Source organism: Hemicordylus capensis, chromosome 3 (genome assembly GCF_027244095.1).
Source record: "Hemicordylus capensis ecotype Gifberg chromosome 3, rHemCap1.1.pri, whole genome shotgun sequence".
Lineage (NCBI taxonomy): Eukaryota > Metazoa > Chordata > Lepidosauria > Squamata > Cordylidae > Hemicordylus > Hemicordylus capensis.
The window spans coordinates 58,823,359-59,064,347 of record NC_069659.1 but is presented as its reverse complement, the minus strand read 5'-3'; the positions used below and the strand labels follow the sequence as shown (position 1 = coordinate 59,064,347).

Sequence of the window (240,989 nt, the reverse complement as noted above, 5' to 3'; positions counted from 1 at the left end):
TCTATGGGGTTTCCTCACCTGGGCTGATATCCACTGCAATTGCTATTGTTTCTGGCTCTGCTTCCCTAGAACATTACGAGAACTGAAAGGAAATGTGTTACTAGGGACCTGCTAACACCCTCCGAATCAAAGCGCTGAGAGTGACCTGGAGACAAATAAGTGAGAGTGACCTGGAAACAAATCAGAGGCGTCAAAGAGAGACAGGGCAGTAATAATGGGTGTTCTCTGTTGCTGGGACCGAGGACACCTCTGGGTTATCCTTCCCATAAGCTCCAAGACAGGACAGTTGATTGGATAGAAATAGAAAGCTACGCCTACTTGAACCTGAGGGGGATAACCCCGCCCAGTTCTTTTCTGTCCTTGAAAGCTCCAGGCAGTGATTTTTTTCCCCCTTCTCTCATATCTTTGCTAATTCTGATTGTTTCCTTACTGATTGCTCCTTTCTCAACTATGCACACATAGACTGGGTAAATTCACATTCAGGTAATCATTTCTAGATGTGCTAAATGACTGTGCCTTAGAACATTTAGTAGCGGAACCAACCAGAGAGATAGTGACTTTGGATATAATTCTGTGTGGTGCCCAGGACCTGGTGTGAGATGTCAGGGTTGCAGAACCATTGGGTAGCAGTGACCATAGTGTGATCCAATTCAGCATATATGCAAGTGGAGAATTGTCAAGGAAGTCCAACACAGATGAACTGGACTTCAGAAGAGGAAACTTCTCAAAAAGGAGGGGACTGGTAAGAAAGAAGTTGAAAGGGAAAGTCAGGAGGGTCAAATCACTCCAGAAAACATGGAACTTATTTAAAACCACAGTACTAGAACTAGAAACACAGTTGGAATGTATACCAAGAAGGAGGAAAGGTACCACCAAGTTCAGTAGAGTCAGGGAAGCTATAAAAGGGAAGAAGCCTTCCTTCAGAAAATGGAAGCCCTGCCTAAATGAAGAGAACAGGAAGGAACATAAACTCTGGCAAAAGAAATGCAAGGACCCCAGGAGGCGGGTCTCACGATCACAGAGACCCACCTGGGGAGGGTAAGCGGGGAGAGTGGGTCTTTCTCCTCTCCTCTCTGTCTCAGGAAACACACGTATGCTTAATTTGTGGTAGGAGAGACTGCTTACAGAAATCCAGTCACATATACTTAAAACCGTGTTAGACAAATCCACAGTTGGCAGGGGACAACTGTAGTTCTTGTGATAATGATACTTCATTTTCCACATCTTGTTTGGAAGCTTCTACAGTCAAGGATTTCTCAAAGAATCTTCTATATTTCCACTTGATTCAAAATGTAGGTCACTGGGTCACTGTTGTGAACTTCTTGTGGATTTTATAATATTTGTATCTACTGTTATTAGCTATTATAAAATTTTACATAAAGGTGATATGTAAACTCACTATACGCAGATCCACCACCCACAGTTTCGCATAGCCGTAGTTTGGTGACTGATACCCAAATTTACCCAACCTTGGCACAAATGTTAAAAAAACTGGCAGAGGGGGTTAATTTTACATATCTGTGGGTTGGAGGCAGCTGGAAATGACCACAGAGGTAATTTCTAGCCACCATTTTGTGATAAGGAGCCATTTTGTGCCTCAATTATTTGACACCCCCCCCCCCAATACTTTTAAAAGGACTATTTCTGACTTCTGCTGGGCATTGCTGGATCTTTGGAGGCCTGAGAAGCATGGTAGGGCACTTTATTTTGCCCTTTTAAAAAACACCCCCTCCCCATATTTTTTGGCCTCTGGCAACTTAACCCTCGCAATCCCATTGCCCCAATGACTAGTGTTCATGGTTTCTGTATCTGCAGTAATTGTGGAGAACAGAATCCCCATGAATACAGAGGATCTCCTGTATTCAGTTATGCCTTAAACAACGGTACATTAAATGTGGTATGTGTACATAGTTTAGATCTCTTTGTTTTGTATTCACTTCAAGTAGAGATCTCAGTACACACTGTGCTATCTCGACACTTTTACCCTGCAATTCCAAAATAACAGCAAGGCAATGTTGATACAAGAAAGCAGTGACCTGGTGTGGCATATTAAGTATGCCCAGTCTTAATCATCTGTTTGCTTACAGAGGAAATTAGCAAGAATGGCAGCAAAGATACTTGGCGAACTGGGGAGAAGAGAATCAGGTCCCCAGTATCCCTGAGTACTCCACCTTCTTACATAAGAACAGCCCTGCTGGATCAAGCATGCGGCCCATCTAGTCCAGCATCCTGTTTCACACAGTGGCCCTCCCAATGCCTCTGGGGAGCCCACAGCCAAGAGGTATGTGCATGCCCTCTCTCCTGCTGTTGCTCCCCTACAACTGGTATTGTTGCTCCCCTGCAACTGGAGATGGCCCAGCCATCAGACTAGTAGCCATTGATCTGTCCTCCATGAATGTGCCTAAACCCCTTTTAAAGCCATCCAAGCTGGTGGCCATCACCACATCCCATGGCAAGAAATTCCATAGATTAATTATGCGCTGTGTGAAAAAGTACTTCCGCTTGTCGGTTCTAAATTTCCCAACCTTCAGTTTCATGGGGTGACCTCTGGTTCTAGTGTTGTGAGAGAGGAAGAAAAATATTTCTCTGTCTACCCTCTCCACTACACTGCATGCATAATTTTATACACTTCGATCATGTCTCCCCTTATTCACTTCTTTTCCAGGGTAAAGAGCCCCAGATGCTGTAGCCTAGCCTCCTAAGGAAGGTGCTCCAGGCCCCTGATAATTTTGGTTGCCCTCTTCTGCACCTTTTCCAGTTCCACAATGTCCTTCTTAAGATACGGTGACCAAAGCTGTACGCAGTACTCCAGATGTGGCCACACCATAATGTATTGGGATATTGTATAGGAGCAGAAGAAAGAGTGAGAGAAACAGGTGAGAGAGAGTAGAGAGTTTACTGCCAGCCTGCAGAGCTCCATTTCCCAGTCCTGGTTTCTTTCCCCTCCACACCCCTAGCATGTGTCAAGGCAGAAACATTCCTCCCCACTTGCTGTGACTACTAGCTGGCTGTTTGGTTCCTTCCTTCCTCCTGCCACCACAGTTTCTCTCCTCCACACCCACACTCTGGAGCTGGGGCAGAGGCATTTCTCCATCCCCTCACTGGTGCTACACTCCTTCTGCCGTGACTGCGTGGTTCTTCAGCACACAGAACTGGTGGAGAGTAAGGTGGAGTGGGTGGAGGGCTAAGGGGAGGAGGAGGAGAGTGAGGGGCTGCAATTAACCTAACCCCCTGATTCCCATAAACTTCTTAGTCTTGCCAATTGCAATTTTGCCAACCACAGGGGTTTGCTTCTACGGAACCCTCAGGGTTAGCCAGGGACGACTGTATTGCATTTGATGCCAAGCAGTTTTCAAAGGCTCCTTCTGGAGGAAGTCAACCCCCTGATTTCTAACATCAAAGGACTTGAGATAAACCTTGTCTTGAATTCAGGTAAATACAGTATGCTCTGTTGGAGAACTCAGTTTGTATTTGAAAAAGTCTACAAAATGCCTCTGCTTCTAGTTTCCAAAAAGCTATCTGTATCAGTCTGTATATACATTTGGGATATTTTTCATTATTGTTTCAGCACAGCACTTCTCTATTTATGGCATCAGGTTTATTTTTTCTAAAGCAAATACTCCGAACTAGTGTGCAGCCATCCACCCACTCCTGAAAATGTCACATTTTCAAAGACTCCAAACTAGAATTGCTCCTGTTGTCCACTTCATTCACCCTACTCACTTCCACGCTTCTTGAGGATGTTCAGCTGTTTTTAATCTCTTTTATAGGCTTACAGTCTGTTAAAACCACATGACACGCACTAGAGAGTGCCGTTTTCAAAAGTGTTTTAAGGTCAGAGTCTCAGAAAGGCACCTTCCCTCTTCTTACAATTCATACTTCCCAGAGGGAAACAACTGTAGGAGGGAGTCTGTTCCAGGCTTAATTTGGGGGAGGCAATTTCACTCAGGTTCCCCTTTGAAAGTTAAGCCTTCTTAAAGAAATGTCATGAACATTTGCATCTATTTCCTGTTGTACAGAGATCATATTTACAAAGCTACATCTATTCTGTGCACTGTGTAAACTAGGCCAGCCATAGACACTTATTAGCAGGCAATCTGGGGTGCCAGAGTTCCAGGGGTGACCCACCCCCCTCAGCAATGTAAAGTCTTGGAAAGAGAAGCTGCCCACACCTTTGTATTTATCCACTTCTTAATGCAGGGTTAGGCAACCTTGACACTCCAGATGTTGTTGGATCATCCTCATTCCCAAGTCCCATCCCTGGCATCTCCAGGTAGAGCTGGGAAAGACTCCGCCCTGAAACCTTGGTTAAGCTGCTGCCGCCACCAGTCAATACAGATGGTACTGAGCTAGATGGACCAATGGCCTGACTGGATATAAGGCGACAACTTCCTACGTTTCTATTGCCACTAGGGATGATGGGAGTTGTAGTTCAACAACAGCTGGAGAGCCAAGGATGCCTACACTTAGAGCTAAAATGGGGATTTTTCTCCATTAGTAATGGTGCCCAAAGTATCTGCTGTGGAGCACAATATTGTGATAGTTATTTAAATTAAAAATGAAAATAAGAATATAGTATCCTGGTTAACTCATTTAACATTAATGTGTTCTTACTGTGCCACACAAAATACAGTAAGTCACAATAGGAGGGCAGCACGTTTCCAATTTACCTGGGACAGCATAAGACCGTGGGTGTGTAAGGTATGAAAACCCAAAAAAGGCCCAGCATTCTGTTTCCAACACTGGCCAGCCAAATACTTTCAGGAAGCCCACAACCAGGGCACAAAGACAACAGCAACCTGGTATTCAGAGAAACAAGGAAGTCCCATTGAATTGTAATGGCTCCTTGTCACCAATAGACCCTCCATGATTGTGTCTAATCTCTGATTGATTGATTGGTTGATTGATTGATTGATTGAGTGCCATCAAGTTGGTGTCAACTCTTAGCAACCACATAGGTAGATTCTCTCCAGGATGATCTGTCTTCAACTTGGCCTTTAAGGTCTCTCTGTGGTGCCCATTCATTGCTGTCGTAATCGAGTCCATATACCTTGCTGCTGGTCGTCGTCTTCTTCTCTTTACTTCAACTTCCCCCAGCATTATGGACCTCTCACGGGTTTTCGCATAATGTTTCAGAAGTATGATAGTTTGAGCCTGGTCATTTGTTCCTCGAGTGAAAATTCTGGATTGATTTGTTCTAGGATCCATTTGTTTGTTTTCCTGGCTGTCCATGGTATCCTCAAAAGTCTTCTCCAGCACCAAAGTTCAAAAGCATCGATACTTTTTCTATCTTGCTTCAAAGTCCAGCTTTCGCATCCATAGAGTGTCATGGGGAAAACCATTGTCCAAACAATTCTAATCTTTGTAGGTGTAGACACGTCGCAGCATCTTAATATCCTTTCCAAGGCCTTCATTGCAACCCTACCAAGTGCTAGTCGGCAGCATATTTCTTGGCTGCAAGATCCTTTACTGTTGATGGTCAATCCTAAAAGGCAGAAACTATCCACCACTTCAATGTCTTTATTATCAATGAAGCTATAAAAATCAATAGCCATTAGCACATCTTCTGCCAGAAAATTCAATAAGGTGCATGCATTATGTGAAGAAATTCTTTTGTCTGACCTGGCTTTTTGTCCACCCTGGATAAAAAGTTAGGGACGTAGTGTGGGTTGGCTGTGATCACCCCCTGCACACACACACACCCCACCTTGATCTTACAAACACATGACTGCCAATTGGGAGCAGATACAGCTCTCCTACTCAGGCTGGAGGCTCCTCCTACCTTGTTTTTTATCATGAGAACAAGCCCACTGAAAAGATGTTTACATTTCATCTTTTTTCTAAAAAGCAGTTGTAGGGGAGAAAATCCAGACTGAGACTGTAGCAGGGAAGAGGAGAACTTGTTTTCCTTGGCTGTAGTCCCCTTCCACAATGAGGGTCTCGCAGCTACCATGGAACTCATAAGGGAAGCTCCCATTAGAACTAATATTTGAGCACAAAAGACTTATTAATGCCCTTGTTGCCAAGGTAATGGAAGCAAGCCATTATGCACTTGCACTTAAATGCAATCAAATTGCAAGGTCCCATCGTTCAACCAGATGTTCAAGCAAAAGAGGTTAGTTGCATAGTGCATCAGCTCCTCTCAAACCAAGTGAGGCTATCCTCATGGATAATTAAGGAAACAAACCAAAGCAATACCCACAGACAAGATAGCTGAGATAGTCTATATGTCAATACAATAATTCATAAGAGGCATCGTACTGTTCCATGTTGGCTAAGGAAAGACTGCCACCCACTGAGAAAACCTTCTTGCTGGGTACTGAAGGTAATCTTGCTAGGAAGCTATATATACATAGCCTATCTCTGCAGTGATCTGTAAAGAGGTTTATGGTAGCTCTTTCTTAATATGGCAAGTTAGTGTTTGAATGATAGTTGTGAGCAAAGCCCTTGCAACTGTGAAGCCTGAGCATTTGGATGAAAATATACTTTTAAAAAAGCGGGGGGGGGGGATACTTGGAATGTTGGTCATCATGGGTGCCAATGGCTCAACAGATGATATAGATGCTATGGAAATCCACCACTGGTATACAAAGTTTATGAGGGAATGCCCATCTGGACAGCTTTGCCTACATGAATTTAAATCAGTTTTGGGTCTACAGGGACTCACTCCGGAAGCTAATAAATACGTTGAACAAGTCTTTCAAACCTTTGATATGAATAAGGTAAGGAAAAATATCCCACATTAACATTTTTCACATTGCTAATGTACTTTGGATATACAATTACTTTTAAATTATTCTTAATGTAATTCTAAATCGTATACCAGCGTTGTACTGTATCATTGATTGTGATGTTGGAAACGAATGGGCAACATATTGGTTTATAATCCAAATGGTTCTTTCAAAATGAAATGTCATAATAATGTGACATAATGAAATGTCATAATCAAAAAAAATTTTTAAATGGCTGTCATGCATACATGTTAGGAACCAAATTCTTTCTAGTCAAATCACATAAACTGTTCAGTAATTCCTAGGAAATTATCCCATATGTTAGAAAATATAAGTTTCTGCTGTGAAATACAAAATTTTTGTTGGAGTTGGGGGAAGAGGACTTTTTTTTTAACCATGGTAATGAATTACACTTCTGTTATTAGTCAGTGTAAAAACTTTTGTTATCCTTAATTTCTACAGTACTCACTATACAGAGTTGTGTAGACATCTAAGATAAAACCTATAAACAGCAGCTCCGTAAGGTAGGCAAGTATGATTCCCATTTTAAAGACAGGGAGACTGAAATGAAGTCTTACCCTGCGCCCAAGACCATGCAATCCGTTTTTGTTGGCCTGGAAAGAATCTGAAGCCACAACTTCCTAGCCCACATTTGTGGGTGAATGGATCTCTAGACTTAAATGAAAACCACTCTTTTGGTAAAAACAGACCACCTTCAAGGGGACTGTTTCACCCACCGTGTACTTTTTAATGAGAGAGACACATGCCTTTGTTTGACCACACGTTTATCACATGTATGTTACTGACATGATCCAGTTTCCCTTTGCAATCCTGCCTTCATGTGCTGTTCCATGCATGATGGTTTCTACCAACAGCCCCATCCTTCCCATTGACAGCCCTCCCAGAAGTAAAGCTTCCTACTGAGGGGTATCCTTAGAGAGCCCTAGCAGGGTGCAGGGCCCAGGGCAAATCAACCAGTGAGAGGCCCCCTTCCAGTTAATTCTAATGGGGTTTAAAAGAGCGGGCCCCGGGGCGGTCACCCTGCTTGCCATGCCCAAAGAACAGCCCTGTTCCTACTTTGAAAGGGCAGCCGACAGGGATGGTATTAGGACATTCTCCGTGCATACGCAGTGCAGGTGGTTGTGATGGGATCCCAATTACCCAGGAAATCTATATGCAGATGCTGACAGTAGATTGTTTAATCGTTGTGCAATGTTGCCAACAGAAGTTTTGCTTGATTTATTGAATTGCTGACTCTTTTTGTTTATGCAAAATTTGATGAGATATTTTATTTCTAGCCCTTTCAAACAGGGGTTCCCAACCTGTGGTACTCCAGATGTTGCTGAACTACAACCCCCATCACCCCCAGCTATAATTTATTGTGGCTGGGGATGATTGGATTTGTAGTTCAGCAACATATGGAATCCCACAGGTTGAGAACCCCTGCTTTAAAATATCATTTCACAATGATAATTACAATATTCATTTAGAAGTAGGACTAGCCCACCTATCTCTCCCCGACAAAAAACTACAATACAATATTAAACAATAAAATGCACTACAATACAGCCAACTGTAGAAAAGCAGCAAGACCATAAAAATTAGCTGCACAAAAATCAAGGCATACTTAGCATTTGTAAAGTACTTCTTGAGTGTTCAAAGCATTCTAGATGTTATTGATTTGATGTGATCCTTACAACAGCCCTGTAAGGTAAGTAAATATTATCTGTATATTTAATTCTCCTGGGTGTGCCTTTCGAACGTGCGTCCCGGCAGCCCAGCTGATTGGCTGGGCTGCGGGGCACCTTATTGGGTAAGGCGCACACAGGAGAACCAGCCGGCCAGGCTGTGGGTGGCCATGGTGGCCGCCGCCGCCGGGTGAGCAGGCGTGTGGGCGTGCGGGCCGAGGAGAAGCTGCTGCCACCGCTGTGCAGGCGTGCGGGCCGAGGAGAAGCCGCCGCTGCCGGGCGGGCGGGCGGGCCAGCCGAAGAGAAGTGGCCACCGCCGCTGGGCGGGCCAAGGAGAAGCCGCCGCCGCCGGGGGTGTGGGCGGGCCAAGGAGAAGCGGCCGCTGCCACGTGGGCATGCGTGCAGGCCGAGGAGAAGCCGATGCCGTGCGGGCGGGCCAAGGAGAAGCCGCCGCCGGGTGGGCGGGCCAGCTGAAGAGAAGCGGCCACTGCCGCCGGGCGGGCAGGCTGAGGAGAAGCCGCCGCCAGGTGAGCCAAGGAGAAGCAGGTGGTGGTGGACCCGGCCGGAGCCGAGGAGAAGCGGGCGGCGGTGGGCCCGGCCAGAGCCGAGGAGAAGCGGGCGGCGGTGGGCCCGGCCGGAGCCATGGGCCTCGGCCGGCAGCCTGGGCAAGAAGGTGGGGGAGAGGAGGCCGGCCGCAGAGGCCAGCAAGGAGTAGCAACGGCGGGGGAGGGAGAGGTAGCCGGCCCCAAAGAGCGCACAGATGCTCTGTGCGGGGTCGGCTTGTTAGACCCATATTTCAACTGGAGACCTGAGGCTGAAAGGGCCTATGGCCACCTGGTGAGTTTGTGCCAGAGACAAGAACTAAGGCAGGGAAATCGCAATTTGCAGTTCAGCTAGCTAATAAAAGCCGTGTGGAGCAGCAGCATTTTAAAGGTTCCCTGAAAAACAGAGAGCCTGGGAATCTGGCAGATCTCTTCAGGGGAGGAAGGCCACAATTACAATGCTACAACCAAGAAGGCCCTGTCTCAGGTGACCACCAAATGAATCCAAGTTAGCAGTGGGAGAGAAAGCAAGGTCTATGGCACAAATTTTAGGACTCTGGTAGGTTGATAAGGGTGAAGGCAAACGTTAAGGTAACCCAGTCCATTTATGCCTTTGAAGTTTATGACAAGAACTTTAATTTTGGCATGGAAATGAAATGTTAACCAATGTAATTGGTATAAAATCAGTGTGATATGTGTTGTCCGGTAGTCCCCACTAACATTGTTGCAGCTACATTTTGAACCAATTGTGACTTTGGGGTTGTCTTTAAAAAGGCAGTTCAAGGCAGAGTGCACTATATTCGAGCTTTGATGTAAATGAAAGCTCTATTCAGGCATTTTGTTCTATAAATGTACAGATGTCTGTACTCAGGTATATGTTTTTGTGTGAATGGCCATACCTACATTCATTTTAAAAGTGAACCTGGGTACAAGCCCCTCAAATGCATGGTACGGATAGGAAGTGTACTGCTGTACCTGTGTTCAGCTAATGTATGAATAAATGTACCTGTGAACACTATAAAGGTGAAATGTGTTGTCGAGGTGGTGTCGACTCCTGGCAATCACAGAGCCTTGTGGTTGTCTTTGGTAGATTACAGGAGGGGTTTTACCATTGCCATCTCCCGCATAATATGAGATGATGCCAACACTATACACTCAGCCTATTCAGACATTATGTTCTCAACACTTGTACAATGCGTATACAGTGTACTCAGGTACAGATATTCACACATTATGCTGAACACAGATACAGCAGCACACTTCCTATCTGTATCCCGCATTTCAGGGGGTCTGCACCCAGGTTCACTTTTAAAATTATTGATTTTAAATTATTGATTTTAAACACAGGTACAGTCATACACACAAAAACATGTACAAGTGCATAGACATCTGTACACTGGTATAACCTAGCGTCTGAATAGGGCTTGATTGTACGAATGTTGAACATAACATGTGAATAGGGCTAAAGTGTGTGTTTAGCTGAGGCTAGATTCATTTTCTGTTTTGAATTGAATTATGAATGGATTGCCTTGAATTTTGATAGTAATGCTGTTTTGCCATGTGTTATTTTTATGATGTATGTGCAACTTGATGAGTGATACTGCCATGAACTACTCTGAGTGCAAACTCATGTGTGAGAAATTAGTATATAAATATGAAAGCAAATCATTATTAAAAAGATACGTAGCCTTTCTCACTAAAGTTACCTGTTAAGTTTCTAAAGATGTGAAGCAGTCCTGCTAGACCTTCAAACTGATCGGTCCTTAAAAGCAGGAAAGAGAAGCAGAAGAGCAAAGGAAAGACCAGCCAAAACAAGACACATAGGGCCAGCCCCACCCATGTGTTATGCAGGACATAGGCATCCACATCCTGCCCTCCTCCCAGCATGTCTCTCTAGGAATCTCATAATTGCCTGAATTTAATTAAACATTACTTTAATGTAGCATTTAAATTTCAAGTGAGAGTCGTTTAGAGCAGGGTTTCTTAACCTTGGGCCCCCCAGATGTTGATGGACTACAACTCCCATAATCCTCATCCACAAAGGCCATGTCTGGGAGTTGTAGTCCAACAACATCTGGGGGCTCAAGGTTAAGAAGGCCTGGTTTAGAGAAATGGTCCAATGCAATTATTTATTTATGTATTTGCCATATTTTTATTCCGTCCAAAACTTACGTCTCTGGGCGGTTTACAACAAAAACAGAAAAGTTAAAACATTAAAACAGATAAATGACAACAAAGAAATTAAAACATTGTTTAAAATATATGACAGCAAAAAGTTAAAACATTACAACAATTTAAAACCTTGACACAATATTTTGAAATCAAGTTAAAACGGTATTTAATTAAAAGCCTGGGTGAACAAATTTCTTTAAAGATTTTTAAAAAATTGTCAGAGATGAGGAAGCTCTTATTTCAGCAGGGAGCACGTTCCAAAGCATTGGGGCAGCAACGGAGAAGGCCCATCCCCGAGTAGTCACCAGACAAGCCAGTGGCAACTGCAGACGGACCTCTCCTGATGATCTCAATTAGGAGGCTGTGGGACAGTGCAGCAGGAGCAGGACAGGGCATGCGCACAGGGCTGGTTCTGATCTGTCTTCCAAATTGGCTCATGGAGAAGCCTTACCTTTGAGAAAGGTAGAAGTGCACTGGGCAATCTTCCTATAATGAATTGCTACTTTCAGGCACTGATATGTGTTGGGAGCAGAAGTTTGGTTCGCCTCAATTATCGCAGAGCAAGCGTGTGTGAGAAGAGCAAGCTCATTAAAGAGTATCTTGAGAGAGATATTTAAGGTTCAAACGCAAATAAGGTTTATTGGGAAAGCTACATACTTGGATAGAAAATCCTGTCTCCCTGAGCTTTCTATCTTCCTAATTCAGAGCAGAGAGAGAGAAGCCGCATAGCAAATGGAGAATGTGGCAGAGCAGGGAGCAAGAAGGAGGCAGTAATAGACCCCTGAGAGTATCTGTTTACCAAACAAAGAAAGCCAATCGGAGAAGGCAGAGGGAGAGAAAACAAGAGGGGGAATCAAGAGGAAGACCCTTCCTCACTATCTCTATTCTTAATGCCCCTATTGGTCACTAGGACAGAAGGTGCAAACAGGCATTGCAACTGGAGCTGTGTCTCCAATGGGGGTGTGTACAAATGGTTCATTGTGGAACCGTTTTGCTTCAGATCGGGCCAGTCCATAGGTTTGATCGCAAATTGAACCAGGCCCAGTTCAGGCGAACCAGTTATGCAATGGTAAAGGGTGGCTGGGTGAGAGCAGCAAGAGAGGTAAAAAGCTTCTGACCCAACTGGCACGGCTGCCAGTGCCGCCGCTCAACCCGCTCGCTTACGCTCATTCTCCTGGCACGGCCCAAGTCATCTCCCCCTCCTTTACCAAGCCTCCGGCTCGGTGGTAGCTTGGTAAAGGGGGAGGGCATGCTTGGGACCACTCTAGGAGGGCGAGCGGCAGCAAACAGCAGCACCGGCCGCCAGCACGGCCCAGTAAGGGGCTTAATTAATATTGCCTCTCTCACCACCCCTGCCCAGCCATCCCTTACCTTTAGCAGAGTCCCCCCACGCCTGTACTTCTAAAAGGGGAACCCACATCAGCTTCTCCTTTACAAGTACATTGCCCACCCGAACTGCCAAACTAGTTTGATCAAATGGACTGGATTGGCCGGTTGTTTCAACCAAACTAGTTCAGAGCAATGTGGTTCAGTTTGAATTGATTCAGATTCAGACCAAACCTCATTTTGGGCTTTGTGCACACCCCTAGTCTCCAACAATATGAAGACTACCTCTCCTGTTGCTCATTTTGTCCTTGAAAAAATCTGGAACAGTAGTGGTAAGCAGGATGCCTGGTCTTACAATGCAATGGTTGGGAAGGGTGGGGAGAAAGTAACAGACAGTTGACGCAGTGCTTAATTCTATGAAGGGAAGCATGAGAAAGCAAGAGTAAAGTTGTGCTCTGTGTGCCTCTTATACACAAATATGAGCATTGAATGGGAAGGCAGTTTTAAGGATAGTGTCTGCCTGAATAGCTCTAGCAAGCAGCCAGCCCTTATAGACTTTTAACAAAGTTTGCATTTACAAAAAATGCAAATTGATACATATAGGCAATATGCAATACAAATATGAAAATTATTTTTAAAAAATATCCACACAATAGGGATGTGCGAAACGTTTCGGATACAAAATGTTTTGTACTCAAAACAGCCTGTTTCAGGTGTTTTGTAGACAAGACAAAACACCCATTTTCCAGATCCAAAAGTTTTGTATACAAAACAAAACGCCCCTGTTTCGGCTACAAAACGTTTTGTTGTTTCGGACCTCCATTTTGCGGTGATCTCTGAGTCAGTCTCCATTTTGTGTTTGACATCTCTTTGAATTTCCCACCCTTCCAGCCTTCTGATTAGTGACCTAAATCACGGGCTGATCTGCTGACAATTCCCTCCTAGTTTCCCATTGGCTCTTTTGCTTCTTCCCACTTTACTGACCCCACATTGGCCAGGGGAATGGTTGCTAACCCATGGGGTGCTGGTTTCTGCTGTTTCTGTGGTGTTCTGAGTGTAGATTATCTGGTAGCATATGAGAGTGGATTCTTGTTTTTCACTGAAAATCTCATATGCTACCAGAGAATCTACAACAAACACCTCAGAAACAACAAAACCCAGTACCCCACAGGCTTGTGGGTATGGGGGTGGTTGGCACCCTATGTGCACTACACAACCCCCCCCCCCAAGTGGAATTATGGGGCTGCTGAAACCTCCATTATTCCCTATGGGAGAAATCTTAAAGACACGTAAACTTCAACAAACCACAAAAGATCAGCCCTTTGCCCAATTCCTTTGAAATAATTCTGGAAGTTTCCTTGTCCCCATTGGGCACTACCACCCACCACACTCTGCTCTGGGTCATCCCTTTCCCCTTGATTTGAAGCGATACATTTGCTGGAATCCCCATTATTCCCTATGGGAAAATTCTTAAAGATGTGTAAACTTAAAAAAAAATCACCAAAAAAAATCAGCCCTTTGCCTAATTCCTTTGAAATTTGCATGGTAGCTTCCACCCATTGGACACTACCACCACCACCCACTCTTTTTGCCCTGGGACCCTTTTTAAAAATCCAAATAGATTTGGATTCGGAAAATTTGGCTACAAAACAAAACAGGGCGGATTCGGACTCAGAAAATTTGGGTACAAAACAAAATGGGGATGTTTCAATTCGGATACAAATCGAAACAAGAAAATTCCAAAATGCACACCCCTACCACACAATACACATTACAAAAGATGAACTCAAAGCCACTAAAAACAATTACCAAGGCAGACCTATAGCTTGGATCCATGTTAGCAGATTTTCCTCTGGTGAGAGATATTAAGTGATATTGTATGCTGGGCCTAGCTTATGACATAGACACAGAGCACGGACCAGACACAGTTTTCTGCTACAAAATCACTTGAATGAATGAATGAATGGCTCCCTGTCACCAAAGGGCTCACAATCCTAAAAAGAAGCAAAAGATAGACACCAGCAACAGCCACTGGAGGGATGCTGTGCTGGAGATGGATAGGGTTGCTCTCTCCTTGCTAAATAAAGAGAATTGCCACTTTTAAAAGCCTTGGATCACTTAGCAGGGGAATTACGGTTAATGATGATCAGCTTAATAATGAGCAACTCTGCCCCAGCAGCCTGCTAGATCTCCAACACAGCAGGGGGGTTAACCCTTAAGCTACCACAAGTGGGCAACGGCTTTTAGATGTGACTAAAACTTTGCTGTCTTAGGAACTCTTTAGAGGCAGCCTGAGCTTCAAAGAACACGTATTCTTCAGTGCACATTCTTCACAGGCAGAGAAGTCTCTGCTGTCGGAGAGTGATTGAAGCTGGGGGTCTTCTGCATACAAAGCATGTGCTTTTGCCACTGGACTAGGGCTCTTCTCTCTTCAGCTGTGTTACCAAATTTGATTAGAAGTGAACCAAAATATCTTAAATCTCTAGGGAAATTAAGATGTAGTGCCCTTACGCATGGAAACAGGCGACATCTTGGCTTTTTACCCAGGCTTTCATGAGTGTTGATTTTGTTGCTGCTGCTCTATATTTTATGGTCTTTTTGTGCATATTTTAATAATCTTAATTAGATTTGTATTTTTATATTCCAGTTTAATATTTTTATTATGTAACTTTTATAGTCTTCTATTGTTTTAAATGTTTTATAAACTGCCTTGTGATTGTTTTAATGAAAGGCGGTATAAAAATTTAATGTTTTTCTTTTCTTTTATTTTGATTCAATTTATTTATTTACTGTCCTTCCACAGGCATTATCAGGGTGGTTCACAACATTCAATAAAGTAACTAATATAATATAATATAATATAATATAATATAATATTATTATATTATATTATATTATATTATATTATATTATATTATATTATAATTGTTGTTTTATACAATTATTAATATAATTACAATAACATAAAAACAATAAAAATTCATACTAAAATGTCAGTATGAATGCAGCAGTAAAAGATGCTGAAATCTCATCAGATATTACGCTGAGAAAATAAGCAGGAGTTCTCCTGGCACCAAAAAAATATTAGTGTGGTTGTCAGGCCAGCCACCAGGGCCACCGAGAGTTGGTTCAGGCCCTTAAAAAAGAAATTTCAGCCCCCCGCCATAAGGCCCCACCGCCATGAGGCCCCTCTGCTGCTGCCACCAGGAGAACAAACTGCCAATCTTTAAAATAATCCTAGCCACCATGTGTGCGGCCAGGGGTGGAGGTGGGGGTTGAACCAAACACCCCCTTCGGAGGTGGCAGGCGGAGCGGGAGTGGCCACTGAGCCTGACCATCCAGACCAGTGGCCCTTGAGACTGTGAGGTGCTCCAGAGCACCTGCGCAGTTGGAATAGAGCATTGCATCAACGCTCTATTAAACATATGCAGCATAGTTTGGCCCCAGGCCCCCTTCTGGACTGCCAGGCCCCAGTAATTTGTACCAACTTCCCCCCCTCCTCTCGTCGGCCCTGCCAGCCACACAAGGGAAAAAGTTTGATAAGAGGATGGTGTGATCTGGGAAGAATCTTGCTTCTTTTAGCACTCACCTCACTATCTGGCTAGGGAGGGGCCTCTGATGGTAATCATTCTTGGGCAGAATGATGCCGGGTGTGTGTCCAGTGGCTCTGGGGCAGCCAGGGGCGTAGCTATAATTGAGCGAAAGGGTTCAAAGAACACAGGCCCCCAGCTCCTGAGGGCCCTCCAGCTCCATCTGTCCCTATTTTCTTCATTATCTCCCTCACTCTGGGGGGCCGCCTCACACAGGCCCCCTCTCCCTAGCTACGCCCCTGGGGGCAGCTATTACTGTTGTGGTGGGAATAGAAGAATTGGTGTTGGCAGAGCAGCTGGCCGTTACAGGGGAAGCGAAACCAGTAATTTAGTAACTGTTTCCACTTCCAGCTGCCCTGTCAGCTCTCTGGCCTCAGGGATCAGTTCCGACTTCCCACAGAACCTAGCCTTGCTCCTTTGCAATCCCAGGTCAGTTCAGAATAAGACCAAAATTATCCATGACTTGATCATGGATGAGGGAACCGACCTGGCTTGTATAACTGAGACCTGGATGGGGGAAGCTAGTGGCCCAGTTTGGGCCCAGCTTCTTCCACCAGGTTACTGTGTTGTGGAGCAAGCTAGGGGATGGGGGGGTAGAGTGGCTGTGGTCCATAAGGATACCATTCCTCTTACCAGGGCCCCTGTGCGACAGTTGACTTACATTGCGTGTGTCTTTCTGAGGTTCGCAACTAGGAATAGATTGGGGATTCTGTTGGTGTACCCTCCACCCCGCTGCCCAACTGACTCCCTAACTGAGCTGACGGAGCTGGTCTCAGAGTTGGTATTGGAGTCACCCAGACTTTTGGTTCTGGGTGACTTCAATATCCATTGTGAGGCTGACTTGTCTGGTGTAGCTCAGGAGTTCATAGTGTCCATGACAATTTTGGGCCTATCCCAACTAGTTTCAGGACCAACTCATGTTGCTGGCCAAACACTTGATTTGGTCTTTTGTTCGGATCAGGGGTGTGTTCCGTAGATGCGGGATCCTGTGGTTTCCCCATCGTCATGGACAGACCACTACCTGGTTAAGGTTAGTTTCACAGCCACAATCCAGCCCTACAGGGGTGGAGGATCTATTAAGATGATCTGCCCAAGATGGCTGTTGTATCCAGTACGATTCCAAAAAACCTTGGAGGATTTTGATGTTGATCCTGCCAGTGATTCTGTCGATGCTCAGGGAACTCACCAGGGCAGTAGACACGATCGCTCCTAAGCGTTCCCTCCGATCTGCTTTAAAAGTGGCCCCTTGGTATACAGAGGAGTTATGGGGTCTAGTCTGAAGCAGCAAGGTAGGCAACTGGAGCGCACGTGGAGGAGAATTCAGCATGAATGTGACAGGACACAGCATAGAACCCACTTGAAGGTTTATGCAAAGGCAGTGCGTGTGGCAAAAAAACCAATTCTGGTCTGTGCACATTGTTTCTGTGGCTTCGCGTTTGGCAGAGCTGTCCCGGGTTGTGAGGAGTTTGATTCAGGCTCCTTCCAATTCAAACCAATTCTCAGGGGCTTTGTTCTGCTGTGATGCTTTTAATGGGTTCTTTGCAGATAAAATCTCCTGTATTTGGGCCAACTTGTACTCCACTGCAGAGTCTATTAAGGTGGTGTCCAGCAATCCCTCTTGGAGTATTAGACTGGATCAGTTTCAATCTGTGATGCCTGATGACGTGGACAAGCTGCTTGGGGCGGTGCAGCCTACCACTTGTTCTCTCAATCCTTGCTTGACTTGGCTGCTTTTATCTAGCAGGGAAATTGTTGGGGATGGCTTAGTTAATATCATTAACTCATCACTGAGGGAGGGTAGGATGTCTCCTTGTTTGAAGGAGGCAATTATTAGACCACTTCTTAAGAAGCTTTCCCTAGATCCTTCAGTGATGGGTAGTTGGGCAAGGTGATTGAAAGAGTGATGACTAACCAGATCCAGGCAGTTTTGGAGGAAACCAATTATCTAGACACATTTCAAACTGGCTTTAGAGCGGACTGTGGGGTTGAGTCTGCCTTTGTCGGCCTGATGGATGACCTTTATTGGGGAATCAACAGAGGAAGTGTAACTCTGTTGGTTCCTTTGGATCTCTTGGCAGCATTCAATACCATCGACCATGGTATCCTTCTGGATCGCCTGGGAGAATTGGGCAGAGGTGTAACTAGGGAAAACGGCGCCTAGGGCAAGCACTGAAATTGCGTCCCCCCACCGCCCCCCCAAACAGCCACCCTAGTGAGACCCCCCGCTCCCCCCCCAGGATACTGTTGTATCTCATTTATGTAAGTTGAAAGCTCAGAGATGTTATCATTCTTTTTGGTTTTTTTAATTTAATAAAATGCAATAAACTATAAAATAAAATAAAATAAAATGACATATAAATGCCAAATTAGTATATTGATGCTGCAGAAAGACATGGGTATAGCAAAGGACCAACATCAAGTTGGGATGATAGACAGAAAGAAGCCAGGTGGGGCAGAAAAAAGGGCAACAGCTGCTGCCTTGACATGTGCTCCTTGGCAAGGAGAATTTCCTAGGATGGTTTACATTGTTCCTTTGCAACCTCTCAGCCTTGTTTCCTTGCAAGTTTGTCATGAAATTTCTTTTCAACCATCATCCTAAAGCCTCATGACCTTCTTAAAATGTTGTAGCTTTGTTTGAGCTTGCACTGAATTTGCTGTGAGATGTATTAGGGTATTTCCTTTCAAAATTATTACAGGGAATGATGAGTTTTGCTATGCTTGAGTGATTCTTTTTTCCTTTCCCCTCCTTTGTGAATTTGAAGATTTGAGACATGCCTGTTTCTCCTACCTATTCACTATTTTATTTTATTTTTTATCGCTGGCTTCTGCATTTTGCTTCTAATGTTCTGAGATATGGACTTATACTAAACTCCTGCTTACATTGCAATCATGGTGGTTTGGAGTCCCAGGTTGCAGGGAGGGAGAGGCGAGAGATTCTCCTCCTTGTCCAAAGACAGTCCCACCTTCCATGCCACCTCCAGCCAGGCAGCACAAATTCAAACTTCAGCCAGGCAGCACTAATGTGGCTCGGCAAGAGCTTATTTTTGAGGAAACAAGAGGATCTCCCTCATTTCCTCCAAGGCAAGCCCTGACTGAGTCATACCCTTAACTGCTTGGCTGGAGGTCACTATACTGAGCACAGCAATCCAAATGCAGTTCAGTCAAGCCTTACTTTGAGAGAAAAGGAGGGCTTTCTCTATACACCCAGCCAGAGATGAGCCTTGACCAGGTGCCGGTTCCTCTTTCCTCCCTCCGAATTTTGCAAGAGCCTCGCCCTTGTCCTCGCCCGGGTCAGCAGGGTGGAGACTTTGTGGCTGGCTGGAGAAAGCGGCCGGCGGGGGGGGGGGAGAGCACCACCACCACCCGCAGCCCTGCCAGGCTCAGCCCCAGAGGCACCTGGAGGAGTGCTATGTGGACTATGTGTGATGCTCCGGTTGCTAAGGGAGAGGGAAAGGGTGTTGGGCTGTTGGTGGCAGGCAGGTGCATGAAAAAAAGAGCAGCTCCAGCAGCGCCTTCCTCCTCCACTCCTCCTCAAGCACGCCTGCTCTTCATGGGCCGCTCAGCTGCCCGGCTGCGCTGGCCGCAGCTTCATCAAGGAACCCACCCGCCCATCCGCTTTCCCGCTGGTGCCCCGGAGCGGGGCTAGCAAGGCTGGGCAGAGTCGAGGACGAGAATAAAAGAGATCTCATCACACACACACACAGGTATTGTTTGTGTGTCCTCCTTGCTTGTCCACTACTTCCTCCACTCCGCACTACGCAGTCCCGAGACACACCGCGCGCAACGCAAGACAAAATCAGTGCCAGACACGCATGCGCGGTGTGTTCTCCTCCCAACGCATGCGCGACTGGCGGCGGGGCGCGCTGGGGAGTGAGCGTCAGACTGAGACTCGGACTATGTGTGACAAAGACGCCGCGGCACCTGCCGGAGATGACGATGAGCAATGGGGGCGGCGCCGGGACCAGGGGAGGGGGGGAGGGGGACTGCTCCTGACCTTGCGGACTGCTGCACAAAAAAAAAAATCACACACACAAAAATAATTTTTAAAAAATTTCGGCAAAGGCAGGGGATCGGCGGGGGCACTTTTTGGCACCCCCTGCCAAGTGGCGCCCAGGGCACGTGCCCCCCCTGCCCTCCTATCATTACGCCCCTGGAATTGGGGATAGGGGGCACTGCTTTTCAGTGGTTCCACTCCTATCTCTCAGGCAGATTCCAGACGGTGGAGCTTGGTAAAAGTTACTTTTTAAAAATGAGAGCTATTATATGGAGTCCCTCAGGGCTCTGTCTGTCACAAATGCTTTTTAATATTTTCATGAAACCGCTGGGTGAGGTCATCGGGAGATTTGGTTCAGGGTGTTATCAGTATGCTGATGACACCCAAATCTATTTCTCCTTATCATCATCTTCATCATAAGGAAATGGCATTCACTCCCTAAATGCCTGCCTATGGGCAGTAATGGGCTGGATGAGGGATAACAAGTTGAAGTTGAATCCAAGCAAGACGGAGGTGCTCATTGTGGTGGATCAGAATTTAAGGGATGAGTTAGATTTCCCTGTGCTGGATGGGGTTACACTCCCCCAGAAGGAACAGGTTCGAAGCTTGGGAGTGCTCTTGGATCCAGACCTCACCCTGGTATCTTAGGTGGAGGCTATGGCCAGGAGCGCTTTCTATCAGCTTTGGCTGATTCAACAGCTGCATCCATTCCTTGAAGAGAACGATTTCAAAACAGTGGTGCATCAGCTGGTAACCTCCAGGCTCGACTACTGCAATGCGCTCTACATGGGGCTGCCTTTGTACGTAGTTCAGAAACTTCAGTTAGTCCAAAATGCGGTAGCCAGATTGGTCTCTGGGGTAACCCGGAGAGACCATATTATGCCTGTCTTTAAACAGCTGCACTGGCTGCCGATATGTCTCCGGGCAAAATACAAACTGCTGGTTATTACCTTTAAAGCTCTGAGCTTGGGTCTGGGTTACCTTAGAGAGTGCCTTTTTCGGTATGATCCCCATTGCTTACTGAGGTCATCTGAAGAGGTCTGTCTCCAGTTGCCACCGGTACATCTGGTGGCGACTCAGAACAGGGCCTTTTCTGCAGCTGCTCCTGGTCTATGGAATGCACTCCCGGCAGATATCCGCAGTTTAGGCTCGCTGTCAGCCTTTAAGAGAGCCCTAAAAACCTATTTATTTGGCCTGGCCTTCCAAGGCTTATAAAGTGTTGTTGTTTTTAAAAGTATGTTAATTGGTTTTAAATAGTTTTAATCATTTTTGTATTGTTTTTATATTGTTTTTAGCATTGTGTTTGATTATGTGGGTTTTATTTCTTTTTTAAAAGTTGCTGTACACCGCCCAGAGCCTCTGGATGGGGAGGTTTATAAATGTAACAAATAAATAATAAAATAAATAAATAAAATAAGCCCCTTTTAAAGCCATCCAAGCTGGTGGCCTTCACCACATCCCATGGCAAGGAATTCCATAGATTAATTATGAGCTGTGTGAAAAAGTACTTCATCTTGTCAGTCCTGAATTTCCTAACCTTCAGTTTCATGGGCTAAATTTCCTGGGCTAAATTTCCTAACCTTCAGTTTCATGACCCCTGGTTCTAGTGTTGTGAGAGGGAGAAAATTTTCTCTGTCCACCCTTTCTACTCCATGCATAATTTTATACACCTCGATTGTATCTCCCCTTAGTCATCTCTTTTCCAAAGTAAAGAGCCCCAGATGCTGTAGCCTAGACTCATAAGGAAGGTGCTCTAGGCCCCTGATCATCTTGGTTACCATCTTCTGCACCTTTTCCAGTTTTACAATATCTTTCTTAAGATATGGTAACCAAAACTGTATGCAGTACTCAAGATTTGGCCGCACCATAGATTTGTGCAATGGCATTATAATATTAGCACTTTTATTTCTTTCCTAATTATCCCTAGCATGGAATTGGTCTTTTTCACAGCTGCCGTGCACTGAGTCGACACTTTCAATGAGCTTTCCACCATGACCCCAAGATCTTTCTACTGGTCAGTCTACTGATCAGTCATCAGTGTATCTGCGAAGTTGGGTTTTTTTGCCCAAATATGCATCACTTTACATTGAACTGCATTTGCCATTTCGTTGCCCACCCCCACCCCCCAGTTTCATTTATGAACAAGTTAAAGAGCACTGGTCCCAGTACCGATCCCTCAGGGACCCCACTTCCTACTTGCCTCCATTGTGAAAACTGTCCATTTATACCTACCCTCTGTTTTCTGTCCTTCAGCCACTTCCTGATCCACACATAAACCTATCCCCTTGTCCCATGACTGCTAAGTTTACTCAAGAGCCTTTGGTGGGGAACTCTGTCAAAAGCTTTTTGGAAGTCCAAGTATACTATGTCAACTGGATCAACTTTATCCACAAGCCTGTTGACACTCTCCAAGAACTCCAACAGGTTAATGAAGCTTGACTTGCCCTTGCAGAAGCCATGCTGGTTCTCCTTCAGCAAGGCCTTTTCTTCTATATGTTTAACAATTTTGTCCTTAAGTATCCTTAAGTATACTTTCCATCAATTTATCCAGCACCGAAGTTAAGCTGACAAGTTTATTAACTGGATACCCCCGGATCTCTTTTTGAAAACCGGAGATTCACTGGATAATTTCCAGTCCTCTGGTACAGAGCCTGATTGTAGGGACAAATTACACATTTTTGCTAGGAGATCATCAATTTCACATTTGTTCCTTCAGAACTCTTGGTTGGCTGCTACCTGGCCCTAGCCATTTGTTAATTTTTATTTTTTTTCAAGACAGTGACGTCCCTTGTCACGTCAAATTGTCAGTCATTAATTATATGCTACATACTGCTTAATTTGTAATGCATTATATAGGAATAACTTGACTGGAGTGGCTTTTGCAAAACAGAATATCTCACAAAAACCATGAAAGGAATCATGGAACAACCGTATTCCACCCCCCACCCCAGTATGGAATGTGCTGGGGAACGAAAAGAGCAATAATTAAATTGCTAAGAAAAGGTCAGTATAAATGACATACTTGAATATTTTATGTGCTTATAGCCAAAGGCTATTAAAGTTAAGGGTACACTTAAATAAAATAATGAATACTTAACACATTAGTTGTAAATCATTAAATGAAATTGTGGCAATATGCAAATGAAGTTTAACAAACTGCAATAGGGTGGTTTTTCCCTCCGTTTACGTGTAGGGTGGAGATTCCAGTCCATGTTAGTGACTGCAGGGGCCAAGATCAGGAACCACAAGACTGACATTATTCTGGGTTAATCCAGAATAAAAGTATTTGATCTTATGTAAGCACCTATTGTTGCTGTAAGGACAAAGGAAGCTTCTTGGTAGATTGTGTTCATTAGATTATAATTAAGTTGAGTTTGTAATAATTTTGCAAATAAATTACAACTTGCTAAGGTATCCACTTAGTGCAATGTAACCGCTAAAGCACTACTGCTCGGGAGCTGGAATGATAACAACACTGCAGGCCACACCTATGACGTGTCATTCCTGCTTTCTGAGGTATTTGTTCATTATCCCTCCTCCCCATATCAAAGTAGCAGTGGATAGAAAAGCAGGTATTTCCTATAATTCAATATTCTGTAGTGGCATGTTTCTTTATGTACATTTATTTTAATATGTTGCTTCTTATCGGACATTTCTGAAGCAGCTCACAAAGAGTACAAATAGATTCATGAAAGACTATCAATAGTGTGTACACTATAGTGCAGTAGCAATGGTGTAGTGCCTTCATGTCAACCTATGAAGGTGCCTTTCAACTGAAGTCACTTCCTACCTTCAGCCATCCTTCAAAGGAAGGTATGGGAAGAAGCAAGCCGATCGCCGCCGCTCTAGGCGGCGTGGCTCGTTTGCCCCAGCCCCCTATGGAGGAGCACGTGACACAGGGAGCCGGCTCCCATTGGTCAGGCGTTCCTCCGGGGGGCGGGGTCAGCGCAGGCCTATGGCCTGCACACAGACACCGCTCAGTCCGACTCTCAGTGGGTGGAGCGTCAATCCCAGCTGAATTCCTCAAGTAAACTGCAATTTGAAATGTTAATAAAATGGCCAATTTCACCAAAAGTAACTGTGTCCGTGTCTCCTTGGGTCTGGGCGCAAATGGCCATGTAGAAAAGAGATGATTACTGGCACACAAAATGAAGAGAAGACAGACAATTCCTAGCAGATTCAGGGTGTGCTTCTATTCACCTCTTCCAGTGATATTCGTATGTTTTTGGACACTAACCTTCTCCAACAACTTTCAGTTTGAGCAAAATAAGGAATGAAAATGAATATGGGCCATGAAGTGAAATGGGATGGAGAGCTCAAAGCACACCTGTCAGCCCCCAAAGGCATATTGTGCACTTTTCATCTCTCCCAGTGACGATAAGTTCCAGGGACCACATTACCATTAAGGCAATTAAAATTATTTTGTTAATTCTCAGGCTCTGATCAGGAATAGCTTTAAGGTGGACATGTAGCAAGTTCTTATGTCACTGAATCTATGAGGGGAATAAAAACAATCAATGGAAAATTCTATACAGATTTTTAGGTATGTGACAAGAATTGTCATCACATGGTGGAGGAAGCATTAGGAGAATTTTATGTAACCAGAAATTAATCTTATGGATGCGGGAAAGAAATGATATCAACAGCAGCTTGTAAAATTACTTCATTAAAAACAACTAGAAAGTAGAGTGGTGTGGAACCGGCTTGACCTCGAGAGAGTTTGACATCGAACTTGGCTGGCTCAAGGGCTCGACATAGAACTGGCCTCAAGCCGGTTGAGGCAAACCCCATCTGGCCAGTTCAGATGTTCTATCTTTTTTTTTTTTAAACTGACTCACTGCCTCCAGGAGGCACTGCCACAGCCACAGCCACAGGAGGAGGGGGGCCTGGCAGTTTTCCCTTCCCTCACCAGCCTCCACTGGTCTTGAAACGAACCAGTTTGGCAGTTTTCAGTCCATTCTGGGCCTCTATATTGTCATGGCCATTTTGGAAGCCACCGCGCATGCACAATGGACGCTTGTGTGACCTGGGTCATGCAGGTGTCCATTGCGCATGTTCTGCAGCCTCCAAAATGGCCCACACAGAGGCCCAGAATGGGCCAAAAACCGCCTGAACCGGGCCGTTTCAAGACCAGAGGCTGGCCGGTGGGGGAGAGGATGACCCACCTGACACCCCCTCCCATGGCTGTGGCAGTGAGTCATTTAAATTGTTAAAAAAAAAAATAGAACCCCCAAACTGGCTAGAATTCAAGCTAAGCCAGGGGTGGGGGGTGTCTGGCAGTGTGCAAAACCGCACATGCCCGGTTCTGTTCGAGTCCTTATTTCTTCTTGTGTAGATTGAAGGGCTGCAGAAGAAATATAGTAAGAGGCAATTTACTTCGCTGCACTTGTTGATTTCCTTACAAAGACTCAAGCAAATCAATTACCAGGACAATCAGCTTTTCATCTTGGGTAACATATCAATTAGATAAGACAACACATTTCTTTCTGTTTCAGCTATGCTACTTTCAACCACAGTACTTGTCCAGAAATACTAGAATTATTTTAGCCCAGAAGTGCTCACTATTGATGAAATCCATCCATGTTAAACATTAGTGCTGAAGGTAATCCCACTTGGCTTCTATTTTTACCTAACCTACATCTATAATGACCTCTAAGAGGTTTATAGTAGTTATATAGTCCATAGGTTTTGTTTGTATCCCAGTTGGATGTGAGCCATTGTTGGTGAAGGTAGATGCTTATGTGAAAAGAAACCTGAGTGAGGGGACAGGTAAACTGGTTGACAAGATGGGTGCCAATCTATCAGTTGAGGATCTTGCTGCCATGGAAAACCACCAGTGGTATGCAAAATTCATGAAAGAGTGCCCATCTGGACAACTCAGCATGTATGAATGCAAAAAACTCCTTGGTCTTCAAGATGCAACTCTACTGGCAAATTCATATGTTGAGAAAGTATTCAATATCTTTGATACAAACAAGGTAAGGGTTCTTTCTTGAGTGTGTTGTTTTGGTTCAACTGTAAATTTCTTATTTCTCAGTTATTTGTATACTTAATACCTCAGCACTTTAACATAGATTTAGTTTTACAATGCCTTTTGGAATAATTACATCTGCATGAAATAAGTGTAGACTTTCATTTAACTGTTAAATTTACCACAAAACATCTATTTTATAGCACAGAAAGAGTTTTCCTGATATTTCAACACTGACTTTGAAAATGCTGTGCCAAATGTTAACATTTTGTATTGATAGAATGAACTTTCTTAACAACACTATGGAAGAAAAAGAAACAGAGAACTTTCTGAAAAACATCAGTGATCCATTAAAGGACCAATTTAAAAAATATATATCTGTTTACAGCCTTTTAAAATCCCTGTTTCCTCACAATTACTGACGAAGCTTATAAAGCTTAGAAGCTAAAGTTGTCTTCATAGCACAAAATCAGACACATCAATTAACAGAAAGTGGAGTTGAACAAGATTTGTTGGAATAGCCATGTATCTTGTTAACAAGTTACAAGCTAGTGACTTACAATAATTATTTTTAAAGAGTCTAAATGTATGAGGTGGCAGCCAGATATTTGGTGGATGGCATCTAGACTTCTGGTGGAGCAATGCACCATCAGTGCACTTCCTGCCTATGGAAGGAGGGTTGCGCTCACCCAAGGACCCCTTCCTGGCAGAGGGAGCCCTTCACATGTGCAACTCTTCCTGTTCCTTTGCTTGGGCAAGGAGCTACTATCAATAGCATGTCGCTCTTCCAAAGGTCTGGATGCTATTGATGGATTTCAGGCAATTGTAATCGTTGTTTTTCAAGCTATATGTGCTATGCACATATAGAAGAAGAAAACCCTGTGGACTATGATCCACACTTCCTTTTCTTTCTATTCATTTGTGGGTTTTATATAATTACCGTACAGCATTCAGTGACTTGCACTCTGTAGTTCTGCTTCAGTAAATGTGAATCCTCCTTCAAAAGAGGAAAAAGCTCCAGAATCTTTTCTACAGGGATACAAAAGAAGATAGAAAAGAAGAAGAGGGAAGCAACTCACTTCTACCAGCAAAGGATGTGCATATAGTTCTTCTGAACCACCTTTACTGGCAGCACCAATCATGTTTGTTCAGTGGGGCAGGGAAAATATGCTTGAGTGCAGCAGCAGCACACATACTACCCTTTGCTAGTTGGAACGTCTGTGGATCAGGACATGTGGTGGCACCCTGGCATTCTTTGTTCATATCATACTTTAAGCCAGGGGTTCCCATCTATGGTACTTGAGATGCTGCTGAACTACAACTCCCATCATACCCAGCTATAACTTATTGTGGCTAGGGATGATGGGAGTTGTAGTTCAGCAACATCTGGCGTTCCACAGGTTAGGAACTTCTGCTTTAAGCAATTAAATAGTTTTCAAGGAGGACTCTGATGTGACATGGAGCTCTTGATGATGTCTTTCCTTCGTTTCCCCAATAATACGGGCTAATTTCTCCATCTCTGCAATGTGCAAGATTTTCAATGAAAGCTTTGTCTTTTCTGGTACCATGCATATTTTCCCATTTCTGGCATTTATAATGTTTGCAGCCGCAGCAGCCATTAACAAATTGATAGTTTAAAAAACTAAACTATTTTGTATTAAAACCTTCAATCAAGCTCAGAAACGTTACATTTATATCTAGCAGCATGTGAGCTGTTTTTCACAAATTATTTCAATCAACCATGAATATAAAAGAATAGGGTTGACCATAGCATACTTCCAACAGCCAAAGGTGTTTATCCTGTGTATAAGGTAAAGGTAAAGTGTGCCTTCAAGTCGATTTCAGCTCCTGGCACCAACAGAGCCCTGTGGTTTTCTTTTGGTAGAATACAGGAGGGGTTTACCATTGCCTCCTCCCACGTAGTATGAGATGATGCCTTTCAGCATTTTCCTATTTCACTGCTGCCCAATATAGTACCAGTGGGGATCTAAACCAGCAACCTTCTGCTTTTGTTAGTCAAGCAGTTCCCCGCTGTGCCACTTAAGGTGACTTTTATCCTATGTACCTTATTTGATTTATCTAGTGTAATTACCATCTATAGATAATCTTAACTTGAGCTTCCTTCCAAAGTATATCCCGCTGAGCTATGCCACTGTTGTTTAAAATAGCTTAAATTGCTGAGGTTCAGAGTAACAAGTAATACAAAGAGCAAATAAATAATAAGTCATACAAAGAATATATGGTTTCTCTTTGTTTGGTTTCTCTTCGATCAATATTTCCATTTCAGAGATATTTAGCAATGACTTGTTTTATTTTATGTTGGAATTCTAAATGATATGATTTCCTAAAAACAAACCTATCCTTAACTATACTATTTACTTAAGGGGTAAATAGTCCACTACATGTTTAAACACTTTGATATGGTATATACTACTGGCAAATTGAAGTTTTGGTTTTATGAAAGAAATTGATACCCTTCCAAATGCTGAGAGAACAAAAAGAAAAGTATTATTAATTATTAGGTTGATTATTAACAGAGGCGTATCTAGAGAAAATAGCGCCTAGGGCAAGCACTGAAATTGCGCCCCCTGTCCAAACCCCCTGTCCAAACCCCCTGTCCAAACCCCCTGTCCAAACACCATGACACCCATCTTTCGGATAACTTTACCATAATATCAGCTGAAAAATACAAGTCAAGCTCGTTAATCTTTTAATCTTTCAAAAAATATTTAGCAATGGATGTAGCCAGACCAAAAAATGCTGGAAAACTACAAATTTCAGTATGCTGGGGCTCATGAAATATCCAAATACTATGTGGAGGTGTACTTGGAAAACTAAACAGAAGTGCCTGTCTAATTCTCTACTATGCATTGTAGCATCACTATTACATGAGTTTTAAAAATAAATGGAGAATTTGACTTTTCCCAGATACTCTGAAAAGAATTAAAGGATATGCAGAGTAAACTGTGTCACTGCTTGCAATATATTCTAGACTTTCAGAAAGACAGTTAAAATGGGAGAAAGAGAGCAAGAAACTCCCAGTGGGGCTTAATACTAAGGATTTCACACTGATTCAAAGACAAACTCACTATTAATAGCCATATTATTAAGACATCACATTTAACTCATTTAGCAAAATAAGAGCAAATGAATATAATCCTAGCTCATAAGCTTCAGCTCAATATTCACAAGCCCTGATTCTCTGTACATAGTGCCAATCTGAATATGTGTACAGTGACTTATATTATATTTTTAAAAAATAATTTTTTAACCTGTAGCCCCTTTGGGGGGCTTCCTAAAGGCCGTGAGGGGGTCATCAAAGGTTCCCACTCCCCCCTCTGGCCTCTAGGGCCTCACAGAGACCATTTGAGCATGTGCGGTGGCCATTTTAAAATATAACTTTTTTAAAAAAATGGCCACTGAAAACAAGATGGCCACCACACATGCTCAAATGGCCTCTGTGAGTCCTGGCATGGCCTAGGGCCTCACAGAGATGGCCATTTTGGTTTTGGTGGCCATTTTTAATTATTATTTTTTAATTTTCAAAAATGGCGCCCCCCCTTCAAGTGGCGCCCAGGGCACGTGCCCTTCCTGCCCTACCCTAGATACGCTTCTGATTATTAAATACCTGTTTGAAGTAGAAGCAGCCAAGCACTATGGTTTTTGTGATTTTAAAAAAATGCCGGGGACTCTTGAACCAATAAACACCTATAGAGAACAGAACAGACTTGCAAGGCTGGGATTTTTATCTGTTTACATTCCTGTGAAAAGTGGCCCTATTAGACTAGGACCATAGCACTGATAGGTGGGCTTAAATGACATTTTCCTCCCTGCCCCTTTCCCAATGAAAATTGACCCCTCACAAGCTGCTATTTTCCCCATTTGGGAAAACTTATGTGTAACATATGTTTTCTCTAATGGGGCAAGCAGTAGCTTCAGGAGGCATTTTCACTGGAAAACGACATAGAGGGAAAGAAGCTTCCCTTCCCTAGTACAATGCTTTTCTATTAATCCTATGGCTACTGTTAACAAAACTTTAAAGGGACAGGCAATCCCATCCCAAATCTCCATTAGCCCGGTTATGACTTCTTTAGGACTTTTTTTTTTAAGCCCACTGTAATCATGTGGGTCTGGAAGTGCCACACTGGTTCAAATGTGGGTCTGGAAGTCCCACACGGGTGCATCACTCCCGCCCACTGCATTGCTCATGGTTACAGCAGCTTTTGTCTGAGGATTCACCCCAGCCTCCCAATCACAGAAATGCACCATGGTCACAGAATTCACCTCTTCAGATGAATGAAGCAGCATGTGGCAAGGAGGGGTGAGTGATGTACCAGGGTGACTTCTGGACCCACTTTCAGCACTGTACATTATTACAGTGGTGTGTGTGTGTGTGTGTGTGTGTGTGTGTGTGTGTGTGTGTGTGAGAGAGAGAGAGAGAGAGAGAGAGAGAGAGAGAGAGAGAGAGAGAGCGCATCCAAAGAGGGCTATATTTAGTAAAGAGCCTGACAAGGGTTGTTCCTGGGGCCCCTACTCCTTGAGAAGCTGGTTGGAGAGTTGATGATAGGGATGCCTTCTTTTTTCTTCAGTTCACAGGGAGGCTTCTCCTTCTCTTGGATAGACAATTCCTTGCAGTGCTGGTCCCTGCTCTTGTAACTTGTAGGTTTGATGAATGCAAAGGTGCTCTATGAGGGGTTGCCACTGTAGATTCTTTGGAAGCCATCTGATTTGGAAGCATGGTGGAACAACACCCCTCCCCCTGCCCCTTCCCACATTGTACCACGCAGGTTGGGAGCTGGTTAAACAATTTGCTGCACAGACAGCTCTGAAACAGTTCTCCCCACACCCCAGACTCTGTTGCCAGATTTGGCTTTTTTAAAGCCAAATTTTGGGTTACGGCTCATTTGACTCACGAGTATACCCCTTAGGTTCTGGCCACACGGGAGCACCACAATACCACCACATAGTGCTACAGAGCTCAGGTTCAAGGCTGATGCAGTGTGAGGAGGAGGTTTTTAACAACTCTTCCTGCCCTGTTTGGCTTCAGGGGAGAGAGAAGTCCTCCTGGCCCACAACTTGCAATAATAATAGTGTTCAGGAGCTCAAGCCCTGGAAACCTCTCTCTTGTTCTATTTGTGATTAATTGTTTGGGGAAAACAGTCTGCACATATTCAGAAGCACTCTTGCCTTTTCTTATTTGCTTCACATATTCCAAGGCTGAGCACAGAGAACAACTTCTGGGGCTATGCCCTAGGGAGTTCTTGTTAAATTGAACCCAGTTTAAATATCTTGAGGTGCCACAGGAACACTGTGGTCTTTTATTCAGCTTCCATCTTCTTTTCCTGGATAAATATTTTTTACCTATGAGAATTTCTCAGGACAACCAGATGAAAATGTGATCTGATGATGTTGTATCTCCAGAATATGAGACCTCTCATTTTGAGGAGAAGCAGTGCTCCTCAAAATGCCTGTGTTGTTGCTATTTAATTAGATATTGTTTTAATTGTGTTTTTAATAGTTTTAACATTTTAAATTTTAATTGTTGTAATGTTTTAAACTTTTTTTCTGTTTTTTTATTGTTTTGTTGTAAACTGCCAAGAGACTTGCATTTGGGCAGTATACAAATGTGTTAAATAATAAAATAAAATAAAATAAAGTCAGGCTTGATGGTAGAATCTCCCCTGTCCTTGCAAAAAGAAAGAAAAAATTCAGGGAATCTAAATAATTCCTGCAAACACTTCCCCAAACCTAGAGGCTCACCTCTCCCATGCACACACTGCTTACTGGCAGGCTATGAAGGGTTTGATTGGTGTTCAGCAAGTTCATCACTTGCTGAGAATTGATCTGCTGGACATGCTTAGCCAACCTTCACCCCAGAATTCACTCTCATGCCTCTATTTATGGGTTCAGGAGTAGTAGTCAGCTGAACTTTCACTGCATGTGTGAAATACATCCGGCTGAAGCCTAAAGAATGTATAAACTATGAATGGGCACTGCCTGCCAATAGCTCTGCTTCACCTTTTCCATTGTCACTTCTCTCCCCCCCCCCCCCAACCAGCACATTCTCATTACTCTCTTGACCTTTTTCTTCTTAGTTACCGCATACATTGTAGCTATTTAGCTGCAAGCGCTTAGAGATCAGATTTTTGCCAGAAATAGTTCCTGTGATGCAATCACTTTGAAAGCACTTTGGGGGAGGGGAAGCTGCAATCCCTTCACTAACATTGAAATTAACAGGCTCAAAAACCTCCATTAATGAACCTCTCTTTTTTCCCCCTCTGAAAGTGATCCTGTTTGTTTTTCTGTGTGTTTAACACGTTATAAAACTCTTCTCATGTATAACTGGGGGCTGACAGTAATCTCACTTAAGTTTCTATTCTTACTTACCCTACTTCTGCCCCCTCATGTAAGAGGTTTAGAGTAGCTGCTAGGCACAAGGTTTGCAGGTGTATTCTAGTTGGGTAGAGGCCATTGAAGATGAGAAATAAGGTGCAGGAATAAGCACTGAAGTTGGGGATACCTGCTGTGTGGCACAATGGGAGCCAATGAATCAGCATCTGCAGATGATCTCCTCAACCAAGAGGCCCACCACTGGTACACAAAATTTATGAAGGAGTGTCCATCAGGGCAACTGAGCCTTCATGAATTCAAGGCGCTTCTGGGTCTGCATGGTTTGAATCCGCAGGCAAATCATTATGTTGATCAAGTGTTCAATACTTTTGACTTGAACAAGGTAAGCCCTATTTTATTAATTACTTTTGCACTTGGCCGCAGTGGCTCACATTTAATTAGAGTCTGAAAGCAGTGCTATACTCGGAATGACTCACACAGTCATTCTGTGCAGACAGAAATTTAATATGCTGGCTGCATCCATCAACATGCTTATTGTAATTGCTTATTTGCAGTGAGTCATTTGACTTTTTAAAAGTGTATTTTTAGTGCCCTTTTGGATTAACTAGGCTAGTTGTTCATGTGCATTATAATGAAAGGTACTTTTTATAAAGAAAGAAGTATTAAGAAATCTGTCTGAAAACTATATTAACCTCTCTCTTTTTTTGTCAATTAACCATCATCTTAATTTCTGATACTTGCTAGCATAGTTTTAGAGGAGTTCAAAAAATTCAGAATACATTATCACAGTTTCAACTCATAGTGGTGGTGGGAGAATGTTTTACTTAGAAACTGGGAACTGAGGAAGAACTATGTAACCTACTAAAAACTACACTGAGTACATAGAATCTGCTCCATTAAAACCAACAGGAGCTTTACTACTGTCTTAAATACAAGTAGGGTGGTCTTGTGTCATAGCCACAGTACTGAAATGGTTGCTTAAAACACTTTTTTACTATTTTGATTTGTTCCCACTGTCTGTCAGGTCAGTACTATCATCTAGAAGATAATCACATTTCTCACATGGCATTAAACCACATGAAACTGTAGAGTTCCTGAAATAATACAGCACTTTAAATGTTTCCTAACCGATTATTTTTGCTTGTGTGTGTATTGTATATTTTATTTCCAATCAATAATACAATGGTTTACGCTGTATTTTCCCCCCTGAGAATCATACATATTTGTATTTGATATCACCCCCACACATACACATATCTATGCTTTACCAGTTATAGTATGCCCTTATACGCTTAGAATAATACATGTTCTTTAACACCATTAATTCCCAGATCCTGAATGTTTTAAAATGGAAGCTATTGGAGGTGATGAAACAAATCAAAGGACTGTCTAATGTAATAGGTTTCTTAAAAATATGAAGCCCTGTGGTGCTCACGGTTTCTTAATGGTACGCTTGTACCTTTTTAAATGGTTTAGAAGATTTCCAGAGTGATTCATCACTGCAGCTGCTTCAGTTTGGGATAATCCACTTATTAACATGCACCAGTATGTTGCTGATGTTCAAAGTGGCATTTCAGAGCAGTCATGATTTCAAGACCCAATTATTTGTCTCTCCAACTAAACTCAGAATAGAAATCCAGCAGAAATTATAGCTCCAAATCAAGTATACAGGTGAAGAAATTACAAGTTCAAGTAACCTGGGTTCCAACATAGTTAACACTTCATATACTTCATATAACTTAAATTGGACTGTAGGGATTATGGAGTCATTTCCTGACTTTAGAAATTTTCCTCCTGGTGCCATATGGCTAGAACTTCGCACAGAGAAAGCTAATGGCTAAGAACATGATTTGAAAGCCAAGAAGTCCCTAGCTCAGCCTCACTCACTACGTGACCCTAGGCAAGCTCCTATCACATAACCCTCTATCTGTAATATGGGGATACTACTGGCTTACTTTACAGGATTGTTTTAAGGACTATTGAGATAGTAGGCAGCTTTCTCAGGAGGAGGAGAGCTGGTCTTGTTGTGGGAAGCATGACTTGTTGCCTTAGCTAAGCAGGGTCCATCCTGTTTGCATATGAATGGGAGACTAGAAGTGTGAGCACTGTAAGACATTCCCCTTAAAGGATGGAGCTGCTCTGGGAAGAGCATCTATGTTCCAAGTTCCCTCCCCAGCATCTCCAAGATAGGGCTGAGAAAGATTCCTGCCTGCAGCCTTGGAGAAGCCGGTCAGTCTGTGTAGACAATACTGAGCTAGATGGACCTATGGTCTGACTCAGTATATGGCAGCTTCCTATGTTCACACTCCCTGTGTGAGCTGATACTTCTACCACTTTCCATGTCATCTGAGCCCACCATGTTGGATTACCAAAGGCCACCCAAATTCACTGCCCAGCTTCAAATGTCCGTTATTGCCATCATGGGCAATGTGACATTTCTGGGTTTGGATGACATGGAGCATGGAAATACTGGATCACACCAGGAACGTGCAGTCATACAGAACTGCAGTTCCCACTTAATTATGTGCTTCCATTATGTGTGAAGCCACCCAATGTATGGGAAGATCAGGAGAGAGAGTGTGGGGTAGGGAGGGTCAAGACTGACAGCTTGCACCAGCATTTGATTCACAGGGTATGCTCATCTATCTGTTCAGTTGTGAACCTGCAAAGAAGCTGGTGTGAATGCTCTGTCAGGGTTTCTGTTTATTCTTGGCTTCTCATGTCATTGTATTGAAAATTCCTTGGATAGCACACCCATAAAAAGTTGGCTCTATCTTCCATCTCCTTTGCTTGCTTGGGATTTAATGAGCCCTTTCTAAAACATTACTTCCCCTGCAGACATCTTCTCCGTCTCCCAGGGCATGTGGATTACGCATCCACATGGATTCCAGCTCTCCCTGGCAGTGGCGGAGGGGTGGGGCCGGGATGTGTGCCCCCCCCGAAAACCCATAATGCACCGTGCAAGTGTATGGTGCATTATGGGGACCCACCCAACACTGACCAGGAGCTCCGCAGTCTCCCAACCCCTGCTGCAAATACCTGGGCTGGCAAACAATCAACAAAATGGGGCTAAGAGACCATGCATTCCCTTAATCTCATTTTGGAGGTGGGCTCCAGAGATGGGTTTGCCATTGTGCTACTGCTGGGAGCTGCATGGCTCCCGATGGTTCACACGCACAGCAAAGGCAGTCAAGCCCAATCTTTGCTTCATGTGTGAACAGCCTCCTTGTCTAGTTTTTACGGGGTCTGCTCAGTGTGGGAGAAATGTTAGCCTAATCAAATGAGCAGATACTGAGGCACTTCACATGACTGGTGTGAAGCGCCAGACAGGGCTTGTACAGGGAGAGTGGGCTTAGCCCACTCTCCCCACACACAAGCAGTTGGTTTTTGCTGGGCAGCCAGATCGGCCGCCCAGATGAGCGGTCAGGCACTCCTGCGCCCAGCCTCAGCTCCGTCGGGAGCTCTGGGGGTTAAGGGAAGGGGAGTGCCACTGCATGGCACCCCAGTCCCCCAGACCCCAGGAAAGCACTGTGTGAGTGTTCGGTGCCTTCCTGGGGTCCCCCCTCCCCTCTCTCCCCCACCCCAGTGTGTGCAAGCATGGCTGACACACAATTAAAAAAAACAAGGTTAAGCTTGCTCCGTTAACCTCATTTAGGGTGAGGGGTGCTTAGGTGGGCTAGCCGCCTTGGAACCACCGGGCTTGCCCTTGAGCCCAGTGGTTCCAATGAGTACCAGAAAGCGGGCTAGGCTCTCTTAGCCCACTTTCTGGTGATCATCAGAATAGCTTCAATGTATACTCTTGTACAGCATTCATAAGCATTTATTAACTGTAAGTCTTGCCCCTCAAGCTGATATGCATTGTAACCCTACCTGCTCCACTGCCCACTCACCAGTTTAGTCTGAAGAACCAAATTCTCCACCCTAAAACCCCAGCATTCCTTTTCACAGAGAGAACTCTCTCCAAGTACAATGTTTGGCCCTTCAGATAAATGCTGTAAGCAGAGAGGGTAGGTTTCAGCACCTGTCAGCATGGGCAGAACTTACCTGGATACAGCATCCACCATGATTAGCTGTGTGTGTGTGGTTAGGGCTTTAGTCGTTCTTTCAGGCTTGTATTTGCTCATTCTGGAATTAGCCTAACAATGTCCTTGAAAATTATAAAAATAAAGCACTGTTTTCCTCAACAAAGTTCATCGCAGCTAGGACACTTTTTAGGTAACTAATCTGCATGTTGTGTTTATTTTCATATATGTTTGATTTTATGTCCTTTCCTCACCTGTGCTTAAATAAACCTCTTTCTTTTGTTTAAGGACATTGTGAGGCTGTACTCATGCGCAGCCTAACCTGGGCTAGGACGCACAGTCGGTTTAGGCCATGCATAAGAACTGCCAGGATCTGCCAGGATCCTCTTACAGCTGGTGCTGAGACACTGCGGGGATGCCTGCCAGTGCCAGGAGGATCCCAACAACGTGCTGTGCACTCACACAGTGCATTGTGGGATTTCTGGGGACCAGGATGATGCGTTCCCACCCCCCACACTTCCATGCTGCCAGAGACAGCAGTGGAATATCTGAGCACACGATCCTTGCATCCAGAGGCAGCAGGAGGATCGTCTAAGGCAGTGTTTCTCAACCACTGGTCTGCGGACCAGTGCTGGTCCGCAAGGCATTGGGTACCAGTCCATGAGGCATCACTAATAAAAATCACACACACACACCCCAAAAAAGGGCCGCCAGGAGCTCTCCAGAGCTAATTTACAGGCAGCCCTCACTGCTGGATAATGTTCATTTCACTTCCTTGAAATGAACATTATCCAGCAGCAAAGGAAATGAGCTCCAGAGCACTGCCCGAAATTGGCTTTTGGGGGGTGGAAATGGGGGCGATGGGGGTGACCCCCTTACTAATGACTGGTCTGGGAAACTGTGCATGAATAATGTACCAGTCCATGACTCCAAAAACGTTAAAGGTGAGCTTCCACAGCCTTTCCCACCATTGCCCTCAAGCCCTCATGTAAGTGTGAGAAATGGCCCTTTATGTAGCTTCTTGAATTAAGTAGCTTTAAACCCCAATTTCTCTAGCTATTTAGAGTTCAGTTATCAAGCTTGTAGAGTTTCTTAGGAATTGAAGTTGGAAAGCCCCATATTAAACACTGACACAGGATGGATAGACTTTTTTCTGGCATAGTGCCTCTTTGAGCACATGGGGAAAGGCCAATATAAATAATAAATATTATTACTTTAGCACACCCATTCTTAGCCTACTTTAAAATGTGTAAAGAATAGAGCCAATGGCAGCTCCAGAAAAAAAACACAAGAGAGGTGCACAGAAGGGGCAAAATACATTTATGGGTGGGTGAGCTGTGTCACACATGTTAGATTTCTGAAATAGAACTAGGGGGCAGGTGGTGGGGAGCAAGTTACTTGTCTGAGTGAGTGCTCGCCTCCACCCACTCACCCAGAGCCATCCTGGGGTAAAGCATGAAACTGAACATAAAATATGTAAATAGCCCAACTATGTAAGCCAGCTTTTATTGGTATGTCTCAAACATAGAGGCAGAGATTGCATTGCAGGATTCTTTGCTTTTAATTTTTTTTCCTCCCCTCCCGCTCACAAAATGGATGTAAAGTTCTATCTGGGATTTGAACTTGAAATGAAGAATGTTGTCCTCAACATGCCCCCTCTCTTATTCAGTGTTTTTAACGGCAATATTGCATTTTGCTATATTTTGCATTTTCCTTTTTGCTTAAAAAATCTAGTAAGGATCAAGCTGATATTTGAACTTGATATGTAGAATTATGTTCTGAATAGGTGTGCCACATTCCATTTTGAAATTTAAGTATTCAAAATAATTGTCACATGACACTTTTTTTTTAAAGCCAAATGGTCAAATTAAATGAAAAGCCTCACTTTGGTCAATTGTTCTTTTCAGCTCTAGGTATTCCTATATTTATATACCTAGGTCTATGCTCTAGGTGGCAATCAAAAGATTTTAGTATAAAAACTGGTTAGCTTAATCTAGGATTGGTCATGGTATTAAAAACAGGTTAACTCATCAGGTCCAGCTTGGTTTTGTATTCTGAGAAAATGGAGATTTAAAAATGTAGATCATTCTTTAACAAAAAGTAATAGGATTTTGGGCTTGTAATACTGTTTGGATAATATGTAATTTCCAAAGATATTTTGCTAGAACTTTAGAAAATTCTTGTAAAATCATCCAAGTATGAATTTTTGTCACCCAATCTGAAAATACGGAACAATTTCTAATTAAATGAAAATGCACTAAGAAAATTAGGGGAAATGACAAAAATGACCGACATAGAAAAAGAAATTAATAACAAACATGAATGATGTACTTTTTGCCTATTGTAAAAGTTATTGTGAAAAACAGTAAAGAATAAGTTGAATTAGATTTTAAGAGGAACAAATGTAGAGGGGAAATCAAAATGTTCCACAAGCACAGTGATTAAAGTGAATGCTTAATAGAAAAGTTGTAATGGAAGAAAAGTATTGATGTGATAATGAAAATAATGGGATTAAGTTCTAAAGGAATACTACTTTTGTAATATTAATTAAGAATATGATTACAGAACCACATTCAATGTAGGAGCAAAGTTTCTCTTGGTAGAAAAGAAGAGCCCCAAGTTACTTTTATCTTCTTATTTTGATTCAGTGTACACACAGATAACTGTTCAATGAGCTGACTATTACATTATAACTATTTAAAGCTTTATTATATTCTAGCTGGGCTGGGCACAGAGCATCTGTGCCTCTAGTTCTCCCCTCAGCCACCCTCCGCTGCAGTTTTCTTCCCCTACCTGCCCACCACCAGCACTGCCCCCCCCGCCATCTTTCCCACCTTGACCGCAAGCCTCTTCACCGGTGCAGCTGCTTTCCTCTCCCCCTGCCAGCAGCTCACTTGCGAACTCTCACAAGGGCTGCCACACATGGGATTAGCAATGGGTACGCCTTAGATAAATATATAGATAGATTTGCCTACATAGGTGTGCTTATGGGAAGTCATCGTGGGTGTGTATTTGCACCCTTATTCTCTTCCAACTACACAACAAAACATGTATTATGCTTTTGAGTATCTGGTCTTTTAATGTTGCACAACTGCATGCTTCCCTTCAACCTGCACAAAACTAGTTCCCCACTATGTGTTAAAGTGGCATTGGCCAACTTGTACTAGAAAACTGGCTGACATGCAAATTAGCTGCTAGGCTTGATCACATAGTTACTCTACAGCTCTATATTACAGGGCAAAGGTAATTTCTAGGGATGTGCATGGAACCAGGAGGGAGGGGGTTACTTTAAGAGACAGGGAGGGTGCCTCCTACTGCCCATCCCTGCCTTGTCACTATTCCTCTGCCAGCACTCTCCCAAAAAGCATGGGTGTGGGTTGCAGCATTCCTCCTTGAAGCCCGATTCAGTATCACCATGCAAATGGCTAACGTGCGTGCACAGCATGTGCTCCAGAAAAGGAGTGCTGAACCAGTTCCATGCACATCCCTAGTAATTTAAAAAAGCAGTAGAATGTAACAGGCATTTAATGAAATCTCTAAGCAACCAAATAAATTGGGTGTAATCCAAACTGTTCAGCAGTGGAATGGTTAAGGCTTATGTATTATATTGTATTTTATCATTTTCAGTGCGCTGTGATACACTATTACTGACACCCTGTACACACTAACAGTCAAACATGCAAGATATATAAAATCCAACCAGTCTCATTCCAGCTAGGTTCCCTAATAGTATGGACTCCAAGAAGACAGGTGGCTAGCCAGATGCCTTATTTAGAGTGGGATCCAATCCCTTTCCAATCTACCATATTTACCCAAATTGAATCTATACCCAAATTGAAGACATCTCTGAATTTAAGACGGCAAAGGATATTTAGATGCCATGACATGTCTATACCTACAAAGATTAAAATAGTTCAGACAGTAGTTTTTCCCGTGACATTCTATGGATATATTTATTTATTTATCTATCTATCAAAAATTTTGATTTGAAAAAGCAAGATAGAAAAAGTATTTATGCTTCTGAACATTGGTGCTGGAGAAGACATTTGAGGATACCATGGACAGCCAGGAAAACAAACAAATGGATCATAGAACAAATCAATCCAGAATTTTTACTAGAGGCACAAATGACCAAACTATGCTCTGGACACATTATGTGAAAACCCAGCTCTCCTGAGAAGTATTTCCATAATGCTAGGAAAAGTTGAAGAAAAGAGAAGAAGGGGACAACCAGCAGCAAGGTGGATAGACTCGATTACGACAGCAACGAAGATCCCACTGAGAGACCTTAAAGGCCAAGTTGAAGATAGATCATTCTGGAGAGAATCTGTCTATGTAGTCGCTAAGAGTTGACATCAACTTGACTTCACTCACTCACTCAATCACTCACTCAATATTGTATTTACCTGAAAGGAAGAGGACTCTGAATTTAAGATGACCCCTTGATTTCTAAGACTGAAGGACTTAGAAACAACCTAGTCTTGGATTCAGAAAAATATAGTAGGTACGGGGGCAGCATGTAGAGGAAATGATTCTGTTCTGTTGTGGATTTACTCTACTATGGTCACCCTCTGGATAGATAATCAACAGGAAAACAACTTTCCTGTCTTATTAATTTCAATAAGACCTCTATTGAGTAACTTAGTCAGGATGTCAGCCATTATTTTCATGCACAAATAATATTATTGATCAGATTAGTATACAATCAACTGGATAACCAGAAGTTTCAGTAAACAGGGGATATAGTATGAAGAATGAAGGGGATATAGTATGAAGAACAGGGAATGGCAGATCAATACATAGTGAATTATCTTAATGGGTTTGGGGCTTTTAAAGAAATTGAATTTATTGTAAACCTAATTTTTCTTGTCTTGCATCTCACAGCATGGAAGCTTTATGCTGCAGTGGGATTCTCCACCTTGTGTTCAGTTAGTACGATAGTAGGTTAATCACTGTGGCAGCGTTAACGTTTGATGTTGACTTGATCCTATTGATCTTTATCAAGCAAAAGTTAAATCTTCAAAACAGAATTCTTAACATTTCATATCAATAAAATGGCATGTGTTTTGGGGATTATGTACAAGCACAGGAGAATCAACACACTATATCCTGTCATAAAACAGATGAAGAAGGTAGAAAGAGATGTATTGAAGGTCAAGATATATAAATATGTGAAAATAATAATAATAATAATTAATAATCCCACTGCACTACCCCCAGTGAGGCACTGCTTTGACCCCCAGTGAGGCACTACCTTGGCATGGTTGTGGGGCTTGCGTGCTCTGAGGAAAGTGAGAGCTATGCCAGAGGTCCAACCATACTGGACAGGTCTCACCAGAGGAGCCAGACAAAGAGTGCCTCTCCCATCAACAATATGGTGAGACGTAACTTTAATAAATCTATACTGGATCGGTCGTCACCCGGGTCAACAAGGACCGCGCCAGGTGCTGGAGTCCCTGGATATCTGGTGGCAAGTGAGCAACAGGACTCAGGATCTTCAGCTGAGCAACCAGGGCTGAAGACTGCAAGGTTACTGGAAGAAACGTCGCTTAACCGAAAAAAATATACGAAAAACGCCAACAAGGAAATAATGATTGCTATTACAAGTCTAGTCCAACTAGAAGAGGTTATTTAAAAAGAATGTACCAAATTTGGGAAGAGAAGCATCCAGATACAGAAATAACAGAACAAAGGCTAGCAGACCAGAGAAGATTCATAATAAGAAATAAAGTATTCACAGGAGTTGAGCTGGAAGAACTGCAAAGGGCAACACAGGCTGAAGATATGGAAGAAGAATTACCACCAACTGAAGAAGTTGCTCAGGCACAGGGGGAGGAGGTGTTGGAAATGGAGGATGCCACTGTTGCTGAACTCTTTCAAAATCAAAACCTGGCAACCTCTCCTTTGCCTTTACCACAAAAACCCAAATGCCATTTAACAGAAAAGTAACAAGAACTAAAGCAAAAAATAACTGAGTACAGGAACCAAACACTACCAGGGTTCGACTTCCAGCGCTAAAAACAGCTGCCAAAAAACAACTTACTCAGGCATTAAAAGATGTCAATGCTGCACTTGCAGAAATAACAACCAAGAATTTGCAAGAAACAAACCAACTAATGTACAGTGCAGCAACAATAACAACACAAGCGCTTGGACATAAGATCAGTGGACCTGTAAAAAAAGAAAGTAGTACATCACCTAAATGGAAGATTAGATTAGAAAATAATATCTCCAGGCTTAGATCAGATGCTAGTAAATTGCAAGATATGAAAGACAAGAAGCTGAAGAATGAAAACACCAAACGGTATCTGATCCAAAAATACCACCTAGATTCAAGGAAAAATAGAGAAGTCCTGGAAATAATAAAGCAGCAAATAACAGCAGTGTCAAAGAAGATTAGCAGATACGAAGCCAGAATTACACAACACAGGCAGAATCTCCAATTCCAGTCGAATCAGAGACGTTTCTACCAAAGCATAGAAGAAGAAACTACAAGAAACCTAGAAACACCAAATAAAGAAGAAACAGTGCAATTCTGGGGGAAATTATGAGACAATCCAATAGACTATAATAAAAAAGCAGGCTGGGTGAAAGAGGTCAAAAAATATAACCAACAAATGCAAGATCTAATAATAACACCAGAATTAATAAGTGAAAGAGCAAAGAAAATTAAAAATTGGACTGCACCAGGCGAAGATGAACTGCATGGCTTTTGGCTTAAACACCTAACAAGTCTTCATAAACAACTATCAAAACAGTTCAATCACATTCTGCAAGGAGGTGATATTGAACAATGGCTAACAACTGGGAAAACTCATCTCATAATGAAAGACCCAGCTAAAGGTGCGGTTCCAAGTAATTATTGACCGATAACCTGCCTGCCAACCATGTTCAAATTATTAACTGGAATAATAGCAGATGAAGTAATATAACACTTATTAACTAACAAACAGCTTCCAGTTGAACAGAAAGGAAATTGCCCGAACACCAGAGGCACAAAAGACTAGCTGCTGATTGACACAATGATTTTAGAAAACTGCAAGAGAAGAAAAACCAATCTAAGTGTTGCATTGATTGACTACAAGAAAGCCTTCGACTCATTGCCTCACACATGGATACTAAAATGTTTAGAAACAACTGGTGTCAGCAAAAACATTCAGACATTTATTTAAAAAGCAATGAGCATGTGGAGTACACAGTTAACAATCAATGGTGAGACACTTGGACAGGTTAGCATTAGAAGAGGTATTTTCCAAGGGGACTCACTATCCCCTCTGTTCGTAATCACCATGACTCCACTTTCACAAATACTAAATAAAATAGTCCTTGGATACCAAACATCTAAATCATCAAGTAAAATCAACCATCTGCTGTACATGGACGATCTGAAGTTGTATGGAAAGTCCCAGTCAGAAATCGAATCACTGCTAAACACTGTCCATATATTCAGTAGCGATATAGCAATGGAGTTTGGACTAGACAAGTGTGCTGCATTAATAATAAACAGAGGAAAAATAAGAAAAACAGAAGGAATACAACTGCCCAATGGAAGCAACATCAAGAACCTGGAAGAGAGAGAACATTACAAATACTTGGGCATTCTCCAGGCTGATAACATTGCACACACTGAAGTTAAAAGAAAAATTGGAAGTGAATACATCAGGAGAGTTAGAAAAATCCTCAAGTCCAAACTCAATGGCGGGAACACCATACAAGCCATAAACACCTGGGCTATACCTATTATCAGATACATTTCAGGGATAATAGACTGGACCCAGGCAGAGGTAGAGACGCTAGATCGTAAGACCAGGAAAATCATGACCATCAATCATGCTCTGAAAACCCGCAGTGATGTCGATAGGCTATACCTCCCTCGCAGCTCAGGTGGGAGAGGGATCCTGCAAGTCCATCAAACAGTAGAGGAGGAGAAAAGAGGCCTTGAAGAATATATAAGGGACAGTGAAGAAGATGCACTTCAAATGGTCAATAACGTGAAACTATTCAACACCAATGAAACAAAGCAGGCCTACAAGAAAGAACAAGTCAAGAACTGAGCAGAAAAATGGAAAAAGAAGCCACTGCATGGTCGATATCTGCACAATATAAGTGGAAAATCAGACAGCACCAAGACCTGGCAATGGCTTAAGAAAGGCAACTTGAAGAAAGAAACAGCCCTCTGTTAATACTGTTTAATACTGGCTGCACAAGAACAGGCACTAAGAACAAATGCAATAAGAGCAAAAGTAGAAAAGTCAACAACAAAAAGCAAGTGCCGCCTTTGTAAAGAAACAGATGAAACCGTGGACCACCTAATCAGCTGTTGCAAGAAGATCGCACAGACTGACTACAAACAAAGGCATGACAAGGTAGCAGGGATGATACACTGGAACATCTGCAAAAAATACAAGCTACCTGTAGCCAAAAATTGTTGGGACCATAAAATTGACAAAGTTGTAGAAAATGAAGATGCAAAAATATTATGGGATTTCCAACTACAAACAGACAAACATCTACCACATAATACACCAGATATAACTGTAGTCGAGAAGAAAGAAAAACAAGTTATAATAATCGACATAGCAATACCAGGGGATAGCAGAATAGAAGAAAAAGAAATAGAAAAAATCACCAAATACAAAGATCTACAAATTGAAATTGAAAGGCTGTGGCAGAAAAAGACCAAAATAATTTAATAAGTGGTAATTGGTGCCCTAGGTGCAATTCCAAAAGACCTTGAAGAGCACCTCAGCACCATAGGGGCCACAGAAATCACCGTCAGCCAATTACAAAAAGCAACTTTACTGGGAACAGCCTATATTTTGTGACGAAATCTATAATAACTAACAGTATTGATGATAAAATTCAGCCATCCCAGGTCCTTGGGAAGGATTCGATGTCTGGATAGAACAAACCAGTCAATAACACCTGTCTGACTGTGTAAACAAATAATAATAATAATAATGTGCTCTAACTAAAGTAAATGAATACCAACTAGGCACCATTGAAATCAAAGGGACTTGAGTCTAACTTGTTTCATTGATTTGAGTGGTCCTTAGTCACTTTCTTTGGATGCAACCTAATAATAATAATGACAAGTACAATAATAGACTAGCAGCTCTTGGGGAAACGAGTGTAGAGAGAAAGGGCAAAGGAGATATACTCCCCCAGAGCTTCACAAGACTGAAGACCCTCAGCATATTGATTAATATTGGGCTGGCTGGGGAGAAGACTGTGCTTTGTTCCAGACCCCAGTTTACCTCTTTACAGTCTTGGAAGTGAGTGATAACTGTGCTAACTGAACTGTTTAAAGTGCTCTGTTTAAAGTGCTGACTCTCTTTTATTTAGCACTGCCCATATACAACCCAACATAGCATCCCTTCTGTGGCTGCTGCTGGTACTTTGTGTTTCTTTTTTGAGTGTGAGCTCTTTTAGAACAGAGAACTAGGGATGTGCAAAGCAATTTGAATTTAAATCATTTTGACTCAAATCTGGGTGATTCAAGTTATTTGAATTTGAATCGAATAACCCCTCAAAAGGGCGATTAGATTTGAATTTGAATTGAATTTTTGAAATTTGATTCCAAATTTGATTCAAGGGCTGTTTGACATCCTTTAAAACTCATTTAGGCACCCTGGTTGGTTTTAAAAGGCACCAAAACAGGCTTGAAACGATTCAAATTCAAAACAAACTTTTAAAATTCTATTTGTGCACATCCCTACAGTGAACCATGTTATTTCTTTTTCTATGTAAACCACTTCAAGATTTTTTTTAAGGTAGTATATAAATATCCATAATAGTAGTAGTATGCAACAAATTTCAAGCATTCAGGAGGCTTCAATTGATTATATATTTATTTATACAATAAGTTGCACTGGCAGCTGCATACAAGCAGAATAAGCACTCATGTTAAACAAGTCAAGAATTATAAATTCAACAGTAACCAATTATAAATAAATCAGCAGAAGCAGGACACATTAAATGTGTGTCTAAATAAAAACATTTTCACAGCCTGTCTAAAGATGAAAAGAGAAGGAGCCTTTCCTTATATCTTACAACAACCTTGCAGCTATTTCCCACCCACCCAGTTCCAATTTTCCCACCTACTTCCCAGTTTACCACTGATAATAATAATAATAATTATTATTATTTTAGACATCAATAGTTAATGTGCACAGTTATCTGCTGAAGTTTAATCACCTCCCGGAAAGAACCCATTTCAGAAAATAAAATGTCATCTCACTGAATAGAAGAAAAACAAACTGAAATATGTGATAAAGGGCAATTTTGGAAGTGTTCAGCTGTGCTCAGATAAACCAGAAAAGCATATTAATAGACCACTTTTGAGGTAGCAATGTTTTCCCTATTTATTTCAATTAACTTTCTGTTGCTTCGTTGTAATTATTTGAAACCACTCTGGGGCAATTTCCGCTTAAATTACCTGCCAATTGCAATTAGCGGCACTTAGTCTGCACTATTAACTGTCATGCATGGTTCATAAGCTGTACTTTGTCTACCAAATAACAAAAAACAATATCACATTATTTCCTATGCTTAATTCCCCCCCCCCCCACACACACACTTGGCTAACTTCACAGTATCAATGGTTTTAGGCAATAATGAAAGGCACATTGCAAATAATTTTTACTGAGCAAGGAGAATTGCAAAAATACAGCTCAAATGCTGAACTAATTTGCACAATGTTTTGCTCTATTATTAATAATGTTACTTCTTAAGGTTTGCTATAAGCCTGCCCCGCTTTTTGGAACAGTGAGAAAGTTCAGTGGTTCCATGCTACTCAGATTCAGGAAAAGAGATCACTGGAAATCAATCAGGAAAAGAGATCACTGGAGGCTCCTGGGGTCTTTTAAATATTTGATCTATTGACAACTATACATGTTGGATGCTAGTTGAAGGTGAAACAGCAGGGTACTTCTACAAGTCAGGAACAGGTAACATCTGTTCCCAGAGAATGGACCTGTACCCTAAGGTGCTTCCACTCTCTGTCCAGCTTCTCCATTTCCACTCTCAAAAATGCAGTCTCTTTCTTCTTCTATCACAACCAGAAGCTACATGTTCATTTCAGTGACCAAACACACACACATATCCTGAGCTGGCAAAAAATGCGTCATCTTACACTCTCACATCAGCACCTACCATTAGGTGGAAGATACATGCCATTTCACAAGGGTCTTCTAACTCCTTTCTCCAAACTTCTAGCTCACCTTAATACACACTAACCCACATCATGGTAGAGCAATAGAGACAGAAGACTAATTGCCAAGAAACCATTATTCTTGGTTTTGGAAGGAAACCGTTATTCTTGGTTTTGGAAGGATAAGTATTTAGATTTTTAAAAGTGACCACAAGAAAATAGGAAATAATATACCAAGGGGAGAATGTGAAGCCTGGACTCTTTTTCTTTTCTTTTTTGCAACATGATATTTGTACTAACCAGCAGTGAATCATCTCTCCTGTGTTTGCAACTGGTGTGATGGCAAAGGGACTCAGTGGTTACAGCTGCCACCCAACTCTATCTACATCTTTGGAGCAGTGATGGTTAGTAAGGGCAGGAGGAGCTGCAGCCAGGGAAACCTTCAGAGCAGGAATCTTCTTCCAGCCCCTCTTCTCTTGCCTCTAACTTCCTGAAGCGATTCCCACGATTGGTAGAAAGCGGGGTAAGGGAGCCTAGCCCACTTTCTAGAGATTGTGGGAACCACCAGGCTCGCGGGCGAGCCCGGTGGTTACCAGGCGGCTAGCCCACCTAATTCACCCTCCCCTTAAATGAGGTGAATGGAGCAAGCACTCATTAACCTCATTTTATTGCTCGTGTGTCGCAGCAGCACGTGGCAACACATGAGTAGACCCCTGACTGGGAGGCTGCAAACAGCCTCAGAGGCTCGGGGGTCCCCGCAGCATGCCCTGCGCACTCACCCCCCCCCCAGCCCCAGCATCCCCCATTGGCTCCATGATGGAGCCGGTAGTCGTATGGGTGGCTGATCCGGCCACCCAGGGCTCCAGGCATGATTGTCTGTGAGGAGAGTGGGCTAAGCCCGCACTCCCTACAGACTTCATAAAGGCGCTTCACAGTAAGCGTATTAAGCGCCTCCTTGTTTTGGTCTTACCAGCTGGAACAGCTCCTACTCAAGCGGCTCCAGCCAAGCAGCCAATCTGATTCTTAGGAGCTCCTTCTGGCACTGACCCAAGGAACAACTACAATAATGGGATAAAATGCTTCAGGGAGTATATTTTGTAATATGTTTTCCCTTGCCATAAGGGAAATAAGAGGAAGTTGCAGGCAGGGGAGGAGGGGCTGGAGGAAGCTCCCTGCTGCTGGTGGGTCTGATCTTTTACTAGCTTGTTTGTTTGGTGGGAGAGGGGATACAATCCCTGCTTTCTCCCTTCTGTCCCTCTTTCTGCCTCTTGTACCTGACTTTTGCCCTTCCCTTCTGCTTTCCACCTTTCACCCTACTTTCTGCCCTGGGTTTTTTGCTTTCTGCCTTTGCCCGCCGCCAAAAAAAACCCCATTTCTGTTTTCTACTTTTGCCCCTACTTTTATGCTCCCCCCCATTTTCTTCCATTCTGGCAAGCTTGGGTAAATACCCAAGCCTGCTGTTGTGGAGGAAAGTGTGTGTGTGGGGGGGGGGGTAGGCTTCTTCCTTGGTGACAGGTTTATCCTACCCCCCACCCCACCCCATCCCCTCCAATGCCTATCAGCCGCTACTGGTTTAGAGACCAAATTTAGGAGGTGCTCTTTTGGACTAACAAACAGAGATTTATCACCAGTAAAAGCTGAACAATTCCAACTGCTGCCCAGAAAGAGTGCCCAGCATTCCACTCCATGTTGCACCCAGAAGGTGAGGGGGAGCAGCAGCATTATCAGTGCCAGCAGGTGGCACCAGGAACGAAGAGGAGGCAGGCCAGGATATGCAACACTAGGAACTAGAGTTGAAGTGAGGCTGGGGGAGTGCCTGCAGATAGGTGAGTGATGCCTGCAGCAGACATAGGTTGCCCACACTTGCTGCTCTATGGCGTGCTTGCTGCCTGAGGCCAGTACCTCAACTTGCCTCCTGGGGGGGCAGCCCCTGTATGCAAGACAAACTTTCCTGACAGGGTACAATTGTAGTTTTCTCTATTTGAGATTTTCATTGGCAGTGCTTGCTTACTAATCAGCTGGTGCAGAAATTACTTTGGCCTAGTTCACAAAATCGTTTGGCTCTAAGTTGAATGTGGGTTACCAACATTAGTGTGATTGTGTGAACCCACACAAAGGTGGGAATCTCAGATTCATCTCCGGCCATAAACCATCTTGGTGTGGACTCACACTCAGGTCGGTAACTCACGTTAAACTCACGTTAAACATAGATTCAAACAATTGTGTGATAAGTCTTCTGTGAAAGAGTGTGTGGAAGAAGTTTGAAAGGTGTGTGTGTGTGTGCGTGCGTGTGCGCGCGCACACACACACACACAAGATTAAAATAATTGGAAATATCATATGGTTATTGTTATAAAAAGAGATTCAGAAACCTTCTGTTGCTGAAAGTAGAAGGAAATCTGTCACCTGGAGAAAGAGGAAAAGGAAGTACTGGAGGCAACTACTGACAGCAGCTTTTCACTGATCATGTGTAGTGAATCTATTCCTAATGGGAGATGGGGCTGTAGTCAGTGATGGAACACATGAAGCTAGGTTCATAAACAGCTACCTTATGTCAAACCATTGAGCCAGCTAGCTCAGTACCATATTGTTTACACTGACTGGCAGCAGCTCTTCAGTGTTTCAGGCAGGTACCTGCCAGCCCTACCTGGAGATGCCAGGGATTGAACCTAGAACCTTCCAAATTTAAATCAAATGCTCTTCTACTGAGCTATAGAGTGAGCACTGCAAGATATTCCCCTTAGGAGATCTGGGCGCTCTGGAGAGAGCATCTGCATGATTGCATGCAGAAGGTTCCAAGTTCCTTCCCCGGCATCTCCAGTTAGGACTGAAAGAGACTCCTGCCTGTGACCTTAGAGAAACTGCTGCCAGTCTGCATAGAAAATACTGAGCTAGATGGACCAATGGTCTGACTCAGTATAAGGCAGCTTCCTATACTACAGTCTTTCTTCCAGCTCAGTGCTTGGCACCCCCAGGTATGGCTGTGAAAGCCCTCTGCCTGAAATCCCAGAGAAGCCTGTCAGTCATTGTCAACATTTCTGGCCTAGAAAATGGACCAGTTATCTGGCTTCGTAAAAGGAAGCTTCCTATCTTCATATATGGAAATGAAAAGAAAAAGGAAATGAAAGCAAAAGCACCAAAGCAAAATTGCCAAAATGACTGTGGTTGAAGGCAGTTTATTTTTCTGGGCTTGTGTTTCCTTTTGTACTGTGAGCAGAAGTATGTTTTCTAGCTCCTTGTTTGAAGAGGAAGACGTTGGATGTTTTATAGACAGCATCCTTCATGGTTTTTCAATAAAGCATGTGGAATGGCATAATCTGGGGGGAAACAATAACACTATTGTTTGTAAAGGGTTAGGAAGTTTTGCTCTGGCAGTAGTGGTCCTTTTCAAGAAATTTCCACTTGTACCTGCTCAGATGAGCTAGACCACTGCCCCCCTCAAACAAGTGGGGGAGCAGCAGGGGCATACATATATAACCTTCATATGGCATGCCATCTTGCTGCTTCCTAATTGAGCTTGGACAGTTCACCTGAACTACCTCCACATGCGTGATTAGGTGGCAACAATGAGGGGGTATGTCAGAGGGAGGGGGAGATGTGGGTGCCCCTGCTCCTCCCCTCCACACTGGAGAGGGCAAGCAGAAGAACTGTCCAGACTGGCTGATTCTGATCCATCCATCATGAAAAGTGGGGATTTATCTTTTGAATGTTCCAGCAGAACTGTATTCTCCCAGCCCAAGGCTCTGTCACAAATGCATTCTTTATTGGTTCAGAAAGGGATCTTTAACAATTTAATACATTCCAGTCATCAGAGCGAAGTGTCTCATCTTCACAAATCAGAGACAATCCAATCTGAATCAAGAGAATTTAACACTTACTGGCCTAAACTCACTACCTCCTTCATGGCACAATCGATAGGCAACCTTGCCAGCAACTTGAATACTGATCTCAGTTATCTGTCCTGCTCTTTCTCCCAATCATCAGGCAGGCTGTCTGTCATATATATATATATATATATATATATATATATATATATATATATATATATATATATATTCCCCCAGTGTAAAATGAATATTTATTCATTGAAACCCCTATTCATTACTGGACCTTTTAAAAAGGAAAATCCATTTTAAAAGAGTTGCAAAACGGCTCCAGAAATGGGGGTTTGTGATGTTACAAGTTCTAGCTAATCAGTGTTACGCACAATGAGCTTCTCCTCTAAATTGGCAAAACCAGTTTATCACTAGTTTTATTCTGGACAGGAAGTGTATGTCTATACATAGTGAGTATATATCCACAGCAGCTTAACTGCTCATATAATGTCCGGCCAACACACAAACTATCCATAGACCAGGTAGGTAGAGAAAAAGGTCCAGGGGAAAATGTCTCGGCCATCTAACCTCTTGGGGGACAAGGCATGGCTATGGCATTATAATATATAAAGGTTAGAGGGCCAGAGATTGACAGCTGAAGGCCCTAGATGTGCTTGCAAGCTCTGTTTTCTCTTGCTATAACTACTCAGTGCAAGATTTAGGCACAAGCTAAGTATGCTACAGCTTAGGGCCTCACATTATGAGGGGCTTCTGAATACCAAAAAATCCCCACACACACCCTAAATCTCAAGTTTTACATAATTGGTTGAAAAATCCACAAGTTTTCTGTGCAGATACAACTGGAAGTTATATCGAAATTTTATTAGACCAGGGCCAACACCCACCATCAGGGTTACAGACAGCATTCAACTCTTCAGACTAACAATGCTGTAACCATGAACAGTACTGCAAATGAGGGCAGTGAGTGACGTGCCTAGGCAGGACTTCTGTCCCATTTTCTAATGCTCTGGGAGCTTTTAAGCTCTGAGACATAGCTTAGGGCCTCTGTGTATCATAAGCTGGCCCTGCAGCCACTTCTTATTTTCATGATGTTAGGTAGAGAACTGAGCTCAGTAACCCTCACAATGGCTCCTTAACAGCCTGGATTCATAAGTTCAATGCCTAGTTGATTTCTTTGTATGCCTACAATCCAAATGGAGGACCTGAATTTATGAAGAAGGAAGAGATGTTTCATGTAACATCTTATTCAGATCTTCAGATCAGATTGACGCAAGCATTCAGTTGAATCAGTATGGATTTTCGCTTGTGCCTTCCTGATGTTCAAAGTGCAAAGCAGCAAACATGCCTTTTCCGTGAACATCTTGTAACCCTTCAGCTGCTCAAGCAGATCAGCTCCCTAAAGAGAAAACTAAATCAGCTGAACACAATGAAATCATAAATGCAACAAGGTTTTGTTCCTGGCTGTTAAAAAAATAAATATATATATTTTTAAAAGATATGGGGCACCACTCCCCCCAAGAGTTAAAGCAAAGTTTGAAAACAACTTCTCTTATCACTGGGCACATTCTCCATAGACAATTCCAAGGATAAAGATCACAGCCAGTCACTCAGACCTAAGAACAATTAGCATATCCCATCGATTGAAACGTTTTTAGAAAAGATTTTGAAGCTTGAGACAAGGGTGGTTTATCCTACCTGAATTACATTACAGCAGATTAGATGGTGGTGTTATTAAATTATTACTTTTCCAATTTTTAATTTAAACATTTTCCAATTTTGATAGAGGCAAAGAAGCTTAAGGAACAGCAAGGGGCTCGCAATAATATAGCACAAACAACAAAAAAATCTGTCTTTTGTGTTTTGTTTTGTTTTTGGAAACAGCTTATAAGTACATTTCCCAACCCTTTTTTAATTTGGTGTGAAAGAACAAAATTAGGTATGTATTTTCAAAAACGAAAATTCACAGAGGAGTGCTGCCGCTGGGTGAGCGGCCTGGCGGGCATTCCTGGTGGCGGCAAGCCTCAGGCTGAGAGGTAAACGTCAGTCTGAGAAGTGCCTTAAATGAAAAATGTAACAAGCAACTAGGACTATTAGTACACAGAGAGCAGCGTTCAATCTTTCCCCCCTGTCAGTTTAAACTTGGCAATCTGCTAAAGCACTATGCTTTTATCGCCACAGACACATTTTTAAAAGTAGCTTTTTAAAAAATGTAACTTTGAAAATAACAATATATTTAAAATGGAAGTACACAATACATAGGATGTGTTGTCGTTATTTTCAAACCTCCCCCCCCCCCCGCCAAACCATTGCACCTCCTCTCCATATCTCAAGGATCTTTCAGGTCCCATCCACATGTAATGCGAAACCTCAGTTAAATGGGGCAGATGTTAGCATTTGTGTGTGTCCAGATGCGTGAAACTGCAGTTTTGTCTCCAGTTTCTCTTGCCAAACCCCAGTTTGAACCTTCGGTTTGTAGTGAGTTCTGTCACCTCAACCTGAGGTTTTGTGGCGGCAGCGTAACGTCCAAATGTGCCTGTCAAATGGTAAAGTGACATGGGTGCATGCCATCTTTGCACTGTGTGCCTTGTTCCCTCTTCCTGGCAACCAGGAGAGAAACGGGATAGGAAGGAAAGTTGGGCACTATGTGCTTTGCTCTCTGAAAATGAAGCAATACAGATGCATGTTCACAAGCAAATGCATTTGTGGTGGCAACATAAACAGGGCAATGGCATTAGATCACTGGGGCGGTAACAGATGGCAGGGTGGAGATACCTGGGATCAGGTTTAAAAGGCAGCCCCACCCAGGAATTCTTGAACGGCTCAGGTCTGTTTTTTGTACAATGATGTTAGGCCCCTTTCCCTTGGGCTGACATGTGTGGTCCCTAGGATTACTCATGAGAAGAGCCATGCAGCAATGCTTCCAATGAAAGGAGAGATTCTATATGTGTGATGATGATGGATGCATTTCCTGAGCAGACAGCTCTTTCACGAGAGTGGAATGCCATGGGGATACTCTTTCCAAACTCATGAGAAGAACCATAAGATGGGGGGACAGGGGGATCTGGCAGAATAGCTAATAATGTGCAGTGCTAGCCCTTCTCCCATGGACATGGACTGCTCTCTCACGAGAGTGTTAGGCCATTGAAACATGCACGCAGGCTGAATGGCAGATGCCATCCAGTTGCTCCATGCAAGCAAGCCATGCGAATGGATTCCCTAGCAACAGCTCTCCCTGTCTTGGGGATCGCCTCGAAGAAGCAGTCAAAGCAGGCACCCTGCCAGGCCATCCACCCATTTGAACATGCCCATTTTAATTTTTGCCCTGGGGTCACAGATAACTGGGGCTCCCCTCTCCTATGATTCCCCATGGTGGCAGGTCGGTCTGAACCTGGGAAATTTGAATGAGAGTTAAGATAAGAACATAAGAAAAGCCCTGCTGGGTCAGGCCCAAGGTCCATCTAGTCCAGGATCCCAGATCCCTTTGGGAAGCCCACGGGCGAGAGCTGAGATCATGCCTACTGCTACTCCCCTGAGATCTCTCCTACTGCTACTCCCCTGCAACTGGTATTTAGAAGCATCTTGCCTCTGAGGCTAGAGGTGGCCTATAGCCCTCAGCTCAGACTAGTAGCCTTTGATAGACCTCTCCAGCATGAATTTATCCAAACCCCTCTTAAAGCCATCCAGGCTGTTAGCTGTCCCTACATCTTGTGGCAGAGAATTCCATAGGCTGATTATATGTTGTGTGAAAAAGTACTTCCTTTTGTTGGTCCTACATTTCTTGGCAATCAGTTTAATGAGATGACCCTGTTCTGGTGTTATGCAAGAGGGAGAAAAAAATCTTTCTTTCAACTTTCTCCACACTGTGCATGATTTTATAAACCACTATCATGTCTCCCCTCCATCATCTTTTTTTTCTAAACAAAAAGCCCCATGCCTTGTGAGGAAGATGCTCTAGTCTAGGTGCCTGATCATTTTGGTTGCTCTCTTCTGCACCTTTTCCAGTTCTACAATGTCTTTCTTAAGAAATGGTGACCAGAACTGCACACAGTACTCCAAATGTGGCCACACCATAGTTTTGTATAAGGGCATTATAATATTAGCAGCTTTATTAGCACCCCTTCCTTATGATTCCAATCACAGAAATTTGACTTTTTTACAGCTGCCGCACATTGTGTTGACACTTGCAATGAACTGTCCACCATGACTTCATGATCCCTCTCCTGGTCAATCACTGTCAGCTGAATGTATATTTGAAGTTGAGTTTTTAATGCATCACTTTACATTTGTTAACATTGATCTACATTTGCCATCTTGTTGCCCACCTCCTCAAGTTTGGAGAGATTCTTTTGGAGCTCCTCACAATTTGTTGTAGATTTCAGTACCCTAAATACTTTGTTGTCATCTGCAAATTTGGCCACCTCTTATGAACAAGTTACAGAGCACTGGTCTCAGTACTGATCCCTGGGGGACCGAATTCCAACTTCCTTCCATTTAGAGAACTATCCATTTATTCCTACCCTCCATTTCCTGTCCTTCAACCAGTTACCAATCCACACATGAACATATCCCCTTGTTCCATGACTGTCAAATTTTCTCAAGAATCTTTGAGGAGGAACTTTGTCAGAAGCTTTTTCCAAGTCTAAGTATACTATGTTAACTGGATCAGCTTTATCCACGTGTTGGGCACCACAACATATTAGACTCAGAGGTACCAACCCAGAAGTATATGGAATTCAGGCCTGTGTCTGATTTCATTTTATATTAAGAGTTCAATTAAATGCCTGGACTCAGGGTGAATTGACACCCAGATCTGCCTGGGTAATGCCTGGTAAATGATTTGTAAAGGCAGGGGTAACCTAGCATTGGTTATCAGTGTTTGTGGAACTCACAAGAGACACAATGGGTCAGGCTTAATTACCAGTCTCACACTGCTGAAATTATCCCTTTTCATCACTGACAGGATGCTTCTGTCTCAGTCAAATGTATTGATTAACTCATCTCACACATGCACCCCTTTTTATGTTACTTTAAATATTCTCTTGTTGTAATTACACACTAGATAGAGGTACACAAGAAGTAATTTAATTGCTGTCTCACACAAATAGAACTAACTCTTTCACTAACTCCTGACTTTTAACATTCTTGGGACAAGGCAGGACAAGATGTAGATTTGTTTTGGGGAATGACAATAGAACAATACTCTGTTAACAGGAGAGACCCTGTTTACCCTGGACTGACCAAATATCCTGAGCTAATTTTGGTAATTAAAAGACAATATTTAGAGGATAGCAGGAATAGATGCCTTTTGTGATCCAGAAGACTCAAATGAACATCAAAGGATAGAGCCACTATAAGAAGGAGTCTCTGGACATGGCAGATTAGCAATCTTGTGCCTACAAGCAAGATCTGCTCACGAGCAATCCAAGGGTTTGCTGCCCAAGCCGCGGGGCTAGAAGCAGGAACTCTGTCCATGAACAGGAACTCTCTGTGACTTCTGCTGTGCAGTGAGAAGTCAAGACTTCCCCAGCCATGGTGCTCTGACTCTCAGCCTTGCTCTGAGCAAATTGCATGCTTGATCATCGCTCTAAAAGCTCCTGTCCCCAGCCACAGCCTCGCTCCTTCAGCTGAAAGGTCCACCGTTCTCAAGCCTCTGATCTGGGTAATATGCCACCCCACAAGCCTTGGATCCCTCCATCCTTTCCCCTCCTTCTCCTTCCCCGCACCTTCCCTCTACTAATTCCTGATCTCCCCAAACCATGCCAAGCCCTCAGCCTTCCTTAACCCCCCTTTTCCGTCTATATCTGAATTATATTAGGCTCTAGGAAGATTTAATACACACACATATGTTAGTTAGGCACGTTACACTACACCTTGAATCGGAAACATGTTTTTAATGTGGATTATTATATCCTGATGAGCAACTTTTTATAATAAAGCCTATTGAACTTTCTGAGTGTGTCTCTCTCTATCACTGTTTGCGCACCCAGACCTTACATGGTCACCATCTCCAAGAACCAATTCAGTTTGTGTATGACGTGACTTTGCCTCTTTCCCTCTGAGCATTTACAGAGTGCGAAACCAGGTATAGTTCACAACACACGCACCTGATGACACTCTCAAAGAACTCCAAAAGGTTAGTGCTCAATATTCACCTATGCAGAAACTATGCTGGTTCTCCTTCAGCAGGGCCTATTCTTCTATATGTTTAAATTTTTTATCCTTGAGAATGCTTTCCATCAATTCGCCTGTAACAGATGTTAAGCTAACTGGCCTGTAATTTCCCAGATCACCCCTGGATCCCTTTTTGAAAATCGGTGTTACATTGGCTACTTTCCAGTTCTCTGGTACAGAGCCTGATTGTAGGGATACATTGTGTATTTTTCAAGGAGGTCGGTAATCTCACCTTTGAGTTCTTTAAGAAACTCTTAGGTGGGTGTCTTCTGGCCCTGGTGATTTGTTAATTTGTAATTTTTCTAGACAGTTTAGACCGTCATATCCTGTCACCTCTATCTGACTCAGTTCTTTAGGCTCTCTCCCCAAGAAGCTCAGTTCAGGCAAAGGTATGTGCTCAGTATCTTCTGCCGTGAAGACAGTAGCAAAGGACTCATTTAGCTTCTCTGCAATCTCCATATCCTCCTTAATAATCCCTTTCACTCCCTCATCATCTAACTGTCCAACCACCTTCCTGGCAGATTTCCTGCTTCTGATGTATTTTAATAAGTTTTTTGTTCCCCCCTTGAAGCTTTTGTCTAAATGTTCCTCAAATTCTCTTTTTGCCTCCCTTATTGTCTCCTTCCAATTCTTTTGCCATTATCTTGTGTACCTTTCTGTTCTCTTCATTTGGGCGGGCATTCCAGTTTCTGAAGGAAGTCTTCTTCCCCTTTTATAACTTTCTTGACATTACTTGTTAGCTATGCTGGCTTCCTACCGGACTTAGTGGTACCTTTCCTCCTTTTTTGTATACATTCTAACTGGGCTTCTAGTATTGTGGTTTTAAATAAATTTGATGCATTCTGTAGTGAAGTGACTCTCCTGGTTTTCCTTTTCAGTTTCCTTTTCACCAAACTCCTCATTTTTGAGAAGTTTCCTCTTCTAAAATTCAAAGTGCCTGTGTTAGACTTCCTTTGTTATTCTCTCCTCACATGTGATTCTCTCCTCACATAGCCCACCTCCAGCTTCAGAGGCAGGATGACCTGGATACCAGTTGCAGGGCAGTAACAGCAGGGGAGAGGACATGCCCTCATCTTCTGCCTGTGGGCTTCCCAGCCAGTGTTATCTCTAATTTTTTTTCATCTGTGTGTGGAATTAGATTTGTTCTGGGTGGCAGTATCAAGGCAGTGTGTGCACATATGCATTCAGGCTGGGGCCTTCCTGACTCAACCTGAGTGGGATCTAAAATTAACTGAGTGAACATCAAAAAATGTGTGAGTGCTCACACATGCGCACACCTTAGAGGGAACACTGTTCCCAGTGGCATCTGGTGGGCCACTGTGTGAAACAGGATGCTGGACTAGATGCGTCTTGGGCCTGATCCAGCAGGGCTGTTCTTATGTATGTTGAATGTGATCACACTATGGTCACTGTTCCCTTAACGTTCCATGACACTTCCATCTCATACCAGGTCCTGTACACCACTCAGGATTAAGTCCTGTCTAGCCTTCTCTCTGGTTGGTTCCATGACCAACTGTTCTAGGGCACAGTCATTCAGTGTATCTAGAAATTTGGCCTATCTTTCATTACCTGACTGTGAATTTACCCAGTCTATGTGTGGGTAATTGAAGTCACCCATTAGTACAGCTCTGTCTCCGATGCCTCCCTGATTTCCTTCTGCAATTCCCAGTCACTGTCAATGTTTTGATCAGAAGGGTGATAGTATGTCCCTAGTAGCATATTTCCTTTCAGGCCTCATATTGTCACCCACACAGTTTCTGTGGAGCACTCTGGCCTTCCTAGGTTTTCTAGCTTGTGAGATTCTATCCCTTCTTTAATATACAGTGGTACTCCACCTCCAAGTCATCCCTCCCTGTCTTTTCTATAGAATTTATATCCAGGAATAACTGGTCCCACTGGTTCTCACTGTTCTACCATGTTTCTGTTTTGCCCACTATATCTATATTTTCATCAGGGCCGTCCTTAGAGAGCCCTGGTGGGATTGCCCGGGACAAATCAGTTAGTGTGGGGCCTCCTTCCAGTTAATTCTAATGGGAGTTAAAAGAGCGGAGCCCGGAGTGGTCGCCCTCCTTGCCATGCCCTAAGGACAGCCCTGGTTTTCATTAGCAACCGAGCACTCCAGCGTGTCCATCTTGACTTGGAGGCTTCTGGCATTGACATATGAGCACCTATATGCTGAATCTTTCTTTTGGCCATTTGATGTCTTTGACTGGCTAGCACATCCTTCTGTCTGCTTTTTATCCGGTTCTACTCTGTCCCCTTCTGTTTTATCTGAATAATTTACACCTTCTCACCTTAAGTGATGGCATTTGCCAAACCAGATACTGCCCAGCTCCTGTCGGCCATCCTCATTTCAAAAGCTGATCTGCAACCTTTTTATTTTAAGTGCCAGCAGTCTGGTTCCATCTTGATACAATTGGAGCCTATTCCTCGACTTCTCCCAAAATATATCCCAGTGCCTAACAAATCTTAACCCCTCCTCCAGCACCACTGTCTCATCCACACATGAGACCATGTCTCGCTGGCCTTACATTTCTGAGAATGCTACCTTAGGTGTCCTTGACTTCAATCTGTTACTTTGCAGCCCAAATTGGGGTCCCAGGACCTCCTGACTGCAATTCCCAACATGGTTGGTGGCAACATGTTGTGGCTGGTCACCACAACAGATTACTTCTCCTCAGCACTGCCTGACAGCCTATCTAGACACTGTGTGATGTCCGCAACCTTCGCATCCGCAACCTTCACAAGATCTGTCCCTGGTCCCAGTGTTTCCCCAGTCTGCCCACCCGGCAGCGCCAGGACACATGGAGAGTCAAATTCTTATTTGAGAGAATCAAAAGCTTCCACAGAGAGGAGGAAATCACTGCTCAAAAGTTCTGTCATTAACCAGAGAGACCGTGGGGCCCCACACAAGGAGGGTCCCCTTTTTTTGGTTGGCTCAACTCACGAACACTCAGTTCAAAAGAAGACCAAAATTTTTGAGCCTAAGGTCCTCCCCAGTAGACTGGACCTCTCACGAGAGGGCTAATCCCCAGGCAGTAAGTCGACATGGGAACAGGAATGTGGTTTGGTCTCCATGGACTGCTTTGCTGAGGTGAGCTATCACAAGAGCATCTTTGGTCACAGCGGGCCAGACCCCAGGATCCTTTGCCCTTCCTCATATGCATATTGCCTCCTAGGAAGTCATCATGTCCCCTTCCTGGAGAAACAGAAAAATAGCTCCTCTCAGCATCCTCCTGCTGCCAGAAATGGTGCTTGTGTGAGACTGTTTTGTTGCTGGGCTCTTACGAGGGCGGCAGTGCAATCACTGTCAGATGAAGGGCTTGCATGGTATTTAAAGGGACTGAAATGCCCTTTCCCTGCTGAGGGCAGCCAGTCCATTCTGAAAAGCCAGGCCATTCCAAAAAGTGCTTGGCATGCCCCTTTGAAGATTGTGGCCAATGGCTTACGCCCTGCAGACTTTCTTCACAGTCTGGTGATGTGAGCACTATGTAGCTTGCTGGGATGCAAACTCAGTGGACCAGGAAGAGGCAGGGGCTCCCTTGCCCTGAAAACAGAGGTTGCCGGGCTGCAGTTGGACAACTTCTGCAATGCTATTCATGGTTTGAAAAATTAACCATTTCATGTCACATGTGAATGCTGCCTCACTTTCCTCTGCTTCTGTTTGTATTCACTCTCTTGCATCTCATCTTCCTCTCTTTAGTTAGACTTGTATCATAAGTCTGAAATAGGTCTATGATCAGTGTTCCCAGTAACAGGGATTCTCGGACACTGTTGACTACAACTCCCATAATTCCCAGCCAAAGTCCTTTGCAGCTGGAGATGCTAGGAGTTTAGTCAACAACATCTGTGAAACCTTAATGCAAGAAACACTGTTTATGAGTTGTGGTTTTTATAGCAAGAAAACTCCGCAAATATTCATTCTGTGTACAGATTAATGCAAGTGGGTCAGGGTCATAGTTGTTGGGGCCTCCTCATCCATCCCCATGTGTTTGAGGAACTATCTACACAAGTGCTGTGGATGCATAGCCCAAGGTCCATTTGCTTTTTATGGGCAGTCTTCCTTCCAGTTTTGCAGGCTGCAGATTGCATGATCAGAACTTACACATGTTCGATGTACTCCTCTCTTTATATATTTGGATGTTGGAGTTATGGCTCCATGAATTTCCATTTCGCCCATAGTGTTGGTCTGAAAATGCCTAAGATCCAAATATGATATGGCGGGGGGGGAAAGATACACTGGAGCACTCTATTTAAATTCCCACACATTAGGGAAATGACCTGACTTCTCCAAGACAGGACTGAGAGAGATTCCTGCCTGCAACCTTGGAGAAGCCGCTGCCAGTCTGTGAAGACAATACTGAGCTAGATAGACCAATGGTCTGACTCAGTGTATAGCAGTTTCCTATGTTCCTACTCATGCATGCTGCAGTTTATTTTCTTTTTTCACCACAATGAAAGGGGTGGAATGACTAGAGGATGCGGGGGGGGGGGACGTATCTTTTCCTTTGGGGAGGGAAGCTAACAAAATACATACAGTACTGAAGTTGCCAATCTTTCAATACAGTTTGTCTCCTCTCTTTATGCCAGTGTCCTAACTAAAGCTCTGCTAAAAGGGATACTTCTGTCCAGTTTTTCTCTTTAAACAGATGGTTTCATATTGACATTTGACCTTCCCTGTTTGCAGTTCTCAATCCATCATTAGTCTCTGCTAATACTTCAATAAACAAACTAACCAGTGTTTCCGCAGAATCTTTTAAACTACCATCATACTTCTAACTGCTATACCACCTTTTGCATTCTGTCCCTGCAATCCAATGAAGGTTGAACTCTGTTACCATCAGTGGGATCAAGGAGAAGCCCACTCCATATAGCCTGTAGAAATAGTGGCTTTCATACTGAGCAAGAGGACATGGGCAGCTTGAGCGCTGCCTACATCACCTCCGCATGTGCAAACAGCTCTGAGGAGTCTTCTAGAGCACAGCAGCCATTGGCGTAGCACCTATTGGATAAACAGGGACAAATGTCCCTGGGCCCAGGGAGTCAGAGGGCCCAAGCAGACCGGACCACCCCTGCCCTTGCCCCACCACACCCCTGCCCCACAGCTGCTTCTTATCTTTGCCCCCTTGCAGCAGCGGCAGGCACTGTGGCTGGGCCGAACTTTTCCTCTCCTTTCCGGCCAGCTAACATGCCTCGCTCTCCCTTCCCGGCCAGCTGAACTGTGCACCTGCGCAGTTCTGACTATGGAAGTCACATGCCCCAGCCACCATGCCTGCCACCATCACAACAAAGGCGGCGATGGAGGCGAGATGTTTGTTGCCACACTCCTTGCATCTGATGTCAGATACAGGGAGAGTGGCTTGGGGCACGTGTGTGTGATGGGGGGGCCCTTCAAAGATTTTGTCCCTGGGCCCCCGGGGATCTCGCTATGCCCCTGGCAGCAGTACTTATATCCTGGCAGCAGTGCTTGGTGGTAAGGGCTCTGTGAACGAAGCTGCATGATACACTGCCCATTGGATATAATAGGCAGCATGTCCTGCAGTGCCGGGCCCTTACCACTGAGCACTACTGCCTGGAGTCACAGCCTCCTTGCAGCTCTTTACATAGTGCAGCAGACACAAGGGCAGTGCTCAAAATGCCCATGTCCCCTTGCACAGAATGCAAGCCAGACCTCCAAGCAGATTTGTAGCCCAGCTCTGATGAGATTTCTCGATTTGCCTGTCGTATTTTCATTTATCCTTTTCCAGAGCCAAGCCAGCTCTTTTCTCATTTCCCAGCAGGATAAGAGTAGATAAGCAGGGAATGGGAGGGATTCTCATCAAGGTACAGGTATTACCTTCACATGGTAAGTTCATAGCTTGGAATTTAGACCCTTCAGTTAAATTGAATAGACTTAAATTTTGTAATGGTTTTTTTGGCCTGAACTGATCTTTTTGTATATATAAATGTAATAGCCAAATGTATGCCTTCTTCACATTTTAAGGCTATTTGAATACACGGCACCTTAGATTAATAAAACAAAGTACTGTGTTACATTTCCCCTGGATTTATAATTCCCCCCACCCCCCGCCAACATGGTTCCATAAATTGGCAACAAAGATAGATGGTACAAGTCTCAATAAACCTAGAAGTTACCACCCTATGGAATTTTTACATTTACCCATATACCTGCTTCTCTGGATAAGTTTAGTTCATAAACTTCAGGAGGATTACCTTTTCTAAGCTGTTGGAATCCAGCACTTGGCCAGACCCAGTTTTAACCTCTTCCTACACAGTGGGGAAATGCTTGACTAACAAGCAGAAGGTTGCCTGTTCAAATCTCCACTGCGACTATTATATCGGGCAGCAGCGATATAGGAAGATGCTGAAAGGCATCATCTTATACTGCACGGGGGGGAGGCAATGGTAAACCGCTCTTGTATTCTACCAAAGAAAACCACAGGGCTCTGTGGGCACCAGGAGTCAAAATCGACTTGATGCCACACTTTACCTTACTATCTTATTGAAGTTTCAGAATAAATGTTTTAAATGGCAGAGGTGGTGGCTTAATGGTCTAAGCCCTGAGTTTGAAATACTGTACCTCGCTCTTCTAGACTGGCAGATTTATAATCCTTGTGCAGTTGTGATTTAGCTTTCTTCCTTTCTTACAGATACAGGAAATTATTTGCTATGATATAGGAATCACTTCATAAAGCATAGTCCTGCCCAGGCAAGAAGCAAGGCAAACCATATCTCAGTCTATTTTCTTGTATAAAATAATGGTATCTTAAATTTCAATTTTGCCTTAAAATTGCAATGGTCAAAACCAGTACATTTTTACTTTTGTCGGCAAGCGCAGTTTGAACAAATGGAACACACAATTCAGCCAGGCTGTGTGACACTTTCCCTCAGGAACAGAATCAGCAGCTTGGCTGTGGCAGCCCCGTGGGTAGTGGTGATTGAGTTTTGTCTGGAAAGACCAAGTTAATTGCCAAGCCACATATATTTGGAATTGTGCAACATGTAATTCTTCTGTTCGTGTTTCTGGTTACATAGTCTGTGAATGTCTCTTTTCCTCTAATCTCAGCATTTAATGGGGATGCATTTTAAGGCTGTTTTCAGGGGCGTAGCTTCCAGTGTCCACATGTGTCCTGTGAACACTGGCCCCCAGGAACTTGCCTCTGCTGTGGCAAACCGGCTGTCTGCTTGGCCTGCGCAAGCCCTCCCTCCCACAACCGCTACCACCTCCATTCTCCACTTCCTCCTTCTCTTGCCATCCCCACTATTACCCAACCAACTGTTGTGGTGCCAAGTGGGGCAATGTTTCCTTTCTCACTCTAGTGAGAGGAGAAACGACCCATCCCCTCACTTGCCATTCCAAGAGACTGCTGGGAATTGGCTGCCACCCAGCAGTCTCTTAGAGCAGCAAGTGAGGGAGTGGAATGTCTCCTCTATTGGTGGTGGCACAAGACAGGAAACATTGCATCCTACTGCTTGCTGTCACAACAGCCGGTCGGGTAATGGCATGGCAGAGGCAGCAGCGATAGGGAAAGGAGGTGGAGGAGGAAGGAGGTGGCGAGGTAGGGGTGGCATGGAGGGGCTAGCACCAGCCCCCACATACAAGCAGCAGGGGGGTGATGGATGGCACAGAACATAGGCCGTCACAGGGCTTGCTATGCCCCTGTATTTAAATTACTGACTTAATTACAATGTGAGACACAAATTAGGGTTGCCAACTCTTACTGAAGCTATTCCTGAAGACTTCCCACCCCCCCAATATATATGTTTAATAATATCATGCAATTCAGTCCCCAGGATTGTTTTCAGTAGTAGACACTGATGTTGATTCTTGGAGACCCGGCCAGTCCTGAAGGGTTGACAACTCAATGACTGACATAAGGGAAATTACTCAAAGTAGTCCCATTGAAATTAAATGGACAAGATAGACAATGCCAAACTTGTCATTTTAATTTCATTGGGACTGCTCAGAAGCAATTGCTCATAAGGTGCAAGAGAATTGCTGTTCCAGACAAATAAACAAACAAAAGTCCTCTGCATATTGCAGGATAAGGCCATGGGCTTTCACAGTCACAGTATGATCTGTATGCAAAGATTACTAAAGTAGCTTGACACCCAAAGAAAAACGCTGGTATTTTAACTCTTTCTTTTCAGCATGACATTATGACTATCTCAAAATTAAAGAAAAGCTGGTTGCTTGTGGATCCCCTTAAAGAATTCTCAGGATTATCAACACGGTTCTAATTATAAAAAGCTAATGGTCTTGTTAAGCTTTCAGTGCTTATTACCTAACCATTGCATAATGTCCAAATGCCCTCCACGTCCCATGGGCAGAGTCCTCTCTGATTACTATGTACAAGGACAGTGAGTTTTGCAGGTCTATGAAATTGAGCTGTGGCAACAATATTTTGTAGCCACTATACAGGGTTTCCCCCCTGATAGCTGCAGAATGTGAACTAGGATATAGCAGTTGCAATATTTAGGGCACAATTCCTCTGAGAGCTTCTCTCCCACAGGATATAGCTCTGTATGTGTGTGTGTGTGTGTGTGTGAGAGAGAGAGAGAGAGAGAGAGAGAGAGAGAGAGAGAGATATTTTCATCTGGACCACAACATGATGAAATTATTTAAATACCCCATTTACCATGATTTCAACCTTGACTGGGATCCCGCACGTGTGCGTGCGTGCGCACACACACACACCCCTGCTATGTAAGTTTATTAAGCACCACCATTATATCAGTTGCTTACAAGCACTGAAGTTGCTTATAAGCGCTTTACCAGACCTGTTGAAAGAGCAATGCCAGAAGATTATTCTCACTCAGAAAGGAAAGTGTTAAAAATTAGCTATACAAGTAGCAAAGCTCTTGGAGAGAGGGGAAAGGTTGTCTAGCAACTGGGGATATGTTAATCAGTTCTTGCATTCCAAGAGTAGACTTCCTCTCTCTCCCCTAACATGATTAGTTTTACTAAGTTCTCTTTTTAAAATTTCATGTACCGTAAGTTTAGAGTAAAGTTTAATTACAGTCATCACTTGTGATTCATCTGAATTTCATTAAAAGCCTGCTTTGCCAACAAACAATATTTGAAATTAAACCTATGTATGTTCTTTACAAGCATGCATGCATTCAATTTCTATACCACCCTTCCAAAATGGCTCAGGGTGGTTTACATTAAAACAAAACAATTAAAATAATTTAACAGTTAAAAACAGAGATTATAAAACCCCATAAAACAATAACAATTAGAACATTCAAAACAGTTTAAAAACCAGGTTAAAACATTTAAGCCATTTACAACAATTTAAAACCCTGGAAGGCCAGGCCAAACAAATAGGTTTTGAGGGCTCCCCTGAAGGCCAATAAAGAATTCAAATTGCGGATTTCTGCTGGGAGTGCATTCCACAGCCCAGGAGCGGCTACAGAGAAGTCCAGCCTCTTGAGTCACCACTAGACACACCGGTGGTAGCTGGAGACAGACCTCCTCAGATGACCTTAATGTGCAGTGAGGATTATGCAGAAGAAGGTACTCTCTAATATAACCTGGACCTAAGCTGTTCAGGACTTTAAAGGTAATAACCAGCACTTTGTATTTTGCCCGGAAACATATCAGCAGCTAGTGCAGCTGTTTTAAAATAGGCATAATATGGTCTCTACGGGTTGCCCCAGAGACCAATCCTGTGGCCACATTTTGAACTATCTGAAGTTTCTGGACTACGTACAAAGGCAGCCCCATGTAGAGCGCATTGCAGTAGTCAAGCCGGGAAGTTACCAGCTGATGCACCACTGTTTTGAGGTTGTCCTCTTCAAGGAATGGACGCAGCTGTCGAATCAGCTGAAGCTGATAGAAAACACTCCTGGCCATAGCCTCCACCTGAGACACCAGGGTGAGGCCTGGGTCCAGGAGTACTCTCAAACTGCGTACCTGCTCTTTCTGGGGGAGAGTAACCCCATCCAGCACAGGAAGATCTAACTCATCCCTCAGATTCTGAACCCCTACAATGAGCACCTCCATCTTGCTTGGATTTATAGATGTTGTTCTCATGTATAGATGTTCTCCTTGACCAGCCTTACTTGGGTAGGACAGTGCTAGCCAGTATAGGGCTGGTCAGAAGAACTGCCGGGATTGGGACTGATCGCAGCGTTCCTCCGCTGGGTAGCCTGAGTTTTGTTCTCAGGCTAAAAGTGAAGTATGTGCGTGCCCTCCTACCTCACCACCCGGTTGTAGAGCTGGGCAGAAGGAGCAGCCTGACAGTGGGGGAATCTACCAATGTACCACACTCGGTGTGCATTGTGGGATCCTGGCGGACACAGGCGGAATACCCCATCCTCCACGCCTCTCTGGGCATGCTCATGTGCCAGTTGTGTGTGAGTGGCAAGGACCATGTGCGGGGAAGGCAGGCAAGTTCCTGCCTTCCCCAAGCCCTCCCCAGCCTCAGCAGCTAAGGTTGTATGGAAGACCTTACTATGTAATTACGTTATTTTGCATATTCAATTTTATATGCGTAATATATGCTGGTAAAATTACTTTCAAGTTGCTTTGATGAATCTGTATTCTTTTGCTGCAGAGTTTGGGATGTTTGCTAGGAATTCCCAAGTGATGGTGTGTTTTGTATGTTTGAACACCCCATTGCCTGATGTTGATAGCAACAGATGTCCCAGAAGCAGTCACAGAGCCATGAAAGGGTTAGTAACTTTAAGGAGTTGTAAGTGCAAGCTCTGTCGAAACAATTACTACCACTACTATTTATTTATTTATTTGTTTGTTTATTTATTTATTTCGCATATTTACATACTACTTTTCAACAAAAGTTTCACAAAGAGGTGTAGATATTAGAAAGAATGAACAATTAGTTCTAAACAGAATAAATAGGATAGCACAATGATATCTCAAGAAACACACAACTGCTGCTGAAAGGATAGCCCTCAGCGATCCCGCCGCCTGGCCCACCGTCACCCTCTCTAAAATCTAATTCAATTTATCCCATGCATTGGTTGCTGCTGTAGAAGTAGGAAAATATGCAGCATAACAACACTGCTAGCCAGAGTAAGTTGAACTAATGGTATGGAGTGTGCAAGAAACTTGACATGGGGCTATTTCTGGGGGATGCTCTGTGTTTTTTGTAATGGATACTTCCACTGCAGCAGCAAGGAATAACCTTTCTGGTAATCACTGCCTTATTTTTTTTTTTTTAAGGATAGATAAGAACTCTGAAGGAGATCTCGACTTTTATCAGTTTAAAAATAATTGAGTCTCAAAATAGTGCAGTTATGGGAGAGTGTAGGGAATTGCACTGCTCATCACCATTCAGATCACAATACTTAACATGTGTCCATGACACTTGTGCAGTACAACCATGTTCTGTGTGACAAAGGCCATAGCAATAGTTGTGCTATCTGGGGGGAGAATTCCATTTCCTGCATACTCTGCAGGAAATGTATCACTGCAACAGAAGTCCTAGATATGCCCACAACAGTACTGCCATTTCTTTATTTTTGCAATGGCACTCTTGCAGAGGGGATTTTACTCTAAACACCCCCTCCCTCCCCACCATGGTCCCAATCCAGACTGAGCTCCCTAGTGAGTGCAGTTTTAAAATAAAATTAAGCCCCTCACCAAGCAACACATTTAACATTGCATCTAAGCCCTATTCACATGTTATGTCCAAAACTAATACAATAAATGTACAGTTTACAGAGATACAGATTTGTAAACAGATGTGATTATTCACACATTATATTGAACACATCCTGCATTTGAGGGGTCTGTACTCAGGTTCATTTTTAAAATTAAGCAGACACAGTCATTCACACAAATACATTGGTGAGTGTACAGACATTTGGATTTAGGTGCAACATAATGTCTGAATAAGGCTTAAGTAGAAAAGCCTTAAGAACAAAGATTTCAGAGAGTGTATGTGGAGACACACTCTTTTCCTGTTTTCCATTTCAAAGATAATCTTAACATGACTTCCCTTAGGTGTTACGCCTGTTCAATATCGCTTTGACATGGGCTTGTTTATTTTTCAGTCTGACTAAATAAGCATGTATTCTTTTTGCAGAAGATGACCCACTTATTAATATTATTGGCAGAATAAGTGAAAGTCCATACATGTTAAAAATGCATCTTTTTCTTTCTTAGGATGGCTTTATTGACTTCTTGGAATTTATAGCTGCAATAAATCTGGTTATACGAGGGAAAATTGACCAGAAATTGAAATGGTATTTTAAGCTATATGATGCTGATGGAAATGGTACGATTGACAAAAAAGAACTCGTAAGCATATTCACGGTAAGAAAGTTGTATATAGTAGGGCCTCTGTGTGTGTGTGTGTGTGTGTGTGTGTGTGTGTGTGTGTGTGTGTAAAATGTGAAACAGTCTATGGGAACATAATTATTTAAACTTATTAAACATAATATAAATTGTTAAACATTAACATTAATATTGTTAACCGCCCAGAGATGAAAGTTTGGGGTGGTGTGCAAATTTGATTAGATAGATAGATAATAAATAAATAAATAGTCGATGTTTTGGCTGTAGTTTAGTGACATTCTCTCAATGGATGACAACCCATATAACCCTGAATATATGCAAAGAAAGAAGCACACATGCAGCTGTTGCATTTCAGAGTATAGCAGTGCAGGCACTTGCATGGAGGGATGAAATGGGCAATTTTAGCTTATTTCCCCTTTCCTCTGAAGTGCTTTGTGACCCCACAAAATATGTACCTGAATGCTGTGTGACTCTTAGGAACATATTTTTCGGTGGCACAGAGTGGTTCAAAGGGAAGGGGAGATCAGCAAAATCCACCCTACCCTGCATATGAGCATCTGCTCTTCTTTACTCTGGAATGCAGCTGAAAGCATGCTTTCTTTGCTATATGCAAGCAGCTGCAGCCAGGCGGTTGGCCATTGCGCCTGTTCTTTCAAGTGTGAAAGGGTAACACACACCAGCACTCAAATCCTTCTGCTGATGGGCTGGAAGAGTGAGGGGATTATGGAGCTCAAGGAGACTGCCCTGAGTTCAGGGCAAGATCACACACACACACACACACACACACACACACACACACACACACCACCGCCGCCAGGAGGCTCCACACCCTGGTGAAACTCTTGGTTCAAACAGGGAGCCAGTCAGGGCAGAAGCATCCCGGCCAGCTATTTTGAACACTGGGGTCTGTGCCCATCACCTGTATTCCAGGACGCTTTAAGGACCAAGCTACATGTGACCACAGATTATTTATGATTGATTTTTTAAAAGTAAAATGGTGGTTTAGGGGCTGTGAATTTGAATGCACTGGCAGCACTGGGGAGGGGCAGGGTAGGAAGGGGTGCTTAACTATTTCTCTGTGGTCTCATTTTTTGCACTCTTCCAGCTGTTTTCCCAGCCTTTCTACAACAGGTCTTCATATTCTCCCACTGCAGATAGGGATGGAAATGTGAGAGCCAATTTCGATTTCAAAAACAACCTGTGGGCAACAGAATAAGTGCCCCTCTTCCAGTAAATTGTGGCTCAAGGCCTCTGGGCATCTGCAAAAGGGTGCCAAACGCCACCCTTTGTGTGACCCTCCTTTCCTTCTCACACCCTTTCTTAAAAGCAGGGGCAGAAGGGCATCTTGCCACCTAACTGGTGCCCCAGTAATCTGCTACCCGAGGCAACCACCTCATTTACTTTTTTATGGAAGGGCCATCCCTGTGCCCAGTTCAGCTCTGGAGTCCAATTCACAGCCTCTCCCATCCAAGTCTGCATTTCACTACCAACATTGTCCAACATTATGCCCACCAGCCAACATTGCTGTGCACATGATGACAGGCATCCCCAGCAATGTTGTGCAAGCAGGCATTTGCTCAATCACTTAAAACTGCACACCCACAGTTGCGCAGCACTGGAAACTTGTCCATCATGTAGGTCATTTTTGTGTGGCATCACATGTAGTTTGGCCCTGAGTTTAAAATCCCTATCATCATCATCATCATTACATTTATATCCCGCTCTTCCTCCAAGGAGCCCAGAGCAGTGTACTACATACTTGAGTTTCTCTTTCACAACAACCCTGTGAAGTAGGTTAGGCTGAGAGAGAAGTGACTGGCCCAGAGTCACCCAGCTAGTTTCATGGCTGAATGGGGATTTGAACTCGGGTCTCCCCAGTCCTAGTCCAGCACTCTAACCACTACACCACGCTGGCTCTTGATGCATTTATTCTAACGCATCTTGCACAGTGACAGTCAAAACACTTAATCGTCCTACACTTTAGTTGATCAATTACTCTTACGACCAAACTGGACCTGGAAGCTTTGAGTCCCTTCTCTTTCTCTTCCTGGTAAAACAATGTGTGGCATAGGTGTGCTGTGCCATGTCCCTGCCCATATGTCACATCATTGACTGGCAGGGGTGGGGAGCTGGGAAGATACACAAAACAATTATGTCACATTGTACAAGTATGGTTTGTGTTAGACATTGCAAGAAACACTGATGGCCACTGCACTCAGTGTTAATTTATAATGGCCTGGTCCACACGGCTGTTTTAATCTAGGCTTAATGTGGATTATCAACATTAGCTTGATTATGTGAACCCATGCCAAGGTGGTTTATGACCTGAGATTAATCTGAGATTCCTGCCTTGGCACAATCATGCTAATGTTGGTAAATCACATTAAACCTAGTTTTGAATGACTGTGTGAACAAGACCTTTGTCTAATTTGGCTCTTTGAAATAGCTTGTTCAACTATTAAGGAAAGGCACAACTCACACTCATGACTGTACCATTCCAGATGCAGCCTTATTCCTATTGTGCTTCTTTTCCACCTGCATAGAGTTTTGACTTGGGGAAAGTGTTTAGTCTTAAAATCCCCTTCCTTCATTTGTTCATCTATAATGAATAGTTAAAACCTACACTGGCTAGACTGTATGTTCACTTTCAGAGTAGTTTTGTTCCACTTCTGCCCTGCATAAACAACCTTTATACATGCACACAAGTAGACTCAAAAGTGTGTTAGTGTGTAAAAAATAAGACCATTTCATGATACTCATTTCATTAGGATGATTGAATCAACCATATTTTATTTGTGATAAGGACATTTTCTTAAGTTTTCTTACCATGTACATACAGCTGTATAAAATAATCTTTTCTTTAAATGACACAGAACACAGCGAAGATCCTGAAAGACCAAACTCTCTAGGGCTGGGTAAAAAATGTAGCTGTGTTAAGGAATAGATCACATGGACTGATCAGGCCTTTTGTGATGTGCAAATTAGACTTATAATCCTTTAGGCCCTGTTGTATTAATTTAATTTCCAATCCTCATTACTGGAGATTTGCTGGAAATCATACTTACTTCCCTCCCACCACATACCATAAATGTTGAGCGCACAGAAGCTATTATTTGTATTCACAAGCTGGAGAACAGCAACTCTTTGAAATGTTTGCATTTGTCTTTCTTCAGGCTATTCAGGCCATCAATGGCAACCAAGAAATGTCTCCTGAAGCGTTCACCAACATGGTATTCCAGAAGATAGATATCAACGGTGATGGTAAGATTAGCTAGATCTACAAAAAGTGCTGTATTTCCTCTTGAAATAAACATAGAGAGGTTTTTATTTGAATTCTGCAGAAGGATTGGTGATACGTCCACAAAGTCTGCTTAGGATCTTGGCAAGAAAGTATTTCTTCCAGACAGTCCAATGAGAATATTCTCTGAGAAAGATAATTTATTGAAACATCTTGGAATAAATCTTCCATTCAGCAGCTGCCTTAAAAACAACTACGTATGTAATTGCCTCAAAGAAGTTACGTTTAGTTTGTGCTGCCATTATGGATGTTTCCTAAATCAGAAGTTTGGACAGCACTCAAATATACTGCCTTGGTAAAACTCTTCAAACTGTACAGTCAATCTTGATACCTGGTGGCCTCTTCCCTTTGGGTGTGGACTGTCAGGAAGAGGAAGGGGACAGTGTAGCTTATAAACTTGTATCTCACCCTTCCTCCAATGGTAGGAGTCAGAGGTGCACTTAGGTAATGTTGGAGCCTGGACCTAAAGGCCTTTGGAGCCCACCCCCCTGTTGGAGGCCCCCCTTGTGCAAGTTAAGCATCACACCCCTACACACACAGTATTTTTAAGATGTGGGCTTTTCAGGGCACAAACAGCAACTGAACTCACAAGAATGTAAGAATATAAAATAGGCCTATTTATGCAAATATGCATTAGCAGAAACATTTCAACACGCAACTTAATGGGATATCCTCATCCCACTTATTTCTTCCCCCACTCCCCACTCTGACTCTAAAGCACCCGGCAACAGGTCACAATCACATTTGGCAGCCTGGCACAGTGCAGGCCAGTGGCAACCAAACCACCCAGGACAGACTAAAGAGGATTTGGGGGCCCCCAGGGGGTATGGAGGCCCTGGACGTCGGCCCCATAGTCCAGGGGTAAGAGCTTCACTGGCTGGAGTACACTTGGCCTATCCTATTTTTATTCTCATAACAACCCTGTGAGGTAGTTTAGACTGAAAGGTAAAGAGACAGTTCAAACAATACTATGGCAGGGACATTAAACATGTAGAGGAAGAACATGGGCACACATGATGTCTCCCTACCCCACCTGGTGTGCTGGTACGGCAGCTTTTAATTGCACAGAGGAAAGTTTGTCTGAACTGCCTCTTGGTGCTTGTTTCTAATACTACTTCCATGTAACCTCACATGATTAAGTGGTAGTGGGATGACATTTTGGGTGGAGGGGAGATGTGCATGACCAAAGTCTGCACCCATGCATTTCAAAAGGCTGTCAGAGTATTGTCTGGACCCCCAATGTTTCATCCAAAGGCCACATAGTGAACTTCATAGCTAGGGCTCAAACCAGATGACACACAAAGTCATGGGTAAATTTTCCATTGCTGTAAATGAGTGAGGAAATGGCAAGAGAGGGGTGGCTTAATCGTTCCCATCCAGCTACTTTTCTGTTCAATCTCCCCCACTTCCCCCGCCCATCACAACTGATTTTCTATTGGGAAAAGAGGTGTGTTTAAAAGGCACAGGATATAGATGGTGGCCGACATCCATTACATCACAGCATAACATTTCACACATGCAGCCGTGGAAGGGCAATTTTAATCTATTCCTTACTTCCATCCACAACTGCCCAGACCTCCCGAAAATATTCCCTGAAGGTCCCATAACCCTCTAGGCCATATTTAGGTGTTTTAGTTCTTTAGTTTTATGGTTCTTTAGTTAGGTTTTTTTAGTTTTTATAGTTCTCAGTTTTTAGCTTTTAAAATAACTTTTAATTTGGAATGTTTTTCAAAAATATATAATATTAAATGTGGTTTTAGCCTGGTTTTAACTTGTTTAACTTAAAATTGGTTAATTTTATTAGTCTTATTTTACCTTTACATTGTATCTTTTTATTAATGTTGTGAGCCGCCCTGAGCAGTAGTGTGCTGGAGGGGTAGGGGATAGATGGCTAGATGGATAGATAGATAGATAGATAGATAGATAGATAGATAGATAGATAGATAGATAGATAGATAGATTTTGGGGAGGCACAGAGGGCTTCAGAGAGAAAGAGGGTGATAATTGTCCCTCCCTTGTTGCACATGTGAAACATGTGACATTAGTCTGGATATTAGTCAGTTGTCTTTTTGAAACAATTAATACAGCCTGTTTAATGAACAGATTCCAATCTCCAGTATTTAAATTCTCTGGAATTTAAAATCAATCATCTACCAATTATATTGTATTTTTCAGAGAGCAAGGTTAGTGAAAATGAACACTATGTTAGCTTATCTTTAAACTGGAAATATTATGGCCATTTCTTTGTTAATCAGTTGCCAAGTACCCACATGACTTATTCCACTTTAAATCCTCATTCCTAATTAACCCTTCCTCATATAATGTAACAAATGATTAATCCAGACTCACAAAATCCTAGCAGTTTTGCCTCTTGCTCAGCATTGTACTTTAGGAGAGAGCTTTTCCAAATGTGTTTTCAGAGCTAGATCATCTTCATCATTATTAAAATTAATCTTCATCTGCCAATTTTTGGCAAAAAAAAAAATGTTCTCAAACTAGATCACATAGTCAAAGGAATAAGAAAATAGTGACCTGTCTCAAAGGAGCTCATAAACTATTTGTAATAACAATAGTATTGTTAAAGTAATACCCTTGCTAATTGCACAAAGAAGCATCTTTCAAAGTGGTGGTTCTCATATATTCAGCAGGGGAGAGCAACTGGCCCTATTCAGCCCCAGCATAGCATCCCTCCAGGGTCTGATACTGGTTTCTGCCTTGTGTGTCTTTTTAGACTATGAGTAATTTGGGGACAGGGAACTGTCTTCTCTCTTTTTACTTAAAGAACCTTTTGTTGAGAACTTTTTTTGAGAACATTTTTGCTGAAAAGTGGTATGAAAATAATAGTAACAGTAAGATTGATCCTATATAAAAGATGTGGGCCTCACTAAGTGACTGATTCACAGGGATATTAACATTGATAGAATACTTCCACAGTAGATAGAAATGCTGTATATACAACAAATTCTCACTGAACAGTCAAAAAGTGTGATATAAAGTATATTTCATTCCTGCCAATAGTCAAGCTGAGAGTATGCCAGTAATAGATGGGGCCCTGAGCATGTGCAAAGAATATTTTCCACATGGCCATAGTCTTCCTTTATACATCTGAGATACCATGGCTTACTTTAGAGTTGGAGAATGTGGCTTCCAGACGGGAGTGAACCGCCCATATAATTTCTTATGTATTTCTGCTGTTGTCCCCACACCCCAGTCCCAAGGAGCATTCAGACACAATTAGCTTGGGTAAAGGGAGCCAGATTTTATTGATATAGTACAATTAGCGAACTGTGAGCAGCAACTCCACCCCTTAAACAGTGTGGGCCTAACCAGGCCAGATTTGGACATTGCGGTCCTCACCAAGGCTCCCTACATGGCGACACACTCTGGCTCAGGATATAAGCGGGGCTGAGCCCACTTCATCACCATCCTTGCCAACCCGTCCGGGTCAGGGCAACTCCCAGGGTTTCCAGCACCCCAAGCCGCGCAGCCTTTGAAGCGTGGGAACCCCTGAAGCATTTTCTCTAGCAAATCAAGTTCTCTTAGCCGCCAAGCCTCATGGGATCGATTGCCAACTCTAACTGCCCAAGGGTGCTCACCATTCTCATTTCATGTGTATCTCCACCCAGCCTGCACTGTTCCTGCCGCACCCTGCTATGGAATGCACAGAACGGAGTAGGCGAAAAAGACCCCTCAGCCTAAGCCAATCTGCCGATGGGGCCAAAAACTTCCTACTCGGCACCCAAAAGGACGACCAGCCAAGGCCTGTTCTGTGCTGGCCAGAGCCTGAAAGAGGAAGGAGGCCAGGTGCCGCTGCACGAAGAACGCGCAGCCCCACCCCCCTCGTAGCCACAACTAATTGGGGCTCTCCTTGAGCCTGTGCTGGGGGTGGGAAAAAGAGCTCATCCCCAGCACAAGGCTATGGCCGTGCACGTTCTATGCACACGGTATGGAAAAATCTGTGGCACTTCACTGTTACCTAATCTATGTTAAGCCTGTGATTGCTCCACCATAGCCAAGACCTTCATCTACGTAAAGACTAATTACCATTATTGGATTCTCTCTTACTTTAGGGTTGCAACAGTCAGTACAGATGACACCATGCAACTAGCTCTATAAATGCTATGATTTCTAATGGTAGCACTTTTTAAATGTTCGTGTTCAGACAGATACACCTGAGGCACTTCTACCAGAGCTATTATTGTTTGCCCACAGTCCCCCAAAGTCTGTGATCTGCTATATAAAGTTGGTCAGGATAAACAGTGCCCCCTTTCTAGAAGCCAGAACGTTGGCTCAGATGGCAGAGAAAAAGATTAATTGGAAAGCAATTGAAGCAAAATATGAATGTGTGATTTATTTCCATTTCTCTCTTTTAAAGCTATCTCAGGTTTCTTCTACACCAGAAACACACTGCCTAATCCTAAGTATATTACATGAAAGTGAATCTCATTTAAGTTAGCACACCCCATTTCCCTATAATATGCTTATAATGAAACATTAAACCGGAGTGAAATTAGAGTGCTTCCAGATGGAGGACCTTTCCAACTTACTTTCCATGGGGTTTCCACATTGATTCACAGTGGAACAGTAACAGAGCTTCCACATCCAACAGTTCTTTTCTGAACTTATGCTGCTTTTTCCATTTGCGCGCGCACACACACACACACACACACGGCAGAATGTTGCCAGTTGGTTGTCCTTCTCACTATCCCCACCTCCCCAAAGTGCTTATCATGGGTGTGGGTATAAAAATGGATGTTGATCTGAATCTGGCTTTTAACAAATAATAACACTTCTGTTGTGGCACGATACCAGTGAAACATTCTTCCCACCCCTTTTAAGTGCTGCTTTGTTGCTGCTTGTTAATAACATTGTTGCTGCTCATTAATTAATCACTTCCAGAACATTTCTTCCCATGCCTGATCCTTGCTCTGTAATGCGTTGGCTGCAATCCTATGCTCTTGGGAATAACCTCCACTAAACACAAGAGTATTGACTTCCAAGTAGATGCACAGATTGTGCTGTTGAGACCACCTTTCCCTTCCTTTTATTTAGAGTTTAATATCACAATTTTATAAGAGCACTCGTATCAAAATAAAATAAAATGTGTCATTGGTGAGGCTGTGGAGGAGAGGAGAGTGAGCTCTGGTTAGGGCTCCTGCTCTGGGCTCCTTGGAGAAAGAGTGGGATATAAATATAAAAAATGAATTACATATATAAATATATACAAAATGGCCTTGTCTTAGCAAGTATCTCAATCATTCTGGAAAGCATCTAATCATTCTTTAAGTCTTAATCCTCAGGGACAATCAAGCTGAAAGACTTCAGCCACGCATATGTAGTGCTTGCAGCACTACATATGCTTCAGCAGTGCAGCAGCAGACAGGAAGCCACTCTGAGTGTTTTTGGAACAACTTAAGTGGGCTCTCTGAGCAGTGGTGGATTAACAGAGAGGCAGAGTAGGCATTTGCCTACGGCAGCACAATTTGAGGAGTAAATTTTAAGGTAAAAAGGTGGCAAAAGCCTTTTTGCCTATGGCCATCTGAGGATGGCTTGTGTGGGTTAGTGAGTCCCCTTTCAGGCCAGATCTATGAATGGCCTGAGCCTCACAGAATCTGTGTAATCTGAAAGGAGCTGTCATTTCAGTGCTCTAAAAGCTGCTTATATGGAAGCCTGGCTTGGAGCAGGGCTGGACAGAATGTAAACTGAAATCTACTGGCAGATCTCTCAGTATTTTGAAGAAGATGAGCAAGGGGCTCTGATTTCCAGTCATTTAATAATAGCAAGAGAGGAGAGCTGGTCTTGTGGTAGCAAGTGTGACTTGTCCACTTAGCTAAGCAAGGTCTGCTCTGGTTGCATTTGAATGGGAGACCACATGTGAGCACTGTAAAATATTCCCCTCAGGGAATGGGAAGAGCATCAGAAGGTTCCAAGTTCCCTCCCTGGCTTCTTCAAGATAGCGCTGAGAGAGATTCCTGCCTGCAGCCTTGGAGAAGCCACCGCCAGTCAGTGTAGATGATACTCTGCTAGATAGACCAATGGTTTGACTCAGTATATGGCAGTTTCCTATGTTCCTAAATAAAATAGTTTAAAAAATTATCTCCCATGGCTGATCCTTGTGCTAGTTCCTTATTTCTTAGCCTTACTGTTACTTACTTTACTTACTGTAAAATCTAACTATTAATTGGTTTCCTTTGACCAAGACTTTGTACAGCCCTGCTGGCTGATATTAAGTGTTCATATCAGAATCCCTTATCTATAGCAACTCAGATGTAGATTTGTACTTATATAGGACAGATGATAGAGTTTTAGAAGGGAACCTGGAGGTCTTCTGCTCAGTTTATGGCTCATAAGATGCAAGTAATTGGCTCTGCCTTGCACCTGGATCCACTCTGACCACTACTGTGCACTTGGCTCTGGTTGATGGATCTCAGGTTTATATTTTAAAAATCATGGTAATGCTTGGAAATCTGAAGTTTGATCACCCCTGCACAGCACGAAAAGAAATTGATGGTAAGCTCATTTGTGCATATCAACTGTTTGAACTCCTCTGGTTTGCTGGAGATATATATATGCATATGTATGTGTGTATATATATATATATCCAGCAAACCATATATATATATATATATATATATATATATATATATATATATCCAGCAAACCAGAGGAGTTCAAACAGATGATATGCACAAATGAGCTTACCATCAATTTCTTTTCGATAAATATATATATATTTATTTACGACCCATGGTCAGCTTACAAATCAACTAGAAATAGTAGAATAAAAGGAATCCTACAAAAGGTTAACAGTTGCTAGAAAATAATAAAACATCAATCACATACAGTACCAATCAAAAACTTAATTAGCAATTGCTAACAATAAAATATAAACATAAACTAACTTCATTTTATAAGTGTAGGCATGCCTTCACACTCCCATATTGCCTTTCCCATGTCTTCTAGATGTGCTCTAAATGTTCCAGCTATATGATGAGAGTTACTACACTGTCTCACATTGAGGATTTTGGAGGCTGAAAAATATGATATCCCAGGACAGTGTCTCCTGTTTATAGTTACTTCTACTTCTACCACTTCCTAACGCTTATCTTTTCATTCTAGGTGAACTGACTTTAGAAGAGTTCATTAGTGGAGTGGAAAGTGATGAGACTCTCCTGGAAATGATTTCAAAGAGCTTTGACCTTTCCAATGTACTGAAAGTTATACAGAGTGGAAGAAGACACAGTGTCTGAGACTTTTGGCTGGTAAATTGGCCTTGTGATAAGAAGAACAATACAAGGGACCTGTTAAATATCATGTTACATTTCTCATTTACTATTTAAACATAAGAAGCTCCAGGAAGGATTGTCACTTCTGAATTGTCTCTCAAGTCCTCCCCCAGTGGATGTGGCAGTCAGTGTGAGAACGGAAAACTTTTCGACATGCATCGGAAAAGCTCCTTAATGCAGTACAAATCAACACAGATCTATGAACAGCTTTTGGCAGGGTCGGGGGTGGGGAGACTTGAAAACTGAAAAGTGGACATCTTCATAAGATACTGAGCTGATAAATTGCTCCTTTTGAATGCTAGTTGTTTAACCTGCAGTTGACAATGAGGTGATAAACCACTAGATAGGATTGGCTTCCTTCTAGATCAATTAAGGATGAAGCATGGTTTGCATTAACTTAACATTTGCACTAATCAGTGCTTAAAATAGGAATGGATTATCTGGGAAACACCTCAATCGGCTTATGGCTCCAAAGATAAATATCCACTTGGAAAAGCTGTTTACCACTTTGGTATTTTTATTACATCTGTAAGTTAAAGTGACTTAAGGCTTTGATGTTTCAACTGTTTTGCTTTGGGGTTGCTTTTTTCAAAACCAACAATTTTATACTATGGTTAAAAAGTGATTAACCTTTTTAGTGCAGCATTATATTTGTGATGGGATAATACCATTTGGGAGAAATAATTAAAACTTCAGAGGAGGAATTTCAAAGCATTGGCTTTAGCCATCTGAGATTAATTCAATGACTTTAAAGGGTAATTTTGCTTCTTTGATTTAAAAGAAACCTAGTTCACACAATCTACACCCCCCACAGGTTATAAAAGAATAATAGGAATGAACTCCAATCAACCATGATTAGAATAAATTCTAATCAGTTGATCATACTTTTGTAAGGAGGCATACATATGGGCTTGCCTAAACAGCAACATCCCATATGCCTATTTGAGCATAACCTTTTGCACTTGGACACCTTGCCTGTTGGTCTCACCAACCTTAAAATAAGGTTGGTGAGAATGCACTTTGCCACTGAACTATGCTCTCAGTTTGGAAGAATACCTGCTGAATACTTTGTTCCTTCATCTTCCTTCTGCTGAGCTCCTTCTATTGCAACACCATCTTTGCTCATTAGTTTCTGCTGACTAACTGCTTTCAGATACTACTAGGTAAAATTGCAGTTCTAGCCTGAGCAACAATTTAATTTTGTGCTCATTCTGGCCCAGTTCAATCATAATGCCGAACTGCTGGTCCAATGGATCTGCAGTTCTGTGGCCCTCCCGCGCCTGCTTTTGTATGACAGTGAGAACTTCCTCTCTGCCGACAGCGATATTGCAGAGAGTTGGAGAGCTGGATTTCTTTCTTCTTAGTGTCTTCTGAAAAATAAAGGATCAGCATTTTTACCCACCTTCACGTTTGCTGATAATATGAGGGAAAATAAGCACAGACATAAACTTTGGGAGTAAAATGCAATCTTGATAAGGGTGATATGACATAATAAAAATTTTAATTCTGCTATTGCAAGAAAAATAGAGTATCAGGGAAGCAAAGAGGTCTCAGGTTGAATACTGGTAATACAGGACCCAAGATTTCATCTATTCTGAAAGTCTTGCAGAAACCCAGAGGCCAGTTTCTCAGTATCCCTAGTTGAAAGAGCACTTCCAATTCTTATTCCAAATCTGTGAACTGTATTGAAAGAAAGTAGCTAAAGAATGATAAAGTTTGTGCAAACCTGATCATTTTTCTTTCATCTATCTTTCCCTATAGATAATAGGACATAATAAATGAAAAACAAAAGATCAGCGATCTAGCAATTAAAATTTGGGGTTCCCCCCACACAAATTCACTTGAACATTCACTTTATGTGTTTAGTTGCAGATGAAGTATGCCACATGGTCTGTAATAATTTTACCAGTAGTCTGATGTTCTAGTGTTTGCAACAAGTGTAACTTGACATTATAAGCAGTCTTGACATTATAGCTTTGGCATTTAGATCTCATACATCATTTTTTCAAAATGAAAGAATGGGTGAGGATTTTTACATGTAGCTACTTATTCAACATAGTCACATTAATACATCACTTTCTATCTCAATAATTTTTCAGCTGAAAAAGAGACCCATTGTAGAAAGGAAGGAGGCACAGAAAAAGATAAAAAATAGAAGTTGTAGAGCTATAATGCCTACTCCATATAAATGAGTAGAGACCATACAGCAATAGGGCCTGCTGGGTTACACAAGAACAGTCCTGGTGGATCAGGCCCAAGGCCTATCTGGTCCAGCATCCTGTTTCACACAGTGGCCCATCAGATGCCTCTGGGGAGCCCACAAGCAAAAGGTGAGAGCATGCCCTCTCTCCTATTGTTACTCCCCTGCAACTGGTATTAAGAGGCATCTTGTCTCTGAGGCTGGAGGTGGCCTATAGCCACCAGACTAGTAGCCATTGATAGACCTGTCCTCCATGAATTTGTCTAAATTCCTTTAAACCCATCCAAGCTGGTGGCCATCATCACATCCCATGGCAGAGAATTACATAGATTAATTATGTGCTGTGTGAAAAAGTACTTGCTTTTGTCAGTCCTAAATTTCACGACCTTCCGTTTCATGGGATAGCCCCTGGTTCTAGAGTTGTGAAAGAGGGAGAAAAAATTCTCACTATCCACTCTCTCCAATCCAGTCACAATTTTAAAAACTTTGATTATGTCTCCCCTTAGTTGCCCTCTTTTCCAAGGTAAAGAGCCACAGATGCTGTAGCCTAGCCTCATAAGGAAGGTGCTCCAGGCCCCTGATCATCTTGCTTACCCTCTTCTGCACCTTTTCCATTTCTACAATATCCTTCTTAAGATAGGGTGACCAGAAATGTACACAGTATTCCAAATGTGGCCACACCATCAATTTGTATGAGGGCATTATAATACTAGCATTCTTATTTTCAATCCCCTTCCTAATGATCTCCAGCATGGAATCTGCCTTTTTCACCGCTACCACACACTGAGTCGACACTTTCAAGACCCCAAGATCTCTCTCCTGGTCAGTCACTGACAGCTCAGATCCCATCAGTGTATATGTGAAGTTAGTGTCTTTTGCCCCAATATGCATCAGTTTACACTTGCTTACATTGAAAACACATTTGCCATTTTGCTGCCCACTCACCCAGTTTGGAGAGATCTTTTTGGAGCTGCTCACAATCTGTTGTGGATTTACTACCCTAAATAGTTTAGTGTTATCTGCAAATTTGGACACTTCGCTGCTCACTCCAACTTCTAGATCATTTTTGAACAAGTTAAAGAGCACTCATCACAGTACAAATCCCTGGTGGATCCTACTTCGTTCTTACTTCCCTCCATTGTGAAAACTGTCCATTTATTCCTACCCTCTGTTTCCTGTCCTTCAACCAGTTAGCAGTCCACACATGAACCTGTCTCTTATCCTATGACTGTTAAGTTTACTCAAGAGTCTTTGGTGGGGAATGACTGCTAAGTTTTGATTTGAAAGATGCTGTGCAAAGCATATCTAAGTAATCTGAATAAAAAGAAATAATTTATTTTTGACCTTTTAAGAATCACATAAAGGAATAGGCACCGAAAACAATCAAAAGTGGGGCAGAGAGGGGGAAAGCAATGGCCCCATGATCAAGGGGGGGGGGTGTTACAAGGGCAACTGTAGGTGACAGGTGGAATGGGCAGTTCATGAGATTTTCTGTATTCATTTCTATAGCATGGTAAGTTGAAACAGGGACATCTTCCCCTGTTTGAACAGTATATGTTTCAGTGTGGTAACACCACATCTATAGAGATTCTCATCAACTGTATTCAGCCAGCCTCTCATCCCTGGCCAGCTCCGTATATGCCTCCTCACAGGCTATGCATCGCCCACCCCCAATTATGGGGCCAACACCCCTCTTTATTCCCTGTAATTGCCCACCCTTTACAGCTGCTGCCAATGTCACTCCCCCTTCTCCCTCCTCCTGTTCAGACCCCCTCCCCTTCGGCTCTTTCAGGGCTCTGCCCCTCCTCCACTGGAGCTGAGTCCTGGCCCCGCTGGCAGTCTTTCCTCTGCTTCTCCCCAGCTGCCACCCATCCCTGTCTCCTCGGGCCCCCTCACCACTCCATCCTTGAGGGTAACGACAGCCGGCCTCATCAGACAATGGCTGACTAAAAGTGTCAATCAAAATGTTGAGACTTTGCTGAACAGTCCTTTCAAACACATGAAGCTGCCTTATACTGGATCAGATCACTGGCCCATCTAGATCAATATTCTCTAAGCCCTACACTGACTGACTGACAATGGCTCTCCAGGGTTTCAGACGGAGTGTCCTCTCCAGCCCTACCTGGAGATTCCAGAGATTGCACCTAGGTCCTTTTGCATGCAGGTGCTGTACCATTGAGTTATGACTCCTTTTAAAAGCTGCACATCCAAGTGCAAAGGTCCAGAAGATTAATTCTTATAAAGGTTGGGGAACCCTGCTGACTCTGAGAAGCCTTCACTCAGTGGTGACTGTATCTGTATCTTCATAGTGTCATCAAAATTCAAACTTATTTTAGTTTTAATGTTTTCATATTTTTGGATGTCTTTATGTTATGTTTGAATTAACTGAAAAGCAACTAGTACAGACTGGAACGGTGGTATTGCCACCTGTTGAACGCTCATTGAACCTTGTGTTTAATAGTCCAGTAATTTCATTGTTGTTATAAGCTTAACTGAGAAAAAATAAATAAATGTATTATTCTCTATATGACATTTCAATAATTGAGGCTATCAGTTAAAGACCTGCATATTATCTGCACAGTCATATGTAACTGTAAATTACAAATAATAGAGGGGGGGGAAGGGGAAGGAATAATAATCTCAAAACTGGACAAAAAGAATACATTGACTTAATGCAAGGTGGGTCCTTTGTATCAGCACCTAGGACCTCTCCAATGAATGGGTACTCATTTTCTCTTCTACTGATATCTACTGACAACCTGAACAAATAATTATTCCTCATTTGTTCAGCTTCTGCTTCTTAAGAAAGCCATAGGAAGAACCCAAATTCATGTTTTCAGATAAGAAGTGATCACATCAATTAGAGAAGAACACATTTGGGATCAATCTCTTTCAACTGATTTTCATGTATATGAGGTTCTACAAAGCTTGTGGAAGATTCAGCATCCTTCAAGCCACCACCAAAAGAAGAACAAAGCTAGAAGGCTTAACAGAAAATGGTGCTTTTATGTATGCCCATCTTGCTCAACATTTTCTTTTTCAAAGTTTTCAAAGAAATGTTATCGTTTTATGTGGTATTTTGAGCTCATGTAACAACTATGATTAATCCTAAATATTAGTATTTTATTTTTATTTATTGAATGCCTAAGCAACTAGATCTCATGCTTCGATACAGTACCAGGACAGTCCTACATGTTGTCTTACTAATTTAACCTGAACCACAAGGAATGTGGCAGGGGAAACACCTTCATGTTTTGCAGTTGTAGATTCTGCTCTAGTCAATCTGGGAATAGGAATATTATAAAGTTGGGTATTGATTGGTTCATCAGTATCTTTTTTTAACTCTCCAACTCTGGTTCGGATATGAATTTTAAAAACTGTTTTTGTGACCACTTCAGCCACTCTGACTTTTACGTTGCATCAAAAACTATAAGGAGAGCAAACATGTTTCTCTCTCCTTGTAGCTTTTGGTGCAAGATCTTTTTGCAAGAAGTTTGTCCTATCCTAGTTAAGTTTGTGTAACTTCATTTTATCATTATCCACAGACTTGGGCTTTTTCACCTTACTTTGCAAACATCCCTTTTTTCCTATCCCACCTCCCACTTTTAACACACAACACCAAGCCTGTTGAAGAATTTTGATGAACATAGGAAGTTGCTTTATACTGAGTCAGACCACTGATCCATCAAGCTTAATATTGTCTACACTGACTGGTAGCAGCTCTCCAAGGTTTCAGGTAAGAGTCTTTCCCAGCCCTACCTGGAGATGCCAGAGATTGAACTTGGGACCTTCTGCATGCAAAGCAGCTGCTCTATCACAGAGCTATGACTCTGTGCTTTGAAGAGCAAACTTGAAAGCTTGCTTACTGCTTTGGGTAGGTTCTGGTATAATGCTAAATAGTGATTAAAATTAAACCTTGGCTTAGTGTTACTAGCATGGGCTTCAGTCTCATATTCTCCACCCTCCCTTTTGGGCACAGCAGCAGGACGTAAATAACTTCTGTTCATGATTTGGGGGAAAATGTGATTTGTCATTGCATCTGGTCAAAGGCAAGTATTGGTTTATTTTAACCACATTTTGTTAACAAACCATAATATCAAACCAGAATTTTGACCTTTTGTTTAATAAAATATTTGTACTGCAACTTTCTGTCCATGTATGCACAGGGATATTATTATAACAAGAAATGTTATAATTACAATACACAAGACAATCAAAAGAACTCAACGCCAATAAAACACAACCAAGAAGATTAATACAGGCAGCAGAATCAATAAAAAGTTCAGCAACAATAATTTACTAGTAAAAAATCAACAGTCAGCAAAGCTTAAATTCTCTAAAGAAGATAACTACCTTTCCCAGGTATTAAAAGGCCAATATCAATGGGGCAAGATGGATCTCCTAAGAAAGTGCGTTCCACAATTTTGATGCCACTGTCAAAAAGACCTGTCTGGAATAGTTAGCCATCATGAATCAGTCAATGGGGGCACATGGAGCAGCGCCTCCAAGGAAAATCATAACATACTAGTGGGCCTGGGCACAGAGCATCTGTGCCTCTAGTTGGGCTCTGCCCGAGCCCACCGCCGCCGCCCGCGGCTCCGGCCGGGCCCGCTGCTGCCTCGCCCGGCTTCCCCCGCTGCCTCCTCCAGCTGGGCCTGCCGCCTCCTCCAGCTTCCCCCGGGCCCACTTCCCCTGGGCTCCGGCTTCTCCCGGGCCCGCCACCTCCTCCCGACCGGGCCTGCCGCCTCCTCCCGGCTTCCCCCGCCGCCTCCTCCCGGCCGGGCCTGCCTCCTCCTCCCGGCTTCCCCCGCCACCTCCTCCCGGCCGGGATCGCCACCGCCTCGCCCGGCTTCCCCCGCTGCCTCCTCGCCTTGCCCGGCCAGGCCCGGCGCCTCGGCCTGTCCCCGTCGCTGCCAGGCTGGGCCCACCAGCGGCCATGGCCGCCGCTGCTGTTCTCCTGGGTGTGCCGCCAGGACCAATCAGGCGCCCCCGCAGCCCAGCCAATCAGCTGGGCTGCCGGGACGCATTTTTCCTGGGCACACCCAGGAGAATTATATATATAGATTGGAGTTCATATGGGAGAGGATAGCCCCAGATCCAAACCATTTTAGGCTTTAAAGCAGCACTTTGAATTGGGCCTGAAAACAAACTGGAAGCCAGTGAAGATGCTGCAAGGCCAGAATATGCTCCTTGTGGCTAATGTCTTAGCGGCTGTATTGCAAACCAGCTTTACCTTGTGAACACTCTTAAAAGCCAGCCCTGGGTCAGCTTTCATCAGCTTTTCAGCTCAGTCTCTCCCTGACTCCATTCTACTCTCTGCCTGCCTGCAGTTTCTTTACCACATACACATCCTTGGCTGGAATGGATGGGGAGTGCGGGCAGGGGGCGGGAACAGTCATCTTTGATGGTTTCCTCTATTTAGATAGGTCTCTGCATAACTCCAGCTTTTAACCATTCAAGGACATCTTTGGCCATTGTTGATACACGTACACAAGGCATCTTTGGCCATCATCCGTAATCTGCCTAATAGATAGAGGGCCAGCCTTCCACATAACAATACAAACCTTCAACCAGTTTGCTTGCCATTTTGCAGATAAAGTCGCTCACATCTGTGCTGATTTGGACTCCAGGATCTTGGCCGTTCCAGGAGATGTGCCCTGGCAACCATCTGGTCCAATTGTGATGGATTCTTTTCAGTTAGTGCAGCCTGAGGAAGTGGACACGATCCTAGGCAGTTTGCACGCAACAACATGCGCTCTGGACCCTTGGCCTTCATAGCTAGCAAAATCTGCCAGGGAATGGACAGGTAGGTGGCTGGAGCCAATTATTAATGCTTGATTAAGGGAGGGTAAGATGCCATCAAGCCTCAAGCAGGCAGTGGTAAGACCATTATTTAAAAGCCCTCCCTTGATTCCAACAACCTGATAACTATCAGCTTGTTTCAAAATTTCCCTTTTTAAGCAAGGTGATAGAGCATGTGGTGTCCATGCAGCTGGAAAGGATCTTGGATGATATGGACTATCACTAGACCCATTTCAATCTGGCTTTTGCACTGGGTTTGGGACTGAAACTGCCTTGGTTGACCTGGTGGATGACCTATGCTGGGAACTAGATAGTGGAAGTGTGTCCCTGTTGGTTCTGCTGGACCTCTCAGTGGAATTCAATACCATTGACCACCTCTCAGGTATAAGGATCAGGGGTGGTGCATTGGAATGGTTCCAATCCTTCCTTGGGGGGAGGTTCCAGAAGGTGGTGCTGGGGGACCTCTGCTCGACTGCTTGGCTTCTGGCCTATGTGGTCCCACAAGGCTCAGTATTGTCCCCCATGCTGTTTGACATCCTCCGTGTAGATGTTTAACATTTTTACATATATTTCTCTTAGGCATACCCGTCGCTAATCCCATGTGTGGCAGCGTTCACAAGAGTTTGCAAGCAGCTGCCGGATAGCTATGAGGACAGGCGGGAGGGAAGAAAATGGCAGTGGCAGCCAGCCAGGAAACAAAATGGTGGTGAACGGCAGCCAGCGGGCAGGGAAAGAGGGTGGGCAGAAAGTGGCAGCAGCAGCGGTCAGGTGGGGGAAGCAGCAGCCGGCAGGCAGGTGAAGCACCAGGGGGGAAACAGCGGCAGAGGCTGGCTGCCATAAAAAGCAGTGGAGGTGAAAGAAAACGGTGACAGCAGTGGGTGGGGGTGGGGGGCAGCAGCAGCAGCAAACTAGAGGAGCAGGTGCTCTGCGCCCAGTTCAGCTAGTATACATGAAACCACTGGGAGAAGTCATCAAAAGGTTTGGACTGAAGGGTCATGAATAGAGCCAGCGTGGTGTAGTGATTAGAGTACTGGACTAGGACCAGGGAGATCCGGGTTCAAACCCCCATTCAGCCATGATACTTGCTGGGTGACTCTGGGCCAGTCACTTCTCTCAGCCTAACCTACTTCACAGGGCTGTTGTGAAGAGAAACCTACATATGTAGTACAGGGATCCTCAACATTGGACCCCCAGATGTTCTTGGACTTCAACTCCCAGCATCCTCAGCAGCAGTGGCCTTTGGCTGGGATTCTGGGAGTTGAAGTCCAAGAACATCTGGGGGCCCAACGTTGAGGATCCCTGATGTAGTACACTACTCTGGGCTCCATGGAGGAAGAGCAGGATATAAAATGTAAAAAAAAATTTAAAAAATCAATATGCAGATGACACTCAGCTCTCCCTTTCTGACATCAGATCCTAGGGAAGCAGCGGATGTACTGAACTTGAGGCAGTGGGCTGGGCTGGGCTAGGCGGAACTGGGCTGGAGGCAGTGATAGGCTGGATGTGGGCTAGCAAAATGAGATTTAATCCAGACAAGATGGAGGTGCTAGGCCTAGGGTCAGTAGAAAATCCATATGGGATAAGCTGATTCAATCAGCTTCAGATGTGGTTGTACTCCCCTTAAAAAAGCAAGTGTGCAGTTTGGGTGTGTTGCTGGACCTGGCTCTGCTTTTGGATGCTCAGGTTGTGGCGGCGGCCAGGGGTGCCTTTGCACAGTTTTGGCTAGTGCACCAGCTGCATTCCTTTCTTGAGAAGACAGATCTGGCCATGGTTACCCATGCCTTAGTCATGTCGTGGCTGGATTACTGTAACACGCTCTATGTGAGGCTGCCCTTGAAGAACATTCTGTTGGTGTGGAATGCAACGTCAGGGTTCTCTCTGGAACTGCTTGCTCGGAGGATATTACAGCTATTTTGAAAGAGCTGCACTGACTGCCAATTTGTTTCTGGATCCAATTCAAGATCCTGGTTATTACCTTTAAAGCCCTAAACGGTTTGGGCTCTGGATACCTGAAAGACTGCCTGCTCCCAAGGGTTTCTGCTCACCCAACAAGGTTGTCAGAGGGGCCTTTGCTCCTTGTGCCGACATTGAGATAGGCTAAGTTGTTATGCACGTGAGACAGGGCCTTCTCCGTTGTTTCCCCCAAGTTCTGAACTATTCTCCAAGTGAGTGTCGATCCCTTGACAACTGTAGCTGTTTTAAAAACAAAATTTAAATACCTTTTTATTTTTTCAGGCCCTTAGGGTCTGCCAGGTCTCTAAGCAATCCTGTTTTTATTTGTCTTTGTTATGGTGGTTGGTTTTTTGAGGTGTTTTATGGGTTTTACTGATTTCAAGGTTTTAAATGTGATTTTTATGGAGTTTTATTGTATTTTAACTTTTGCAAACCACCTTGGAATTCGTTATGAAAGGCAGTATAAGAACTGGAAAATAAATAAATATAAATAAATTTTAAAAATACATGTTGGAGCCTCTTAAGTAATAGGCAATTTTGGCACTTTTAAGCTTGCAAAATTAAGGTGCTATCTGTTTGTTTCCTGAACCATTCCTTTCTTTTTTCCCCTATTAATTATTATTATTATTTTAAAGAAGGGGGTGGTAAGACAACCCTATTCTCCTTTCAGCAAAGTTCCTTCAAACTGTGTTTGAAAGGTTGCTTTGTCAGCTTGCCCTTCACCTGCATAAGCATTTCCAGCACAGCAAAATTGCCCTCCAGATTTTTATGAATACAAACACACTAAACATGAGAACAAACATACTAAACGTGCCAGGGGTATACAAAAATGACTAGTACATCAGTCAGCAACCTAAAGATGCAATCCTCTGTACACTTGCTTGGAAGTAAGCCTGGCTACTTATGTGCATGTTAAAGAAGTTCAGCAAACTCGGCAACACCAGGCTAGTACTTGTTCATTATTTTCTGATTTTAAAAGATAATCCCTTCTTCTTTTCATGCTAAGTAACGTCAAACATTGACAAATAAACCGTTCTCTACGACTCTAGAAATTCTGCAACTTTTGGACACCCGCTTGGAACAGTGACCAATGAGAAAAAGAGATCGATCCGGTACCGAATAAGAATTCTCATTTAGTTTACGTTGCTAGGCAGAATTGTATGGGTTCTCTTATTTTCTTCCATTACGCGCTCAGTGCGAGTCTAAAGCATTTCGTATCACCAAATGGATACGAAACTTCTGGGTTTCTTTAGATGCAATGGATTTCTCTGTTGTTTTCTATGGCAAGCTTGCACTTCTGCTCCACGGGAGAAATAAAATAGGCCTTAAAGGCATCCGGAACTTGGAAACCTTTATGAGTCTTCCAATTATCTATGTGCCTGTTTGGGCCATAGAATTTAAGGGCTAGAAAGTACGGAAACCAACCAGTCAAATAGAAAAGCATCGTCAGCCTTCGCTGTCCCTGATTGGGCAGTTTGCATAAAGCGATGTAAGCAGCCACCTATCGGAGTATGGAAGCTCTCCGCCTCCTGGGCTGGAACGGCGCTGAATTTGAAGTGGGTGGCCGAAAATCCAGTTCTGCTCCCACCCCACCCCACCAGGACCCGCGAAGCTCAATGTCTCTCCAAGGGGGGTTCGGCGCAGAACGACCCAACAGGATAAGCGAGATGGAGGGGATGACGCTGTGAGGGTCGAGGAGGGGAACGGGCATTACCCAAGATGGACCCCCGGGAAGCCGGTGGGGGCCGCGAGAGCAGCAGTTCCATGGACCGGCACCTGAGGAGCAGCCGCCGCCGGTTCACCTCTGTCATGAGCAGCATTATCGAGAAGGTGAGCCCCCAGACTGAGGGTCTGATGCGGGAGGCTTCGGAGGCGCCCTTGGGTCGCGTGGAAGGGGCCAGAAGCCTCTGCGAGGAGCCGGGGGGAACGGGGCGCCTCCGTCCCCTCTCGCTGGAAAACACGCACAGCCACGTTGGCTGAAGTCAAGCGTCCCTTGAAACGTTATTTTGTGAAATGCGGCTCAAATGTAGCTTGGCCGCCTGTTCCCATCTAGGAGAGTTCCGGCCCCTTTAATGGAGGCTTGACGGACGGATTCCTCCGCCTTGGGTGTGCAGTTGGGCGCTGGGCCTGCTGAGTGCTGCCTGTCATACAGCTGTTAAGGGAGTAACTCTAGGGGTGGTGGGGAATGTTTGGATTTTCCAGGCAGTTATGCTATAGGGCTACAGAAAGTGTGTGTGTGTGTGTGTGGACACTTTAAGTGCTGTCAAGTCGGTTTGGACTCTTCACGAACACATAGATTTATTTTTAAATTTTAATTATTTTGACATTTATATCCCACTCTTCCTCCGAGGAGCTCAGAGCAGTGTACATGATTATTTTTATCCTCACAACAACCCTGTGAGGTAGGTTAGGCTGAGAGATCCATGACTCGCCCAGTGAGTTTCATGGTTAAATGGGGATTTGAACTTGGGTCTTCCTGGTCCAAGTTCAACACTCTAACCATTACACTATGCTGGCTTACACTAGATTCTCTCCAGGATGATATACCTTCAGATTGGCCTTTAAGGGCTCTCAGTGGTGCATTCATTGCTGTCATAATCATAAGAACAGCCCTGCTGGATCAGGCACAAGGCCCATCCAGTCTAGCATCTTGTTTCACACAGTGGCCCACCAGATGCCTCTGGGGAACCCACAGGCAAGAGGTATGTGCATGCTCTCTCTCCTGCTGTTGCTCCCCTGCCACTGGTATTGAGAGGCATCGTGCCTCTGAGGCTGGAGATGGCCCACAGCCATCAGATTAGTAGCCATTGATAGACCATGAATCTGTCTAGACCTCTTTAAAGCCATCCAAGCTGGTGGCCATTACCGCATCCCATGTCAATAATGTGCTGTGTGAAAAAGTACTTCCGCTTGTCTGTCCTAAATTTCCCAGCCTTCAGTTTCATGGGGTGACCCCTTGTTCTAGTGTTGTGTGAGAAGGAAAAAAAAATCTCTTTGTCTACCCCCTCCACTCCATGCATAATTTTATACACTTCGATCATGTCTCCTCTTAGTCGCCTCTTTTCCAAGGTAAAGTGCCCTTATGTAGCCTAGCCTCATAAGGAAGGTGTTCCAGGCCCCTAATCATTTTGGTTGCCCTCTTCTGCACCTTTTCCAGTTCTACAATATCTTTCATAAGATACGGTGATCAAAGCTGTATGCAGTACTCCAGATGTGGCCTCACCGTAGATTTGTATAAGGGATTATAATATTAGCCTTTTTATTTTCAATCCCCTTCCTAATGACTCCTAGCATGGAATTAGCTAGCTTCACAGCTGCTGTGCACTGAGACTACACGTTCAATGAGCTGTCCTCCACGACCCCAAGATCTCTCTCCTGGTCAGTCACTGACAGCTCAGATCCCATCAGCGTATATGTGAAGTTGGTGGTTTCTGCCCCAATGTGCATCACTTTACTGCTTACACTGAACTGCATTTGCCATTTTGTCACCCAGTCCCCCAGTTTGGAGAGATCTTTTTGGAGCTGCTCACATGTGGATTTCACTACCCTAAATAGTTTAGTGTCTAGATCATTTATGAACAAGTTAAAGAGTATTAGTCCCAGTAACGATCCCTGGGGGACCCCACTTCCTACCTACCTCCATTGTGAAAACTGCCCATTTATTCCTACTCTCTGTTTCCTGTCCTTCAACCAGTTACCCATCCGCACATGAACCTGTCCCCTTATTCCATGACTGTTAAGTTTACTCAAGAGCCTTTGCTGGGGAACTTTATCAAAAGCTTTTTGGAAGTCCAAGTATAATGTCAACCAGATCACCTTTATCCACTTGCCTGTTGACACTCTCAAAGAACTCCAAAAGGTTAGTTTGGCAAGACTTTCCCTTGCAGAAGCCATGCTGGTTCTCCTTCAACAAGGCCTGTTCTTCTATATATTTAACAATTTTGTCCTTAAGTATGCTTTCCATCAATTTACCTGGCACCGAAGTTAAGCTGACCAGCCTGTAATTTCCCAGATCCTCCTTGGATCCCTTCCTGAAAATTGGAGTCACATTGGCTACTTTCCAGTCCTCTGGTACAGAGCCTGATCGTAGAGACAAGTTATATATTTTTGCTTCGCATTTGAGTTCCTTCAGAACTCTTGAGTGGATGTCATCTGGCCCTGGCAATTTTAGCTTTTGCAAGTTTAGCTTTCCATCCACCTTGCTGCTTGTCGTCCTCTTCTTCTCTTTCCTTCAACTTTTCCCAGCATGACATTTACATTCCTAAGCCTATTTATACATTTACATACATATATATGTAATTTACAGAAATGGTGTGTGTACTCATGTGCACATACGTACACACACATGCGCCCTATTGGTATACAAGAGTGGTGGGTGGAACATAGGAAACTGCCCTATACTGCGTCAGACCAGGCAATATTGACTGGCAGCAGTTTTTCAGCCCTACCAGGAGATACCAGAAATTGAACCTGGAACCTTCTGCATGAAAAGCAGATGCTCTACTGCTCAGCTACGGGACCATCCCCATGGTGGAAGGACAGCCCTAAATAAAATACAAGGTTAATCATATCTTTACACCTAGTCATCACTTTTTCAAATGATCCCATGAGAATGTAAATACAGTATTACATATGGGTAGGTTATCTGTGAAACTGTCAATAGCAAGTTCCCAAGACAGACCCAGGAATGATCAGAGGGTCAGTTCACACATTTGTTCTACTGAGGTGACTTTTCATCTTATTATTGGGTCAATCTGTATCGACAATCTAACGCACTCCTAGTCTCTAGCGCAGTTTCTATAAGGTTCTGAAGTGTTTGACTTGTATCTCATTCTTTCCTATGGCTTGGAGTGGCTTATATCATTTTCTATGAACTACCGGTTATGTATATTTGGTGCAGAAAAAATTAGTCCCCATATTTCCACATCATGTTTCCATCAACTTTTCTGTAGTGACTGAAGGGAAGAAATGTGTCTGGAAGTCCCAGTTGCCTGACACACACAGGGGAAAGGCATCTGTGAGAGTCTACCTATACACATCTCACCCGCAAATCTTACACAAGAAGGCATAGCTGACATGTTCCAGAAATGTGATGGGGATCGTGTGTGTTGTTGTTCCTGTGGGATGACTGAGTTTTGACAAGCCTCTGAGTTTCAAAGAGGATTTCTCAGCCTGGCTTTGCACCCTTAGAAGCTGCTCTTGGTCTAGGAAGCTTTAATTCTTCCTGCTTGCTGATGGGTCTGGATGTAGGCAGCACTGGACATGGCTGCTGGGAGCCCCAGTTTGAGACACACAGCCCCAGTATCTTACAGTGGCTGTCCAAGGAGCTTCCTGTTGCTCATCATGATTAGATAGAGACTGCTGTTTACTCTATATGGGAATTATGCACAAATGTCTGCAGGAAGCCAGTGCAAACAGCTGAACATTAATGTATGATAGTGCTCATGGCAGTCCAGCTTCATAAGGAAATTGTTGCAAGCTATGAAAGACATAGTTCCTATAAATGCAGCCCCTTCCCCAGCAAAGATTGGTCCTCTGAAATATCTCTGCATCACATTTTAAACTCTGATCTCTAAATCTGTGATTTTCTAAAGGAATTGGCATTTTGGATTCTAACTTGGACCAGATGTGTCCTGAAATTCCATTCTCCATAGTCAGTGTTTGCCTGCAGAGATAAAGACTGTACTTGAGATGAGATTGTTCCTATGATCAGAACAATGGGGCACCCCAGTGTCCACATCACAGGGAGAATCTCTCCACATGTACAGCGTTTGTCTCTGAGGGCAAACACTATAACTGGGGGGGGGGGGGCAGGGTTTCAGAGCATGTCAGCTTGGGTACTGGTTTTCTGGGTGAACCCTTGGGGGTACAGGGATTCTCAAAGTTGGGTCCCCAGATGTTATTGGACTTCAGCTCCCATAATCCCCAGCACCAGTGGCCTTTGGTTGGGGATTATGGGAGTTGAAGTCTAATAACATCTGGGGACCCAATGAGAAGAGCTGGTCTTGTGATAGCAAGCATGACTTATCCTCTTAGCTAAGCAGGGTCCACCCTGGTTACATATGAATGGGAGACTAGAAGTGTGAGCACTGTAAGATATTCCCTCAGGGGATGGAGGCCTTCTGGGAAGAGCAGAAGGTTTCAAGTCCCCTCCCTGGCAGCATCTCCAAGATAGGGCTGAGAGATTCCTGCCTGCAACCTTGGAGAAGCTGCTACCAGTCTGTGAAGACAATACTGAGCTAGATAGACAAATGGTCTGACTCAGTATATGGTAGCTTCTTATGTTGAGAATCCCTGCACTAGTACATTATTCCTAGACAAGCTTAACCCACGCAGAGCATTTGTGTGCTAGTACTTGATTGCTCCCCTCACCCCCACCACAGCCCCCCTTACCTCAGAGATCTCTCCACCCTCACCTGAGCTGCACTCCTGCTCCTCCTCCTCCATCCCGTTGCTTCCATCCCCCTGACCCCTCTTGGTTGCGGCTGCAACGTTACTGGCACCTATTGGCCAAGCTGCAGTTCCCTATCCCCAGAGATCTCCTCACCTGAGCCCTGCTCCTCTCCGCAGGAGTAGCAGTGGTTGGCCAGGCCCTTCCTTGCTGCCACCACCGCCATGGCTGCTCATCCCCTCAGGCCGCTGACAGGCTCGGGCCTGTCCCTCGCCCTTCCTTCTTTCTCTCTTCCCCCTCCCTTCTCTCTCTCTCTCCCTTCCTGGGTTAACACATCTTGTTCATCTTGTTTCCTCATCTAATTCACACAGTGGCAGCCTCCTTCTCGTGAAAGGGCTCTTTCCTCCCTCACGACCCCTTTCTTTGCAGACCCCTGCCCACTATCCTATATAGATAGATAGATTCCTCTCCTCAACAATCAAGAACATCTTTCGAGCAGTAACAGTTGCATTCCAACTGACCTTAACCATCACAGCCTCCTCCTCCCTATCTGCATATGGAATCCCCACTGCACAATCACCAGGGTGCTTCTGCTCTCACAGACTCCTCCCTATCTGCATATGGAATCTCTACTACCCAATCAGGTGCTTCTGCTCGTGAATTCTCGCGAGAGCTGCCACTCACGGGATTAGCCACACATATGCCTTAGAGAATTATAGATTATAGATATAGATTCTATAAGGCCGAACAGGGCTCATGGTTTGATATCTATCTGAAATACCGTTTGACTGGAATTATTGTCTTGGGTATAGTACTATTTTACAGCTTGCACCTGGAAAGCTTTTCTTTTCTTTAAATTTCAAGCAATGGACTTACTTATAAATTGGTCTCTCTCTTTTAACCTAGTACAACTTTCCCTTTGATGGTGATACGATTGTCTCTATCAAATCGCTGACTTACGATACACCGGATGGTAAGATTCCTCTTACTAACTTGTTTTTTACTTGAAATTCATTCAGTACAGAGGCTTTGAAAGGTGAAGGCATTGTATCTATAAATAGAATTTTCTCACTCTGATATCATATCCATTATGGACTGAATGCTAATCTTACAGTTTATTGAGTTAGTCCCATTGTAACACAACAATTTGTGTAATCTTACTTTTCCTTCTTTTCTAACATGCTGCATCTGTGAAGTGGCCAGGGTTCAGCAGTCAGTTATGCTGGAAATACTGTAGAGTTACTTGAACTATTCTCGGAATTTGCATTACGGAATTTGACATGAGAATATGTGTAGAGGAACCTGTTCTTTTGGGCAGAAGTTGAGGCAAACAATGGAAAGGAAGTAAAATACACAATAATTTGGGAAGAAATGATACAAGGCAGTCTTCCTGGAGATAATATCCTGATTCTTATATGTATACTATTATCTTGAAAATGGTATAGATGCTAATGCTATGCTGTTTCTTACGGAACTTCTGGTGAAATATTTACATACAAGGCAGCTTGATTTAAACGTATGGGATAACTGGTGACGCGCGGAATTCTATAGTGCAATGGAAATTTAAATAAAATAGATTGCCTTCAAATTATTTGGTCTGTTTTTTTGCTTGTACCCCTCACCTAAGAGATCTTCCATTCCTCATAGTGATAGATCAGATCCTCTCAAAACTATAAGGAATAGAACTTATATGCTTTTTACATTGAATGCAATAAATCTTGATTTTTGAGCTGCTTTTGTGGCTCTCTAATAAAACCCAGTTCCCAACATTCCATCATCTCTAGTTAATCTTATTAATCTTATTTATCTTACTTATTTATTTATTATTTCTCCATGTAAACCGCTTTGGAAACTTTTGTTGAAAAGCAGTATATAAATAGTTGTAGTTGTTAAGAAAGAACCTGAGTGAGGCTGTCCAGAATGGGCTAGCTTGGTTCTCAGTGGCCCATTATTTGGGGGGGGAAAGTAAGCAGGTTGCATTTGGAGAAAGCCTAGTTGATGCCTAGGTTCTTTAACCCCTGTCCCAATGATGTCTCCTTACTTTTTTCCATACACATGAATAGTTACCATTCATTTCAGGACAACATTGCACTGGGTCAAAACCTGTCAATCATTCCTGAAACTGGATGGCTTGGTCACCATCAACAAGACTCCATGGGTTGCAGACGTACTACCCCTCCTGAAGGAAAGTTTAGGAGGGGTAGTTCCTTGCTCTTTTCCCAAAAATCTGGAAGTGGTATAAGGAGAATGGGATGGAGGAAATTAGACAATATCAGAGTGGTACCTCTTTCCTCATTCCTATTCCAAGGGGAATATTCCTACTTCCTTCTCAGGTTTTCATTTACAACTGTGGTTCTTACTTTGTGTATACAGATGTTTGTTACAAAGATGTATCTTAGGCTGCAGTCTTGCACATTGCCTGTCTGACTCCATTAAAATCAACTGCAATGAAAATTCTATTTCTTAAGCATGTAGCCTTCTTGTAATGTTGGTTCTATCGCACCTAGGGCCAAAATCTTGGGGAGAAGAGTCAATTACTGAAATAACAAAGAACTCTGATCAGGTATTCAAAAATGTATAACTTGTAAGAGTGTGTTTTTATGTTCTGCATATGTCAGCCAAGGCTATTTTATAACTTATAGTGACAATTTAAAAAACAATTTTTGAACGTTGAATACTTGTATAACTTCTGTGGGAAAGGGAAGTTGAGACACACACACGGCACAAGCATTGGTGCAGCATTAGTTTGGAACTCTTGAGAAGCAGTGGTGCTTCTCCTGTTGCACTAGTGTTCTATTAGTCAGGATGTCAGCCAGTGTTTGAACTGGAGAGTTACAAATACTAATGAACGTGAACCCCAAAATATAGCAGTTTGGGAACTGAACCTAACGTGTAATGACTTAACCCTGCTTTTGAATAAATGTATATCAAAATGTTCTGCAAACTTGATAAGTGTTTGTAAGCCCTCCTCCTTCCCTTCCCTGAATATACAGGCAATAAGCTAAAGCTAATACACTGTTCAGTGTCCTATAGAGATGTGCAAACCAGTTCTACTTCGAGCTGGTCTGAATTTCTGGTTTTGTGCATATCCCAGTGTCCTGTAGGTTTCCTGATTAATATGCAGAAAGAATGCAATTGGTTCTTTGGGGAGTGGGGAGACAAATGAACTCAAGGCCTCTTTTGATCTGCTTTATAGAAGAAATAGTTAACTAAATAACTGTGATTTTCATTTTCCTTTAAAATTACAGGATACTGTGCAATGTCAGAAAAATGCAGGTAAGTCTTGGATCCTTTAGCAGTTTATATTTAAGTAATGGAAAGGTCTTACTTGAACTGCCCTTTTAATAGCTACAGAAAAGGCCAATTCTAAAGAATGAGATACTGTTCCCTTCTAAAGACATTCTGTTTTATTTTTTAAAAAGATGTGTAGAAGCTGAAAACTGTAATGGGAAAATCACTTGCTTTAAAATATAGTTCAGATAAGTAGGACTTAAGAGTAATATCCTTTGGTCCTAAAGCAGATGAATCTCTTATCTCCTGACATACTACTTTCAAGTACTACAATAACTGCCTACAATTTTTTATCAGCATACTCTTAAGTGGGTTCATTTTAATTACATATTACTCTGTAAAACACACTCTAATTACTGCTACAGTAGAAAATATAGTACAGGAGGAAACTAAAGTAAGCTCATTGGATAAGGCATTTCTAAAGCAGAGAGAAGCTCCCCTATGAAGCCCATGATCCTATTCCAGCCTCCCCAAATCTAACTCCCCATCTCTCCCAAATATCTGTTTCAGTTCCCCTTGACTCCAAAATGGAATCCCAATCTGTTCCTTTACCCACAAACCTCCTAAGAATTTTTGCAGATCCCCCCACTTATTTAATGAGTTTAATTTTAAATCTACATCTTCAAAGGCTCTAGCTCTTTTGTCTGGGAAAAGAAAAGATTTCTGAAAATATTTGTGCAGAAACTTAAGAATACCTGGTCAAGTAACATTGCAGAGAAAGTTCCACTGCTGTGCTTTGCATCTGGCTTTGAAATTATTTATATAGATGCATATGAACATATTTTGTTCATATGAACATATTTTGTTCATATGGGTCTTTCTTGCAATCTTTTTAGGAACGGTCATACAAACTTAATTCCTTGGCAGTCATAGGATTATCTTTCCATGAGTTGCGTGGACAACTCTTTAATGTTCATCCTAATTTATAAGGAGATGTTCCAGGTGATCCTGTACAAATGAAAGTCTCACATGGCGAAAATATGGCCGATCTGCATGTGTGAACTGGCCTCAATCTGCCAGGGCATGATTATTTCCAGCCTGATAAAGTAAATGGAAATTTGTTTTTGTTTACTTAATTAAGACATAAAAGGAGAGCAGATTTCTGATGCTGAAGATGAAGACTATGAGGATTATCAGGTATGAAGCTGTATAATTTAAGTGTCGGGTAAAATGAATCCTCTTTCCTCATCCTGGAAGTGAAGGAGCTGTGATGCCAGCAAGTCAGGAGTAAACACTTCATTTTTTCTCAGTCGTATAAGACCCTGTTTCTACACATGAACCATTTCGTCATACTAAAAAAGTATGTTTTCCAAACTAGGTATTTGATGATTCCTCTCTCTCTTTACCCACACTGACTCTACCACCATTAGGGATGTGCAAAAAATTTTGGGCACAGATCAATCTGTGCCCGAAACGAGCAATTTCGGGTGATTCGGGTCTGAACCGAATCACCCCTGATGTCTCCCGATATTTTTCAGGGCCGAGCTGAATCACCCCTGATTCGTGCCCGAAAAATTCGGGTGATTCAGGATGACGTCTCTTTGAATTTCCCGCCTTTTTGCCTCCATTGATTTGAATGCAAAAAGGTCTGATGTGACGTCAGCTCGAATTTCGGGTCCCAGGGGCAAAATAGTGGGGTGGGGTGGTAGTGCCTAATGGATGGATGCTACCACCCAAATTTCAGGGGAATTGGGCAAAGGGCTGATTTGGGGGCAATTTTTGAAGTTTTAGTGTCTTTGGGGCAGTTCGGGGGCATAGCGTGGGATCTGGGCAAAAAGAGTGGGGTGGGGTGGTAGCCCCCGAACTGCCCCAAAGACACTAAAACTTCAAAAATTCCCCCCAAATCAGCCCTTTGCCCAATTCCCCTGAAATTTGGGTGGTAGCCTCCAACCATTGGGCACTACCACCCCACCCCACTATTTTGCCCCTGGGACCCGTTTTTCTTACCCGAATCGATTCGGATTTAATCCGAACCGAATCAGGGGTGATTCGGGTAGCCCAGATTCGGGCACAGAACAGAATGGGGGTGATTGGGTTAGGGTCCCGAACCGAATCACCCAAAACCCGAATTGCACACCCCTAACCACCATTTGATAGGGCATTGAGCAATTTCTGGCATCGTTTTTTTTGCTTGCAGATTGCTTTTTAAACACACACATGTGATTTCTCTATTAAAGCAGTCACATGTGTACCTCTGCATTTTTTTAAAAAAGTATATTTGCATGATCAGTGGATTTCTTTTTTCTAGGGATGTGCACACACTGAACTGGTTCTACGGCACCGGAGGTGGGAGGGAGTAGTCAGTGGGACCTTTAAAGGGGAGTACAGCAGGTCCTTACCTGCCACCCCATGCAGTTTCCTTGTGACGGTGCTCCCCTCAACAACCCACGTCCCAGCATGGTGTTGCTGATGGTGGAGAATACAGAATTGAGGCCCTTCTTAAATACATATTTTTACTTGAAAAGAACCAATTGCTTGCAAAATGTTCTTGTCTTTTTGTGGTATAACTTTTACAACTTTTTGGTGGGTTCTCTAGTATAAGTACCAAGTAGGGATGTGCACGATATTTATCGGCGCCGGCGGGGGTAGGGCTTTAAGGGCGGGGGAGAGTGTACTCACCCCCCCGCTGCGTTTCCCCCGCCGGCGCTCTCCGAATTTGAAGCCCCTCGGGGCGGCAGCGTTCCTCCTTGCCGCCCCGTTTGCCCCCTCGGCCGGAAGTGGCCGGAAGTTCCGAGCCACGCGCGCTCAGAACTTCCGGCCACTTCCGGCCGAGGGGGCAAACGGGGCGGCAAGGAGGAACGCTGCCGCCCCGAGGGGCTTCAAATTCGGAGCGCGCCGGCGGGGGAAACGCGGCGGGGGGGTGAGTACACTCTCCCCCGCCCTTAAAGCCCTACCCCCGCCGGCGCCGAATTACCGAATCTGCCCCGACACCCGAAACGTTTCGGCGGCCTTTTCAATGGCCGCCGAAACGTTTCGGGCACAAGCCTAGTACCAAGTAATCAGATAAAATTCTGCCATCCTGAACAAATGTTGTTTTGCAAGCAAATGTTATAATGATACTTGGCATTCGTATAGCACAACCTGTGTTTCAGTACTTAAACTTGTAATTAAAGAATTTGACACTAATTTATACATTCTAATTGGTTGCATATATTTAACATTTTTTTCTAGAGAAGCTATTACATAATATGTGGATACTGTAAAAGGATCTGATTAATTAAAAGTAACAAGCATTAACAGATTCATGCAAAATTCAACCTAGATGGACTGAGTGCTGAGCTTGCAATAAAGCTACAATTGTGTAGCTTTATACAATGCAAGCAATTTAAACAGAAGGAATGAACATGAGTCAAGTCTGGGGCTATTTTCAATCTTTTCTAAAATATAAGAGCAAATTAAGATTTGACAAAATCAAACTAAGCTTTTTTCTAGAATGTTCAGAAGAAATGCTATGTGAATGCCAAGTATCATTATAAAGATTTTGCTTATCTTCTGTTTCAAGAAATACTTAGTCTTTTAAGAGACAATAGTGAGACTGGGCTCTTTGGGTCACATTCCTGGTCATTAACACCCACATTCATTCCAATTCTTGCAAGTCGAGCTGGGCATCTTCTTCTTCTTTTGGTAATCATGTTCACTGTGGAAGGAGAAGGGCTATAGCTCAGTATCTGAGCACATGCTTTCTGAATAGAAGGTCCCAGATTCAATCCCTGGCATCTCTAGGCAGGCTGGGAAAGACCCCTGCCCAAACTCTGGAGAGCTACTGCCAATCAGCATACTGAGCCAGATGGAACCATGGTCTGATTCAGTACGAAGCAGCTTCTTCTGTTTCTGCTGTGGTAAGGCAAGAATAACTTTCCCTGCATAAGTATTAGCAAAGGAGCCTTACTATTAAGTAACATAATTTTGTGCTTGCTTGCTTGAAACCTAAAAACTTCAAACTGTTCTGTTCTGCATGACCTCTATGAAATACATAGTTGTAGCTACAGCTTTCCCCTTTCAACCCTTAAATTAGTTCGAGTTCACACGTATCATACAAAGTTGAACCATTGATTGCCATAGGTGGACAGAAGTCTATAGACAGATACTAGCACAGTATTAAAAATGCCATTTTCAAAATCTGAAACCCTATTTCCCCCATTATGTCTAACTTCTACTCTGTTCTGTTTAGCTCTAATTTTTAAACTTTATTTTCGATGTCAGACTAGCTAATCCTAATTTTTTTGGTTTTTTTGAATTCTTCAAAGTCATCTGAGGAAGAACAGTTCACGAATTCACATGGAGAGAATCTACTTGATTTTGGTAAGACAAGCCTAGTCGAAGAAGCCATGTAGCTCCAAAAATGTAGGGCTGATCTAAGCAGTCCTGGCTATGAGTGACTTGCAAAAGCTGACTTTTTTTTTTACATGGTTTAGCACTAACATTACTATCTCTGTTTCCCCCATTTGTTCTTTCCAAAATCCACTAGAATTTTCTATCTCTGCAGATAACTTTCTGATGAATGTTTGTTTCATGCAGCATTTTCAATGGTTGTCTATTTCCCCCTGCCCACCCACACGCAGAATGAATTGTATTCATTTCAATATTAAAGTAATGGTTGGATGTGTACCACTAGTAGAAACAAATTTATATACATAAAAATGTTTAATTAGATAATAACCTTGGGCAGGCATTTGTCTATTCCTATTGATTCTATTTTAAAAAACACCTGCACACACACTTTCAACTGCTGAACAAGCGATACCATCTACTACAGTGTTCTTCACGGTAAGGCTTGGGGGCCAGTGGCAGCCCCCATAAACCCTAAATGTGGCCACCTGACTAACTGTTTGGCCCTTTGTGAAAGTTTAGCTGAAGCTGCATACTCTGCACAATCCCCCTACCTCCATGTGGAGATGACCATTCTCACCACACAATGCTGAGCTTTGTCCAATGCCAGGGGGCTTCTCTAAGGGAAATAAGACATTCTGAGCCCCTGCACCATCTTGGGAAGTGTAGCTCTTCCCAGAGCTTACTTAAGAGAGGGTTCCTTCTCTCTTAAAGGACCCTCCCAGCACTGAGAAAAGTGCAGCACTGTGCGGAGGTCAGCACATTGGGAAATGGATCTCACATTGAAGTTCTTTTGCCTGTGTGGCTTCAGTTTGAAAAATACAGGTGGCCCTTGTTATCCACAGTCTCAGCACCCATGGTTGTGCATATCTGTGGTTGAGCAATGTAAACCCGACCTTGTTATCCATTGTTCTAAAAATAGGCAAAATTTGCCTATCTGTGGCTCCTGGGTGGCTGAAAACGACTTCCAGTGTCATTTCTGGCTATCATTTTACAGAACAGAGCCATTTTGTGAATCTTTTTAAAAAAAAAAAGAACTGTGGTTTTTTGTGGAAAATCAAAGGAATTAGGGTGGGGGGGATAGCTGGAATCATGGAGAGAATGATGCAGTGCTTTATTTGACTTATTTCTGCCTCTTTAAACCTTTAAGCCCTTTTTAACCTTAAACACACAATTCCCATTGACTCAAGGCTCATTATCCAAGCTCTCATTATCTGCAGTTGTAGGCCAAAACAGAACCCCCATAGATAAGTGTAAGTGTAGTGAAGATCACTGATCTACTGTTACCACTTATTAATGGCATTTTCATCTGTAATTTCTGAAGGGGGTGAAAAGGTGCTGCTATAACTTGCTTATTCAGTGGGAAACAAAAAGAATCTTGCACTAGCTGTAGACATCTGAGAGTCATTCTTGGGCAGGGGAAGTGGATGCAAAGAAGAGACATAAGAGGTACACAAGAAGCTTACAATTAAAGCTGAAATCCTAATATAGCCATACATTAATAGCATATAAAGCAGTTTCTTTTAACTAGCAAGATGATTGTTGCAGAATTTTTCAGCTCAGCGGAATGTGATTGGCCTTTATTGGGTGACAACAGTTACGGAGAACAAACATGATTGCCGTGTAGCATCATTTTAAAACTTGAAATCTGGCAGCTCTTCTGTATGTTTTGTGTTCAGCGCCCCTCTCATGTCTCTGGTACTCTCCTTTCTACTTGTGAGATCAGAAAGAAGGACCAAAGTACTTTTTAATACAGTACCATCATTTCCCATCTGGTTAAACAGTTGCTTGTCACGAGTTAAGAGTAGGGGTGTGCATGTTCCGGAGTCCCCCCTGGTCCGGCGGGGGGGACTGTGACTTTAAGCGGGGGGTGGTTAGTACTTAACCCACCCACCCCGCCGCTCTTCCCCCTCCGGCGCTCGTCCGTTGAAAAATCTTCTTGGGGCGGCAGAGTTCCCCCTGCCGCCCCTGCCCCGGTCGTTGTTTGTATTAGGCTGAAAAGAGACGAGCGCTCGCAGGGCCGAGCTACCACCCCCCCCCCCCCGCTTAAAGTCACAGTGTCCCCCCCCCCCCCCGCCGGACCTCCGGACAAGTCCGGCGGTCCTTCCAATGGGGCCGGACCAAAACCAAGCACACCACTAGTTAAGAGTCCAATGTTCTGAAGCCACATGTGGTCCACAAACCACAAAAACATTTGGTATTATGTTACCAAAATGCACTTTATGCCAGCAATTTGAAGGAGATCACTCTGGTTTTGTTTTTTTAAAAAACATTACATAAAGTACTGCCAATAGGCTTCATAGAGAATTATTTCCTCAAAATATAGGATTGGGTCGTGTTGCTTTAACAATCTTATCTGAAATATGTCTATTGATGGTAGCTATGCCAACTAAAGGTATGTTAACTCTGAATTATAGGTCACAAAAACAAAACAGATTTGGCATCCATTAAAAGACGTTTGGAAAATACACATATCAAGGTAACACTTCAGCTTATATGGGAATTTTGATTACAATGCTTTGGAAACCTGGAAAATTTTGGAGAGTATTAAAAACTAAAAAGTAGAAGAGACCTGGACTAAGGAGGGAGAGAGAGAAGAAATAAGAGAAGAGAGAATTCAAGATTCTGAATAATATAGAACAGAAGCACCACTGACTTCAGAGAGCTCTGCCAAAAACATTCTGATCATTCAGCCAACACTAAGGCTGTTCACACAACCCACTTACCCTGGGCTGGAGAGGGCTGGCAGAGAGGCAGGCTCCTACCTGCCTCCCCACACATGATCCTGACACTCCTCGTCCCTCTACCTCTTGTATGCCCACATGAGTGGCACTGTGGTGAGCAGCTGAGCCAGGAGCCTGAGGAAGAAGTCCCCTGGCATCCCACAATGCACCGTGCCAGGACCATTGTGCATTGGAGGATTTCACCACTGCCAGGCATTCCTGGCTCTGTGACCAGGCAGTGTGGTAGGAGTCACTCTACCTCACTGTTAGCCCAGGTACAAAACTTGGGCTATCCCAGTGCAGAGTGCCAGAATCAGGATCAATCCCAGTACTCTACATGACCAACCCTACCCACATGGGGTGGTTGTGTAAACAACCTTACTGTGTACATAATTATAATCTTGTTATATTCACAGGGTCTCATGTAATTACTTAAAAGCTGCTATTCCCCACCCCCACCCCCATCAAATTTTGCACCAGGGTATGGAGTTCGCTCCATGTATTGTGTGTGGCTGTTTGGATGTGCAGAATATTTACAGCCTTGTTGATAAATCAGTGTGAGGTTTCGAAAAGCCATTCCTTATACCTGTAATTATACTTCTTGGTGCAGGTTTTATCCAGTATAAAAGAGAAGGGATGTAACCCAGAAGCACTGGTATCGATAGCAAATAGGATCCTGTTTTCCCCCAGTATAAGTACTTGATCAAAGATTCATGTGAAGAGTATAACTCTTACTAAGTTCCAAAATAGAACTCTTATATTAATTGACTTTCCTTACTAAGTTCAGTATGCCAAGCACAAAGGAGTTGTCTCACAGCTGATATTCCAAAAGCATTCACTAGTATTTAGAGGTCTAAATAATTGAAGTCTGTACAGTTTGTTCTTCTGTTCAAGGTAAGGTTATTGAAAGCCAACAGGTATGATTAGACTATATGCATGTTGTTAAAGAGATGTTTTACTAAGGCTTGTAACAATATATAAATATTCTTCAGTATCTTTGCAGATAAATGTGTTTACATTAAACAACCAAATGTTTTCACTGTTACTTTTTCTTAAAGGAGAATATTCCTCTTGTGCACTATTCTGGAACACCTGACAAGAATAAATTCAATGTTGAAATGGATGTGCTGTTGGAGGACTGTACCAGCTCCTTGCCAAAGTTGCTTACGGTAACACAACTGTTGAACGTATCGTGTTAATATACTTTCCACTTATAGCTACTTGTAGTAGTCTAGATTTTATGTACGTTTGATCAGTATATACAGGCCTGCATATTACCTCCCTGCCCCCCCTCCAAAAAGGAAGTATATTATCCACACATCCATTTCCAATGACTGCACAGATTCTCTATTGGCCTTATAAATAATATTTCATGCACTGGAGCTCTTGTGCCTATTCGAAATTACTAAATATCAAATTACCAATTGGAATAGCTAATCTATAGATGGCTCTCATAAGTGGCTCCAATGCCACTTATGTATGGCTCAGTCCCATTCATTCAAATGGGATTTAGAAGTGCATCTGTCTAACATTTCAAGCTTGACATAGTACTTGACATCATATCTGAATGGGAAAATAGGGACATGTTGGCAAGTATGTGACATTTGTGCAAGATCTGGCAAGCATCCAATTTGAAACTTATCTCAATATTTTAATTGCTTTGTCAGTGAAGTCCAATGTGTCTCTATAAATCTTTAAGCTCTGTTTACTAACTGCTTTGGTTTTTGGCTTAGGTTACAAGAACAGAAGCAAATAATGTTCACCAAAGGTCTCCTTCCCAAGAGTTGGTGGGTGACTCTATATCTGGTGAGCATCGCAACAAATCGTACATGTTTTACTGAAAAAAGGGAGTAAATAGTTCCACTGATAACACAAAAAGGCTGGCAAATAAGGTCAGTCTAAAAGTATAAATGTGCTCCCTGATCGAACCATTCTGGTTATCAGTCCTGGTCAAATGCAGGTTAACCACAGCAGTTTGATCAGGATTGCTTGGAAATTCTAGGTTCTCACAATCAGTTCAGCAAGCCTTAGTGATCCTGATTAATTCTTTAACTCAAATTGCCATGACTGTGTGAATTTTAAGCAATTTAAAAAGTCATAGCACTTTGAAAATGATACCTATAGTCGTGTGGTAAAAAGTCTGTACTTCTCAATAAACCGGACGGATTAGCAAGATAACAAATGTATAACACTATCTGGATGCTGCTTTATCTCGCAGAAAGTAGTATCTTCCAGTCCTCTCTGGTAAATCAGTTTGTATTGTATTCCTCTTAGCAATATGTAATTTCATTATCATTAAATTTGATAATGGAACAATAATGAAACTAATTTAATTATCATTAAGTTTGGTGCAATGGATAGGCAGAATCTGGCTGTATGAGATGTACATTCAGATACCCACTTGGGTGCAAAGTTCATTAAACAGTTTTGGCCAAGTCATGTTCTTTCAGACATGATTTTTTTAAGACTGTGTTTGAGAATAAATAAGAATATTCTTTAAACATCACTCTATGTAGGTTTTTTTCGTTACTTGATGATTAACACAAACTACCATTTGAAGAATAACATGCAAAAATTCATGTGCCACTGTGTGCATGGCATCCTTATATGAGTTTCTCCGTTGGTGGAGCCAGTTCGGATCTCTACCATTAAAATGAATGGGAAGACTTGTGTTGAATAAATTCTTGTTCCAGAAATAAGTCAACGTAGTCATCTATGCAGTACTGTATTCCATATTTTTTAAACCAACTGGAGTGATAGTGCTCTAGCCTTTCCATTTTGCATTGTATATTTTTGCAGCATCACTAAAAGTATTAGTAGTAATCTTAATACTGTACTCAAAGATACAATGTACTGCTATGTATACTTTATTTGGTCTGTTAGATCACCATGCTGTGGTCCTGAGGAAGCAAGCACATTCTACACATGGAGCTACTTCATCTATATTTACACAGTTGTGCAACTCTGCTTCTCCAGTGTTATCTGCTTCAACAACTGTAGAGGGAAATCAATCCCTTTGGAACAATAATGAAACTGGCTACAGTAGCTTTTTGGAAATGTACGAATCTGCCAATGAGCATTGTTCTTGGAATAATGTAACAATAGCAGACTTGTATCCAGGAATGGTGAAAGAACTCAGCAGGCTGATGTGTGAAGTGTCCTACAAAGCCTCTTCCTCATTACTCAAACGCTACAGATATGGGTATTGGCATCCTAAAAAAACAAAGCTTAATGGCGCTACAGAAAGAGTGAGGAAGTTCAGAGCATTAAAAGTGAAGCCTAGTTTGACCATTACAAAAGATGTTTGGAAGAGGAATAAACTGCCCATGGCAAATAATGGAAGCAATAGTACTTTTGATTATGGCAAGCCCCAAAGACAGTGTTCACTGAACAATGTCACCAGAGTAATGTCTTCCACATATAATACAAACAGAATGGAAACAAACTGTTCTGCCATTGCAGAATATCATTCATACACACAGAGACCACGACAACATGCTGTGGGGGCTACTATTTTTCCTTGTAATATTTCTACAGAAGAAACGTTTCTAGTCGAAGGTCCACCTTGCATCCCTTCATTTTCAGACTGTATTAAAAAAGGTCAGTCTTCCAAAGACTACTCTTCTGCAAATTACAAAGTAGATTCAGGACAAACACTTTGTCTAGCAGAAGAAGATTCAACGGAGAGAATGAGCACTATGACATTCAAGCCTACATCATGTTTAAGCTTGTCCTTGAATAGTAGCACAAGTATTTCTTTGCAAAATATCAAGTTTTCTCCAGTGAAAACCTTAAATAAGCTACCGGACAATCATGAAATTAAAAAGTTCAGTACAGCTGTTTCACTACAACGAAGTCATTCATTTCCATCACTTCCCATTAACAGGAGTCCCATCAAAGCTCAGAAGAAACATGAAGATGCATTTGAAAAAATGTACAAAGAATTGTGTTCCCCAAAACTGCAGAAACCAGCTAAATTTGCAAGTATATGCACAAGCCCAAGGAAGTCGCCAGAATCACACCTGTCTGTTTTTAATAGACTGCCTTCAAAGACCTATAAGAATCCTAACACATTTGATAGTATTTATCAGAAATTGTGTTCTGAAGGATTTCCAAAAATCCCTACATTTCTGAGAGCTGCAAACTTAAAACGATATGAAGGAATACAAATGTCTGAAACAGTAAATGCCCTAGTCAATTCTCCCATAAGAACTCTTCCTGCAGTTACCAGAATTAAAAGAGCAGCCAATTTCTACAATGAAGATCTTCAGTTTTCACCCATGAAAAGATTAAAAAATATATCCGAAAATTCTTCATATAGAATATGTCAGAAACCGCCTTACTGGAAAAACATTAATTTTCAGAAATCTGACATTACTTTCACATTGCATACTCCTAATACAAACAATTGGGCCTCAAAAAATCTGGTAAGTAAGCTGTTGGCTTTTAATAGTAATAATAATAATGCACTACATCTTTTTTTTGGTGACGGGGGAGGGGGGGTCCTTCCATAACAAAAATCTTGAATCTTGTGAATTTTCATAAATTATCAAGGCTTCAGTTCTGTATCCCCTTGCTTGAAAATAAGTTCACCTGGAGCCAGTAGGATTTGCTTCAAAATAAATATGCTGCCACTAGCCTGCTACCCTCTCCCTTCTGTCCTTTCTGTGTTGCCTATTGTTACCAAGGCTTAAGTCTTACAAAGGGCTAAAATGGCCACCAGAGCAAGCATGATCAGGGAAGGCCACCTGGAAAATGGAATGCCAAGCAATCTGCATCTTTGGAGAGGCATGAGGTCCCACAAGAAAATAAATGATGTTTTTGAGAAGGCTACAAGAACTGTCTGACATGCAGAATACTTATTAAGGCGATCAATGGCCAGAACCCCTTCTAAGCATGCAGATTGGAATCAATAGCACCCTGTTGTTCTAAGCCATCTCCTGCATGAGCACCGGGACCCATGCCTTTCCAAACCTACAAGAAAACTTTACTCCCCGCTAATAATTGGAATAGGACCACCCTGGACATAGAAAGTAGGAAGATTGGACTGAAACATGCTGGCTGGTTTGCTGATCAAGCTGCTTTTGAGGGACAACACACTCTGGGCCGGCTTCTGTAGGAGTTTAGCAGCACATGCTACTGTGCTAGAACTCTCCCAGCCATGGTCTGTTCCCTTCAGAGCTGAAATCACTTTTGAACCCTGCTAGAACACTGCAATGTGGGATCCAGAAACCCTTTTGGGGGGCACCTATGCTGCCCTGGCAGCCTCAGATTCCTGAGTCCCTGAGAGCCTCCTCAGTGGTGGGTGCTTATGAGTTGACTTCCTGAGAGGGCCAGGACTCCCATGTGGCTAAGCCCAGAGAGAACCCCATGGGGGGCTGAGATCTCCTGGAGCGAGCTTGCTGTGAGTCTAGTATTCTCTCACCTGACTGCCCAGTTCTCAATTTCTGTGAGCTCATGCAGAGCTACCGTTCTTGGTGCTGTACTTTCACCTCTCCACGTTTACACCTCTAAGGCATCACACATGAGATCAGCAGAAGAGGAAGGGTATACAGTCTGCCTTTTTACCTCCAACCGTGTTCTTCTATACTATATCCAGGTCTCCCCTCCCCCCCTTCCTTGCCTATGTAATTGCTCTCCCCCTCCGCTATGGTGGTGATTAGTCACTTTAATTGCCTATTTATCCCTATCTATTTGTCCACAGAATTGGTCTGTGTTTTGGCCTTCATTACCAAATACCTCCATTTGGCATTGTGCCTATAATAAAGTGTATTCCTGTTTTCAGAAGCCCTGCCTCCAAGTCTGTTGCTCCTCTAGGGGTACTCTAGCATTGATTTGCTTTTGTCCAGACCAAACAGTCCAGTATTATTGTTACTTCACCCTTGAAATTTGGTCAGCACTCATTCCCCCAACTCAAGCAAAAGCCTAGTGAAAGACTGGCAGGAGACACACATTTGAGATATAGGGTAACTGCTTAGGATCTGGCTGTAATTCTTACTAATTGGTAAGCCCTTGGTGCTTTTTCTAAAGCTTGTGAATTATGGCCTCTGAACTGCTGTATAGAATGGAACTAGTATTTGGCTACTAGTAGTTGAAAAGGAGCATCAGCCCAATATAGTTCTGTAGCTACATACTGAACTGAAATTAGTTGCCCGCTTAGCAAAATAAAGTAGTATTTAGTCTTGCCTAATGATTTTTTCTCTCAATCTGTTGCAAAAAGACCTGCATCATTATATTGCAAATGTAAAGCAAGGTAAACTGAGAAAAGTGAACAGAAGCTTGTTGGCGTAGATCTAAACAATCCCTGGGCATTGAGTATCTTGGTTATAAAACTATCACTTTAATTTTCAGGATACTGGATTTTTTGTTCCTTCAAATCACAGCTTTCTGGCTAGGTCAAGCACTTGCATGCAAGGTAAGTTTCAAACATGGTAAAATAAATTATGTGGAATAGCTATTGTTTAGAGAGGATAAGTCAAGCAATTTTCTTTGCATTTTTTATAATACTACCCATTCTACATGGCATTTTGCTAATACCTGATGAGAATATGGGTCTATGTTTGTTAGTTTCTTACATTGTATGTCTCCTTAAGATGCGGGGTTGCTTGCTTTAACCTGCACAGCGGGGGGAAGGCCAACATAATTGAAGAACAGCCCTGCTGGATCAGGTCCAAGGCCTATCTAGTCCAGCATCCTGTTTCACACAGTGGCCCACCAGATGCCTCTGGAAAGCCCACAAGCAAGAGCATGCGTTCTCTCTTGCTGTTGATTCAAGCTTCCCCTATATTAATATAGAGCCAGTGTGGTGTAGTGGTTAGAGTGCTGGACTAGGACCGGGGAGACCCAAGTTCAAATCCCCATTCAGCCATGGAACTAGCTGGGTGACTCTGGGCCAGTCACTTCCCTCTCAGCCTAACCTACTTCACAGAGTTGTTGTGAAAGAGAAACTCAAGTATGTAGTGCACCGCTCTGGGCTCCTTGGAGGAAGAGTGGGATATAAAATGTAAAAATAATAATAATAAAATAATAATAATATTTCCCAAGCAAGCATGTTTATTGGTTGCTATAACAGTTAAAACATAATTTTTGCAGCTGAACAGCGGTTGTATATGACCTTGGAGCATTATTCAAAACCTTTTGTCATGCATATTTCTAAGTAAATCATCTTATACCACAAATGGTACAATGACTAGACTTTAAAATGAATATAGGAGAACCTCATTACTCATGCGGGTTCTGCTCCTCGCCTGCTTACTGTAACGAGTCATTATTGCTATGGAGAAAGGTGGTTAGGTTCCGAATTGGAGGGAGACGGGAGGAACAGCAAAATTACTTGAAAAAATTTACTGTAGCGTACTCCATGGGGTCTGTATGTGGCCAGGAATGCCACCCCAAGCCATGAAAAATTACAGAAAATAGCTTTTAAAAGTCCATTTTTTGAAGGAAAGGAGCCACAAAATGGCTCCCTGGAGACAAAATGGCGGGCAGATGTGACCACCACAGTCACTTCTGGCCCTTTAGGAGCCGCAGATATGTAGGTTTTAACTCCTTCATATCTGCAGATACTGAAAACGGGTGTCAATGAGACAGCCCGTAGATATGTGGAACCGTGAATAATGAGGTTCTCCTGTATGTGTGTGCTTCTCAGCAGCCATAAAAGCTGCTCTAGCAAGCTTGCTTATTCTAAGACAGGTTTACAATATCAGGAGAGCAGGCTGGTAATTTCTCATCAAAACGGTTTCTCCATAGAAACAAGCACAGTTTAGACAGGCATATTTAAGTTCCATTGACTTCAAAGCGGGGGAAACCGTAAACCTGTCTCTCGCTCTCTGACATCATTGATACATACAATAGCTTTGTGTGGTTTGATTGTACCCTAAATGTCCATGCTGTTTGTTGACAAATATTCACAGTATGCTACAATAACACATGGTCTATAGTGTCATATTTATAGTGCTTGACCTTAAAAGTCTGATATATTTCCCCATAATACCTTTCCCCCAATATCTTTTCTCTTACATAGAAAAGCTGGCTTTAATCCTTTATTAGGTAAAAAGTTATGGACTCATTTTTGAAATATTGAGAGTGTGGGAGTCTGTCTCTTCACTTTAAAATACTAGTTGTTGTTGGTTTTTTTAAAGAGTTCCCTGTATCAAGTTTTAAACAATAAAAAATCTGATTTTTAATTGATTCACCCTGTTAAGATGCAAAATGTTGTATTTTCTTTTATATACTGTAGTTTTCCCGCTGTGAAGTATTTCATGCTTTTTTGTTACTTATTTATTATATTTATATACCACCTGATACATGTATCCCTATGTGGTGTACATAATTTTAAACACATCAATTGTAAAAACAGAGTAAATTTTACAGAGTAAATTAAACAATTTAAAATTAATTTTTAACTAAAAGCCTGAGAAAACAGGTGCATCTTGAGTGTCTTTTAAAAAAGGAATCAGAGATGGAAAAATTCTTATTTTGACAGTGAATGTATTCTAATGCTCTGGGGTAGCCACGGAGAAGATCTTGTCCCGCATTGCTACCAAATGAGCCAGTAACCAGAGCTCCCCAGATTATCTTACTAGGAGGCAGTGAGGTGCTCTCTTAAGTACCCTGAACCCAAGCATTAAGGGTAATAACCAGCACTTTGTATACTGCTTGGAAAATATTGGTAACCAGTGCCAGAGACCAGACTGGCTGACGCATTCTGCAACTGTAGTTTCTGGGCTACCTACAAAAGCAGCCCCATATAGAGCACATTACAGTAGTCAAGTCTGGTTGCCAGCATATGTACCACTGTCTTTAATGTCATTTATCCTTACAATTTATTTATCCTTTGCATACAATGCTCTTAGCAAGGGTTTAAGAACACAAGAAAAGCCCTGCTGGATCAGGCCCAAAGCCCATCTAGTCCAGCATCCTGTTTCACACAGTGGCCCACCAGATGCCACTGGAAGCCACAGGCAGAAGTTGAGGGCATGCCCTCTCTCCTGCTATTACTCCCCTGCAACTGGTACTCAGAGGCATCCTGCCTTTGAGGCTGGAGGTAGCGTATAGCCTCCGACTAGTTGCCATTGATAGACCTCTCCTCCATGAAGTTATCCAAACCCTTCTTAAAGCCATCCAGGTTGTTGGCTGTCACCACATCTTGTGGCAGAGAATTCCACAAGTGGATTATGCGCTGTGTGAAAAAGTACTTCCGTTTGTTGGTCCTAGATTTCCCGGGAATCAATTTCATGGGATGACCCCTGGTTCTAGTGTTATGTGAGAGGGAGAAGAATTTCTCTCTGTCCACTTTCTCCACACCATGCATGATTTTATAGACCTCTATCATGTCTCCCCGCAGTCATCTTTTTTCTAAACTAAAAAGCCCCAGGTGTCTTGCCTCATAAGAAAGGTGCTCTAGGCCCCTGATCATCTTGGTTGCCCTCTTCTGCACCTTTTCCAGTTCTACAATGTCCTTTTTTAGATGTGGTAACCAGAATTGTACACAGTACTCCAAGTGTGGTCGCACCATAGTTTTATATAAGGGCATTATAATATTAGCCGTTTTATTTTCAATCCCCTTTCTAATGATCCCTAGCATGGAATTGGCCTTTTTCACAGCTGCTGCACATTGAGTTGACACTTTAAATGAGCTGTCCACCATGACCCCAAGATCCCTCTCCTGGTCAGTCACTGACAGCTCAGATCCCATCAGCATGTACTTGAAGTTGGGGTTTTTCATCCCAATGTGCATCACCTTACACTTACCAACACTGAACCGCATTTGCCACTTTGTCCCCCTTCACCCAGTTTGGAGAGATCCTTTTGGAGCTCCTCACAATCAGTTTTGGATTTCACTACCTGAAAGAGTTTGGTATCATCTGCAAATTTGGCCACCTTGCTGCTTACCCCTACTTCTAGATCATTTATGAATAAATTAAAAAGAACCAGTCCCAGTACAGATCCCTGGGGGACCCCACTTCTTACTTCCCTCCATTGTGAAAACTTTACTATATTCAACCTTCTCACAGAATCCAGGCATGCAGGTGAAAACATTCCCAGATCTTTACAAAGCTGTGGCTCCCTCAGAAAGGCGCAAAACGGGTACGTGACATCTTAATATTTCTCAGTAGCCCTTTGATGTTGCATTCCTCTGCTGAAGATTGTGAGTATGTTTGGTGGGGGCAGGGGCGGAGATTCAATAAAGGGTTCCTAAGACAAGGTGCTAGAACTACAAAACTGTCATGCACCAAGGCTTGCTTTTACATTCGTATAAACCCACTAGGTAGGTAGCAGATCTTCTCTGTGTTCTGTTGTGCTGTGCTGAGGCCATTATTTGACTGACTCCTTGCTTTTATTTTATATTTTTATTTATGTATTCATTCATTCATTCATTCAATTTATATACCACCCTTCCAAAAATGGCTCCGGGTGGTTTACAACAAAATAAAAACAATTAAAACCAGTTAACAATTAAAATCAAAACTATAAAAACAGAATAAAACAATTAAACATTCAAACAGTTAAAAACCCTGGAAAACCAAGGCAAACAGGTTTTAAAGGCTCTCTTTAAATAATGACAATGATGAACTCAAATTACAGATTTCTGCAGGGAGTGCATTCCATAGCCCAGGAGCAGTAACAGAGAAGGCCCGCCTCTGAGTCACCACCAGATGTACCAGTGGTAACTGGAGATGGACCACTGTGAGCTAATGACTGTAGGGAATTTACCATGTCTTATTTAAGTCTTTCTAGAACTCCGAAATGGAAATATGGCAGACAGAGGGTTAAAGTTATCCCTTCCAAGTTTACTACAGATAACATATTTGTTGACTACAAAATAAGATGGAAAGGATTGAATAAAATTATTTGAAGCAACTGGGATAGGGAGAGGCTCAAGTCCATTTTTCTTGGTAGAAAAACATGCAACTCATTCAACAACTTGTTGATAAATCTTGCCGTGGTTTTTTAGCAGGGAGGAGGAAAGGGTGGTAGTAGTAGGTGGGTGGACAGTGGAGGGAAGCTGGCTGTCAGGGATTCTCAATGTCAAGTCCCCAGATGTTATTGGACTTCAATTTCCATAATCCCCAGCCCCAGTGGCCTTTGGTTGGGCATTATGGGAGGGGAAGTCCAATAACATCTGGGGACCCAACACTGAGAATCTCTGGTCTAGATTACGATTTCTTAACCTTGGGCCCCCAGATGTTAGACTACAACTCCCATCATCCTCCGCCACAAAAGCCATGTTTGTGGATGATGGGAGTTGTAGTCTAACAACATTTGGGGGCCCAAGGTTAAAAAAAACCCTGGTCTAGACAACTGCATTCCAAATAAATTAATATAATGAAAATATGTCATAGGGGCTATTCTCACGATCGGGGAAAATCGGGCTAGGAAAGCCTAGCCCAGTTTTTCCCCGATCGTGAGAACCACCAGGCTTGGCTGCGAGCCTGGTGGTTCTCAAGTGGGTAACCCGCTCAAGTATCCCTCCTCTTAGCCTGAGTTTGTGGAGCAAGCACTCCACAAACCCGGGCTATCTGGTCGTGAGTAGGCGTGGCTCTGCGCCGTGGCTACTTGCGAGTAGACCCCCGGAGGGGAGGCGAAAAGCCACCTTCCGGCTCCGGGTGTCTCCCCAGTGTGCCCTGCGCTCTCGTGCAGGGCATACTGGGGCTTTCAGGGGCCACGTGGGCCCCGAGCTCCCCAGCCCCTGCTGGCTCCGTCACAGAGCCGGCAATCATGTGGGTGGCCAATCTGGCCGCTCAGGGCTCCCTCCCCACGCACTGGAAGAAACCGGGTCTCACTGATCATGACTCGTGTCGTGAGACCCGGTCCATAGTATTCTACCTTACACAATGTCATGTCAATGGGCTAAACCAGATAAGGGTTCCGATTCTGTTGTCTGCTATTTCTCTGAATTAACCAGCTGATAGTTAGACTAACACTATGGGGGAAGGACAGCTTTCATAAATTTCCCTTTAGCTCTGAAGCCCACTCTGTGTCCTAAAATATGTCCCTGAGGGTTGTGTGGCCTTTAGGGACATTCTTGAGAGGCACAATAGACTTCAGAGGGAGGGGAGATTGCTGAAAATCTCACACACCCCGTGCCAGCACAGCATTAATCTGGATGTCAGTCACTGTATTCTCTTTTGTGTTAAGTTATCACAGGCATCTGAGTCTGATCCTTAATTCTTTTTGTGATGTAGAAGAAAAGGTGAAGAATGTGTTTGAAGCACCTTTTTAGTATGAAAATAACTGACTTTATATTCTCTACCTGAATCCAAGACTAAGATTTTTCCAAGTTCATTGATGTTAAAAATGCGGATGGGGTTGGCAGGGTGTTGTCTTAAATTCAGAGTGCTCTTTTTTCAGTTGTATTTAACCTTTATATTTTAAGGGGTTTATCTTAAATTCAAAGTCAGTAAACACGATAATATAATCTTTCCTTCTAATCATAGTTCTTGCTTTTTAAACCTTCTCAATGAGAAAACCTTCCAATTTTCTCATTGAGACATTCATAATCGATATTACTGGCTGACATCAAATCTGCAGATTTTTTTTAAACCTCAAATGTTTTTGCAGTTGCTATCATGATGGCTTCCTCTCTTACACAACAACCAAGCTACAATTCTTGTAGTGTTGGAGCACAAACATTTACTTGGAATAGATCAACATTCTCATTCTGCATAAATTATACTTTAATCTGAGAGAATGTTGCCAGAAACGACCAAGTATACTTCCCCCTGTAGTGATGCTGCTTTTTTATCTGGAGACCTGGTCTTAGTGGCAGTGCCCAGAAGGGCAAGGTTGAAATCTGGAAATAGAGGAGATGCTCCTACCTACAACAGAAAGTGAATTATGAGCACTACTATTGGTTTGAACATGGCTGCTTTATACATTATTTAGGTGATGGATCAAAATGGGTAATGCTGCTCTGGATACAATCAGCTCTGTCTATTACAGCTGAAACAGTGCAGTTAATGAATGTCAAGGAACCTAAAATCACAAAACGCATAGCATTCTTTTGCTCTGGCACCAGTTAGAATTTGTGCCAGGCTTTGAAAATTAGAATGTTACAATGTGGTGTTGTAATAGTTGTTAAACCTATTAGCTTTTATATGCTTGTGGTGTGACTTCTGTTGTGTGATGCATAATAGAATATCTCATTTTTTAAATGTTCTGGCTATTCACTAATTCATCAATGTACTACGGATGGCGGTGGGGTTGAGACTATTAGGGAAAAAATATCTTATTTCTAGGGCATCGATTCTGGGCTCCAAGTGGAAGAGCTCATTTGACTGTGCATATTTGAATGTTGGCACTGGAGTTACTGCTAATTCTCTAACATGTGTTGTGTATAAGATTATCTTCTTCTTTCCCAGGGTGTCCAGAAAACTCGGCTATAATGATGGGAGAGTCAGAAGTACAGGTGCTTATGCAGACGAACTTGTATGCAGAGATTACCAAGGATCATTTCAGGAGGGATGCAGTGATGAAATATCATGATTTTACAAGAACAAAATATTGTGATTATGCCCTGCCATTTGCAAAATGCATATGCTTCAAGGGAAGCTGAGTAGCAGCCACAGCTCTTGAACAGTTCTTCTGTTTTGCTTCCAGGGCTTAAGAAGCTATACTGCCTATTCTTCCTTCTTGAGAGCTCACCAGACTGGAGAAGTGTCTCCTATAGAGAACTACTTTCTTGAATTGGTGGGGGAAGGTAGAGAATATATGTTCAGCTATTTCTAATGTGTTCTGCTTGTCTAGTCAAAATCTGTGCATAAATGTAGTAATAAGCTGTTTAATGCATTTAATGTACAATTCAGTGAACAGAAAATTTCATTGCTAAAAATACTGGATTTAGATGAACCTATAATGTGGCTTGTAATATGCTGTATTTCGTTCTAATGTATTAAATGTATATTGCTTGACACTTATATCCTGCCTAATAAAACTTTTATATTGCTGTATTTGGGAATGGTTGTCATAAAAGTTGGCCTGCTCAGGGGCGATATCTGGATTTGTTAACGTATACTAAAGTTCCTTTAGCAATAAGGGAAACTTGACAGTTTGCCTCCAAGGTTATGTGTGTTCTCATTATCCAGCACAGACTATCATTTCTCAGCACTTTTCTTCCTATCTTCTTACTTGGAACAAATGGAAAATCTCATGAAAGCAGTTGGTGGGGAGGCACTTGATAAGTAACAACAAGGTTGTGCTGGAACTGATATATTTGGACAAGCGAGAGTTAGCAAAGAATAACACCAGAGAGTTCTGAGTCATGCCCGCACTACATTAAACGGAACAAAATAAGTTAGGTAAAATCTGAAAATACAAAATTACTCAAAAATAGTTTTCATAAACATAGGTTGGGCAGTGAAATAGTAGGTACAATTCAGTACGAAGGGCAAAGCAACCCCAAAATAGTAACACGTCATATCTCTTATAAGAGCAATAGCATCCCTTTGTAATACAATTGCTAAACCTAGTGCTATTATTACTAATCTTAGAAGGCAAGGAGTTATTGAAGGAAGCTTTCTGCTACTACATCTTTTAGTGGGGGGAAACATTAGTGTTTTTTTTAAAGTATTTAATAAAATATAGCCAGAAATATAAAGAATGGATAAAATACTGGTCACACTGAGCAGTTTCAGCTGTAACTAAATCTTTCTTCAGATTACTATAGCCCTGTTTTTGCTCTTTATCTACATATTCAACATGTGGAGCAGTGTGATCACAGCTGCCCTCATTCCCATCGCCTGTCCTTTCACTGGTCCTGTTCCACCAATCTCGATGCATTCAGCAAAATGAGAGAAGGAGCTCTATAGAGCAGAGAAAGGCAACCTTGGCTGTTCAGCTGTAAATGTGAGTTGGAGTTCAACAACAGCTGGAGAGCCAAGGTTGCCTACCCCGATATAGAATCTGCCCTTGTCTTGTGCTGAATGTTTTGTGCACTCATTGGGCACTATCACCCAACACAACTTGCTCTGGACCACCCTGGTGCCCCCCACGGGGAGCTATAAGGCTGCTGAAATCCCCATTATTCCCTATGGAAAAAAGCTTAAATACATGCCAATTTAAAAAAATTCTTTAAATATAACCCCTTTGCCCAATTTCTTTGAAATTTGTTTGGTAGCTTTCACCCATTGGACACTACCACCCAACCCACTTTGGCCACAAAATGGAGGTCCAAATGTGAAATTTTTGGGTCCGAATCTGAGGTGATTTGTTTTGTACTCAAATCTGGGCAATTGAGGAAAGGGGTGATTTGTTTTGTCTGCAAATCACCCAAACCAGCCAGATCTGGGTACAAATCATTTTGTACCCAAATTGTTTTGCAGATCCCTACTCTCTTGGGTCTGGAGAAACTGTGCTGATCCCATTTCAGCATGCTGCACTAGTAGAATTTGAAATGAACACAGTCCTGATATGGTTACTTCCCACACCCATGGTGTACTTCTGGCCATGCTGGCTTGGGAAATGGCAAAACCATATCATCTGTATCACCGGGTTTCCAAATATGGAGAGGGTCCTTAGCTCAGTGACAGAGCACACACTTTGTATACAAAAGGTCACAGGTTCACTCTTATATAGCAGGGTCATAAAGAAATCAGGTCTTGGTCAGTCAAAGAAGACTAATCATTTACCTTAGTATAAGGAAGCTTCATTTTGTGGCACATTTGTAGTTATGCATGTTAGCTGGCCGGGCCTTTTATTAGGTTGATCGGTGGCTAATAGTCTAGGAAGCCAGAGGATGTTTCTGAATGGGACATTAATGGCCCTGAAGCGCCATGATAGAAGAAGCTTTTAAGAGCTTTGCAAGCTGGTATCTTTTCCATCTGATGGAAGGGCCAGATGTGAGAATGGAAAGGGATTAATCTTTCCTTTCCCCCAGGTATGTGAGTATTCAGTGAAAAGAAAGAGTAGGTTCTGGTTAGGACAGACAGACAGGGGCCATTCAAATGACCTGCCATGCCTGGTCTTGTGGCACACCAGGATCGATCTCGATCCTGGAGTTGCCCTGCTGGGTAGCCCAAATTCTTAACCTGGACTAAAATTGATGTTGGAGAATGTGTACACACCTCCTACCCCACTACCTGTTTGTGTAGGTGAGTGTCCCCTCAAATAAGTTTATATGGCTTTAGTCTGGATGTTCTATTAGAAATGGGTTTCTCCCGTGCAAGACTGATACTAAAGCAGTGGATCTAGGATATGGAAATGCAGATTGATCGATCTCTAATCTCCAAAGAAGTTTTTCTGGGATTACAAATGTATAATACTAAACCTGCGAATTACTTGGATAAGGTTACGATTACTAAGTATCGCAGGATGTTTACACTGGCCAGATTTAATGTGCTACCTTCAGTTGAACTAGAAGGTAAATTTAAAGGGATACCAAAAGAGCAGAGATTATGCCGTTGCGGTTCTGGAGAACAGGAGTCTATTTTTCATATTCTACTCCGCTGCCTCTTTTATAGGGACTTACAATCTCGTTATATTTCCCCATTACTGGCTGATTTCCCAGGTCATACAGATGTATTCTACATCAATTATCTGCTCTCAGATCAGAAGGAGGAAGTAACAATTAAAGCTGCTAAATTCTGTGAGGCAGCTAAGAATGTTAGACAACAGATGGTAAACCAGATTATGTAAATTGGAAACTGCTGATCAGGATGAGACAATATTGGATCTTTGAATATAGTATTATTATTATATTATATGTGTATTATTATGTATGCTTTAAATTTTGGTCTATGACCGCAAATAAACATGATGGTGATGATGATGGTGTAGGTGAGTGGGCTGCCGCCAGCACAACCATAGAGCTGGGATGAAGGAGCATCCCAGCACTGGCATCCCCCCCAATGCACTGTGTGAGCAGTGCAATGTATTATGGGATGCCAGGCCTTGCTCTTGCCAGCTCCAGCTTGCCACACTGCTCATCGTGGTGGTAATCATGTGGGCAAACAGTGTGGCAAAGCAGAGATGGAGCCCTTCTCATGTGAGGGAAGGTAGGTTCTGCCTTCCCTCCCAACCCTCACTGATCCCGGTGTTTTTGGTCATGTGTACAATCTCACTGAGTTAGTCTGAAATTGAGAACCTGGACAATGAGTTGAAGCACCAAAGGATATAGGGTTTGCTCTCTGGGCATCTGATGTAACATGTTGCTGCCCTACTATTTCAACTCCATCTTATGCTTGACATGTTTGTAAATAAATTAAGTATTGCAAAGAATATACACCTCCAAAAGGAAGACAGAATCTAAGTAGCACTGAAGAGAAGAGCTGGTCTTGTGGTAGCAAGCATGACGTCCCCTTAGCTAAGCAGGGTCCACCCTGGTTGCATGTGAAAGTACAGTAAGATATTCTCCTCTGGGAAGAGCAGAAGGTTTCAAGTTCCCTCCCTCTCCAAGATAGGGCTGAGAGAGATTCCTGCCTGCAGCCTTGGAGAAGCCACTGCCAGTCTGTGAAGACAATACTGAGCTAGATAGACCAATGGTCTGACTCAGTATATGGCAGCTTCCTATGTTCCTATGTATCTGTCTGGAACTTACTGAGATTGGAAGTGGTGGAGAAAGGATGTGTAACAATATCATGTTCATTATGTCCCAACTATGCCACAAATTAAAACAATTTAAAAATATTGCCTGGTATTCTGATGCTCAGTAACATGTTTCTGCTCTTGCAGAATGCTTCCAGAATGTAAGCAGCATTTGAAGAGGGAGAGTTGTGTGTGGGTTCCCGCCAGCCCTACCTCCCACCAACAGTTTTGGTCGTGTGCACCTTTATAAAGCAATTGTGGAAAAGCTTGTAGTAATCATTCAAATGCCAAGAAGACTATCAGATTTTTCCTTGGAGGTTTATTTTTATCCCTCATTTACTAATTCCTTTACAGACAATTGAATTCAGACACACAAGACATTACACTCATTGAATAACAGGGATTGACTCGAAGATAACTTATCAGCAGAAAACGAAACATCTGTGGACATTAACTTTGCTATCTTAAACAAGTGCTAATGAAATGAACCAAAGCAGCTACATTGTTCACGAAGTAACCTTAAATATTGTGCAGCTTTACTACACATTCCAGTGTGACAAAGTCTAAATACATAATGAATGAGCAAGATTTGCATTGGAAGTTAGCAACAGTAGGAGTCATTCCAGTCTTGTAGCACTCTTCATACTTCCTATAGCAGATGACAGGATAGCTAAGGCCTGCACAGAGACTCACCCGCAACCAGAATGCTGCAAGAGTCCCCTGAAGAAGCCGCAAAATCTGCCCTGGTTCACACATTCATGGAGGGCCAGCGTTGGAAACTGGTGGAGGAACAGAGCGTGCTCCTCCCCTCCATTGCACAAGTAATCTGGTTTGTGAAAAAGGCTGCTCTACATAATCACATGGAGCATTTCCAGATGGGGCTTTTAGCTCACTTCTTCTCTGGAATGGAGGGTGTGTGCTCACATATCAGCCAGATTTACGCCCAAGTCCCTGTGAGCTATCAGACAGCACTCCAGACACAATTCGTGGTTTTCATTGTGCATTAGAACATACACTGATTTATGTCTGGGGTTAAAAAAACACCACTTTTTGTTTCGGGTTTTTTGGCCAAATTTGTACTCACAGTAAAGCCTCACAATAAACCCACGGTAAAGCCCGCTGTCTGGAAATGCCAATGGAAGCCTATTTGTGAGAACTTCCCCCACTCCTTTTGAGGGGGAAATTGTATGCCTTCCACAACTGTGGGTTCTCAGTTCACACAGGAGGCTTTCTGCCTGGTGGAGGCTTGAAACATTTGCCCATATTTTGCTCTTCTGTGCGACCTCCATAATAGAGACCTCCATAATAAATTAATTACCTTTTAAATAAAGAAATTACCCAGGATGCTCTAATGAGTTTTACATTTCCATTCTACTATTGGATAGGCAGCCTACTATCACATATAACATAATTTTGTGTGGCAGTTTGTAGAATGCAGTCAGAGTTTAGGGTGACTTTTATGTCCCTAGGGTATAAAATGTACTGCTCTTATTTTTTCTGGCTGGCCCTATTGTATGCTATATTTCTTTTTCTGTTATTTTGACCATAGCAAAGGATGGTGGTGGTGGAGGGGTAGGGGTGGGGCACATGCTCCCCAGTCCACCATACTATTTCTGCACCAGCCCTCAGTGAATGTATGAACTTTGTCTCCAGCAATGAAGTCTGGTCAGCATTTTCCCATATCACCTTTATTCCTGCCCTCACATTGATTGCATGGCACACATGAAGCCTATGATGGCTCCATCTTCGTAGCACTTCGGAAGAAACATTCAAAACATATAGAGCGGTATGCCACATGAGACTGTATTGAGATGTTTTGGTTGGAAATAAAATATTAACCTATGAAAGAGTGCCTAAGAAATACACAACATTGGCAATTACCTTTTGAGGCTAAATGGATCTGACCCTTTTCTCTCAGAACTGTATACATCTCCTCAGCAATGGTCCTAGAACCTCTGCTTTGTAAACCTTGGATTAATATGGGGTTACCACTTGCATGCAGTTTGAAGATATCTTTCTTCCCATTCAGCTCAAATTAGTTTGGTTTCTTAATTACCAGTCTTCAATCCCAGTTGTTGATTGTTTACCTTCATTTTCGTCTATCTATTTTACCTGCCACAATTACTTAGCTAGGCCATGTTCCTCTTAAAAGTTGACATCACTTGTTGCATGAATTAAACCAAATGGCCTCTGAGGATCATCGTGGGTATTGTCTTCAGATGCTTTATTTTCAGCATTCAGCTGTTCACTGTTGAGATAAATGCAGGAGTCGAAGGGCATGGAGCTGCTTCTGGGAAGTTGGTCTTCCACTTCCACTGTGGGGTATTTCTTTTTCCGAAGGTTCTTCTGCTTTCTTTTAACGCTGTGATCCAGTGAAGCATAGCACATTTGGCGCTCAACTGGTGGCTATTATTAGAAACAATAATAATTGGCTTTAATAGTCTTTTCTTTACCTATGATCCCTTTCACACCTCCAAGTAAAAGGTCAGCTGTATGAGTATACAAAAAAAGCACTGGTTAATGTGGCACACAAGCTGCTGCTGCTCTCCATCACTCTTCCTCCCTCCCACCCTGCCACATCCGATCCTCTGCCTGTTCAAGAGATGGAGGGCAGGGAAGGTTATAGTGCCAGGAATTGATTAAGCACACTTTCTGCCGCTCCAATTTCCCCACCCTCTGCTTTCTGAACAGGCAAAGGACAAGGAAGCAGTGAGAAGCAGAAGGAAGAGCTAGGTTGATTGCTGCCACAACTGCCAGATAAAGGAGGCTCACTTTGCCTCCAAGGTCTTGCAAGGGTCAGATCACAAGCTGATGCAGCCATCGCAACCATTGCAAGGGTGCCACATGAGGAGAGAGGCTGCTCAGGGGCATAGGGAGGGGAGAGCGGCCTGTGTTCAGAACATGGGCGGCCCTCCCATTCACAGCACACACTCGGGTCAGAGTTCCCACAGTGCCAGCCACCTGCAGCCACTGCTGCTGCCAGCTGCTGCCTCCTGCTGCTCACTGCGCCCATCCTCCTTCTATCCAGGCTCCACTGATGGAAGAAGGATGAACACAGCCAGGTGAGCACGGCTGAAGGAGGTGGCTGGCTGCAGCTGCTGGCTGAAGGTGGACAGCGGCAGAAGCCACCGGGAGGGGAGAGCTCTGTGGCTCCTCCTGGAGACTCAGAGCCCCCCCAGTGAAGGGCGCTCTTACAGTTCCACCCTTGGCTGCTAGCAACCTTTCCTCTTCATGCTGCACCCTTGCAGAGCCTTGCAAAGGTCAGATTAGGACCATCCCATCCAACCGTTACAAAGTCTTTGCAAAATCAACTCATGGGGGCCTGCTGGCAACCTTCCCTTTTTCTGCTCTTGCAGAGCCTTGCAACTGTCAGATTGGGAGCTTTGGGGATGGGGCTGACGCTCAGTGATGGAGCATCTGCTTTGAAGGCAGAAGGTCCCATGATCAATCCCTGTCATCTCCAACTAGGGCTGGGAGAAAGACTTCTGCTCGAAACCTTGGAGATGCCACTGTCAAGTCAGTGTAGACAATTGTGAGCTAGATGGACCAATGGTCTGACTCAGTATAAGGCAGCTTCCTATGCTCCTATGTTTCCATCTGACCTTTGCAAGGCTCTGCAAGGGCTCTGAGCAAAGAGGGAAGACTGCCAGCAGCCCCTCAACTTTAATAGTGCCCAAGCTGCCCCTGCTACATTGCAGCCTTCCTCAACCACTTCATCGATCTATCCACCCCTTCTCCTCCCTCTCTCCACCTCTGGCATGCTGCAAAATATGGCTCTGAGCTCTGGTCCTGACTCTGGCTCCAGCAGCAGGTCTCAGGTGATGCTAACCACATTCACCATCTCAGGAAAAGCTATGCATACGTGATTGCCCCCACATGATTTGGCAGGCTGCTCAGGCAGTATCATCCAAACAAGCCCCCTGTATAGAAAGCATAGCTCCATTGTATTGGTAATAATACCTGTATTTCATGGGTGGGTGTCTGGGGATGAGCACTCATTTGTTCATAGCAACTTTCATCTGGAAATTTGTAAAAAAACAAAAAATGAATAGTTGAGTAATGCAATGCATGGCTTAAAAGTCCTGCATTAAGCTGCTGGTTTTTTCCAACTAAATATACATCATTGAATATGTTATAAAATATGAATATAATCAAGCGAATTCCCTAAACTATAAAAATATGATAGAAAATTATTTGTATTGAATTGTACAAAAGAAAGCAAATTTAGCTTCCTCCGTCCAAAACCTAAATGTACGTACATGCAAAACATGTGTCCCTGTGTGTGCTTAGAACTGCAGCCTTCTGTCACTTCGCAAAAGAAAAGAAGATATAGTCAAATCTTTCCTCTCAGCCCCTCAAACAGTGGTTTGGTTTAATTTAGTTACATTATCCTAAATGCAGCAAATGGACAGTCTTAAATGCAACTTACTGAGAATCTCTTGATGGTGATTGAGATTGTCATAAACAGGACATTCTTCTGTATAAACCTCACCATTGCTGCAAAAGCAATTTAAAAATCTATAGTTATACTGTGTCTGAGAATGCCTGGACAAAATTACCTACAATATATTTAGAATGTTTTATTAGTTATATAAAGCAGGCAGAGGTGACTCTTTCATGAGGTGGGTGGAAGCAGTAACCTCAAGCAGTGGATTAATGGGACACACCAGTAAGAGAGCCAAGTTCTCCTATGCTGCTGCCATCCAAACATCTCTTCAGGGCCAATATCTGACCTTTAAAAACTTTGCGTGGAGCATGGGGAGAAGGCTACCCTCTTCTCTTCACAGCCCTTGCATAGCTTAAGAGAAGCATAAGAAGGGGATGCTGGCACATTCCCTCTTCCTCACTTTCAAGCTTGCAAGTTGTGATGACCCCCATGGGGGTCGTGGAGGAGGATTCCTCAGATGAAGACCCAGAGCAGGCGGGGGGCAGGTTGAAACTCTGGTTAGCAGAGCCAGAGCTGGCAGGCTTGCAAGCCTCTCTGTCTCCTTCTCTTCCTCCTCCTGATAAAGCCTCCGAGGCCTCTGAAGTTGAGGTGCCTGTCCCAGATCCCCGGCAGTGATGTGTGGGCAGAGTACAGGCTCAAAGGGAAGAATACCACAGGTCGGAGAGACTAGCCAGAAGGAACAGGTGTTCCAGCTCTGACCTGGCTGCATCTCCCTGACAAGGCACAGCTGCTGTGATGGGCGGGACTCTCTGCACACAACCTATTTAGAGCAGCCTGAAAGCCGGATCTGTGCTGGAAACAATCGTGGTGACCAGCCTTTACCCTGAGCCGCCTTGACCCTGGAATCTGAACCTGTTTTGTTTTGACTGACTATGATTCGTGCCCCCCACCCCAAATCCTGACATCTGTGGAATTCCCGGTGCTGACCTTTTGCAATGTTTGGACTACACTTCATCTCTGTTCCTGTCTGATTGCATCTGTCAGCTCTCCCTTCCCCTCTGGAAGGGATGATTTCGCAGCTGCTGGGCATCCGGCCAACACAGGTCATTACAAAAGAGTTGGTTTTTAATAGGGGATGGGATGGCCCACTAGGAGGCGTGGGACAAGGCGGCATTTGCCACCTTGCCTGAGGTACCGCTATAACATGGGCTGGCCCCTGAAAACAAGTGGTTTGTTTTTCTTCCTTGTTTGTATTTAATATAAGATAAGTAAGAATATGACTGACAGACTAGGTGGCAGCCAATAACCATTATCTAAAAATAACATTTAACACAACACAATACCAGTCCAATTACTTTTCCATCTTTTTCCATTGCCATAAGAAAGAAAATTGTTTAAAATTTCCCATACCTTGGACTATAATCCTGATAGTTTTCAAAATTTTTACCTGGAATACATTTTAAAATATGAACAATTCAGGAAAACTGAACAAGAGTAGGCATTTTATGGTTTTATAATTTCTTTTCTAAAAGTTGTCCCACCCACACTTTTCTGTCCTGCTATTTTCCATGAGTAAATGGGAACAGTGACCCACAGGACAGATCTATCAATGCCTACTAGTCTGGTGGCTATAACCTCAGGGGCAGGATGCCTCTCAATACCAGTTGCAGGGGAACAACAGCAAGAGAGAGGGCATTCCCTCAGCTCTTGCCTGCGAGCTTCCAAGAGGCATCTTATGGGTCACTGCGTGGAACAGGTTTCTGGACTAGCCCTGATCCAGCAGGGCTGGGCACTAGCTTTGCTCATCTAGAATATATTTTGACAGCAGTAGCACTCGCATTCTCCACTGCATAAGCAGAAGTGGCCAATCTCTCATCAAATGTTTCTTTCAGAAAAGTTGCTAACATTTTTTACTTTTTCTATCCAAAATTTAACTTCATTCTGAAATTTTGTCTACTCCCAACAAAAAATTATCCTTCCAGGGGCAGCCCTACTACTGATGGGTATCCCTATCCCTAATCTCAGATGGACCTTCCAAGAGGCAAAGTGAAGCAGTGGAATGTGAGCACCTTTAGGAGAATAGATCTTATCGACAAGGCATAATTCCTTTGCGATCAAATTACACGGGGGTCAGAGGGGCCAACCCCCACCCCCTGCATAAATTGTGTGAACTCCCTTAGCTATTGTTTTAGAAGGCTACAAAGGAGCCAGGACTGGGAGGAAATCAGGGAGTGCAGCTTGTGGATTGTGTTGAAGCCTCTCCCCCACCTTTCCCTCATACCTTAAGTACTGGGATAATCTGCCCCCTCCCCTGGAAGTTCTCCTGCACAAGCCATTCGAATAAAACCCCATTAGTTAATTTACATTTCCACCAGTTGATTGTGCCCTGTGCTAATTAATGGAAGGGAGCACCATTTTACTTTTCTTCCTCAGACACCAAAAAAGATTAATTAAACTGGAACAACTACCAGTCCCTACATCTGTTGGTATGATCAGTGTGATTACAATCACAGTCTACATCATATAATTAATGGAGCAACAAAAGAGTGAGGTGGAAAATCCATTTTAAAAAAAATCTTGTATCCTCATTTTAAATGAACAAAACACTTGTCAAATACAATTAAAGGTTTCAAACTTGTATACTTCCATGACTCAGTAAAAATCAATTCAAACTTCCTTGATCAGATTCTCCCAACCAGGGACCAGCTGGAGCACTACTACTTACTCTTATCTAACTCTATGCTGAATTATCGTTCTCTGCCATTTTTATGACGTACAACAAAGTGCCTTATTGCGTTCTACAAAGCCACTGTATTTCCTGCCTTCTACCTGCAAAACTCAGTAGTTTGTATTACAGCTGTCTGTGTCTTTCTTCAGATTATTTTAGTTAAAATAAATGCTTGAAGATTTCAAAAATTCCCTCCTGCTCCAATCAATGAACACCTATCCAGACTAAGTTAATCAATAGTACTACTCAAGAAATAGTCTAAAGGACTATTTAATTTCTACACTAAAATACTTTAGTCTGCATACATGATCTTGGCATTCAGGTAGGGGACCCTGGCTCTCCAGTTGTCGTTGAACTACAACTCCCATAATTCCCAACCACATTAAATTGTGACTGGGGATGATGTGAGATGTAATTCAACAGCAGCTGGAGGTCCAAGGTTGCCTACCCCGATCTAGGGAATCTACTCTGATTTGGCAGGTCTCAGACAAAGGTTTTTCCCAGCATGGTACATGAGATTATTTAACTATGATGAAGTGTGGGGATTTGTCTAGGCAAAGCAGGTACTCCATGCATGAGAAGTTAATCCTCGTCTTATGTTACTGATATATTGGATGTAAACAAATCTTTATATTTCGATTTTAACCTACCTGACCAATCCAGATAGCATTTAACTGAAATTATCTGTGCTTGCATCTAGTCTGTTTGTTAACAGCAAAATAAAACGCTGAAAATTATTTGTGGTTTTATCCTTAGGCAACACTGATACAATAATTAAATGCATCAAATCATTGAAGTAATTTCATTAGAAAAATAACACTTTACAAGACAAGTTGGGGATAATAAAGTGCCCCAAAACCTCATCAGCACTTTTTTCTAACATTTGCACCCTGCAAGCCCAGATTTGCATTCGCTTACCTTTTTGTTTCTTTTCTTTTAAGTAGTATAAAATATTTTTCACCAAGGAAATTATCATAACTGTCGTTACTAAAGCAAGAGGTATCCCCAGATAGAGACAATCTCTCATTTCTGTAACAGAGATGTTCACTCCTATTTTAAAAAATAAATAAATTATTAACTCTAAACAGTGCAATGCTTTATATTTATACTTTATATTTACACATACAGTATGCATAAGTCCCACTGAAATCAATCAGTCTGAAATGAATGCAACAGTGTGTTGGATTATGCTTACAGGCCTCAATCCAACCATGTGTTCTACATCAGCTAGTGGCTTTGGAGATATGCATTCCCATCTCCATCAAAAGATATGTTCATAAAATTCAACAAGGTCTGGATGAGCATCATGCTGCGAGTGTGCAACTTCACCTTGATGTCCATCCACATCAGCTAATCCTTGCTCGACTTCTCTAATATAATGGTTGCAGAAAATGCAAAGATTCAAGGTAGCATATGGCCTGAACCGCATACATGCTGCTGTACTCAATATTTATTTATTTATTTTTCTTTAACAAATTTATATGCCACTCAAAATTTATGTCTCTAGTCGGTTTACATATAATATATATGTCGGAATTCACCACCGGCTATTGAACTGTGCAACAAAAATAACATAAACAATTCCCATTTGCATAGATCTCATTATCATAATATAATATCATTATCATAATATAATATATAATATTTTCTGCTTCAAATAGGCATGAGTAAAGATGTAAAATTTTCAGAAAGCTTGACACTTTCTGTCCTCGGACCTTTTTTTGGCAGGGGGATGCAATAGCAGGGGATTGGGTTTTGAAAATTGGGTTTTGAAAATTGACATTATACAATATATTTGTATCAGATCTATATTTACTTACTGCTTCAAGAACATAACATGAATTATCTATCTATCGATCGATCGATCGATCGATCGATAGATATTATCTCATTATGTATAATTCAGTGAGTCCATAATAGTGTACAGCTTGGAACATTTATGAAATTTAGAAGTACTGTACAACTGTACAACTAATACAATAATTATAAATATACCCAGTAGTGTAACTGGATCTTCAAACTGCTGCAGCTGAAAGAAATTCAGCACATTAGTTTTTGTCAGTTGGAAAAATGGGGGGGGGATTAAACTGCTCATACATCAGTTTTACATCAACATTGTAAATAAAAGGAAGTTTTCAATACACACTTAGAAACAGTTGCCTCTCCTTACTGCCAATATTATACATAAAAATACAAAGCAATACAAAAACCCACAGCACCTCTTTACCAGGGACGACAGTGGAATAAGTGTACCACAAGCAACCAGTCCTTTTTCATATTTATATTTATATTTATAAAATTAAGCTGAAAATACATCATCATTTCTATTTATAAAATTAAACTGCAAATACATCATTAGAATAATCTTTATTCAGAAAAACATTTATCAATATTAATATCTATATTATACAGAGACTTCCAGTTGTCAACAAAGGGCTATCACTCAGTATAAAGCTAAGCTTTATTCTGTCTGCCATCATGCAAATGAATAAACTGCCAATTTAGATAATTATGCTATTTGCCACAGTTTACCAATCTATGCTTCAATATCAAATTTGTTAACAGCTGCCCAAATGGTTATTGCCACAAGTTGGAGGAATGCAAGATCTCCTACTGCAACAAGATATTTTTAAACTTTCTACTATCTGGGGGGAAAAACTAATGTTCACCTATAGCTCAACAGATCTCAGTACTGTATTACTAACTCTCAGTAAATCAGACGTTGAATTAAACTTTATAATAACAAAATATAACTCTTCACTTAAGCATCATCATCACCAAGTCATAGTAACAGTTAAAAATATATATAGTCACATGAAACATTAATATCATATAATTTAACCAATTCTTTCCTTGAGCGTGCTACCATTTCAATTTCTTTCTCCAAGTACTATCAGTTTCTGAAAGATCAATGGCTTCCAGTTAAAACTTTCATTTTGATTTCTATCCATTTCAGAGAACTGAAGGTTTTCACAGATTGAAAAAATCTTCTACCCTTTCACATGTTCACTTGTTTCTTAATTTGGTATTTTAACTTGGTTTAATTTGGTGTATATTTCCAAACAGTTTCGTTCACATGCTGCAGATGATGGCAGATTCTAAAGCAGGGGCAAAGATCTGTGAATTGTACAGGTCTACGGGCCGGCTCCAGGTTTGAGGCTGCCCTTGGCAAGGTGACCACTGGTGGGAATCTCGCTCCTTACCATGGTGGCAAGTGGGGTTTCTTTCATTCTCAGTAGCAGCAACCCCCCACGATGGCCCACATATCATCGTGATGACACATGATTTTATGTATTTAGCCATGACACATTGTATAGCATACAATATTGTATAGCTTACAATAGCTATGTGATATACATAATTTTCTCAGCTGCTGTGCTAAGGGGAGATGGGCCCACCCTGGCAGCAGCTACAGGTTGCTGGCTTGGCCCAATCCTCCACAGGGGGCCAGGGCAGGCAGCAGCAGCAACAACGGGTTCCTCTGGGATCCCTTGCCAAGGGGATTGGAGATCTGGTCTTGTGGTAGCAAGCATGACTTGTCCCCTTAGCTAAGCAGGGTCCACCCTGGTTGCATATGAATGGGAGGCTAGAAGTGTAAGCACTATAAGATATTCCCCTCAGGGGATGGAGCCACTCTGGGAAGAGCAGAAGGTTTCAAGTTCCCTCCCTGGCTACTCCAAGATAAGGCTGAGAGAGATTCCTACCTGCAACCTTGGAGAAGCCACTGCCAGTCTGTGAAGACAATACTGAGCTAGATAGACCAATGGTCTGACTCAGGATATGACAGCTTCCTATGTTCCTATGTCCCTAAAGGTGCCTTGTGCTGATGCCAGCCTTGCATGTCTGTGGTCACAGCCTAATATCGTAGATGGCCTTACACAGAAAGACGTTTTGCAGGAGTAAAGGTTCGCCAAAACATTTTGAAATTTTGCATTAAAAAGCTTTTCAGTCATTCTAAAACAGAAACAACATTGCATAACAGGGACCCCCCTTTCCCATTTTCCTTCCAAATTGCCCATATTTTCTCCAGAAAATTGGCGGGGAAAGTTGCAAGGAGGGAAGGTCTTTGAGGTCTTAGCACCTCTAAAGAAGAACTATATATGACACCAAAGCCTTGTCCTCTTACCACTGGAAATCCGGCCTTCAGCCACCCACTCCCAGCCCAGTTCTGAGGTTTCAACAGTCGTAGCCACATGCTTTCAGTACCTATTTTTATACCATTAAGGGCTAGAAGCTTAAGGAAGAAAGAAAGAAAGAAAGAAAGAAAGAAAGAAAGAAAGAAAGAAAGAAAGAAAGAAAGAAAGAAAGAAAGAAAGAAAGAAGCATTATACTCCTGATAGTACCAAAATACATGCCTATACAGGGCAATTGCAAGATCACAGAATACATAGAGTCCTTGTCTTTTACTTCAGTTGGCGAAAGAACACATCTTCACTAAACACAAAATTAAACTGCCTTAAGGGCCAATCAATCTTTATTTCAGACAAGGACCAGCAAAACACAAAACAATAATACAATAGTAAAACAGGCGATACAAGCCATCAAAACAAGAACCCACCATCTCTATTAACTTCTAAATAGTATTACTATGTTAATATTCTAATAGCTAAGTGCCAAAGCATGTGTGGTACTGCGTCTTTTTCCCCATGCAGGGCAAAAAACAGCTGAGGGAGCGATCTGCAGCAGAAAAATATCACAAAGGGAAAAGATTAAAGAATCCATCCCTTTGCATTCTGCTTCCAGTTTAGTTTGTATCCTCTGCAGCTCCATTTTGTAAAACATACAAGAAATACAATCAGGGATAAAGTATATGCAACCGAGCATATATTGGAATGTCTACAGTCACTTTCAAACCCAACTGGTCACGGAGTTCTATGTTCTCAGCTGCAGCGTGCTGAATAGCTTGTGAAACGTTGGCGTATCATGCTTTGGCGAGGATTTTTCTAAAGAAGACGGGCAATTTTGTGTCTAGCCACCAATTACTACCTTGACGCAGATATTAAACTTCTAATTTCACTAGTCCAGTGATCTTCCCTGTTTTTCAAGCAGGGGCCACTTGGGCAAAACCCACTTTCCGTGTGAGAGCCATCCCCCATTGGGCTGACCTCTGCAAGTGTTGTGCTTTTCCCAGCATTGGGTGGGGTGGGCAGGCTTTAAGATAAATAGAGCCCCATCAAGCCCCAGCAACATCCTACAAGCTAGTCTTTCCCAGTAGTCTTTCCCAGCACTTTCCCCATAGAGCTCCACATTCCCAGTGCCTCATGTACCTTCCAAGATGGTACTAGGGCTCAAGAGGCCTCTGTTTCCCTTAAAGGAGCCCCACCAGCATGGAGAAAAATGTAGTACTGTGCTGTGGATAGGCTTGTCTCTGCACAGTGCCAGGGGAGCTGTGTGGAGTATTTGCTTCCATTTGAAGCTTTTCACAGGCCTAATAAGCAATTAGTCAGGAGCTGCATTTCGGGTCAATGAGAGAGACCAGTGGCTACTGGGCCTTGCAATGAAGAACATGCCACTATAGTGCATTAGAAAAATCTCCCCATTAAGTGCTGCAAAGCAAATACAGGGATTCTGTGACAGGTTCAGACTTCATGCAGAACCACAGTTTTTTGTAACTAAGGTTTCTTTATCAAACCTGGATTGGCACTAGAGATGAGCACCAGATCTTGGTTTGTTTGTTTGGGTCCTACCCCATCTCCTTTATTCCCCAAAATCTAGGAGTATGTGTCATCTCTATGCGAGAGCCCTCTGAGGGTAAAGCTTATTTATTTATTTATTGCATTTGTATACCGCTCCTCCCAATTTGGCCCAGGGCAGTTTAAATAAACTGTTATAAGAAGAACATAAGAACAGCCCTGCTGGATCAGGCCCATAGCCCACCTAGTCCAGCATCCTGTCTCACACAGTGGCCCACCAGATGCCAATGAGAGCCTACAGGCAGGAGTTGAGGGCAAATCACAATTATAGGTTCAGGTGTTACACAAGAACAAAGACAAAGAAACCAACTTCAAACTTTGGGTTCAGACCATGGTTTGACTGCCTGAAAGAAACCAGTTCGTTGACTGGTGTGGATTCAGACATACAAACAATTAGATGAACTAAGCCATGGTTCCTTGTGATGTCTGAATCCGCCCAAATTCTGGAGCTGGATGAAGTAACACCAGAGTCTCTGAACAATGCTTTAAAGGCATTATTTGTCCACTCACCCCTCTTTTCTCACAGCTATTCATTCTTAAAACATTAATTTTGTCAGCAAAGCCTGGTAGGGAAAACAGTTATATGTTCAGTGAGGTAGAAGCTGAAGTAAACAGTATGCTATAAACTCTCCTGAGAAATGGAAGCTGTCTGTACTCCTCCATGATAATGATCCTTCGTTATTCCAAAAATCACCCACCAAGCTTCCTCTTTACTGTTTCCCTTCACTCAGTTCACCAATCCAAAAATACCCCTTCACTCTCTCACTCAGGTGCTGGGAGCTTTCAGTCCAGCAGTACTCATAGCAATAGCCAGTTGCTGGAGGTGGGATGAGAAGGTGATACCAACAGCAACCTATCTAAAAACATAATTTAAAGATCATGTCTTTAGGAATTTATATATTATGGGGGCTGACATCCTGACTAACAGAGTGTGGGTGTGCCAGGAAGCCACATCTGTACTGCAGAGAGTTTCTCCACTACGGCAGCACCCACACAGGGGTGCAGACAGAGGGAAAGTTTGAGAATCAAACTCTCACATTTGCAGGGGCCAGAAGAAAGGCACTTGTGGGGCAATATGCTTTGAAGACTGAAGATATTGGTTATTAGGTTGGGTGGGGGATGTACAATAAAATAAGGGGAGAACCCTTCAAATGCTTAGGGGATGAACTGCACCCTTGCGCCAGTGTGTATAGCAGGAGGGGTGGATTTTGCTGATCTCCTCCGCAAATGCATGACCCCCAGGGACTTTTTTTTTTTTTTTTTTGATGGTGCGGGGCACTTCCGGAGACAAAGGAGACCGGCAAAATCCATCCCCTGCTGCACGCCCGATGCTGTGCAACTAGGATGCTGTTCACAACACAGATGCTCCTAGCCACACTGCATTAGAATGTCTGCCATTGTGCTTAACAATTTAGAAAATGAAAGAGAACACCAATGCTTTGAGAACTGATATGATATGGATAGGGTGTTGGACCTGAACTGGACTTGAACTGGGGTAATCAAAGTTCAGAAACATTAAGTTCACTTGCTAACCTTGGGCCAGGCACCATCTCTCAGGCTAGCCTACCTCACATAGTTGTTGTGAGGACAATGCGGGGAGGGAACCACATATGCTGCCCCAAATCCCTTGGGAAAAGGTGGAGATTAAAAATGCAAATGTTTGCACATTGAAGAACATGTGAATATGTGCACATCTTGTTTCCACAATCCTTTTTGTGCACTTTGGTCAGGATATCATTTAGCACAGAGTGGCCCTGGTATCACTTCTGCAGATGTCTGAATAGTCCTTCAAGGACTATTCAACACCCTACAGAGGCTGTTTGTGATGAGATGGGGTTTCATCTATGAAACATCATCATGAGACTATGCTTTCCTGAGATCTACCCTCAGTAGAGAGATTGATAGCATAGAGTAACCCCCATCTCATCACAACATAACTAACACATTATTTACTAGCATGATTGACAGAATGCTCTTCACCTGGTAGATCTAGTATACTGTAGTAGTTAAGAGCTTGAGTTGGAAGAATCTGCAAAATTCAAATCTCAGTTCAGCCATGAATTTAGAAGGCAGGCTTAGATAAACTACCATCTCTTAGCATTCCTGTCCTTGCCCCTTCTCCACAAATAATGTTGGATACTAGTCTTCCTTACAAGGTTATTGTAAAAATTATTGAGATTGCATGTGTGAAATGCGTTGAGCACTTTAAAAAAAAGTCATACACATGATGGAGCAGATTTAGAGGTGCCTTACACAAAGAGAAAGACACTTCTGCTCATGCAGGGGGGCCACAATTTCCATTTTCTTCTCCCTGCAGCCCGTCCTATGCCATATCCCACACTTGGATCCTCCAACTCTCAGGACTGGCTTTTCAGGGGCTGCAGCAAGGAAGAGGAGATGGAAGAGGATAGCCCCATTGTTCAAAATGGGTCCCACCCAATATTATCTCTTATTGCCATGTATTGCCTCATGTTGGCAAACAAACTGGAAGCATTTTTGGCAATAATATGCCTTCAGATGATCCCCTAGGATAAAATGCTTTATGATTTCTATATAATTATCTGTGAGAGTCCATCCAGAAATCCCATTGTTGAAACAATTTTAGTTTACAAAACTAAACAAAGAGGTATTTTAATGTGCTTGTTATAGATCCTGGGGAATGGGAATTGCTGAAATTAGTGAGGATGTCTTTGGAAAAAGCTGTTGTTCAAAATGAATAAGGCATTTACATCTCTGCAAAGGTCTGAATATAGTACAGTAATTCTCTAATGATGTTAGTGTCTACATTTTTTGTTTTAATTTCAATAGTATTTGTCCCAAACCATATTCCTTGTGGTGTTTTTTAAATTCATAATGTACTACTTAAGCTTCAGAAACACTGAAACCAACACCTATCCTATTCTTCTTCAGTTCAGTTTAGGAACTAATCTTATTAGGCATTGACATCAGTGACTAAATTCCCACTGATTTTATTGTCAGATATTTGTGCTTCCAACAGTCCATGCTGCTACAGTCATAATCACACATTCATTTCTTCCTTCCCATCAGCTCTGAAACAGGCTAGCTGTTGGGTTCCATTATGTGCTTTAAGACTAAGCTTGATGCCAATAGAGACTGATCCGTTGAGAATTCTGGCAGTAGTCTAATATATATCTCTTGAATGAGAATGGCAAGAGAAGCAGTGCCAGATTCAATATAGCTTAGGCTCCTGTGCCTTTTATAATGGCACATGAGAGAAAACTTTGATGGCTTTGCTTCTTTCACATTATGCTGGCAGATTGGACAACTGCCACAATTCTCCCTCATGCTCAATAGAAATTCCTGATTCACCTTAAATCTAGCTGTCCCCAGCACCAGCATTCCAAGATTTCTGAACCATGTCCAAGCACTACATCTGAAATTACACATTTCTACCTGTTTTGACAGTTCAAAGAAGATAACAAGAAAATGGCCAGCATCAAACATTTTAGTAGAGCTGGATTAGATGCAAAGAGGTGGCATATATCTTGCAAAGTTGCTGCGATTCTCTTGTAATTAAGTACCTTATCATTAAATGTACATCTGCAATCATTTTCTGGTCACTTTCCTGTATACATTTTCAAAATGCAGGCTAGAAAGTGTGATGTCATAACTGTCCGTGATTTATCCTAATTGATGAGGTCAGGATAACAACTTATTGTTCTTTCAGCAATTAATAGTATACAACTCTTCATTCAGTGCTGTCCCTCAATGAGCAGAAGCTTGTCTTTTATACACGCCCACTGACCCTATATATCCTGACCATGGGCAGGACCCAGAATGATAGTAATGACTAAGCATATTGAAGTAAATGGGACAAATTAATCCCAATGAGACCTGGTCATGACTAACTTAGACTGGATTCTGCTCCATAGCGGGCATGTTTATACCTTCCTCATTCCCACTGAAAGAAAGAAAGAAAGAAAGAAAGAAAGAAAGAAAGAAAGAAAGACAATACATCTCAGTATTTATGCAAAGGCACAATTATGCCAAAGCATCCAGGTGAGCACATATAAAACATTGATATGCATTTTAGGTATTTCTTCTGCAATGCTGCTTTTCAAACTATTTTAAATTGAGAATAAATGGAGGTCAGCAGATGGCACTGAACCTCTTTTACAAGGAGAGTAAGGAGGATAAAAGGGGGGTTCAGTTCCAGACAAACAGCAGCTCCATGCTGAACTGAGATAAAATGGAGGAAAAGCAGAAAAGGATAACTCACTCCTTGTCATGTTCAAGCTGTGGCAATTGATAACACAGTTGGGTTCATACTGGATCACACATTACTACCTTTGTAGAATGTTAAGGAATTACTACAGTTCATAGTTGGGGGAGCCAAACCTCCAAGTTCAAGGTAATTAAGAGAAGGCATACAAAGCAGTGTGAACAGCACAAGCTAAACAAATTGCCATGTAGTATATTTCTTTAAAAATGGCTGGTACAAACAAACCCTTAGGATTTAACGGGTCTTCTTAGGATAGAGTTAGGAGTTGTGAGGGCCAGCAATTCCCAGACTCTGAGGAACTGTAATCTTTTGAATGACGAGATCACACCATTAGCAGTTACAGTTCTTTCTCTGCTCTTCCCATGCAAGCCTCAGTCAAGGAAGCAGCAGCAGCTTAATGATGCAAACTTTAATTCTGCCTAGAAATATTCTCCCCAATCACCTAGTGATAAAAAAATCAGGTTCTGTAGCAATGACCCTTGCCAAAAGCAAATCCATTAAGTGACTGAATCATCTTAAACCAACATCAATAAAGAATTCACCTACATGGCCTTCAAGATAGGTTTGAATCTCTGGAAACGGGTTTGTACATGAGAATTAATTAGAACATGGTTATTTGAGCTTTTAGTATTCAGGCAGCATGTTCTGAAGGGGAAAAGGCAGCGGATAAAATGGAGAACCCATGGAAAAGGTACAGTTATTTCCCCTAATAAAGTCCCCCCCCCACTTAACTAAAGGTTTAATAAGTTGATAATAATGACTAATCATCAGGTATATTCATATAAGTGAGGGGAGTCTGACATGCTGCCGCAGCATTTGCAGTTAAGCTAAAGCACACCCAGAATTGCTAGTATAGAGGAAAAGTACATACCTTTTGATTTCTGGCTGTTTACAGAAAAGGCACTTTCACTCAAACAGGAAACAAAGTGGGGTTCAAAGTTTAGAACCTCACAGACTCTGAAGCCGTTTTTTTTCCTGACCCAACTTGTGCTGATCTGGCTAGTTAAACGGCAAGTTAAAATCTTTGTAGTTACAAACAGGAAACGTGATAGATGAGGCTTCTGTGACAACCACGGGATCAGTGTTGTGACTTTCTTCTTCATAGTTTTCTTCAAAAAGAAGAAAACATGAAATAGAAGCAAGTTATGTTTTTGGAGTATGACAGTGAAAGCCCCCCCCCACCCCTCTAACTCTTGTGTGGTGTTGTTCCTTGATGATTCAAAGATATAGGGCTATGAAGACTACAGGTGCATTGTATGATGAGGCTTAACCTTGTTTTGTCCCCATGACAGAAGGAACACAACGACACTCATCAAATAAGGACCATTATAAATGTTTTAATCAAAGTCCAGTCATGAGATATAGGATATACAGCCTCACAACTCTTTCTTCAGCCAGAAATAAAATATTGGCCGTTACCTTAGCATCTTATAAACTCTCCCTAGTTTCTGAGGTTGAGGCTGTGGCCAGGAGTGCTTTTTATCAGCTTTGGCTGATACGTCAGATACGTCCATTTCTGGAGACAAATGACCTTAAAACGGTGGTACATCTGGTAACCTCTAGGCTTGACTACTGTAATGCACTCTACGTAGGACTGCCTTTGTATGTAGTTCAGAAACTACCACTGGTCCAGAATGCGGCTGCCAGATTGGTCTCTTGGTTTACTCAAATGGACCATATAACACTGATTTTAAAAGAACTGCACTGGCTGCCGATATGTTTCCAAATGAAATACAAAGTGCTGGTTATTACCTATAAGGCTATCAACGGCTTAGGTCCAGGGTACTTAAGAGAGCGCCTTCTCTGTCATGTACCTTGTCACCTATTAAGATCATCTGGAGAGGTCCGGTTATGGTTGCCGCCAACTCGTTTGGAGGCAACTCAGGACTAGGCCTCAAGTTCCCTCCCTGGCTTCTCCAAGATAGGGCTGAGAGAGATTCCTGCCTGCAACCTTATTGTCTTCACTGCCAGTCTGTGAAGACAATACTGAGTTAGATAGACCAATCGTCTGACTCAGTATATGGCAGTTTCCTATGTTCCTATGGCCTTCTCTGTGGCTGCCCCAGGGCTTTGGAACACTCTCCTGAAATAAGAGCATCTCCTCCTCTATTTGCTTTTAGGAGGACCCTGAAGACATACCTGTTTCCTCAGGCTTTTAACTGAAAATTAAATTTTAAATTTTAACGTGTGTTTCTATCTACTGTGATTTTTATCTGTTTTTATGAACTTCATATGTTTTATATTATGTTTTAATTTGTACACCGCCTAGAGATTTCTATACTAGGCAGTATAGAAGTGAAACAAACAAACAAACAAACAAACAAACAAACAAACAAACAATTTCAAGACTGGCACCTTGGATCTGACCCAGAAGCAGACTGGTAACCAGTGACACTGTCGCAGGATGCATGTAAAACCCATGAAGCAACTTGCACCCACAAGCATCTTTGCAGCAGCATTCTGGACTAGTTGAAACTTCTGAACCATCTTCAAGGTATCATTGAAAGGATCCTTGGAAGGATGCTTACACCATACATTTGCAGGAGTGGCATGAAATAAAAGGCAGCTGGGTTTCTTTTTTCCACCACTCTAAAATAATAATGTTTGAAGATTGTATTCATCATAAAATCAAGGAAATTTGTCCAGTGGGTATGGAAATTGGCACAGAGGATCTGTTTGATAAGGGCTATCTTCTGGCCAAATTTCAGAAATATTCAATATATTATAACATTTTTTAAAAATTGCACCAAAGTGCAATGGTGTCCTGTTGCAGTTTACACAAAAGCTTCAATAAAGAACTATACATCAAGCAACATATTTAGAGCTTTACATGCTGAGCTCTTTAGTCTCACTGCTTTTGTCTCTTCTCCCCTTAGAGCAAGATAGCTGTAAGGTAAGAGCAAGGTAGCTCTGTGGGAGGGAGGGGTCACCTCAGCTGGAACATAGGAGTTGGGTGGTGGCAGCTCCAAAGCCTGTATCTCACTCTTCTCTCCTCCCCTCAGAGCAAGATGGCTCCTGGTTGCTCTGTGGTGGCAGCTGGGGAGGGAGGGACCATCTTAGCTGGAATAGTGCTCTTTAAAAAACACAGTTTAGCAGTGGTTGAAACCTAAATCAGCCAATGCCTCACAGAGCTCCCTGTTGAAATAAGAGCATCCCCTTCTTTGTTTGTTTTCAGGAAAATCCTTAAGATGTACCTGTGTTCTCAGGCTTTGAAATGAGATTTTTAAATGTAATATGTTTTTATCTGTCATCTTGTTCTATTAGTTTTGTGAATTTTTACTGTTTTATGCTGTTTTAATATTTGTTGTTTTTAATTTGTACACCGCCTAGAGATGCAGATATTTATTTATCTCTGTATCGTATTTTTGTACTGCCTGATATAGACATCTCTAGATCGTGTACAAAGTTAAAACATAACAAATGTAAAAACAATGCAAAACAGTTAAAATTCATAAAAACAGATAACACAATCTCAGTGAATAAAAACATTAAAAAACTATGAAAACTTAATTTTCAGTTAAAAGCATGGGAAAACAGGTACTTCTTGAGAATCTTTCTAAGAGCAAGCAGAGAAGAAAATGCTCTTATTTCAATAGGGAGTGTATTCCAGGGTCCCGGGGGCACCACCAAGAAGGTTCCTGGTCTATATTAGGCTGTATAGAAATATATGAGAGAGAGAGAGAGAGAGAGAGAGAGAGAGAGAGAGAGAGAGAGAGAGAGAGAGAGAGAGAGAGAATAAAACAAAAGCAAATTCCAATTAGCAACAAAAGCGATAAAGTGAAGGCACTATTTGAAAGCAGTGTAGCCTGCTAGATCAGAAAATATCATTCTCTGTATATTCTTGGTTCTTGCTTCAGTGAAAGAAGGAATGTGAGCAAGCTTCAAGGGTGACCTTAGTGAGCAGCAGAAGAACATACAAGAGTGAGTGTCCACATTTCTCACTAATCTTTACAACAGCCTGTAAGGCAGCTCTGTGGTTGGCATTCAGACAAACACTGCATGTGGGGTAGGATTTTCTCTGCTCTCCCCTTCTCTTTGAAGCCTCTGTGGTTCCCAAAAAGATGTCCTTGAGGGTCATGTGACCCTCAGGGGCATATTTTTGGGAGCCAAAGTTGTCTTCAGACAGAAGGGGAGATGGGTGAAAATAACCTCTCCCCTGTAGTGCCATCTCAGCATTAGTTTAAATGTCAGCCAGTGTTATTCTCCAGTTCATGGGTGTCTTGGACCAAGTACCTTTATCAATTCCCTTAGGGTACTGGGAGCCACATTGGTGGCTGTCATTGTCTTGTTTTACCTATAATGGAATGGTCCTGCTGTTGTGTCCCTGGAGGCAACAGCAGAGATGGGGCATTCATTGTGTAATAGGTAAAGCAAAACAGCAGCTACTGAAGAGCACTCCAAGCCACTACTAAGGTAAACTCCAACAAGGATATGAGAGACACTTAGCTTGTTTATTTATTTAGCATATTTTATACCACCAAAAGCTTACTTCTCATGGCAGTTTACATAAAAATAAAACCAATAAAAATAGTAACAGCTTGGAGTGCTTCTTGGCAGTTGTGCTAGCAGCCACCATCTTTTTCCCCCATCAAGGCCTCAAAAGGTGGCCATGGGCCCTCACTAGTACTTCAGTTGGCTGATCCCTGATACCAGCCCTACTACTAATACTACTATTCCCTTCAGACAGAATGGCAAACTATGGGTCTATTGGACCCACAGTTTGCCTCCATCCCCACGCCCACACTTCCAGACGATCACAGTCTTCAGTCTGGTAGCCAGCAAAGGGGGCAAGACTGGCTGTGCAGGCTTCCTCCGACCCTGGAAGAGCAACCCGTGCCAGCCAATAGGAAAGCAGTCTGTGGGAGGAGCTTCCTCCCTTCAACGTCATGGTGGAGGGAACAAACCCTTGGTTGGGTGAGTGTAACTCACTACAGACCGAGGGTTCATTCCGAGGTTTGGGGGAGAAATGGGAACTGTGTTTGGATCCAGGAACCACGGTTCTAATCATTCAGATATCGGGGGGGCCAACCTGAGGCGAGTTCGCTTCAAGTTGCCTGTGACGTCCAAAGGGGGCTTATAACAACAACAAAATTTACATATTTTTAACCTTAAAAATAACCTTAGTGGTGGCTTGGAGTGCTCTTCAGGAAATGTTGTTTTGCTTTGTCTATTACACAATGCCCCCATCTCTTTTGTTGCCTCCAGTGACACAACAGCAGGGCCGTTGCATTAAAAGCCAATGCCTTGCTTCTCAACAAAAGTTTTCAAAACAGTTTACATAGGGGATAGATGGAGATAGATGGATAGATAGATAGATAGATAGATAGATAGATAGATAGATAGATAGGATGGTTCTCTGTCTCAACAGGGCTAACAATCTAAAAAAGAAAGGTAGAAACCAGCAGCAGCAATTGGTAGGACTTTATGCTGAGGGTGAATTGGAGCAATTGCTCTCCTCCTGATAAATATAAGAGAATCACTAATTTAAAGGGGGCCACTTATTTCAATTAGCCTTGCTATGAACCTTGTATTGCAGATGGGGAGCTGAGGCTGAGGGAATGGAGAAGGATTAAAGGAGGTTTACTTCCACGCAAGCATTTTGATAGCCTAAAACGGTATCATCAATCCATTTTTCATACATGAACTCATCAAAACTGCAGATGGCAAGTGCCATCTTAGGAGGCCTTTCTCTTTCTGTCTCACACAAGAAAAAGTGCCTCTTCTAGGACAATGCCTTCTTTGACACACACGTACCTCACCTAAAAAAGGAGGTATACTTTTTATTTGAGAGCTATTGTTTATACTCACATACAAGTTTAATCAATTAATTGACTAAAATTTCTTTAATTGGCTGACAACACTAGACATTAAACATGGTTTGGGTTTTTAAATAGCACATAGTAATACTTAGAAATAAACACTGCACCTCAATGTCATCGTATCACCTGCTGCTGAAAGATTTTTTTCTCATTACAAACATCATCACAGACTTCCTGTGGAGAAACCACAATGTTTTTTCCAGAACTTTGAACAACGCTTTCAGCCAGAGCTTCAGTAATTATGCACATACACATTTTCCATTGAGAGAAATCCTGCCCACCTTTTGTCACATGACTTGGTTTGGACTACTGATGGCATGAACTCAGATAGGTTCATGCTCACTAAAATAGCCAGAGCATATGCCCTACTTTGGAAATCAGGAGCCTGGTCCACAGGTGCAAGAGAAACCCTGCTGGGTAAGCAAGGCTGTATGCCTTTTCAGACAGTAGGGCTGTTGACACAGATAAAAATCAAGAGGGAGTGGAGTGGGGGGTTAACCCTTTTCCAGTTGCCACAACCCTGATTCCAATTCCCAGAGCATGGTCAAAGGGCACATGAGACAGCCACCTTGCTGAAGCTAAGCAGGTCTTGGTGTGTTCAGTGCCTAGATGGGAGACTCATGTATGTCCCCAGAAGGTCCCAAGTTCAATCTCTGGCATTTCGAGGTAAAGTTGGGAATGACTTCTGCCTGAAACCTTGGTGAATTCACTGCAAGGCATTGCAGACAATACAGAGCTAGCTGGACCAGTGATCTGACCTGGTATAAGGCTGTACCTAAATTGCCCCTGGATCACATCCCATTGCCACATCAGTAGAAATATCCTTGAATTTGAGGTAGGGATTGATGCTGGAAAATCATAAGAGGTTGAACTGTGCCACAACTCCAGCCCATGCTGGAGCTCCCTGTGGCTGCTTTTGGAAAAAGAAACATGAAATTGAGACTCCAAACTCAGAGCTCCCACATCATGTCTAGTTTGACCTTGAGGCTGAAAGAGAGACAGCAAAGTATAGCTGATGGAGTGGCTTGTCCAAGTGAAACAAATGAGGCCTATCAAATGAGGCATCCATGAAATGAATGTGCTCTCTAAAATGCTTAACAACCTTGCAAGTTGATCTCAGTCCTTACTGGCGCTTTCCAGCTAGCTGCTCAACTGCAGCAAAATGCCTCTGTTCAGGCAGGTCACATATGAAATGTAAACAGCAGGGGGAGCAGTCTCGTGGAAACTAACAACACATAGCCCCCAGCAACTTTCTATTTGATCTAATGACCGTAAATAAAATTACAATTACAATTACAGCAACTTTCCTATTTCATTCATTCATTCATTCATTCATTTATTAGATTTATACCCTGCCCAAACCCACATCTCTGGGCGGCTAACAACAATTAAAACACATAAAAAGTTAAACCAGTTAAACATATAACACATATAAAAGTTAAAACAATACATTAATTTAAAAACCATAAAATTAACAAATAATATTTTTTAAATTAAAAACCTGAGAAGGCTTGGGTAAAAAAAAAAGTGTTTTCAAATGTTTTTTAAAAATTAGCCAGAGATGGGGAGGATCGTAACTCAGGAGGGAGCACATTCCACAATCTCAGTGCAGCAGCCAAGAAGGCCCTGGACTATGTACAAAGGCAGCCCCACGTAGAGCACATTACAGAAGTCAAGTCTGGAGGTTACCAACAAATGTACCACTGTTTTGATGTCATTGATCTCGAGAAACGGATGCAGCTGGTGTATCAGCCGGAGCTGATAGAAAGCACCCCTGGCCACGACCTCAACCTGAGAAACCAAGGAGAGGTGTGGATCCAGGAGTACTCCCAGACTGCGGACCTGTTCCTTTTGGGGAAGTGTGACCCCATCCAGAACATGTAGATAAAAATCGTCTCTGGAGTTTTGACCCCGCACAATAAGTACCTCCGTTTTATCTGGATTCAGCTTCAGTTTATTCTCCCTCATCCAGCCCATTACTGCTTCCAGGCAGGCATTTAGGGAGGATATGCCAGCTTCTGAAGAAGTTGACATGGAGAAGTAGATCGCGTACTGATAACACCCAGCTCCGAATCCCCTGATGATCTCTCCCAGCAGTTTCATGTAGATGTTAAAAAGCATTGGAGAGAGTATGGAGCCTTGAGGGACACCATACTTAAGCTCAGATGTTGAAGAGCAACAATCTCCAATCGACACCATCTGGAACCTGTCCGAGAGGTAGGAGCAGAACCACTGTAAAACAGTGCCTCCAACCCCCAACCCCCTCAGATGCTCCAGAAGGATATTATGGTTGATAGTATTGAAAGCCGCCGAGAGGTCCAAAAGGACCAACAGAGTCACACTTCCTCTGTCAATTGCCAATTGGAGATCACCCATCAGGCTGACCAAGGCAGTCTCCACCCCATAGCCTGCCTGAAAACCAGTTTGAAATGGGTCTAGATAATGAGTTTCCTCCAAGACCGTCTGGAGCTGAGAGGCCACCACCTTCTCAATTACCTTTGCCCAGCCACGGGAGGTTGGAAACAGGCCTATAATTGCTCAACTCTGAGGGATCTAATGCAGGCTTCTTTAGAAGAGGTCTAATGATTGCCTCCTTAAGACAAGGAGGCATCCTGCCCTCCCTCAGAGAAGCGTTTATGATATCCACCAGGCTGTTTACAACAACCTCCCTGTTAGATCGAACAAGCCATGTTGGACAAGGGTCAAGAGAACAAGTGGTAGACCTCACCGATCCAAGTAGCTTGTCCACATCCTCAGGAGTCACAAACTGAAATTGATCTAGTTGAATCGTATAAGAAGAATTATTGGACACCTCCAGTTCAGACATCAAATCAATTGTGGAATCTCCCCAAATCCGAAAGATTTTGTCTGCGAAAAATTCATTAAACACATCACAGCAGGTGACTGATGCTTCTTAATTCTGGTTCAAGGGAGGGGGGGCAGATACTAGCCCCCTCACAACCCTGAACAACTCCACTGGACATGAACTCGCAGAAGCAATGCGGGCAGAAAAGAATTGCTTCTTTGCCACACGTATTGTCTGAGCATAGATCTTTAAGTGTGCTCTATATCGTAATCTGTAGGATTCGAGTTGAGTCTTTCTCCACTTGCGCTCCAATCACCTACCTTGCCGCTTCAGCCCCCGTAGAGCTTCCGTATACCAAGGGGCCAATTTTGAAGCGGGTCAGAGGGGACGCTTAGGAGCTATCGTGTCTACTGCCCTGGTGAGCAGGTTGTTCCAATTCTCAACCAGGGCATCAACAGGATCACCGGCAAAACCAGCATTAAATCCTTCCAAGGCTTCTTGGGATCCTACTGGATCCAATAACCTCTTCGGACAGACCATTCTAATGGGCTCCTTGCCCCTGCAGAGGTGGAAAGTGGTTGTAATCCCAACCTTAACCAGATGGTGGTCCATCCATGACAATGGGGAAATCACAGGAGTCCCCACCCACGGAACACCACCCTGTTCAGAGTAAAAGACCAAATCAAGCATGTGACCTGCAGTGTGCGTCGGTCCAGAGACCACTTGGGATAGGCCCATAGTTGTCATCGCCGCTATGAACTCCTGAGCCGCCCCGGATAGATTGGTCCCGAAACGAACATTGAAGTCCCCCAGCACCAAAAGTCTGTGAGACTCCAACGCAAGTCCCGCGACCAAGTCCGTGAGCTCAGTAAGGGACTCAGTTGGGCAGCGGGGCGATTGGTACATCAACAAAAGTCCCAATCTATCCCTGGTCCCCAAACTTAAGTACACACATTCAATATGGTCCGATACCCTAACAGGCACCCTGGTAAGGGAAATGTCATCCTTATAGACCACAGCCACTCCACCTCCCCTCCCACCTCCCCTCACCTGCTCCTCTACAGAATATCCTGGAGGAAGAAGCTAGGACCAAACTGGACCACTAGCTTCCCCCAACCAAGTCTCAGTAATACATACCAGGTCAGCCCCTTCATCCATATTCAAATCTCGGATGAGCTCTGGCTTATTTTGGACCAACCTGGCATTGCAGAGGAGCAAGGTGAGGCTATGTGGGTTGTTGGCAATGCTCCCCGAGGTCAAAGAGCTGGCAAGATAGCCAGAAGGGAAGACAGCGATTAAATATGCCAGATATATGAGGTCCTAGCTCTATAACACAGCAATTAAATTCAAAACAAGGCATTCGAAATGTGAACGACACCCTGCTGTCTGCGTAGGCACTGCGGTGTCACAACACAGGAAGTGTGGAAGCACACTTCTGAGATACGACGTGACCCAGTTGCAGGGTCTAATCTGGAATGCGCCATGGTGGAGAATGCTACCTTTGCAAACTGACCTGTAGGACCAGCATTGGCAGCAGAGTTTTGCTAATATGATGAGGGGTGGGACACACACACGGACAGACACACATAGAAAATGCCAGGTGATCTCATAAGGCTACTGGGATGTAGGCTAAAAAAGATGCACTTCAAAAACAATACATTCACTGATGCAAAACTGATAGCTCAGTTAATATGGTACAGTGCCTCTGTAGAGATGGCACAGCAAGTGGTTGTGAATGCAATTGCACTTGCAGAACAAATAAAAAATTGCCCATGAGTCATGACTAATATTTTTCTTTCCTGGTGCTTGATACTTCATTCGATGATATTAGTAATTCCTTAATTCTTGAATTTATTTCCCTACATTTCTTACTCAAATCAATTCTTGTATTGAAGTTTGAGTGTGTATCTCTTCTCACCCCTGGCTTGAACAGACAATACTGAGCTAGATGGACCAATGTTCTGACTCAGTAGTATATGGAAGCTTCCTATGTTCCTATGTACTGGCTTCAGTAGCTACGTTCCGAACATGGAGGTGAAGCCTGAGATACCTTTTCTGGCAAAAACTGGGAGTATTAAGGCTGGAATGATATATTAAAGCCTGCTTAGGTACACCAACAAAAGTCCCGATCTATCCCTGGTTCCCAAACTTAAGTACACACATTCAATATGGTCTGATATCCTATCAGGCACCCTGGTAAGGGAAATGTCATCCTTATAGACCTTAGCCTGCTTTCCATGGATCATGGGAACTACCGGGCTTGCAGGCGAGTCTGGATTCCCCAAAGGGGTCACCCGCTTAACTACCCCTCCCCTTAGCCAGGTTAGCAGAGCGAGCGCTCCGCTAACCCAGGTTTTTTGGTCGTGTATTGCCGCGCCATGGCTCCACGCTGTGGCAACACATGAGGAGACCCCAGCCAGGAGGCTGCAAGCAGCCTCCCAGGCTCGGAGGGTCTCTCCAGCATGCCCTGAAAACTCACGCGGGGCATCCTGGAACTTCCGGGGCCCGCACGGCCCCTGATCGCCGCAGCCCCCGCCGGCTTCGTGACAGAGCCGCCAGTTGTGTGGGTGGCTGATCCAGCCACCCAGGGCTGCCTGAATGATCGTCTGTGGGGAGAGTGGGCTAAGCCTGCTCTCCCTGCAAACCCACTCTTGGAGAGTCTCACTGATTATGAGACTTGCCTCAAGGTGTTCTTTGGGGCAGACCCTCTCTTACTATCCCAGGGGTTTTCACCCCTGCAAGGCAAATCTACGTTAGGTGAGTGGTAAGAAATAGCAAAGAGAGGGAGAGAGAGACACAGAGAGAGAATTGATGACAGGATATTTGGAGGGCCTGAAATAAAGACTCTAGGCAGGAAGCTGAGACTATTTAACATGCAAAAGCTGGTTCTCTGGGAACTGATATAACCTGTTGCTGTGCTTGTAGAGTTGTTCCATTCAATGCTCACCTTGCATATCTGTAAACATCTTGTACACTGAATAAGCATTACGCTCCTGCAACTCACTGCTCAGAGAAGTGAGATCAGGGGTGTATAATAGTATTTTAAAAATTGTAAGCCACCTTGAATATTAAGGCAGAAAGCCAGTATACCAGTATTTATTTATGTAATAAATGTAAGGCTCCAAGGGGCAGGAGGTGTGCTCTTAGCCCTTTTTTAATGTCAGAATTGCAGGGTGAGAACAGCCAAGGTCAGCCTCAGGGTAAGCCAGGGGTGTAGGGATGTGCATGGAACTGGTTTGGAGGCCTTTCTGGGCCTCCGAACCAGTTTGAACTGTGGGCAGTTTTGCCGGTAAGAAGACAGGTGTGTGTGTTCTGCTTTAAGGGTGGGTGAGGGTGCACTTACCCCTCCCTCCGCTTCCCCCCCCACCCGTGCTCCATGTTTTAAAAGCCCACTGGGGTGGCAGCGTACCTCCCTGCAGCCCCATTGCCCCCTTTACCAGAAGTAGGTGGGATTCCATGCGTGGGCCCATTGCGGGCACGTTGCGTGCACATGCCCACACACACAGGCACATCAGATACTTCCACCTACTTTCAGTAAAGGGGGCAATGGGGCAGCAGGGAGGTATGCTGCCATCCCAGTGGATGTTTAAAACATGGAGCACCAGTGGGGAGAAAGCAGAGGGAGGGGTAAGTGCACCCTCCCCTGCCCTTTATTATTTCTCTGTGTAAACCGCCCTGAGCCATTTTTGGAAGGGCGGTATAGAAATCAAATCAAATCAAATCAAGCAAGCAAGCAAGCAAGCAGACCCCACCACCACCACCACTTTCGAGCCTCCTCTGCCCAGTTCCGTGCACATCCCTACAGGGAAGGAGTTGACTTTGTCACCTCCTCCTAGCTTGCTGCTTCCAGCTAGGTCCCTCTCCAGGGGAACTCCACATCCCATGCTCAAGAGCAGCCCTCATCAGCAGCTTCCTTGGCTTTAAATGCCCTAGTTCAGAGCTGATAGGGCTTAAAGCATATTCCAAGTCCCACCCCCGCCATGGTCTCACTTACTGCTTATTGCCATTCTCAACATGGTGGCCCTACTGGAGCTGTTCCCTGGAGTTGTCCTTGCCTCGCAAGCTCACTGGGACCCGATCGGCCTGGAACCATCTCACCCCCACTCCCTTGAGGGGAAGACAAAAGCGCCAAATCAGGGATGCTGTGCTCCCCGCCAAACTCTACAGTGTAGCGCAGGCAACCAGGTAACATGTCATCCTGACAATAAGTATGTTAAGTCACTCCCCCACCACAGTGTTTGACACAGTTCTGAGATTTCTTAAGGAAGGTCCCTACTGAATCCTCGACTCACAATCAGAATGTGGTAGTACCAGTTCAACTTCCTTTCCCTGGTAATATGACAGCAGGGGGAAAATGTTAGAACATTATGGACCCTTGACTCTTCTTGAAAGAAAATGAAACCATAGTCTTGCCATGATGAGATGGCCCCAATACTGGAAGAGGAAGGGCCTTTCCTACCTGCCCAGGCCAGAAGCAATTGTTGAGGGCAAAATGAGTGACTTATCTAGCCATGTAAAGAGCACTGCAGAAAATGAAGGGGAAGGGTATAAGATTAGAGATCTCCACAGAGAAAAGCAAAGACCCAACTGCCCAGCCCAGTTTTCTCTTCATCAGCTCCGTGACCACACTTGCTGAATTCAGCAAGTCACACAGCTATTAAAGGCACAGGAGCGGCTCGGTGGGGGCAGGGGGGATGTAGGCAACCCCCAATTGCATCAGTTATATAGGGCCTGTTTGGACAATACATCCCGCCGCTGCCAACTGACATCCTCCTAGGATGTTTATGACATGGGAGGGGGAAGTTCATCTAATCCAAAACTCTGCATGGGACCCAAATAAAATTAGTTTAGACCGATGGTTTGGGCAACCCTGTGTGATAAAGGAGGGCATCAGGACATCCAGGAAAGACCAGGATGGACACACTTTCAGAGCATTCCTGTTCTTACTCATGTGAGAGGGAAAGTATTGTTCAAACCTGCCCATAGGGAAATAATTGTGTTTAATGACCATTTTAAAGCCATGGCTGAACAACCTGCATTTTTAAGCAGAAACCCTGAACATGACGTCTTAAAACACTTCCAAGGTTAATGTAAAAAGTCAAGCTTTGTTATACAGCAGGTCAAAGTTTATGATGAAGGATTTGTATGCACAGAATGTCTTTGGTGCTAGAAATACCTGAAATTGCTTTGCAAGCTCAAATCAATAACTCATTGCTGTTATGTACCTGGATTGTTTCATCCAGTTCTGCCCTGACCTGTTGCTCCTTTGGCTGTAAAACATGATCATAGCAATGTACTGCGCCATTCAAAACAACATACTTTTTGAAGCAAGAGTATGTTTCATACTCTTTAGTAATATGGACAACAAAATGTGGACATTGTGAACAGCGCAAATGTCCACATTTAGTATTGTGGACATTGCACTGTGGTCATGGACTGGGCACTTAGGCCATGGCTTGAGTTCCTAGCACACCAGGTCCCAGACCACACCGGGAACCTCCTTAAAAATGGTTTTGCTGACACAACCTGTCTTTTACTGAATATATTCCAAAGTAGGTGTGAGGTGTTCAGCCACTTGAGTGAGAATCTGGTGAAGGCAGCCAAAGGAAGAATCAAAAACCAAGAGCCCTTTAAACAGCATATACCTGCTTAATACAATATCTAAGTTGCACATAAATATAATTCATTCATTAACATCATCGTGAATATATATATATATATATTCACGATGATGTTAATGAATGAATTATATTTATGTGCAACTTAGATATTGTATTAAGATATTGCATTTATCTATCTATCTATCTATCTATCTATCTATTTATTTATTTATACATTTCTATCCCACTCATCCTCTGAGGAGTCTAGCGTGGTGTACATGATTTATATTTATCCTCACAACAACCTTGTGAGATAGTTTAAGCTGAGAGGTAAGTAACTGGTCCAGTTTCATGGCTGAACAGGGATTTGAACTTGGGTCTCCTTAGTCCTAGACCAATACCCTAACCACTACATCACACTGGCTCCAAGGACAATCTGATTTATAGTAAAAATACATAATGTTTATTACCAAAAAAAGCAGTGAATGCAATGCATTAGAAGGGAGTACACAAAGCCAAAAAAAAGCAAGAATACAATACAATACAATACAATACAATACAGAATATTTATTATGCATAATGACTAATAAAAATGACATATACTTAAGATATTGCAATTACAATAATAATAACCAAATGCATGAAAACACAAGACATGCAGTGCTGTTTTCCATGTTTCAGATCTCTTCATCAAGTTATATTTTCACAAATTTACTGTACACACAAATGAAGCTTCAAAATGGATGACGTCATTCACTACTGTGGTATCTTAGATTTCAGTCCCCTGTCTTCAAATATGAATACCTTTCAAGGTTCAATTTCTTAATGATTCAATATCAGTGTAAATATCAGCATAAATATATATCTCAACTGAATGTAAATACCTTTAACAAAAGATATAAATCATCCATTTGATCATTATCATTACAATTTATTATTTATGTATCATATTTCTATTTATATACCACCTGATATATGCATCTCTAGGTGGTGTACATAATTCATAATACAATATAAAAACAGAATAAAAACAATTAAAACAATTTCACGGAATAAAAGAAACATTTTGAAATTAGTTTTAATTAAAAGCCCGAGGAAACAGGTGTCTCTTATGGGTCTTTTAAAAAGCAATCAGAGATGGAGACCCTCTTATTTTGACAGGGAGTGCATTCCCAAGCCCTGGGGCAGTCACAGAGAAGGCCAGAGGAGCCGGTGGAAATTGCAGAGCGTAAACTGAGGCTTGTTAAGTTTATTGAACAAAGTTAGTAAGATTTATTACTTAACTATTAACACATTATAAACAACAGTCTTACTCTGAGTGAAAGATTACCAGTTGTAGTTTCCAGCCCCATGTAGAGTGCATTACAGTAGTCAAGCCTGGAGGTTAGCAGCATATGTACCACAGTTTTAAAGTCATTTACCTCCAAATTGGGCACAGCTGACATATTAGCTGAAGCTGATAAAAAGTGCTCCTAGCCACTGCCTCAGCCTGAGAAACCAGAGGGAGTTTTCGATCCAAGAGCACTCCCAAGCTACATACTTGCTCTTTGTGGGGGGAGTGTAAGCCAATCCAGAACAGGCAGATACAAGCCATCTCTTTGTCTTGAGTTGACCCCCACCCCCTCAAATCAGTAAGGTAAAGGTAAAGTGTGCCGTTAAGTCAATTTCGACTCCTGGCACCCACAGAGCCCTGTGGATTTCTTTTGGTAGAATACCGGAGGGGTTTACCATAGTCGCCTCCTGCGTAGTACCGCCATCTTATTTGGATTCAACTTCAGTTTGTTATCCCTCATCCAGCCCATTTCTGCCTCCAGGCAAACATTTAGGGAAGTTATGCCATTTCCTGATGAAGCTGATACAGAGAAATAGATTTGGGTGTCATCGGCATATTTATAATGCCTTGCACCAAATCTCTTGATGATCTCTCCGAGCAGTTTCATGTACAGTAGATGTGAAAGATCATTGGAGACAGAATGGAGCCTTGTAGAACTCCATACAGACAGTAACTCTCACTTTGCAGAGCACTAGTCTCCAGGTGACACCATCTGAAATCTATCAGAGAGGTAGGCAAGGAACCATTGCAAAATAGTGCCACCCAATCCCACCTCCCTCAGGTAACCTAGAAGGATACCATGGTTGATGGTATTTAAAGCCAAGAGATCCAAAAGGATCAGCAGAGTCACACTCCCTCTGTCAATACCGAGTTGGAGATCATTCATCAGGCCGACCAAGGCAGTGTCAACCCCATAGCCCACCCAAAAGCCAGTTTGAAATGGATCTAGATAATCAGTGTCCTCCAAGACTGTCTGGAACTGAGAGGCTACCGCCTTCTCAATCAACTTGCCCAACTATGGGAGATTAGAGACGGGTCTATAGTTGCCTAATTCTGAGGTTTCCAATGTAGGCTTTTTCAAGTATGATCTATTAAAATAGCCTGCTTAAGACAAGCAGGCATCCTACCTCCCTCAGAGAAGCATCTATGATGTTTACTAGACCCTCTCCAATAAATTAATTGTTAGATAAAATAAGTCAAGTTGGGCAAGGATCAAGAGAACAGTTGGTAGGATGCACAGTCCAAAGCAGCTTGTCCACATCCTCAGGAGTCCAAACTGAAAGTGATCCAGTCTGACTACATAAGAGGAGTTGCTGGATACCTCCATAAGACTCTGCCCTAACTGTGGAATCCGGTTCAGCCTGAATATAAGATATTTTGGCCTCAGAAAAATCATTAAAAGCATCACAGCAGGTAACCAATGGTTTCAAATTTAGATTCAAATGGGAGGGGACTCATATTAGTTTTCTCACAACCCTAGAAACTCTGCTGGACATGCATGCAATGCGGGCAGAAAAGAATTGCTTTTGTGCTGCACATATTGCCACAGCATAGATCTTCAAATGTGCTCATTATTGTAACCTATCAGATTCAAGTTGAGTCTTTCTCCATTTGCGCTCTAGTCATCTACCTTGCCACTTCAGCTCCTGTAATTCTTCAGAATACTACAAGACTAATTTTGAAGCAGGTTGGAAAGGATTCTTAGGAGTGACTGTGTCTACTACTCTAGTGACTTTGTTATTCCAAGTTTGCACCAGAGCATTGACACATCAGCAGAGCCAACTTGAAACCCTTCTTGGAATCCTATTGGATCCTATAACCTTCTTGGGTGGATCAACCTAATGGGTCTTTCATCCCTGCAGAGGTAGGTTGTGGTTACAAGTCCTACTTTAACCAGATAGTGGTCCGTCCATGACAATGGGAAAATAACAGGTGTCCTCATGCACAGAACACCACCCTGATCAGAGTAAAAGACCAGATCAAGTGTGTGACCAGCCACAGGTGTCAGTCCAGAGACCACTTGGAATAGGCCCATGGTTATCATGGTTGCTATGAATTCTTGAGCCGCTCCTGACAGACTGGTCCCATAGTGAACGTTGAAGTCCCCCACTACCAACAGTCTGGGCAACTCCAACACCAACCCTGCAATGAGGTCTGTCAGCTCAGTTAGGGTCACTCCATTAAACAATGGGGTGATCTGTACACCAACAGTAGTTCCAGTCTATCCTTAAGTACAGACACTCAATATGGGCCAACTAGTTTAGGTACAGACACTCAATATGGGCCAAGTCCCTGACAGATTTCTGATTTCCCTTTCCCTTGTAATGGCCAGCTGACCTACCGACACTGTGCTTTCGTTGATTCCCCACCACCACTGGTATGGAAAAGCCACCCCAGAGTCACCGCCCCCCATCTTTGGACTACCTGACACATACCTGTACCAGGCACAACCAATAGTTCGGCAACAATACAGGTGGACCTCTGTATTTGTGGGGTTCCATTCTACTCAAGATTAAATGGACCAGCAGAACAACAAATGAAGAAGTACTTCTAAAAGCAAAAACACATAAATAATACAAACAATCAAGAGACGCAAACTGGAGTATTGTGGACATATCCTCAGAGGAGTAAAATATCAAATACCACAACTAACGCTAGAAGGAAAGCTAGCAGGAAAAAGAACAAGAGGATGGATGACCTGAAAGAATGGCTAGAAATGAACACAGAAGATATCATCCACTATTCTAGGGACTGCTATCTATGGCTTTTGCTGGCTGCCAACCTCCCAGTGGGAGAAGTCTATGGGATCATGGGGGTTAGGTTCCTGGAGGCCTGGAAATCTTATATAAAATGGCAAAAAATTGTCAAAAGGGGCAAAATAAAGTGCATCCAGCAATGCCCCCAAGAAGTCCAAATTATTTGGTTTTTTTAACTAAACAAGCCACAAAATGGCTCCATTTGATGAAGTCATTTCTCCCATCCCTCCAAAATCATTCCCCCTCCCTGCCACAGATATGTGGATTCCCCCCCCCCCACACACACACACTTTATTCCAAGGTCAGGTGTCAATTCCCTGACCACAGATATGCAAAACCATAGATGCTGGATCCATGGGGTAATGAGTTTTGGTTGTATCTTGCAATATCTTAAGTATATATTTTGTCATTTGTACCAGTAATTTTGTATAATGAAGTAATGTATGATAATATATAATGCATATAATAAAGCAATACATTAAAAAACATATTGTTTTATACTTTTTTGTTTTGGTTCATTTTGTTCATTGTGTTTCCATTTATAACAAAAAAGGGACAGAGTTTATAGGCAATAAAGCTTCAGAACAGAAATAGAAAAAGAATGAATGAAACAGCATGACATACTGACATTCTGACATACTAGTTGATCAGGTGATTAAAACCAGGAAGCTGGTTTCTTAGAGCTGCAAAAAGAGTCGAATGGGTGTGGAGGTGAGGAGCAAGGTTGCAGGGGGCCCTGAGACAAGAAGTGAAAATGGGTGCCTGCTCTCCCTGCGTGCCCGCCCCACACACTTTATTTTTCCTCCCTTCCATCAATGGAGTCCCTAACTCTCCTGTCTTTGCTGCAGGAGAGTGGTAAAGACATGGTGACTGAAAACAAAAAACAAAACATCTCCATTTTTGGCATGTCCTCTCATTTCTATTAGGATAATATCACACACTCTTCATGCACGCAGACACTTTTAGACACTCACACTTGCATGTGTGCATTCCCCTGACTCAGATACCTTTTTAGCATATATGTCTACTACAATCATCACCTTAAGTGGCGCAGTGGAGAAATGCTTGACTAACAAGCAGAAGGTTGCTGGTTTGAATCCCCGCTGATACCTATATCAGGCAGCAGCGATATAGGAAGATGCTGAAAGGCATCATCTCATACTGCACCGAAGGAGGAAATGGTAAACCCCTGCTGTATTCTACCAAAGAAAACCACAGGGGCTCTGGGGGCACCAGGAGTTGAAATTGACTCAACAGCACACTTTACCTTCTACAATCACCTAGTATATTCCTGCATCAACAATGCTTCTGTGTTTATTCACTTGTTCATGTGTGCTCTCTCTCTCTCTCTCTCTCTCACACACACACACACACACACACACACACCCCTATGGGAATCCAGAATACATTGGTGAAAGGTTTATTTTTTTATTATTTTTTCTAAGGAATTCTGCATATCATACTTCCTGATTATCTACAGACACCAAATTTTGCATGATCAGTCCTGCCACTTAAATTGGTGGAATGCACTGCTTGTTACACCATAATATGTTTAGGGAAATATGTTTTATAGCTGCTTCCCTTGTAGATACAAAGAAATCATATGTAGATTAAACTAAGAGTTTATTCAGAAACAATTCCATTCTCTCCTTCTCTTCCCTCCCTTTTCCTTTCTGACTCTACCTGCACACTTTCTACAGGATCTCCATTGAGACAAACTTCTCAACAAAAAAACCCCAAAAGATTACTAGACAGAATACAACAAAGGTTTGTATTTGTATTTTTTGACAAAATTCTGAATATAATCATATTTTAAATGTTGTTGTTCTCAACAGATTTTAAAAACTCAATCAGATCAATAATTTCAAAATGATATCATGCCCAAGAAAAGAGGAAGAGAGTTCTCAGCTTCAAATGTACTATGATTCAAATTTACCATAAGTGGCAATTATTAAAAAAAAGAATAATGTTTGAAGTTGAAATCCTATAAATTTTAGCTTGTTCTTCTATTTTGCAAGCATATTAATAACAAATTCTATTATATATACTTAATTTATTGAACTTTCCTATAAGTGTAGTCCATGCAAAATGACTTTGCCTGGTCAACAAGAGGCCTCACCTCTAGTTTAAAATATTTATACAAAGTCCGTTCAGTCTAGTCCTGAGGAGGACTGGTCTTGCTTGAAGCCAACGGATGTCAATGAGTGATGGAGGTTGGAGGGCAAGAGTGAGGAGCAAGCTATCACCCAGTAGGGTTGCCATCTTGGGACTGTTAAACTGTATTTTAGGCTATTTTAAATCCCCTCCAACCAGGGACATAGTGAGGTTGGAGTGGGCCCTAAGTCAAAAAGTGAAGATGGGCCCCTGCCGCCCCACTTTCCTGCCTATCACTTAGGAGAAACAAAAGAGGAAGAGCAAAGAGCAAGCTTTTGTTCAGCTCACAGGCCCCCTCTCCCTCGAGGGCCCAGGGACATTTGTCCTCCCTTGTTCAATTATTTGTCCTCCCAGGGACATTTGTCCTCCCTTGTTCAATTATTTGTCCTCCCTTGTTCAATAGTTGGTCCCTGCCTCCAACTATTTCCTTGTTGGAAGGGGTATCTGGAGTACTAGCAGGGGCATAGCTATAATTGAACAAAAGGGTTCAAAGAACACGGGCCCCCGGCTCCTGAGGGCCCTCCAGCTCTACCTCTCCATATTTTCTTCATTATCTCTCTCACTCTGGGGGACCGCCAGAGAGAAGGATGAACACCGGCCCCCTCTCCCCTGGCTACGCCCCTGAGTACTAGCTATGCTGCCATAATTTGCCTGCCGTTTCCTCCTCCTCTCCTCCTCCTCCTCCTGCCTGCTTTGCATTTTTCTTCTGAGCTGCTGACTATGTCTGGTAGCAGCCGAGAAAGAAAAGGCTGAAAAACCAAGGTTGCCTTCTCCCAGCAGCAGCTGCCTGACTGGTCCTTCTCTTGGATCTCTGTTTTATGCCCCCCCCCGCCCTCTCCACTTGACATTTGAATGCAGTTGCTGAGTGAGGAAGTGATGAGGAGCAGGAGGTAGAAGCTGTCTGCTGGGCTTCTCCTCAAAAGGAAAGTAAAACAAACAAAATACCTTACCTGTTTGTTTTTTGTGTATGATTTCTTCCCCTTCGAAGCCACTGTGTTTTTTTCTCTTTCCTACATTTATAAACCCTGTTTATGTGAGAAAGAAATTCTACTCCCACTTGAAAGCCTCTGTTTGTAGATGTTTCATTCCCAGCACATTGTTTGTGCCTGAGTGAGAGATTTTTAACTTTCTAAAAATGATTTTCAAAGCAGTACAAGAAGATGGCAACATACAGAGTACAAAGTTGTTAAAAATCAAAAACAAACCCTCTCCTCACTCCCACAGAACATTTTCTTGAGGAAATTGAAAACTACAAAAGTATTTAAAAGTTCCAAAAATAAAAAGAGAGAAAAAAGAATAAATGCTCGAGTAAATTTGATTTGTTCTTGTTTTCTCTTTCAGCCTTTTGGTTTACCATGTGGTGGCTGCTGGGTTTGAAGATATCAGGCTGTTTACTAGATTTGAAACTTTTAAACAAAGATATTATATTTACATTTAATATCTGTACTTTTATTGTGCATTGTTTTAATTACATGGTAAACTGCTTTGGATTATTTTAATGAAAAACGATATAGAAATTGAACACTAAATAAATAAATATGGTCTTTGGGGTTTTTTCCTTGCATTTTTGTCACTATTATTATTTATTAGAAATATTTATATGCTGGTTTTTGGCAACAAAATGGCTTACGTATCAAAATACATGAGCAAAATGGTTCCTTACCCCCAGATGGTGGTTATTATAAAATTTAGTTGCTATTTTATTTTGCTCTGTGCTTGTAACAGTAGTTATATATATATATATATATATATATATATATATATATATATATATACATACACACACACACACACACACTTGTAGTGAACCAAAATACTAGGGATGTGAATGAAGCGTTTCGTGCATATCCGAGGGGTGTGGTCAGTGAGTCGTCACTTTAACAGTAAGAGAGCAGGTCTTACCTGCCCTTCTCTTGCTCCTCACCTCCCCCCCCCCACCTTAGAGCAGCACCATTTGTATTCAGCAGCCAGGCTCTCTGTTTAGAAAAGCCACCCTGCCCAGGTGTGTCTTGCTTGGGAACAGGAAGTTCCCTTTTACCAGAAGCCTGTGGGCAGCATTGGTCTGACTACGGCCAGCTTAAGCCATTGGCCAGATTGGCCTCAACAAGGGGCATCGAGGGTTAATGGGCATCAAAAAGAGCCTAGCAGACCTCCATCATCTCACTCTATAACTCTAACAGACCCTTCCTTTACCACTTCCCTAATCTTTTCTGACACAGGAGATAGGGCCACTTTGCATCTCACCACCCAGGGGGAGGAAATTAGAATACTCTTTGAACTCTTTCAAAGATACTCTTTGCCAGCTCCCTCATGGCTTTAAAGCTAGAGGACAATGGCCTGGCCAGTGTTCACCCTTTTTCATTTGCAAATGGATGTTCCAGTGGGAGAAGCTGTAGAGAGTAACACCCTCTCAGCCAAGGACCTGCCTATTGATAGACTAAGGTAAAGCTCAGTGCTAGTCAGTTAGGAAATGCTTTTTGTATTTTCTTTTTAATTCCTGTGTGCCTTTCTTTACTTCCAGTTTCAACCTTCTTTCTCCCAATTTGTTATTCTGTGTGCAACCCTTGTTAATAAAATTCAGATACTTAGAAGTGGCTTCAGTCTGATATGACAGGTTCTGGAGGGGTACTTGCAAAACTCTTCCCCATGTGCCTCGTAAGGTCATTCGCTACAGTTGAGTTGTTTTCAGAATAATATCTTGTTGTCTAGAGCTGGGTTGTGTGGACTCTGGCTGTTCAGTGCCTGTAAGTCCCAAGCCAGACAGTCCTAGGTTGTTGAAGCAGTGTCTAAGCCTGGTCAGTGGCTTTATATCAGTCTTCAACTGGTGGCAGCTGAAGGAGTGGCATGCTCCTAGATTTGGGATCAGGGCAATCTCTCTACTGAGGGTAGATCCCAGGAAAGCAGAGTCACCCCCATTTTGTCACAATTGGCTGGCAGCTGGTGGGATCGAAATTGGATTGTTTTGCAAGGACTTTGCTAGAAGCTAACTGAGAGCCAGAACCAGATTGCACAGAAAAGGTGGAAAGGAGTAAATAAACACACAGATGAATGTGATTTCTGTTTGGTTTTAGTCAGGGTATTAGTAGTTAGTTTGGAGGATTCCGTAAGGTGCAGATCCCCGCTGGGGCCCTTCCTGAGCAAGCCACCCCATCAGCTAGCTGAGCCCCAGAAGCTCCCCCGACCTCAAATGAATTGAACAACCCCCAACAAGACTTCCTTGTGGTTGTTTGCATCACAGATTCAAATGCCATTCCTGCCGAGCATCAGGAAAGCATAATTATCAATGGGAAGGTGGAAAGGGGATGGAGAGACTCTGGCGCTGACATCCTCTCCATGCATGAAAGCCTTGTAAGACCAGAGATGACTATGCTTGAGAGAAGTTGGGCAGTTAAACCCTTTGAAAGTGCAGTGGTGCACTGTCCGCTTGTCAATATTTGCCTAAAGTACTGGGACTGGGAGGGTCCCTGGACATTTACTGTGCACAAGGATTTACAAACTCCTGTTTTGATTGGAAATGACCTGAGCAACCAGGATGCCTGACATGCCTGTGTCAGTCTGGTCACATGCAGCCAGGCTCAAGGAAGTTCTAATGAGATGGCGCCTAGGGATCCAGAAGCCTCACTCTCACACCCACCAAACCTCACTGAGGACCAGCCACTTGCATCGCTCTCAAGTACCAGTGATGCCATGCAAAAGGAAGAACCGGTGCCCAGGGTTAACTCAGAGACCAATCCAGTAGTGGAACAAGAGGTTCTTACTGTCCAGAGCTGTCCAGGTCTCGCTGAATTGGGGAGCAGAGGAACTCAGGGCAGTCAGCCCAGGACATGAACGTAAGGTCTGCTTGTGGTGAGTGGGGAGAGAGAAAGAGAAGGAATAATGTATTGGATGAAGCACAGCAGGATCAGTAGCCCAATCTACCAAGGAGGTTTGTGAGGGTGGACAGGGACTGGGGTGGCTGCTGTGCTATCCCTAGCAGCAGCTGCTATGGCAGAGGGTAAATGCCTGGCTTTTTTGAAGCATGGTGCTTGGCCAGTGGCTCCCCCCCCTCTCCCCCCCCCGCTCTCTTTATTCCATTTCTATACTGCCCTTCCAAAAAATGGCTCAGGGCGGTTTACACAGAGAAATAATAAATAAATAAGATGGAACCCTGTCCCCAAAGGGCTCATAATCTACAAAGAAACATGAGATAGACACCAGTGACAGTCGCTGGAGGTACTGTGCTGGGGGTGGATAGGGCCAGTTATTCTCCCCCTGCTAAATAAAAGAAAATCACTACGTTAAAAGGTGCCTCTTTGCCAAGTTAGCAGGGGTTAGCATATATATATGTACGATTAATATTTATTTCTATACTGCTCTTCAACAAAAGTTCCCAAAGAGAAACTGCTTTGGGAACTTTTGTTGAAAAGCAGTATATAAATATTCATCATATTTGAATGTAGTGCACAGCCTGGCTCTGCTGCAGGAGTGGCAGTGGCATCGTCAGGGGGCGGGGCTTGGTGACATCAGATATGGGAGTGTGGCTTGGGGGCACCAGGGAATATTTTGGCCGAGGGCACCATAACCCCTTGAGTCAGCCCTAATGCTGACACTCAAGATGGTGTCCACACATGCTCAGAAGCCATTTCATTCCTGTGAACCACCTGCCCAGACTAGCCAGCTCTGGGCCTGCCACTGGTAGGGTCGACACCAAAGGGGGCCCACCCCTTTGGGGGAGCGACTTCAGGGGATAGCAAGAGTGAGGGCCAGGCCTCCTGGCCCAGGAACCAATGTGTGTGTGAGCAGATATTTTATATTTTGGCTTCTGTTCAAGTCTTGGGTGAGATTGTTTTATAATGTGTCTGGGTGTGTCTGGAAATGGGGAGACAAGGGGCATATCTACTGATTATGAGGTGGCTGTTTCAGGGTAGTGGGGAATAGAAGAAGTAACTCTGGCAAGTCAGCAAGCCATTATAGGGGAAGGGAAATCAGAAATATCCTAGCTGTTTACCCTTCTGGCTGTCCTACTCCTGCCAACACTTTGACCTTGGGGAGCAGTGAAGGTAAAGTGTGCTGTCAATGTAATGGTAAAGATAAAGTGTGCCATCCAGTTAGTGTTGACTCCAGGCGACCACAGCCCTGTGGTTGTCTTTGGTAGAATACAGGAGGTGCCTTTCAGCATCTTCCTATATCACTGCTGCCCGATATAGATGTTTCCCATAGTCTGGGAAACGTATCAGCAGAGATTTGAACCAGCAACCTCTGGCTTGCTAATCAAGTCATTTCCCCACTGTGCCATAGCCACACCTTATTCCTTTGCAATCCCAGGTAGGTCCAGAATAAATCAGAAATGATCCATGATTTGATTCTGGGTGAAGGGGCTGACCTGGTATGTATCACAGAGACTTGGTTGGGGGAGGCTGGTAGCCCAGTCTGGTCCCAACTTCTCTCTCCAGGGTACTCTGTTGAGGAGCAGGTGGAGTGTCTGTGGTCTACAGTATAAGAAAAACCTCTCCCTTACCAGGATCACTGTCAAAGTGTCTGACCGTATCAAATGTGTGTACTTAAGGTTGGGGACCAGGGATAGAGTGGGACTTCTCTTGGTATATTAATCACCCTGCTGTCCAATGGAGTGTGTGAACAAGCCCTTACACTTTATACACCGTGTCACACCACTATGGCATCTCACACACATGTGACTATGTGTACTAACCCCAAAGTCAAAGCCATGCAACCAACTTCAGAAATTAACCATGTGGATTAAAAGATTACCTACTGCCATCTGTTGGAGAACAAGATGTCATACAGTATTTAAAGAGCAGAATGGCTGCATGAAACAGTGCAGGTTTGAATGAGAGTCAAACGACAGGTTGTGCTCAATGTGTTTTAATGTAGTTTACTTGGGAATGACTGGAGTTTGGGAATTCTGATTGGGGTCATGACTACAGTGCATGGGGGGATATTAACCCTTCCTGCTCATGCCATTTCCCCATTGAAAATCCCCCTAACTGCTAACTGCCCCCAAAGCTATCATCTGCTGCTAACAGCAGCTATGAAAAGAGATAGCAGCTGGGGGTCGGTTTTCCATGTGAGAGAGCAAAGAGTTCCTCTCCATGCTTGCGCAGTTCTGACCCAGTCCCAGTTGAGCTGTGTTTTGCCTTGTGGCAAAGAAACCTGGCTGTTCCTAAGCATGCCATGTTAAAAATACATTTAATGGAACATATAGCTTTGGCCCTAGGACAGGATCTCTTTGTGATATGAATCATGTTTAGTGTTTCCTGTGCGCTTTATGTATTTAACTGTGTATTTATCTGTGTACGTGTCCTGTTTTGTTTGCTGCATCTAAGCTCCAAGGGTTCCAGTGCACTTACCTGATTTTATTGTGTACTTACCATTTCCTGTAATGCAGCTCTAATGTCTGCACATGTAAGTTGTTTTAATAATTTTTTAAAAATCCCTAAGATAAAAGTGAAGGCCCTGTCTACGTATTTCCACAATTCTGCCCACTAGACTGTCTTTTGAAGTTGCTGCCTTACGCTCATAGAGATGAAAAATCTTGTCCTATAGCAGTAGATTTCTTATTGTCAATTCTGGTCAAAAATGGTTTTTCATGTTAACTTCCTAAGAAAGGTATTCAGGGATTTCAACATATTTTTATTTATTTATTTATTTATTTATTTTTACATTTTATATCCCGCTCTTCCTCCAAGGAGCCCAGAGCAGTGTACTACATACTTAAGTTTTCTCCTCACAACAACCCTGTGAAGTAGGTTAGGCTGGCCCAGAGCCACCCAGCAAGTATCATGGCTGAATGGGAATTTGAACTCGGGTCTCCCTGGTCCTAGTCCAGCACTCTAACCACTATACCACACTGACTCCCATATGAAGGCCTAGAGTGATACCACTCTGCACCCATAGGGAACTGTAGACTTTTCAGTTTTTACCAGAGGTTCAGGCAGTGTGTCACTACTGTCATTTTCTGTCTCTGTGCTTGCGTTCTGCTCTGTAGTCCACTCCTCTTTGCAACAGTTGTTCTCATCCACACATGTCTCAGCATCCAGCCTTGGACCTTCTGGAGGTATCCCAAACTGGGTGGGGTGGGGCTTTACTGTGAAGGCAAGCAGTATAAGTTAGAATGAATGAGGATGAAAACATATAAAATGCATTTAAGTGTTTATATGTGTAAATAAGCATAAATTGGAGTAAATCTGGGCTGTTCACACTGCTGCTTTTTATTGTGATTGATTACAGTTTGTTACAGTTTTTCAAATATTGGTGTGTTAATATCGCTGGGTTCTCCCCATCTATCCCAACCATTTCTGGCCAATAGGGTTGCAGAAGAGGTGGGGGCACCCTGCCTCCTGCTTCCTATTGATGCATTCACCTATACCCAGGTAGGCAAGATATAAGTGTATGTGGCATGCATTGTTTCTGGTTGTTATTTTTTTTAAAATATATATATATATTTATTTTTTTTAAAAAAAATTATCCCAGTGGTCTTCCAAAAGTACATCTGAATGGGTGCACAATCCAATGTTCCATATTCCATCTCCTGTCATTAGCATTGTTTCTACTTTGGGGTTCTTACTGGGAGGGGGCAAGAAACCCAGGCACCAGGTTCTGTGCATGCGTACTTCTCAGGGATTTCCCCATACTTCCCCCCCCCCCCGCCAGTGCTCTTGTGTACCCCTGCTATTGTAAAAGGAAGGAAACAAGTAAGAAATCCTACTGAAGTACCACTGTTGCTCAAGAGCGCCTTAGCAGCAAAATGCCTCCATACAGGCAAGTCGCATTTGGGCCGTAAACAACAGGGGGAGCAGTCTTGCAGCAACTAACAACCCGAAAAAACAGCAACTTTTTTACACCGGACATACGACATCCTGGCTCTATATTACAGCGATTCAATTCGAAACAAGGCATTGGAAATGTGAATGGTAACCTGCTGTCCGCGTAGGGACTGTGGTGTCATGACGCAGGAAGTGTGGAAGCACACTTCTGAGATACGTCCTGACCACGTTGTAGGGTCTAGTCTGGAAAGCACCGTTCTCAAACAAAAACAAAACAAACACAGCCATCTATGGGGAAAAGAGAAAAAATTCAGAACAGGTAATGGCTGGTCAAAGAACTCTGGAAACTGGCACACAAGTAGTGGAGGATGGCAGGACTGTATTTAATTTCAAGTAAATTGGTCAATTTGTTGACCTTTAGTGATTAAAAAAATTAAACTGAATGAATGGTTTATATTTATTGTTGATCAGAAAACAGAGAATCAAACATAAAACAAAATTATATAAAATATCAATCAGGAGAAATAAAAGGGGGGAAAATCACTTTAAATCCATAATACAGTTAAAGGTTTAACTAATAATAACCTCACCAGTCAAATTATACATTTAAACTGATGAAGCTACCAGCGTCTGACAAACTTTCCCAGCTATTGAGCAAAACTTGGCAACATTTCAAGAAATTTCATCAGATGTATCAGATAAAAGCAAATTTAGATAAAAATTATCTGAATGCCCCAGATATTCTTTTATGAAGGATAACAAACAGTAATCACAAATATCCCTATAAAAATTACAATATAGTAGTACATGTGCAGTTGTTTCTCTACTCCCACACTTAAAGGGGCAAAGCCTCTCAAATTTATTTACTGCTCTTCTAGGACTGCTGTTTGAAGCATATTGAGATGAGCTAGTGTTAGAGCTTTGTGATACTTGGGAATCGTTATTATACCAAAAAATTTGGGAATAGTTATTATACCAAGGTATCTAGCTGGTTTATTAATGACACCTTGGTTTCCCAAGTTAATGCCTCTGGGCATGTGACTAAGCTCTATTGAGAATCACTGGATTTAAAAAAAAATCATTGAAAATCAACAAATGGACCAATTTACTTGAAATTAAATCAGTGGAATGACCTCCACTTCTGGCTTTATTCACGGTATCCCTGGGGCCTCTCTATATGGGGCAGCAAAAATGCTGGAGTATCTCTTACTGCCATTTTAAAACTCTCTCAACACTTTTCAACACTTCCGTTTCAACTTTTAAAACACGCTTATATTATGTATTAAGGACTAATTGTCATGAATCATCTTGCAAAGAGCCATTGGCTGTATGAACAACACCTGGATGTTACTGTATTGAAATCGCTGTACGTCCATCCCTCCTATGAACTCCTCCCTACCCTATGCATAGTGATTCAGGAGTAAATCACCATTTGGAAAACTTCCCGGGCTCCTCCTTTGCATTATCACTGTTATCTCTGAGAGTCTTAAAACAGCTGAATGACAGGCAGAAATTAAATGGGTATGGCTTTCCCCCTTGTAGTGTTTCCATGGTGGGGAAACTAATTGAGTTTCTGCCTGTTATGCAGCTCTAAAGCACAGGAACACTGACAGAAAGAAAAGGACTGACCTTAGTGTAGCCAGCAAAATCATTATTCTTTAGTTACCATTTATTTATTTTTATCCTCCCCCATTGCTGGCACAGAATTTAGGATAGCATAAATGGCTGCTACTCCACCCCCACCCCAAGTTTATCCTCACAACAACCCTGTAAAGAAGGTTAGGTTAACCATTAGACTGACAGAGCCCAAGGTCACTCTCAAGTTGCATGGCCAAATGGGGATTTGAACCTGGGTCTCCCAAGCCCTAGTATGACTTTTAATCACTATGCTACACTGATTCTTATGGAGGCTGGCCCTATTTGATTTTCTTCATTAAGGGAAGTTGGTTATGACGGGACTTGAGAGGGTTGCCACCACTTATAGAGGCACTCTGTCTTTAACCATTACACAAATAGAAATAAACAGGTATCGCTTTTTGCATCCCCACATCTGCCGGGAAAAGCTTCAAAGGCTGATTTCTGCCCCGCACCTGCTGAAGGCAAAGAACCTCTGTCCATGCAATGAACAATCATCGTAGAGGGTTATGTGAAATAAAGAGATAAATGCAAAGGGTACGAGTAAAAGGTTGGTCTCTTTATTGATACTCCTTCTCTGCTAGTGGCAGCACAACATCCTGGGTGACCTAGTTTCTTAACCTCAGTTCTCCGTCCTGCGGCTAAGCCAATTTAAACCTTCATTATTCTTAGCTGAAATTATTTAGGGTAACATCTTCAAATCTGCTGCACTTTAATCTTAACTCAGTCCCTCTATTGTATAATCTATTTGGACTGCTAGAAGCAAGTATGACTGACATCTATATTTAACGATTCTTGATCTCCACACACATAAAAGACCTTCTAACCTTGGGATTTTTACCCCACAGATAGAATATGTATCTCCCACTAGACTGTCTATTTGTCCCTTATTACTGAACTTGTTGAGACTGGCCAGATATTATTCTGGGCAAGGCTGGCCTACTAATGAGTTGCAGTGAGGCAGATACCTCATGTGGCAGAACTGGCTGGGGGTGCCCCACTGACAGCCACTGCCTTCACCAGCAGCATCACTGCACCTCCCCACCCAGGTACCCCTTATTTGGTGGTGGTGGTGGTTGCAGTTCCTCCACGGCTCTGCCTCCTTCTCCTTTTCTGATCATCATTGACATTCTGTGGCTTTTGAAAAGGCAGAGGGCAAAGAATGGAAACAAAAAGGAAGCCAAAGGAATTCCACTATCCATTCCCTGCCCTCTGCCTTTTAAAAAGGCAGGAGAAGGAGGAAGATGCAGAATGGTGACAGCAGCAGCAGATAAGGGAAGGGAATGGGGGAGCGGGAGGGGAGGAAAGAGTGCCCCCTCCAGCCGCATGGAGGGAGGAAAAAATTCCCCCCTTTGGCAGTGTGGGGAAGAGAGATGCAAGCAGTGCAGAAGGTTAGAACAGTGAGCAATGTGTTCTGTGTGCTCGCAGGAGATGAGGTGGCATCAGGTGCATTTGGGAGTCAGGACTTGAGCCAGGCCTGGTCCTGGGGCGTTCTGCTATACAAGCCTTCCTGGAATAAAGCAGTGCAGGAGTACATTAGTGCACCTCTTGTTCCTTTCAGTGGGAATTGCTCTGGATAACATCCCAGTGGATTTGGACCTTAGAGGAAATCCTGCCCGCCTCCCCCGGCTGCTTCCTTGGAACCTGGAACAGAATCCTACTTCTTGCTTATGCATTATTTTAGTTCATTGTTTCAAGCTTTCTTGAAAAACGGTGAGGGGGGAAATTGGAATTGGCCAATTACTTTTGAATACAAACAAGAAAGCAGGCCAGGTCAACTATATTTTAGAAAGAATGTGGGATTTGGTGGTGCTACTAGCTGAAAGGGAAGGAAAGGTTGTGCTGTCACATTGGTGTCAGTTCCTGGCAACCACAGAGCCATGTGGTTTTATTGGTAGAATACAGGAGTGGTTTACCATTGCCTTCTCCCACGCAGTATGAAATGATGCCTTTCAGCACCTTCTTATATCACTGCTGCCCAATATAGGAGTTTCCCATTATTCTGGGAAACCCATTAGCAGGGATTCAAACCAACAGCCTCCTGCTCTGTAGACAGATTGCTTCCCCAGTGCACCATTAGGTGGCTTGCTACTAGCTTAGGTTGCATTAAAGGGGAAACAGACCCATCCGTGAAGGCAGGGCTGGCTGCAGATTTGAAGTGACCCTTGTAAAAGTGCCCTCTGTGGACCACCTGCTATTGGGTGGTCACTCACGTCTTGTGGGGGATCTTACTCTGGTATTGTCAGGGAAGGAAATGGCGCAATTCCCCTTACCCACAAATGGGATATTTTCCCCAGAGACCCCTTATGATGATTCAAAGACCTCTGAGGGAAAGCCCCTTTGCATAGGGAGCTAGGAAGAGATGGTGTCTGCTGAGGAGACTAAGGTGTAGGGGAAGTAGTGGGCCTCAGGAGTGAACCTTCTGAGGGGCTAGAGTCCTCTGCAGCCAATCCCACCTGGGACGCCAGCCTGAAAGGAGGTTAGCTATATCAGTGACTATTAGTCAAGATCATTAAATGAAACATCTGTGTTCAGAGGAGGTATATGGGGAGTGGGAGGAGTGGGCTGTTGCCATCATCTCTCAGTTGTGAGCTTCCCAGAAGCATCTAAATGTTGCCACTGTGGCCAAAAGCATGATGAACTCACTGGCCTTTGAATCAGTAGGGACTTTCCTCCACCATATTCTTAAGAAAACACATACTCTAAGTATTTCAAAGCAGCGGAGAAGAGACAAAATTAATTTTAGATGTTAAGGAATTATTCAAAAAGGTCTTTTTCCAAAATCTCCCTATATTCTTTCTTTACATCCTGAATCCCTCTCTAGGCAGTCCATGCATTCGTATTATGACTCAATTCATTATAAGGAAGCAAATTGGCTTTTGGTAACCAGATTAAGAGAAGCACCACTGAAGGCCTATGTGGTTCATGAGGATTGGTAACAGAATACAAATAGCCTTTCACCTCACCGGCTTAGACTTACAGCCGGTGAGTGTGTATGGCTTAGACTTACAGGCTCCAACTATCCCTATATACCAGCGACAGACAGTCCCTATTTTCTGGAATGTGCCTGGTAAATCACTGTACCCATTTTTGCCTTTGGGGAATGCCCTTTGTAAATGTGTTTTGCAAAATTTTTCTTTTAATGTGAGCTGCTAGAGTTCCCTCCCTGGAGTCTCTAGAACTTATATCTCCTAGTGAGTGAGGGGAAGCATTGTGTGAATAGTGCTTGTGTGAGATTGTTTTGCTGTGGGCTTTTATGAGTGTGGCAGTGCAATTGCTGTCAGATTGATTGATTGATTGATTAAGTGCCATCAAGTCGGTGTCAACTCTTAGTGACCACATAGATAGATTCTCTCCAGGAAGATCTGTCTTCAACTTGACCCTTAAGGTCTCTCAGTGGTGCATTCGTTGCTGTCGTAATCGAGTCTTCACAGACTGGCAGCGGCTTCCCCAAGGTTGCAGGCAGGAATCTCTCTCAGCCCTATCTTGGAGAAGCCAGAGAGGGAACTTGAAACCTTCTGCTCTTCCCAGAGTGGCTTCATCCCCTGAGGGGGAATATCTTGCAGTGCTCACACATCAAGTCTCCCATTCATATGCAACCAGGGCAGACCCTGCTTAGCTAAGGGGACAAGTCATGCTTGCTACCACAAGACCAGCTCTCCTCTGATCATCGGTCCTGATCGCTCTCCCTCCACCTGCCCCCTCGCTGTTGCAGGCGACAGCTAGGCAGCTCCACATCCACTTTGGAGAAAGATAATTTTGTGCCATTAATAATGGATTGTAGCAAGGACAATTATGACACTGACAACAAAATTCAGGGGTTTTGAAAGACCAAATCATACAAGATATTGGAGCTCTGTGACTGGATCTCCTAGCATAATTTACTTCTTGTAGAAGCAGCCATGGTGGAGCCAATTTGGACTGGGGCCATGATGTGGAGGGGACCAGGGTCCAACCCTTTCATCCCATCCCATGCCACAGTCCTGATCCAAATCCCACCCCCCGAAGCAGCTTGGCGGAGGAGGGTGATTTAAATTGGGAGGTGAGCATAAGGGGAAGTGGGCTCCTTGCAGCTGCTTTTACATTTAAAAAAACACATTAAGAGCTCCAGTGTAACATGTAGTTTGACCCTAATTGTCTGGAAAGGTTGTACTCACAGTAAATGCTCAGGGCCCAGCAACGCCTGGGATCAACTAACTGTGGGAGAACTCTGTTTTTAGGGTTGAGTAGGAATACTGAGGGGCTGATTACAGCAAGCAATGCCTTACTTTTGGGATGTGCAACTTTTTAGATATTGCAGCTCTTGGCAGTTCACACAATCTAGGAGGAAATGGAGTTGGAGGAAGGGGGATGAGGGCCAGGGATCCCTCCTTCAAGAAGTTCAGGCTTTTCCTGCAGAAGATGCACACTCCTTGCCAACTTCAATCAGATCAGTGTTTGTGTTTTGCCTGGGATAACAGTACTCTGGAAACTGAACTGTGTATTTCTTTTTACATGAAGAGCCATTGCTCAGATTTAATTAGGTAGTATTATGAATTGATAATAGTCTTCATTAACATAATGCTATTCCCATGAAAGTGCATTTGGGGTTTATGAATTTAAATGATTTCTCCTTAGAACACGCAGCTCTCATTCATCAAAGAGCAGGAGCACGGCAGCAATTTTCACTTCAAGAAAACATTTCTGATTTACATAATCTATTTTCAAGTCATGACGTGAGTTTTATACATCATTTTGTCAATCTAAAAGATGCTCTCTGTTCAAATTATGAAGCCCTTGTGACAAGGGAACTGTTACTGGAAATGGGAAAGTGATAAAAAAATTCTGCATTTCTGATATGAAGTGATCTATTTTGTAATAATGTTTTGAGAAGAACCTGGGGACTCTATTTCTCAAGTATACGTCTGTGATTAGGTTACTTTCTAAATAGCAATGAAGCTGCATATCTTTAGGTCTCATTGGAGATTTAGATTCAGAAACTGACATAAGAATTTTTTTAAAAAATGTAACAAACTAGAAACGAACCAAGAATAAGTAAACAGCAGTAAAAGTCAGGTTTGATAGAAAGTGTCTAAGGACAGTTCCACACATTTAGCTCTTATACAAGTAGAAGTGTACTATGTGACCTGATCTTGAATGGCCTGGAAACCGTAGCCACAATGGTTTTAAATTCATCATATGTGTGAACAACATTCAGTCACATGCATTTTGCAGGGGGTACAGTACCAAAAATAGGGATGAGTGAAACTACTGGTTCTGCTCTGCAAATTCTCAGCTTAAATTCATGGTTCTTTGTGGAATCCACAGCTGAGTCCACATCCACTCAGCAATGTGCAAAGAGGGTTGGCACAACCTATGCATGAGCTTGCGCATAAGCACAGATTATGCATGCCTTTATGTATCTCTGCCAGTGTTTTTACCTTCACCTCCCCACATTGGAGGCCTCAGAGATACAGGATGAAGCCCTAGCTCAGCCCAGGGAGATTCATTGATTGATTGATCAATTTTTATTCTGCCTTTCATAAGACATCCCAAGATAGTTTACCAAAGTTAAAAGACAATAAAACTCTATAAAACCACATTTAAAACCTTAAAATCAGTAAAGCTAAGAGACCTGGCAGCCCCTAAGAGGCAAAAAATTGAACAAATAAAAAGGTCTTTAGTTTGTTTGTTTTTTAAGCAGTCACAGATGTCAAAGAGTCAACGTTCACTGGGAGAGCATTCCAGAGCCTGGGGGCAACAACAATGAAGGTCCAGTCCCGTGTGCATGACAGTTTCGCCTCTCTCAACATTGGCACATGGAGCAAAAGCCCCTCTGAAAACCTCGTTGGTTGGGCAGAAGCCTTTGGGAGCAGGCAGTTGTTCAGGTATCCAAGACCCAAGCCGTTAAGGGCTTTAAAGGGAATCTGCAAAGATAAACCTTGCTTCACAAACCATTTGGAGTTCCTCATCAAAGACTCTTGAGAAAACTTAGCAGTCATGGGATAAAGGGACAAGTAGTGGATTGCTACCTGTTTGAAGAACAGGAAACAGAGGGTAGGCATAAATGGAGAGTTTTCACAATGGAGGGAAGTAAGAAGTGGTGTTCCCCAGGGATTTGTACTGGGACTGGTGCTTTTTAATTTATTCATAAATGATCTAGAAGTAGAGGTAAGCAGCAAAGTGGCCAGATTTGCAGATGATACCAAACTCTTTCGGGTAGTGAAATCCAAAACAGATTGTGAGGAGCTCCAAAAAGATCTCTCCAAACTGGGGGAGTGGGTGACAAAATGGCATATGTGGTTCAATGTAAGCAAGTGTAAAGTGATGCACATTGGGAAGAAAAACTCCAACTTCAAGTATACATTGATGGGATCTGAGCTGTCGGTGACTGACCAGGAAAGGGATCTTGGGGGCACAGTGGACAGCTCGTTGAAAGTGTCGACTCAATGTGTGGCAACTATGGAAAAAGGCCAATTCCATGCTAGGAATCATTAGGAAGAGGAATAAAAATAAAACTGCTAATATTATAATGCCCTTATACAAAACGATGGTGTGGCCACACCTGGAGTACTGTATACAGTTCTGGTCACCACATCTAAACAAGAATGGAAAAAGGTGCAGAAGAGGGCAACCAAGATGATCGGGGCCTAGAGAACCTTTTTTATGAGGCAAGACTAACACCTGGGGCAATTTAGTTTAGAAAAAAGATGCCTGCGGGGAGACATGATAGAGGTCTATAAAATTAGTGCATGGTGTGGAGAAAGTAGATAGAGAGAAATTCTTTTCTCGCTCACATAACACTAGAACTATTGGTCTTTCCATGAAATTGATTGCCAGGAAATTTAGGAAGAACCAGCAGAAGTACTTTTTCACACAACACATAGTCAACTTGTGGCATTCTCTGCCACAAGATGTGGTGACAGCCAACAACCTGGATGGCTTTGGATAGCTTCATGGAGGAGAGGTCTATCAAAGGCTACTAGTCAGAGGGCTATAGGCCACCTCCAGCCTCAAAGGCAGGATGCCTCTGAGCACCTGTTGCAGGGGAGTAACAGCAGGAGAGAAGGAATGGCCTCAACTCCTGCCTGTAGGCTTCCAGCAGAATCTGGTGGGCCACTGTGTGGAACAGGATGCTGGACTAGATGGGCCTTGGGTCTGATCCAGCAGGGCTGTTCTTATGTTCTTATGGATCTCAAAACAAATTGGCAGCCAGTGCAGTCCTTTCAAAATAGGTATAATATGTTCCGAGTGAGTAGTTCCAGAGAGAACCCTGACAGCTGCATCCTGCACCAACTGAAGCTTTTGAATATTCTTCAAGGGCAGCTCCACGTATATCCTATTGCAGTAACCCAGCTGCGACATGACTAAAGCATGAGTAACTGTGGCCAGATCTGCCTTCTTGATTAAGGGATGCAGCTGGTGCACTAGCCGAAGCTTTGCAAAGGCAACCCTGTCCACTGCCTCCACTTGAGCAATCAAAAGCAGAGCCGGGTCCAGCAATACCCCCAAGCTGTGCACTTTCCCTTTCATGGGGAGTACAATCCCATCCAGAGCTGGTTGAATCACCCTATCCTGATTGGCTTTTCTGCTGAGCAGCAGCACCTCTGTCCAGCCCACAGTTCAGTACATCCACTGCTTCCCTAGGATCTCATATCAGAGAAAGGTAGAGCTGAGGGTCATCTGCATATTGATGACACTTCAGTCCAGGTTTCATGTAGATGGGGGCAATACTGAGCCTTGCAGAACCAACAGGGACACACTCCCCCTGCCTAGTTCCAAGCATAAGTCACCCATCCACCAGGGCGACCAAGGCAGAAATCACCAGGCTGAGAAATGAAGGGGCCATAGCTCAATGTTAGAGCACATGTCTTGCATGCAGAAGGTCCTAGGTTAAGTCCCTAACATCTCTGGGTAGTGCTGGGAAAGGCAGGGTCTAAAATCCTGGAGAAGTGCTGCCAGCACTACCTAGAGAGGCCAAAAACTGAACCTGAGACCTTCTGCCTGCAAAGTATGTGCTCTATAATAGATCTATGGGGAAGGTAAAACACTGGCCCCTCCTGAGAAAATTTAGCAGTTATGGATAAGATCATGAGCCTTTTTATTGGTTAAAAAGCAGAACGCCATTTGCTACAGCTATTATAAATTCCTGTGAAAGCATCATAAACCTAAATGTTCTATATGAGCAAGCAGGATTACTTCAGGCCCCATTGTATGGATAAAAAGAATTATCTGTACAATTAGGACTCACATGGTGTGGGTATGGCAGTTACAATGTTTGCTCTATAGAAAACCTTTTAATTAGGTTAGTGCATGAGATATTATCCTTCCAATTTGCCTTGAGTAACTATGATACACAAACAAAATGCTTATGCACACAAAGGGCTCTGAATGCTAATACAGTGACTAATTAGATAATGGATCTAATGATCATCTTCACGGAGAGAATCGGCAACAGACCTCTTGTAGCTGGTATGTTATCACAGCTGGGTCATGGGGCTTAGCAGTCATAAAAGGATGACCTTATTGTAGTGTCCTACAGTGAAGTGGGAGCTATCTATTGCCAATGAATAGTCTCTTTCAGAAGAAGAAGAAGGCATTTCCGTTATGATTATGCTGGTTTCAGTGACATAAGATGATGCTAGCTTAACCTTAGCAACTGGATTTTTTACACTGGCAAAAATTGATTCAGTTCTTAGTGGAACATTGGTTCAATACCAGCATGTGGGGATGCTACACTGAATGTAAGTGGTGGTGCAGGTGAGGGGGGTGAATACTGCAGCAGTGGCAGCGTTATGTAAAATATATATCACACCTACTTAGATCTCCATGCACCCTCTTTCACCGGATGCAAAAAACGGTATACGCCCTGGGGTATATACATAAAAATATGGAAACCTAGAGAGAAAGAAGATATTTTCTTGTGTTGAGTGCTATTATAAACTGTTCATTCTGGCACATGCTGTACTGCTGTCTGTTGCTGAATTATTCTGTCATCTATAGAGCTGGCTCTATCACGAGGAGAACTAAGACAGTCACCTAGGCTAGGGGTTCTCAACCGTGGATCCCTAGATGACTTCAACTCATAATCCCCAACCAAAGGCCATTGGGGCTGGGTGTGATGACTCCCATGGGGGCCATGGAGGAGGATTCTTCAGATGAAGACCCAGAGCAAGGGGAGCAGATGGAAACTCCAGCTGGCACAACAGAGCCAGAGCTGACAGGCTTGCAGGCCCCTCTGCCTCCTTCCCTCCCTCCTCCTGATGAAGCCTCTAAGGTTGCTGAAGGCAAGGTGCCTGTCCCAGATCCCTGACAGCGACATTTGGCCAGAGTACAGGCTCAGAGGGAGGGACACCATAGGTCAGAGAGTCTAGCCAGAAGGAACAGGTGTCCCAGCTCTGGCCCGGCCGTATCTCCTTGATAAGACCCAGCTGCAGTGATGGGCGGGGTTCTCAGCACTCTGCCTATTTAGAACAGCCTGGAAGCTAGGTCTGTGCTGGAAACAACATCCATAGTGACCAGCCCTACCATAAGCAACCTTGACTCATTTGTTGTCTGACTCTGTTTTGTGTATACCCCTGATCCTCTGGACTTCCCGGTTTAGACCTCTGGCAACATTTGTGACTCTCCAATTGTCCATCCTCTGATGTTGACTACTGGCTTCGTCTGACTTTCCGTTCCTGTCTCTCCTTTCCAGCTCTCCTTTCCCCTCCGAAAAGAGTGGTTTTTGCAGCTGCTGGGCAGTCGGCCAAGGCAGGTCATTACACTGGGGTTTATGGAAGCTGAAGTCCAATAACATTTGGGGACCCAAGGTTGAGAATCCCTGACCTCAGCAGTGAATTTTCAGTTGAACTTTGGGGCCCCATGACACCCCTTAACTTTCTCTCTAAATTCCTGCTAAGAGTGCTGCTGCTGAGGAGAGGAGGCTCTTTAGCCCAATTCTATGGGGAGCATTTCCCCCTCTACTTCCTCTCCCTGTCCCCCTCCTCCTCTCAAAAGTTAGTATGGGAAGAGGATGTGGTGTAGCTATTCACCTAGCTGCTAGTTGGGCACAATGAGGGAGATAGCATTTGGTGCCCCCCACACTTCATTTTATTTATTTATTTACCACTCTTCATCCTAAGCCCTCAGGGCAGCTAACAACAAAATAAAAACAATAATAAAAATTTCAATAAAAACAACAAAATAACAGGACAAGCACAGCTAAAATTAAAAGAGATCAGGAGCACCTGTCCCACGTACTTGAAACAGGCCTCAGCAAGTGTTGGCATGCAGAGAAGAGCCCTCCCAGCCAACCTAGCCAGGTGGGTAGATTCAGCTGGGAGCAGGCGGTCCCTAAAGGGTCTGGGACCCAAGCCATTTAGGGCTTTAAAGGTAATAACCAGCACCTTGAATTGTACCTGGAAACAGATTGGCAGCCAGTGAAGTGTTTTCAGGATCGGTATAAAATGCCCACTGTGTGTAGTCCCAGAAATCAATCTGGCAGCCTCATTCTGCACCATCTGTAGTTTCTGAATACTTTTCAAGGGTAGCCCCATGTACAGCACACTGCAATAATCCAAACATGAGATAACTAAGGCATGGGTGACAGTGGCCAGATCAGCCTTCTTGAACAAGGCTCACAGCTGGCACACCCACTGAAGCTGACTACCACCACTACCTGATTTTCTAGGAGCAGTGCTAGATCTAAGAGAACACTCAAGCTGTGAATCTGCTCTTTCAAAGGGAATGCAACCTCTTCTAGAACAGGCTGAAACCTCAATACCCCAATCAGGCCTTCTACTAACCACCATCACCTCTGTCTTGTCAGGGTTAAGTCTCAGCTTGTTAGTCCCCATCCAGGCCATCATGGCTTCCAAACCATGGCTCAGAACTTCTTCCTCCTCCCTAGGATCAGATGACAAAGTGAGATGGAGCTGGGTATCATCTGCATATTGCTGACACTGAAGCCCAAGTCTCCTGATAATCTCCCCTAGGGGTTTAACATATATATGTTAACAAGGGGGACAAAATCAAGCCCTGTGGGACCCCACAGGCCAATGGCCATGGGGCTGAGCAAGAGTCCTCCTGTAACACCTTCTGGACCTGACCCTCCAAGTCCTACAGGAACCAGTAGGACTGACCGTTCAGCCCTAACTCAGAGAGGCGGTCCAGAAGGATACCATGATCAATGGTATCAAAAGCTGCTGAAAGGGAAGTGAACAGGGAAGTGAACCCCGTCTTGTTCATGGCATAGATCATCCACCAGGGAGACCAAGGCAATGCAATATGCATGATGTGTTAGCTACAATACTTCTCTCCAGACCTTAATTTATTGCGCAGCCGCATTCCACTCCTAATAGCAATAGACACTTGCTGTTGCTGCTGGGAAAGAATTGCATTCCCAGTGACAAAGGGCCTTTTCAGATGCTGTGGTTTCTCCAGGGACACATAGATGGCAGCTGTGGCTGAATCAGCAAGATGACACCATCCCCAGAAGCTTTTCTGTTTTGGTAGAGTCGCTGTTTATCCTAATTTAAACTGTGAATACAAACCAAATATAAAAAGGGAGCTCAAGCACTATGACTCTTTTTAATGTACAGGTGGCTTTCCCAACTCTTGGTAGTTTCTTCCTGATGATGGTGGGTGTTTTAGTAACTTAGAGAGGCAAGCACAACATCTCATCCCTCCTCACCTACCTGCATCATTTTCATTGTCCAGCATTTCCCCTATTTCCTTCTGTTCCCCTCTATTTTGAAAAATCTGGACTAATCCTCTCCAATGCTATTGCACTGACCCTTGCAATGTTTTTTTTAAAGGCTTTGCTCATCATATGGTCTGTGCCTTTAAACAACCACCTATCCCTGCAATAAATTTTTGAGTGACTGTCACACGGTTAGCAGGCATTTCAGTCCACCCAGACTTGGGCTGAATTAGATGTGATTATAAGTACTTGGCTGTGATGTGCTTGCTTTTAAAAAAGGATTTACAAAGCACGCATGGAGGTCCCAGTCTGGATTAGGATCATTGTGGGAGGAGGAAGATAGGGAATCTAAACCTTCTGGACTTGAGCCTATGGAAGCTTTTTTTCTAGAGCAAATTACTCTGCTTAGAGATTTTTGATTAGGTGTCATATAAACGTAATACATACATACATACATACATACATACATACATACATACATACATACATGTGTGAGGGGTGCAATCCATGGCAGGGGCGGCAGTATATCTCCTTTACCCCTGCCACTATCTCAGTCCAGAGACTTCCTTTACGTGCTATTTACCTGGAGGGAAAGCAAGCACGTCAGGTCCAAGGATGTAATTAAACTCACAATTAGTTTAGCCCTATGTCCGGATGGGAAATTAAGATGACTGCTAAAATTACAAGGTAGTCACAAGAGCAATTTTATGGCAGCTATTTAAAACTCTGATTCTGATAGGTGGCTCGTCTTCACCCTTAAAGATAATAATATCCTCTATAATAAAGTCCCTGGGTGTGCGCCTGTGTCCTCCAGTGTCTGCGGCCGTGTCTCCCTCGGCCGTTCTGGGCATGCGCTCTGCGCATGCCCAGAACGGCCAATGGAGACATGGCCGCAGGCACCAGGAGGCCATGTTTGGAGCGTTGGGAGCGGCGGTGAAGCAGCAGCAGGAGGCAGCAGCGACTGGGGCCAATGCCGGCCGCGGCGGGGTGACAGGGCCCAATGGCGGTAGCGGCGGCGGGGCAACGGAGGGGCGCTGGCAGCAGCGACTGAGGCCCATGGCGGCGGCAGCCACGGCAGGGCGACAGGTGGTGGTTGCGGGGCTGGCCCGGCAGCGGACGGGCAGCCCGCAGTGGGCCCCGAAACCGGGGCAAAAGGTGGGAATGGAGGGAGCGGTGGCTGTCCTGCAGCCGGCCACAATGACTGACAAGCGGCGGCAGTGGCCACGGCAGGCCACATGGTGTGGCGGGCCCACCGGCGGAACAGGCCGTGGTGGCCAGGAGGAGCCCGTGGGACACTGGGGTGCGACGGAACCAGGCGGCGGAACTTAACTGTTTGCCACCCGGAAGGAGGAGCGGCGGGCTGATAAGAAGAAATTTTAAAAATGCAGGGGGAGGGGGAGGGCAAGGGGAGGGGGGCAGGGGGGAGGGGGAAGGGCAAGAGGGAGTGGGGCAGGGGAGGGGGAAGGGAAGGGCAAGAGGGAGTGGGGAGGGCAGAAGGGACTGGGGCAGGAGGCTGACAGGAAGGGGAGGGTGAAAGAGAGGGGAGGGGAGGGAGGTCAAGAGAGTGGGGTGGGAGGGAGGGCAAGAGAGGCAAGAGTGTGGTGCAGAAGGGAGGGAGGGAGAGTGGGGCAGTACTCTCAGAAAAGGGCCCCCACTCTCGGCCAGAGGAGGCGGTGGGCCTGGCCGGGTGGAGGAGGACGCAGTGCGGCCGAGGCGGAGATAGCTGGCCCCAAAGGTCTACTAGCGCCCGTTATTTTAACGGGCTTAAAAATAATAGTCTTTACATAATTTGCTCTTAAACGGAAAAAATAGGGAAGACAAAAGCAGAAGTGGACAGTGTGACGTAAAGATAAATAATTTTCACTAGGGAAGCATATATCAAAGTATTTGGAGATAGTTTTTCTTTTCCAGAATAATTAGTATGTAGGTGCACAATGAATGCACCACGGAGAGACCTTAAAGGCCAAGTTGAAAACGGATCATCCTGGAGAGAATCTATCTATGTGGTTGCTAAGAGTCGACACCAACTTGACAGCACTTAATCAATCAATCAACCAACCAACCAAACAAAGGTGCACTTCCCACTAAACTTTGGTTCTTCTGATTGGACACATGGGCTGTATTTGCATGTAATGTGAAACCAGAGGTTGATGAACCCGCAGTTAATTTTGGAAACTGTGAATTGCATCAAAGTCGTACACCCAAATGCAGTACAGCAACCTCTGGTTTCAGGGCAGTGTACCCCCTCCATCCTCTTTGGCCACATCCCTGTGAGCCGCATGCTACTCACATTGCCAGACTGTGGGCAGGGCATCAGCACATTGTCAAGGTGGCTGCCACGGGCCACAATCCCCAAGGCAGGGGTGTTGATTGTGATTGGGCCATTCTGCTTTGACTGGCTGGCTTTGTGAGGGCCATGACAGTTTAACCCCTTCCTCACCATACTCACAGCTATGTCCTTCCTGGAAATCAGCAGACACTCATTCAAGTGTGAGCAGATAGACAGGACTCCACATGGAGGAAGTGTTGGGTGCTGGGGGTAATTACTTATATAGCATATTTGGTCACTAAATATCACCAGCTTCACACATGGCCCCCCTACTTCCACAGATGGCACGTTCACTCAGGTGATGGAGCACTTCTTTGAGGTGAGGGGAGAGGTCCAGAAGATTGCTGTGTTGGGGCTTCTACCAGACACCCTGGCATAGATATCCATGAACCGCCCTGTAGAACTCCTCGTGGCATCGGTGGGGCTGCTAAAATTTCCATGTGTGTGCTGTCTATGCACCTAATATGCCCGGGAACCTCTTATTCAGGAACCCAAACATCACCTCCTGCGGGTCACCCATGTGGATCATGTCCTCAAGGACCAGTTTGACCAGCAGGTTGACCACTTCCTGTACTATCTCGCTGACCGTCCATGTGCCAGTCTTCCTGCAGATGGTAGAAAAGTGAGGAGGGGCCTGCTGCATTTCTCTGGACAATGTGCACAGCAGCCCTGGAGTGCACAATCAGTCTGTTGCATCTCCTTGATACTGCCAGGAACCTTGTTGACTCCTCACAGGCAGCTGCTGCTTCTGTGGGCCTCAAGGGTCCCAGTGCCTGCAGCAACTGCCTCCTCTGCTGGGCTCTATGTCTGGCTTCCTCCTCTCTGATGTTCAGGACCATCTCCATGGTGCTGTGGACTGTGACGCTGGGTGCTGTTTCCGTCATCGCAAAACTATCCCTCTCTTGCAGGAAGAGAGGTAGGGTGATGGCACACACCCACATTTGAACTTGAATTGCACATGGCACCCGCTTGGAGCATCTACAAAATTGGTTCTGGACTGGAGTGCCTGCCCAACAACCTTGCACAGTGGCCAGAAGCAAGGGGTGGTGTTCCTGCAAGGAAGTGAACTTTTCAACTGTGTGCCCTGTTTGGAGCAGGGTTGCAGCTAGCAGTGTGTGCCAGCTGTACCTTGCACTTAATGTCCACAAGGTGCATGGAAGTAGGCCGTTCTTTGCCCTCTTCAATCAACCACACATAGCTTCGGGCACACCTCCAACCTGCCTGTGTGTGCACCACCTCTCTCATGGGCGCTTTCCAGATTACACCCTGCAACGGGGTCATGGCAGATCTCTGAAGTGTGCTTCCACACTTCTTGTGTTGTGACACCACAGTCTCTATGCTAACAGCAGGGTGCCGTTCACATTTCTGATGCCTTGTTTTGCATTTAATGACTGCGATATAGTGCTATGACGTCGTGTATCCAGCGTCAAAAAGTTGCTGTTTGCTCCCCCGCTGCTTACATTTCAAATGCAATTTGTCTGAATGGAAGCATTTTGCTGCTGTTGAGCAGCTAAGCTGGAAAGCACCCTGCACACCCTAAGTTCTCTGCCCATCTAAGAACATAAGAACAGCCCTGCTGGATCAGGCCCAAGGCCCATCTAGTCCAGCATCCTGTTTCACACAGTGGCCCACCAGATGCCACTGGAAGCCACAGGCAGTAGTTGAGGGCATGCCCTCTCTCCTGCTGTTACTCCCCTGCAACTGGTACTCAGAGGCATAAGAAGAATGCCTGGGAAATTCATGCCAGTTGGATGGAAAAAAGAGAAGTTACAGGCAGCAGAAGTTCAGCTGGATCTCCCATTAAGATAAACAGGAACTGAAACCTGGTCCCAGAAATAAAACTGGAATAACAAAATGATTCTTTCCCTCTGCATACCTAGGGCAATATACCATAGCCACATTAAAAGAAGGAAAAATAGCAGTTAAAGGCAGCATGCATGGATGTCCCTGTATTCAAGACACGCACTGTATGTGTCACTGCATGCACGGATGTCACTATATTTCTATTTCCTCCTTGCCCAGGAAGATTGTGCAACCTGGACGGGAAGCAACAGCAAGCCTGCCTGCTTTCTCTTTTGTACCCCTGACTCCCTTAACAACAAACTGGCGATGTCCACATGCCCCTGTCCCAGTGGTGGGCCTATGTTGGTGGTTCCGCGCCTGCATCGAGCAGGACAGCAAGCAAGGCCTGGCCTATAGGTGCATGGTGGCCAAGAAAGCTGCACATGGGAGCGGTCAAAGGGGGCTTTTGGACACAATGCTCTTGCATGCATCAGGCAAGCTTGCAAGAAGGGTGGGCGCCCCGCTCTGCAACGCCTGCCATTCGCGTGCTGCCCCGTGACGCACCAGCACCAACATCCCTTTCAGCATACAGAGCAACCACCTTGTCTTGGGTGGGCTGGTAATGGCTGTGTGGGCTGTAACCAAGAAGTGTGCCAGGCTCTTCAAAAGGCAGAATTAGGTTTGATTTGCAGGAACAATCTAACAACAACCTCTTGACTAACCATAAAGAGGACAGCATCCAACAGGGATGATTTAAACCAAAGAGATGTGGACAGAAAACGCAACAGTGTGTTGGGGTTCAAAACTTTGTAGTTTAGGAGGTTACAGACTTTTATGGGGGTTTCCTGCTCCTAACACATGCGTTCTAAACAGCAAGCCAGAGTGAGGTGGGTGCAGCAGCAGCCACCAGGTGGCACCCAGCAATGCAGGAGCACAGAAACTTGAGTAGACCATCGTGCCTACATAGTGGAGGAGCATGGCGTGTGGATTTGCTCACCCTCCCCTCCACGCTGCTGTTCAGTGTGTGTGTGTACACCCCTCCCTTGCACTGTGTGCACCCAGACCATCTTTGCAAGCAGGTTCCTGGTTTTGAAGAACCTTGTCTTTCTATGGGCCTTCTGTGGTGGCTGTTGTGGAGTTGCACCAGAAGGCCTTCTCCAGTTTGCCCCCCCCCCACCCCGTGTTGCCTGATGTTGCAGAGCTGGTGTGGGGGTCATGCACTCCACATGTGTACCCTTGCTGGTGTGCTGCCCAGACAGACCAGCGGGGCTGCCTCCAGATGTCTCTGTCTGTGGAACCACAGTGGGAGGTCTTAAGGGTATCTCAGGCATGGAGGTTGTCGCCCTGTGGAACCATGAATATTGTTTATGGTGGGGCAGTGGGTGCCCTGGCCTATGGTTGCTCCTGCATGGGTGCCAAAAACGGCCTGCACACCATAACAGGTGTCTTGGGAATGGCCTGGATGAGCGGGCAGGTAGGGCACTGGCATCAGCAGCTGAGGCTGGTAGAGCGACTGCTGTTGAGGGGGAAAGGGTGGTGGCTGATTGGTGATTCTAGATATGGAATCAGCCATGTGCTCAAGGTGGCCAGTATAGCACTCGAACCTCTCTGCTGCTGTGTCAGACTACTCCATGACACCCACCACTTCCCTAACAGTGCAATATGAGACCTCTTGGAAGCCCTGCACAGTGTGATCAGAATCCACTTTGAAGACCCACCTGCCTTCCTGCTGCCTTTGGTCCTCTTTTTCATTCAGTTCATGGAGCAGTGAGCAAGTGGCCTCTCAGCAATCTGCCTGCTGCGAAACAAGCTGAAGACAGTCCAGATGCCTCCTGCTGCATAGCTGAGCCACGCACTCCATGTTGGTCATGTTCCACGGGCACTGCAGCTCCCCACATGTGTAGTGGGAGGAATCTGCACCTTTCCCCACCATCTTGCTGGCTGGAGGCCCCCAGCTGGTTGGGGTGCCCCTGCCCCAGTGACCACATCAGGTTGTGTGTGGGCAAAGAGTTCCTCCAAAAGTTCTGTCTACTGTCTTTGGTCCAGGGAGCTGGTTTTTCCAAGTCCAGTGCCCTTCAGGATCTCACACTCCAGCAGGGAGGCCTGGTTGTCCTCTTTGAAGAGGTGGGAAGGGGTCAGTATACCTGATCTGTGTATCGTGGGGTGGTTTATAAATGTAATAAATAATAATAATAATAATAATAATAATAATAGTAGTAGTAGTAGTAGTAGTAGTAGTAGTAGTAGTAGTAGTAGTAGTAATACCTGTAGCCAAGAATTGGTGGGACCATAAAATTGAAAAAGTTGAAGAAAATGAAGATGTAAAAATATTATGGGACTTCTGACTACAAACAGACAAACATCTGCCACACCATACACCAGATATCACTGTAGTGGAGAAGAAAGAAAACCAAGTCAAAATAATCGACATAGCAATACCAGGGGATAGCAGAATAGAAGAAAAAGAAATAGAAAAATCACCAAATACAAAGATCTACAAATTGAAATTGAAAGGCTGTGGCAGAAAAAGACCAAAATAATCCCAGTGGTAATTGGCGCCCTGGGTGCAGTTCCAAAAGACCTTGAAGAGCACCTCAACACCATAGGGGCCACAGAAATCACCATCAGCCAATTAGAAAAAGCAGCTTTACTGGGAACAGCCTATATTCTGTGACGATATCTATAACAATTGACAATCAAAGTCAGCCATCCTAGGTCCTTGGGAAGGACTCGATGTCTGGATAAAACAAACCAGTCAATAACACCTGTCTGACTGTGTAAACAAGAAATAATAATAATAAATAATATTAATCCTCCCCAGAGTGAATGGAATAAAGCCCTGATTGCAGGTATTGTCCACTGGCATCCACGAACCACACTAGGATGAGTTCACCGTGCGCCTCGCTCTCCCTTAAGGTTTCCCCTGCTCTTGGCACACTTGTGTGCTGGGTGGCAGCAAGAGGTGTGCGTGAGGGCCCCAGATAAACAAAGCTGGCAGTGATCTCTGATGCCCTGGAAAGGATCACTGGTGTGGACGGCTGGAAGGCCTCTGCAGTTGTTGCTGCTGGACAGGCTGGACAGAGGATGAGGTTGTCCTAAAAGGAGGGGTGGTGTGCTGGCACCCGAGCATCCAGAAACAACTTGGGGCCTCAAATAGCCATTGCAGAGAAATTCGGAATGTCCACACAGGATGCCATGGAATTTGCTTCTGCTGGCGCACAAGGACAAGTGGTCAAGGCAGTGGCCTTGGCTGGAGGAGTGGTGGTTGAGATGGATCTATGTGGAACTGAGCCACAAGTTTTGGGTGGTATAGAAATACGCTAAATAAATAAAATAAATAAATAAATTGGCCTACTTACCCCCTGGACAGTAGTAGACACCATCATCTGGCTAGCCGCCTCCTCCCTGACATTGGGTGGCCAGTCCCTGCTATGGCCCCTGGGGTGACATCCCTTCTATCCAGGAGGATGGATGCCAACTGATCATAGTGGGCCATGGCTCTCCGCTCCACTCCAGATAGTTTGTTGTGCATGGTCACCTCCTTAAATTTCTTTTTGAGGTGCTGCACTGGTACTGCAGTCTCTCCTTGCACTGGATGGCCGTGTGAAAGACCTGTAACTTCGTTAATTCTTTAAAAATCAGCCCTTTGCCAATTTCCTCTGAAAAAATTGTGGTAGCTTCCTTGTACCAACTGGGCACTACCACCAGCAACACTCCAGCCTGGGCCACCCCTCCCCCCACCACCACGTGAAGCTATACTTTTCCTGAAACCTCCATCATACCCTATGGGGAAAATCTGAACGACGTGCATAATTTAAAAATTCACCAAAAATCATCAATTTGCCCAATTCCTTTGAAATTTTTGTGGTAGCTTCCACTCATTGGGCACTATAACCCCCACCCACTCTTTTGACCATGTGACCCATTTTTAAATCTGAATTAATTCAGATTCAGATTTGGATTAATTTGGATACAAAACACAACTGGGGTGATTCGGAAGGCTTATTTTCAGACAAAATACAAAATGGGGTTGATTCGGATTTGGTACAAATCGAAACAGAAAAAATACAAAACGCGCAACCTTACTTTGAAGCCCCCTGGCTCAGTGTTATCTGCCCTATTTTTGAACCAGGACGAGGTTCCTCTCATGCACCAATCCCCTCATCCCACAATATCCTCTGGTGGTATAGTTAATAAGTAACCTTTCCTCCATAGTGAGGTAACTGTAGAGCGAGAACAAGAGGAGGTGTGCCTTTGGGCAAACGGGGCCTCATCCTCCATTGCTGTCTTTGCACACCCTCTCAATCAATCCGAAAGGTTCAATAGCTCTTCCAGAGAATTTGAAAGGTTCAATGGGCACCCCTACGGCAGTCACCCACAGCAATTAAGATTTCTTATAACAACCAGGATGCATTGTGACTGCAAGAACCTACTTTTAATATTTTGTGGGTTGAGCACAGCAGTGCCAAGCTATGTCCCCTGCTTTTAACACCAATAAAACCTCCTCTCTGGCAGCTGGAGAGGAGTGCCTTTGTGGTGGGTGCATTGGCATCCCATGCCCACCAACTTTCATCTGCGTGGAACCCTGCAGATGGGCATCATGCCAGGTGCATACCTTTTGTGCAGGTGACACCTTTCAAAAATTTTTGCCCCATTAAGTTCGTGGGGCACATGGTGGGAGCACAGGTTATACAGCGAAGGGCATTGGTGTTTTATGGGGCACCACCCTGTGAAACTTCATCACTGGCACTGCAGTGCCAACGAGGGAGCCCTGGAGGGGTGCATGCATTCATACTGTGGATCGGTGTGTTGTGTGCACAACAGTTTCTACAGAAATGGCCCCCTGCTGGCTGAAGTGGCACATAGGTATTCCTCCCCAGTTGTCCTTGTCCCTGTCTTTCTTTCCTGTATTTGTAGGGGGGCACCCAGTTCCTGTGGTAAGTGGCAGAAAACCAGCAAACCCCAAATGGATAGTATAACATTAAGTACGCCAACAGCAGGTTCATAGTGTCACTGTTTCCAAAGAGAAGCAGGAAGAGAAAGGAGGCTGGAGAGGGCATGGTGCTTTCGCTGAGACGCGGCCATCAAGAAGCACAGCAGGCACAGAGCTTCCACATTCCTGGGCAAGTCTGGGCTGCCCTCTCTATGATTTCGGTTCCAGAAGCAGTACAAAACCCTGGTTATGGTGGCGTCTGCATTCGGACATAATGTTGCTACCCCCAAACCTTAGGTTGGAGTGTTTGTAGTGAAACTCACTACAAACTGAAGGTTGAAACTGGAGTTTGGCAAGGGTCGCTTTGGGCACAGTTTTACATGTTTAGATGTACAGGAATTCCAACCACTGACTCATTTAACTGTGGCTTGGTTATATGTGAATGTGGCCATGGTCTCCATGTTCAAGAAAGGTGAAAAGAGGATCACATTAGAGAGACATAGGCTCTAATCTAGTTTTCCCCATTGTGGCAAATGTCTCTGTTTTGGGACAAGACTTTCAGCAAGCTACTATGGCTGTGAAATGAAATCTACAAATAATCTATTGGGGGTGGAGATCCCATTATCCCTTCCACTGCCTATAGCATATGCATCCTCAGATCATTTTACATTCTCATGCTTTCAGATTCATCAGTAACTAGCGGCAGTTAGGAACAAATTTGTCTGTTTGATAGCTTAAAAATAATCCTTAATTAGATAGCTGTATATGTTCTCATGGGGCTGTTGCTGTAACACTCCTGATGGTATCTCAGCGGGAGTATTATTTCATCAGCAATGCTTACTTGCTTTGATAATAATCTTATCAAAGACTGGAAAAAACTGATGGCAAGTTTTTTGCACTCTTTTTCTTGTTTAGAAAGTAGATATGGGATTTGGAAATGGTTACACTGGGAAATGTACACAATCTGCAGTATGGCATTATTGCATTTTGCTAATAGCAATTTTACATTCTAAGGATGGGGTGACATGGAATATCATTCATAGCCCATCACGATGTTGTTCCCAAATATAATGCCCTGTAGAAATGAATGGTGGTCATTAAAATAATAATAATAAATTATTAATTATTAATAAATAAGTAAACTTTATTTGTTAGCTGCTCCATAACAAATTGTTTTCCGGGAAGCTCACAACACAACATTAAAACATCCAATAAAAACACATCAAATGTGTCAAACCACAACACACACACAAATTCAAAACAATTTTAAAACTTGTTTTTAAAAAATCAGTTTTAAAAAATCAATTGTTAAAAGCCTAAATGAACAGAAAGGTCTTCACCTGGCATCTAAAAGAACAAAGTGATGGTTCCAGGCAATCCTCACTGAGGACGCTGTTCCATAAATGGGGTGTGGCCACCAAAAAGGTCCTCTTCCTAGCAGCCACCTGCCTCACCTCATTTGGCAGGGGCACTTGGAGCAGGGCCTCCGGAGAAGATCTTAAGGTCCATGTCGGGACACATGGGGCAAGGCACTCTCTCAGGTAACTCAGTCCCAAGCCACTTAGGGCTTTAAAGGTTAAAATCAGCGCTTTGAATTGGGCCTGGAAATCGACTGAGAGCCAGTGCAGCTGATGACACACTGGCATAATATGATCAAAACATCAAGTCCCAGTTAATAATCTTGCAGCCTTATTTTGTATCAGCTATAGTTTCTGGACCGTTCTCAAAGGCAGCCCCGTGTACAATGTATTGCAACAATCCAAGTGAAAGGCTACCAGAGCATGAGTAACTGTGGCCAAGCTGTCTCTCTCCAAGAAATTATTCAGACATGGCTTCATGCCACAGGGTATCTGAAGAGCGAATCTGTTTCACAGCAGATTCACAGATATTTAATTCAGGGGATTAAATGGACCGTTCACATAGGGTCGGCTCCTCTTCACAATCCCTGCAGTTATTTTTCCTGTATGCGTTCCCACAGCTTGCTCTGGGTTTTTTCTCCAGCCAATCACATCCCAGAGGAGGAGGCGAGAGACCTTTTTTTGTTGTTAGTTTGACAGTTAGTTATGAAAGACCGGCAAGACTAGTTGCCAAGCAGCCGGATCAAACGACAGAACGCGTAGATCTTTGCAGATTTTAATAGTGAACTTGCCTCTGTGACTGCCTTCATCACCTCATATTACCACCCCCACCCCAGACCATTTAAGAGGCCATGGAAATTCAAAGTAGAAATCATTGCTTTCTCTGTGTGATGAAGAAAAATGCAGCCTCCTGGAATCAGCTCAGACACAAAGGGCTCAGACTGCATCAAACCTGTAGTCTCCATTGTTAAGGCATCCTCCAACAATATCTGCATATGTAAAACCTATGTTCCTATGGTGACCAGTGAGAGTTTTGAAAAAAGCCAAATTACTGGCAATGGCCCCTCCATACATCATGGGATAAGCGGTGGGGCATACCAGTAAGCTCAGTTTAAAAAAAAAATTAAAAAAAAAAAAAAAAGCTGCCGCAAATAGAGGATTTTTTTTTACCTCGGACATAATTCAGGCCAAGCTGGAATATGCAGCAGTAATTTGGGGGAAAGCAGAATCGGGTGTGTACTGGTCCCTGATAGCTCACAGGGACTTCAGGGTAAATCCTGTTGATATGTGGACTTGCACCCTCCATTCCGGAAGGGATGCAAGCTAAAAGTCATGTGTGTAAAAGTCCCATGTAAGGTTGCGATTGGAGTATTAGCCAAAACTGATAAGAAGGTGCTCTGAGCCACAGAGGCAGCTTAAGCCTCTAGCGACAGTGCTGGATCAATGAGCACCCTCATCATGCCCCACCACATTGTAAACTTTGGTTTACAATGGAGTGTTTCACATTTCTCCATTGTTCCCTATGGCCAGAACAAGCTACACTCAGAGTGCAATGCATTTTGCAACCCTGCCTTGAAAAATACTGCAGAAGCACACAGTAAAAGAGAATCTGTCCCTCCCAACACAGAACACACATTTCAACCACAGTCCAAATGGCCAAAAAAGAATCACTGACCCAGAATCCACTGCCAGCCACAATGCCTGTGTTGCAGTAACACCATTGGCACAAGTTGCTCTTTTGTTATGACATCTTTCTTCCTAGCTAGAACAGCAGCAAGCATAGCTATACGCTCATCTAGAGCAACTTCAGCCACTTCACTGTCTCCCATTCCCTTTGAATCCATTTTGAAATTCCCTACAAAACTGTTCCCCCTTCCTCTTTCCCTTCTCGCAGCCAATGGGGGCACAGTTGCCCATGACAACACTTGATTTCTATGCTAACAAGCCAACCCAAGTAGCAAGCAGATTGCAAGCCAATCGGAAGCCAGTGCCAGAAAACCAATCAGGAAGGAGAAAACAGGCCTCCAAAATGGCACTCAAAATGTTGAAATGTTTCAATCAAAGTGGGGTTTGTTTTGAGCTTGAAACAGACCCCTTTTTAGGACGGTGTTCTGTTTCGTGCTTGAAATGGCCCATTTCAAGTCAAAACATTTCACTGTCAAAATGCTCTGCACTTTCCAAGTGTGGGCGCTTACTTCTGCTCCTGGTGAACACAGCTATTAATAGCCAAGGCAGCTTCTGTCTGCATAGATCTATGCTGTAGCCTGTTTCTTGGTCATATGAAAGTGTGACAGGATGTGGGGAGAGTTAAACGGAATGTGTATACTAACACCCATAGCTGAAGTCCCATTATTTTAAATGGACAAGAAAAATATGAAAAGCATCAAGCCCCTTTCCTAGACCCACTAAACCTGTCTGTTGTGATTCCAGTGGCTGCAACAAGAAGCAAATTTGCTCCCCTTCACTGTGTCCCAGATTGCAGCCCATTTACATTGTTCCTTAGAAAATGAGACCTGCAACAAAATGTGGCACGGTATCCCTGGCTCCTCAGAGCAGTGCTCATGTTCAGGGCTCCAGCCAGCCTGGAACAATACAGAGCTTTCAGAGGAAAGGGAGGGGGGAGTTTTAGAAACTGGGAAGAAGAAAGCACATCTTTTATGTTTCCCACCCTCTGGAAACCTTCCCCTTATGCTACAAAGTACAAAGGGTCAGTATTAGTGGGAGTGATGATAATATATAGATAATATATATAGATAATATATATAATAATATATATAATATATAGGTAATATATATTATTTCAGTATTAGTGGGAGTGATGATAATATATAGATTTTCTACAGCAATAAGGATGTTTCTGCGCTTAGTAGAAAAATCAGTCATTTATCTGTGATAGTGGGTTACAGATCAGTGATGGTACATGCAAAGTTCAGTTCCTTGCATCTCCAATAAAAGTGGGGGTCAGGTAGCAGACAATGAGAGATCTCTTGCCTGAATAAGATCATTGGAAAGCTTCTTGTATATGTTCCCCTAGCCCTCCCATAATTTGATCCACAGGAGCAGCAAAATGCTGCAGATACGAAGGCTGACTTCCAGATTGATGAAGCCACAGTGCTACGGGGAAAGCATGGTTGTAGCACGAGTGCTTCTGAAGAGTTTCAGATAAATGTTATAGCAGTGCTTTCGCAGGTGGTGGGGATGAATTTTGACAAGCTCCTCTTCTCCTGGAAACACTCTGTTCCACCTGAAATATGTTCCTGAAGGCTGCTCAACAGAGATATATTTTGAGATTGAAAAGAGTTCTTCCAGGGAAAGGGGAAATCCTCCACACACACTCACACACACACTGCATGAACAATGCAACTGAATTAGTTGAACTCTTCAGAAGCACCAGTGTGTCATCAGTCTGGCTGTCAGTCACAGAGCTTAATAAACAAACTTACAGAGGTTACTACATGGGGTTCCATATAGAATGAAAATTAGTCAAAGCCAGTCAACACAGGAATTCAAAAACAGGACGAAAAGCACACTCTTCTTCCATAATTAAGGTTGTAACTTTTAAAAATTTAGCTCATTACTTTAATGTTGCTCGTAAAGTTATAGCAAGTAATATACACAAGCCTCTCTTATATACTTAATTCTGAATCCTCTAGCTCACTTCTTTTGCTTCCTCTCATTTATTCATAAAGTTTTGGCAGTCATTTTAATAGCTTGTAATTTATTTGCCAATTAATTTACTCGCGACCTTTCATATTATAATAAGCCTGCAAGTTATAAGAAGTCTGTAAGTGGCTGTGTAATGGATGACTAAAGGAAAGTACTGTAAATGCCTCCTGTTTTTATTTGTCAGAACTAAACCAGTGAAACGGACTCAGAATCTCAAGAAATAGACAAAATCTAGGTGGACAGGTTAAGCAATCAGTGCACAAGTAACTGCACTGATGGAAATGGAGAGTCTGTTCATAAATAATGACTAGAAACAAGAGTTTAATCAGGGGCACCATTTAGGGATGGCAGAGGATAGCCCCCTGTGTTCAAAATCACATATGATTATTCATCAGGACTTACCTGTACCTCTCATTATTATGAGGCATAAAGAATGAGCACAATAAATACTTTTAAAATACATTACTGATGTTGGTTGCTTTTGGCAACTGAATCTTGAAAATGTTCAAGGGCAGACATTGGAACATGAATTGTCACACACACACACACACAATCAGTTTGTGCCCTTTTTCATGGAAACCTATAATGGTATCCCTGAGATTCGTAATGAAAAACATTTCTAATATATCAAAGGCAATCTAATGCACTTCCAGCCAAAATACAAGGTTTGGCCTCTCTGCTGAGCTTCAAGGAAGCTTTAAAGAGGCCATCATTTTAACCAGGCATGTTCATTTAAATTTTTACTCTTAATTGTGGTTTTAACTGTTTTAACGGGTCCTGTTTTAATTGGGTTATTTCAATTGTAAACCGCCTAGAGATTTTATGAGGCCATATATAAATACAATAAATAAACATATCTGCCCTGGACCTTGAACAGGAAAGGGTCACAAAAGGGCCTAAACTGACAAGTTACCTAAGGAGGGTTTTCTAAGAGCAGCATTGAGATCACAGCAACATTACTGTGGTCCCATTCACATGTAATGCCAAACTGGAGTTGAATGGGGCAGAAGTTGGAATTCATGGCAAAAGTGACCCACAGTTTCCCTCACCAAACTATAATTCAATTTGTAGTGAGTTTCGCTGCTCCGACCTGAAGTTTGAAGGTGGCAGCATTACATCCAAATGCAGGCACTGCCATAACTGGGGTTTTGTGCTGTTTCTGGAACTGAAACCATAGAGAAATATTCCCTCCTAGGATGTCATCATGATTCCTTCCCAGAGTAACAGAAAAATAGTGCCCCTCTGCACACACACCCATTGCCAGTAATAGTGCTTGTGTGAGATTGTTTTGCTGTGGGGCTTTTATGAGTGTGGCAGTGCAATTGCTATCAGATTGATTGATTGATTGATTGATTGATTGATTGATTAAGTGCCATCAAGTCGGTGTCGACTCTTAGTGACCACATAGATAGATTCTCTCCAGGAAGATCTGTCTTCAACTTGACCCTTACGGTCTCTCAGTGGTGCATTCATTGCTGTTGTAATCGAGTCCATACACCTTGCTGCTGGTCATCCTCTTTTTCTCTTGCCTTCAACTTTCCCCAGCATTACGGACTTCTCAAGGGAGCTGGGTTTTCGTATAATGTGTCCAAATTATGATAGTTTGAGCCTGGTCATTTGTGCCTCAATTGAAAATTCTGGATTGATTTGTTCTAGGATCGATTTGTTTGTTTTCCTGGCTGTCCATGGTATCCTCAAAAGTCTTCTCCAGCACCAAAGTTCAAAAGCGTCAATGTTTTTTCTATCTTGTTTCTTCAAAGTCCAGCTTTCGCATCCATAGAGTGTCACGGGAAAAACCATGGTCTGAATGATTCTAAACTTTGTAGATGTAGACACGTCACAGCATCTAAATATCCTTTCCAAGACCTTCATTGCAACCCTACCAAGTGCTAGTCTGCGGTGTATTTCTTGACTTCTGGATCCTTTACTGTTGACGGTCAATCCTAAAAGGCTGTCAGAATGGCTTAAATGGCATTTAAGGGGATTTAAAGGTCCTTTCCCTGCTGAGGGCAGACAGTCCATTCCAAAAAGGCACGATAGCACTCAGCACGCCCCCTTGAAGATTGTGGCCAATGGCTGCTGCCCTGGAGATGTGATGCCCTGCCCACAGTCTGGTGACGCGTGTGCTACAGAGCTTGCTAGCATGCAGCCTTGGAAGACTAGGAAGAACCCCCTGAAACCGGAAGTTGGACAAACATCTGTGATGCGATTCAGGGTTACAAAAATTGACCTCAGGTTCATCTGCCCACGGTTTGTCATTACATGTGAATGCCGCCACTATTTCTTAAACTTGGATAGTCGCACTTGACCAACCATTTGTCCAGCTGTTACATCTGTGAGTGAAAGACTGGGTGTGTGAGTGGGTGTATAAATCTACCAGGTCTCCATTTCACATGGAGATCAGAAAAACTGGCACCTACTTGAAAGAGACATGTTAAGAAGGGCAGAGGTGTGAGATTACCTCATGGGTGACTGAACAAGTGAGATGTGGTTTAGAATGAATAGAGATAGTCCCAGGGAAGACATAAGAGTTTGAAAGGCATCACAATATGGGAAAGACAAAAAAGCACCAGGAAATCAGGACAACTTTAAGCAACACGCATGGGAGTCAAAGTATGTGAACACTGGAACTCACGTTATTAGTTGGATCCTCCCAAAAGAGGCGAGAGTTCAGAGAATGAAGTCCAAAGGGAAATGAACCACCTTATGCTATTTCTAGCACCTTTTGATAATGAAACAACCAAGATCTAGAGCCCACTGGAGGACATTTGATAATAAAAATTGGACAAGGAATGAGTTGGGAAGGCCGTCTGACTGAAGCAGTGCTATGCAAAAGGCAGGTCCTGTTGGGTGTTCTGAGTCAAACCACTCCTTCAAATACCTGCAGGGCTCGGGTTCTTGTGGGTTGCCTGTAGGGTGTAGCTAGGGCAGAGGGGACCCATATTCAGCACTGTCTCTGGTGGCCCCCCAGTGTGAGGGAGATAATGCAGAAAATAGGAAGGGGTGGAGCTGGAGGGCCCTCAGGAGCTGGGGGCCCGTGTTCTTTGAACCCTTTCGCTCAATTATAGCTATGCCCCTGCCTGTATACTCTTTTTAAAAAACCCATTTGGCAGGACACACTTTGAATAAAGTGGCTTGATGGAAGGAGAGCAGTCACAAAGCCGCTTAGAGACACTAGGACCATCAAATGTTCTCTGCACTATGAATATTTTAATAATTATATTTGTACACTACCCCGAACTTATGTCTCTGGGTGGTTTAAAACAACATAAATAGACATGGCTCCAAACTGAATGAAGTACAGAAGTGTCTTTTAAGCAAGAGTTGTGCACGGACCACAGTTTGAGCACCTTTTGGGAGTGGAGAGCAGGAACTTTAAGAAAGAGGAGAGCAGATCCTTAGAAAGCAGGTCCTTAGAGAGCAGGGTGGTGCACATCCCAAGTACTCCCGCATGGCACCAGCACGCAAATGGTGCCTACGCATGCGCGGACACCAGGTGCATGCTGGTTCCATGCAGGGGTACATGGGACGTGTGCTGACCCAGAAGGAAGCTGCATAGGGTGGCAGGGAGCAGGTAAGGAGCAGGTAAGAACTTTCTTAAAGTTCCTGCTATCTACTCCCAGAAGTTGCTCGAACTGCAGTTTGAACCGCGGTTCATGTGCACCCCTACTTTTAAGTATATGGAAGTCATAGAGTTAAATTCAAACAATATTGAAATTATAAAAGAGCGGGGGAGGAAAAGAAAAGCTTTCATAACTCTCCTGAGAACCAGAATTAGCAAGCTTAATGCAGAGTAAAGAGGACTATATCATGCTGCAGGCTGTCATTTAATATTGATAGTTTAAAGAAACGCAAGGAAAGCAAAACAGCTGGTCCAAAAGCCAAGCCATTTTTAATTCCCATTTTCATCCATGTGTTAACTACAATGCCCAGTTTGGGATGAGAATAAATGAAACATTTTCACAACTGAAGTAGCAAACTCAAAGTTATGCCTTGCAGCTCTGGATTGGACCTTTTTTTAAAATGGAACACAAAGAAGTCACTGGAGGAAGAAAGATGTGCATCCTCTGGATTCCGAAACCTTAAGGTTCTTGTTAAAATCAGCCCTAAGAAAGGGAGGGGATTGGACTGTTTGCTGCTTATGCCACAAAGGCCCTTAAACCTGCAGATTCAAACAGCCTTTCTGTGGTTTTCCACATTGCTGCTCCTAGGGCAAAAGCTGCACGGGGGAGGTTATTTGTGGTCAAAGACTGCCAATTCTTTAAATATAATCTACTGCCTGTTTCTTTTTAGCTTCTTGATGGAGTCTCTTCCACTGGGGGCAGCTAAGTAGCTCTGGATCTGGATACAGACAGCTGCGCAGAGAGATGACTTTACAAATCTGGACTATTACTGTAAGAAATTCTCTAGCATTTGAAGGACGAGTCATTTCAGCATCAGAAGACAGCACTGCCAATACCAAGAATGAAACATGTGGCTGTGAGCTCTGTTGAGTATAGGCCAACTGTTGATATCTAAATTTCACAGGGTGACAATACAATATTAGTCACATTTTTTGCACATTTCCTTGAAATGAATTGCCTATTTATTTACACATCAACAGTTATGCCATTGTTCGCCACTCATGCATCACTCACAAATTATCCACCAAGCATACACAACTATCACGGCACCAAAAATGTATTAATAATATATAAATAAAGCAACTGCAGCACTTGTCTGAAGGAACTGGAGATATACCACTGAGTGGCTTTGATTCCTTTTTCCTCTGGGGAAAGAAGCATTTTTTTTTTAATGATATATTGCTCCCTGTGTTTTTGCATTAGGCAGAGTTACAATGCCATCTAGAGGCCCATCAAATGTTTCAAAAGGTTATCGGCATTTCCAGACAGGGTGTTACACAGGGTGTTATGGCATTTCCAGATAGGGTGTGACAGGGGTTGTCACACTATGCTTACTCACTGTTTAGGGGTCCATACACCATTGTCACCCATCTTTTGCAACCTGTATTTTCCTCATGCTTAAATAATCAGTTATTAACAGAGAAAGTCCAGCTTTTTTGAGAACAGTTGTACAGCAGCATAATGAACACACATGCAAACCGTTAGAACTATAATTCTATATTTTTTGAAGACAGCTAGTCCAGACACAATAAACCATAACAGGAACAGGAAGGGTCAAAGAGAGGGGGTCAGTAATGTGTTCCAAAAACACAATATCATGATCCTTGGACAGTGACTCTCAGTCTAAGGGGGCAGGATCAGCACTTGATCCAATCCTGGGCCCCAATTTCAGGCCAAATCCTGAGAAAGCCCAAGAGTTGTAGCCCCATGAAACAGCACTCTCAGACCCCTGAGGCCCCCGAAAAACCTTCCTGAGGAGCTGGCCCCTGCCACACCAATGCACTCCAGGAAGTTTTTCACATGGGGCTTTTAAAGCTCGCATCTCTTTAGCTCGCATCTCCTCTGGAATTGTGCGTTCACATAATGACCAGATTTGTTCTGATCCCAAAGTCCCTGCGAGTTATTGGGGAGCAGTTCACACACAATTTGGGTTTTTCACAGCATGTTAGAGTGTAGCCTAGTTTATATCCGGGGTAAAAAAAATCCACTATTTGCATCTGGTTTGTGGGGGCAACTTTGAGTTCTCAGTAAAGCCTGCTGTGTGTATGTAAATGTCCCAGGAGGGGTAGTCGGAGCTCTGAGGTATCTAAGAGCTCAGTCTACCCCTGATTGCTATCAGATCAAATTTTCCCATGGAGCTGCTTTGCCTTGCTGCTCATGGACTCTTGTTCACAGGATGGAACAGGGCACACACTATATCTATTGCTGTGAGGGAGGAACGTTGAAATTTGGCATGCGACTGCAAATGAAAGATCAACAACTGGTTAGCACTAAAAGAAGCACATCAGGAAGTCCAAAAGCCAGCAGAAAGGGCCTTGCGAGTATTTATGGAATGGAACGACAGAATAGGCTTAAATGATGATCTAATAATTGAACCCCCAGTTTCATGGCATACCCATCCATTAATGAGCCTCTGGTGACCCCCACCCCACCCCAGTTTCCTGGAAGCATCTGGCTGGCCAATGTAGTAGAAGGTGCTTTGAATTAGAAAGGTCCGATCCCTGGCATCTTCACTTTAAGAAATGATCTCATGGCTGAAATCGAAACAAGGTTTCATGGATGAGAAGGTCTCTTTCTGCTTGAAACCTCAAAGACCTGTTTGCAGTCTGAGTAGACGTTACTGGGCTAGATGGACCAACTGTCCGGGACAGCAAAAGGTAGCTTCATATGTTCAAGGAGGCTAAACTAGATTGACCTTTGGTCTGCTCTAGCAAATTAGAACTGGCAAATTATGTTCTTCATATCCTTGGAGCTGACACCTTTCTTTCGGTGTCAGCTCCTGTGCATGTGCTAGGATTTGGAGCACAGCATGCCAGCATTAGGCAGGTGAAGCTTTTCCTGCCACACAGATAAAACCATAAGAAAAATATAACCTCTTACTTTTCTGCACATCAGACTCTAATTAAAAGCAAAGATGGAGGACTGGTAATCGGCTGCCTTCTTTTCTATACCATAGAGGGAGCAGAGAGCAAGTACTCCAGAGCCAAATTACACATTCAATGGACTTGTGTGATTAGGACTCCACAAGATCTTCTTCTTCTTCTTCTTCAGAACAAACAAACAAAAAAACAACCAAAAAAAACCAACAACCCAGCCTTGAGTGGGGACAGAATCCAGATTGGACCCACTGCACATGGCGGGAGTAACACTTCTGCCTTCAGATCAATTTCCTGAATCAGAACCCTAAAGCTGGTCTTTGGCCCTTTGGGAAAAGTGTGTGAGTGACTGCTGGGCAAATAATGGCTGTTTCAGGGAAGGCATTCAATATGGAGACTTGGGCCCTAATGAACAAAACTGCAGCACCTTTAAATTCCCTGATGAAGTGGGAGAAACCGCAACCATACCTGTCCCACCCTTTTAAGTACCCTCCTGCACTTCCCACCGCAGGAAGAAGGCTCAAAGTAATCCAAAGAGCAGGTAGAGGAGATGAAGGACTGTGGGTGGGGGAAGCAGTTGAGAGAAGCCCTTGTTGCTGAGTTGGAAGAACACCCATTCTACAAAATATACTGGATAAATAAATGTCTCTTCAACTTTTGAAGGGAGAAAATTGTTTGGGCCCTGGATAACTGAGGGACTGCCTGCTCCCAAGGGTTCCTGCCCATTTGACAAGGTCATTGGAGGGGGTTCTGCTCCATGTGCCAACAATGAGGGAGGCTTGGTTGTCATGCATGTGGGACAGGGCCTTTTCAGTTATTGCCCCCAGACTTTGGAATGCTCCTCCAGTGGGCATTCGCTCCTCAGTCTCCATCCCAGTTTTTAGAAAGCAAGTAAAATCTTGGATTTTTACCCAGGCTTTTAGATAAATGTTTTTTGTTGCTGCTGCTTTGTATTTTATGGTTATATTGTGTCTGGTTGAGTTTTTTTAAAACAACAGTTAATGGAATTTATTTATTTTATTATTTATTTTATTTTGTATTTTTATATCCTTGTATATAAAATATATATTATATTTATAATTATACAATTATAATTATTTTGAATGTGTATTTTTATATTCAATTTTAGTATTTTTATTGTGTAATTTTCATTGTTATACATTGTTAAATGTTTTGTAAACTTCCTTGATATTCTTTTAATGAAAGGTGGTATGAAAAATTAACAATAAATAAATAAATAACATCACACACTCTTCTTGGGTTTTTCTTGGGAGGAGAATAGCATGCCACACAAGATCCCTAGCTAGTGACTGCTCAAGACCTTTGTGTGTCTGAAGCAGGGTGCTAAATGCCCACCCCCACCCCGCCATGAATATACCCACTTCCCCCTCTTTCCTGTTTTTTGTTTTAAACAGGAAGGTTTCTTGTTGCCTCATTGGTGCCCCAATAATACATTTTCTGAGACAACTGCCTCAGCTTGTCTCATGAGAAACCACCCCTGTCCCTAACAAACCCCATTCTCTCAAATTTGGGGCTGAGATGTGTGAGAGATAAAACTCTCACTAAGGATCTCAGGAAGAATAAATATCCTATGCATGCCTACAGTGGTGGATTAACTGAGAGGCAGAGTAGGCATTTGCCTATGGTGGCAAAATTTGAGGAGCAGCAAATTTTGCCCCTCAAATTTCGCCACCCCTCTCTGTGGGCAGCAGTGGCTGCAACGAGGGTGGATTGGGCAAGGAAGTAAGGTAAAAGGGCGACAAAAGCCTTTTTGCCTATGGGTGGCAAAAAGCTTAATCTGGCCCTACATGCCTGCTGGTGGTAGGTGGGAACAGTAGATGGACATTCTGAGACACCAGCATCTCAGCATAGTCTACCAAGCAATGAAAAACGTTTGTTTGCTCAGTGTCTTGTACAGAGCATGGTCTTGGTGTCCCCTTTTTCTGTTTCGGTAAGTGTTTGAGTGACTCTTTGTTTTATAAAAGATCATGAGTAAGCCTGTCATAGTGCTTTCTGAGCCGGGCAAGGCAATTTGCTGAATCGTTTCAGCATGAAAAACTGATGTGACAGGCTTTGCTTATTTTTCACCAAGCAGGAAAATAACTCCCGGCTTCAGCTTCACACAGTTGCCCAGCATGGAGTAAAACAGGCAAGGATGAACTCTAAGAGCTCAATCAGGCTCTCAGAGGGGGTACAGAAAACTATACAACCAGGCTGTTGACAGCTCACTAATGGAAATGGCTTCTGCAACTGTGTTAACAGACTGGAGATTTTCTCTATGCAAAACCACTTCTCCTCTTTAAAAAACAAACCAAACTAGGGTAATTTTTCATAACCTCAAAACACTGATGTCTGATTGACTTTCAGTTGCTGTCAGAAACATGGCTTGATTATAGAATCATCATGCAGTTGCACAAACAGTTCCCAATAGTTCTCCACTTCGAGTTCTTCAGCAGTTCATGAACCTGCCTTTTGCAACTGATAGTAGCAAATCACCTTGCCTTAATCTTTTTTACTCAAACTGCCTTGGTCACCTCTAGATTAGGGAATAATTTTACTTGGTGATTTACAGAAATCTCACCGGGATGTAGTAGACGATTACTAGCAGCTTGCTTGGATGTTGGTTGCTGCTAAATTGAAAACTGGCTGTTATTCCATCAGATTTTGAATAGCTCTCAAAAGTATGGTATGTTGTAAAATTAGAAATGTTGACAACTTATACGACCAAAATTAGAAAGGTTGGCAACAAAGCCTAGAGGAACACAGGATTAAGAGACAACTTTTATATGGTATGTGGAACTTTTGTTTGTTATTGGATGATACATAATAATTTAAGTAATCTAGAAATCAATATCATGGTATGGGATGCTTATATGGTTATGGCAGATTTGTGATATAATGAGACGAGTCTCATGATCAGTGAGACCCGCCAGAGGGGGTTCTGCGAGGAGAGCGGGCTTAGCCCACTCTTCCTGCAGACAATCACTACTGCAGCCCTGGGTGGCCAGATTGGCCACCCACACAACTGCTGGCTCCGTCATGGAGCTGGCAGGGGTTGCATGGATTGGGGACTGTGTGGCCCACAGAAGTTCCAGGATGCCCAGCGCAAATGCATGGGGCATGCTGGAGAGACCCCTAAGCCCAGGAGGTTGCTTGCAGCCTCCCGGCCAGGGGTCTCCTCGTGTGTTGCCACAGCGCAGCAATGCACAATCAGGGAGCCCGGGTTAGTGGAGTGCTCGCTCCGCTAACCTGGGCTAAGGGGAGGGCAACTTTGGTGGGCTAGCTGCCAGGAAACCACCGGGCTCGCTTGCGAGCCTGCTGATTCTCACGATGACTGGAAAGTGGGCTAAGCTCCCTTGGCCCGCTTTCCAGTGATCGTGAGAATACCCTCAGTGTGTGATAGTTTGAGGCAGAATCTGTCATAATTATTATTACTTATAACATTTATATACTGCCCCAAACACAAAAATAATTGTGATAATCTTGTAATTATATATGTTTTATATTTTAACTTTTATATATTTGCAGTTTGAATTCATAGATTAGGCCCTGGTAGGTGCTTTAGTATTGATGTTTTTAAAGGCTGATATGAAATTAAAAGGACAAGTTAGGCAATGAGACTACTTTGAGTAATTTTCCTAATTGTGTGGGCCAAACCCTTAACAAGTCTCCTGCCCCTGTAAGTGCTCTTTATCTTCCTAAAATATGTCTCTGAGGTTAGCACAGCTCTGAGGGACATATTTTTGGAAGACAAAGCACACTAAGGGAGGTAGGGGACAGCTGCAAAAATGGCTCCCCTACACACACATTCTGCTGCTCAGGAAGTCAGTAAGTTGGGGGACTGTCAGGCAAATGTCCATAACTGGCAGCGTGTGCTCCTGGCAGGCATGACATCTGAACCTGCTTGTGGGTTAATCCATTCCTTGATCCAGGCCAGGTTTTGAATGGGGCATTAGTTGCTTGTTACTTGTTAGTTACTTGTATGCCAGTTCAGGGCGTCTTCCATACTAGGAGATTTGCAATGCTTAAAGTGTTGCAAAGTGTAACGAGGCAGTAGTTTGAGGTAGTGAGGCAGTGGTTTGAAACCGGAAGCAGGGCGATTCTCAGGCAGTAGTCTGTTTTTCCAGGCAGGGAGCTTCCATACTCCACCTCTAGAGTGCATTTACTGGCCCCTCCTCCTCTCTATCTCTGGCCAATGGGGGTTTCAAAGGGAGAAGGGGTCCTTGATGAGGCGGGCCTCCCACCCCCACCCCCGCCACAAGTTCTCGGTGCGCTTGCGCAAATCCGCCATGAGGGGGAAGCACCTTTCCAAAAAAAGTGCCTTTTGTCAATGCAGGCTAGCCAAGACAAGCAAAGATAATTCTTTCATTTAAAAAACACAATGGTGGAGAGGAAAGGAGGAAGGACTCAGAGAGGAGGTGAGAAGTCTGAAGATGCAGGGGGGGGCGGGGCACAGTTACTGTGCACAATGCCTTTGGGATAAGCAGCCGGAAGCATCAGCAAATACACCTTTGCATCTTTGTGCAACCATCCCATCCCACCCCACCCCACCCCCACCCCGAAGATTTTTTTTTTTTTTTTAAGAGAGAAGGTTAGTCGAGGGCAGAGAGCAGAGAAAGCCTGGAGGAGGAAGGAAAAATATTCCCTTAGCCCCCATAAGCAGCACCTCACCCTGCAGTGGAGGTGGAAGGGAGAATACTGTCCTCCCTGCTGTGTGCAGCGCCCACTGACTCTACCCTGCCCCCCCCCCATCGTTAGTGCTAAGCACTTGACGAGGCAGGAAGAAGCAAGGGGGGAAAAAACACTAAATGGTTGGTACAGAATAGGATAAAAGCAGTCCCTACCACACACTGGAACGCTGCAAGTCCGTATCAAGCCTCCCTACCATGGAAAAATACAGCTAGTTTCAGGCATTAATAGCATTGTAAGGCGGAATCACATCAATATGATGCGAATCCAGGCATGGGGAGTGTGGACTGCACCCGTGCTATAACGTGGCGACACCAAGGGCAATCTGGACGGGCACTCAACAGAAATGCTTTGGCAACGTTGCAGCAGCCAGTGTGGAAAACGCCCTGGATTAGAGGTGGGGCTAACAAACAGCAAGAGCATTGAAAAAGCAGTCTGCACTTGCCTCTCTGTACATAATACCTATTTCATTAAACTATTAATATTCCTGATTCCACTCCACTGCCTTGTCCTTGCATACCTCAGCTCTTTCCCGTGGATTCTATACCGCTCAAGTCCAGTTCTCACGCTGGATTCCTAACATTCTCCTGAGATTCTCTTGAGATCCTCTGCCCAACGTCAAGCATAGGGTAAGAACATAAGAACAGCCCTGCTGTATCAGGCCCAAGGCCTATCTAGTCCAGCATCCTGTTTCACAGTGGCCCACCAGATGCCTCTGGGAAGCCCACAGGCAAGAGCTGAGGGCATGCCCTCTCTCCTGCAGTTACTCCCCTGCAATGGGGTACAAGTGGGCAGAAGATCTAGGGAGAATCTCAGGAGAAGGTTGGGAATCTGGCAGGAGAACTGGACTTGGGCAGGTTCAGATGTCACACCTGCCAAGAGTGTGTTGCCTGTTATTGACATTTCCCCATTTCCCCAGCTTACTGACTTTGGGTGGATTGTGTGAGGCCACTCTACAGCTGAATTAAGAGCAACCACTCTGCATTGGAACGCAGCCCTGCTACATCTCCAAACTGCCGCTCTGGGTGTCAGCCAGTGTTCTACTGTTTCATGATACACCTGATTATAAAGGTTATTCACAAATCGTCCTAGCTCGGTTTAGATTGCTATTGCTGTGCTGATCCCACCACCACCACTGCCACCAAATGTGACTGAATCTTTTCTTTCTGTTGGTGAAACAGTACAGAAACACTCAACATGAGAAGTATGCCCATTGTCTTTGACGATCTTCTCACTGACTAGATGGTACTTCATTTTTCTTCTCAGGAGATGGATGGGGTGGCCTTTGACTCTAGCAAAAGTGATGTGCCAGGAACTGGAGTACTTGTTGCATTTAAACAAAGCTGCCCTCATTTTCCTCCTACCTAATAGAAGACTGAAAAAGCTGTTGTCAGGATACTGTTTCTTAAAAAGCAGTGTAGGTGGCTTGCCATACAATCTGACAAGTTTTAAATTGCCTGGCTGCTGGTGCTCTATGAAATCTTTCAAGAGTGTGTGGGAGGAAACCAAAGCAGGAGTTACCAGTAAAGACATCCTAAGATAGGTAAAGAAGCAGTTAGTGGATTTTACCCTTGACAGAAATGTCTGGGTTTGAAACAATGCAAGAACCTGTCATGTATGACTGCACCAAGAGCTCACAACAACACAGTCCTAAAGTTTTGTATTTTGTAGTCCCCACTTGCAAATGAACCAGAGAGAGCAAAAGTACAAAAATCACTACTTCTACATCAGCACATATTGGGGAAGGTTTTTATGTACATAAATGAACAAAACAGGAAGCTAGACACATGAGAAAGGGTTCAGAAAATATCACTTTCCACTTGCATTTTGATGAACAAGGACAAGCCTGGAGTTATAACGCATGATGTAGATCTTTGAAGCACAGCTTCAGCACTTGCATTGATGAACTTTGGACTGGCTGCAGAAACATCTGAGTACCAGAAGGAACGAAGAATCAGAGATACATTCCCAGATCAGGTAATTTCCATAGGCAGCCCTGCACTCAGATCTTTCGAGAGAATCCTCAGCAACTTGAAATGTTTTGTGTGCCATTGTGGGGCAGTGTTGCCAGTGCCCTTCAGTAGCTCAACAAACACTGCAGCATTCTGCATCAGCTGATGGTTCTCAATGGCCTATAGTGGAAGCTTCAAGGAAAGCAGAGAGGGATAACAAAATCTCAGGGTGAATGTGAAACTGCCTTGTACACATGCAGCTACATAGCTGCACCAGACAATGGCAGTTTAACAGATCTGGCAGGGAGACACCTTGAGCAAGCAGAAGGTCTCATAGGAGTCATTGAAATGATTATGTCAACCTTAGCTTAGAGCAAGGCTGCACAACTTCAGCTGCTGTTGGTCTATAGCTCCCATTATCCCCAACCATAGAGGCCTGGAAGTTTCTCACACCCGGCTTTTAGTTCGCATCTCCTCCAGAATGGATGTGTGCATTCACATATTGGCCAAATTTACCCCGAAGTTCCTGCGAGCTATCAGGAAGCACTTCACACACAGTTTGGGCTTTTTATGGCACAATAGAATGTAGCCGGATTTATATCAGGGGTTAAAAAAATCCACTTTTTGCAGCAGCTTTGGGGGGGGGGCGGGCAACTTCAAACCCGCAGTAAAGCCTTGCAGAAAACCACAGCAAAGTCTGCTGTCTGGGAAAGCTCCAAGAGTCCAAGATGGTGGGACCATGCGCAACAACAGCTCATGGGCCAGAGTTGTGCAGTCCTGGGTTTGAGCAAGGATAGTTGAGGTTGAAGATGTACCTGGAATGCCATGAAAAAAGCCAACTGGTTGGGGGGGCTTTACAATGAATGGGCAGAAAGCAGGGTTAGTTGAGCTAAGACCCATTTCAAACTGGTTTTCGGGCAGGCTATGGGGTGGAGACTGCCTTGGTCGGCCTGATGGATGATCTCCAACTGGGAATTGACAGAGGGAGTGCGATTCTATTGGACCTTTTGGATCTCTTGGTGGCTTTTGATACTATTGACCATAGTATCCTTTGGGAACATCTGAGGGGATTGAGGGTGGGAGGCATGGCTTTGCATTGGTTCTGCTCCTACCTCATGGGCAGAATCCAGATGGTGGAAACTGTTGTTCTTCCAAATCTGAACTTTCCTATGGTGTCCTTCAGGGCTCCATATTGTCTCCGATGTTGTTTAACATCTACATGAAACTACTTGGAGAGATCATCAGGAGATTTGGTCCAGGGTGTTATCAATATGCTGATGACTCCCAAATCTATTTCTCCATGTCAACCTCATCGGGAGAAGGCATAACCTCCCTAAATGCCTGCCTGGAGGCACTAATGGGCTGGATGAGAGATAAATTTAACAATAAAATAATAATCTGAGGCTGAATCCAGATAAGACAGAGGTACTTATTGTGTGGGATTGGAGCTCAGGAGATTATTTTGATCTGCCTGTCCTAGATGGGGTCACGCTCCCCCGGAAGGAACAGGTATGCAGTCTGGGGATGCTTCTGAATCCCAACCTCACCCTGCAGGGGTGCAGCAAGGTTGTAGTGGGCCCAGAGACAAGATTTTAAAATGCCCCCCCCCCCCACTGAAGCTCAGCTCATGAAGTAAAGAAATCTTAAAAGAGGCTGAATAGTGGCAACAAAAATCATAGTAAAAATTTATATATGTGTGTGTGTGTGTGTGTATCTATATCTATATTTATATCTATATCTAGCTATATATCTCCTACGTGCCACAATAGAACATCCTCCTAAATTATTTTTTTTAAAGGTTTTGTAAATTGTGGATGATGCAAGTCATTTATTGGCACTAGAGAAAGACATGCTGTTCTGGTAGCTCCAGGTCTTAACACTCACATCAATTTTGGAGGATGAATACAACTGAAGGAAGCCCGGGCAGGTGCGCGGCTGAGGGAGTCAGTCATGTGACTTGCCTCGGGAGAGGGGGGCAAGGCAGTGGGCCCCCAGACAACTGTCGCCCCTTGTCCTATTATAGTTACACCCCTGTCGCCCCGATGTCCCAGGCTGAGGCAGTGACCAGAGGTGCTTTTTATTAGCTTTGGCCAATACGCCAGCTGCATCTGTTTCTTGAGATGAACTACCTCAAAACGGTGGTATATATACTGGTAACCTCTAGGCTGGATTACTGCATTGTGCTCTATGTGGGGCTGCCTTTGTACGTAGTCTGGAAACTGCAGTTGGTTCAGAATGCAGCAGCCAGGTTGGTCTCTGGGTCATCTAGGAGAGACCATATTACTCCAATGTTGAAGGAACTACATGAGCTGCCAATAAGTTTCTGGGCAAAATACAAAGCGCTGGTTATTACCTATAAAGTCCTAAACAGCTTGGGCCCTGGGTATTTAAGAGAACGTCTTCTTCGCCATGAGCCCCACTACCTCTTAAAATAATCTGGAGAGGTTTGTCTGCAGTTGCCGCCAACTTGTTTGGCAGCTACTTGGGAACGGGCCTTCTCCGTTGCTGCCCCTGGACTTTGGAATGTGCCCCCTGTTGAAATAAGAGCCTCTCTATCTCTTGCAACTTTTAAAAAGGCACTGAAGAGACATTTATTCACCCAGGCTTTTAATTAGACTTATAGTTTTAATAATTTTAATACTGGGTTTTCAATGTTTTCAATGATTTTAATTGTTAATTGATCAGATGTTTTAAATGATTTTAATTGTAAACCGCCCAGAGATAAAAGTTTTGGGTGGTATAGAAATATTTCAAATAAACAAAATAAAATAAAATAAAATAAGAGGGACCTAAGAGGGCTGTGGTCTACCTGGCTCACTGGGTGGGAAGGATTTAGAAAACAACCACACCCTACTTTCATCCTGCATGTTTGGCTTGCTCCCTGTGAGAAGCAAGGGAGTAGGAAAGAGCACTGAAGATTCCTTCATATATTACAGCAGAAGTAGGTACATATAATGCTGGGTGAGGATTTGCATCTAGACCGGGCATTCACAGCTTTGGCCTTCCAGCTGTTGTTGGACTACAACTCCCTTTCCCCCAGACTACTGGCTGCTGTGGCTGGGGTGATAGGAGTTATAGTCCAACAACAGCTGGAGGGCCCAAGTTGGGCATGCTCTTTCTAGTCCCACACTTCATCTAGGCACTGCACAACAACTATTAATATGTATATACCGCTTTCCAACAAAAGATTTCAAAGCAGTTTACACAGAGAAATAAGAAAGAAAGAAAGAAAGAAAGAAAGAAAGAAAGAAAGAAAGAAAGAAAGAAAGAAAGAAAGATGGCTTCCTGTCCCCAAAGGGCTCACAATCTAAAAAGAAACATAAGATAGACACCAGCAACAGTCACTGGAGGTACTGTGATGGGGACTGATAGGGCCAGTTATTCTCCCCCTGCTAAATAAAGAGAATCACCACATTAAAAAGGTGCCTCTTTGCCAAGTTAACCACTTTGGCTTGCCCCAAGTCTTTATAATGAGGCAGCAGCAACATCCACAAAACAAATGAATGAAACAAATAGATACATGGTTAGCCACTCACATCCATATACAGTCATCCCTTGCCAACTGCAAGGGTTCCGTTCTGGGAAAACCTCATGGTTTGCGAATTCGCGGTTGGCAAGCCATTGAAATCAATGGCAAGCAGTGGGTTAGGGGAATTGTGGTCGTGAAAAGACTGTAAAATACAGTTTAAAATGGGTGGGATCACTCCAAATCCCCCCAAATTGCCATGAGTCAGTAAGAGGAGTGAAAGGGAACATCGAAAATCACCCAACCCCCCCCAAATCACTCCTGAACCCCTGAAAATCACTCTTGAACCCCCCAAATTGCAAAAAACCCCACCTAACCCCCCAAATTGCCAAAAAATTCTCACCAAACCATGGATACTTGGATCACAGTTGGCAAGACCTGCCACAATTTCCCCGTCATGGATACTTAAAGCCGTGATTGGGGAAACCTGTGGTTAGCCAGGGATGACTATACAGCCCATTCTGCTCTTAATATCACTTCTTCCCTTCTAATACTAATGGATGAAGATATAGGACAGAAACATTCACAAAGTATCCCTGATTTCCTCCGTGACTTACATATAGTGCAAGCCATGCACCTAAGAGGGATGCAGTCTTGCTGGCTCTGCAGCACTCACCATGCTGTTGCCATTCTTAGTGCCAGTGGGGAAGGCTCCTTCTGGATGATGCTGTGCATCAGGGCAGCTGTGCCTGACTCCCGTTGAATGCTGGGAGTCAGGTGCAGCTGCCTTGATGCACAGCATCATTCAGAAGGAGGCTTCGCTGCCCGTGCAGGGAATGGAGCAGTGATGGAGTGTTGGGATCCACAGAGCTCACATCCCTCTTGGGTGTGTGGCTTCCTGCACTGTATGTAAGCCATGCACTCTAATTCCGAGAGGATGACTTGCATGCTGAAAGAAGATTCCACATGCTGATCTCCCTCTCTCCCTCTCCCTCTCCCTCTCCCATTTGGATTTTGCAAGTAAAAAAAGAGTTCATCCTCCTACATTCGGCATCTGGAACAGGGGGGCATCTGGAACAGTGAATGCAGCTATCCATACTGAAATAGGTGTGTGTACACATCCCAATGGCACCATCTAATGGCACAGCAGGGAAGCAACTTGCCTAGGAAGCAAGAGGCTGTCAGTTTGAATCCCCGCTGGTATGTTTCCCAGGTGTTTCCCAGACTATGGGAAACACCTATATCGGGCAGCAGCAATATAGGAAGGTGCTGAAAGGCATCATCTCATACTGCATGGGAGGAGGCAATGGTAAACCCCTCCTGTATTCTACCAGAAAAAAACACAGAGCTCTGGGGGTGCCAGGAGTCGACACCAACTCAATGGCTCAATCTTTCCTTCCTTTCCTACACATCCCAAACAGACAGTCTGCACAATCAACTTTGATGGTGTCAATCACCTGCTTCAAATTGTATGGAGATGAACTTAAGGCACCCCTTTCCCACCTAACATGTGTTGGTGCCATTCTGATAGGTGTGCGCATGCATGCACTTGCAGTGGGTGCAGAGACCACTGCTATGAGAAAGGAGGTCTCACCTGCAGCCTTTGCTTTGGGCCCTCTCTCTTTCAGTCCTTTTCATCTACAACCCATTGCTGTGACTATTTTAGCAACGAGCACACTAAGCAGTAGAAATGCGTATGGAACGGCAGTGGATGAGACCTTGCACTGCCTGCAAAGTTTGCTTTCAGGGGTTGGTGGGAGAAGCAGCAGTGTTTCTGAAAAGCTCAGCTAACGCAGCTCCACTGCTGGCTCAGTAGTGGAGGAAAAACTTGACAACCCTTGGAAGTGTTCTGAGACACCCATAAATATGTCCCCGAGGGTCATGCGGTCCCCACAGACATATTTTTGGGTGGTACAGACAGCTTCCAGGTGAAAGGGGGAGGGGGTTTAATGAAATTCCCTCCTACACACCTTAATGCTAAGGTGCAGCATTCATCTGGAACTCTTTACAGAGCAGTGCTACACCAGTGTTTCTGCTGTCGCACCAGTCAAGATATTAGCTGTTGTTTGTCCCAAGCCTTGGAGAATGTTTCTGTGCTTCTCCAAGTCCTGCACTGACCATAGCTGTATTTGCAGACACTATTTTTGCTAGGTTTTCCTCACCTCTGTTTGCCTACCATCTTAACCCTTTACTTTTAGGTCTGCTGCCCCTTCTCTTAGAGCAACAGGGCATGTTAGTTGCTAGGCATGCAAATAGGTCTGATATGATATGAGGACTTGATGTAGTGGCTGCTAACGTTTTGATCATTTTTTAACATTTTAAACATGTCTTACATTTTAAATTGTTTTAATGTTTTAATTTTGTTTTAATTGTATTTTTATTGTAACCTGGACAGAGATGTGAGTTTGGGGCAGTACAGAAATTTGTTGAATGAATGAATGTCACAAAGATCCTAATGGCTTTCTAAAGGAGAGGAAAGGGATGGTATTCACCTACACAGGTCCTAGAGGTAAAGGGGAATGTGGTGGGCTGGTTCTCTCTCTCTCTCTCTCTCTCTCTCTCGGGCAAAAGGTCACAAATTTCCCAGCAGATACTATCTCCTCCCTCTCAGCTTGCTAACAATGCCTCTCTCATTCAGAAAGCATAGGTTCAGAGGAAAAGACAGAAATGTGGACCATATAGATTATAATCAGTAATGAGTGCAAGAATGGGCACCCTGATAGGTGTACGCATGCAAGCATCTGCAGTGGGTGCAGAGACCCACTGCAGCACTTTTGAAGTTATAAACTGCTATGTTAAAGGGAAACATGTCAGTATCCAGTTTAGAAATCTAAGATGAATTTTAAATCTCAGCTCAGTCATTCATGTACTGATCATCCTGTGTTATCAGCACCTGAAACAAGATATTTAAGATTAGCTCCTTGGGGTTATTTGAATGGCAGGTTTTCTTGAACCTATATTTGTGTTTCAGTATGTTTATTACTAGTTACTTGTTTAAATGTTACTCATCTTTCAGATGCAGGCTAAAACTGAAATAACATTAGCTGCAGTTATCCCACTCCCAAGGGTTGCTGCCCGCTTGATGAGGTCATCTAAGGGGGCTCTGCTCCGGGTGCCGACAATGAGGGAGGCTCGGTTGTCGTGCACATGGGACAGGGCCTTCCCTGTTGCTGCCCCCAGACTCTGGAATGCTCTCCCGGTGGCTATTCGCTCCTCGGTCTCCATCACAGCTTTTAGAAAGCATGTTAAATTGTTGCTTTTTATCCAGGCTTTTATTTGATTGTCTCTGCTGCTGCTCTTTATACTCTATATTGCTTTTATGCTTTTGTTTTACATTTTTTATCAGATTTGTTTTATATTTTTAGCTTAATATTTTAATTGTGTCTTTTTTACAATCTTGTTTTTAAATTTTGCTGTAAACCGCCTTGGGATTGTTTTAATGAAAGGCGGTATAAAAATTTAACAATAAATAAATAAATAAAATCTAGAAAGAGGAATAACAGTGGTCTATGAGGACTGTCATGACGTCCAGTGTGCATGCAAGATAAGAAAATGTTGCTACCTATTCCAAAGTAGGGATGGGCCCGGACTGGTCCGGAGGCCATTAAAAAAGCCTCCGGACTGGTCCAGAGCTGGGTGGTTCCGTCCGGGGGTGGGGGGTATCTTTAAGAGCGGCGGGAGGGTTTACTTACCCCTCCCGCCGCTTTCCCGCTTGGCGCCCGTAATCCTCTGTATAATTGGGGCGGCAGGACACCTCCCTGCCGCCCCTTCCCCGACGTTACTTGCAAAAAAACCCAGCAGTCCTTTGCGTGTGCGTGCACACGTCACAGAGACGAGCACGCACACGTCTCTGTGACGTGCGTGCGCATGCACAAAGGACTGCTGGGGTTTTTTGCAAGTAACGTCGGGGAAGGGGCGGCAGGGAGGTGTCCTGCCGCCCCAATTATACAGAGGATTACGGGCGCCAAGTGGGAAAGCGGCGGGAGGGGTAAGTAAACCCTCCAGCCGCTCTTAAAGGTACCCCCCCACCCCAGTGCCGGACTGCAGTTGGCATTTCCATGCACACCCCTATTCCAAAGTTGTTACGTTTTCTCTGTTGGTATCCTCACAACAGGTCACTTCTATTCCTGTTTTACCAATGGAGAACTGAAACTTTCAGAGTATTATTTGCACAAGGTCATGAGGTGAAACCATGAATGAGCAGAATTCTGAGCCTAGTACTCCAATGCAGCAGGGGTGGTCTATGCACAGAAGCCGTTTTCAATGTGCAGATCTCTATCTGTATTTGGGACATCTTACACAAAAAGAGTGCTGTCAGGCGGGCAGTTCCCCTTGTTCAGACACCCCACCCCCTCCCCACAGCCAGGACCCACAGCTGTATGCACTATTTCAGTTGTTGGATTAGAGTTGCCCCAGCAACGCCAGACAGATGATTGGTGCTGTTCTCTTTGATATTGCAAAACACCTGTGGGATGCTGTGGGCAGAAGAAACCACATCCAGTCCCTTCTACAGTACCCCTGACAGGTGATCACATTGGTTGTCGGTTTGCCAAATGTGCTCAAACAGTTCCTTGAGTACAGCAGTGCTGCCTGGATTTCTGTACAGCATGCTGTACATGAGAGTATCTGAACCATTCTGGCTAAACTTCTAAACACAATATAATACATTCATTCTGTTTAGCTATTCTTTCTCAGTCTTGAGCAACTAAAAAACCAGTACTCTCTCTGCTTCTAGTCAAAAATGTGAAAATCTTTGTTTAAAGAGATTTGGAGTCGAGTACCGTAATCCATCTATCAGCTGCATTTCCTGTGCTGTCTCCTCTCTTAGTGACTACAGCGTTTCAAAAGTGTGAAAAACAGCCACGGTGTTGAACAACCTGCCATAAAGCCACCGTGTCAACCTCGCATCCTTTGATAAACTGCTCGGTTTCAGTTCAGAAGAGAATAGATCCTCTTTTGCATGTGACTCTTCACCATATATCTGGAAACAGCTTTTATAACAAATGGAACTTCAGTATTTCCATGGAAATATAACTAAGGACTATTGTGAAGATCTACTGAGCAAAAAAGGAAAAAATGGAAGCTTTTTAATACGAGAGAGTGAGAGCATACCGGGAGTCTTGTGCCTTTGTGTTTTGTAAGTATTTCCCTTTTTATTTTAACAGTTCACCTTCCTGCTCTTTTGGAGAGAATAGTTCTAATCCAAATAAATTTAACTGAACTTCAGTCATGAAAGTTCGTAATAACTAACTTAAACTCTATTGACATAAATGGGCTGGATTGGGTTGGGTCTAATCTGTTTGATATTTGAGATTTACTGCTTTTGGAAATTAGAAAACACTTTTTCAGCATGCATCCATATCATCCTAGGTGTGTGGGCATAACTGCTTCTGTTTTTATTGTAAACTGCTTTGTGAGTCTGGTCCAGAACAAATGGTGAAATAAAAATCAAGGAAGCAAACAAAGAGTAAATACAATGAAATCTACATCCATACCCACCCACCCCCCATGAAAATCATTTTTAAAATCCTTGTTGTATCTTCAACTATTTGCTAATTCAACGATTTCCTTCCTAATTTGTCGTCAATTGTATTAAAAACCCTTCTACCTAGAATGTTTCCTGAAAATCATAAAATCATCATGTTCTTCTCTTGAGAGGCACACAAGGCAGAGACTTGCACACACTAATGCCACCCATTTAATGGCACAACAGCCCCAGTGGAACTATATCCAGCAGGGTGATATACACATTGAGCCCAGTTTCCACAATCACCCCTGCTGAACCACAGCAATAGTGGTCAATATAAGGCAACTTCTTGTGTCTGTAAATATGACTGGTATTGAGCTACATTTAGCTTCTGTTGTGTTGAACCTTGGTTTTTTTCAAAATGCAACTGTTCTAATTTATCAGTATATATATTATTTTAATTTGTAGGGGAAAGACATTAGTTACCTCAATGAATGGCAGAACATATCTAGGCAACGATAGCACCATCTTGAATCAGAGATTTGCTTCTTCACACAGATGTTCAGATCTCTTCATCTGATTCACTGAAAGGCAATAACGATTGCTATCAGTCCCAATTACCTTTGGAAGAGAGTTTGTGTTCACTTACTTAGCTGGCAAACCTAACTATAACAGTGGCTAGATTATACTGTTCACTAGAAGTAACCTGAATCCAGAGGTGGACCTAGGTTATCTTGGAGCCTGGACCTAAAGGCCTTTGGGGGGCCCCCACTGCAAGTTAAGCATCATTTTTTAACGCATAGGTTCTTGAGAGCACAAACCCCGCCACCCAGGTCAGACTAAGGACAATTTGGGAGCCCTCAGGGGGTGTGAAGGCCCTGGACTTTGGCCCCAAAGTCCAGGGGTAAGAGCACCTCTGCTGAATCTACCAGGGGCAACTGCAGTTGATCTCTAGCATAGTGTGGGGGAAAGATGGCAATTGTTTGGTAGCCCACATGGCTAATTTCTCCCTGTTATATCTGGAGGATGTTTTTTTTTTCTTTTTATTAGCATCACCTACAAGCCTACACATATATGATTCTTTAACAAAAATCAACATTCCAACAATCGAATAATAAATCTTGTTTATTAATGTGTTTTACATTTTTAAAATCAGCTATGAACATATTATCTACACGTACCGAATCTTCAAGAAACATAATGGACATTTTATGATTCAGGTAAGATAATTCCTACAGCTAAAAGGTAAGCAAGCTAGTTTAAGAAAGATCTTGTTGCTAATTATTCCCTAACTCTACCCTCTAAAAACACACAGAAAAATAAATCTAACAGGATCCTACTGGTTTCGTATGATATCTTGTCTAACCTTTTAATCTTATTTAACTATTTAAAAACACACATGTATTTGTACAATGCAGGAATTTGTTTGTTTTGCTGTCCATTAATACAAAATCTTGGCAATGCCACACTTTCATCTTCAAAACCCTGGAATCTGTTTGGGATGGACTTTGCTAGGACCATTGTTGTTGGTTGTTTTTTTGTTTTTGTGTGTGTGTAAATATATATATATATATATATATATATATATATATATATATATACACGTACGTGTGTGTGTGTGTGTGTGTGTGTGTGTGAGAGAGAGAGAGAGAGAGAGAGAGAGAAACATATTACATGACAGCTCCAGATTACAGTGTTGTACTACTTAAAAGTTTCACTGAAATCACTGTCACCTTCAGTAAACATTCTGTCTCCTGAGTAGGAAAAAAAATTAATATTCACTCACTTTAGAATTAAGTACAAATTCAGTAGCAATCTACTTATTTTGTACATCATCTTGCAGACTTCTGAAGGTGCTCCAAAACAGGACTTCAGAACGTTAAAGGATTTAATTACCACCTACGAAAAACCCAATCAAGGACTAGTAATCCATCTACGCTATCCTGTAAATAGACCTACATCACACCAAAGATCTCGAAGTCTCAATGAAGAGAGAGATAACGCATATGAGATTCCTGGTAAGATATCAGCATAGCATATGAGTAATACTTAGTAAAGGTAGTGTGCCGTCGAGTCGGTGTAGTACTATACTGTATAAAGATTCTATTTTACAAGAAAGATAATAGGGATTCTTTTTTTTTTTTCAAATTAACAAAATCAGTGATGTAATGTGACCCTAACTGCATTTAGGGTCCTATTTCTAAACAAAATTGCCTTTCCGGTTAAAACAAAACACAAGAACAATGAAGCAAAGCTAAAGCAAGGCCACTGTGTTGTATTGCTTAGAGTATTGGATTACAATTAAAGGTAAAGTGTGCCGTTGAGTCACTGGCAACCACAGAGCCCCGTGATTGTCTTTGGTAGAATACAGGAGGGTTTACCATTGCCATCTCCCGCACAGTATGAGATGATGCCTTTCAGCATCTTCCTATATCGCTGCTGCCCGATATAGGTGTTTCCCATAATCTGGGAAACATACCAGCGGGCATTCGGACCGGACTACAATTAGGAAGACCTAAATTCACAACCCCCCCATGAAGCTCATTAAAGTCAGTCACTATCTCCCAGCTGAAGCTACTGTGCAGGGTTGCTGTGATGATAAAAAGGTAAGGTTTAAGGAACCACATAACTACCTTGAATTCCTTGGAATAAAAATGTAACACATAAGAATATTTTGAAAGATCATAGAGGAGTGTGACCCATTAAAAACAGACACAAGACACAGAAAGCTTTAAGAGCCTCTAAAAGCAGTACAATTTAAAGAAACAAACATTCTCCTGAGTGATTAAAAAGTGCATCCAATGTATCAAGCAACAGATATTTAAATTATTATTATTATTATTATTTTACAAATACTTAAATTGTAAGATGGCAGGAGCCATCTTAGAACATACAAGCCCCTATGTCTCACAAACAGAAGGGAAGCCTCTTTTAAAATGGTGGCTCCTGTGAAATATGTGTGCATAATCTAAAAACAGAGAAGTTACATGTTTTTTTTAGAATTTGTATGCAAATTGATAAGGATTTCTTTATTTCCCCTTTTCTTTATTTTACATCTGATTGAGACATCAGACACATTACAAAAAACAGGTACATGACTTAAGCAAAGCACTTAAGACAATAATATTTCTTTTTAATATAGTATATCATATAAAAAGAGCAGCCTCAGCCATGTCCTCTACATTGTTCCAAGTAAAAGAAATGCCTGCACATTATCCTATGTTTTGTTGTTCCAGAAAAAAATAAAAACATACATGTTATGTACAAATTTATCATCTGTTTGTCTCCCGAATCCTTACTAAATCAACCAATTTGTTTAAGCAGGCCAAGTTCTTATGAGTCAATCCAACATATCTGAAGGGTTGACATTTCTCTCATTTTTACCAAGAGCGAATCTGGGAGGGATCAACAGATTTTATTTATTGCTAAATGTATATACCACCTTTTATTAAAACAATCCCAAGGTGGTTAATTAATTAATGCATAATTAATTCTCAGTCTTGCATTAATACCATTAATTTTACATTACAAAATAATATAATTAATAGTTCAAGATATAAATTATAAAAGGTCATTTCTGCAATACATTTCACTATTTGGACCAGCATGTAAATTTTACGCAAAATGTAAAAACAAATCTGCTCCCATACATTGCATAAATACAACTATGTGTTTACATTAAGTATGAACACACTCCTTCAAGTTTACACCCAAAGTTATACTGGGTATATTCCACAACCAGATCCAAATATCATCACTTAGTCTGGACCACATCATTTCCCCATTTCATTTGAGAAACATTTGTTCCCAACTCTAAATTTAGAATAAGCTTATACATAATGCTTAAGGTGCTTTTTCTATGTGGCACTAATTTTATTTGATTGAACTCTATTATGTTTCTCTGATAACCAATAACTCAGATTGGTGATTCCTAATTAACACATGTATTACCCATCCAATTTCTTAATACTAGAAGCATGAACACTCTGTTAACCCATAATCTGGATAATATTTGTATAGAATTTCATGAATTATTTATTATTAATAATTATCATTATAATTTTTATCATCGCTTTATCATCGCCACCACAGCCCCTGGTGGCGCAGTGGTAAAAAAACTGCCGCCCTGTAACCAGAAGGTTACAAGTTCGATCCTAACCAAGGGGCTCAAGGTTGACTCAGCCTTCCATGCTTCCGAGGTCGGTAAAATGAGTACCCAGAATGTTGGGGGCAATATGCTAAATCATTGTAAACCGCTTAGAGAGCTCCAGCTATAGAGCGGTATATAAATGTAAGTGCTATTGCTATTGCTATTTTCAACAAAATGTTTTCAAAGTGAAAAACTTCAAATGACCTCCTTAATGCACAAAATATATTAAATATATTAATATACAGTATAATAAATAAATATATTAAAATAGCTCTCCCCACCTCCACCCCTCATGTGTTATTTATTATCCATTTGCTACTTGGTTCTCTGCCACGTATTGCCTCCTGAAGTGCCTCCTGAAGTGCCTTCAGCTGGCATGCTAAATGGAGAACTGAGGATGGTGTATCACACTGAAACGTTTGCTTGGTTGTTTTAGAGTAAAACTTGTAAGTTGTCTTAATATATTTTGCACATTAAAGAGGTCATTTGAAGTTTGTCTTTGGAGCAGTGTAATGCGTATTTCATAGCTGATATATACCATCTTGTTCTCAAAATGGTTTATACAGAACTAAAATAATAAGAAGATGGTTCCCTGTCCTCAAAGGGCTCACAGTCTAAAAAGAATCACAAGGTAGACACAAGCAGCAGCCACTGGAGGGATACTGTGCTGGAGTTGAATAGGGCCAGTTTGAAAGGTGCCTCTTTGCCCAGGTAGCAGGGTCCCCTTTTGGATTAAGACTTTTAATCATGGAGGATTCATGCCCTCCCTATGGTTGTGCGTTACCCAAAAGATCATTATTTTCTACATCATTTTAACTTTTTAACAAATGGAGACCAGGAGTTAACTTTAAAAAAAAAAATACAGTTAAGGCAAAGCATCTTCATGTTTGGATTAGATGTTATAATAGATATTTCCTGGTACAGCGCCTGTGCCACAATGTGTTCTGGGACAGTTATGCTGCTCTGTTCTAACACCATTAGTGCCCTGTCCTGAGTGCACCCAAACTGAATTGTTAGTAAAGCCACCTGCTGATATTTTTTTTATACAAGGGGGTGCTAAACTGCCCATATTTAAAAGCTCTTACATAGTCTTTTCTGAAACTCAAGACGGTTTGTGTGTGACTGTCACACACTTGCCTGTTGACACAGTCTCCAACTGTCTCCCTTCCTCTGCTCCTGTTCAAAGTCTATTGAGGTGGTCTCAGAAGTGCTGGGGAGCGGGTTGTCACCCTCTTCCTCCACCAGCCAGCAGGGAGAGGAGTCAGACCACTACTTGCTAGGACACTCTAGGGCCAAGTCATTCCCATCTCTCCTGAGCTCCTCATCCCTGGCCATCCATACCTTAAATAAAGCCCTGCAATCAGGGCAATCCCAACCACCCTCTCCCGACTCCGTCCTCTCCAATCTAGCTGCCTCCATCCTTCAGCCTTTACCCATCTCACCAGCTGTTGAGGCCCTGCCTTCTCCTCTTCGCCACCAGGAGGCAACCTGCTGGGCCATGCTGGCCCACCCACACTCTGTTGGTTCCCAGGTTCACCCACGCTGGCTCCACCTACGCGGGCTCCACCCACACTCCATCAGTTCCCGGGTCTCCTGGCTCTCCCCGGCACCTGGGGAAGGTCCCGGTCAGCTTTGACTGTACCCAAGAGCGGTGCGGCCTTCGTCTTCTTGGCCCCGCGACCGGGTGAGTAATCGGGCCTTCTCACAGTTGGCGGGAAGGCTGGACAGTAAACAAACACATTTCAGTGACAACTGCAACCATTTTTTCAGTATTAATGTTGGCTGGGACCTTCTGCTTGCAAAGCAAATTTCTTTGGCAGGATGATTTTAAGAGTCATTGCAAGCTGTATAAAACTGGAAATGAGGGATAATTTGTGTATATGTAAGAACAGCAGAGGAATGTGAGGGCATTTAGATAGGTGAATTTAGATAAGGCAGTTACATTATTCATGCTATATTATTTATTTATTCATGTTCCATGAATGCTTACTCAAAGGAAACTGTCTCCAACTTCAGTGGAGGCTAAACACAAATAAGTGTGCATAAGATCAGATCAGATAGTGGCTGACATTCTGCATGGTGGAATGCTGGCATGAGGGAACCTTCCAGAGCTTCTGTGCAACATAAAAGGCAGCCCTGACTGTGCTGCATGACATGGCAATTGCACAATGACTTAAAACAGCATCTGGGCAGTTGCACAGCACTACTCCCATTGAAAACTGCCCAGGCGCTGATTTAAGTCATTGTGCAACTGCCCTGCTGCACAGCACCACTGAGGCTGCCTTTCACATGCTCAGCAGCCCCGGTGGGTCTCTTAACACCATCAACCTGCTATCCAGAACATTGGCAACCCTCTTGAACTTCTGTTTAATATCTGAACATCCAAAAGGCTCTAGTCAGCACAAAGTGTCAGTCACTATTAGAACTGAATAATACATATCTGGGTTTAGATGGCCTTCCAGCAGAACTCTGACCAACATCGAGACTAAGTTTATGCTGGCAGAAGAGTGTTTTCTGTTGCATAGGGGTGCAATTTTAGCCCGACTCCTTGCTTCTCTCTGCAGCCATCTGAGCCTCCCAAAAATATGTCCCTAAGGACTGTGGGACACTTTGGAACATATTTTCAGAAAGCATAGAGGGCCTCAGTGGGCAAGGTAGGCACTGACGAAAATTGGCCTTTCCCCTTTGCATGACAGAAAACACTCTTCCGCTAGCACATTAATCTGGATGTCAGTCAATGTTTTTTTATTTTTAAATCTGACTTTTTTCATGAAGTATTACAATCAGAAGGAATGCCAGATTCCTGGAAGAAATCAAAAGCTATATCAGAACTATGTACAGTACGAATCCAGCTTTATATATGTGGAATACATAGGGAATACACTGAATACATAAAGAAAAAACTAATAGGGAACAGACGACAGCCTTATAATCCAAACTGAGAATGTGCAAACAAATTTTACATTTGTCAGATTTTTGATCCCAAATGCCCCAGTTAACTTGGGGTATTTACATCACTGCATTTTGAATGACCAATTCAAACTGAAGACAGACTTGAATAATCTAAATTTGAATATGTCCTGGTTTGGCTTTGATCTAACAACCCTCAAAGGGCATTCTCTTGGCACAATGAGGCTTTGTCATCCCCATCCCCACTAGTTCCTTGTGCCTAAGACTAAAACTGTTCCTAAGAGCTGGGGGATGCTCCATGTGGCACAGGGGGCTGCAGCTTGAAGGGGAACAGAGTGAAACTGGAGAGCTCTCTTTGCACAAGTGCCTTCTGCCTGCACTAGGCACTCTCTGGATCCAAGCCAATATCAATAGTTAAATGAAACGTTTTGTATACACAATTTTCCATATCAACATTTACTTGTATTTGTAAGTAGAAGTATTGATTTATGGCAAGGCAAAGCAAAATAAAACAAAATCTCAAGGCTATATTGTTGTTTCCAGTTACCACCCTATAGTAATTTATTACTGGAGTTTAATAACCTCAAGACTTGTTTATTAAAACCAGAAATAAACCCCAGGTGGCTGACATGATGACACACTGCAGAGATTTAGAATAAATGGATCGATTGATAGATAAATGGATTGAAATGTTCATTCAGAACATTTTGCAAAAAAGATAGTTCTTAAAGTGAAGATATTATATTGCAATATTAGTTATGGATCTGATGTTCTAATTTGTGTTGAAATTCACATGTTCTTCTTTAGATGTTTGTCTTGTATTGACAATTCTGTGGAAACTCAAATGGCTGGTGATACAAGAAAAACAAGACAAAAGACAAAAAGCCTAAGGCTTTTCAAACAGCAGGCTTTATCACGAGTTTACTGTGATGCTTCACTGTACGTTTGGGGCATATGTTGATTTCTATGGGGAATATTGCTGTCCATATAAATGATGTTTATGTCATTCCACACTTTTCTATCATGAATAGCCCGCAAATCTGTGGAAAAGGCAGAATAAAAAATACACCCCTTTTGCTGTGTTGAATGCAGGAGGGGGTTTTGTGCATGTCCAACTGCAGCATATTAGACTGCACCCTGTCAATGGGTTTCCGCGGGAGGCGTAGGTGGGGCCATTACCTTCACTGGGCCGAGGGGTGGGTTTGGCAAGGAGGAGAGTATTTTTCACCCCGTCCACATTTTCCTGCCTTCTTTGGTCATTACTTGCATCTGTGTCTTCTGGGCCTCTGGAAAAGAATGCAGAGCAGCCCCCTTGCCCTCTCCAGCCCACAAAGCATTTGCTTTATGCTGAAAGGATAAGGGGGGAGGGGAGCATCCCACCAACAGGAAACAAATTCTTCACCTTGGAGAAGCTGAGTGAGGGACATTTCTTCCCAGCTGGCCAGGAGGATGAAAGGGGGAGGAATGTAGCCAGAGCATGAATGTGCCCAGCCTCCACAGTTGGTGGGGGCGGCGGGAGGAGTGTGTCAGGTAGGGTTGCCAACAGTCCTGGATTGGCCGGGACATCCTGTCATTTCAGGGAAAAGTGCTTGTCCCATCTGGGACACTCTTTCCCCCATATTTGGTTGGCTGGCGAGTGGCAGCCAGCACGAACTCCACTCTCCCATAACTCTTTCCCTGTTCACTCGCAGGCTGCAGCTGCTGAGCTGCTCCACCCATCCCCTGCCCACCCAACAATTGGCTATTTGGTGGGTGGGCAGGGCAAGCTTGCACTGAAGCCTGCGTGCAGCTCCTCCTGGCTTCTACAGCAGTGCCAGCTGCATGAATGGCCCCACCCCGAGACACCGCCTGACTTGTGTCCCTTATTCAGGCAACAGAATGTTGGCAACCCTAGCGGCAGGGGTGGATAAAAACAGTAGGAAAAGCTTGAGCTTTGACACAGCCCACAATCACTTTGAATAAAATTACATGTGCAAATCTACTGATCCTACTGCAACCAAGCCTCTCATATAGAGAGGCTCCCTATAACCATGCAGCATAGGAAGTATGTGTGCAAGGCGCAGGCTTTCAGAGAAAGGCTGCAGCAGCACTCAAGCACTTGGGTGTGTGTGCAGTTTTTGCCATTTCCCCCTTCCCTCTCAAGTGCTTTCTAACACTCATAAATGTGTCACTGTTGGCTGTGCAACCCAAGGGACATATTCCCACATGTCGCAAGGTAGTTGCGGAGGAAGGGGAGATAAGCAAAAATCTCCCCACATGTGAGCACAGCCATAGCTTTAGTTTGCATGCTCACAGTATTACTCAGGATGTTGGCTGGTAATTTCCTTTTAAAAATTGTGTTATGTATTTTGTCTTTAAAACCTTTTCTTGAAAAATGGAAAATCCTGTTTTGCATTCATTTTATAGAGCTGCATTGCAAGCAAAGGTTAAATATTATGTTACATAAAAGGTAACTAAAATGGTCCAAAGTGTCTGAACCAGGTCACTGATTAAAGCCAGAGGCTGACATCCTAACAAAGAGCTTGCAGAAGGACATTGTAGTAGCGCAAAGCTACTTGCCTTAAGTCTGGAGCTTTCTTCCAGATGATGAGTGCTGTGCTAAGGTAAGTGCTTGTACAACTGCAGCATCTCTCATTTGTTTAGGAGGGAACTCTGTGAAATTGCACAGTTCCCTGTTCTGAGCACAACCATGTGACCTTCTTGTACAAGTGCAACTTTCCTTGTTACACAAGCACTTCCTTAGGGTGTCAGCCAGTGAACAAGAAGTTTTTCACATTCAGCTTTTACTTCGCATCTCCTCTGGAATGGAGGTGTGTTTTCACATATTGGCCAAATTTACCCCAAAGCCCCTGCAAGCTATCACAGAGCACGTCACACATGGTTCGGGTTTTTCATTGTGCATTAGAGTGTAGTCCAATTTATATCTGGGGTTTTTAAAAATCCACTTTTTGTTTCAGTTTTTTGTGGCAACTTTGAACTTGCAGTAAAGCCCTGCAGTAAAGCTGTCTGGGAAAACTCCTGGAGAGTCACTCATGAACCTATGGATGAACCAGGTGGACCATGTTGAGACTGGATCCAAGGGCAAATGCTTGCCTCCTTTGAGGAGACGGTGGTGTCATGAGTGGGCTGACAGACTCTTGCCACTACCCTCACCACCATGTGGTTCCATTATCCAGTAAGGAGGGCAGGACAAGGAATTATCACACATGTTGCTTGGAGGCTCACACAACAGCTCCTCCTCCCACTCTCCCCACCAGCCAATAGGCTTTCTCTCAAAGGTTCTGCAAAGATGCAGACAACTTTAAGAGATAACCCACTGGCCAGTAGGGATTTGGTGGCAGCAGCAGCAGCTCCTTAGAGGATCCTCCCATCAACACTGCGAGGGAAGGGTCCTACTATCTAAGGGTGGGAGCAGGAGGACTTGCCGCTGAAGAATTCAGCAACAGCAAACCCACCCAGTAGCCCCTTCAAGGTTAATACTGAGCCAGTTTGGTCAATTGCCGTCCAGAACACACAATAAAGTCAGGGATGCACTGGAAGCATGCCCACCCCGACGTCACAGGACAACCTCCCAACACACTCATGGGGCCTCCCTTAAGAGTGTGAAGGAAGTGTTCTTCTGAATCACTCCTCTACATGCACTCCAAAATCCCGTTTAAACAAAGCAAAGAAATAATTATGGATTGCCGTTTTCTTTCCAGAAACTGAAGACGGAGAAGACTATGTTGATGTTCTGCCCGAGTGATCAAGCTGAAAGATAATTTCTCATTACTTGCTTCATCTCATCCCAGAATGGTCATGTCTTTTCATCACCAGTGGCCACTAATCTGGAGTGGGTTGCATCCATGACTGAATCTTCTAGTCAATTGGATTCTACATTTGTTAGTACCCTGCCTATTACTGTGAAACGATTGCAATTTCTTACACTGTTTAACTCTTTTAACTGCCTTTGTAAAAACAAGGGCTGACATGGTACGCAGTCCTAACAGCAACAGGAGAGTATTGCAGCACTGTTGTTGTGGACATAGAAGCAGCAGTGCCACGGTGGGCAGGATGTCATTTGCACAACCAGAGTTACTGCAGTTTCTCCCATTGTGGAGAATAGGATAAATTACAGGAACTTTGGTTGTACAACCGGCATCCTCTCCAGTGGCACAGCTGCTTGTCTACAGCAGCTGTGACACACCATCCTGTCACTATTAGGAAAGCGCATCATACGTCCCCCTCACCCCCACCTTCTCTTTACTTGGTGTGAATAAGCATTCCCACTTAAGTGACCACACCCTTATTGAAGTGAGCTCTGGCCCAAAAATTCTTATGCCACAATAAATTTGTTCAGACTCTTTGTTCTTTAATGATTACAGCAACACTGTTATGTTATGGTAAATTTTGGGAAACAGCAGTTCCCTCAATTTCTAAATGGGAAATCAAATTGTATTCATTTGCAGTTATGGCAAAACTTTCTAATTCTTTAAGAAGTGAAGTAAGACAAAAATATAATAGAATTCTCTAAAATTGGAGCCACTTTGTTATTGTTATTGTTATTATTATTATTATTATTTTGGCAAAATAAGCCAGAAGACAGTAACTTAAAACATTTGTTCAATGTGTTGTAAAATATATTTTTTCTATTCTGACATTTGTAATTTAATACTTTTTTCCTATCATTGTTTACATTTTAATTTTTGAAAATGAAACAAATTTAAAAATATAACATGTTGTTGCCTTTTCATCTCAACAGATCAGTGTATTATTGCTGATTATATGGACTTAAGCTAGAACTTGCTACAGCAGTGGCAATACATCTTTTGCTTTTTCCTATTTACTGCTAGAATTTACTCTTTTTGGTAGTCATGTGTATAAATACTTTCGATTTTTTAAAAATATATTTTGGCAATTTATTATTAAGAATGTTTATATACTGCTTTTCAACAAAATGTAAGCTGTTTACATAGCAAAAGCCATGAGAAAAAGAATGAAATTATTGTTCAGTTACCATAGGGAACAGCATAGAAACAGTGGCTGACATCCAGACCAAGTAACTCCTGACTAGTCCTAGTGAAATTAAAGAGTCCTTTAGACCAGGGATTCTCAACATGTGGGTCCCCAGATGTAATTGGACTTCAACTCCCATAATTCCCAACCAAAGGCCGCTGGGGCTGGGGATTATGGGAGTTGAAGTCCAATTACATCTGGGGACCCACACATTGAGAATCCCTGCTTTAGACTACTCCCTGAATCATACTGTTCAAAAAGTTAGTCTGGATGTCAGCCACTGATTGACAAAACATGTATATCAGGAACAAAACATATATGTCAGGAGGCTCTGCGGGAACATGCCAGGAACCTGCAACTCCCCCAGTCGTCCTACAAGCAGAGGGTTGTTGTATCATGGAGCTAAAACTGCAGTGCACTGCTCTTGCTACAGAACCAGTTTACAATGTTGAAAACACAAATTAATCTTGCAGAGCACTTCCGGAGCGCAAGCAGCACTCAGAAGTATCAGCTTAGACAGATACACCAGCTCCATCTGTTTCTTGAGATGAACAATCTCAAAACAGTGGTGCATATGCTGGTAACCTCCAGGCATGACTACTAAAATGCAATCTGTGTTGGGCTACGTAACATAAGATCAGCCCTGCTAGATCAGGCCCAATGCACATCCAGTCCAGCATCCTGTTTCACACCAGATGCCTCTTGAGAAGTCCACAGGCAAGAGGTGAGGCCATGCCTTCTATCTTGCTGTTGATCCCCTGCAATTTGGAGGCATTGTGCCTCTCAGGTTGGAGGTAGCCTATAGCCACCAAACTAATAGCCATTGATAGACCTGTGCTCCATGAATTTGTCCAAGCCCCTTTTAAAGGCATCCTAGCTAATGGTCATAACCACATCCCATGACAGAGAATTCCACAGATTAATTGTGTGCTGTGTGGAAAAGTACTTCCTTTTGTTGGTCCTAAATGGTCCTAAATTTCCCACACTTCAGTTTCATGGAATAACCCCTGGTATTCTAGTGTTGTGAGAGAGGGAGCAAAATTTCTCTCTGTCCACTCTCTCTATTCCATGCAAAATTCAGCAGCCAGCTTTGTCACTGTGGCAAGCAACCAAAAGAAACCATATTACTTCTATTTTAAAAGAATGACGCTGGCTGCCAATATGCTTCTGGGCAAAATACAAAGTGCTGGGTCATTACCTACAAAGCCCTAAACAACGTTGTCCCACAGTATTTAAGAAATATGATTGCCACTGGTTCATCTGGTAACTATTCAGGGTCAGGCTGCTTTGCCAAGTCTGACAGCTTTTAAAAAGACTCTAAAGATGCACCTTTTCAACAAAGCTTTTATTTAGATTTAAAAAGTATTTTAAAATGTTTTTGCTGTTGTTTTAATTTTTATGCTGTATTTTATTAGGTAAGTGGCCTGGAGATGCAAATTGGAGCAGTATATAAATGTGCAAAACTACTAAATAAATTTCATCCAATGCTCACCTTGTATTTTTGTTTATATAAACCAGACTTTACAAAGACAGCACTGGGAACTCTCCTTCAAAGGAAACAAAAATATGTATACTGCTACAACCCCTGGAACTTCTCACAGCTGGAGAAGTGGGGCTACAAGCAGCATAGCAATATATATGAAAACACACTATAAGCAGTTTGCAAATAAGTTTGCACCTTGCTAAGACAGGATTTAACAGCTTGTTGCTTAGTATTTGTGACACTCCAACTTTTTAACAAGAGATCTGCACACACAGGAAATAGCAGTTATTTGGTATTGTGGGTCTGGCTGCAGTTTACCTGTTTACTGCAGAGAGAGTAATCCTATGATCTAAAGGTGCTAACAACAGGAAGGAACCACATATGCACCCAGACCCATGGTCACTTTGACAGAAAGTAACACAATTATCAGAGGAAGGTAATCTGTGCTGCCTGATTCATTTCTTGCCAGGGTGCACTTCCAGGAGGGAAGCCCTTTTCACTGGCAATGACCCATGAGGCTAAGAACAAACCAAAACCAGCAAACAAACCATGTGCAAACAGCAAATATATATAAATATAAATATGCAAATTCAAAAATTAAATAATTATATTTTTAAATATATGTGTCTTGGATTCCTTAAATAATTCTTTAAATTCTTAAATAAACACTAGAAAATGTCCAAAATTGCCCAGAGCACAGAATAATGAAGATGGTAAAAGTACCAAACTTGCAAAATCAGTATGAAGGACTATGATGTAACAACAGAACACCAAAACAATTTAACTATTTCCCAAAGCAGTAGACAAAGAGAAATACGCTGTAATGATTGTCCGTTCTGCTATCTGAGACTTGTGAAGGTAATAATTCTTTCGTTTGTAAGTCCTTGACATAAAGAGATGTGTTGTAATAATAGTCCGTTCTGTTATCTGGAGCTTGTAATAATAATTCTTTCACTGGTAAGTCCTTAAAAACTGTCCGGATATTCAGTGTTTTGCGCCGAGACTTCCTCACGAAGGACTACAGAGTAAAAGTATTATCATCAATTCTATAATAAACAATATAAGAAACATTGTTAAGATTGAAACAGCAATTCAAATCTCATACCTGATCAGCTCTGTGTTCTTTCTAAGGATAGCATTTTGTATGTAAGAAATCACATTGAAAGAGAGCTATATATACATTTAACAAAACGCCCACAGGGCTTCAATTTACAATCATGAACCTTGAAACTCCTGCATGCAGTCAATCTAAATAAGCTGAGTCATACTGCTCTTAAGGAGAACAAATATTCAACAACCAGCATTGTTCATTCAAAAAGTCATAGCAAAGATCCATTATAAACGAAGCAACCCGTATCCACCCAGGATAAGTAACATATGATCCCAAAGGAACCATCAACAATAAAGAAAGATAAACAAACAACCAGAGGCAGAATCACCCACTCTAAAATGGGGCTGAACTCTCATTAGAGGAAACATGCCAGGTCCAAATGCATATTCAGGCCCCCTGGCCCCACTGATCTATACCTATAAATAAGTTCAGCTTCTTTATGCATAAGGATTTTCCGTGCATCCTCTCTCCTGACAATGTGTGGTTTGTATTTAAATAGAATACAAATATTGAAGTCACTTTCAGAATGTTGCTTGTCAATGAAATGAGGGGTTAAGGGAGCCTCCATATTACAATTTCTAACCCTTGAAATATGTTCAGAAATTCTCGTTCGAAGAGGGCGTGTGCTCATTCCAATATATATCATGGGACAAGTACAGGCAATCATATAGACTATATTTTTTGTACTACAATTCCCAAAACAATCCAGGAGCACTGTTCTATTGATGGTTGGAATGTATACTGATTTATCATTCAGAATCACCACAAGTCTTACAATGGCCACATGGAAATGTACCCCTTATATCATCTTTATGACATGGTGTTCTGTCAACATCTGCTCAAACCAAAATATTGCCTAAGTTTCTAGCATTACGAAAGGCCCAAGGCCCATCTAGTCCAGGATCCTGTTTCACACAGTGACCCACCAGATGCCACAGGGAACCTACAGGCAGGAGAGCATGCTCTCTTTCCTGCTTTTATATGTTAGAGGTTGTTGATTTTTACCCACAATAGGTAAAACAGCAGAGCACTAAGGAATGAGCACACACTCCAGTTACAGAGTAGGCAGCAGAGGATGGATATTGGATATTGCAGCTGGTTATTTGGATATTGCAGCTGTTTAGAGGAAACACATGGAGATCCTTGTAGAACTAAATACTAAATATTTATTGGTTAAATACACTTGGATAGGAAAGACCTATATCTAATCTAAAAGACTACATAGTGGATAGGTAAGGAGAGAGAGAGAGATGTTTCCATCTGCTCTCTAGGAGGAAAGGAAGGATTGTGACTCAGCACAGAGTCAGTTCAGGGGTCATAGAGTAGGGACAGATAGGGAGACCCTGACTCACTGTCTCTACTCCCAATGCCCCTAGTGGTCATTAGGACAGCTGGTGCAAAAGGTCCATACACTGGAATTTCATCTCCAACATTTACCCCCCTGCATCTGCTATTCAGAGGCATCCTGCCTCTGAGGCTGGAGGTGACCTATAGCCCTCAGTCTAGTAGCCGTTGATAGACCTCTCCTGCATGAAGTTATCCAAACCCCTCTCAAAGCCATCCAGGTTGTTGGCTGTCACCACATCTTGTGGCAGAGAATTCCATAAGTTAGTTATGCGTTGTGTGAAAAAGTACTTCTGTTTGTTGGTCCTAAATTTCCTGGCAATTTCATGGGATGACCTGGTTCTAGTGTTATGCGAGAGGGAGAAGAATGTCTCTCTACAATTGTTGTTGTTGTTGCTGTTCTTCTTCTTGTTGTTGTTCTTCATTTGATTTCTATACCGCCCTTCCAAAAATGGCTCAGGGCGGTTTACACAGAGAAATAATATATAAATAAGATGGATCTCTGTCCCCAAAGGACTCACAATCTAAAAGAAACATAAGATAGACACCAGCAACAGTCACTGTAGGTACTGTGCTGGGTGTGGATAGGGCCAGTTACTAAAAAAAAAAAAAAAGAATCCCCACGCAGGGGCATAGCAAGATTGGAGTGGGCCCAGAGACAAAATTTTAAAATGCCCCCCGCCCCCTCACTGAAGCTCAGCTCATGAAGTAAAGAAATCTTAAATGAGGCTGAATAGTGGTAAGAAAAAGCATAGTAAAATTATACACACACACACACACACACACACACACACACACAAAACACCTATGTGCCACAATAGAACAACATCCTAAATTATTTTTTAAACGGTTTTGTAAATTGTGGACGATGCAAGTCATTTAATGGTACTAGAGCAAGACATGCTGTTCTGGTAGCTTCAGGTCTTAACACCCACATCAATTTTGGAGGATGAATACAACTGAAGGAAGCCCGGGTGGGTGGGTGCGTGGCTGGGGGAGTCAGTCATGTGACTTGCCTCTGGGGGGCCCACCAAGGCTGTGGGCCCCCGGACAACTGTCTACCCTTGCCCTATTATAGTTATGTCCCTGTCACCACATTAAAAGGTGCCTCTTTAGGAAGGGATCCCCATGTACTTGTCCCCTTATCCCATGATTGCTAAGTTTTTTCAAGAGCCTTTGATGAAGAACTTTGTCGAAAGCTTTTTGGAAGTCTAGGTACACTATGTCAACCGGAGCACCCTTATCCACACACTTGTTGGCACTCTCAAAGAACCCCAAAAGGTTTGTGAGGCAAGATTTGCCTTTGCAGAAGCCATGCTGGCTCTCTCTCAGAAGGGCCTGTTGTTCTATGTATTCAACAATTTTATCCTTGAGAATGCTTTCCATCAATTTGCCTGGAACAGATGTCAACCTAACCGTCCTGTGATTTCTGTATCGCCCCTGGATACCTTTTTGAAAATGGGTGTAACATTTGCTACTTTCTAGTCCTCCAGTACAGAGCCTGATTGTAGGGATAAGTTACAAGGAAATTGACAATTTCACATTTGCATTCTTTAAGAACTCTTGGATGGATGCTGTTTGGCCCTGGCAATTTGTTAGTTTTTTAAAATTTTCAAGAGTTTAGAACACCATCTCTTGTCACTTCTATCTGACTCAGCTCTTTAGCCTCCGTCTCCAAAGAGCCTGGTTCAGGAACATGTATGTTCAGTATCCTCTGCTGTGAAGAAAGATGCAAAGAACTCGTTTAGCTTCTCTGCAACCTCCATATCCTCCTTAATAATCCCTTTCACCCCCTTATTGTCTAATGGTCCAACCGCCTCCCTGGCAGGTTTTCTGCTTCTGATGTATTTAAAGAAGTTTTTTTTATTCCCCTTGATGAGTTTAGCTAAATGTTCCTCAAACTCTCTTTTTGCTTCCCTTATTGTCACCTTGCATTTCTTTTGCTAGAGTTTGTATTCCTTTCTGTTCTCTTCATTTGGGCAGGCCTCCTGGACTTAGTGGTACATTTCCTCCATTTTGGTATGCATTCTAACTGGGCTTTCAGTATTGTGTTTATGGAGTAAACTCCATGCATTCAGGAGGAAAGTGACTCTCCTGATTGTCCCTTTCAGTTTTCTTTTCACCCTACTCATTTTGGAGAGCTTTCCTCTTCTGAAATTCAGTTTCTGTGTTAGACTTCTTTAGTGATCCTCTCCGTACATGTATGCTGAATTTGATCACACTGTGGCCACTGACTGTTCCCTAAAGTGATCATAGTGCATGTCATATGACATGTCAGTGTCATAATTCCCATGACATTGACATCACACACCAGGTTCTGGGTGCCATTCATGATTAAGTCCAAGGTCGCGTTCTCTCTGGTTGGTTCCATGACCAATTGTTCTAGAGCACAGTTATTCAGTGTATCTAGAAATCTGACCTCTTTGTCATTACCTGACATTGAATTTACCCAGTCTGGAAATGCTTGACTAACAAGTAGAAGGTTGCCCGTTCTAATCCCTGCTCCTACTATATTGGGCAGCAGCAATATAGGAAGATGCTGAGAGGCATCATCTCATACTGCGCGGGAGGCGGCAATGGTAAACACCTCCTATATTCTACCAAAAGAAAACCACAGGGCTCTGTGGGCACCGGGAGTTGAAATCAACTTGACAGGTTACCTTTATGTGTGGGTAATTGAAGTCACCCATTATTACTGCCCCACATCTCATTGACACCTCCCTGATTTTCTTCTGCAGCTCCCAGTCACTGTCAGCGTTTTGATCCAGAGGGTGACAGCACATCCCAAGCAGCACATTTCCTTCCAGGCCTTGTATTGTCACCCACAGGGTTTCCGTGGAGGACTCCGGTACTCCTAGGTTTTCTACCTTGTTAGATTCTATGCCTTCTTTAACATACAGTGCTACTCCACCTCCAAGGCACCTCCTCCCTGTCCTTTCTATAGAGTTTTTATGCATGGATAAGTGTGTCCCACTGGTTCTCACTGTTCCACCATGTTTCTGTTATGCCCACTATATCTCTTTGTTAGCAACCAAACACTCCAGCTCACTCATCTTGGCTCGGAGGCTTCTGGCACTAGCATATAGGCATGTATGCCGGCAGCGAGGGTTTTATCCGGAGCTGCCCGTTGGGAACATATCACCCCCATTTTGAAAGAGCTGCATTGGCTGCCAGTTTGTTTCAGGGTCCAATTCAAGGTGCTGGTTTTGACCTTTAAAGCCCTAAATGGTTTGGGCCCGGGGTATTTGAGGGACCGCCTGCTCCCAAGGGTTGCTGCCCGCTTGACGAGGACATCTGAGGGGGCCCTGCTCCAGGTGCCAACAATGAGGGAGGCCCAGCTGTCGTGCACTCGGGACAGGGCCTTCCCTGTTGCTGCTCCTAGACTCTGGAATGCTCTCCCAGTGGCCATTCATTCCTCAGACTCCATCACAGCTTTTAGAAAGCTTTTAAAGACTTGGCTTTTTACCCAGGCTTTTACATAATCGTTTTTTACTGCTGCTTTTGTGTGTTTTTATCTGTTGTCTTGTTTTTATGCTTGTTTTTAGCTTGATGTTTTTACTGCTTTTTATTGTATGTTTTAATTTTTGAAAACCGCCTTGGGGTTTTCTTTTAACGAAAGGCGGTATAGAAATGTAAAAATAAATAAATAAATAAATAAAATATACACTGAATTTCTTAACTGATTCATGCTATCTTTCTTTCGACTCTACGATCTCTTTGACCAGCTGGCACAGCCTTCTGTCTGCTCTTTATGTGGTTATGCTCTGTCCCTACTCCCTTCTTTTTTATCTGAATCTTTTACACCCTTTCACCTTAAGGGATGGCATTTGCCGAATTGGATACTGCCCAGCTCCTGTGGGCTGTTCCCCAAGTGTCATTTTAAAAGCTGCTCTGCAACTTTTGATTTTAAGTGCCAGCAGTATGGTTCCAGCTTGTTTCAAGTGCAGCCTGTCCCTTTTGTACAGGCTCTGCTTGCCCCAAAATGTATCCTTAAAGGTAACGTGTGCCATTGAGTCGGCGTCGACTCATGGTGCCTAACAAATCTAAACTCCTCCTCCCAGCTGAGACCCCTCAGCTCTGCCTGTCTCGCTAAACCTGCACATAGGAACATAGGAAACCACCATATACTGAGTCAGACCACTGGTCTGCCTAGCTCAGTATTGTCTTCACAGACTGGCAGTGGCTTCTCCAAGGTTGCAGGCAGGAATCAGTCTCAGCCCTATCTTGGAGAAGCCACGGAGGGAACTTGAAACCTTCTGCTCTTCCCAGAGCGCCTTCATCCCCTGAGGGGAATATCTTGCAGTGCTCACACATCAAGTCTCCCATTCAGATACAACCAGGGCAGACCCTGCTTAGCTATGGGGACAAGTCATGCTTGCTACCACAAGACCAGAACAGGTAGCATTTCTGAGAATGCTACCTTGGGGGTTCTGGACTTCAATATACTATCAGTCTAAATTTGGCTTCCAGGACCTCTGACTACATTTCCCAACATTGTTGGTGCCGACATTCACGACAGCTGTCTCCTCTCCAGTGCTGCCTAACAGCCTGTCTAGATGTTGTGTGATATCTGCATCCTCCGCACCAGGCAGGCAAATCACCATGCGGTCAACATGCAGGTCACAAACTCATCTCTCTATACCTCTAATGATTGAATTGCCCACTACGAGGTCCCCACCCCCTGGAGGAGTAAAACCTGTGCGAGAGGATATGGGCTCATCTTACTCGGAAGGGGTCCCTTCTAAAGGAGCATTTCCCGCTTCCTCAGAGCGATGTCCTCCTTCCCCGAGTCCTTCATTCTCCCTGACAGCAGAGGAACTATCAGCCATGGAGTGGGATGCCTCTAGCACATCCCTGAAGGTCTCGTTCGCATGCCTCTCCGTCTCTCTGAGCTTCTGTAGATCCGCCACATTGGTCTCGAGGGAACAAACTTGTTCCCTGAAAGTCAGGAGCTCCTTGCACCGAGCACACACAGGTCTTAGCTGTAGGAGAGAACTGGTCTTGTGGTAGCAAGCATGACTTGTTCCCATAGCTAAGCAGGGTCTGCCCTGGTTGCATATGAATGGGAGACTTGATGTGTGAGCACTGCAAGATATTCCCCTCAGGGGATGAAGGTGCTCTTCATCCTTCTTGAGCAGGTGGTTTCAAGTTCCCTCCGTGGCTTCTCCAAGATAGGGCTGAGACTGATTCCTGCCTGCAACCTTGGAGAAGCCGCTGCCAGTCTGTGAAGACAATACTGAGCTAGATAGACCAATGGTCTGACTCAGTATATGGCAGTTTCCTATGTTCAGCTATTTAACTGTTCAAATTTCCTTCCTCAAAAATATGAAGGAGGGAGTAGTACTTACTTTTTCTTCCCACTGGACTCCTTATGATCAAGGGGACTTGTTTCAGACTCCCCCACTAAACTCCACTACCCTGTTTGCTAAGCTCTGTTTGTGAAGATCTGGGGCATTCACCTCTTAAATAGAGAGTAGGCTTCAAACTGAGACAAAGGAATGTGGGCCCTCACACCAGGTGTGACTCACTGCAGCCCTAGCTGACTCCTCACTCTGTTCCCCTCCAGGAAGGGAGAAACAACAACTAAATGCCAAAGAGCCTCCAATGCTAGCCCTGGCAAGTCCAAAAATTTTATTAGCAAGTCTTGAGAGAGCCAGCGTGGTGTA

At 43.3% G+C, this 240,989-nt stretch overlaps 4 protein-coding genes across 8 annotated transcripts; 3 read left to right on the top strand and 1 right to left on the bottom strand.

Annotated features, from left to right (window-relative positions):
* The first annotated feature begins 32,549 nt into the window (after positions 1–32,549).
* Positions 32,550–80,437, top strand: GUCA1C (guanylate cyclase activator 1C). The gene is made up of 4 exons (XM_053310026.1): positions 32,550–32,747; positions 69,683–69,832; positions 72,988–73,075; positions 80,232–80,437. The coding sequence occupies exons 1-4, from the start codon at positions 32,550–32,552 to the stop codon at positions 80,360–80,362; spliced, it is 567 nt and encodes a 188-aa protein (XP_053166001.1). The 3' UTR covers positions 80,363–80,437.
* Positions 80,438–91,670: 11,233 nt separating this feature from the next.
* On the top strand, positions 91,671–121,039 carry HJURP (Holliday junction recognition protein). 2 transcript variants are annotated; one of them, XM_053312401.1, is made up of 13 exons: positions 91,673–92,183; positions 97,651–97,717; positions 99,252–99,307; positions 99,993–100,020; positions 101,117–101,172; positions 104,283–104,337; positions 106,782–106,843; positions 108,146–108,256; positions 108,821–108,893; positions 109,971–111,514; positions 113,439–113,502; positions 117,104–117,176; positions 120,452–121,039. In XM_053312401.1, exons 1-13 carry the CDS (start codon positions 92,073–92,075, stop codon positions 120,573–120,575), a joined length of 2,424 nt encoding a protein of 807 aa, XP_053168376.1. In that variant the 5' UTR covers positions 91,673–92,072; the 3' UTR covers positions 120,576–121,039. The 2 variants fall into 2 exon arrangements, with proteins under 2 accessions (XP_053168377.1, XP_053168376.1); XM_053312402.1 differs by lacking the exon at positions 117,104–117,176 and having other exon boundaries at positions 91,671–92,183.
* Positions 121,040–124,920: 3,881 nt separating this feature from the next.
* Positions 124,921–151,536, bottom strand: LOC128351142 (T-cell receptor-associated transmembrane adapter 1). Of its 4 annotated transcripts, none has more exons than XM_053310347.1 (6): positions 151,424–151,536; positions 132,644–132,775; positions 130,408–130,444; positions 129,040–129,107; positions 128,571–128,629; positions 124,921–127,016 (listed from the first exon to the last, which is right to left on the bottom strand). In XM_053310347.1, exons 2-6 carry the CDS (start codon positions 132,750–132,752, stop codon positions 126,756–126,758), a joined length of 534 nt encoding a protein of 177 aa, XP_053166322.1. In that variant the 5' UTR covers positions 132,753–132,775; positions 151,424–151,536; the 3' UTR covers positions 124,921–126,755. The 4 variants fall into 4 exon arrangements, with proteins under 4 accessions (XP_053166322.1, XP_053166319.1, XP_053166321.1 ...); XM_053310344.1 differs by lacking the exon at positions 151,424–151,536 and adding an exon at positions 135,852–135,948; XM_053310346.1 differs by lacking the exon at positions 151,424–151,536 and adding an exon at positions 132,921–133,140.
* A 67,087-nt stretch (positions 151,537–218,623) lies between these two features.
* On the top strand, positions 218,624–232,876 carry LOC128349072 (SH2 domain-containing protein 1B-like). Its single transcript, XM_053304972.1, has 4 exons — positions 218,624–219,000; positions 220,487–220,550; positions 221,174–221,348; positions 230,092–232,876. Exons 1-4 carry the CDS (start codon positions 218,867–218,869, stop codon positions 230,133–230,135), a joined length of 417 nt encoding a protein of 138 aa, XP_053160947.1. The 5' UTR covers positions 218,624–218,866; the 3' UTR covers positions 230,136–232,876.
* Positions 232,877–240,989: the final 8,113 nt, after the last annotated feature.

Coding starts and splice junctions, on each gene's coding strand:
- GUCA1C (XM_053310026.1), top strand. CDS start 32,550: ATGGGAGCCAATGAATCAGCATCTGCAGATGATCTCCTCAACCAAGAG. Junction 32,748..69,682: donor ATACTTTTGACTTGAACAAG/GTAAGCCCTATT, acceptor TTTCTTTCTTAG/GATGGCTTTATTGACTTCTT. Junction 69,833..72,987: donor AACTCGTAAGCATATTCACG/GTAAGAAAGTTG, acceptor GTCTTTCTTCAG/GCTATTCAGGCCATCAATGG.
- HJURP (XM_053312401.1), top strand. CDS start 92,073: ATGGACCCCCGGGAAGCCGGTGGGGGCCGCGAGAGCAGCAGTTCCATG. Junction 100,021..101,116: donor GCAATGTCAGAAAAATGCAG/GTAAGTCTTGGA, acceptor TACTTAATTAAG/ACATAAAAGGAGAGCAGATT. Junction 101,173..104,282: donor AAGACTATGAGGATTATCAG/GTATGAAGCTGT, acceptor AATTCTTCAAAG/TCATCTGAGGAAGAACAGTT.
- LOC128351142 (XM_053310343.1), bottom strand. CDS start 132,860: ATGCATACTGTATGTGTAAATATAAAGTATAAATATAAAGCATTGCAC. Junction 129,108..130,407: donor TATCAGGATTATAGTCCAAG/GTATGGGAAATT, acceptor TTGCTTTTGCAG/CAATGGTGAGGTTTATACAG. Junction 128,630..129,039: donor TCACCATCAAGAGATTCTCA/GTAAGTTGCATT, acceptor ACAAATTTCCAG/ATGAAAGTTGCTATGAACAA.
- LOC128349072 (XM_053304972.1), top strand. CDS start 218,867: ATGGAACTTCAGTATTTCCATGGAAATATAACTAAGGACTATTGTGAA. Junction 220,551..221,173: donor ATGGACATTTTATGATTCAG/GTAAGATAATTC, acceptor ATCATCTTGCAG/ACTTCTGAAGGTGCTCCAAA. Junction 221,349..230,091: donor TAACGCATATGAGATTCCTG/GTAAGATATCAG, acceptor TTTTCTTTCCAG/AAACTGAAGACGGAGAAGAC.